We start from the raw sequence: 252322 nt of genomic DNA on the forward strand, positions 1-252322 counted from the left end.
TCAATGGCAGAGTTGAGGAGTTGCAACAGAGACTCTGTCTAAAATACTTACTATCTGAGCCTTTATGGGAAAAGTGTGCCAACTCCTGCTTTATACTCAGTACAGAGAACAATGCCTGGCAGATGATGGATCAGTGTATCACTTAGACGTCAGGCATTTGCCTCAAGAGCTGGACTTTTAAAATCAATTGCTTTCTCCCAGTAATGGGAAAACAAGAGGCATCCAAGGGACTTACAGGCAAAAGGAATTCCTGGCTGCTGAAAAGTCAAGTTTGCCCCAGCTGGTCAGGCGGTGAACCCAGACTGGCATAATCGGAGGGGTGAGGTGAGTGCAGTTGGAGGGGTGAGGTGACAGGATTGTGGAGTCAGATGAGGAGATAATGGTAGATGAAAATGTCGGCACAGGGACGTGGGAGTTTGTTGCTGATGCTGTCCCTCCACAGGTTCTGTGCTCAAGTCATTCAGGTCCCCTCTGCTCCATCCTGGAGACATGTCTCCTTCCTTATATCACAGGAAAGTTTCTTTACAAGGTACGTTGGTCCCTCTGGATTTTTCTCATCAAGGGCTAGTAACTGCTTATGTTATTTTATTTTACCCGTGCCAACAGTTTCTCAGAGATATTATCAATTCCCCCTGCAGACACTCTCATTGCCACCAGGGACATTATAATGGCTGCACTGATGGGAAATGAGATCATGGTGCCCCTAACTTATAACTCAGGGTCAGACGCTTTCTCACACCCACAGGCGGAAACCCTGGCAGTGACAGGCTCACCATCCAGGTATCAGAGGTCTGCTTGGTGAGTATGTTTTTCTTATTTTTTCTTAGAAAATTTCAGAAAAAGTGACTTTCAGTGTTGGAGCTTTATCTTGAAATCCTAAAATGCTTTCTTACTGGAGAAGGAGTGGTGTGCCATATTAAATCTGAGGATTATAGAGAAATCTATGACCCTTGTGAGGGCTCTAATATGTCCTTTGTTTTTACTATTTTAATTGAGTTATCCTCTTTCCCTGCCTTTCTTTTTTGTTCTTGGGCTTCCTGAGACCTCCTGTCCATCCTTTCTCACTATTAGACTTGCCAGAATTTTTCTCCTTTCTCTTCCAACCTTTTAAACTTTTCTTTAAAATTGGAGACCACAGCACCTCCATTGTAGGAATATTATGAGGAATAAATAAAACCATAGACATGTCTAGCTTTGAGAATGGACATGGAAAATCTGGGTTCATTTTTTTCTTGTTTTCTCTGTGGTCAAGATTGGCTTTAGAAAAACATTCCTAAAGAGCTATCCCTTTGTGTGAAGAAAAGGCATAAACCCTATTCCTCTCAGGTTCTTCTTAGACTGCAGGAAAGGGATATAATTGTTGGATATCTATTCTTCACAATTGAACAATTGTATAATTGTTAAAGATGTATTCTTGAATTTATTTCCCAGAACAAATAATAGATATAAAGTCACCTATTGACCACATCATCCGTGCTGAGCCTGAGTTATAAAATAGGCCATGGCATTAAGACAGGAAATCCTGAGTTTGGGGCTCTAATGCAGGATGCAGGATGGTTCCCTCTCACTTGCCCAGGTCTGACTCCACCCTGCCTTCAGTGCTAGAGAGGAAACACACCAGCAAGAAAACGTGCTGTACCAGGGTGCCCAGCAAAGAACCCATTGAATATTGGGTTATTTTTAACACTAGTTGTCAGTACCTGCAGGGACCACATGAGGGTTGTCACCTTGCTTCTCCCCACCTGGCTGAAGCCAGTGGCTAAAGCAGAGAAACCATTACCAAACATAAACACCGGTTTGTTACTCAATATACAGAGGGGCCAATAACTGGAACGTATGGCTTATGGCAAGGAAAGAGGCTTATTATCAAAAGGCAGCCAGACGAGGAGATGGGAGTTAAAACACGGATCCACATCCTTGAAGGAAAAAGAAGGTAGTGGTTTTTATTTGGGGTTTTAGGAGAGTAGGAGAGGGGGAGTATGTGCTGGGGTTTTAGGTAGGGGAAGGGGAGCATGTGACCTTGCTGGTTGGTGCCTTCCCACCAGCCTGCATTTGGCCTTGGAGACTGAACCTCTTTTTTTTTTTTTAATTTTATTTATTTTTCCCCCCCAAGCCCCAGTAGATAGTTGTATGTCATAGCTGCACATCCTTTTAGTTGCTGTATGTGGGACGCAGCCTCAGCGTGGCTGGAGAAGCAGTGCGTCAGTGCGCGCCCGGGATCCGAACCCAGGCCGCCAGCAGTGGAGCTCACGCATCTAACCGCTAAGCCACGGGCCGGCCCTGAACCTCTTTTCTTCTTGACGTCTGGACCTTAACTTCCTGGGCAAAACAGCTCACTCACATACTAAGGAGGGACAGAAAGACCTGGTTAGTTTTAAACAACAGTTGATGATGCTGAATATGCACAGCTGCAGTTAGCAAAGCTTATCTCCAAGTTTTGTCTTCTCTAACCCAGGGAAGATTTAATCTCTTCATTCTTGGTTTCAAAACCCTGAATTCATTACCTTCCTTACCTTGGGCTGCCTTTTCTGTCTCAGTATCTGACTTCCTGCTATTTCCCCTTTAATGACTGACTGACTTCTCCTTTCTTGCTCTTATACATAGCATTCTTTTTTTTTTTGGCTGAGGAATAGTCACCCTGAGCTAACATCTGTTGCCCATCTTCCTATTTTTGCTTGAGGAAGAACCTCCCTGAGCTAACATCTGTTGCCAATCTTCCTCTTTTTGCTTGAGGAAGATTCGTCCTGAGCTAACATCTACATAGCACTCTTTTTTTGACAAAGGAAAACTGGCTCCAGAATATCTGGGTATCTATGTTCTTCTTCCACATTTTTCAGTTCTCATTACCTCACGCCTAATTTTCTCTCTCCACACTATCCTCGTTTCTAACCATTTATGCACATTCACGGTAACACATTGGAATCTGTGGGCTTATTGCAGAATCGGCTTTGATGTTCAGTCTTTGCACTCCTAGAAGGCAGACTGAAGTGGGGGCACCCCTTGACCCACTGGTGCACCCATCTCCCAGCTGCTGTGAGTGTTGGCTGCCAAAGCCTCACACCTGCTCCCCTCTCAGGAGACCTGCCCTTTGATGAAGAGCAACCTCACATACAAGGTTACCTGAATGGCCAGGGTCCGTGATCACTGAAACAGGGTCTGAAAGCACAGCTTGTCATCCCGTGAGGGACTAACTCTGTGCTGCAACGTGTGCTCCGGGCCCCCGCCTGTGGGATCAGACCGAGACCACATCCTTGCTTAGCCTTTAGCCTCTGTCTTACCTGCTTCCCTCACCCCTCTCTCCTGAGAGTTCTCCTTCAATAAAGCACTTTGGCAGCTTCCCCAACTCAGGCTCTGCTCCAGGGAACCCGACCGAAAACACCTGTTAAGGACCCATAGTCCTATTTCACACTGGAGGTGAGGCTCAGCGGGAAAGGCATTAGGCCTCAAATTTGAGCTGCTAAGACCTGATATTCTCGTCATCAAAGACTTCTCTGAGATAGAGTGTGGGTCCCTTCAGCATCCTGTGCTTGGGGCTGGAAACAGGAAGTGGAAGCTTTCCCATATGCCGTTATAGGAAATACATTAATATGATCCCCATTGAAAATAACGCCAGGCTTCCCTGCCTATCTGCCTGCCTTCCTTTTTTTGCCTCTATCTCTCTCTTCCCCTCCCTCTCTCCCTCTCTGCTTCCCTTTCTTCCTTCATTTTTTTTTACCATAACATAGTGAAAATGGACTTACGGTGCTAATCTATGATTCCTTCTCCCTTCAAATACCCCAGCACCTTCCTTAGAAGCACAAAGGGCATATATTATATACACCCAACAGAAAGGTAAGGTGTCCACTGACTTCTGAATGCTGGGGGGAGAAGTTGTACACAAGATGCCATTTAATTCCTCCTTTTCCGAGAAGACTTTGTGCTTAGCTGTAATGTAGGAGTTGAGAGTAGGAGATTTGGGGGCACCATTCAAAGGCTCCTTCATTACTGTGGTGTGATTTTAGGTGACTTACTGAATTTTTCTCATCTGAAAATGGGTGATGATAATAACATCTCTTATTTTTAAAGAGAAGTTAAGTGAAAACATGTGAAGTACTATACTTTGAACAGTGCTTTCCTCCTTTGATATTATCTGACACAAATGAATGAGCCAGTGACACCTCCCCACCCCCTGACTCCCAGAGTTTATGCTTAGCATAAAAAAATCATTTATTTTCCAAACCAAAACCATTTAGAGTGAAAAGAGGCTCTTATGAAACTCCATAGGGCACACTTTTGCCTTTCTCCATTCAAACTTTCTGTCTTGTCTTCCTCAGGGAAAGCACTGGCTCCCAACAGTAACACATTTATTCATTTTCTCAGTGCAGTAAAAAATTTAAAATCATTTCAGAATTGCTTTATCCATACTACCACAGGAAACAAACCTACTAAAAAGAGTTCAGGATTTATTTGCAGTTAGTTTGCAGTTCTCGTCCACCTTCTACCTCACCGAAGACTGAGGGTATGTAGTCAACTATTGTGTTCATGCTTTTCTTTTTGTTCTTTCTTCACTGTGGTTATGGTAGTCAGGGAAATACAATTGGGTTCATTCGTTTCTGTTTTAGTTTTTTTTAATCCCTTCCTGTTCTTGGTGATTTGATTTTTGGAAAATGTAGACTATTAATGTGGTTCAAAAAATCAAAAGTATATAAAATGTGGTTATCAGAGAAGTGTCACTCCCTCTCTTAACCCTGTTAGTCTGTGAACATCTATTTTCCATCCCCAACTGGTAATCTCTCTTGTGGAAAGGTGACAGCAAGCCTCTAACTTGTGTCCTTGTTGAGTGTAAGGAGAGGAGAGGGGAAGGGCTACAAGTTGGAAAGGCCTAGGTTGCACAGAACCCCTATGGATCACTCTATTTGTTGCTGCTTCTCTAGAAAACTCATCTGGCCAGGGACTCCATTTTAAATACTGAAGAAGCGGAACTTGGTGGGGAGACTTTTTCCATAATCTGCCATCCTGGAGTTTGGTGGAGAAAGAGAGAAGGAGTGAGTATCTAGGGAGATTTGGTAATCCTACAGCTGTTTTCATCATTTTCCTAACTCAGCAAGGCTTTTAATCTTCCTGGATAACCCCCTCCAATGTCATGTCACCCGGGATATGGTTATCTACTATGAATATTGGGCTAATAAATATCTTCTAAATACAATATAGGGGAGCAGCAAGTGTAGAATATCAAAGCTCTCTCCCCCAAATTATCCTTTCTTCTGCACCCATCAACAAACATTTCTTAAGCTTGTGCACGTAATATCTTCTTATGATGCTTAAAGCCTATTTATATCTAGAGTAATATTCTATTATCATTATAAAGTTGTTAATTTTTTCCCTTTTGTCTTGACCATATTTACCAATATTAGTGTCATTTATATATCTTTTATATTTTTATCAAGTATAGAGTTACTTTTATTTCATTAATTTATTCTTTTATCTTCAATGCCATCTTCCTTCTACTGTCTTAAGTAAAACTTAGCAGAATGCATAGATTAACTTTAAGATATTCTTTCACAGTTTAAAATTATTCCCTCACATCTATTAAATCAGGCAGGCGCATGAAGTTATTCAGATTCTCTATATTTTATTTTTGTGAACTGAGTACATTTTCAGATAGAAATCTTTTAAGCTCCATCTTATGTCCTTCTATTTCCTAAAGCTTTTTATGCATAAAAAAGAGGCTGTCAATTCAAAATCCTACAGGGTTAAGCCATTAACGTGAATAAATAAAGATGGTTTTATGGAGACTACGGTGAATTAGAGGGTGCCTGCCCAATCAATGGAGATGACATTACCTAGCTCCATCAATCATCTATAATGGGAGAACACTGGCCAGGACCATAGCATTTTATAGTTTTTAAAGAGAAACAAAAACTCCAGATTGTTTAAAAGTTGGCATATAATTTAAAATTTTTAAACTGCCTAGTGAGAAAAGGAGGAGAAATACTGAGGCCACAAACTACCCATTCCCTGCCATTGTGTAGCCTATGTTTAGAAAAATGTCATTCACAAATACACATCCACATACCCTAAATAAAATGCTAGCAAATAATATACAACTTGGAAAAGAACAAGTTTACTCTTTCAAAGTAGTTTGAATCAATATTTATATATCCAATAATATGAAGTAGGATTTTGCAAATAAAAGTGAAATTTATTAATATTGAATTTGCCACACTAAGGAAAATAATATACTATCTCTAGATCCTCTGGCTTTGAATAAAATAAACTTCTTCTGGACATTGACCTTATGGCTTCTGGTGATTTGATAATGGGGATTCTCTTCTTCCAGACTGGAGTTGGGCTGCTAGGGAATTCCTCACTCTTTTATCTCTGTATATGGTGTTCACTAAACACACTCAGAGACCCACAGATCTACTTCTCAACCACTTGGCCGTAGCCAACTTCATAGTCCTTTTCTCTAGGGGAATCCCTCAGACACTGGCTGCTTTTGGTTTGAAATATTCCCTGGGAGAAGTTGAGTGTGAGGTTAGTTATTATCTCCACAGAGTGGCCCGGGAGTTTCTTTCTGTACTACCTGTCTCTTGAGTGGCTTCCAGGCTGTCACAATCAGCCCTAATAATTCCAAGTGGGCAGAATTCAAACTTACAGCTCCTGAGTTTATTCAACCCTCCTGGTCCCTCTGTTGGATTCTTCATCTCCTGATAAATATTGTTGTGCCAATGAAAGTGACTCACCCATGGAATGCTATAAACATTATGGAAAAGAATTCTGGATTGTGTTCTACCAAAGGGTCTGATTCATTTATGTCCTCACTCTATGCGTTCCTGTTTTCCTTCCTTGATATTTTGTGTTTGGGTCTCATGGGTTGGGCCAGTGGCTCCATAGTGCTCTTCCCGCAAAGACGTAAGCAGAGTCCGATACATTCACCACGCCAGCCTCTCTCCCAGAGCCTCCCTGCTTCTGGTGAGCTCCCTTGTGTCCTTTTACTCTCTCTCCTCCATCTTGTCACTTTATATGTCTTGCTTTGTCAACCCAAGCCTGTGACTGGTGAACATCAGTACATTCCCGGCTGCTTGATCTCCAGCTGTCAGCTCGTTGTGCTCATCAGCCGTGATACTCAAATCTTCAGAACCTGCTTTGTCGTTTGTGGTAAAACAAAAATCTCTGAATAGTCCTTTTACAAACAGCTACCATTCATTCAACAGTTTATAAGCACTCAATATTCGACGACTGTGGGTCTAAATCTAGACTCATCTAAAATTTATCCTGTTTTCTTTCCAATGTGAGATTTTAGATTTGTGATTTATTTTTTTTTATTTTTATGTTTTTGAGGAAGATTGGCCCTGAGCTAACATCTGTTGCCAATCTTCCTCCTTTATTCTTTTTTTCTCCCCAAAGCCCCAGTGGACAGTTATATGTCATAGCTGTACATCCTTCTAGTTGCTCCACGTGGGACGCCGCCTCAGCGTGGCTTGATAAGTGGTGCATAGGTCCCTGCCCAGGATCCAAACCGGCAAACCCTGGGCCACCGAAGCAGAGCACGTGAACCTAACTGCTACGCCACCAGGCTGGCCCCTCAGTTTTATGATTTAATTTAATTTTATAAATACATTTGTTATTGTCTCTTTGCATATTGCCTTCCAGTGCAGCAAATACGAGTTTTCCTCCCTGCAGAAACTGCATAACCCAAGGAAAAAGGGCCTACTTATATTGACACTTGGCATTACCATAATGAAATGGCAGGGCCTATATAATAACCCTAGTGGAAGACCCACTGGATACTATTCCTGCCCTACCATGGATGATTTGAATTAGCTTTTTAAGGCCTCATCCTTTAATATGGACCAGCTAAGGACCAGCAGGCCCTTGAAGAAACATTCTACCCTGAAAAAAAGACAAAGACAAACAAAGAGGGGAAAAAAAGTAACATGGAGGAAACAAAGCATATTAAGGGAGCAGAATAAAGTTTTACAATTTGTAAGTAATATTGTTGGTGAGATATGAAACTCTATTGCATAAGACAAGTGTAGGATGCTATTAAAATGAATGATAGAAGACTCAAAAGAGCTTTTGGGAATTAGGAATGACAGAACACATAAAGTATTCATAGAGTTGTTGGAAGATAATACGGGGGAAACTCTAGGAAATTGGAAGAAGGGAAAAGAATATTAGAAACATTAGCAGAACTTTCCTGGAAGTGAATATCTGAATAATAGATGTCCCTAGAGGAAAGAAATATAAACATGGAGAGGAGAATAATATCAAAGAAATTATACAAGATAGTTTGCTAGAGCTGAAATGCATCCATTTACAGACTGAAAGAGCCCATTTGTTTAGCAGGAAATTAATTAAAATAATTTCAGAATATTGGGAAGGAAAAACAGATTCCTAAAGATTCAGAAAGCAAACAACAGGTCATATCCAAAGGGAAAAAAATCAAAGTGGCTTCAGATTTCTAAAGAGCAACATGGAGAACTAGAACGCAATGGAGCGATGCTGCCAAACTTCAGAGATACTGTTTTCCAAACTCAAATTGCATACCTGTCAAACTATCAGTTAGAGATGATGTAGAATGGAAATACTTTCAGAAAGGCAAGGTCTCGAAGTGTTCTCTTTTATTAATGCTTTTTGAGGAATTATTGAAGGCTAAACTCTATAGAGAAAGTAAGTGAAAAAGAGGAAAATGTGGATCTCTGGAAACTGGAGGTTCAACCCACCAGAAATGCTAATGAGATTTCTTCAATGACAGAGAAAGGAAACCTAGGCTGACAGCTGTGCAGCCAGCCTAGACATGACATAGTCAAGTTGGTGGCAGAGGTGGTGAATATGTTCAAAAAGAAACTAAAACTGATAGAATTCCCAATGTGTTCTATTGAGATTTAGGAATGGATAAATTGTTTGTACATGGAGAAACCAAACATATTAAAATATGTTAATTTTAACTTTGGGAAATTAAAATTGTTATGAGAAGAGAAATGTAACATAAAACCTCATATAGCTCAGTAGTTAATAGGCATAATATATAAACACTGATCATTTATTTGACCAAAATATATGTACCTGAGCTAGTGAAGAGGGTTTATTTGATATTCTGTCAAATGTATCTCTAAATGACACAACGGCAAATGTGGTTGAAATATATAAGGTAATGTGAGGAATGTTGAAGATGGGATCCGAGAAGCAGACAGGGCAGATCACGAAGGCGATTATGGGCTATGTAGGCCGTGTTTAAGAGTTTGTCATTTTCATTTGACTCATTCTGTGAAAGTCATTTTCAAATAGCTACTTCATTCTGTTAACTGTTATATAACTGGGCTACAAGTTTCTATTTTGTAATAATAACGTGATCCTCACTTCCTTCAAACTCAATCAGCTTTGATTTCCAATCCCAGATTCCCACTCTTGATCATCTGTTATCTACAGCTCTTTCTGGAAGCAAATGCACAGTTCACATACAGGAACCTGTACCCACTCTACCCATTTAAAGTATAAAAAAATTTGAGAAAATAAACAGAGGCTTACAAAATCTTTGAAAGTACTAGAGGAAAGAGATCTAGACTGAATTTCAGGAATTACTTCAAGTAAAAGATGGCCAAACTGGAGATATTATTTCTGCAGTGGATTTCCATCCAGACAGGAGGATGGGATGTCATGAGGGTACCTCTGGAACTGTCATGTCTAAGACCCAACGTTATAACTAAATCTAGGCATCAGAAAACTTTACCACTGCCGCTTCATTTGACTTTTAACATTTTAATAGCTAGCAATCAGCAATGGAACCTTCTGTAAATAAGATCATTATCCGCACAACCTTGCTTGACAAAGCAATCAGCAGGGAAATGGCATCTGTCTCACTTCTATCGTCCATATATCAGCAAAATTTTAAGAGAACTTAGATTTTATTTACATTCTTTTAAAAAATGTTAAGAGAATTTTAAAAACCTATTTCATTCCCACAACCCTACCAGAAAAGGAACTGGTGAATTTAGACTTTTTAGCACGACAGCTTCTTCATTTCTGAAAGGCACACTAAAAAGAGAGTAGATTGACGCTGAGGGTCAATTTACTGTATCCATCAAAATAAATTAGAAAATATTAGTCTAGGAACCAAAGTATGAACAGTACAAAGTCTGTTAATATAATTCACCATATCAATTCTAAAAGTAAAAATTCAGATATTTATCTTTATAGATTCTTAACATTTGGTAGAATTCAGTGTCTATTTATGGTGAAAAATATTACCGAGTCAGAAATAGGAGAAAATGCCCTTAAGGTGGTGAAGTTTATATACTAAAAATCTCTAGCAAACATGTGCACTGGAGAAATACATATACATTTCATTTAATATCTGGAACAGAGAAAGAATGTCCATCATTAATACTTCTATTTAAAATAGTACTGGGGTCCTATCCAATTATATAAGAAATGAAAGGGAAATGATAAAACTAATATTTTCAGATAATATGATAATTTGTGATGAACATCCAATAAAAGCATCAGATAAATCATTAGAACTAATAGGAGATTTCTGAAGAGCTATGCCTGGGCTTGTACCCATGCCTCCTGTATGCTGTTCATGGTCTGGCCAGCCAGAACTGGAGGTTTGTGAGAAAACATAGAATTCACTATGTGTCAGCCAGTGTACTAACCATGCCACGTGTATTAATTAATGTAATCCTTGTAACAGTATATAGTATACTATTATTTGCCCATATTACAGATATAAAAGCTGAGACATAAGGAGATTAAATGACTTGAATGTGTTAAATGATTATACATGTGGAAGTAGACTTTGGTTGGGAGGACAGTTGGTCTTGGAGTCCAAGGAGATTAAATGACTTGAATGTGTCAAATGATTATACATGTGGAAGTAGACTTTGGTTAGGAGGACAGTTGGTCTTGGAGTCCATGTTCTTAACATTATTGGTGTGACTGGAATTCCACCATCAAATTTTGATCCCATTACACTACCCTAGTCAATGCTTCTATTGCTAGAGTCCAATTAAATCAAGAATATAAATTTAAGTTACATCAAGATTATGCTTTTATGTTCATTTAACACCATCCCAGTCCTCACAAATATTCCATCTCTGAATATGAACATGAGGAACTTAGTTTGATACTGTCCAGATCCCTGAGTAAAACCGCTAGTCAGATCACAGACAGGTTTTTGAAATCTGGGATAGCTACTGCACTATCCTGCTGTGTTTCTCATATTATTGGAGAAAGGGGAAAACCCTTGACTATGGAGGGAGAAATGGCAATAGCCCTATCCCTTGGAGAGTGCGAGGAAATGAGACAGACGTAAGCCATCATGATTAATAGTACATTTGGCTAGAGAGGAAGTGGGCTCATTAAAATGTTATGTGAGAAGGTCTCACTGAATTTGTTAGGTTTGTCATGGCAGGTTAAAAAAATACACTTCTTATAGGCAACCAAAAAATAACCCACTTAATTCCTCTCATTCCTCACTTAATACAAACTCTTTCCCTTTCTGGTACCATCTTCTCTAGTTTTCATCTGTACCTTTTACATTAGTAAGAGAGCAAGATAAAACAAATGGTCCCCCTCAGAGTAAGGGCTGGTACAACAGGAAAACCTGTGTGTGAATCCTAATGTTTATGTAGCAGTTTGTCATTATGTGTTTAAAGGAATCAGGCCACAACCTCATGAGTGAAATCCAAGCATGTTTATTTTGTTACGACTCTTTGTAATTTCTACTTAAGTCATCATTCTTCCATGTAGCTTACATTTATTCCCTTTGAGGGTAAGCTCATCCCCCTCCGCGTTTCATCAGTCACTTTGTTGTCTCTCTGTTTTTGGGGCAGATTTTATGTCCCATCAGCTGATATGAGTTCAAGTTGTATCAGTCCTATCAGTATATTCCTGTCTCTTTGTAGAGGAGGAAGTTTCACATTATGAAATCCCCTCTTCCTTCTGCAAAACCAAGCAATCTGAACTAGTCTGGAGGAGCACAAAATCCTTTAAAAATGTTTGCATCTAAAATTTGATTTTGAAACTTCAAAACAGTTTGAGTTTTGTTTCCTTCTTTCTTCTTTCTTGACTATAGAGTGATAGATGCCTCCTGGCCTAATGTTGGAACTGGGGAAGACCAATGAATAGCAGAAAATGCAGAAGGGAAAACCTACAGTGATTAATTTACCAAAACGTAGCCTAATATACATGGGAGTGATCAATCGTGCTAATGAAGAAAGTGGAGATACCTATGGAAAAGTGTAAAGAGATACAGCAGGAATGTCTTAATTGAGGAGGAAGAGGGAAAAGAGCATTATGAGAGTAGGGGGAATGCTAGGATTATTAAGGATCATGAAATCCAAAAAATAATTTAAGGAAGTAATGAGTCATCAAAAATTTCATAGGTTGCACATAATGGAAGGCAGGATGCAATCCTAAAACACAAAATGACTGACTTCTTTTCCTCTTTGGGTGTGGACTATCAACATACTGATGAAGCAGGCACATTGTATTAATATTATCATCAGTGTGTCTATCATGTACTTTAAGTTTTTTGTCCCAATTCGATTTTTAAAAATATAATTATTGCCATTCAGGCATTTTTTGGATATTTACAAATAATTATCAAGTTGAATCTCTCAATATTTCTTTAGCATTTTTGTTTTTGGTGTTATGCTTAGAAAATCCATGTCTATATCAAGATTTAAATATATATTTACATGACTTTCACTGAGTCATTTAATTATTCCATCCATTCTAAATGTACTTATATGCAAAGAATAAAATTGGTATATAATTATCCTCCCCACATACTGTTAGTCAGTTTACCTAACACTATTTATGGAATAAACTTTCTCCTGCTATATTAAATAATATATTTCCCAGATATAAGTTTTCATTTATATTTGGGTCTTTTACTGAACTATTGATTTTGATCCTTTGATAGATCTATTAAATTAAATTAGATGAGGTGACTCATGGTGGGACACTCAGTAGCTTGACCAATGTGATTAGAGTGTTGGGGACTTGAGCCATTGTTATTGGTTCTACCTACTGACCTCCTCCAGGGAGGGAGGAGGGGTAGAGATTGAATTAAATCACATGATCAATGATTAAAACATCATGCCTGTGTAATGAAACTCCAATAAAAACTCTGGACACCGAAGCTTAGAGGTGCTTCCTGGTTGATGAATACATTGATGTACTGGGAGAGTGTTATGCCCTGACTCCGTGGGGAGAGGGCATGGAAGCTCTTGTTCAGGACTCTTCTGCACCTTGCCCTATGGGTCTCTTCATTTTACTGTTCCCAATTTGTATTCTTTATAATAAAGCTGTGTTCATAAGTATAGTGCTTTCCTAAGTTCTGTGAGTCATTCTAATGACCTATCAAACCTGAGGGGTATCATGAGACCTCCCTAGATTTATAGCTAGTTTATCAGAAGTGCAGGTGACCTGGGGACCCCTGAAACTTGTGGCTGGTGTTTGAAGTGAGGACAGTTTTTTTGGAGACTATGCTCTTAAACCTATGGAGTCTGATGCTAACTCCAGATGGTTAATGTTGGAGTTAAATTGTATTATAGTACACCAGTTGGTGTGGTATCAAAATAAGCAGTTTCATACTTGTCAAATTCCTGAACTTTGAAGATGCATTTAGAGGAACATCAGTGGAAATAGTTGAGTAAGGACCCCTAAGAATACTTTCTTTCGTAAAAGTAATGAGAACACTGGCAAAAATGGACAGAATCAATTTTTTCAGAACTCTAGAAATTAACCAAAGGCTTTTAGCAATCTGGGGAGTATTTATTCAAGAAAAAGAGCAGAACCTTAGTAAGAACAGTGAGTTTTGTGGCATTTTAATTTTCACTATTCTGATCCTCTTCCTCCCAAGCTTCACAGTGGCCTTGAAAACCAATAGCCCACAATCTCATGGTGAAAACCAGTAGCCTGGTAGCGACTGGAGGGGGCACAGTGGGGTTGGATCTCCTTAAAAGCCCATTCCTGGAGAATTGTCATTATTTGAACTGTCTGGTGCTTCCCCGGAAGACCCCACTCATGAGGCTGTCTTTATTTGACCTGACACAGAGCTCACCCAGTGTAAATAGCCTTTTCCTCAGGGATATTTGTTAGAAACAATTGGTGGCAATTGTTTAACATCACATTTCTTGAGGTAGTGTATAACAGTTGGGGCAAACAACACACTAAGCAAAACACTTTAAGTTTTTTTTTTAAGGAAAATCTAGGGAATGCAATATTCATAGGGGGCTTTGAAAACCTCCAACATATTCCTGGAAATCCAGAAGACCACGTGCATGCATAGGGCTGTGTGCAGGCTCAAGAAAGACCTGAGAAAGCCCTAAGTTCTTATCTCTGGCTAGCCTTGAAGCTCTGTGCAAAAGGAAGTGAAGGCTAAAGTGGAATTGAAAACTGCTTGGCTGAGTGTTGAAGGTATGCCCCAACACAGAGCCTATCTTATTTTAAACACAACTCCATAAAGCAACAATTATAAATTCATGGTGATTGGTATAAAATATATAAAGATGTAATTTCTATGACAATAATATCACAAAAGAGAGGAGGAGGGAACAGAGCTATATAGAAGCATAGACTTGTATATAGTACTATTGAAATTAAGTTGGAATCAATCTGAACTAGATTAAGATTTGAATTGCAATCATCAGGGCAATGACTAAGAAAACTCAAAAAGATAACAAAAGAAATAAAAAGAGAATTAAAGTGGTATATTAGAAAATATCTATTTAACACAAAACAAGGCAGTTATGGAGGAATAGTGGAATAAAAAAGACATAGAATATAATAGAAAATAGCAAAGTGGCATATGGAAATCCTACCTTAGTAATTACATTAAATGTAAATGGCTTAAACACCCCTATCTAAAGGCAGAGATTAGAAGAACAGATTGAAAAAACATGATCAAACTGTATGCTGTCTACAAGACACACCTTAAGATTCAAAGACACAAATAAGTTGAAATTAAGAGGATAGAAAAAGATATACCATGGCAACAGTAACCAAAGTAGAGCTGAAGAGGCTATAACTAATGTCAGTCTAATAGTCTAAAACCTGTATAGCTAATATACAGTCTAACAAAATAGACTGTAAGAAAAGTTTTACTGGAGATAAAGAAGGACATATAATAATAATAAAAGGGTCAATACATTAAGAAGATATAATAATTATAAACATACCTACACTTAATAACAGAGCTCTAAAATATATGAAACAAAAACTGACAGAATTGAAGGGAAAAATAGACAGTTCAACAGTAACAGTTGGAAACTTCTGTAATGGATAGAACAACTAGACAAGATTAGCAAGGCAAGAGAAGACTTGAATAACAGTATAAACCAACTAGACCTAACAAACATCTATAGAACACTCCATCCAACAATAGCAGAATACATAGTCATCTCAAGTACACATGGCAAATTCTCACAACTAGACCATATATTAGGCAATAAAATGACATTCGGTAAACTTAAAAGGATTGAAAGTATACAAAGTGTATTCTTTGACTACAATGGAATATAATTCAAAATAAATAACAGAAGGAAATTTGGGAAAGTCACAAATATGTAGAAATTAAACAGTCTTAAATAACCAACAGATCAAAAATAAACTACAAAAGATATTAGAAAAGACTTTGTGGTGAATGAAAACAAAAATACAACATACCAAAACTTATGAGATGCAGCTAAAGCAGTGATTGGGGGAAATTTATAGCTGTAAATGCCTATATTTTAAAAAGTAGAAAGAACTTAAATCAATAACCCAAACTTCCACCTTAAGAAGCTGGAGAGAGAAGACCAAACTGAACCCAAAGCATGAAGGAAGGAAATATTAAAGATTAGAGTGGAAATAAATGAAATAGAGAGTAGGAAAACAATAAATAAAAATCAACAAAACCAAAAGTTGGTTCTTTGGAAGATCAACAAAATTGACAAAGCTTTAGCTAGATTGACCTAGAAAAAAAAAATGAAGACTCAAATTACTAAAATTAGGAATGAAACAGCAGACATTACCAACGACTTTACTGAAATAAAATCACTCATAACAGAATGGACAACTTCCTAGAAAGACACAAACTACTGAAGCTAGAAGAAATAGAAAATATGAATAGATCTATAACAAGTAAATAGATTGAATTACTAATTTAAACACATCCTATAAAGAAAAGTCCAGGACCAGATGGCTGCTTCATTGATGAATTCTACCAAACATTTAAAGCAGAATTAACACCAATCTTTCACAAACTCTTCCAAAAAATAGAAGAGGGGGGCACACTTCCCAAGTTATTCTATGAGGCCAGCATTACCCTGATTACAAAGCCAGACAAAGACATTACAAGAAAACTAAAGTCCAGTATCTCTTATGAATATAGATGCAGATGTTCTCAACAAAATACTAGCAAACTGAATCCAGCAACATTTAAAAGGATTATACACTAAGTGAGATTTATTACAGAAAGGCAAGGGTGATTTAATATAAGAAAATCAATAAAAGTAATATACCACATTAATAAATGAAGGGAAAAAACCACATGATCTCAACTGATGCCGAAAAAGCATTTGACAAAATCCGACATTATTTTATGATAAAAAACATTCAATAAACTAGGAATAGAAGGGAACTTCCTTAACCTGATAAAGGGCAGCCATGAAAAACCCACAGCTAATATACTTAATGGTGAAAGACTGAAAGTTGCCCCCTTGTCAAGAACAAGACAAGGTTGTCCACTCTCACCTCTTCTATTCAATATTGTACTGGAATTCACTAGTTGTGAATTCACTATTTACTATTGTACTAGTTCTAACCAGGGAAGTAGACAATAAAAAGAAATAAAAGGCATCCAAATAGAAAAAGAATTAGACTATTTCTATTTGGGGATGACATAACCTTGTATATAGAAAATTCTAAAGAATCTGACACAAAACTATTAGATCTAATAAACAAATATAGCAATGTGGCAAGATATAAGATCAATAAAAAGCATTAATTAAAGATATTTCATAGTTCACTGAAAATATCAACCCAACAGCACTAAGTACTCCTGTTACTCAGACAGTGGGCTTTAGATATTAGTTTTCACGAAAAGGAACCTTGAAGAAATGTCTGAATCCAGATCTGGGGCAGGTTTATAAAATTACCCTGGAATATCTTGTAAAACCAGAGAGCAAAGGAACTATGTAAAACACGACTTGGTTCATGCCAAGCAAAACTAAACAAAAACTCAGGAATCACCTTAAAGAGACTCTCACTCTAAACGTTGGGCATATTGAGTACTAATAAAGATAATAACTGCAATGGATTAAAACATATCAATTAAATATCTGAGTTTAAAATGATACTAAAGAAATCTAATTCAATGCCATTGAAGGTTGCTGATAAACCAACTCATGTCGATAACTGGCAAATAAAATGAAAGAATCAAGAATTTATTCTGACGTTCCTATATTAACTATACCATTGGCTAACCCAATAGTTGAGAGAATATTTCTCTTTATGGAAATGTTAAAACTAATAAATGTAGGATAAATGAAGGAAATGGAGTATCACCGCTTTTTAACTTCTAATGAATCAATAGATGTAGGAATTGATCAACAACAACAAGGAATTTTACCAAAAGAGAGACAACAGGTCTTTGTGTCTCTCCTGGTGGAAGAACACAACATCATCTAGGAAGTGGTCTTGCCAAAAATATTGAACCTCAATCTTGATAAGGTCTCTACACTCAACTACCAATTTACAGGAAATATAAGAAAACAGAGGAATACATTAAATGACATCGCAGGATGCTATCAGCAGAATCCAGATTGTGAGAAATACTACTAGAAAAAACATGTGTAATTTATTCATCAAATAATTGTTTCGAAATGAAGAAATGGAGGTAGAATCTATATATTCAAGTAGACTTAAGTCTACCAATTACAATGTGTAGACCTTATCTGAATTCTGAGTTAAACAAACTATAAAATATTGACTCTGACATGTCATAAATTTGAAAGCTTGCTAAATTTAATTTTAAAATAATTTCATATGTACAGAAATGTTGCAAGAATAGCACAAAAACCTTTTTCCTGAACAGTTTTAGAGTAAGTTGTCAACATAATGCCCCATCACTCCCAAATAAATTAGTATTTCTTATAAACAAGGACATTTTCTTGCGTATTTATAGTACAACAATCAGAAAATACATATCAGTTCATTACTCCCATCTAATACACAGACCCCATCTGAGTTTCACAAACTATTCCAATAATGTCCTTTATAGCAAAAAGATCCTATCCAGAAGCAAGTGTTGCTTTTAGCTTTCATGTCTCCTCAGCCTTCTTCAATCTGGAAGAATTAGTCTTTCCTTGACTTTCATTTTTGAAGATTTCAGAAGAGATATTTTGTAGAATGTCCTTCCGTTTGAATTTGTCTGATGTTTCTGGATGATAATATTCAGGTTATGCATTTTATTTTTTGGCAGGATACTCTGTTCTTCTCACTGCATCCTATTAGTACACAATGTCAATTTGTCCCATGTGATGTTAATTTGTATCCTCCTTAGTTTGATTAAGGTGGCGCTTGCTAGGTTTCTTCACTTTCCTGTTTTCCTTTGTAATTAATAAGTATTTTGTGGGGATATCATTTGAGACTATGTAAATATCCTACTCCTCTAAACCTACACCCACCATTTTGGTATCAATTGATGATTCTTGCTTAAAACAATTATTACCATAGTGATTGCCAGATTGTGATTTTTTTGAAGTTTTTCATTCTTTCTACATTTATTCATTTGGCATTCTGCTGAAAAGTGTTACCATTTATTCATTTCTATTACCATAGGCTCATGGATTCTTATTTTATTCAATGTACTGTAATCCATTATCATTATTACAAATGGCCCCAGATGTGGTCAGTGAGATCCCCTTCAAGTTGGCTTCTCTTGGAATGTCCCCAGTACTCTTTGAGAACCTCATTATTTACTGACACAAGATGTTCCAGGCTCATCTTGTGCTTCCCATGGTCCAGTCCTGGAAACAGCTATTTCTCTTTTAGCAGAGAATGGTATTGAGAAACTAAGATTTGGGCACCAGTTTTGCTCAATGCTATGAGTGGGGGAAGGGGCACTAGTTCAAGAGGTAAGATATATATGTATATACATATGCACATGTATATATTTATAGGTATATATTTATATACTGGAAACCATGAGTTCATGCCAAAACTCCCATTCCAATACGTTATAGGAATTTCATATTTGTAACTTCCTTTTCTTTCAGTGAGAAACCTGGCTCCCACTGTCTCTAATATGTTTACTTATTTGATGAGTTCCCCTCTAAGTAACTGATCTTTCAACCCATGCCACTGCTACCTCCCATAGAAACACCTGCTTCATCTGCTCAGCCACCAACCTGGGCTGCCTTCCCCCTCCCCTTGCTCAGAAGCTGTCATTACCATGCTTGGGCACTGATCCCATGCTGGGCTGGGTCAACAGCCATATCTCCTTCTGCTCTTTCCTACCAGGTCCACCTAATGGATTTTTGACTGGAAAGAAGAATGGAAGGACTGAATATTTGATATTAAGGATTTGCTCTTAATTATGTATGTTTGAGAAAATAGCAATGAGGTTGTATTTTTTAAAAAGAATCCTTAACTTTAAGAGAAACTGAAATATTTATAAATGAAATGTGATAGATTTGCTTCAAAACAATAAGGGATTGGGAGAAGAGGGTGGGGTAGAGATAAAACCAAATTGCTTATAAATTGGTAATTGTTGATGCTGGTGGTAGGTACATGAGGGTTCACTATATTTTCCATAACAAAATATTTTTTTTGAAAGGCAATAAACAAATTCCCCTCCTAACACATAGTTCTCAAAATTGTTGTGGTTTTCCTTTGTATATTTTTTCCATTTGAAATATAACAATTTATCAAATCTATGGGAAAAATATACTTTGGAGTATTGTTTTGAATTGGAACTAATTTATGTAATTTTGGAAAGAACTGGATGGCTCCAAATTTGAGTGTTTACATACAGGTGCAGGGCAACTCTTTCCATTAATCCAATTCTTTTTTGAAGTTTCTTTTAAAAACAATACATTTTGTTTTTCTTTAGGAATTTTATATTGCAATTGCGATGTAACAAATTAACTCCTTTTTCCCAAATAGGTTGCCGATGGTATCAGAAACTTTCACTTTTGTGATTTAATATCTGGCTGTTGCTGAATTCTTAAGAATTCTAGTTGCTTTTGTTTGGCTATACCTTTTCCTCAAAAAACAAAAATATCGGAGTCATAATAAGTTTGAGTTTATTTATAATTATTTTTTCCTCAATGAAAACACAATTATTGCTTTTATTGTAGCCTTATATACAGGAGCTTATTAAAAATTCAAGCAGACTCAGAGTGACATCAGCAAGATGGCAGAATAGTAAGTCCCAGCCCTTGTTCCCCCACAGAAACATCAATTTAACAATGATATACGAACCGAAATACCTTTAGGAGAATTCTAGAATCCAGTTAAGAAGTTAGAGTACTCCAGGCAACGACAAAGCTGAGAACAGCTGCATTTAAACGTGTAAGAAGAGCAATTTCATATTACCCATGTCAGGCCCTCCCCCAAGATGGCATAGCTCAGTGCCAGGAGAAAATGCCTTGGCTCACAACTTCTCCCTTGAGGGGAAAGAGAAGAGTGAAGCATGCATCCAAAATTCTGGCTTTTTGGAGGACTGCCCAAGGTACTGGTTTCTGTCTCACCTCACTCAGAGTGCTGACAGGACTGGCATAATTTGGATACTGGTGGATCATGAGAACAAAACAGAGCAGGGAGCAATTTGCTGTTGCTGGCAAGGCTCAGTGTAATCAGGAGAAGGCGCACAATTGGAGGCTTCTCCCTTAGGTGGGAGAAGCGTGGAGCATGTGTCCTGTATTCCAGCTCTTCAGAGCGCTGCCTAAGGGACTGGTTTCTGTCTAGCTTCATTTGAAGCACTGACAGAACTAGCATAGATTGAATACCTGGGGGACCCTGAGAACAAAGAAGAGTGGGGGCAGCTTGCTGCAGCCAGTACAGTTTGATTGGGAGAGGAAGCATAACCTCAGGCTTCTCCCTTGGGAGGGAGAGGAGTGGTGCATGCATCTAGCATTCTGGCTTTTCAGAAGGCTGCATGAGGGACTGGGACCTGTCTTGCTTGACTCAGGGCACTGATGGAGAGCTGGCATACTTTGGGTGCCTGGCGGCTGCTGAGAACAAGGGAGAGCAGGGTGGCTTGCTGCTGTAGAAACAGAGAAGTTGTAGTACCACAGATACCAGAGGGAGCAAGAGATTACAAGCTCCTGTAAAAGAAACTGGCAAACTCTTTAATTGAGAATTTGCACACAGAGAAGTCGCACCCCTCCAAAACAATGTTTCAGAGGATCCTAGAATCTCTAGCCAGGCTTATTCATGAGGGTCTTCTTCTCTATGAAACCAGTCCATAAAGACTAGGAGAAGTGGTTGTTTTTTCAAATGCATGGATCTTAACACAAAGTTATGATACACATGAAAAAACAAGCATGGCCCAAACACAGGAACAAAATCTATTTTCCAGAAATCAATTCTAAAGAAATGGAAGTATACGGATTACCTGAAAAATAATTCAAAATAGCCATCATAAAGATGCTCTACAAGTGCAAGAAAATAATGCTTGAACAAAATGATAATATCAACAAAGAGAAAACATTAAAAAGGAACCAAACACAATTTTGGAGCTGAAGAATACAATAACTGAACTGGAAAATTCACTAGAGGGGCTCAACAGGTGACGTGGTCAAACAGAAGAATCAATGAATTCAAAGATAGGTCACTTGAAATTATCCAGTCAGAGAAACAAAAAGAAAATAGAATGAAAAAGAGTGAAGCAAGCCTGAGGGACTTATGGGATACCACAAAATGGACCAATATATGCATTATGGGAGTCCCAGAAAAAGAAAAAAGAAAGAGGCAGAAAGCTTATTTAAAGAAATAATGGCCAAAAACTTCCCCAATCTGCAGAAGGAAATGGACACCAGATTCAAGAAGCTGTATAGACTCCAACTAGGATGAAGTCAAAGAAATCTACACTGAGACACATTATAATCAAGTTGTCAAAAGTCAAAGACAAAGAGAGAATTTTGAAAGCAGCAAGAGAAAAGCAACACACCATGTACAATGGAACCCCCATAAGACTCTCAGCAGCTTTCTCAGTAGATGCCTTGCAGGCTAAAAGGGAGTGGGATGATATGTTCAACATGCTGAAAGAAAAAAATTGCCAATTAAGAATAATATATCTGGCAAAACTATCCTTCAAAAATGAAGGAGAAATAAAGACTTTCGCAGAAAAACTAAAGCTGAGGGGAGTTCATAACCACTAGACCTGCCTTACAAGAAATGCTAACGGGAGTCCTTTAACTTGAAATGAAAAGATGCTAACTAGCAACATGAAAGCATATGAAAGTATAAAGCTCTCTGGTAAAGAAAAATATGTAGACAAATACACAACACCATAATACTATAATGGTGGTACATAAATCATTTTTAATTCTGGTATAGAAGTTAAAGATAGAAATATAAAAAAAAAACTATAACTATTAAATTATGTTAATGGATTCACAATATAAAAAGATAAAATTTGTGACATCAATAACATAAAATGTTGGGGGGAGATGTAAAAGTGTTGAGTATTTGTATGTAATTGAAGTTGTTATTAGCTTAATAGAGATTGTTATAACTATAAGATGTTTAATGTAAGGCCCATAGTAGCCACAAAGAAAATACATATAGAAGATACACAAAAGAAAATCTGAAAGGAATCAAAGCATGTCACTACAAAAAAAAAAAAAAAATCAATGAAACCCAAGACAGCAAGAGAGAAAAAGAGGGATAAAAAAGCCACAAGACAAAGATAAAACAATTAACAAAATGACAAGATTAATTCTTTCCCTATCAATAATTACTTTAGATATAAATGGATTAAACTCGCCAATCAAAAGACATAGATTGGCTGAATGAATTTAAAAAAACAAGATCCAACTATATGTTGTCTATAAGAAATTCACTTTAGATTTAAGTATACACATAGGCTGTAAGTGAAAGTAAGGAAAAAGACATTCCACGCAAACGGTAACCAAAAGAAAGCAGGGGTGCCCATACTTAGATGAAATAGAATTTAAGTAACAAATTCAAGCAGGACATAAAAATATAAAGTGAGAACACCTGAGGGGCCGGCCCCGTGGCTTATCGGTTAAGTGCGCACACTCCGCTACTGGTGGCCTGGGTTTGGATCCCGGGCGCGCACCGACGCACCGCTTCTCTGGCCATGCTGAGGCCACATCCCACATACAGCAACTAGAAGGAAGTGCAGCTAAGACATACAACAATCTACTGGGGCTTTGGGGGAAAAAATAAATAAAATTATTAAAAAAAAAAAGAACACCTGAAAGCCTACTACCTTGTAATAATTATGCTTAGTATTTTATTACATCTTATAACTTATAAACATGTAAATAACAGAGAGGTATGTATGTATTTTACACTTTTAACAGGCACTTTTTTTCATTGTTTACCTATCAGTTTCTCTTATGTTCATACCTTCACAAATTCCCACAGTCCCCTTGTGTAGAACAACGTTACAGATCTGGTGTACATATCCCACATCTTTCTCCATGTTCATACAATCAGATATATACAACACTACACAGTTGCCTTTGATTCCTATATCAAATATTTTAAAAATTTCATCAGAGATGAAATATTTATAACTAATGAGGAATATATAAAAATAACTGTATACAATTGTGTAAATACAATCCAGCTTAAGAAATAGAATACACAAAATGTCTTTGATCCCTTTGCAAACTTATCCCTGCATTTTTCCTCTTCCCTGAAGTTACCACATTCCTGAATTTTATTTACTATATCCTTGGTTTTCATTATGTATCACTTATGCACAAAGTACAATTTATTTTGCCTCTTTTAAAAATTTTATGAATAGAATCATACTGTATGTACATTTCTATGACTCTTTGCTCATCATATTTGTTAGATTCAGTAATTTTCACTCCTGTGTACTATTCCACCATATAAGTACTCCACACCTAATTATCCATCCTACTTTGGATGGGCATGTTTCATTTCCAGATTTGTTACTGCAATGATGTTAATAAAAGCAATACTACTGTGTTTGATGACAGAGACAGTGTTTTTAATGATTTTTAGCTGTGATGAGGCCAATTAGGGTGAAGCAAAAGAGAGACTCTTGGAGGAGAAACAAACTGGAAAAAAAAAAGAAAAAAAACCTTTTTTTTTTTTTTTTAACGAACATTTAGGACTTTCTTATGAAATTGTAATAGAAAAGGAATTTTCTCTTCCTGCCTAATACTGCATCCATTAACTGTTCATCTATTTTTATTACCACTTCAGATCAGGAAAAAAAGTCTGTCATAAATGTCAGAAGAAACTACAAATATTTAGGTTCAAAATTGCCAACTGCAACAGAGAAATTGGGCCCTCCTAGGAAATAGAAGCCTGGTTTTGTCTATTTAGAATATACCAAAATGTAATTATCACTTTTTGAAATAAGAAAAGTAGTTTTCTTTTTTTCATCTTTTAACTTTTTATTATGGAAAATTTCAAACACACACAAAAGTAGAAGAAGAGAGCATAACGAATATTATGTACTCATATACCTTCAGCAATCATTGATTTGTGACAAATATTTTTCATAAACACCCCCACCCACTTCTTCCCATTGCGTTAATTTTAAGCAAATCACAAATAATGTACCATTTCTGTAAGTATCTTAGTATGTTATCTCTAAAGAGATAGACTTTTAAAAGAACATAACCACAAAACCATCATCCTAACTAGAAAAATTAATTATTCTTTCCAATATCTAGTGTTTGAAATTCCACCAATTGTCTATTTTTTTATTGAGGTAACATTGGTTTATAACATTATATAGATTTCAGGTGTACATCATTATAATTCGACTTCTGTATACACCACATTGTGTTCACCAAAAGTCTAGTTTCCATCTGCCACCTTTACCCCTTTCACCCTCCCTCCAACCCTCTTCCCTTCTGGTAACCACCAGTCTGTCCTCTATATCTACGTTTGTTTGTTGTTGTTGTTTTACCTCCACATATGAGTGAAATCATATGGTATTTGTCTTTCTCCCTCTGACTTATTTCACTTAGCATAATACCCTCAAGGTCCATCCATGTTGTCACAAATGGCAAGATTTCATCTTTTTTTATGGCTGAGTAATATTCCATTGTATATATATATATATATATATATACCAAATTTTCTTTATCCATTTATCCATAATTGGGCACTTAGGTTGTTTCCATGTCTTGACTATTGTAAATAATGCTGCAATGAATTTAGGGGTGCATCTATCTTTTCAAATTAGTGTTTTCATCTTCTTTGGATAAATACCCAGAAGTGGAATAGCTGGATTATATAGTAGTTCTATTCTTAATTTTTTGAGAAATCTTCATACCGTTTTCCATAGTGGTTGCACCAATTTACACTCTCACTAGCAGTGTATGAGGGTTCCTTTTTCTCCACATCCTCGCTAACACTTGTTATTTCTTGTCTTTTTAATAATAGCCATTCTGACGGATGTGAGATGATATCTCATTGTGGTTTTGATTTGCATATTCCTAATAATTGGTGATGTTGAATATCTTTTCATGTGCCTGTTGGCTATCTGTATATCTTCTTTGGAAAAATGTCTGTTCTGATCCTCTGCCCATTTTTTAAATCAGGTTGTTTGTTTTTCTTGTTGAGTTGCATGAGTTCTTTATATTTTTCAGATATTTACCCCTTATTGGATGTATGATTTGCAAATATCCTCTCCCCATCGGTAGGTTGTCTTTTCATTTAGTTGATGGTTTCCTTTGGTGTGCAGAAGATTTTTAGTTTCATGTAGTCCCATTTGTTTATTTTTGCTTTTGTTTCTTTTGCCTGAGTAGACACAGTATTGGAAAAGATGTTGCTAAGACTGATGTCAAAGAGAGTACTACCTATGTTTTATTCTAGGAGTTTTATAGTTTCAGGCCTTACATTCAAGTCTTTAATCCATTTTCAGTTAATTTTTGTGCACGGTGTAAGGTAGTGGTTTAGTTTCATTCTTTTGCATGTGGCTGTCCAGTTTTCCCAACACCATTTATTTTTTCACTTTATTTTATTTTTTTGATGAGGAAGATTGGCCCTGAGCTAACATCTGTGCCAATCTTCCTCTATTTTGTATATGGGATGCTGCCACAGTCTGGCTTGATGAGTGGTGCATCAGTCCACACCTGTGTTTTGAACCTGTGAACCCCAGGCCGCCAAAGTGGAGCACGCAAACTTAACCACTATGCCACTGGGCCAGCCCTTTTATTTTTTTTTGGTGAGGAACATTCACCCTGAGCTAACATCATTGCCAATCCTCCTTTTTTTTTTTTTTTTTCCTGCTTGAGGAAGATTAACCCTGAGCTAACATCTGTGCCAATCTTCCTCTATTTTGTATATGGGACACCTCCACAGCATGGCTGATGAGTGGAGTAGGTCCACGCCCAGGATCCAAACCCGTGAATCTGGGCCACCGAAGAGGAGAGCTTGGAGCTTTAACCATTCAGCCACAGGGCTGGCCCCTCAACACCATTTATTGGAGAGACTTTCCTTTCTCCATTGTATGTTTTTGGCTCGTGTGCCAAAATTAGCTGTCCACATATGTGTAGGTTTATTTCTGGGCTCTCAATTCTGTTCCATTGATCTGTGTATCTGTTTTTCTGCCAATACCATGATGTTTTGATTACTATACCTTTGTAGTATACTTTGAAATCAGGGAGTGTGATACCTCCAGCTATGTTGCTTTTTCTCAGGATTGCTTTGTCAAGACAAGTAGTTTTCTAATGTACTAATCATGTAGTCTCAACCAGGTTCCTTGCCTTGCCTGACCTATAAGCTAAGACATCTGATTCCCTAATTCTGGGCTCTGATCTAATCTACCTGCCTCTACAAGTGGGAAGTTATTTCGTTAATCTAGGGCTTTTAAAGTTATCTGGTCAAGTCCCCTCAACATCACAGAAGAGTGGAAGCCTACTTCAACCACTCCATAACTTTGATTTCTTCTTTCTCTTTAAAAGTTATGCTGCTTTGCATTCTTTCCCATAAAACATCTTTGATTCGTTTATAAAACATCTAAATCATTTGGCAGATAAACTGCAAATCTTTCTTGGCATCTTAAATTTGATGCTCCAAGAAGATGTAATAACACTACTCTATTTTATATAAAAGATAATGAAATTGTGGATTATTGTCACTCACTGTCACAACACACAGTCACAATCTCCCAGGCACATATAGTGGTCGGTAGTCAAATAATCAAACTAACACATACCGAGCTAGACAACACTACACTGTTTTTCAAACCCACCTGGACAGTGACCCACTTTCATAATCACCATGGTATGCACATAAAAGAAAAGCCTATCAAAAAAAGTCACAAATATTAAGTCATCTTCAGCTACTGATATTAACAGAAACAGACAATGTCATAGACCTCCTCACGTCTCTGTCCTACAGAGACCTTCGCACAAGTCCCCATGGTCACAATATCCATTCGCGACCACTTATTGTTACTTTCCAACAGCAGCATGCCATCTCTAGCACAAACCCGGTAACACCTAAGGAAACAAAGACCCACACTGGCAGAAACTATCCCATGAATATAAACAACTCCACCCAGGGTCCCAGACACCGAATGGGACCCACAAACTCACCCAGAGCAAGACACACCCATCTGTTCAACTGCCAGACTGCTCCAGTCAGTCTCTCATACCCAGGTAAGCTCGTGGCCCTCCTCAGGGTCATTCTCACGGACTTTACCTGGGATGACCCCTCCCTGAGGCCCAAGTCCCTGGTCACCCTTTATTCCCATCTCCACACACTCTGGACTTCAGAATGCGTTCCTTAGCTTTCGCCGAGAACCTCTGAATTTGCCCTTAACCACGCCAAAGACCACTGAGCCGCGAGGCTCGCCGAAGTCGGGAACTACTCCCCCCAGCAGAAACCAGAGCTCCGAGTGGGCTTCGGCCAAAGCACCTTAGATGGGCAGTGCCGAGTTGCACGCTGGGAGCGGTCTGAAGCGCCAGGTTCCCGGCTTCCGGGGATTTGCCGGCTGTGGACTACATTTCCCAGAAGTCTGCGCGCCCAGATCTTTTCCGGGCGAGGAGAGCTTGCCTGCGAGAGCATTTCGAACCGCCGGGCTCCCAGCCTCCGTGGATTTTCCGGCTCGCATTTCCCATAAGCATCTGGGCCCAAGATCACCTCGATCTCTGGGTCTCTTTCCGGTGTCCTCAAGGCTTTCGGACCCTGCGCGGTGAGTCGGTCGCGTCCGAGTAAGTAGTGAGCGCCGGGTGAGGGTGGGAGGGCTCAGCGGACTTGACCGGAGCCGCATCAGGACGGCGGTGGGGGGTGGGGGGAGTCTGGGGGGCGGACGCGGCGTGTCGTGTCTGGAGCCTCAAGCCTGTGTGCGGGAGCGGTTGAGCAGGGTGGTGTGTGACAGGCGGAGTGACAGGGCTGGGTGTGTCTGCGTGACCGCGTGTGCGATCGGGAAGGGGTGACAGTGATGGGGTGCTGGCCTCGTGGTTTTGCTTGGGCCGTGTGCTCTAGGTCTCTCTAGACTCTCTTAGGGTCCGCCACAGTTAAATGACCACAAGAAAAGAGTCCTCTTCTAAGCCCTAGAGGGGACATTTCAAGCCAGAAGGCAGGCACAGGTCGAGAGTTGCTGTGAGAATTTTACCTCTGGAAGTGTCCTCGTGACAGGCTCCTGGGAAGACGTGATCGGGGGGTCCCAGAGGTGGGATTCCTAGAAGGGGCGCCTCTAACAGCTCCCTGGGGCCAGCTACATGTCTTAGGGCCACTGCAACCAGACCCAAGAATTCCGTCAACTCAGAGATAGAGTCCAACCTCCCTCTTTTTTCTTTTGTTTTTTGCTGAGGGAGGAAGATTGCCTTGAGCTAACATCTGTTGCCAATCTTCCTCTTTTTTCTTTTTTGCTGAGAGAGGAAGATTCGCCCTGAGCTAACATCTGTCGCCAATCTTCCTCTTTTTTTTTTTTTGCTGCAGGAGGAAGATCCGCCCTGAGCTAACATCTGTGCCAGTCTTCCTCTATTTTGTATGTGGGTCACCGCTGTAGCATAGCCGCCAACGAGTGATGTAGGTCTGCGGCGCCAGAGAATTAACCACTAGGCCACAGGGCCGGCCCCCCAACCTCCCTTTTAATTCTATTTGGCTATATGTGGTTGAAGGCAGATGTGCCCTAGAGGGTATTTTGTTTGGTTTTTTTTCTTTTTTAGTTTAGTCTGTGCTGCAAGAAATGCTAGTGTCTCATGGTTCCTTTTTTTCCCCCACTGCTGCCGGGTTCCTGAGAAGGACCCTGAAGAGGAGGAGAGAATTGTCGCATATTTAGAAATCAAGGTTCAAGTGAGTTTGTTTCTTTTTTATTTATAGAGTTACTTTTGTTTTTAGATCATGAGAATATTTGCTTTCCTTGGCCTGAAATGTCTTGACTAGTAGAGTCTCTTCTGGGTCTTCCTTTTCGTGAATAACCCCCTAAGGTGATGCATCACTCTTCCCACTGGCCCCCTAGTGTCCTCAATTACCAGCCATCTGTTCCTATGGCAAAGTGTTCAAATCCTTCAGGGCATTCTCTTTCTAAGTATTCTGGTGGCATAGAAATACCCCTCCTGGAGATGAATGTTAGAGCTTTATTTTAGAGATCACTATTTACGTGGTATTGTGTACAAACTATTTTTTATCTTCTCCTCGGTCGTGATTTTTAAAGCAAGGCAAGGTAGAAGGGGATTATTTCAGTTAATAAATGACAGTGTTGTGAGGCTTTTAGAGGTGGGAATAGGAGTGGGCTTTGAGCATAGGGGTTTGCAGTTTGCAAGAACAAGGGCAGAGACTTCAGATCATCTTTAGGTAGAAATCTGTAACATTGCTAAGCATGAATTGTTTCAGGTCCAACTTCGTGTGGGTTGTGAGAGGCAGCACTCTATTGTGGTTAAGAGTAAGGCTCTGGAGTTAGAGCATCTGGCTTTAAATCCTGGCTCTGCCTGCAACTAGCTGTGTGTGCTTAGACAGATGACTCAGCATCTCTGTGCCACATCTACAAAATTGGGCCAAAATAATACCTGCTTAATGGGGTTGTAATGATGTAAGATGAGATAATATGTGTAAAGCTCCTTAGAACAGTGCCTGCCCCATGATACAGGCTTAGTAAATATTAAGAGATGCTGTTATGTAGTGATTCTGGATCATTCTCCATAAACTTTTTATAGATTGAAATATGAAGATGATTGTGATGAGTGTTTGAAAGTTTAAAAAAGATGCTCAAATGGTCTAGTACAGGAAATCTTAACCTGAGGACTTCTTATTCCGTTTGTGAGCCTCCCGGTGACCACAGACCCCTTGAAATTGAGACGTAATTTTTGTAAATATTTGCAAATTCATTTTTTAGTGGGCAGAATGTCTATAATTTCATGAGATTATCAAGTGTATATGACCCAAAAAAGATCTAGTTCCATTGATCTGGTATAAAGACATAATAGCTGGGAAGGAACCTTAAAATGAGTGTCTAGTTTTATGGAAACAGTTAATTGAATTGCAGTATATCCTATGATGGAATAACATGTGCCTAATAAAAATCATGTTTATAAAGAATCAAAAGAAGGAAAAATGGAAATGATATAATATTAAGCTATAGATGTAGTTATGAACAAAAGTACTCAAGAATATTATGATTTATTATGAATCCTATTCAAAAAGACAAGCTTTTGAAAGACATTTTGCAAAGGTTGTATCCAAAATGTTATTTTAATTGACCATTAAGTGAAGAGAGGGAGAGGTGTGGCCACACTTGTTAAACATTTATTTTGTGCCAAATATTGTTTAGTTTATTTATGCACATATATTTTCTTCTCAGACTTTGAAGGTGACTCACATAATTCGTGTTCCTTCACAGGAGAATCTTGACAGTGAAAGCGTCTTGTATTGATGAGTGACAGCTCCAGCATGTTCGAGAGCTGGTAGGTGTAATTTGTTTCAGACTCACTGATTTTCAGTGTCGGGCGTGGTTGTTCAGTTTTCTTAATGACTGAAATATGCCTTTTCTCTATCACTCCATTTTTTACATTTGGAAGTTTCTTTATATTTTTGATTATGGAATTAATACAAGTTTGTTGCAAAAATTCGGCAATCCAGGAAATGTATAGAGAAGGAAGTGAAAATTACATCCTCTAGAGTTAATCATGCTTAATATTTTGATGTATTTTTATTCAAATTTTTCTTCCTGTGAGCCTACGTGTCTGATTTTATTTCTGCAGAATAAAATCACAGTAATCAGCGATATAATTGAGTTGAAGACTCTTTAGCTCTTAGTTTGAAAAAGAAACCCAACCCAGACATGGATTTTATTTTAATCTTGAATAAGATTAATGTAGAAACAAGAGGGAAGTGCCAGCTTCCTTTCTTATTTGAAAACTATCAAGTATTTTCAATTTTTAGGAATATAGAAATGCCACTTAAAAATTGATTACCAGAGAGGAAGATTGGCACAGATGTGAGCTCAGGGCTGATCTTCCCCAAGCAAAAAAATGAGGAAGATTGGCAACAGATGTTAGCTCAGAGCTAATCTTCTTCACCAAAAAAAAAAAAAAAAAAAAATTGATTACCAGGGCAACAAAGACAGCCTTTCAGAACTAGATGATTTTAAAGGTTCCTTCCACAGAGAATAGCAATAATCTCTAATATAGAGTTGTCTTATGAAAATCTATTTTACAAATAATATTTCCAAGAACAGATGTTAATACCAGAGGGTAGAATAAGAATGTTATAGTTATAAATATTCAAATAAGCCACCAGTTTGCACAGAAGAATAAGATTGAGCCTGTAGTTAATGTTCTCAGCTTGACACCTAATTGGGTTGTGTTTTCTGAGCTGGCTTTATAATGCGGAATCCTGTCTCTGCTGTAGCTTCTGGGAGGAAGGCATATTTCCTCTATATTTTTCTGAGAACCTATTTAGCTCATCTTATTATTTAGGAAGAATAGTGGGCTCAAGGCTGGGCTGTGAAATTTTAGTTAGGATTATAAGAAAGCAGACTGAGAAGCAAAGATTTTATTATGAGAAAAATGGGAAGAGTGGGAGTAACTTTATTATAATGGGATAAGGGACATTAATCTTCATCTTCAATAATAATGGCTGAAACATATATTAAGCAGTTATTATACACCATTCACTATTTTTAAATGGATTTTCTTACTTAATCTTCCATGCAACCAGAACACTGTACTTATCCCTCTTTTATTGATGAGGAAATAGAAGTGTTGAGAAATTGGTAACTAACGAGCTCGGATCTACATCCTGAAAATCTGATACCAGAGCATTACCTTATTAACCTGTCTTAGCTTCAGAAACACTTCTCACATTATGTATCTTTTACAAACCTGCCTCCCTCACTAAGAAATTGGTTATGCGTGCTTTTCTTCATCGATTAATATGGTCCAATATCATCAAAACTAACAAGGGTATCATGAGACGTAATTTATTAAGCCTTTTGCCTACTATTACGTAGTTTCTAATTCTTGATTATCGTAAATGATTTTGGGTTGAATATCCTTGTGTATACATCTTGTGTACTTCTCTAGCTATTTAAGGATACATTTCTATACGTGGAATTTTGGGTAAAAATTTGCCTCAAATATGAGACCCTGAGATAGTAGTGCTTGGGAGGTAATACAATGACTAAAGACATAGTCGTTACCTCTAAGACAAGGAAGACAAAATATACATAGAATAAGTGTAAGGCAGCCAGCAGCAAAGACTAAAAGGCAATTCAGGTGACCTGTCTTAGGAACTCACAGGAAAGTCATCACAGCAATACCGTTGGGTCATGACCAACTTTCTGGAGGCGAATGGAATTGATCCTGTGAGTTTTATACCTTCTAGTTTTTATCCTACTCATGTTAGCTTCAAAGTGAGACTAATGGGATCATGTGATTCAGCAGTTATCTGAAGGGTGTCATGTCTAAAAAGACAGGTTCAGATACAGAATAAACCGCTTTGTGATGATTTCCCCCAACTTAGCATAGTTCCATAGTGTTCCGTTGCGTGGAGGTTCTGAAATGCATTAAGAAGTCAGCTTTTTAGGCTCCTGAGCCTATGAAGGATGCTCTAACTTGGACCATGTGGTCTCTTCTCAGCCCCGAAGGGAATGGGGGGAGGAGGATCTAGTAGGAGCAGGACTGAGTGGTCCAATCTCAGGTCCATATCAGCATCCCCAGAATGGGCAGTACCAGAAACCTTCCTGCTGAAGGACCTTGGGTTTGGGGTGCGAGTTTAGATCCCACAAATGATGTGTGGGATGCGGGGTAGAAGCAGGAGTGGAGGACAGAGAAGCTTATATTAGCTGAAGTCAGGATGGAATCACTTAAGCACACCTGGTCTAAAGCTTGTTTTTTCTTCTCCAGCTCTGGCTTTTCTGGATTCTGTGCTTCACCAATAGAGGAACCCCATGGAGCATTAATTAGCTCTTGCAATTCTAGAACCATGACTGATGTAAGTTGGTATTTCTCTCTTCTTGAAATATTATGATTCTTTAGGTCATATGAATCTTTTCCTTATCCTAAAGCTTTCTGTCTAACAGAACCCCATCCCTGAACCTGCTTCTCAGTTCCTCCTGTTCCAGTGAAGGATGGTGCCGGATAGCCCAGGGTCCTCCCTGTGTGCCTTTGCCAATCAGCGTCATCATATTCACTAAACACATTATTCAACATCTGTGTGCTCAGTCTTCTGTCCAGAACAGTGAAGGAATGGAGTCTTTTGAGGGAAATACTTGAGCTTCTGTCAAAGAATAACTCAAAGAAATATAGTTAACAATGAGCACACTTTTACTTGTGTACAAGGAAAACCAATAATATATTTGATAAATTTCCTCTGTCAAAGGCACAAACAGGATTTACATAAGAGGAGGAAAGAGGAGAGAATGAAAGATTGCAGACATTTTGAAAACAACACTTTTCCTTTTTTAGGCTAAGATGCTAATTGGCAGACAGGTAGGAAGACAGCCAGTCAGGATACTCTGCCCTCAGACAGCTAGGTGGTCACCTGAGAGAGCAGTGTCCATTTGTACATTCTCTGGAAGAGCTTTGGTGTTTCACTGTGACGTGTCCATGGCAGGCTGTCTTGGTTTGTGCCCTTCGTTATCACCTCTGTCTTCATCCGGCCAGGGCTGCTCCAGTTCCCTTCTCAGAATTTCTCATTCCTGTGTCAAGTCTAGGGTGTGATAAGTTAGCGATGAGGGTCTCATTGGACCACACAGGAAAGCTTAGAACTTCTTCACAGACCTGTGTTTTCCAGAGAGATAAGATGGAATTTGGGATTTCTTCGTCTCAGCCTCAGTTTATGTCCTTTGCGAGGCTTTTAAGATTAGAGAAGGGAGTGAGTGGTTCTCTCCGGAGATTCCCTAATCGTCAGTGTCAAAGTCTATTTTGTCATTGACCAGGACATACAGGTCTTGGGTGACATCTGTGTCATGTATCATATCCTATATCCATATCTTCCAACTCGGAAACAAGGCGGGTGTTAAGCAAGGGGTGGTTGATGGTAACAAAGAAGAAGATGATCCAGATTCTTATGTACTAGATGATAATAGATTGTCAGAATTAAGAAAATCTTTAGAAGTTTTGTTCAGCTTACATGTATAAATTATTTAATAGAGTTATTAGTCTCATATATCCATATGAGGAACTGAATTGCAGCTAATAAAAACATTTTGTGTAGTTATCATCATAAGAAACAATGCTTATGATGTAACCTAACAGAATGATATACTTGAGGGTTAACAACAATAATCCGTAATTTAATGGAAATTATTTTTCTCAAAGATTTTATAGTAAATTTGGAAAGAAAAGTTTTCATGTTTTTTTTTTCTTATTCCTCAAAGGGAAACAATGGTGTAGTGGTTTACATTTATAAAGAATTTATGAGGAAGGTTGTATGTATGTACACACACACACACACACACACACACACACACACACACATTCACTCACACTATTTTTATTTAATGGGGGAGAAACTGAGATAATTTTGTATATTACCAGACAGATCTGGATAGCTGAGTTATCTCAGTGTCCAGGAAGGTTTTTCTGCTATAACAGGATTCTTCTAGTACATGTAGACACTCTGCTTTAGTCACATTAATTTCCTTAACATTTCCCTACCCGTATCACAGGCACTACTTGCAGTTTATCCTTCATGACTCTCTTTTTCCCTCTTTGAAATATTGTCTTAATTTCTTTAATTTCACAAGTAATGCGTGGGCTTTTGGTTTTAGGCATTGGTGACTTTCAGCGACGTGGCCATCGACTTCTCGCAGGAGGAGTGGGAGTGCCTGGACCCCGCTCAGAGGGACTTGTATATGGATGTGATGCTGGAGAACTATAGTAACTGGGCCTCACTAGGTAAGGTCTTCTGCCTGAAGTCATGTAGAATCTCCTCTCGGCAACCTCAGCTTTCTCCCCTGGGAATTACAGGGCTATCTTGGAAGAAACCAGGTGGATTTCTTCTCCTTGTTCTCAAAGGAATGTGTTGATATTTGTTGGGTTAGGAATGGGTTCATTAAGCACCCTGATCTTGCCATCCCTCAGTGAACGTCACACCTTCCTCTGGCCCTTCCTGCGCTCGCCTTTCTTTAACGATGGGGAGCTGGATTCGCACTATGGGGCATTTATTTCCTAACCATTGTCAAAGAAACCAGGTTTCATGCTGTGTTTACTGTCAGCATTGTTATAGATGATCTGTGTGTCCTTGCTACTCAAAGTCTGGTTCTTTTTTTTTTTTCCTTTTTTCTTTTATTGAGGTCATAATAGTTTATAACATTGTGCAATTTCAGTTGTACATTATTATTTGTCAGTCAGCATATATATGTGCCCCTTTACCCGTTATGCCCACCCCCAACCCCCTTCCCCTCTGGTAACCACTAATCTGTTCTCTTTGTCCGTGTGTTTGTTTATCTTCCACATATGAGTAAAATCACGCAGTGTTTGTCTGTCTCTGTCTGACTTATTTCACTTAACATAATACCCTCAGAGTCCATCCATGTTGTTGCAAATGGTATGATTTTGTCTTTTTTATGGCTGAGTAGTATTCCATTTTATATATATATATATATATATATATATATATATATATATATATATATATATACACTACATCTTCTTTATCCATTCCTCAGTTGACGGGCACTTGGGTTGCTTCCACATCTTGGCTATTGTGAATAATGCTGCAGTGAACATAGGGGTGCATTAGTCTCTTTGAATTGTTGATTTCAAGTTCTTTGGATAAATACCCGGTAGTGGGATAGCTGGGTCATATGGTATTTCTATTTTTAATTTTTTGAGAAATCTCCATACTGTTTTCCATAGCAGCTGCACCAGTTTGCACTCCCACCAGCAGTGTATGAGGGTTCCCTTCTCTCCACATCCTCTCCAACATTTGTTATTTTTCATCTTGGTATTTATAGCCATTCTAGTGGGTGTAAGGTGATACCTCATTGTAGTTTTTATTTGCATTTCCCTAATGATTAGTAATGTTGAGCATCTTTTCGCATGCCTGTCGGTCATCTGTATATCTTTGGAAAAATATCCGTTCATATCCTCTGCCCATTTTTGAATCGGGTTCTTTGTTTTTTTGTTGTTGAGTTGTGTGTGTTCTCTATGTATTTTGGAGATTAACCGCTTGTCGGAGATATGATGTGCAAATATTTCCTCCCAGTTGGTAGGTTGTCTTTTTGTTTTGTTCCTGGTTTCCTTTGCCTTGCAGAAGCTCTTTAGTCTGATGAAGTCCCATTTGTTTATTTTTTGTTTTGTTTCCCTTGCCCGAGTAGATATGGTATTCAAAAAGATGTTTCTAAGGCCAATGTCAAAGAGTGGACTGCCTATATTTTCTTCAAGGAGTTTTATGGTTTCATATCTTACCTTCAAGTCTTTAATCCATTTTGAGTTAATTTTTGTGTATGGCGAAAGATAAAGTTCTACTTTCATTCTTTTGCATGTGGCTGTCCAGTTTTCCCAACACCATTTATTGAAGAGACTTTCCTTTCTCCATTGTGTGTTCTTGGCTCCTTTGTCAAAGATTAACTGTCTGTAGGTGTGCAGGTTTTATTTCTGGGCTTTCAGTTCTGTTCCATTGATCTGTGTGTCTGTTTTTGTACCAGTACCATGCTGTTTTGATTACTATTGCTTTGTAGTATGTTTTTTTTTTTTTTTTTAGTTTTTTGTTTATTGCAGTAACATTGGTTTATAACATTGTATAAATTTCAGGTGTACATCATTATACTTCTATTTCTGCATAGATTACATCATGTTCACCACCCAAATACTAATTACAACCCATCACCACACACATGTGCCGAATTATCCCTTTCGCCCTCCTACCTCCCCCCTTCCCCTCTGGTAACCACCAATCCAGTCTCTGTCTCTATGTGTTCGTTTATTGTTGTTATTATCTACTACTTAATGAAGGAAATCATACGGTATTTGACCTTCTCCCTCTGACTTATTTCACTTTGCATAATACCCTCAATGTCCATCCATGTTGTCACAAATGGCTGGATTTCATCGTTTCTTATGGCTGAGTAGTATTCCATTGTGTATATATACCACATCTTCTTTATCCATTCATCCCTTGATGGGCACTTAGGTTGCTTCCAAGTCTTGGCTATTGTGAATAACGCTGCAATGAACACAGGGGTGCATGTATCTTTATGCATTGGTGTTTTCAAGTTCTTGGGATAAATATCCAACAGTGGAATAGCTGGATCATATGGTAGTTCTATCCTTGATTTTTTGAGGAATCTCCATACTGTGTTCCATAGTGGCTGCACCAGTTTGCACTCCGACCAGCAGTGTATGAGAGTTCCCTTCTCTCCACATCCTCTCCAACACATGTTGTTTCCTGTCTTGTTAATTATAGCCATTCTGACGGGCGTGAGGTGATATCTCATTGTAGTTTTGATTTGCATTTCCCTGATAGTTAATGATTTTGAACATCTTTTCATGTGTCTGTTGGCCATCTGTATATCTTCTTTGGAGAAGTGTCTGTTCAGGTCTTTTGCCCATTTTTTAATTGGGTTGGTAGTTTTTTTGTTGTTGAGATGCATGAGTTCTTTTTATATTTTGGAGATGAAGCCCTTATCAGATGTATGGTTTGCAAATATCTTCTCCCAATTGTTAGGTTGTCTTTTCGTTTTGTTGATGGTTTCCTTTGCTGTACAGAAGCTTTTTAGTTTGATGTAGTCCCATTTGTTTATTTTTTCTATTGTTTCTCTTGCCCAGTCAGACATGGTGCTTGAAAATATGTTGCTAAGACTGATGTCGAAGAGCATACTGGCTATGTTTTCTTCTAGAAGTTTCATAGTTTCAGGTCTTACATTCAAGTCTTTAATCCATTTGGAGTTAATTTTTGTGTATGGTGTAAGGTAAGGGTCTACTTTCATTTTTTTGCATGTGGCTGTCCAGTTTTCCCAGCACCATTTGTTGAAGAGACTTTCTTTTCTCTATCGTATGTTCTTGGCTCCTTTGTCAAAGATTAGCTGTCCATAGATGTGTGGGTTTATTTCTGGTCTTTCGATTCTATTCCATTGATCTGTGTGTCTGTTTTTGTGGCAGTACCATGCTGTTTTGGTTACTATAGCATTACAGCATATTTTGTAGTATATATTTGAAATCAGGGAGTGTGACACTTCCAGCTTTGTTCTTTTTTCTCAGGATTCCTTTACCTATTTGGGGTCTTTTGTTGTTCCACATAAATTTTAGGATTCTTTGTTCTATTTCTGTGAAAAATGTTGTTGGAACTTTGATAGGGATTGCATTGAATCTATAGATTGCTTTAGGAAGTATGGACATCTTAACTATGTGAATTCTTCCAGTCCAAGAGCATGAAATATCTTTCCATTTCTTTGTGTCTTCTTCAGTTTCTTTCAGCATTGTTTTATAGTTTTCCGTGTACAGCTCTTTCACCTCTTTGGTTAAGTTTATTCCTAGGTATTTTATTCTTTTTGTTGCAATTGTAAATGGGATGGTATTCTTAATTTCTCTTCTGCTACTTTGTTGTTAGTGTATAGAAATGCAACTGATTTTTGTATGTTGATTTTGTATCCTGCAACTTTACCATATTCGTTTATTACTTCTAAAAGTTTTCTGGTGGATTCTTTAGGGTTTTCTATATATAAAATCATGTCATCTGCAAATAGTGAGAGTTTCACTTCTTCCTTTCCAATTTGGATCCCTCTTATTTCTTTCTCTTGCCTGATTGCTCTGGCTAGGACTTCTAGTACTATGTTAAATAGGAGTGGTGAGAGTGGGCATCCTTGTCTGGTTCCTGTTCTTAGAGGGATAGCTTTCAGTTTTTCACCATTGAGGATGATATTAGCTGTGGGTTTCTCATATATGGTCTTTGTTATGTTGAGGTACATTCCTTCTATACCCATTTTATTCAGAGTTTTTACCATAAATGGATGCTGTATCTTGTCAAATGCTTTCTCTGCATCTATTGAGATGATCATGTGATTTTTATTCTTCATTTTATTAATGTGGTGTATCACGTTGATTGATTTGCAAATGTTAAACCACCCCTGCATCCCTGGAATAAATCCCACTCGATCATGGTGTATAATCTTTTTAACATATTGTTGTATGTGATTTGCTAGTATTTTGTTGAGGATTTTTGCATCGATGTTCATCAGTGATATTGGCCTGTAATTTTCTTTTTTTGTGTTGTCCTTGTCTGGTTTTGATATCAGGGTAATGTCAGCTTCATAGAATGAGTTAGGGAGCTTCCCCTCCTCCTCAATTTTTTGGAAGAGTTTGAGAAGGATAGGTATTAAGTCTTCTTTGAATGTTTGGTAGAATTCACCAGGGAAGCCATCTGGTCCTGGACTTTTATTTTTGGGGAGGTTTGTGATTACTGTTTCGATCTCCTTACTGGTGATTGGTCTATTAAAATTCTCTACTTCTTCTTGATCCAACTTGGAAGGTTGTATGATTCTAAGAATTTATCCGTTTCTTCCAGATTGTCGAATTTGTTGGCATATAGCTTTTCATAGTATTCTCTCATAATCTTTTGTATTTCTGAGGTGTCTGTTGTAATTTTTCCTCTTTCATTTCTGATTTTACTTATTTGTGTCTTCTCTCTTTTTTTCTTGGTGAGTCTAGCTAAAGGTTTGTCAATTCTGTTTATCTTTTCAAAGAACCAGCTCTTGGTTTTATTAATTTTTTCTATTGTTTTTTGGTCTCTATTTCATTGATTTCTGCTCTGATTTTTATTATTTCCCTTCTTCTACTGATTTTGGGCTTTGTTTGTTCTTCTTTTTCCAATTCCTTTAGGTGCATTGTTAGATTATTTGAGATTTTTCTTATTTGTTGAGATAGGCCTGTATTGCTATAAACTTCCCTCTTAGAACCGCTTTTGCTGTATCCCATAAATTCTGGCATGTTGTATTTTCATTTTCATTTGTCTCCAGGTATTTTTTGATTTCTTCTTTGATTTCTTCATTGACCCAGTCGTTGTTCAGTAGCATTTTGTTTAATCTCCACGTATTTGTGGCTTTTCTGATTTTCTTCCTATAGTTGATTTCTAGTTTCATACCGTTGTGGTCAGAAAAGATGCTTGGTATTATTTCAATCTTCTTAAATTTATGGAGACTTGTTTTGTGGCCTAATATGTGATCAGTCCTGGAGAATGTTCCATGTGCATTTGAAAAGAACGTGTATTCTTCGGTTTTTGGATGGAATGCTCTGTATGTATCTGCTAGGTCCATCTGTTCTAGTGTCATTTAAGGCCAATGTTTCCTTATTGATCTTCTCTTTGGATGATCTATCCGTTGGTGTAAGTGGAGTGTTAAAGTCCCCTACTATTATTGTGTTACTGTCTATTTCTGTTTTTATGTCTGTTAATAATTGCTTTATATATTTAGGTGCACCTACATTGGGTGCGTAGATATGTACAAGTGTTATATCCTCTTGTTGGATTGTCCCGTTGATCATTAGGTAATGCCCTTCTTTGTCTCTTTTTACAGTTTTTGTTTTAAAGTCTATTTTGTCTGATATGAGTACTGCTACCCCAGCTTTCTTTTCATTGCCATTTGCATGGAGTATCTTTTTCCATCCCTTCACTTTCAGTTTGTGAGTGTCTTTAGGTCTGAAGTGTGTCTCTTGTATGCAGCATATATATGGGTCTTGTTTTTTTATCCAGTCAGCCACCTTATGCCTTTTAATTGGGGCATTTAGTCCATTGACGTTTAAAGTAGCTATTGATAAGTATGTACTTACTGCCATCTTTTAACTTTTTTTCTCAGTGTTTCAGTAGTCCTTCTCTGTTCCTGTCTTCTCCTATACAGAATTGATGGTCTCTTTAGTTTGACCTCTGTCTGAAAGCTCTACTCTTTAACTCCCCTCTTCTCTCCTTTTATGTTTTTGATGTCATATCTAACCTCTTTTTTGTGCATTTGTATCCCTTACCCTCTTATCCTGGAAATAGATAATTTTTCCTATTTGTGTTCTTCTCTTTTCCCCTTAAATCAGTCCCTTTAACATTTCTTGTAGCACTGGTTTCTTGGTGACAAACTCCTTTAATTTTTGCTTGTCTGGGAAATATTTGATCTCTCCTTCCATTTTGAATGATAACCTTGCTGGGTAGAGTATTCTTGGCTGTAAGTTTTTTCCTTTTAGTCCTTTAAGTATATAATGCCACTCTCTTCTAGCGTGTAAGGTTTCTGCTGAGAAGTCAGCTGATAGCCTTATGGGGTTTCCTTTGTATGTAACTTGACTTTCTCTTGTGGCTTTTAGGAATCTCTCTTTATCTTTAATTCTGGACATTTTGATTATGATGTGTCTTGGTGTGGGCCTCTTTGGGTTTATCTTGTTTGGGGCTCTCTGTGTTTCCTGTACCTGGATGTCTGTTTCCTTCCTTAGGTTAGGGAAGTTTTCATCTATTATTTCTTGAAATAGATTCTCTGCCCCTTTGTCTCACTCTTCTCCTTCCAGGACACCTATAACACGGATGTTAGTGCGCTTGATGTTGTCCCAGAGGTCCCTTAGACTGTCCTCACTCTTTTTAATTCTTTTCTCTTTTACCTGTTCAGCTTGGGTAATTTCTTCTAGTCTTTCGTCCAGCTCACAGATCCGTTCTTCTGTATCCTGTACTCTGCTTTTGAGTCCCTCTAGTGAATTTTTCATTTCCATTATTGTATTCTTCATTTCTGATTGGTTCTTTTTTATATCTTCCATTTCTTTGTTGACATTCTCACTGAGTTCATCTATTCTTCTCCCCAGATCAGTGAGCATCCTTAACACTCTTTGTTTGAACTCTCTGTCAGGTAGGTTGCTCATTTCTGTTTCACTTAGTTCCTTTTCTGGGGTTTTGTCCTGTTCCCTTACTTGGAATGTATTCTTTTGCCTCTTCATTTTGCCTCTTTCCCTGTGCTTGTGTCTACGTATTAGGTAGGTCAGCTACGTCTCCTGCTCTTGGATAGGTGACCTTATGTAAGTGATGCCTTAGGAGGCTTCCAGTGTGCTTCCCTCAGTTCTCAATGTTCCAGGGGTGACCCCTATGTGGGCTCGTGTGTCCTTCTGTTGTGGCCTGTTTGCTCTCCCTGTAGGCGCGCGGGGAGGCTGAGTTATGCTCCTGGCCAGCTGTTGTAATGCTCAGCTGCTTGTAGTTGTTGTGGGCCCTTCAGTCTCTTTATCAGGTGTGGGGAGCCCCAGCACAGTTGGCTGCAAGTTCTAATACCACATTTGTGTTGCTGTATTTCTTTTAAGTGAGTAGGCCCCCAGCATGGCACGTTGTTAGGCTCAGGGGCTTATAATTGCTATAAGCCTCCAGCCTTTAGGTCTCTTGTCAGTTCTCTGAGGATTGCAGCTGGGTGCGGCTGGCCTCAGGCATGGGAGCACCCTGTTGTTTCAGGCTTTGGAAGGTGGGGCAAACCCCCTATGTGGGTCTTTGAGAAGCACAAGTCTTCTGCAGCTGACAAGCCCTGCCGCCCACAGGTCCACACATGCAGTCAACACAGTGCTGCCCCATGTGCACGCCCCGACCTCCCGAAGCGGACCCAGTCTCTCCATGGTGGGAGCCCCACACACTCCGCCACCGCCCCACACTCTCCACCTGCTCCTTGTGCACGCCCTGCCCCACTAATGTCGGCTCAGTTGCCATGCTGCAGGGAATCCAGTCACCAATCTATGCAGGCCCACAAGTTGCCTGAGGGCTTGTTGTTGGGTGGGGTCAGTCTCTAGGGTGGGCTGTCTGCCCTGGCTGAGCTGGATTAAATCGGTGCTCTAGCGAGGGGGGCAGACCTGGGCTAGCAGGCCTCAGGGAGAACTCCAATGGCGTCTGTGTCAGCATGCCCACACCAGGCCACAACAATGGCCGCCACCAATGTCCCAGTCCCTGGAGAGGTCTCACCTCTCACCGAGATGCACACAGGGCCTATTAGGTGAGTCTCTTTTCACCAAAGCACTGTGTACCTTTCTTTCTGGTGATTTTAGGTTGCTTTCTGAAATGAGTGAGTTTGCACGTGGGCCCTTTAAGAGCCAGTTTTAATTTCTTTGTGAACCAGCTTTTCTGGGGGTACTCCCCAATGTTTTAGTTGCAGGCAAAGTCAGATATTCTGCCACTCGTCTCGATTGTGCTGGGTCCACAAAATGCCCACAGCGGGGGCGCTCCGCGGCTCAGGGCCCCACGCCTCCAGGGAGGGCTGCGTACCTGTGGGCTGCTCCCAGGCGGCCATGACGTGCTGCGGCCTGTGAAGGCGGCGTTTTTCCTTTCCAGAAGGGAGTTTCTGCCTCTTCTACCTCAGTTAGGATTGTCCCTTGTTGCAGGAGTTCCTCTCATCCAGTTTTCAGTTCTGTCTCAGGGGTAATTTTTCCACGAGTAGTTGTAAATTGGCTGTGTCCCCGGGAGGAGGTGAGTTCGGAGTCTGCCTATGCTGCCATCTTGAGTTCCTCCTGTAGTATGTTTTGAAGTCAGGGATTGTGATGCCTCTAGCTTTGTTCTTTTTTCTCAGGATTGCTTTAGCTATTCAGGGTCTTCGTTGCACCATATGAATGTTAGGATTCTTTGTACTATTTCTGTGAAGAATGTCATTGGGATTCTGATTGGGATCACGTTGAATCTGTAGATTGCTTTAGGTAATGTAGACATTTTATCTATGTTTATTTTTCCAATCCATGTGCATGGGATATCTTTCCATTTCTTTATGTCATCATCGATTTCTTTCACTAATGTCTTATAGTTTTCGTTGTGTAGGTCTTTCCCCTCCTTCGTTAAATTTATTCCTGGATATTTTACTCTTTTTGCTGCGGTTGTAAATGGGATTGTATTTTTGAGTTCTCTTTCTGTTAGTTCATTATTAGTGTACAGAAATGCAACTGATTTTTGTAAGTTGATTTTGTACCTTGCAACTTTGCTGTGGTTGTTGATTATTTCTAATAGTTTTCTGATGGATTCTTTAGGGTTTTCTATATATAGAATCATGTCATCTGCAAACAGTGAGAGTTTCACTTCTTCCTTGACAATTTGGATACCTTTTATTTCCTTTTCTTGCCTAATTGCTCTGGCAAAAACCTCCAGTACTGTGTTGAATAAGAGCGGGGAGAGTGGGCACCCTTGTCTTGTTCGTGTTCTCCTAGGAATGGCTTTCAGTTTTTCCCCATTGAGTATGATGTTAGCTGTTGGTTTGTTATATGGCTTTATTATGTTGAGGTACTTTCACTCTATACCTATTTTATTGAGAGTTTTTTTATCATAAATTGATGTTGGATCTTGTCAAATGCGTTCTCTGCATCTATTGAGATGACCGTGTGGTTCTTGTTGCTCATTTTGTTGATGTGGTGTACCACAGTGATGGATTTGCGGATGTTGAACCACCACTGGGTCCCTGGTATAAGTCCCACGTGATCATGGTGTGTGATCCTTTTAATGAATTGCTGTATTCGGTTTGCCAGTATTTTGTTGAGGATTTTTGCATCTATGTTCATCAGCAATATTGGCCTGTAATTTTCCTTCTTTGTGTTGTCCTTGTCTGGCTTTGGGATCAGGGTGCTGTTGGCCTCATGGAATGAGTTAGGAAGTGCTCTGTCTTCTTTAATTTTTTGGAACAGTTTGAGAAGGATAGGAATTAAATCTTCTTTGAATGTTTGGTAGAATTCTCCTGAGAATCCATCTGGTCCTGGACTTTATAAAATTTATTTATTTATTTATTTTTATTTTTAATTTTCTTGGTGAGGAAGTTTAGCCCTGAGCTAACATCTGTTGCCAATCCTCCTCTTTTTGCTGAGGAAGATTGGCCCTGGCCTAACATCCATACCCTTCTTCCTCTACTTTGTATGTGGGATGCCTGCCACAGCATGGCTTGATAAGTGTTGTGTAGGTCCACGCCCATGATCCAAACCTGCGAACCCTGGGCCGCCGAAGCAGAGCGCGCAAACTTCACCCCTACACCACTGGGCTGGCCCCTGGCCTATTATTTTTTGGGAGGTTTTTGATCACTATTTCAATCTCTTTACTTGTGATTGGTCTATTCAGATTCTCTATTTCTTCTTGATTCAGTTTTGGGTGGTTGTATGAGTCTAAGAATTTATCCATTTCTTCTAGATTGTCCAATTTGTTGGCATATAGTTTTTCATAGTATTCTATTATAATCCTTTTTATTTCTTTGGGATCCGTTGTAATTTCTCCTCTTTCATTTCTAATTTTATTTATTTGAGCCTTCTCTCTTTTTTTCTTAGTGAGTCTGGCTAAGGGTTTGTCAGTTTTGTTTATCTTCTCCAAGAACCAGCTGTTAGTTTCAGTGATCCTTTCTGCTGTTTTTTTGGTTTCTATTTAATTTATTTCTGCTCTAATTTTTATTATTTCCCTCCTTCAGCTGACTTTGGGCTTTGTTTGTTCTTCTTTTTCTAGTTCTGTTAGGTGTAGTTTAAGATTGCTTATTTGAGATTTTTCTTGTTTGTTTCGGTGGGCCTGTATTGCTGTGAATTTCCCTCTTAGGACCACTTTTGCTGCATACCATATAAGTTGGTATGGTGTATGTTCATTTTCATTTGTCTCCAGATATTTTTTGATTTCTCTTTTAATTTCTTCAATGATCCATTGGTTTTTCAGTAGCATGTTGTTTAGAGTCCACATATTGGTGACTTTCGCAGCTTCTTTCTTGTAGTTGATTTCCAGTTTCATAGTGCTGTGATCGGAAAAGATGCTTGATATGATTTTAATCTTTTTAAACTTATTGAGGCCAGGGCCGGCCCCGTGGCTTAGCGGTTAAGTGCGCGCGCTCCGCTGCTGGCGGCCCGGGTTCAGATCCCAGGTGTGCACCGACGCACCGCTCCTCTGGCCATGCCGAGGCCGCGTCCCACATACAGCAACTAGAAGGATGTGCAGCTATGACATACAACTATCTACTGGGGCTTTGGGGGAAAAATAAATAAAAATAAATAAATAAATAAAAAATAAACTTATTGAGGCTTGCCTTGTTTCCCAACATATGGCCTATCTTTGAAAATGTGCCATGTGCATCAAAGTGTGGTTCTTTTGTTTGAGGAATCACAGAAAGGTCAGAGCAGAGTCAGTCAGGGAGGGAGGACCAAGAAGTTAGTGAGGGAGATAGGCAGGCCCAGAGGATAGGCAGTTTTGTTGGTTTCGGGGAGGAATGTGGATTGTTTTCTCAGTGATCAGAAGCCATGTTCGGTTATGTGTGGTTTTTTTTATTGTTAAGTATTACAAATACCTAACATCAGCTTCTTCTAGGGCTTGTTAGAAAGGCAGCATGTTAGGTCCTACTCCAGACCTGCAGAACAGAAGCTGCATTTACACAAGATCCGCAGGTGATTTTTATGCACATTAAAGCAGCACTGTTCTTTGTTATTTTCTGACCCACATGCAGGGAGTAGAGCTGGAAACAGGGTCCTGATATACTCTTGACTTTCAAAAGAGCCTCTCCACTTTGCATAGGGGTGGACTGAGTGAACAGAATTTATTTCATATTAGGTGAATACATTGCTTTACTTACAATAGATTTGAAGTTGAATGTTACAGTCTGTGAACTTTGCATTTTACACTGAGATAAACCCTAAAAATGTCTCATGAAACTTCTTGTTTTCTTCTTAGCAGAATAACAACAGTAATAATAACGTTAATACTTACACTGTGCTTACTAGAAATCAGGCTCTGTTCTAAGCAGTGCAAATACATTAACCTATTCAATCTTCACAACATCCCTGTGAGGTAGGTACCATCTTTTTCTCCTTTTCATAGATGATAATACTGAGGCACATACAGTTTAAGTGACTTCACAAGGTCACACAGCTGGTAGGAGGCAGTGGCAGCAACTGAACCTAAGAAGTCTGGCTCCAGAGTCTGTGTTCTCATCTGCTGTGTTCTATTTGTTCTAAAGAGATGGAGTCTGAATGAGTCTAAAACAAGATCATTTTCCTACTTATGTGATCTCATGTTCTTCATTCCCATCATCTGTCTCTTCTCTGAAGTCTTTGTCAATGTTATTTCTACTGTTATTCTATTGTAAATTTAACCAAATGTTTTGAGCTTATAATTTTTTAAAAAAATGTCTATGCCATCTGGTATTTCTTTCCTTGTAAGCAGACACTCCATTTCTAAGCCAGGTGTGACCACATTATTGGAGCAAAGAGAAGAGCCCTGGATGGTGGTGAGGGGAGGGCCGAGAAGCTGGAACCTAGGAAGGCGAAGGCAGGAGGGAACCATCACAGGTCACAGAGGAGAAGGAGGAACACCCGGGATGGTGTTTGGAAAACTCCCTACAAAGGACCAAGGCCTGTGGAATGAAGGCCCGACAAATAGAGATCTCAGTTTGGGCTCCCAAAGGAACATCATCTTGATCTCATTTCCCACTCTCCTTGTTTTTCTTCTCACATTTCCCTCCCATGTCAGTGAGGAATGTGTTCTTTTTTGTTTCCAGTACAAGCACTTTACTTATACGCTGGATTCATCTGCTTGCCAGCTCTTTTGCATTTGTGTGTGTGAATGAATGTATGCATTCATTCATAAATTCTGCAAATATTTTGAGTGCCTACTCCTAGCCAGGCATTGTACTGGGCACTATTAATACAATCATGAACAAGATTGATAAGTCATCCATTCTTGTGTGGTTTATGTAGTTGGGAGAAACAGAAAATAAATAAGTAAATAGATAATGTCATGTAATTAAACATGTTGTTCAGGAGAGGTAAACAGCATAAGAGATTAGAAAATGATGGGAATTGACAGAGCTAATTCGGATAAGATGGTCAGGGAAAGCTTTCTTGAGTAGAGACATGGAGCCTGGGATAAAGTTATATGAATATCTGGGGGAGGAATATAGCAATCACAGTGAACAGCATATGCAAAGGCCCTGTGGTTGGAAAGGAACCTTATTGGAGGAGCTGCAAGAAGGCCAAGGCAGAGTTAAGGAGTGTGTACTGAGAAATTAGGTCAGGGAGATAGGCAAGGGCCAGGTAATACGCAGTTTTGTGTTGTTGTTTTAGGACTTTGGGTTGTTTAGTCTCTTTCAGTCTGAAACAGTTTGTACGTCTTTCCTTGACTTGCATTCCCTGCTGCTTTTGAAGATTACAGGCCGGTTATTTTGTATAGTGTCCCTCAGTTTGGGTTTGCCTGCTCTTTTCTCATGAGTAGATTTAGATTGTGCATCTTTGGCAGGAATATCACAGAGTTGATGCTGTGTTCTCCTTGCATTCTTCAGGCATTGCAAACGACTTGTTGTGACTGATAATGCTTCCTTCGAACTTTTGATCAGAGTAGTATCTGCCGGCCTCCTCCCTGTCAAATAAATAATTTTTCCTTTAATGGGTATTTCATGAGGAGGAACTTCGAGACTATTGAATATCGTATTCCTCTTCAAACTTGCAATGTATTCATGTATTGGATTTCTAGTCAGTGGATTGTAATCTCTTCTTCCCCTTATTTACCTTGAAGCTCAGAATATTTGAGCGTGCCCCAGATTCGACCAGTGGGGACCCTCTCGTGCTGGCTTCTGCGTCCTTGGGCACATCTCCACCACTCTGAGCACGTCTTCATTTCCTAGCACAGTGGGTTCCAGGTTCACCATATGCTTTGCCTGCTCCAGCTCGTTCAGCCTTTTCTTCCTGCTGCTCTGGTTTCTCTTAGTTGAGAATGGTATTTAGAAACCCAAATCTGGATATAAGTTTGCTCATTTCTGCTGGGAGGTGGCTGCCCCCGGGCGCTCTCAGTGGGCAGAGCTGGGGCACGGACTTCTCTATAGCCATGCATACACATTTACGTCTACCTGTCGAAAACCACGAGTTCACACAGATCTCTCCAATTCCAGCTCAACACCACAGGCTTCATTTCGGCGTGTTCACCTTCCGTATTTCTAACTCCCTGCTCCGACGGTGAAAGACCTGGCTTCCGTTACCCTTAATCTATTTACTTATTTGATCAAACTCTTTCTGTGTAACCAATCTTCTATTACTACCACCACCACCACCACCACCTTGATCCTGTGATTGCCCTTCTCGTCCCACTTGGGCTGTGACAACCCACGCCAGGTCCCATACACACAGACATTTATCCTCACCCTCCCCACATGGGACAGCCCTCTTATACTGACACCCTTCTCACACTGGTTGACCTTCAATACCTTGCTCTGGGCTTCATTTGATTAAATCTTGACCCTTGGGTATGCATTTAAAAAATATTCTGTGGGATGAAATGGGAAGTATTCATTCAGCTCTTCTGCTATGTACCAAAGTACACTTGTTTGTGCAGCTGTTCCAATTATGAGTGAAACTACCTGCTTTTTTCATGGAATACCATTTTTTTTCCTTGAAAGAATGACTGACAGACAAACTATGGTTATCGAGACTTAGGTAGTTGACAAACATTTTCTTGCAAGCAAGCCTGTGACTGCAAGAACAGCTAACGGTATTTGTTGCCAATGATAGAATTCAGACCTTCTTTTTTTTTTTTTGTTTTGTGAGGAGGATCAGCCCTGAGCTAACATCTGTCACCAATCCTCCTCTTTTTTTGCTGAGGAAGACTGGCCCTGGGCTAACATCCGTGCCCATCTTCCTCCACTTTATATGGGACGCCCTCACAGTACGGCTTGACAAGCAGTGCATCGGTGCACACCTGGGATCCGAACCCTGGGCCACTGCAGCGGAGTGCGTGTACTTAACTGCTACACCACTGCACCGGCCCCAGAATTCAGACTTTCAAGTCAGAATTAGAATTGTGTAAAACCTGTATCCACCATTTTGAGCTTCATAGTTTCCCAAGATATAAAATTTTTCTGATGAGATAGGTTGTAATATTAACGTGATCTTTTTGATATTGTGAAATGAAATATGTCAGCATCTCAAAGATCTGCATAACTCAGTGAATCACTATTTTTCAAATGACCAGTGCGTGATGTTACAAAATCATGCATGGATAAAAGATCATGCAAAGTGCAGTGGATTTGAATGTAACATAGTATGAAAAGTTCATGAGTATGGTTGCATATTCCACATTGCTACTAAGCTTTAAGAAACTACCACTTCTCAAGTTTTACTGTCGTATCAAAGAATAATTTGACATGATCACCTGGACAGGCTTATATAACGTTCTGCCATTGTACAATTACATATCTATGGGAGGCTGGATTTCCTTCATATACTTCGACCAAAATAGCATTGCCACAGATTGAATGCAGAAGCAGGTATGAAAATCCAGTTGTCTTCTGTTAAACCCAATATTAAAGAGATTTGCAAACGATTAAAACAATACTTCATTAAATTTTTTGTTTTGGAAAATATAATTACTTTTCATAAAATATGTTTATTATGTTAACATTTAATGATTTATTATTTTTAAATGAATTAATAAATCTTTAAATTTCTCAGTTTTAATTTCTAATATGGTAAATATCAAAAGATATAACCCACATAAACAAAAGCTCCTTTGAGTCCTCGATGATTTCTTTTTAAATCTAAAAAGAATTTAAACCTATATTTATTTATTAACGTGGTTAAGCCTTACACAAAACATTCAACTACCAAATAATTATAATGCAAGCCCTGGGGTGGCACTTCAGTAAAATTGCCATGCAATTCAATTGAATTATTATTATTATTTTTTTGGTGAGGAAGATTGGCCCTGAGCTAAAATCTGTTGCCAATCTTTCTCTTTTTGCTTGAGGAAGATTGGCCCTGAGCTAACATCTGTGCCCATCTTCCTCTGTTTTTTATGTGGGACGCCACCACAGCATGGCTTGATGAGCAGCGTGTAGGTCTGTGCCTGGGATCTGAACCTGCGTACCCTGGGCTGCCAAAGCGGGGCACGCGACCTTAACTACTACGCCACTGGGCCAGCCCCTATTGAACTATTTTTTGATGCTAAGTTGTACAAAACTGCACTCCTTTTAGTTTACGTTTGGCCACCTCAAAGTAGGTGTAGTATTAAGTTGGTCAACTTAAATACTATGGCTTCCTTTTAGATATACACACAGTCTTTACACCCAAATGTTAAATACAAAGCAATAAGACATCATTAAATAAAATAGCAATAGTTACTGCAGTTTAGGGCTGTGACCAATTATCCATAATTAAAATTAGTTCTCACAAACATCCACAGTATCATCTACCATTTTATAGCTCAACCAAAATATATAATCACCAACAGGCAAAAATGCTAAACTTTTTTATTTTGTATTACAGATACACTTATGCATGAGCAAGCAAGGGATTCACCAGTAATTTTTAAGAGTGTAAGGGATACTGAAACCAAAAAGTTTGAGAACTACTAAGGCATCAAATGAATGCTTGGGGGTGTTGGTTGAGGTCTTCCCACTCAGGCCAACTTGGCACTCCAACATACAATCTCTAGAATCTCTGATCGTAGTGAATACCCCAGCCGCCTTGTGGAGAGTTACCCCGTGGCTGCATAACTTAGTATCTGGTTACAGATCCAAGGAGGAATCCCTACAAAGATTATGGGGGCTCCTTTGCATGACTTCTTCCTCTAGTAAACCTTGAACCACAAATTCCAGCCACCTTAGCAGCCCTGAGCTCAGATCCTAATATCCTTTGCCCAGTGAGACTACTGCTCTCTATTTGGACTTCATTTTCCTGTGCCTTGGTTTAGAGGATACAGCCAGTAGAAAGGGTGAATTTTCTGATAGGTTTTTCTGCTGTGAAAGTTTTTCATCCCTGTGTCTAGCGTCCAATTTTATAGTTTTCTGTAGCGAGGCAGTAAGTCTAATACCAGAGTTTTCTTCATGGATAGAGCTAGAAACCACTTACCTTCATTTTGAAGAATAGTTTTTTGCTATATATAGGATTCTAGGTTGAAAGCTTTCTTCCTTCAGCCCTTAAAGATATTCCATTGTCTTGTAGCTTCCATTGTTACTGATCAAAGTCAGCCGTAATTCTTACATTTGCTCCTCTAAATTTGGTATCTCGCCCACCCCCACTACTTTTACTGTTTTCTCTTTATCTTTGGTTTTCAACTGTTTGATTATGATGTTCCCAGTTGTTGCTTTTCTTTGTGTTTATCCTGCTGGCAGAGGGCTGAAAATAGGCTGATGCTGTTCATACATTTTGAGAAAATTTCAACTACCATCTCTTCAAGTATTTCTTTGACTCTGTCCTCTTTCTGGGACTCCATTGCCCGAAGTTAGATTGTTTGATATCGTTGCACAGATCTGACACTGTTTTTTTTCCCCCAGTCTTTTTTCTCTTTGTGCTTTAGTTTGGGCTTTTAGTTATAGAATTTCCATTTGGTTCAATTTTAGAGTTTCCATTTCTCTGCTCAAATTTCCCATCTGGTCACTGTCCATCTTTTCTTCCAGATTTTGTAACATATACTTGTTTAATGACCTTGTCTGCTGATTCTAATATTGGCATCATCTGTTCTCTCTTTTGCTTGTGTTTTTGTTGGGATTATAGGTCACATTTTTCTTGTTCTTCGCCTGTCTCATAATTTTTTATTGTGTAGCAGACATCTTGAATAAATAACAGTAAAGAATGTATACTCCCCCCGCCCCCGAATGTATATGCCCTTCCTCGGTCAGTCATGTAGGGTGAGAGGCTGATAACTTGGATCCCACCAAGCATGGAGCTGAGTTGGACTGGGAGTTAGTTTTCATAAGTTTCAGTTCACTTCTGGTTTCAAGTTAGATTAAAAAATTTTTATTTGCCCTGAATTTCCCACATGACCACTGATGGGCTAAACTCTTTGTATAATGATTTCAGCTGGGTGGAGGTTGCAGTACAGCTTTAACTCGTTCTGTTTCACTTCTTGTTTGAACTCCAGCAGAGCCTTGGAACTTAATAACTGTATTAACTTAATAACTGTAATAACTTGAACTGCGAGATTTTGTCTGCTTTCTAGCCCATCATCAATCTCTCAGAAAAATTCCTGTGAGGGAGAATTATCTAGTGTAATGATTTTGTTTCTGAGTTGGGGGATTTTCTGGATTCCAGTTCATCATGCCAGCCTACACAGTCATTAATTAAAAGTTCAGCTGGAACTACACCTGGGCACAGAAGGGTTTGATTGATGGAAGGGCACATTTTGGTGTAAGGGACTGTCTACATGGTGATGATCTTTGTGGAATCCTCCAGAAAACTGTCAAATCAGAACATTAAGATCACAAGAACTGAAAAATCAAAGCTGAGTTTGTTGTTTGACAGGGGAGAGACTTGATGCTTAGGAGTTCAGTAAGTCTCTTAATCCAAATCACTTATGGGTATTATTTTCAATTGGTCTTTTATTTCTACTATGGAGGGCTTTTTTCTGGTAAAGGAAATAAAGTGTGTGGTTTTCTTGTTTTCTTTCAGATTTGGAGTCAACATACGAGACCAAAAATACATTTCCAGAAAAGGACATTTCTGAAATAAAATTTTCCCAATGGGAGATAAAGGAAAGTAAAACCCTTGGCCTTGAGGCATCCATTTTCAAAAACAATTGGAAGTGCAAAAGCGAATTCGAGGGACTTCAGGGACCCCAGGAGGGATACTTCAGTCAAATGATAATCAGCTATGAAAAAATGCCCACTTACGGAAAAAGTAAATCTCCCACTGCACATCAAAGAATTCATAATCAAGAGAAACTCTATGAATGTAAGGAATGTGGGAAGACCTTTAGTTGGGGCTCAAGTCTTGTTAAACATGAGAGAATCCATACTGGTGAGAAACCCTATGAATGTAAAGAATGTGGGAAGGCCTTTAGCCGTGGCTATCACCTTACTGAACATCAGAAAATTCATATTGGTGTCAAATCTTATAAATGTAAGGAATGTGGGAAGGCCTTTTTTTGGGGCTCAAGCCTTGCTAAACATGAGATAGTTCATACAGGTGAGAAACCTTATGAATGTAAAGAATGTGGGAAGGCCTTCAGCCGTGGCTATCAACTTACTCAGCATCAGAAAATCCATACGGGGAAGAAACCTTATGAATGTAAAGTATGTGGAAAGGCTTTTCGTTGGGGCTATCAACTCACTCGACATCAGATATTTCACACTGGCGAGAAAGCTTTTGAATGTAGAGAATGTGGGAAGAACTTTAATTGTGGCTCAAGTCTTCTTCAGCATGAGAGAATTCATACTGGTGAGAAACCCTACGAATGTAAAGAATGTGGAAAGGCTTTTGGTCGTGGCTATCACCTTACCGAACATCAGAAAATCCATACTGGTGAGAAACCTTTTGAATGTAAGGAATGTGGGAAGGCCTTTACTTGGGGTTCAAGCCTTGTTAAACATGAGAGAGTCCATACTGGTGAGAAATCCCACGAATGTGAAGAATGTGGGAAGGCCTTTGGTAGCGGGTATCAGCTTACTCGACATCAGAGATTTCATACTGGTGAGAAACCCTATGAATGTAAGGAATGTGGGAAGGCCTTTAATTGTGCCTCAAGTCTTGCTAAACATGAAAGAATTCATACTGGTGAGAAACCCTATGGATGTAAAGAATGTGGAAAGGCTTTCATTCGTGGCTATCACCTTACTCAACATCAGAGAATTCATACTGGTGAGAAACCTTTTAAATGTAAGGAATGTGGGAAGGCCTTTAGTTGGAGTTCAAGCCTTGTTAAACATGAGAGAGCCCATACTGTTGAGAAATCCTATGAATGTAAAGAATGTGGGAAGGCCTTTGGTAATGGCTATCAACTTAGTTTTCATCAGATATTTCATACTGGTGGGAACCCTTATCAATGTATGGAATTTGGGAAGACTTTTACTTATGGCTCAAGCCTTGTTCAACATGAAAGAACTCATAGTAATGATATGTCCTACAAATATGAAGAGTGTGGGGAAGCCTTTATATGGACACCTTACTCAAATGAGACAATTGATATGGTGAAACTTTATGATTGAAGAGATGTGAAAGAACATTTTTTTTGTGTGTATGGATAACTTATTCAACACGAGGAGAAACCTTACTCTTAAGAAACCTTATGACTGTAGGGGATATGCAAAAGCCTTACCTGTATATGGACAATTTACTTGTTATCAGAAAAATCATACTAGTGAGAAATATTCTGAACATAAGGAATATGGAAAGGCCTTTAGACTTCTGTACAATCTTATTGAACATCAATTTATACTGATGTGAAGCCGTTTAAATGCAAGGAATGTGTAAAGATCTTGAATTCATGGCACAAAGTCTGATACACACCAGAGAATTGATGCTCATTGGAAACACTTTAAGGAAGGTGGGAAGGACCTAAACTTAATTCAGTTTATGTAAGGAATGTGGGAAGGCTCGAGGATGTGGTAAACATCTTAGAGGACATCAGAGAATTCATCCAAATGAGAAACACTTTGAATTAGAATTGTAGGAAGGCTTTAGACAAGTGCTACTCAAACTATTATCCAGAGACAAGTGCTAGTCCACAAAATTGTTACCTGTCCATCATGAGATAAATGCAGAAAATGAGAGTAAATGTTTGGAAACTTTTATAGTAATTTGATATTGCCATAATTTGATATTGCCATAACATTATCGTTGTATTTTACAAAAGTATCAGTCCATGAATAATAATGGGAAATTAAAAACAAAAAGTTTGTCCTTACTCAGAAATAATTTGAGGGACAACATTCACACCTTCTAAAACATGAGACAAGTCATGATATGATTTAATTAGAATAAGAAATCCCTCACTTGTCACCTCTCTGATTACAATAGCAGAATCTTCATACTATAGGAAGGTTTGGTTACTATGGGAATCACCATTTTCTTATGCCCATAAAAGCACAGAGAATTTATACCAGATATGTTCATTTAGTGAATGTATAGAAGCCTTCCAACACTAGTCAATCTTTGTTAAACTTTAGCAAACTCATCCTAGAGAATAACCCTATTAACGTAACAAATGTAGGAAACCCCTTATCTATGGCACAAACCATACTTTGTCATCACCATTCCACCTCCTTACTACCTATAGGATGTTGGGCAAAATGCTTATCCCCTCTGGGCATCTTGTTTAAAATGCTGGTGATGGTAACGATCTAATAGTGCTCTTGTAGAGACTGAATGGATTTAGTATGGGTCAGATCTTTGGAAGAGTATCTGGTTATGTAGCCTATGAACAATACATAATAGCTATTGTTCTTATCCTCATCATTGGTATTAGTACTGGTGATTCTTAAGAGAGGAATGCCTATTTGGTGTAATGAATTTAGAAAAGCTTCCCATAACTACCCATCCATTTGAATTTCATCCATTTATTTCATTCTGGATAAAATCTAGTATGTAAAGAACTAGAGAGGATTTTTATTCAGAATTTATCCCTTAAGCTGCAGCAAAAATTAACACTGAAAAGACACGTTGTGGATTTAGTAAGTGTTAAAACGTTGGGAATACACCTGTTGAGGAATCAGGGAGCAGTGTGAAGCAATTTGGCTGTAATGAATTCCAACAGACAGGTAGTAATTAAAATTCTCCACTCATTTCAAGATAAATTAGAAATTAAAAAGAGAACAAAAAGAAAACTGTGCATTTGGGAACTCTTTCCCAAAATTCTATTAGGACATTCAGAAAAGTTTAAAGAATAGTATCATGAACATCCATATACTCTATATGGAATCAATAATTCTTAACATTTGGCCATATCTGCTTTCTCTCTGAATACATATGTATGTATGTGTATTTATACTCGTGTACCATTTGACTTATGATGTAGAAATGGTATTTCTTTCCTGAACACATCAGCATGCCTCTTTTAAGAATAAAAACTGTCTTATTCTTAACTCTAACACCATAGTCACATAAGAAAATTAGCAATAATTCTGTAATATTCTTTTATATTCACTTCATATTTCTGAGTGCTCCCAAGAATTTATCGTATTGCTATTTATTTTCTAACCAGCATCTTCTGTATATTCACGAATCGCATTTGGTTGCCATGTCTCTAGATTTTAGTCTTGAACAGACTTTGAAGAGTTTAGGAAAGCTGTTTTATAGAATGCCATACATTTTAGATTTGTTTCTTCCCTCATGGTGAAGTTCAATTTGTGCCTCTATCCTTCATATCTCTCATAAAATCAAGTTAGAGCTAGAGGATTAAACATTTTCAGCCAGAGCACTTCATAGGAGGTGATGTGTACTTCATGTTGCAATACATCAGAAGCACTTAAATATCCATTTTTCCCACTATCACCAATGCTAAGTTTGATCATTTGATTAAGATGGTGACTGCTGTTGCTCTCCATTATAAAGATCCATTATACAACTAATAGGATTGGTGAACCTTGGTCAACTGCTTTTGGAAATATGTCATCATGTGTATAAGTTCTGAATTAAAAGAGAAAGTTGAAACAATTACAGATTCTTCGGAAAGAAAGATAATGAAATGATTGTGTATCAGAACTTGCAGGATGTTCCTGAAGCTCTACTCAGTGGAAACATAATACCCTTCAATCTGTCTTGGAGGAAAGCACAATGCATCTGGCTCAAAAGACTAAAGAGTATTCTAGTGAAGAAAATTGCTCAACTTTGTTTAAATTGGTGTATCTCAAACTTTACCATGGAAATGCTAATTTCCATTACTTAGGGATGTGAAACTGCGTTGGGAGATGCTGCCATCACTAAAAGAAACTCGGAAGTTGGAAATTTCAGTCACCAAGTCTGGCTGTTAGCTATGATGGCATGGCAGTTAGAATCACACTCTCAAAAGGTTGCCTTTTAATGTTTTCTCTTGTTTGTGAGTAAAAATCTTTGTTGTATCTAAGTAGAGGTGGCTCGGGTTTTATCAAATGTCATTTTATCCTCTCTTCCTGCAATTGTATAGTATTTAATTTGTTTCTGTGATAATTTATACTGACAGGTTCTCTGACTTCTTCCCATTCCTGGGTATACCCAGGTTAGTCATTGATATACTTTTTTTTTTTCCTTTGGATGCACTGCTTGATTTCATTTACTGCTTTTTAGAATTTTTACATCTCATGAGTGAGACCATATAATAGTTTTCTTTTTTAATGTATTTCTGTCTGTTTTTGTATTGCAATTACCTGTATTAAAACTGTATGACAGTACTGGCTTGTTTTTTCTTGAATTGGAGAACCTTAATCACTTTTCTGATTCCATCTGTTGGTTTTCTTGTCTTTGAATTTCTACTTGGGACACAACAAATTCACTGAGTGCCCAGCACGGTTTCTTCAAGGAGCCTTCATAGTCACGTAGTACCAGCTGAGATCCATATCAAAGGAGCATTCCAACATAGCCCCTCACTGAAGAGCCTTCGTTATGTATCCTTGGGAATCCTGTATTGGGAAGTCAGAGCTCCGTGTAGGACTGTTCTGATCATACTTGTACATGTCAGAGCGTACATGTACTCTGTATATACTATATATACTTTCTGTATATACTGGAAGTGGAATTTCTTGGGTTTGGGCATGAGTATGCCTGTCTTCAACTTTAGTAGGTTTAATTCTTCTAAATAGATTTCCAAACAGATGTACCAACTGGCACTCCACCAGCAGTGTAAGAGTGTTCTGTTTTCTCCATATCCTTTGCAATACTTGGCATCATCAGTTAAAAATAATTTTTCTTTTTTGCTCCTCTGCTCGGTATATAGTGGTATCTGATTGTGATGACTGTGGTTTCCATTTCCAGTTTTTCTGATTGTTGATTGGCTCTGGATATTCTTGCAATCTCTCTCCGCTCCTCGCTCCTGACATTGGATGCATTAGGTGTGTCTGGTTTCACAAAGCATCTATACAACTTGTAGGACAACATGTGACACCTACGCCACGGCTCTGTGTGTCTGTGTGTGTGTTCATCCCCCACCAGACAGTGAGCTGGTTGATGGCTGTGATGAAATCAGCTTTATCTCTGCCTCTCCAGCTCCCAGTATGAACTGTGACCCTATGACCCTTAGTTGTTTGATACAATTAGGATACAAACTGGCTGAAGCAATGAGAAAGTATATTGTGTCATATAACAGGTGTTCAGAGGGACGGCAGGCTACAGAGATTTTTGATGCATCAGCAAAATGAAATATACACAGAGACAGATTCTTTTCCATTTTTCACTCTGCATTTCCCCGTGTTGGCCGGTACCATGCTAGGTTTCTAGAAGTTATATGTAGACATGACAACACCCAGAGAACAAAATGATCTGAAATATCTCTCTCTTAGGAGCAAGGAAACATTTCCCATTAGCCAACAGTGTACGTCTGCTCTTACATTAATTGCTAAAATGGGTCATGGGTAATTTCTCAAATAATCACTGGTTTTACTTTAAATTAGTCACAGACTTTTGAACATTTTATTTAAATAAGAATTCTAGCAGACTTATAAATGTTATTAACTTTTCATGTATGTAGGAAGAAAGAACCAGAATAAACTAGATCTTTTAACAACAAAAATTTTACAAATAAGTAAAATATAAATGAATATACATTTCATAAAATGATGACAATTTTAATTAAATGTATGTATAATTAAGACCACCAAACATAATTACAGACCATTGAGAGGTTAATGTTTATTTCAAAAAGAGCAAAAATTCTGAAGTATTAAAGTCTATATTATTAGTGAGAACATTTACTAGGAGTTTTTTTATCACTAGGAGTTTTTTATTTGATTCTTTGTAGCTATGGGGATCCAGGGAAATATTATTGGTCTAACCTTGTAAGTATTTTTTCCTCCCAGAGTCAGAGGAGCCTGCTCTTTTAAGGTTAATTACTGGAATCCTTTTAGCCTCAAGACTAAAGAAGGCCAAAATTTACAATGTGGAAATGAAACAAAGGTGTAATTGAGGGACCAGCCTGGTGGCGGCGTAGTGGTTAAGTTCATGCGCTGTTTCTGGTGGCCTGGGGTTTGCAGGTTTGGATCCCAGACACAGACCTACGCACCATTCATCAAGCCACGCTGTGGCAGGCGTCCCACATAAAGCAGAGGAAGATGGGCACGGATGTTAGCCCAGGGCCAATCTTCCTCAGCAAAAAAGAGGAGGATTGGCAACAGGTGTTAGCTCAGGGCTAATCTTCCTCACACACACACAAATTGGAATTGGGGGGAATATATTCACTCAGTTCATTTTCATAGCGCACACACGTAGGACTAAATTCAAAAGAAACAAGTCTTATTCAGTCCCCTTTCCTCAAACTACACAATGATCCTCTTCAGAGACAACTACAGTCTTCAGCCTCTTTTGTATTCTTGGGCAGACATTCTATGTAAAGAGCAGAATATATTGCCTCAGGGGAGACATTTAAGATTTGAAAATATTCCTTTAATGCTTCATAATTTGGTGTCAGCCATATCCCATTATTATGGATTTCACCAATAAAAACTTTGGTTCAATTTACTTTCACTATACCTGAGTGTTTACTATGGAGGAGAGAGTCTGCATCATTCTTGGACACCATTTTTAAATATGATCCATTCTGGACTGGTTGCCCTCTGTGCCCGGGGCACAAGAGATATTGTGGCCTCAACCATCGCCATTACTAGGGATTCTCTTCACTTCTCTCCTACATTGAATTTCCAGTTTTATACTCATTCACCTGATGGAAAGCCTCCAGTTGCTTTCTTCGAAGGGGTGATTGTGAAATAATTTATGTGATTAATTCTGTTTCTGGTGTCCCCTTATTTTTGCCAGCAGGTTCCTGGGCATGTTGTTTTCATGGTGGATGGCAGAAGCACAAAAGGCTGGCCCAAGGGGTCTTTACAGTCTATACACCCATCCTAATTAGTCCACATTCTGTTGATTAGACAAGTCATATGGCCAAGCCCAGCATTAATGGGGCAGGGGTGAGCCATGCCAAGGGCGGCGAGTAAAGGAAGAATTATAGACAAATACTATACGCTACCAGACTTATACCAACATCGCTGGCCATCACTGTGAGTCAACACAACCCATCATGGGGATAACACCAATAGTTAATGATTTCAGTGATAATTTATTGCCATGATGTTAATCAATAAAAATATCAACTTTTCCTATAAACACGTTCATAGTTATATGAATTTATAAATTTACATATATTTCTTATACATTTAACAATAGTGAAAAAGTTCAGCAAATTATTCTATATTAATATAGTTTAAAGTAAGTCTTATATGTGGCAGAATGATTAAAGTCACCATGTAATATGTCTGTTTATGAATAATTATGGATAAAATTAGAAAAAAGGGAGAAAATGTGACAACTCTGTATGTTAAGATGCTTTTCAATATCTAAAGTTAAAGACATCTCTTCTTCATACAATCTTCCTGAAAATGACCCCACTCTGTGAGCACAATTTGAAAAAGAAATAAAAGGTCTGAATAGACAAGTGGGTGTTCTTACTTCTGGGGTTGGCTCACAACAGTGAACTCCATCAAATGACTGTTATCTTGACCACAACGCTGGGCAGGGAGGTGCTCTAGCAAAAGGCTGTGCAGAATCCCGCTGACAGACTTTTAACAGATGCAGGCTATTGGAGGAGGTTGACCTGAGAGCTGGACCTGGGCAATTGGAGGCTCCTATCTCACCAATCCCCACCCCCCTCCTTGGATTGCATGTTCTGCCCACTGTTCCTGGACTAGGAGCTGTTTCAAGGACGCAGCCTTGAGAGAGTAATGTGTTGTTGAGGGCATCTGGACTGGGTACTTGACCAAACCCAGTTAAAGCCTCTATACACACTTTTAAGACTCTGGTGGGCGGTGCAGAGATTTACTCGCTTGCAGCTGCCCAAGACAGGCTTCCTATGTAAGTTCTTTTGCTTATTAAACCTGCCGCCTACCAATCTGTAGTGGTCTGCCTCCTTCTTGGGACTCTTCTTGCTCTCTGCACTGGGGCTGGTTTTGAATTTCACCCAGGAACTCCTGAGGTTGTAAATCAACACCGAGAAGGGAAAGTGCTTGGAGACTGAGAGGAACTGGAAGAGGATCAGAGGTGTGGGAGCATCTCTGCTGGGTGTACATCTCATCTCCTCTTCCGTGGAAGCTTGGTTCTGATTTAAATATCATCTGGCTGTATCCCCTCCCCTAAGAGTTCCCTCAGACACCTTATCTGGGTCATTTAGGGTAGATGGCATAATTGCTAAGCCCCCGCATGTCTGAGATTTCCCTTTGCTCTTCTATTAGTCTGGGTTCCCCAGAGAAACAGAACCAATAGGAGCTATCTATATCTATATCTATGTATAAATGTAAATTTAAATATAGATAATACACACATACACATATAGATATATATATAAGATCTGCAGTTGACGAACTGGAGACCCAGGAGAGCCAATAGTATAGTCCCAGTCCAAGTTTCAAGGCCTGAGAACCAGGAAAGCTGATGTATGTTCCAGTTGGAGTCTGAGTCCAAAGGCAGAAGACTGATGTCCCAGCTTGAAGACAGGCAGAGAGAAAGAATTCTTTCCTGCTCAGCGGTTTTATTCTATTCAGGCTTTCGATGGCTTGGGGGAGGCCCACCCACACTGGGGATGGCAAATCTCCTTTAGTCAGTCCACTGATTCAAATGTTAATCTCATCCAAAACAGCCTTACAGGGGCTGGCCGGGTGGTGTAGTGGTTAAGTTCATGTGCTCTACTTCGGTGGCCTGGGGTTTCAGGTTCAGACCCAGGGTGTGGACCTAACCACCACTCATCAAGCCTAATCTTCCTCACCAAAAAAAAAGAAAAAAAAACCCATCAACACCCTTACAGGCACACCGAGAATTAGTGGTTAACCAAATATCTGGGCACCCAGGGCCCAGTCAAGCTGACACATAAAATTAACCATCACAGCTCTCATACGACAGAGGATCTTGGCTAGAGCAGTAGATACTGTCAGTGTCCCACCCAACGATCATTGCCAGTTCTATTCCAGCGACAACATGCCTCTCCCAAGGAGGGTAACTGAGTAAATTATGATTATGCTTTCATGTGTCAGGCACAGTGCTAAAACACTCACATCATTATCTAATTTAAATCTAGCAACAAAACCCTAGGTGTGTGGTAATAATGTCACCATTATACCAATGAAGAAAAGAAAGTTTATGCAAGTTAAACAACTGGTCCAAGGCCCACCAGCTTCTAAGGGGGATGACGTGGATTTGAACTGAAATGGTTGTGTTTCAGGGCCCTCAGGGCTTACTCACTCTGCATTACACAAATATTAAAGAAGGAATTATTTTCTACTTAAGAGTGAAGAAGCCTGAATTTCAAAAGTTTTATCAACTAGTTAGAATTAGCCAGTGTCTAATATCAAATGTACCTTTAAAAATATTATGTTCAGACATTTATATTTTAGGGCACATCTATAATTTTTACACATTGGAAAGAACTTCCTTTTTTTTTGGTGAGGAAGATTGGCCCTGAGCTAACATCTGTGCCAATCTTCCCCTATATTTTGTATGTGGGTTGCTGTCACAGCATGGTTTTTTGACGAGTGGTGTAGGTCCGCGCCCAAGATCTGAACCCACGAACCCCAGGCTGCCAAAGTGGAGCATGCCGAACTTAACCATATGCCACCGGGCTGGCTCCAAGAGACTTTGCATTTTTGTATGTAATCCGTTTTTTTCTTATTTCTTAAAATCTTTTGAATATCAGTCATTATACTTCTATATGATTATTAATGCCTACCAAGTTTTCCATTTTTTGGAATACAATACTTTATCTGCCTATACATAATTGTTGTTGATTGTTTCCAGACTTTGTTAATATAGATAACCCTATGGAAATGTAGTTTTTTCACGCTAGTTTAACCATTACCATGAGATATATTCCTATAAATGGAGTGCTGGATTAGAGAACATGCTTACTTTAAATAAGGATATAAAGTACCCTCTAGAAAAGTGGTATATGAATTATTTTCCACCAAAATTAATTGGGAATTAATAGTACATCAAAATTATGGTACAATGGTTATTACTTTTATAAAAACTTACCAGTTTTTAGGCCAATATGGCATATTTTATAACATTTCTATTTATTTCTCATAAGCTTACATATGTTTTCATGCACACACTCATTCATTTTTAATTCTTCTTTTATTAAATCTCCACTTCTATCCTTAGCTCATTCTTTTTCACATTGGTGTGTTCATCTATATATTGATATATAAAAACTGTTTATTAATTCTGTCCAATAATATTTTGTTTCTCATATTTGGAACAAAAATTTCCCACTGAATTTGCTTTTAATTTTGCTCAAGGGGGTATTGAAACAGAAGTTTTTCTATTTCCATAGATAAGTTTGTTAATTAGTTACTTTAGGTTTTCTACTGGATATCATGCACCCACATCAAGGATTAAATGGCCTTCATTTATATTCTACAAAGATATTGAGAGTCTGTTTCCTTCTTTACTTTTCTTATTGTGGTAAAATATGTAACATAATGTTTACCATTTTAACAATGTTTAAGTGTATAACTCAGTAGCACTAAGTACAGTCACATTGTTGTGCAACCACTACCACTATTGTCTCCAGAACTTTTTCATTATCCCAAACCGAAACTCTGTGCCCATTAAACAATAACTCCCCATCCCCCAGCCTCTGCTCCCCCCGAGCCCCTGGTAACCACTAGTCCACTTTCCGTCTTTATGAATTTGACAATTCTGTGTACCGCATATAAGTGGAATCATACCATATTTGTCATTTTGTGTCTGGTTTATTTCACTTAGCATAATGTGTTCAAAGCTTCCATCTTATAGCATGTATCAAAAATTTATTCCTTTTTAAAGGGTGAATAATGTTCCACAATATTTATACATTACATTTTGTTTATCCATTTATCTATTGTGGACATTTGGTTTTCTTCCACCTTTGGCTATTGTGATATAATGTTGCTTTAAACATTGGAATACAAATATCTTTTCAAGTCCCTGCTTTCAATTCTTTAGGGCATATACCTAGAAGTGGAATTGTTGGATCACGTGGTAATTTTATGTTTAAATTTTTGAGGAATCATCATATGGTTTTCCACAGCAGCTGTACCATTTTACGTTCCTACCAGCAACGCACAAGTGTTGCAGTTTCTCCACATCCTCACCAATGCTTTTTTTCTTTTTCTTTTTTAGCCATCCTAATGGGTGAGAAGTGGTGTCTGTGGTTTTGTTTGGCATTTCCCTAATGATTAAAGATGTTGATCATCTTTTCATGTGCTTATTGACCATTTGTATATCTCCTTGGGAGAAATGTCTATTCAATTCATTTGTTCATTTTTAAATTAGGTTGTTTTTTGTTGTTGTTGAGTTGTAGGAATTCTTTACATATTTTGGATATTAATCTCGTCAGATAAATAATCTGAAATATTTTCTCCCTGTCTGAGGTCCACCTTTTCACTATGTTTATTGTGACATTCGAAAGGTTTTTAATTTTGATGAAGTCCAATTGATCTATTTTTTCTTTTGTTTCCTGTGCTTTTGGTGTCATATCCAAGGAATCATTGCCAAATCCAATGTCATGAAGCTTTCCCCCATATGTTTTCTTCTAGTTTTATAGTATTAGCTCTTACTTTTAGGTTTTTGATCCATTTTGAGTTAATTTTTGTATATGGTGTGAGGTAAGGGTCTGATTTCATTCTTTTGCACGTGGATATCCAGTTTTCCCAGTTTTCAACCATTTATTGAGGAGACTGTTCTTTCCTCATTGAATGGTTTTGAAACCCTTGTCAAAATCAGTTGACAATAAATGTGCGAGTTTATTTATGGAATCTCAATTCTATTCCATTGATCTGTATGTCTATCCTTATGTCAGTAACAGAGTTTTGGTTACAACAGCTTTGTAGTAAGTTTTGAAATCAAGATGTTAGACTTCTCTAACTTTGTCAATTTTTAAAAATAACCCATGCACACTTCAGCATGTATTCAGTGCATGGCTTTTATAATATACTCAGTATGTTACCATTAGATCAGCATGTTCATCGTGCAATTTTTGTCTGCTTGCACTTTCACTTACTGAGGATGTATTAAAATCTCCCACTACGTGTATGAATTTGTCTAGTTCTCCTTGTAGCTTCTGGCATCACTTTCTTCTTCTCCAGGTCCATTCATTTTGTAACATCTCAGGAGAGCCCAGAATTACTGACTTTTCAGTTTCCTTTTTCAGTTTTGCCCCAATGCAGATTTAATATTCTTAGATAGTCAACTATCTAAGCATTTGATAGAATATCTATCAGCGTTTGAAATAATATTTTTTTCTATTTTATGGAGCATTTCCAGGTATTTTATAGGATTTTTTTGTTATCTAGTCTGCCCCAAATAGAAGTCTCCATATTATTTCATGAAGTCCTGCCAGATTGTTTTTGGTGCTGACCTACTTAAGCCTTCTTTAGTATTATTTCATGGCTCTTAGTCACAATGCATTATGAGCATCTTCTTACTGGTCTACATTTCTAACTCTACAGGCATATCTTTGAAGGCAAATACATTTTAGATTTGTTTCTGGGTCCCCAGTAGAAGAGCTATCTGTAGGACAAAAGAAAGTCCTTGGTCCCAGCATCCTGATGGGAAATAAAATCACAGAGACAAGTGTCAGAGGTCATGATTAGAACTTATGCAAATTAGTAGATGGTAGGATGGTGGAAGAAGGGATTGAAATATTTTTCTGGGCTGAGTGGGAGAAGGGCCAATCACATGTCTACAGGGGGTAATTTGGGTCTGGGAGTTCACAGGAGTCCCTATCCCACGCCTTAGGACAGAAACCTTCATCCTTACAGTGACAAGGACATAAGTCTTGTATCTGGTTCTTTCTGTCAGGAATTCAGCTCAGAATAGGTCAAGGATGGACATCATAGCTTAGATCTCAATCCTCAGACTTGTCCATGGGTCTAGTTTCAATTCTACCTTTTGTAAGAGAAGTTCTAAGCCTCCTCTGCAAACTCTGAATCAGAATATGGCACCTGATAGGCTAGAGTTCTATCTTCGCTCTTGAAAGAACCTAGGGTTCCCAAGGTTGGAGATAGGAGTCCAGACTTAATAAACCCAAGTTTCAGAATGGAATTATTGTAAACTGGTCAGTTAGGAGATACAACATAGGATTGTTCACTCATGGATTGTAGCTCCCCTTTCTCCATTTGCCTCAAATCATTGCTCTATTTCAATTTTCCAAAGACAGACATGGGGGAACAACTCCAATTTTAAGAGCCAAATATAGCAGGGTTTGAAATTCCACTTACTTCTGCTAATACTCACTGCTTCTGTCTCTCAAGCTTAGGAGCATCTTACTAAAGCTCCTATCTTACAATGTTCTATAAATTAACATGGCTGCTCTTCTTCCCCTAGGAATGATCTCAAATAGCATCTCCTAATGCCTTTACCTCCAAAGTTCATGCAATCTTTAAAAATGTCATTTAGCACTTTTCTCAGTCTACCAGACAGGCAGAAAAGCATGTCCTAGAAGGCAAATTAAGTGTCTCCCCCTTGCAGGTACTCTGAATTTTTGATGAGGTGGGGATGAGTACTTACATGGGAACACTCATGGGAAATCTTTGCTCTGCTTTTGATTGACATAAGATTTGTGGGTGTGATGTATATAGAACATATGGCAAACTGGATGAATCATGTTTGTCTGTAAGACAGACAGACCCAGAATGACAGTGATTTAACCAGGAAAATTGTTCTCGGTGACATGAAATTCTGGAGGTGGGCAGTCTAAGCCTGGCATTGTAGCTCTGCTCCAAAGTTCTCTGAATCATCTTATTCAAATTCAGGCAGCAGAATGGATGCATGGAGGAATGAAGAGAGAAAAGGAGATGAACCAGGTGCATTTAAGGAAGGTTCCCCCAAACTGCCACACAATTCCAGTTAATCTTCAACTGGCCATAAGTGAAGATCCCTGGACCAATAAGGTAGAAGAAGACAATTATGATCCTGAGTGGCCCACATAAGCAAATAAGTGATGATTTTTTCTTACTATGGAAGAAAGGGAGATGAATATTGGGGGTAATTAGCAGTCTTGAATTAGGCCCCTAATTCAAATACCAACCATGGAATCAAACTTCTTAGACATCAGTACTGATACAAAATATCTAGTAGGCTGGAATTAAATAATCAAAATGAGAGCTTACAGGAATACTTACAGTGTTTGAGAATCTTTCCGGAATTTTTGGTCTCTCACATCCCATTAGGCATCACATCCTGCTGATTCTACTTAATATATGAAAAACATTTGACCTTTTTCTACCCTCACTGCTGTAGTGAATTTTCCCTATGTCCAATCTAGATTATTGCAATACCTAGTAATACCGGACAGATACCTTGCATTCAGGTTCTTCTGATGCTCCTCTCATTCCCACCCTACATCTAATATATTCTATATGGCCACCAGATTGAACCTCCTAAGACAAAAGGTGAGTGTGACTGAGGAATTAACTTTTTAATTTTGTCTAATTTTAATTAATTTAAATCTAAATGAAAAAAACTGAAGCAGTGTAAAATATTTTCCCATTACTGACAACTTTATTGATTTGGTAGGACTACATTTCACTTTAACCATTGCATTGCATAGTATTACTTTTGTATTATAGTGTACATGTTGTGTGTGTGTTGTGTGTATAGTATTATAAACATATCACTGATCTAGTTGATGTCAAGAAATTGATGTGTTTATTTGCATATTTTCTGAAGATAACGTGAGTTAGTGATATGAAAGAAATAATAATTGTTAATTAAATTTAAATACTACTTTAATTATAATTAAATTATTATTCTAGGTTAAAAAATAAGTATGTACAAATTTTTAAACTTAAAATGATAGTGTATTAATGATGCACAATCAAATAGAGACCAGTTCTATGGCCAGAAGAATAAAAAATAGGAGACTGGAAGTTGTACTGTGAATTTCACGATGAATGTCAACTGCAATTGCTGTGACAGGGCAAAACAAAAAAACTATTTGATAATGTAAAAAAAACTTAAGTTAATAAAGTGGACAATATTGTGAGACATCTTCAGCAAATACATAGTAAATTTAATGAGAAATTTCCTCTTGATAAGCAAAAACGAATAAATGAAAATGGTTGCCTGAAATCAAAATTAAATGTGCAACCAAAAATTCTAAATAATTTAAAAATATAATCTGAGCTTATCATTTTGTCTAGCTATAAAATGGCTTTGAGTCTTGCACAAAAAAGAAATCAAACTTTAAGATGGAGAGATAGAAAGATAAATTATTAGTTTAGTTATGGAAATTTTGTTAGGATAGTATGAGAAAAGACTAAAAATTATATTTTATAAAAAGTGAAACACATCTTCAATTAAGCCACCAAACAAATGCCCACAGAAGATCTTTCTAACAATATCAAAGACCAATTAATTCAAAATTTAAAAAGCTACACATACTCTTCTTTAGGGTTTAGATGAGTTGTGCAATGAGACACTGCCCAATTAATATTCTGGGTACATTTTGTCTCAAAAGACTTAAAAATCAAAAAGAAATGTTGTCAATTTGCAGCCTACAAAACCAGACTCATAGCATAGATATTTTTGAATCTTCTATATATGTCAAAAAAATTTCTGCTAGGTACGAAAAAAATGCTCATTGGTTGAATGGTGGAAGAGTTACAAAGATTTACTGTACACTGAACTCCAGTTCAAGGGTTTCTTTAAAAAAAAACTTGCCGAATATTTCATAATCAAAACCCAAAAAATGACAGTGTGATTTATCTTTTCTCACCAGTAACACACTGCATATGAACAAACAAAATCCAAGGAAAGGAAAAGCTTTTTTTGTGACCTAGCTGAAAGGGTAGGGTCATTTGTTGAAACTGAAACTTTTCATAAGTTAATAATAATTTTACATATTTTTCTAGCACGAATAAATATACAGAATATTTTCACCAGAATCAAAAGCACTGTGAAAATACACTTGCAATGAAGAAACAGGAAGTCTTAGTAAAGAAATAGAAACTATAAAAAAGTACTAAATGAAAATTCTAGAACTGAAAAATGCCATGTCTCAAATTAAACATTAGATAGAAAAGCTTAACAGCAGAATTGAAATGACAGAAAAAAGAATCAGTGAACTTGAAGATAGATGAACAGAAATTATCCAATCTGAAAAACAGAAAAAAGGTTAAAGATAAATAAAAGAGCCACTGACCTGTGGGACAGTATCAGAAGATTTAACATATGAGTACTTGGAATCCCAGAAGGACAAATAAAGGCAGGAAAAAATATCTGAAGATACAATGGCCAAAAATTTCTGAAATTTGGTGAAAGGCACAAGTGTACAGATTTCAGAGGCTCAGAGAACCCTAAATAGGATTAACACAAATAAAACCACACCTAAGCACAGCACACTCAAACATCTGAAAACCAAGGGTAATGAGAAAATCTTGAAAGCACACAGAGAGAAATGACACATCACAGAGGAAAAATAATTCAAGTGAGTTCTTATCATTACCTATGGAGGCCAGAAGTCAGTGATACAATATCCTTTTTCAAAAAACTACAAACCAAAACCCAGAATTCTATGGTGGGAAAAAATACCCTTCAAGAACAAAGGCATTTCAGTAAAAGAAACTATGAAAATTCATCCAGCAGATGTGCACTCCAAGAAATGCTAAACTAAGTTCTTCAAGCTGAAGGAAAAATCATACCAGATGGAAATTCAGATCATTGAGAAGGAATGAAGACCATAGGAGAAGGTAAATATATGGGTAAATATAAAAGATGAGGGTTTTTTTGGTCTTACTTTCTTAAAAATACATAAGACTGTTTAAATTTCCAAGTGGAGTGCCAATGTGACTTTCCATGGATTGCTTATTAATTGCAAAGGAAAAACGTACCAATATAATGGAGAGAGCTGGTGGTGAACACGTGAATCAAGACATCAAACAGTTTCACCTGTATGCCACCTGGTATTTTACCATATTAAATACACAATATTATCTATGAAGTAGTCTTGTCAAAAATGTTTAATCTGAAACCTAATCAAGCCTCTAAACATAACCTCCAGTTCACAATAAATACAAAACAGAGGAACAAATTAAGCCCACTTTGTAAAAAAATAGGACAAATACAGAATGTGCAACATTATATAGGTTCTCTCTCCTGAGTCTTCAAAAAGTCTAAGTCACAAAAAAGGTGGAGGGTAAGTTCTTGACCAAAAGAGACTCAATAAACCACAATCATATAAAATATATGAGCTTAGTTTGGTTTTTGGCTTTTAAAAAACCAGCACTTTTAGAAGACATTCTTTAAACAACTGGAGCAATTTGTAAATGGACTGAATATTGCAGAATGTTACAGGGGTACTGTTAATGTTTTTTAGGTGAACAATAGTTTAGTGATCATGTAGAAGATTATCTTTAATTCTAGGAGTTGTATGTTGATTTTTTAGAGGTGAAGTGATACCTAAACATTCACTCAAAAAGCACAGCAAAAAGATACATGTAATATATATTTAATATGTAATAAGAATGATATATTATATGTGTGCATCTGTATATACACATTTTCATACATACGAGAGATATCAGATATATTGAATCTAGGTGGAGGGCAAACAAACCTTCATTATATCACTGTTGTACCTTTTTCGTAAATTTGAAAACTTTCAAAAACTTGAGGAAAACCGTCTCAGGTCAACATCTGTCTTTTGGCTACCCAACTGTTAATTTCTAATTTCTCTGAATTGTAGGGAATGTGGATTGTATGTTTTCTGTATAATAGAATTTATTATAAGAAAATTTCTTTAAACCACTCTCCAATTTTTCAACAGCTATACTCTCAATACTCAACAAAGGCACAGGGTTTCCTTCCATTAATCTTCACTGGGGATGAGCTTTGAGTGAAAAAGTTTCTTGTTTAATATATTCTATGAGATTTTGTCCAGAATAAATTATCTGAAGTAAAATATGGACAAGTGCTGATAGAAAGATTTTTAAAATATGCTCCTAGAGTCTTCCTTCCTTCCTTAAATTCCACATGAATTTATTCATAGTAACACTAATGATTATCATAAAAAATAACAATATTTAGTAAGCAAATACTGTGTGCCAGATGCCCTTCCAAACGTTTATATTTTATGTTAAATAATTTTATCTTTCCCATAACATCATTAGGTGGTAGAACAGTGATAATGGTAAAGGATGTGCCATGGCTAAAGGCTTGCCAACTCTCATTATATTAAGAGTTTCTCACCACTGTGAAATCTTTGATGTTGAGTAAGTTGATAGCAACGAGTAAAGGCCTTCCCGCACTCCTTACATTTGTGTGGTTTTACACCAGTATGAATTCTCTGATGTTGAGTAAGTCGATCACTACGATTAAAGGCCTTACCACATTCTTTACATTCATAGGGTTTTTCACCGGTATGAATTCTCTTATGTTGAGAAAGACCTGAGATAGAACGAAAGGCCTTCTTACATTCTTTACATATATATGGTTTCAAACCAGTATGAATTGTCTGATGATAAATTAGTTGAGAATTAAGTCTAAAGGTTTTCCCACATTCCTTACATTCATAGGGTTTCTCCCCAGCGTGAATTGACTGATGTGTTTTAAGGTCTCCAACGCGACTGAAGGCTTTCCCACATTGTTTACATTCATATGGTTTCAAATCAGTATGAATTATCTGATGTTGAATAAGGTATGAATGAAGTTTAAAAGTCTTCCCACATTCTTTGCATTCATGTGGCTTCTCACCAGTATGAATTCTCTGGTGTTGCGTAAGTTGAGAGCCTCTACAGAAGGCCTTCCCGCATTCCTTACAATCGTAGAGTTTCTCACTACTATGAATCCTCTTATGTTTAAGAAGGCTTGAGCCCCTACTAAAGGCCTTTCCACAGTCCTTACATTCATGAGGCTTCTCACCCGTATGGCTTCTCTGATGTTCAATAAGTAGATAGCTGCGAACAAAGGCCTTTCCACATTGTTTACATTTATAGGGTTTCTCACCAGAATGAATTTTCTTATGTTGATAAAGACTTGAACGATGACCAAAGGCCTTCCCACATTCCTTACATATATAGGGTTTCACACCATGATGAATTTTCTGATGTAGACACATATGTCGGTACAACCTAAAAGTTTCCCCACATTCTTTACATTCATAGGGTTTCAAACCAATGTGAATTTTCTGATGTTCAGTAAGGTGAGAATGGCGTCTAAAGGCCTTCCCACATTGCTTACATTCATAGGGTTTTACACCTGTATGAATTATCTGATGTTGAATCAGCTGGGAATAAAACCGAAAGGCCTTCTCACATCCATTACATTCATAGGGCTTCAAATCGGTGTGAACTTTTTTATGTCTTATAAAATGCTGAAGAACTATAAACGCCTTTCCACATTCCTTGCATTCATAGGGTCTCACACCACCGTGGTCTCTCAAATGTTCAGTAAGGTGTGAATATTTTCTGAAGCCCTTCCTACATTCCCTACATTCATAGGCTTTCTCTCTAGTGTGAATTCTCTGACGTAGAGGAAGGGATATATGTTTTCTGAATGTCATTGGACTAAAACATCCCACTTTAGGTCCCTGTTGTCTCCCAAATTCAATTCTGCTCTGTGGGTCATTTCTGAAAATAAATCCCAAAAGGTTGAAGGTTTTACTTCTTTTCATTGTCTCTCGATGGCATGAATTTACTTCATAACTGTGTTTTTCTGAAGATAACTTATTGGTTTCAGCTGTGAAGTCAAAGTCTGAAAGAAAATGAGAAAACAAACAAATGCTATTTTCCTGTACTGGGAGTGGGGAGGAGCCTTCTATAGTAAAAATTGAAAAGTATATTCATTAGAAGTAAAATTGAGAAGCATATTCGTTAGAAGTAAAAGGGTCATAAAATTCTGAAATACGGCCATGAAATTTTAAAAAGGCAAGAAGGGCTCAGAAAATTATGAAAGTTCTCATGAGAATGTAAGTTTGTGAGTGGGCAAAGAGAAAAGGTCAGTAGTTCTCATATTTAGCTGTGGATCGGAATTACCAAGGGAGCTTACATATACCACCGTTTAGCTATCTGCTGAGACTGAGTTTATCAGAATCCTTAGGAGTAGCTCCTGGTCATCTACATTTCTAACATTATCTACCAGATGGCTCTCTATGTAATTTTTTCAATGGTTTGTCTTTTTTTGTGTGTGTGAGGAAGACTAGCCCTGAGCTAACGTCTGTTGCCAATCCTCCTCTTTTTGCTGAGGAAGATTGGACCTGAGGTAACATCTGTGCCCATCTTCCTCTACTCTATATGTGGGACGCTGCCACAGCATGGGTTGATAAGTGGTGCATAGGTCCATGCCTGGGATCTGAACCTGCGAACCCTGGGCCACCAAAGCAGAGTGCACAACCTGAAGCACTATGCCACTGGGCCAGCCCTGATGGTTTGTCTTTATCTTAGAATGAAACTCAAACACATAACGATGAATAAAAATGCTCTGTCTTATTTACACAAATTCATTGCAAGCCCTTGACATCTTTGTTCCCTATATCCTACCACACTGCATCTCTTCAGGTTCTAGAACATACCACAACCTTTCCCATCTCCTGGGGCTTCACACAGGTGCTCCACCTTTCAGGAATCCTCTTAGGTGGCTTCTTTAAATTACCACATTCAAGTGTTACAGTTAGGAGTCACTTCCTTAGAAAGGCTACCCCTGCTGACTCTATATAAATAAATATCCTTTATTCTATATTCCAACACCTAAGTTTTTGCCTTCACAATGTTTTCCTCTATTACATATTTATTGTCTCATTTGTTTATTTATTTATTTTCTTAATCTAAAACTCAAGTGTTGATACAAAACTTCTTTCATCTACCACTGAAAAACAAGTCCTTACCACAAGAGAGGTATTAAATAATTAATTGCAGAATAAAATATTGAATTTTAAAAAGTAACTGGGATGAAAATAAAGGTAAATAAGAATGAAAATCAGGGGCCAGCCTGATGGCATAGTGGTTAAGTCTGTGCGCTCCGCTTTGGCAGCCCGGGGTTCGCAGTTCGGATCCTGGGTGCCGACCTATGCACCACTTATCAAGCCATGCTGTGGCAGGCATCCTACATATAAAGTAGAGGAAGATGGGCACAGACGTTGGCCCAGGGCCAATCTTCCTCAGCAAAAAGAGGAGGATTGGCAACAGATGTTAGCTCAGGGCTAATCTTCCTCACCAAAAAAAAAAAAAAAAAAAAAGGATGAAAATCAAGGTCACCAGGGAAGGCAGCCAGGAAAATAACCATTTAGTTTCTGAAAATTATTCAACAGTTATCAACTCTCTCTCCCTGACTCTAATCTCTCACACCTTATTACAGTAAAATATGCTTTCCTCTATCATTTACCTTACTGGTGAGAAAAATGCACAGTCGAACTAGGTCAGTCAAAAATATAAATGGAAAAGCTGACACCTGATCATTCTCCAATTGCCTCTCCTCTTAAAAATATACATGTCTTGGGGCTGGCCCGGTGGCGCAAGCGGTTAAGTGCGTGCGCTCCGCTGCGGCGGCCCGGGGTTCGCTGGTTCGGATCCCGGGCGCGCACCGACGCACTGCTTGGTAAGCCATGCTGTGGTGGCGTCCCATATAAAGTGGAGGAAGATGGGCACCGATGTTAGCCCAGGGCCGTCTTCCTCAGCAAAAAAAAAAAAAAAGAGGAGGATTGGCGGATGTTAGCTCAGGGCTGATCTCCTCACAAAAAAAAAAAAAAAAAAAATATACATGTCTCTACCACTATTGTTCAGCCCTTCCTGTGCATAGCCATGACTGTTTTTCTGCTTTTATCTCAGTCAAGGTAATCAGTGGTGTAAGACCTTCATCAGTAGAGTTTTAATGTTATTCACCCATCCTACAGATGTTCAATCTGTTTCATTTCTCCAATGCCTCTCCCAAATTCTCCCTTCTATTCCTTTATAGCTAAAGCCAATCATTCTTCAATTTCATGGAAATGTATTTCAGGAATGGTATTAGTTAACACTATTTTAAAAAGCTTATGAAGGGCTAAGCAAATAAACTTGGGGATGTTGGGAAAAAAGAGGGTAACTAAATAATATTGGGAAAGAGTCAGGGAAACTGAGTGCCTGGAGACAAGTGGAGAGTGGAGCAGCCTGAAGAAATCTAATAGGAGAAATGGGTCAAGTATGCGTTGGAGACAAGTGGAATTCTTCTACGAATAAAGTATGGTATGTTCAAAAATTTGAAATAATATAAACAATATTCTTTGAACCAAGGATAAATGAGTAACAATATCAAAAAGCCAAAACACTTTCTATTTATAAATGAAAAGCCCTCAATAACTACTCTTAGGTCAATGAGAAAATGCAAACTGAAACCACAGAACTTCTTGAAAACAATGATAATGAGAATACTATACATCAGAATCTATGGCTTTCAACTATAGTGCTGCAAACTCATAGGCTAAAAGGCTTACATCTAACAAAAAATACAAGAATTAAAATGAATGAATTAAGCATTACAATTCAAAATTAGGAAAAAATTAGAAAAATAATGATAAATTACACTGAAGGAAGGCAGAAAGGGACATTAATAAAATAAAAGCAAAATTTAAATAAAAGTGTACAATTAACACATACAAACCACTAGCCTATCTATTCAAGGAAAAAAAGGAGGAAAATCCGAATACAAAACAATAGGGAAATGGTAATCGATAAAGAAATAGAGAATGTTAAAAAATCATACAAGACAACTGTGCAAATAAATTTGAGATGTACGTGATATGATGAATCTTTCTGAAAATATAATTTATCAAAACGACCACAGCTAGATGTACTGACTTGCTTCTAACAAATAGAATATGGAAAGGGAAAAATAATAACTTTACAGTGAAGAAAACTGACAGACACCCCCTTAAACAAGTTTTTAAGGTTAACACCCGAGTGACACATCATGTTGATATCATGTACTCCCAGTATGACATGATGAGAAGGGTACTTCTCTGGTATTCTTCCCCCAAATCCATAATCTCAGTTTAATCCTAAGAAAACATCAAACCAACCCAAATTTGGGGGCACTCTACAAAATACCTGACCAGTACTCTTCAAAAGTATCAAGGTCATGAAAGAGAAGGAAAGACTGGGAAACTGTCACATTTGGAGGAAACTACAGACACAGGATGACTAAAAGTAATGTGGTATCCTGGATTGGATCCTGGAACAGAAAAAAAGACATTCGTGCAAAAATTGGTGAAATCTGAATAAAATATTGAGTTTAGTTAATAGTATTGTAAATATTAATTTGATAGTTTTCATAAATGTGCTATGGTTATGGAAGACATTATCATTACAGGAACGGTATACTGGAACTCTCTGTACCACATTTGTAACTCTTCTGTAAATCTAAAATTATTTCAAAAATAAAAAGTTACACAACAACAAGCAGACTCCAGAAGAGATGGAAAATCAGAACAAACCAATATCCACAATGACATAGAAAAAAAAATTGTATATTTATCCCCACAAAACGCCTATCACCATTAGCCTCCCTATTGGCCAGGTTTCAGTCCCTATAAGCTGTTTCCCACTAACGTGGACTAGGGTGCCTTGGAGAAATAGCTAATTCCCAGTCCAGGGCAAGGAAGATGCAAGGTGAGTCTGGGACCTCTTGTACTAAAGTGCGAAGAAGTTTTCAAAGATGAAGAGAGTGAATCACTTGTGCTTCTGGTCATGTAACATTAAGAGAAATCAGATTTACCCTCCTACCTTAAATAACTGGAAAACAGACAAAATATACGAAACGGCTTTCAGATACCAGACAACAGGTAGTGCAGGACAGTGATCCCCTAAGAGAAGGCAAACAAATGAAGCGAGCCCTACAAGTGCCACAGCTGACTCCCGAAGAAACTTTCTAGAACAAAGCCCAGGGAGGCGGAACTAAAACAGGGCCCAGCTTTACCCCTGAGTTGAAGAGACAGAGTAGATACAGGGAGAGAAGGAAGTACAGAATTTGCAAGGCAGAGTACCAGAAAGGAGTGAGCTGCACAGAGAGAAACCTCTAGGGAACTGTGAGGGGTCCCCTTGACACTGGCTGAGTAAGGATCTCACATGAGTGTGAGGAAACAAATGACGCCAAGGAAAGTACCACCAGATATGAGCAGGCAGAACAAGCCCTGGAAGTCACAACAGGCAGAGGATAGTTCCTGTTTCACCAGCCAGAATGGAAAGACCCCATAACACATGAGGCATTGAATAGAGTTCAGAGAAGGGTAGTGCCTCAGTAGTGGGGCCAAACCAGCACTAGACTAAAAGCTGTTCCGGACACGCCCCACCAGAGCTTAAAGGCAAACTGTGAAAGGATCAACAGGTTCCAAATTACATAACCGAATCCCAGAACCAAGCCCCAAAATATGCAAAAAAGAATATTAAAAATCCAGCATTCCAACACAGTAAACTTCACAATGTCCGGCATCTAGTAAAAATGTCAGACATGAAAAATAGCAGGAAAATATCACCCTGACTAGGAGAAAAATCAAAGGAAAAAAACAGACCAAAGAATGATAACAGAGAATTAGTTGAAAAGAATATTAAAAGAGCTATTATAAATATACTCTGTATTTTCAAGTAGTTATTTTTCTATTCGTCTCTTACTTTTCTGTAGTTTATTCTTTGTTGGACTCAACATAAAAGAGCTTATAGGAAAAATTCTCCCCCAATTTTTGCATGTTCAAACTGCTGCATTTATACTTTAATGACAAACCACCTAGGCCTGAATCTTCCAATCTGTGGAAAGACTCTTGATGACTGATTCAGCTTCTTTAGCGCTTATTGAGACTTTTCACATTTTCTTTTTTTTTTTTCTTGAGTGGAGATTTATGTAGATTAAAACTTTCTAGTAATTTATTTCATTTGATTTTTCAAAGTTTCTGGCATAATGTTTATCAAAATATCATATTTTCAAGGCTTCATGGCTTGTAATGAGGTCCCCTTTTTTCCTCATATAGATGATCTTCTTGATTCATGTTGAGAGAGTTGCACCAATTTTATCAGTTCTTTGTGATAATCAAATTTATGGTTGTGACATGCTCTTTGTATGGTTTTTATTTCATTAATTTCTGTTCTTTATTTTTTTTGGGGAGGAAGACCAGCCCTGAGCTGACATCTGTTACCAATCCTCCTCTTTTTGCTGAGGAAGACTGGCCCTGGGCTAACATCCATGCCCATATTCCTCTACTTTATATGGGACGCCGCCACAGCGTGGCTTAACAAGCGGTGTGTCGGTGCGTGCCTGGGATCTGAACCAGCGAACCCCGGGCCGCCGCAGCGGAGCGCGCGCACTTAACCGCTTGCGCCACCGGGCCGGCCCCTGTTCTTTCTTTTATTATTTCCTTTCTTCTGGTTTCTTTAAGTTCACTGTGCTCTTCTTTTCCTAACTTATCAAATGGATGATTAGCTTGTTAATTTTCAGCATTTCTTCTGGAAACAAAAGATCCACTGGAAGAGGAAGCTTGAAATCAAAACAGATAAGCAGCAAGAGCCGTTAAAGGAGTGGTGAATTGGCTCTGAGGCTCTACTGCTACTTTTCCCCTGGAGAAACTCACTGATTCTGAGCACAGCTAGAGGTAAAGGCACCGTGATAAAAAAGAGGGAGCTTAGTATTACCAAAACTGAAACCCAGATTGTCCTAATTAACCTCTGCCATTCTATCAGACCCACAGGGAAAACGGAGATACCCTCTGGTGGAAGACACCACCATCCGAAACCGCTCCAGTTCTTTTGTACACAATGTCCAGCACACAATCACAACTACTAGTAACTGAAGAGGCATTACCATATGATGAATAACAAGAGAAAAAAAAGAAACAATAGAAGCAGACCCACAGATGACACAAAGAATCAAGGCAGACAAGAATTACAAAATAACTATGATGAAAATGTTTAAGAAAACAGATGAAAAGACAGTAGTGAAAAGAACATAAATAAAAGAATGAAGAACTTCAACAGATAATTGGAAGTTATGAAAGACAATCAAATTGAATTTATAGAACTGAAGAAGACAACATCTGATACGAAAAACCCCTCTTTAGGAGCAGAATCATCACTGCAGAATACAGGATAAGTGAGCTGGCATACAGGTCAACAGAAAATGATAGAGAGAAAAGAAGATAAACACATGATAGAAACGTGAGATATGCTCAAAAGATTCAACATAGCTATAATTGGAGTCTCAGAAGAGAGGAGAGAACAGTCAAGTATTTTCCAAAAACTGAACAAAGACTTTCACTTCTGAGTAGAATCTATCAAATCACTGCAAGCCAACATGCAGTGATTTATAGCACTGCAAGCACATGATTTATAGCACTGCAAGCACATGATTTATAGCACTGCAAGCACATGATTTATAGCACTGCAAGCACATGATTTACAGCACTGCAAGCACATGATTTATAGCACTGCAAGCACATGATTTATAGCACTGCAAGCACATGATTTATAGCACTGCAAGCACATGATTTATAGCACTGCAAGCACATGATTTATAGCACTGCAAGCCAGTGCTATAAATACAAATGATAATACTCAAAAAGGTAATGATCTTGATTCATTCTACCATCATAAAAATTACCAAGTCTCTTTTGTAGTAAAGAGGAAACCAGGACTCTATGTTACCTGTTCTCCATATAGGTGGACCAGCAATTAAAAGGAAATATTTATAGACATTCTGAACATACACATAATATGAAATGTGTTTTCTTTGCCAGTGATTATGCAGAAAAAAGTCCCAGAATTCAAACGTTTAGTCATTTAGAAAAAGGAGCAATTTTTCTGCAGGATGGGGCAGAGGGAGGCAGGAAGGTAATGACGGATAGGGAAGATTCAGGTGCCGAATGGAGGTGCTCATTTCCATCTATCGAAGCTCAAACTAGTCCTTTGAGAATGTGGAGCAGAAATTTAGCTGGTTTCTTGGCCTAGAGCATAAAATATACAGTGGAGAAAGTGGATATTTCAGACTGCAGATTCTACATCATTTCAGGCAGATGTCCTTACCCAGTGAGGCCAAGTTAGTGTAATTCTCAAGCATCACATCTCTGTACAAATCCCTCTGGTCTGAGTTTAGGCAATCCCACTCCTCCTGAGAGAAGTCTATGGCAACATCACTGAATGTCAAGGGCACCTGAAAGGACAAACCCATGTATTATTTGTGAAAATCAAGAAAAAATGTTCAGGATGGAATACTGAATTGCAGTAAAGGGGCAATACACAAAAACAAGTAGGCTGAAGTTACAAGATCATGACATGGTCAGATGAGAATAAATTAACTGTCCCTACACAATCTCGAAGAATCCTGTTGAAGCACACAAAATTTCTTTAAATATATAGAAAAACTTAAATTTCCAAATGTATGAAAATGAATAAAGTAATCAGACTTTCTCAATTAAATGAAAGAGTATATGTAAGCATACTACCTGCTATGTACCTAAATTATGGACTATTAATAAATGTAAGTACTTACATCTTTTTTCTTCAAGGACTATGTAAAAAGAATTGATATTTTCTTCCCCCAAAATGAATTATAAAATCTCTTCCAGCCAAAATGGAATAACAGGGATTGAATTTACCCTCCTGCATGAAATAACTAAAAACCTGGCTAAAACATATGAAATGATGGTTTCAAGACAGAAAACACTCGGCAATGCAAAACTGATTGCTGAGAGACAGTAACCAATGAAGTGAACCCTATGATGGTGCTAGCTTACTGCCAGGAGAGAGTACTACTACGCAACTATTAGAATGACTAAAATTAAAAAGACTGACCATTTTAAGTGTTGGCAAGGATGTGGAAAAAATGGCACTCTGATACACTGCTGGTGGGAAAGTAAAATGGAACAATCACTTTGAAAAATAGGTTACTGGTTTCTTTAAAAGTTAAACATCCATATGATCCAGCCATTCCACTCCTAGAGTTTACCCAAGAGAAATGAAAGCATATGTCCAAGCAAAGATTTGTGCATGAAGGTTCACAGCAGCTTTATTTGTAATAGCCAAAAAGTGGAATGAACCCAAATGTCCATCAACACAGGAATAGATAAACAGATTGTGCTATATCCTGAGAACAGAATACCAGTCAGCAATAAAATAGAATGCCCTACTAATATATACAACAATATGAATGAATCTCAAAATAAATATGCTGAATGAAATAAGACAGACAGAAAAAGAGTACATAATGTATGATTCCATTTATATAGAATTCTAGAAAATGCAAACTAACCTCTAGTGACAGAAAGCAGAACAGCGATTAGCCTGGGCACTGGGGCAGGGTGGGAAGGGTAGGAAGGGGCAATTATAAAGGGGTATGAGAAAAATTTAGAGTGATGGATATGTCCGTTATCTTGACTGTGGTGATGGCTTCACAGGTGGATACATATGTCAAAAGTCATCAAATTCTAGGCTCTAAATATGAGCAGTTTATTGTCAATTATATTTCAATACAGTTGCTTTAAAAAGACAAAATACATACACTTAATTATATGTCAATTATACCTCAAAAAAAGCGGATAAAGTTTCTATCTTAGGAAATAGAGTTTGTATAAAATTAAGTAATTTTATCAAGACACAAGTTTATTATATGTCAGATTATGTCATAAGCATTTCCTTTATTCTGACAAATTAATGTCTTTCTTTAGTCCCTCTTACAGATATCAGATTTAATCTTTCTTAAAGTATTAAGGTATTAATAATAATAATATTAAAATATAAAGTATTGTACTATTATGATATTTAGGTTGGACACAAATCCTAACTTCCTCCCCACAGTTCAATTTCATCTACCAAATGTAGTTCTAGATGACCTTCCTTTCTACAACTCCTTACTGAATTCCTATTCCTGAGTTGAAACACACTAACGTAGGATGATCTAGAACAACACTGATTCACTCAAGACCAGCAATTTCTCTTCCAATACAAAATGGACCTTGGTATCTTATTCATTTCTTGTGATTCCTTAGCCAGATCCATGATCTCTCTTTAGGCATCTCCCATTTCTACCCAAACCTAAAAGCTTTTCAAAGCTGAGATCTCATCTCATACTGAGACTGAGACCACTCATAACCCAATCTCCCTTATCTACCTGAAAAACTGTGGAGAACGTTTTCCCTCCTGTGGTCAAATAGGACTATCATTTCTATATCATGAAACCACGAACCTGATGAGGGAAGCTCAAACGTTGCCTTGAAAGTACTTCACTCTTTCACTGCTCCAACACTGCTCTTGAGAGAAGACTGAATACATGGAAGATGAATGAATTATTTGATGAGTAAGTGAAAATCAGTTTGAAAAAAGGGAGCAAATGAAGAGGACACCACCCTTCTCTGTAAGGGGAGAAACTCTGGAATAGATTCACAGCTTTCCTAGGTAGGTGGTCTGGGGATAATGAATGAAAATATTACATGAACTAAAAATCATAGTATTTTAGGAAGGAGAAAGAGACACCCACTTACCTGGGCCATGGTTTTAGAACTGCCAATCCTCCTCAAGTTTCCTCTACTGGAGAAGCAGAGTTCAGAGAAGCCAGGGCTGGGGGAGGAAAAAGAGGCCTTGAGACACGGTGTATCTCAGAACTCCAAAAATTATTTAAGGTAAGACAGCCTCGGGCCGGCCCCGTGGCTTGGCAGTTAGGTGTGCCGCTCTGAAGCTGGCGGCCCAGGTTCGGATCCCGGGCGTGCACTGACGCACCGCTTCTCCGGCCATTCTGGGGCCGCGTCCCACATACAGCAACTGGAAAGATGTGCAGCTATGACATACAACAATCTACTGGGGCTTTGTGGGGAAAAAATAAATAAATAAAATCTTTAAAAAAAAAAAAAAAGATAGCCTCTCTTTTTCCTTCTGTATTCCTGCTTTCTCCTGTCCCTGCTCACTCCCCGCCCTCCCAAGCACATAAACACCTGTCAGAGGATATGAGAAGAAGTCCAGACAAACCCAAGCCCTTCCCCACATCTAGGGAGACAAGCCACACAAGCGTGGATACAGAGCAGGCACTCTTGCACCAAACCCAGATCCAGACACCCTACTCTGTCCTAGTCCTCATCCTGATCATGCCAATGGTACCCCAGCCTGGGTCTTTAGTCATACTGAGTAGATGCTCCACCATCAAGGCCTACGTTCCACAGTCAAGACCAGGCCACACAACGCAAACCTTCATGGCCTTGGGATGGACCTGGACTCCCCCAGACAAAAGGCAGAAAACAGTAGAGACCAACGTGGAAATCTTTTTACCACCGTAAAACTGCCCGCCCATGTGAAGCCTTTCCCCTGGGCCGGAACTATGACTCCCGAGATCCTCTGGGCTAACCAACCTGGATACCCCGCTAATGGGATCCACTTTGCTTGCTGGCATGAATCACTGTCTGTGCCCTCTGCTCCCAACCCACACAGTACCCACTACGGAGGAGTGATTCATGCTCACTGAAGCCATATAGCAACACACAGACTTTTGCAAACTTCTGTGTGATAGGTGATCTATACACATTGACATTTAATCCTACAATGTACTTACTACCTAAGTTCAACAGATGAGGAAATGGAAGCTCAAAGAATTAAAGACATTTGCCCATATCACAAATAACAAGTAGAAGTGATGTGTTTTAAATCATTTTTCCGTAACTATAAAGCCACCTTTTTTTCCAACTGTAAAACATCACCTACTAAAAGATTGACTAAGGAGATATTTTTAAGCAATAAGATACTATCATTTTACAGGTATTCGATTGTCAGATTTAAAAGGCTGATGATACACTATATATTAGTAAGGTTTTAGGGAAAAGGGCATTCTCAAGGTGTTCCGTAAACTTGTGAAAACCTAGTGCAATCGAGACATGTAAACAGAACTCTGCATAAGAAGAATTTAACCATGAAAGGCCATTTCTGAGACTCCATCCAAAGGAAATAACTAAGTTATTTGCCTGTGTGCCTAGAGATGTATAAAGGAATACGATAATAGACACTAGTTAAAATGAAAAAAAGCTGGAGAAAAATCTAAAGGTACTTAGACGGGTAGTTAATTAATAAACTATAGTGCGTTCATATAATGGAAAATGATGCAGATATTGAAAATTACTGTGCAGAACACTGGTTCTCAACAGGGGGTGATTTTTCTCCCTAGGGAACATTTGGCAATGTCTGGAGACTTATTTGGTTGTCAAAATATGGAAAGGGGTGCTCTAGTGGGTAGAGACCAAGGATGCTGCTAAACATCCTACAATGCACAAGAAAGTCCCCCAAAAGAAAGAGTTATCTAGCCAAAAATATCAACGGTGCTAAGGTTGAGAAACCCTGATGTAGATTTATTAAAGGAAGCTAACATAATCCAAAGTCTCTATAATATATTATCCACAATGCCCCCATATGATAAAAATTATTGAACAGGAAAAAGTTAATGATAATGAAGAAAAAAAACGTCTCAATAGAAACAGACGCAGAGATCATCCAGATAATGGAGCTAGCAGACAAGGACTTGAAAATATTATGATTAACATGCTAAAGAAAGTAAAGGAAAACACGGGCAAAAAGGAATGCACAATGGAGGATATCATTAGAGATTCAGAATCTTAAAAAAAGAATCATGTGAATGTTTTATAATTACAAAAATATAATATCTAAAATTAAGAATTTATTGGATGGATTTAACAACAGAAAACAGTATTGATCAACATAAAGTCAAATTAACAATAATCTTATGCAGAGAGGAAAAAAAAGAAAGGCAAGAACTGAGCTGAACATAAGAGAAATACAGGAAATAGTCCAAATGTGAAATTGAACACCTACAATAAAAGAGAATGGGATAGAAAAATTATTTGAAGAAATAATGGACAAAACATCCTCAATCTCATGAAATACTTTGATACATAAATAAAACAGCTCAGCAAACCTAACCAAGGTAAAATAAAGAAATCCACACCTAGGCACATCACAGCCAAACTGTTGAAAAACACACTTGAAAACATATCTTAAAAGTATCTAGTTAAAAAAAAAGACATCAGTTATAAGAAAACAATAATAAGAAAAATAGTTCATTTTTCAATAGAAACTATAATACCCTGAAGAAGGGAATTATATCTTTAAATGCAGAAAGAAAAAAACTGACAACTCTGAATTTTATACCCAGAGAAAATATCTTTCAGAAATGAAGGTGAAATAGATTTTTTCAAATAAAAGCTGAATTTTTTACCAACAGACCCACAATAAGAGAAATACTAAAGGAAAGCATTCAGACTAAAGGAAAATAATCCCAGATGTGCAAAAAAGCAATGAACAGCTGTAGACACAGTATATATACAATTAATATGGCTAAACAAATAGGCTGTTTAAAGTAACAAAAATAATAATGCTTTCTGGGGCTTGTAATATAGGAAGAAGGAATGACAATAGTAGCAAAAATGGTGGATAAGGTAAATGGAGTCACACTATTGAAATGTTCTTACATTATCTGGGATGTGGCAAAAGCCCTAATTTAAAGGAGACTGTGTTAAATATGCATCTTATAATATCTCAGGTAACTACTAAAATAATTATACAAAGATGTATAACCAAAAAAGCAAGTAAAGGAGATAAAACAGAACAATGAAAAATACCTGATTGATACAAAAGAGAGCAGGAAAGGAGGAATAAAGAATGGATGGGACAAACCGAAAACATTAGCAAGATGACAGACTTAAACCACACTTTATCAAGTAATTGTAGTAAAATGCGAATGGACTAACCACTGCAATTAAAAACTAAGATTGTCAGATCAGATTAAAAGGAAAAACAGGATCAATCACGCTGCTTACAAGAAACATACTTTAAATATAAAGACAGATATGTTAAAAGTAAAAGAGTGGAAAAATATGTTAGACAGTAATTAGAAGAATGCTGCTATAAATATATTAATAACAGATAAAATAGACTTTAATGCAAGAAGTATTATAATAGAGGTGTGTCCTATAATTCAACAAGAATATAACAGTAGTCCTATATTTGTTATGTACCTAATAACATAGCTTCATAATATATAAAGCAAAAGTCAACAGAATTAAAGGATAGACAAATTTATAATTAAAGTTAGAGATTTTAATACCTTCCATTGGTAATTAATAATAGGAAAAGTGAAAAAAATCCACAAAGCCACAGAAGTTTGAATAAAATTACCCAAATTGACCCAATTGAACATTATACTCCCAAACTACAGACACACATTCTTTTCAAATGCTCACAGCATACTTGTCAGAATAATATTCTGGGCCATAAAACAGGTATCTATAAATTTCAAAGGATTAGTATCAAAGAATGTATAGTTTTTTTAAGCCTTAAGAATTAACTCAGAACTCAAAAACAGGCATTTCTCAAACGTTTCCAAATATAAAACGTTCATTCTTAAATAAGTATAGACCAAAGAATAAATCATAATAAAAACTAGAAGATATTTTGAGCTGAATGATAATGAAAGTCTCCAAGCCTGTGAGATGCAGTCAAACCAATGCTTACAAAGACATTTTGGGCTTTAAATGTTTGTTTTATAAAAGTAGAAAGGTTAAACATCAATGATCTACCTTTGGAAGCTAGAAAAGGAAAAGCAAATTAAGCTTACAGCAAGTAGAACATACTAAAAGAAACCAATGACAAAAAAAAAATCCAGACATACAACAGAGAAAAATCAATACAGCCAAAAGCTGTTTCATTAAAGAGATTAATAATATTGAAAAACCTCTGGCTACACTGATCAAGAAAAAACCTGCCAATATCAGGAATATAAAACGAAATATCACTACATATACTACAGACTTTTAACTTGATAACAGAATTTTATGAACAACTTATGACAACAAACTTGAAAATATAGATGAAATTTAAAAACTCCTTGAAAACACAGTTTAACTAAACTGATATAAGAAATGGAAAATCTGAATATTGTTTTATTTGTTAAAGAAGTTAAATCTGTATTAAGGACCTTCCCATAAAATGTCAGGCCCAGAGACTTCAGCAGCAAATTCTCCCAAACATTTAAGGAATTAAAAATACCAATCACACTCAATCTTGTTTTAGAAAATAGAAAAAAATGGACCATGTCATGGCCAGCACAATTGTGATATCAAAACCTGACAAGGACATTACAAGAAAGGAAAATTACAATATATCTCTCTCATGAACACAGGTGCAAGCATATTAAAATATTAGCAAGGAGAAACCAGAATATATATGATCAAGAGATTTATTCTAGAAATGCAAAGGTCATTTAATTTTCAAAAAGCAATCAATGTAATCTTCCAACTTTAAATAATAAAGGAGAAAACCAATCATTTCATTAGATGCAGAAAAACCATCTGATAACATTCACCGTCAGTTCATGATAAAAATTCTCAGCCAACTAGGAAAAGAAGAGACCTTCTTTAATCTGATAAAAGGGATCTACAGAATAAAACTACAACTACCATTTTATGAGAGGTGAAATATGGACCATGGTCCTTCTGAGTTCAGGAAGAAAGCAGGGGTACCCAGTCCTACCACTTCTATTAAACTTTGTACCAGAAGACCTATCCAAGAGCATAAGGGAAAAATATTGAAAAGAAAGGTATGAAGATTGGAAAGAAAGAAGTAAAACCATCTTTGTTTGAGGATAACATCATTTGTACACTGAAAAACATTTTCAATTCTACAAACTATTAAAATTAATAAATGAATTTATTAGCAAAATTGTTGAATAAAAGGTCAATGTATAAAACACAATGGTACTAAAGCAAAGCTATTGAAAAAAGAAATTTTAAAAATCCCAACAGTTTATCAAAAATATAAAACACTTTGGAATAAATCGAACAAAAGATGTGCATGACGTTTAGATTGAAAACAGCAAAACATTAAGGAAAGAAATTAAAGAAGAATTAAATAAATGGAAACATATTTCATGTTCATGAATAGGAAGACTCAATTTTTTTTTTTTTGGTGAGGAAGGTTGGCCCTAAGCTAACCTCTGTGCCCATCTTCCTCTATTTTTGTGTGTGGGTGGCCACCACCACACGGCTTGACTAGTCGTGTAGGTCCACGCCTGGGATCCGAACCTGCAAACCTGGGCCGCTGAAGTGGAGTGTGCAGAACTTAACCACTATGCCACCGGGCCAGCCCCGGGAGACTCAATTTTAAGATTATCAATTCTCTCTAAATTGACCTATTGATTCAACGCATCTCCAACAAAATATCAGCAGGTTTTTTTTTCTGAGAAAATTAACAAACTCATTCTAAAATCATGTGGAAATGTAAAGAACCCAGAATAATCAAGGCAATTTTGAAGAACAAAGTTGTCGAACCTATATTACCAGACATCAAGATATAATATAAAGCTACTCTAATTAAAACAGCAGTACTGGCCCAAAGATTGACAAGTAGATCAATGGAACAGAATAGAGAGTCCAGAAAGAGACCTGTACATATGTAGTCACATGATTTACAATAAAAGCCTGATTGCAACTTGGAGCAGAAAGGATAGACTTTTTGACAAATGGTGCCTAAGCAATTGGGTATCTGTATTGAAAAAATGATTTTGACCCTGATCTCACTACATACACAGATATAAATTCAAGACAGCTCATAGGAATAAATGTGAAAACTAAAACAATAAAGCTTCTGGAAGAAGAAACGGGAAAATATCTTCATGATCTTGGGGTAGGCAAAATTTTCCTTTTAAAAAATTTTTATTTTCACTTATGTTAGTCTTAGAGAAAAGTCACAAGAGTAGTACAGAAAATTCCTGTGTAACCCTCACCCTAATGTTAACATCTTACATAACCATACGACAATTATCAAAACCAGAAAATTAACACTAGTACAATACAATAAATGGCATATCTCATTCAAATATCACCAGTTTTTTCACTAATGTCCTTTTTCTTTTCCAGGATCCTATATATGATCCCACATTGCATTTAGCTGTTATTTCCCCTTAGTTACTTCCAGTCTCTTCAGTCTTTCTTATGGTATTAGTTTTCAATTGCTGCCAAAACAAATTACCACAAATTTAGCTTAAAACAACACACATTTATTATCTCAGTCTATGTGGACCTGGAGTCTGGACACAGTTTAGACGGGTGCTGTTCTCAGGCTGGACTCATAAGCTGCAAACAAGGTCTCAGCTGGGCTGTGTTCTCATTCAAAGGCTCAAGTGGGAAGAATCCATTTCCAAGTTCATTAAGATTGTTGGCAGAATCCATTTCCTTGTGGCCATAAGACTGAGAGCCTCAGATTTTTGTTGGCTGTCAGCTGAAGGATGCCCTCAGGTCCTAGAGGCCACCTGCAGTTTCTTGCAATATGCGCTTCTCCAACACTGTCACTTATTCCATCAAGCCCACAAGGCAGGTCTCTAGCTTCAGTCTGCTGTGCTGGAGTCTTATATGACGTAACATAGTCACAGTAGTGACAGCCCATTACTTTTGCCATATAAGGCTAATCCCAGGAGTGATATTCCCTCACCTTTGCCATTGTCTACTGGTTAGAAGCAATCACAGGCCCTGCCTGCACTCCAGAGGAGGGAATTACACAACGGCATAGACACCAGCAGGCGGGAATCATCGGGCCACCCTAAAGTGTGTCCACCACTCCTATCTTCACGCCCTTTTGACTTTGGAAGATTACTAATCTTTTATTTTGTCAAATGTCCCTCTACCTGGTTTGTCCCATGTTTCACAATTGGAATGAGGTTATGCATTTGCGGCAGGATGGTAGTCCCCCGTTATCTGCAATTTTGCCTTCCACGGTTTCAGTTACCCATGGTCAACCACAGTCTGAAAATACAGTATGAAAAGACACTTTGAGAGAGAGAGAGAGAGACCACATGCACATAACTGTTATTACAGTATATTGTTGCAATGGTTCTATTTTATTATTAGTTATTGTTGTTAATCTCTAACTATGCCTAATTTATAAATTAAACTTTATCATAGGTATGTATATATAGGAAAAAAATAGTATAGATAGGGTTCGGCGCTATCCATGGTTTCAGGCATCCACTGAGGGTCTTGGAAATATACCCCTCATGGATAAGATGGGACTACTGTACCACCATGATGCTGTGTCCTTCTCACTGTATCATACGAAAGGGCTCACGATGTCAGTGTTTTCTTACTGGTGATGTTAACCGTGATCACTTGGTTAAAGTGCTTTCGGCTTGGTTTCTCCACTGTAAGGTTACTTACTACCATTCCCTTTGTAGTCAGCAAGTATCTAGAGTGGTGGGAAACACTTTGACACTATGCAAATCCTTTTTATCCCCCAAATTTCACCCACTAGTGTTAGCATCTATCAGTAGATCTTGTCTGAAACAACTATGACTGTGGTGTTGACCTAATGACCATTTTCTACGTCCTTCTTTCCTTCTACATTTCACAGTTGGAATTCTACCGTAAAGAAGAGTTGTCCCTTCTTCCCCAGGAAGAGATTTTTTAAACAGAACAAAAATGCAATAAGCATAAAAGAAAAATATTGGTAAATGAGCTCCATTAAAATTAAGAACGGGGGGGCCAGACCGGTGGTGCAAGTGGTTAAGTGCATGTGCTCTGCTGCAGCAGCCTCGGGTTCACCGGTTTGGATCCCGGGCGCGCACCAACGCACTGCTTGTTGAGCCATGCTGTGGCGGTGTCCCATATAAAGTAGAGGATCATGGGCACGGATGTTAGCTCAGGGCCAATCGCCCTCAGACAAAAAAAAAAAATTAAGAACACGGGCTGGCCCCGTGGCATAGTGGTTAAATTCACGCGCTCCACTTCGGCAGCCCAGGGTTCGCAGGTTCGGATCCCAGGCGTGGACCTATGCACCCGCTTATCAAGCCATGCTGTGGCAGGCGTCCTACATAGGAAAAAAGTAGAGGAAGATGGGCACGGATCTTAGCCCAGGGCCAAACTTCCTCAGCAAAAAAAAAAAAAAAAAAAAGAGGAGGATTGGCAACAGATGTTAGCTCAGGGCTAATCTTCCTCACCAAAAAAATAAAACAAAATAAAATAAAATTAATAACACTTTTCATTATAAGACATCATTAAGAAAGTAAATAAGGGCCGGCCCTGTGGCTTAGCGGTTAAGTGCGTGCGCTCCGATGCAGGCTGCCCGGGTTCGGATCCCGGGCGCGCACAGACGCACTGCTTCTCCGGCCATGCTGAGGCCGCGTCCCACATACAGTAACTAGAAGAATGTGCAACTATGACATACAACTATCGCCTGGGGCTTTAGGGGAGAAAAAAAAAAATTAAAAAAAATTAAAAATAAAAAAAAAAGAAAAAAAAAAGAAAGTAAATAAGAAGCTACAGGCTAATAGATACTCCCTCTTTCTCTGTTTCTGCCTCTCTCTCCACACACACACACATACGTACGCATACATCTATGTTTATATACACACAGAAAGGACTTGTATTCAAAATATATCTAAAATTCCTAAAATCAATAGGAAAATGACCAAAAAAACACACTGAAAAATGGACAAAAGATTTGAATAGACACTTCGTAAGAGTATATCAAAACGGGCAGTATCATATGAAAAGATACTCACATCATTATCAGGAAAATGCAAATTAAAATCACAATGAGATACCACTCCACCTGCATCAGAATGGCTAAAATTAAAATGATTGGCAATAACAAGTGTCAGCCAGTTTAAGAGGTACTGGACCTTTCATACACTGCAGTAGGAATGATAATTAGGTCAACCACCTCTACCCCTGGGTATATACCCACGAAAAACAAGAACATATGTCCACAAAAAGACTTGTACAAGAACGTTTTAGAAGGTTTATTCGTAACAGTCAAATACTGGAAACAACCCATCATCACGAGAATGAATAAACAAATCGTGGTATGGTCATGCAAGGGAATACACAACAATGGGGAGGGGAAGCTACTGATTCACAAAACAACATGTATGAATCTCAAAAGTACAATTTTGGACAAAAGGTAATAGATACAAGAGTTCCATTTATATGAAGTTCAAGAACAGGCAAATCTCATCTTCAATGAGAGAAGGTGGAATAGCCTTTACTTCTTGTGGGGGCGGGGTGGTTCTAACTGGGACTGGACACAAGCAAATCCTCCAAGGGGGACAGAAACGCTCTATGTCTCGATCTGGGTGGTGTTTCCAAATGTAACAGTTCATTAAGTTATACACACAGCTAAGATATGTGCATTTTATTATATATAATACATATTTCAATGAAAATGATGATACAGACCTTTATTTGATGATAATGGGTAAAAACACTATATTTTTATCCTGTTATGGCAGGTAATATAACATATTTATATTATCACATGCATATATGAATACATGCATGTGAATTAACTGGTGGATAAAAAGATTTGGAGTAAAATGTTTACAGTGATTGCCTCTTCACTTTCGGCTTTTCTGTATTTTCTGAATTACTGCACGAGAATGTATTACTTTTATAATAAAAATTACAATAGAGCTAATCACCCTCTTTGAGATTGGAGGGTGAAATCAAAGGAGATATGAATTTGGTGATATTTAGGGTATGACGGTGAGGCCTTATTTTCTCCAAAGGCTTGAAGTCTTTGAGTGGATTGTCTCAAATTGGAATACATATCAAGGTGCTGAGTCCTGAGCTTTGATACACAATAGTTTCCCTTTACTGGTTTTCCCTGACTCAAAGCCTCTACTACACTCTCCACCCACTAGGCCTGGACTCCTCGTTCCAATTCAGGAACTGCGCCTGGCTTGGAAATAGAAAAACCCGCATATAAAAGAAATGGAACCGAGGCATGCTGTGGCTATCGACAAACTCAGAGTCGTGTGGTTACAGGGCAGAGAGGTCCAGCACAAGAAGGGCAAAGGAAAGCCAGCCGAGGGACCGAGAGCATGATACCGGAAGGAAAACAGAGCAGAACGACCATGGAATCTCAAACAAATCCCTCGTAAATTCAAACACTTCAGCCTCCCTAGAGGTCACACTGAGGGAATAAAAAAGCTCCAGAGATCCTATTTTCAAAATAGGATCATCATTTAAAAATTTGATCATAAAGACTCTGTTCCTATGAGTTTTTAGTATCACATCCCTAAACAAGTTCTTCTGGGGGGGTGCACTCCTGCACCCAGTGGAGGCTGTGGCCACCTTCCCAAATGTCACCACCTCTGAAATTACAAAGACCTAAGTTCCCACGTGGCCCTGAGAAATTGGGACAAGTGAAGTTGATCAAGAAACACAAGTGGGACAGCCTGTAGAAGCAGGTGTGTTCAGCATTCTGCTTCAGCTCTGCAACAGCTGACTGGTTAAACACATAACAGAACATGCACATAATGAAATATTAAGCAGTCATTAAATGCTAAGTTTGAGAAACTGTTAAAGGAATGAAAATATTCAAGATATACTATCAGTAAAAAAATTAGGTTACAAAGACCAAAATCCCAGGTAAAAAGTGGCTAAAGAATTTGAATAGACATTTCTCCAAAGATATACAAATGGCCGATAAGCACAAGGAAAGATGCTCAATATCATAAGCCATCAGGGAAATGCAGATAAAACCACAAGACCCACTTCATACCCACTATGATGGCTATAATAAAAAAGACAGGTAATAACAAGTGTTGGTGAAAATGGGAGAAATTGGAACCCTCACACATGGCTGGTGGGAATGTAAAATGATGCAGACATTTCAGAAAGCAATCTGACTTTCCTCAAAAGAGTTACTGTATGAACCAGCAATTCCACTCCTAAGTATATACCTAAGAGAAATAGAAACATACATCTACACAAAAACTTGTACACAAATGTTCATAGCAACATTATTCATAACAGCTAAAAAAGTAGGGAAAACTCCAATGTCCATCAACCGATGAATGGGTAAATAAAATGTGGTATATCCATACAATGGAATATTATTTGGTAATAAAAAGAAATGAAGTAGTGATATGTGCTACAACATGGATGAATCTTGAAAACACTATGCTAGGTGAAAGAATCCAGTCACAAAAGACCACATATTGTATGATTCCATTCCTACGAAATGTCTAAAAGGAGTGAATTAATAAAGACAGAAAATAGATAAGTGGTTGCCTATGGCTGGGAAGAGTGGGGGAAATGGGGAGTGACTGCTAATTGGTTTAGGGTGTCTTTTTGGGGTGATGAAAATGTTCTAAAGTTGACTGTGGTGATGGTTTAAAAAACCTGTGAATATACTACACATATTAAGTTGTACACTTTAAATGGTTGAATTGTGTGGCATGTGAATTGTATCTCATCAAAGCAGTTAAAAAATTAGGTTACAAATGTACAAAATTATATAAATATAAAATATGATTACCTATATAAAATATACATATTTATCAATATATAGAGAAAAAGTGGCAGATATCAATAAATAGCAAAAAGTATGGAAAAGTATATATCCATATATTAGCATTGCTTATTTATATTATAGTCCTGGTTTTCTTCCTTTTCCTAAAAGTTTATTTCATTAAATTTAAAAAAATGGCCATTAATTTGACACACACATACAGATATGTTTTTTATTTTTTAAAAGAGCAACCATTTCTCCAAATAGGTGGAAAAAAATCCCATCCCCCTTAAATATCCCTGAACCTGAAAACAGAGCCTAGAACACTGGAGAACAAAGGTCCTCAAAATTGTGTCTCTGGGAACTTGCTAGAAATGCAGATTCTCAGCTCCACCCCAGACCTACTGAATCAGAAACTCTCGGAGTGGGCCCAGCAATCTTGTTCGAACAAGCCCTGCAGGTGATTCTGAGGCACCCTACATTTGAGAACAAATGCTGTTCTAAAAACAGTTGCTGTGTTTTATTGTTGTTGTTGTTTTTGGTGAGGAAGATTGTCCCTGAGCCAAGATCTATGCCCATCTTCCTCTATTTTGTATATGGGATGCTGCCACAGCACGGCTTGATGAGCAGTGTGTAGGTCCACGCCTGGATTCCAACTTGCAAACCCTGGGCTGCCGAAGTGGCACATGGGAACTCAACCACTACGCCACGGGGCCCATCCAGTTGCTATGTTTTACTGAAAGGTTTTCCTTCATTCCCATCAGCTCCCAGGGCCTCAACCCACCCTATGATTTGTTTGCCTATAGAAATGTATGTCCATGTAAATTGGAGCCTATGATGTTTTGTATGCATTAATGGTAGTCTCAATGCAGCTTCCTATTATATATTCCTGATGGATGGGTTTACTTTGCTTCTGAACCCGTCCTCCTAGCCACAACATCCTACAAACAGCTGTTGAGACATCTTATCCCATTTAATGTCACTTTGCATTTAACATCACTAGAATAAAAACTCTAAGGCATAAAATCCATTTTCCTTCACAGAGTTCTCAAAATTTGATCATATTCTGGCAGTGCTGCTATAGTCAGAATGAGATCTCTTCCTATAAACTCCCAAGGCAGGTCACCTGAACTTCTCTAGTGGCATTTCACACCTTCTATCGTCCTTATTCCTATTCTGATTTCATTTCCTTACTGGATAACAAGTCATTTGAGGATAGCAATCATATCTTTTTATCATTGTATTCCAATGCATACAAGCATATTGGTATACTGTAAATATCTGGTATTTGACTCAAATTTAAAAACTAGGAATTTAGCCTTAGGGAATGACTATAAAAGGACATAAGAATCTATCCATAATGATGTTCATTATAGAATAATTTAGTTTTTAGTCAAGAATTAGAAATATAGGAGCTAACAGTAGGCAACAGGTTAAATAAATTATGGAGAGAAAGGCTTGAGGACCCTGACAAGGGTGACTCATCTCAATGGCCCTACGATTTACACATGTCACTATTAGGCAGGACATTTCAGCAGAAGGAAAAGAAGGGTCTCATGTCTTTAAAATTAAAGTGTATTTTATGAATAATGAGGAAACACAAACTCACCGGAACTTTAACTTTTAGATGTGTAACAAAAATTCTTTCCTCTCTCAGGATTCTTTTTTTAGAAACAGGCAGCACTGGGAAAAGAGAAGGCAATCATGAGACATCAGGATTTTCTTGGAAAGCACTGTAACTTAACAAAAGGCCCTCCAAGACCACACCCTCTCACCCAGTCCACCACACACAACCAGACCGGAGTAGGAAGAAGACTGGTACACTGTTGACCATTCCCAGTTTGAGAGAGGCCAAGGTCACTGATGTCTAGGGTGGAATCTGTCTCTAATTCACAACAGGTTCCTAGGGTCAGAGTTCTGGAAATGCTGTGGTTATGAAACATGTAGCTGGCCCCTTGGAGCTTCCAAGGGGGACCCTCCTTGGAGGAAACCCCACTCCTTGGACCTCATCAGGTCTTCCCAGAAGCCTGCCCTGAGGCCTCATCCAGCTTCAAAAAAATCTCATTTCAAGATCAAGTCTTGCGTCTTCCCACTGGGATCCTCCCTTCTTCCATTCTCAGGCTCAGAATCTAGCTTCCCTTTCATCTACGGCAAACCCCAAGCGGCTGGGAGGGGACAGGGCGGAGGAAATCAGGGAGTCTAGAGCCACAAGTGCCCGTGACAACCCACGTGGCCACATAAGCCTCGCTCAGCCGTAAACCACAGAGTTAAATAAGCACAATCACCGAGTTAAGTAAACACAGTCAAGATCAGTCACTGACACACAAACGCACAGAGACACGCCTAGACCTAGACCTAGAAACACACACACACACACACACACTATCACTGACACTAACGCACAGACACCTAGACCTAGAAACACACACACACAATATCAGTCACTGACACAAAGACGCACAGAGAGACACCTAGACCTAGAAACACACACACCCCGTCGCTCACAGGCACACAAATCTTCTCCTCTGCTGCTCACGCAGACAGGCCTGAGACTCCGGGCCTGACACGCCCTGTCGGCGCCCGGAGCGTCCTCGCCTGGAGCGCCTGTCACCCTCACCGCAGGGTCGTGACCGGCTGCGGTCGGGGACTGGGGGAGGCTCCGCTGGTTTTTATCTTTGGGCACCACCTACTCACCACGTAGGGACCACAGCTGCTCGAACACCGGAAGAGGACCCAGGGGTCGAGGGTAACGCGAGCCCGAGGGCTTCTGGGAAATGCAGTCCAGCGGCATAGTCACGGCGGAGGGGAGCCCGCGGGTCTGTAGCCTGTGCTCGGAGCGCGCAGGCGCGGGCGTGTGTGGGCCCGCGGCGGTGCGGGAGGTGACCCATGGAGGACGGTGACTTCAGGGCGTCCTGCGTACTGGAGGAGGCGAGTGGACTCTGAGTCCGGGTTGTGGAAGGCGGAGCAGGGGCAGGCGGACTCCAGAGCCTCAAACCTGCGTGCCAGGTTCCTGGGTACGGTCCGCGGTGGTTCCCTGGGTGTGAGCTTTGCGAGGACGGGGACTTGGGTCTTTCGCCCCCAAGGGGGCACAGCGCCTGGAGTAGCGCCAGGAGCACAGCGGGCGTGAGGGATGCTTTTGATTTAAGGAAAGACTGCTTGGGCGTGTGCAGGTGTGTGTGTGTTTTCCTTCTCTGTGACATTGTGGGACCCATTGTATGTCTGTAGCCATGTGTGATGTTGTGTTTCTTTTGTGGTTTGTTGCGGAGTGTGTTCCTTTGGATGTGAAAATGGTTTGTGTTTTAGATTTTGAGATTATATAAAATTTATTAAGCCTTCTCACCCCCCACCCCGAAATTCCTCATGCCCAGTAACATGCCTTTCTCTCCACTAAAACCCGAGTCTGGCTGACTTTTGCCCAAGACGCATCCTAGCAGGGCCTACTCGTCCATTAGGCACGGTAGGCAAAGTGCCTGGGGCCCACAGTACTTATAGGGGCACAAAAAATTCTTTTAAAATCAGAATTAAAAATGAATTTTTAAGTCAAAGAAAATGTTTAAGTCAAGAAAACTTATATTAATTTATTATTATTATACCAATGCAGTCATAAAATATAATTTTTATTTTATTTTTATGAAGAAGGGGCCCACAAAAGTCATAAGGCTGCCCTGAATCTTAGCCAAATCAAATCAGATTTCAATCCATCTTTATTCCTCTCCAAACTCCCCGTTGGGACTTGTGAAAACACCACACTGTCCATTGATCTGTTGTGAAACTGTGTGTAAACTCTGACCTTTCCTCTTGGGAGGCCCTTCGTGGCTCCGGTATGGAGTGGAATATTTCCTTCTCCAGCTCAATGAGCACCTTGAGATTGAAGTTTGAACACGTGTGTTAGGTTCCTAATTAAATTTTCTTTTCCAGACTCTTTGGGATTAGGCATTAAAATGTTTGAGTACTTTGTGACTCTGTGAAATTTTATAAAATGATGCACTTTTTGAGGCTTATGAGATTGTGATTTGAGATATGAGATTGTATGTTTTTATCTGGAAGTGAATATGACTGTTAAAATCTATGTGATGTTTTAAAAGATATGCTTTTCTTATGGGTGCGTTCTGTGGAGATTGTGAATGTGAATCACTGTGTGAACAAGATTGTTGAGTGAGAAACGGCATGACTTTGAGCCAGATATGTGTGATTTTGACTATATGAATATAAAACCCTGTAACATTACGACTGTGTATATTTGTGAGTGACCACAAGCCTTCTTACCCTTCTCAACAAGGAAACAAAGAGAGGAATGTTGCATCTTCTTGGAGCAATAATTTTAAGATTTGGGTAAAAGGCGATTTGCTATTTATGTGGCAAATCATTTGGATATTTTATATTCAATCAGATAGTTCTTTTTTGTAAGGAAAAGAATACAAATCAACATAGCTTTTCAAATAAGAAAGAATTCAGAGTCACATACTCCGTATGTGCTGAAGGAAAAAACTCACCAACCTAGAATCCTATATTCAGTGAAATTATTCTTCAAAAGTGAAGGAGAAATAAAGACTTTCTCAAACAAGCAAAAATTGAGGGAATTTGTTGCCAGTAAACCTGGCTTGCAAGAAATGTTAAAACAAATTATTCATATAGAAGTAAAATGATATAGGTCAGAAACTAAGATCTACATGAAGAAAAGATCACTAAAGAAGGAATAAATGAAGATAAAATTAAATCTTTTGTTTTGCTTCTTATTGATCTAATATATAGCTATTTGTTCAATATAATGATAACAGCAATGTGATAATAGCAGATGAATGAGTGAAATGAATGAAGCGTTGTTATAAGAGACGAAAGAGAGGAATTGGTAATACTCTATTATAAGGTACGTGCACTACTTGCCATTAGATATGATGTTCAGGCTTCCAAACACCAATGTTCAAAACAGCAATATTCGTAATAGCCAAAAAGTAGAGACAACCCAAACATGCAGCAACTGATGTGATATATCCATGCAATAGAATATTATTTGATACTAAAAAAGAAATGAAGTACTGATACATAGTCCAACATGGATGAACCTTCAAAACATTGTGAATAAGCCAGTCACAAAGGATCACATATCGGATGATTCCATTTATATGAAACATCTAGAATATGTAAATCTATAGAGACAGTAAATAGATTAGTGGTTACTTAGGGCTGGGAATGGGTGATTGTGGGGATGGGAAGAGCTAATGAGTTTGAGACTTTAGATTGTGGTGATGGATGCACAGCTCTGTGAATATACTAAAAACTATTGTACATTTTAAATGGGTGAAATGTATGGTATGTTAATAATATTGCAATTAAGCTGTTTTAAAAAAATTTATTAAATAGAAAAAAGAAAATAGAATTGATGAAACCAAAACCTTGTTCTTTGATAAGATCAATAAAGTTGACAAATGTATAATCAGACTGAAAAAGAAAAGAAAGGAGCAGACACAAATTACCAAGACCAAGAATGACAGAGGTTCAATCTGTTCATTACAGATTGAACAGATATTAAAAGAATAATAAGGAAATACTATGTAAAACTTCGTGGTAATATATAATCTGACAACTCAGATAAAATGGGCTCGTTCCTTAAAAGACACAAACCACCAGAGTATTCAAGAAGAAATATATAAATTATGTAGCTGAATATATATTGAAGGAATTGAATTTGTAATTAAAATCCTAACTCTCCTCCACCCCTTGGCCCCCCCCCCCAAAAAAAACCCTCTAGGCCCAAATGACTTCACTATTTGATAAAGGTCATCTACAAAATACATATAACTTACTAATTACAAATACTGATGCTAATACTAATTACTATTATGAATATTTAATGAAATCTATAAAACACTTATAATTTATAAATTAGTTTAGCAAGGCTATATACAAGATAGCAGGTTAATATACAAAATCCAGTTGTATTTTCATTACTGGTAGTACCATTTACAATAGGAACAAATATACAAAATACATAGGAATAAATATAACAAAATATGTGCCAGACCTGTACTCTGAAAAATATTTAAGATCACAGAAAAATTAAAAAAAAAATAAGATCACAGAAAAATTAAAGACAGAAGGAGAAAGATCATTTTCATTCATCAGAAGGCTCTATATTGTTAAGATGCCATTTTCCCCCCAAATTATCTAGTTTTAACACATTCTCTATCAAGCTCTCATAAGGCTTTCAAAGTAGATGTTAATGAGGTGATTCTAAAAATATTTGGAAATGCAAAGGATGTTGATAGCCAAAATAATTTTGAAAAAGAACAAATTTGGTGCATTTACACTACTTTCAAGAATTATTGTAAAGATACATTAAAGACAGTGTGGTATTTGTGTAAAATAGACATAGATCAATGGAACAGACTAGACTCCAATAATTAACCCACTAAAAACATGATCCCTAAATGAAAAACATTGGTAAATTGGACTTCATCAAATTATAAACGTTTGCTCTTCAAAAGAACCTGTTTTTAAAAGATTAAAAGGCAGGCCACTGACTTGTAGTAAACATTAGCAAAACATATGTGATAAAGGTCTTGTAATCAGAATACATAAAGAAGTCTTAAAACTCAATTAAGAGATAAATAACCTAATAAAAATGGAATTATTACTTGAACAGAGAGTTCACCAAAAAGATATGCAAATGGCCAATAGGTACATTAAAAGTTGTTCATTAACCATCAGGGACATCCAAATTAAAACCACAATGAGATAGCCCTACACACCCACCAGAATGGCTAAAATTATAGACTGACAACACCAAATGTTATCTGGAGCACTTATGAATCTCATATTTTTGGTGGAGTGTAAAATGTTACAATCATTTTGGAAAAGGGTCTGGCATATTCTTATAAAACTAACGCTGTTAACACTTACCATGCAAAGGTACCAAGCAATTCAACTCAAATATTTGCTTAAGTGAAAAGTAAATATATATCCCTCCAAAGGCTTGTATGAGATTGCTCATAGCTGCTTTATTTGTAATAGCCCAAACCTGGAAACAGCACAGGTGTCCATCAATAGAAGAATGGATAAACAAAATTGTGGTTTATTCATTCAATGGACTTCTATTCGTCAGTAAAAAGGAATGAACTTAGAATATTTATACAACAACATGGATGAACCTTTATTATATTAGGTGAAAGATACACTGATAAAAAGAGTACATACTCTACAATTCCATTTCTATGAAGTTCTAGAACAGGCAGATATAATCTATGGTGGAAAATAATGAGAACAGTGGTTATTTCTTTTGGAATTGGAGTGGGGATTGATTAGAAGGGCATGAAAGAACTTTCTGGGCTGATAATAATATTCTATATCCTGATAGAGATTTAGTTTATACCAGTGAATGCGTTCATCAAAACTTAGTAAATGTTTACTTTAGATTTGTGTACTTTATTATATGTAAATTCTACCTCAAAAGAAAATTATTATAAGCAAATATTGAATTCTAGTTAATGATATCAATGTGGAAGTATTTAGGGGAAAATTACTATCTGCAATTACTTTGAAATGCTTCAAAAATAAGATATATTGATGGATTGATAGAGAAATGGATACGTGGATAGCTGTGTGAAAAAACTGGTGTAGTAAAATTTTAATGATAGTTTCTAGGCCTCAGGTATATGTGTTCATTATAAAATTCAACTTTTTGCTGTTTGAAAATGTTCATATTGAAATGTAAGAAAAAAATCAAGGATGGAATATCAGGAGGCTAAGGGCAGTCTCCCCACTAAAAAGTCATTATTCCTTGCCCAATTTCCAGACAGACATAAGGCAATTTTCAGACATGGAATCTGGTAAGTGAAGAAGACACCAGTTTCCAAGTGGGGAGAACCCAACAACATTACAACAAATGATGGTATGGGAATGGTAAATATTTCCAAACCCTTCCTCAAAGGGACATATGGGCAATTCCTCTGGTAACTGCATACTGGAGAAAGGAATTATACAACCCTTGGATGCAGGTCTGAGTTGACATTGATCCTCAGAACCCCTCCTATTACTGTGGGGCATATGGAAGCCAGGTAATAGATGGAGTCCTACCTGAAGTCTGGCTTACATTGGGTTTACTGGGTCCACAAAACCACTTGGTAGTCATTTTTCTGGTCCCCAATCTGAAATCAAAATAAAATACTTTGAAGTTGTCTTGAACCCAACGTTGGATATTTGGCTATCATAGTAGGGAAAGCCAAATGGAAACTTCTGAAACTTCTCCCCACCCTAGAAAATATAGTAGATGTAAAACAATATAATTTCCTAGAGGCAAAGACAGAAACTACAGTCACTTTTAAAGAGCTTTAAAAAAGAAAGTAGTGGCTGTTTTCCCCATGTTATCTCCATTTAATTTACCAGCCTGTCCTCTGGAAAAAATAGAACGGGTTTTGAGACGGACAGTAACCTACTCCAAACTCAATCAAGTTGTACCCCCAGATGAATCCACCCTGCCAGATGTGGTATCTTTCTAGAGCTGATTAACATGTTCTCTGGTACATGGAATGCAACCATTGATTTGAAGAAAGTGTACTTTTCCATTCCTATCAGTAAAGAAAGGATCAGAAACAATTCACATGGAATGCACAACAGTATACATTTACAGTTTTGCCACTGCACTGGGTTAATGATCCTGCCTTCAGTCATAATATAGTCTAAACAGATATGAACCATCTTGATATCCTGAAAATCATCACGTTAATCCTCTAAGTGGATGACATCGGCTAATTAGCCCAAAGAAGCAAAATCGTTTGGTCCTTTGGAAGCCTGGGTAAGACTTTTGTGCTCTAAAGGATGGGAGTGATTCATTAGTAAAATATTTAGGGGTCCATTGATAAGGGACCTTCTGATATATTTACAAAATAAAGGACAAATTATTACATATTGCAGCTCTCTCCTTGAAGCAGAAAACACAATGCCTTTCAGGCTTGTGTTCTGGAAGCTGCATTTTCCACACCTAGGAACACTGCTACATCACATATCAGATTAATAAAAAAGGTTGGCAGATTTGAGTGAGGCCCAGAACAGGAAAGGACTCTGCAGCAGTTTTAGAATGTGGTGCAAGCATAACTTCATCTTAGGGCATAAGACCTAGCAGTGGTGAGTAAAGAAGCCACGTGGAGTTTGTGGCAAACCCCGCTGGGAGAATCATAACACAGACCCCAAGGGTTCTGGAGAAGCCATCTGCAGTACAGAATCATATACCTTTTGATAAATAACTCTGGGCATGCTAGTGGAACCTGGTAGAGATGGAGCACCTGACCATGGAACATCAAATGACCACGTGGCTATAGCTGTCCACCGTGAGCTGGGTTTTCTGAGACTCACTAACTCACAGCAACCCATTTCAAGATGGAAGTGGTATATCTGGAATTAAGCATGATCAGGACCAGCACAAAGTTCTTCAAGCTTGCACAAGCAAGCTACGTGAGTATGTAACCCAGACTCCATTTCATCCACGACTGTGGCACCAGCCCCTTTCCCTCAGTTTATGTATGTATATATGGCCTCATGAGGAGTCATTTATGACCAGCTGATAGAGGAAGGAGGAAAAATCCCAAGTTTGATTCATATATGGATCGGTTCAGTATGCAAGCCAGAAATAGATGGCTGGCACACTATAACCCCATTTAGGAGTGGCCTTGAAGGTCAGTGACAAGGGAAAATTCTCCCAGTGGGGTCGGAATTTTATCAGTGTATCTGGTCGTCCACTTTGTGTGAAATGAAAAATGACCCAAAGTTAGAATATATATAGACTCGTGCAAGGGTGCATGGCTTGACAATTGGTAAGATACCTGAAAAGAGCAGATTGGAAGATCAAGGAAAAGGAAGTCTGGGGCAGAAGCATGTGGGGAGACATATGGTAGTAGGCATGAATGTAAAGAACTTTGTGTTTCATGTTAATATCCACCAGAGAGCACCCACTGTGAAAAAGACACTAAACAATTAGGTAGACAAAATGCCTTGGCCAGTTACTATCATCTAGTATTTGTCATCTCTTTCTTAATTGTGGCACAATGGTGGCAGGCTACATATGGGACTAACAACAGTCCACCCCATGCTTCACGAACACCGGCCCCCCCCAAATCTGCTGCTGTCTCCCCATGCAGACTCCTAAGGATGACAGTGAGAGTGAGCTTCGGTAGAAGAGGGAGCATGCACAGAAAGCAGACCAGGGAGAAACCACAAACTTGAGCAGTAGTGCCTCCTTTGGGAAAACAAGAGAAAGGCTATCAGCAGCTGGCCTTGTGTATTACAGGATCAAGAGAAGACATACAAACTTAAGGGTTCTGCTGCAAGAGGGCACAAAAAGCATGGAGCACGTGTATCCATACAAGGTCTGAGAAAGTCTTAGAATTTTCAGCGTGACTAACAGAAGGTATTTCTCCCCCGAAGGTAGTTAGTAAAGATTGGAGGAGGTGACTGCTACTTCAAATGTAAAGACAGGAAGACAAAACTCCAAGACACATGAAAAATCAAGGAAACATGATATCACCAAAGGATCACAATAATTTTCCAGTAACTGAACCCAAAGACATGGAGATCAATGATTTACCCAATAAAGAATTCAAAAGAGCTTTTTAAAGGAAACTCAATGAGCTACAAGAAAACAAAGAAAGACAAATTCAACAAAATCAGGAAAATGGTACATGAACAAAATAAGACATTTAACAAAAAAATCATAAAGAAAATTTGGGGCAGAAAAATTTAATGAATGAAGTGAAAAATTAATAAAAAGCATCAAAAGCAGAATCAACCAAACAGAAGAAAGAACATGTGAATTAGAAGAGGGGAACTTTGAAGTTAACTAATTAGAGGATAACAACAACAACAAAAAAGAATGAAAAAGAGTGAAGAAAGCCTATGGGATCTATGGGACACCATCAAAAGAACCAATGTGAGAATTATTGGAGTTCCAGAAGGAGAAGTGAGGGAGAAATGGGCAGAAATCATTTAAAGAAATAATGGCTAAGAACTTCCCAAACCTGGGGAGTGATTCAGACATCCAAGTTCATGAAACTAACAGGTCACCCCATAATTTCAATCCAAAATGATATTCTCCAAGACCCATGATAATGAAACTGTCAAAAATGAAAGACATTAGGCACATGTGTGTGGTGATGGATTGTAATTAGTATTTGTGTGGTGAACATGAGGTAATTTATGCAGGAATAGAAGTATAATGATGTACACCTGAAATTTTTACAATGTTATAAACCAATGTGACTGCAATAAAATTAAAAATAATAAAATTTTTTTTTCAAAAATCAAAGACAAAGAGAGAATTCTAAAAGCAGCAAGAGAAAAGAAGATTGTAACCTACAAAGGAACCACCATTAAGCTATCAGTGGATTTCTCAGTAGAAACCTTACAAGCCAGGAAAGTGAGATGATGTATTAAAAGATGATATCAGAGAGTCAAAGATGATGTATTCAAAGTACTGAAAGAAAAAAATTGCCAACCAAGAATACTTCAAAGGCAGTGCTATCCTTCAAGAATAAAGGAGAAATAAAGGCTTTCCCTTTAGACAAAGGGAAATAAATAAAGACAAACCAAAGCTGGGGGAATTCATCACCACTAGACCTGCTTTACCAGAAATGCTGAAAGGAGTTCTTCAAGCTGAAATGAAAAAATGCTAATTAGTAACATGATAACATATGAAAATATACAACATACTGGTAAAGATAAATATACAGCCAAATTTAGAATATCCTAATACTATAATATGGTGGTGTATTAACTACTTAACTATAGTGTACAAGTTACAGGATGAGAGTATTAAAAATAACTATAGCTATAATAATTTGTTAATAGATACACAATATAAAAAGAGATAAATTGTGACCAAAGCATAAAAGCCAGGGGAGTTTTTATATGTGATCAAAGTCAAGTTGTTATCAGCATAAAATAGGTTGTTATATCTATAAGACATTTTATGTAAGCCTCATCATAACCACAAGGTGAAAACCTATGGTATATTAACAAGAGATAAGTAGAAGGAACTCAGAGCATACCACTACAATTCACAAAGGATGGCAGCAAGAGAAGAAGAAAGGAACAAGGGAACTGTAAAACAGCCAGAAAACAACTAATAATATGGCATTGCTAAGTCCTTATCTATCAATAATTACTCTAAATGTAAATGGATTGAGTTCTCCAATTAGAAGGCATAGAGTGCTTAGATGGATTAAAAAAGTAAGACCCGAGACAGCCCTGATGGCCTAATGGTTAAAGTTCGGTGCTCTCACCACTTGGGCAGCCCAGCTTCACTTCCCAGTTGCAGAACCACACCACCCGTCTGTCAGTTGCCATGCTGTGGCAGCAGCTCCCATAGAAGAACTAGAAGAACTTACAACTAGGATATACAACCATGCACTGGGGCTTTGGGGAGGAAAAAAAAAAAAAGAGGAAGATTGGCAATAGATATTAGCTCAGGGAGAATCTTACCCTGCCAAAAAAAAAAAAAAATGACCCAACTATATGCTGCCTACAAGAGACTCACTTCAGCTTTAAGCACACACAGAGGCTCAAAGTGAAGGAATGCAAAAAGATATTCCACGCAAGTGGAAACCAAAAGAGAACAGGGGTAGCTATACTTACATCAGACAAAATAGATTTTAAGGCAAAAAATGTTAATAAGAGACAAAGATGGTCATTATATAATGAAAAGCAATTAATTCATCAAGAAGATATAGCAATTGTAAATATATATGCACTCAACATTGGAGCACCTAAATATTTTAAGGAAATACTAACAGATCTGAAGGGAGAAATAGACAACGCTACAATAATAGTTAATATAATAATAGTAAGGGAATTCAGTACCCCACTTTCAACAATGGATAGATCATCCAGACAGAAAATAAACAAGGAAATATTGGAATTGAGCCATACTTTAGACAAAGGGACCTAAGAGACATATACAGAACAACCCATGCAACAGCAGCAGAATACACATTCTTGTCAAGTGGACCCAGAACATCCTCCAGGATACAGCATATGATAGGCCACAAAACAAATTTTAGCAAATTTAAGAAGAGGAAATCATATCAAGTGTCTTTTCCGAACATAATGGTATGAAACTAGCAATCAATAACAAGAGGAAAGCTGGAAAATTTACAAATATGTGGAAATTAAACAAAAACTCCTGAACAACCAATGGGTCGAAGAAATTAAAAAATACCTTAAAACAAAGAGAATGGAAACACAACATACTAAAACCTAGGAGATGCTACAAAAACAGTTCTAAGAAGTTTATAGTGATACATGCCTACATTAAGAAAAAGGAAAGATCTCAAATAAACAACTGAACTTCACACCTCAAGGAACTAGAAAAAGAAGAACAAACTAAGCCTGAAGTTAGCAGAAGGAAGGAAATAACAAAGATCAGAGCAGAAATAAATGAAATAGAGAACAGAAAAGCAATAGAAAAGATCAATGAAACTAAGCGTTTTTTTTGAAAAGATAAACAAAATTGACAAACCTTTAGCTAGCCTAAGAAAAAAAGAGATGACTCAAATAAATAAAATCAGAAATGAAAGAGGAGATGATACAAAGGATATACATAGGTGACTACTATGTATATGTAGACAAAGTGACTACTATGAACAAGTATATGCCAACAAATTGGATAACCAATAAGAAATGAATCATTTCCTAGAAACATACAACCTTCCAAGACTGAATCATGAAGAAATAGAAAATCTGTATAGACCAATAATGAATAAGGAGATTGAAGCAATAATCAAAAACCTCCAAACACAGAAAATCTCAAGACCAGATGGTTTCACTGGTGAAGTCTACCAAACATTTAAAGAATTAACATCAATCCTTTTCAAACTCTTCCAAAAATTGAAGAGAAGAACACTCCCAAACTCATTTTACAAGGCCAGCATTACGTTGATACCAAAGCCAGAGAAGGACACTATAAGAAAAGAAAACTACAGACCAATATCCCTCATGAACGTTGATGCAAATATTCTCAGCAAAATATTAGCAAACTGAGTTCAACAGCATATTAAAAGGATCATACATCATGACCAAGTGGAATTTATCCCTGGGATGCAAGGATCATTCAACATATACAAATCAATAAATGTGATACACCACATTAATAGAATGAAAGATAAAAATCATATGATCATCTCAACAGATGCGGAAGACAAATCCAACATCCTTTCATGATAAAAACTCTCAACAAATCAGGTATAGGAGATACATAATAGAGGCCATATATGACAAACAGCTAACATTATACTCAATGGTGAAAGATTGAAAACTTTTCCTCTAAGATTAAGAAGAAGCCAAAGGTGCCCACTCTCACCACTCATATTCAATATAGTTCTGGAAGTAATAACCAAAGCAATCAGGCAAGAAAAAGAAATAAAAGGCATCCAAGTCAGAGAAGAAGAAGTAAAATTGTCTTTGCTTGCAGGTGATATGATCTTATATATAGAAAATCCTTAAGACTCCACACAAAAACTGTTAGATCTAAGCAATGAATTCAGTAAAGTTGCAGGGTACAAAATCACCATACAGAAATCAATTGTATTTCTATACACTGACAATGAAATATCTGAAAAAGAAATAAATAAAACAATCTCATTCACAATAGCGTAAAAAACAATAAAATATTTAGTAATAATTTAACCAAGGAAGTGAAATATCTGTACACTGAAAACTACAAAACTTTGATGAAAGAAATTGAAGAAGACAGAAACAAAATGTTAAGATATCCTGTGTTCATGGACCAGCAGAATTAATATTGTTAAAATGTCCATACTACCCAATGCCATCTATAAATTCAATGCAATTCCCATCAAAATTTCAATGGCATTTTTCACAGAAATAGAAAAAGAACCCTAAAGTTTATATAGAACCACAAAAGACCCTGAATAGCCAAAGCAATCTTGAGAAAGAAGAGCTGGAGGCATCACACTTCTTGATTTCAGACTATATTACAAAGCTATAGTAATCAAAGCAGTATGGTACTGGCATAAAAACAGACACATAGAAGAATGGAACGGAAAAGAGAGCTCAGAAATAAACCCATGCATATATGGTCAATTAATTTTTGACAAAGATGCCAAGAATATACAATGGAGACAGGATAGTCTCCTCAATAAATGGTGTTGGGAAACCTGGATAACCACATGCAGAAAAATTAAATTGGACCCCTGTCTTACACTACTCACAAAAATTAGCTTGAAATGAATTAAAGACTTAAACATAAGACCTGAATTGGTAAAACTCCTAGTAGAAAACAGGGAAAAAGCTCGTTGACATTAGCGTTGTCAATGATGTTTTGGATATGACACCAAAAGCACAAGCAACAGAAGCAAAAATCAATAAGTAGGACTACACCAAACTAAAAAACTTCTGCACAGCAAAAGAAACATTCAACAAAATGAAAAGGTAACCTACAGAATGGAAGAAAACATTTGCAACACATATATCTGATAAGGGGTTAATATATAAAATATATAAAGAAGTTCATACAAGGCAATAGCAAAAAAAAAAAAAAAAAGATCTGATTAAAAATGAGCAGAGGAATTGTGTAGACATTTTTCCAAAGAAGATGTAGAAATGGCTAACAGATACATGAAAAGATGGTCAACATCACTAATCATCAGGGAAATACAAATCAAAATTGCAGTAAGATGTCACTTTATATCTGTTAGAATGGCTATCATCAAAAAGATGAAAGATAACAAGTAGGTGGGGATGTGGAGAAAAGAGAACCCCTGTATCCTGTTGATAGGAATGTAAATTGGTACAGCTATTATGGAAAACAGCATGGAGTTTCCTCAAAAAGTTAAAAATAGAACTACCATATGATCCAGCAATCCCACTTCTGGGTGTATATCCAAAGGAAATGAAAACAGGATCTCAAAGAGATATCTGCACTCTCATGTTTATTGCAGCATTATTCACAATAGCTAAGATATGGACACAACCTAAGTGTCCATCTATGGATGAATAGATAAAGAAGATGTGGTATATATAAAGAAGGAAATAGATAAAGAAGGAAATCCTGCCATTTGCAACAACATGGTTGGACCCTAAAGGTATTATGCTAAGTGAAATAAGTCAGATAGAGAAAGACCAATACTGTGTGATATCAGTTTTTTTTCATAATTTTATTTATTTATTTATTTATTTATTTATTTATTTATTTATTTATTTTCCCCCCGGAGCCCAAGTAGATAGTTGTATGTCATAGCTGCACATCCTTCTAGTTGCTGTATGTGGGACGCGGCCTCAGCATGGCCGGAGAAGTGGTGCGTCGGTGTGCGCCCGGGATCCGAACCCCGGGCCGCCAGCAGCGGAGCGCATGCACTTAACCGCTAAGCCACGGGGCCGGCCTGTGTGTGATATCATTAATATATGGAGTCTAAAAAAACTGAACTTGTAGAAGCAGAGAGTAGAGTGGTGGTTACTAGGGGTTGTGGGGTGGGGAAAATGGGCGATATGTTGGTCAAAGAGTACAAACTCCCAGTTAGAAGATAAATAAGTTCTTGGCATCTAACGTGCAGCATTGTGATTATAGTTAACAATAATGTATTATATACTTGAAAGTTGTCAAGAGAGTAGATCTTGAATGTTCTCACCACAAAAAAGAAATGGTAATTATGTGACATGACGGAGGTGTTAGCTAATGCTACAGTGGTAATCATTTTGCAATGTATAAGTGTATCAAATCAACACATTGTACACCTTAAACTTATACAGTATTATATGTCAGTCATATCTCAATAAAGCTGGGGGAAAATAGGCTAAAGATTTGAACAAACTCTTAATAATTACATAAATGGCCATTAAGCACATAAAAAGATGATCAACATCTTTTGTCATCAGGAAAATGCAAACTAAAACCGCAAAAGTTACCACTACACACCCACCAGAATGACTAAAATTAAAAAGTGACAGGGGCCGGCCCCGTGGCTTAGCGGTTAAGTGCGCGCGCTCCACTACTGGCGGCCCGGGTTCGGATCCCGGGCACGCACCGACACACTGCTTGTCCGGCCATGCTGAGGCCACGTCCCACATACAGCAACTAGAAGGGTGTGCAGCTATGACGTACAACTATCTACTGGGGCTTTGGGGGGAAAAAAGGAGGAGGATTGGCAATAGATGTTAGCTCAGAGCTGGTCTTCCTCAGCAAAAAGAGGAGGATTAGCACGGATGTTTGCTCAGGGCTGATCTTCCTCATAAAAAAAAAAAAAGAAAGTGACAATACCAAGTGTTGGTGAGGTTGTGGAGCAACTGGAACTCTCATACATTTTGGTAGAAATATAAAATTACAGCCCCTTTGGAAAATAGTTTGGCAATTTCTTACAAAGTTAAACATATGAGAAGAGGGAGGAATTACAAAGGAGTATGAGGAGACTTTTGGGGATACTGGAGATGTTTGACTGTGTTATGGTTTCACAGTTGTATCCATATGTTAAGATTCATCTAATGATATGCTTTATTTTCAGTTTATTGTACATCAACTATGCTTTAATAATGCTATAAAATATAATTATAATATGACCTAGCAGGCACACTCCTAGTTATTTGCCTAGAGAAATGAAAACATATGGACACATAAATCCTTATGTAGGAATGGTCACATCAGCTATATTTGTAATAGCCAAATTTGGAAACATTCCCGATGTTCATCAAGAAATGAATGGATTAACAAATTGTGATATATCCATACAATTGAAAAGTACTCAACAATAAGAAGGAATGATACACACAACGTGAATCAATCTCACAAACATTATGCTGTGTCAAAAAAAGCTGACACATCAGAGTACCTACATATTGTATAATTCCATTTGTATGAAATTCTCACAGGAAAAATTAACCTTTATTGACAGAAAGCAGATTAGTGGTTGGGGCTTGGGGTGGGGCAAAGTGCTACAAAAGGGCTTAAGCGAACTTTTTGGCATGATGGAAGTTTCTATATCTTGAGTGTAGGGGTACTTATACAAGTGTACCCATTTGTCAAACTCACTGAACTTTATACTTAAAATAGACGTGTTTTATTTTATGTAAATTATACTTCAATGAAGTTGGTTTAAAAAATAAAATATTACCAATACCACTACTACTAATAGTCTTAGTGTTAAAGGAATTTGAGTTGGTAATGCTCAATGACATCTTCAGTGCTAATCCTAGGATAAGCAAGGCTATTTTTCATTTTTTTAAATTTTTATTTATTTATTTATTTTTTCCCCCAAAGCCCCAATAGATAGTTGTGTGTCATAGCTGCACATCCTTCCAGTTGCTGTATGTGGGATGTGGCCTCAGCATGGCCGGAGAAGCGGTGCGTCGGTGCGCACCCGGGATCCGAACCCGGGCCACCAGCAGCTGAGCGTGCACACTTAACCGCTAAGCCATGGGGCCGGCCCAGCAAGGCTATTTTTCAAATCAGAATGAAAGGCAATAAAATTTCTCAGCTATCATATAGACTCATTTATAGAAGAAATTTGTATATGGTAGTGGTCCTTAGATTTGCATTCTTTGGGAGAGAGAAACATCCATTGGTCACAAGAAGGCATATGTCTCAGACATGTAAACCTAAGCTGACTGTAGGACTGCTAGGATTATAGCAGAAGTCACTGGCTCTTCAGCTGTTCTAATGCTATAGTGGCATCTGGGGTTTGCTTTGGGGAATGAAGTGTGGGTATTGTTCACTAACCGAGAAATATGTCAGGAAGATCTCTTACCATTGTTATCTTTCTAAATGATGATAATTGAAGATGCTCTACAGAGCTAATTTCATAGACACCTAAATTCAATAGAGATAATACAGGCTTTCAGGAACTGGGGGTGAAAATAATAGACCCAAATGATGTCTTAAAACAGCAAGCACAAAAGGTACAGAAACTCACTATTTTCTTTGTTAAAGCAAGAAGACCTTCAGCGATGGATGAGGTGCCTTCCCATAGATGGATGTTATGTGGATCTCCAAATGTGAGATTCCTTGGACTACAGGGAGTTGTGCAGCTTGAACTCAACTTATTCCATCTGTCACGCTCCCCTTGCATCCCAACGTAGGCATAGCCACTAACTCCCCTAGGTTGGAGGAGTCCAACAGGCCCGTGTCATGGGCATTATTGCTGGTTTTCATTGTATAAGAATCCTGGTTAGGTGGATGGAGACAAAGCAAAATTTAGCGTCTATTCATATCTCTTATTCCTTCTTGCAAAAAATGCAGATTGGAAGGTAAAAACTACTCTCCTTATGTTTCAGTTGGGAGAAGGGTTAGCTGCAATTGACAAAGACTCTCCTAATAGTGGCTTAAATAAAATAGTTCCTTTCTATTTCACATAAAAGAAGCTTAGATGTAGGCAACCCAAGGATGTTGTGGTAATTCCAGGTACCCAGGCTCTTGTGCCATTTATGTAAAAGACTAGCTTTTCAGGGCTTGCCCGGTGGCATAGTGGTTAAGTTCGCATGCTCCGCTTCAGTGCCCTGGGGTTTGTGGGTTCAGATCCCGGGCACGGACGTACACACCACTCATCGAGCCATGCTGTGGTGGTGTCCCATGTATAAAGTGGAGGAGGATTGGCACAGATGTTAGTTCAGGGACAATCTTCCTCAAGCAACAAGAGGAATATTGGCAACAGATGTTAGCTCTGGGCCAATCTTCCTCACCAGGAAAAAAAAAAAAGACTAGCTTTTCTCCATTGCATTTCAGTGTCATCTTTAGTATGAGCTAGGTGAATGAATATGTGTGGATCTGTGGATTCTCTTTTCTATTCCATTAGTATATTGTAATGTGGTCTAATTTATCAGTTGTTTTCTTTTGGTTAGTGGTTTGCATGTCCTGTTCAAGAAATCTTTCCCTATCACCAAATCATCAAGATGTGTCTTCTATTATTTTCTAGGAGATTTGATTTTCTTTTCACATTTAGATTTAAAATCAAGTAGGAATTGATTTTTGTGTGCAATACACCATGAAGTAGGTGTCAATTTTATTTTTTCCATATGAATAGCCAACTAAATCAGCATCTATAAAAAAAGTCCTCCCTCTCCCCACTGCTGTGCATTGTTCCTTTTGTTGGAAATTTGCCAGCAACAGGGAAATTCAAAAAGTCTATTAACAAATTATTAGAATGAATAAGTGATGGAGGGCCAGTACGTTGTTGAAGAGAAGGTATGCGAGTATGCTTTCTTCCTCATTTCTAATCTCAGAGCAAAAGCTTTCAACATTTCACCAATAAGAATGATACTTGTTATGGGTTTTTTTTAGATCAATTCTATTACCATTTTTGAGTTTTTATCATGAATATATGTTGTTTTATGAAAGAAATTTTCTGCATCTCTGTAGATATATTTTGTAACAGAGTGTATTAAATTGATTGCATTCTTGGATTAAACCCAACTTGGTCATAATGTATTATCCTCTTTATATTTTGTTGGATTTGATTTGTTAAAATTTTATTCCAAAATTGTGCATATACATTAATGATGACAAGGGCCTGGCATTTTGTTTTCTCCTACAGTTTTTTTGTTGGATTTTGCTATCGAATTTTTATTAAACTCATCAAATAAACTGGAGAGTGTTTCCTATTTTTCTATTCTCTGATAGATTTGTTAAATATATGCTAGAATTCACTGTGATGGTACCTGGATTTAGAGATTAGTTTTTATGAGGATTTTTATTTACAAATTTGATTTTTAAATAGTTCTAGATCTACTCAGATTTTCTATTTTTTCTTGTGTCAAATTCTCTACAAATTTATCCATTTCACATAAATCTTCAATTTCATTGGCATAAATTTCTGATATATATTTAATGTTTGAAAGATTTGTCGTGATGACCAATTTTTCATCCTTTCATTTGTAATTTGAGAATACACTCTACTTTCTTGGTCAGCCTCAACTGGACGTTAACAATTTTATTGTTTTCTTTTTAAAGAATAACATTTCAACCCTTTATGTTTTTTTCTATTTCATTTATTTGCTGTTTTAAAAATACTTTTCTTTGATTTCATTTCCTGTTCTTTTTCTAACCTCTTAAATTAGATTATTCATTTATGATTTTTAGCCCTTGCAAGTTGGCTTTGGTTGTATCCTACAAGTTTTGGGATATAGCATATTTATTATCACTCAGTTTAAAATATATTTTAGTTTACATTAGGATCTTGTTTTGCTTCATGGATTTTTAAAAGTAAATTCCTTCATAGCTAAACATAATGGGGTTATCTAGTTATCCTTTTATTATTGATTTTGAGCTTAATTGCATTATACCCGGAGACTCCACTGTGAGTTATTTTGGTTCTTTGAAATGTGTTGTTATTGCTTCTTTGGTCCAGGATATGCTCAATTTTTGTGTTTATGCAACACATTCTATGTGTTCTTGAAAAGATTCAACAGTTGCTGGATTCAGCATTCTGTACATGTTTATTAGTTCTGGTTTCTATCAGGTACTTCAAGTCTTCCTAATACTTCCTGATAACTTTTTTGGTCTGCTTTGTTCTGAGGTATGTTAAAATTTCCACTTTGTGTTTATGTATTTTTCTTTTTAATTCTCTGTCTTTGCTTTAAATATTTGAGAATATTTATTAGGCGCATACAAATTAGATTTGTGTTACATCCCTCAAGAAATAAATTTTTGTAAATCATTTTTGCGTCCCTCAACAGCTCAAATATTGCTTTATCTAAAGCCAACTTTTTCCAATATTTCTATTGTTATTCAAAAAGTATAGAAGTAAATTGATGCTTGAGATAATATTATCTTTGTTCATTGAGATTTTTAATTTTCTTCTACCAGATTCCTGAGGGAATTAGCAGCACAGGATCACCATAATTCAATTTCAGGGACAATTTGGAGCTGGACTTTCAGTCCATACTGGAGTGTCTACTTCTCTTTTTAGTCTTATTTTTCAGTTGTAAACCTTTTGATTTGTTTTTGTTTTTCGGGGAAGCGGAATCGGAGATCATTTGATCAAATGGTTATCATTTAAGCCATTGACTTAAAAAAATTGTGGTTATTTCTCTTTGTTTTCCTACACAGAGAGTGTACTTATCCAGGATTTGAGATGGCCTCAATTGGACATGGTTCAAATACTTGTAGCTCCTCCTTTGTAGTCTACTTCTGCTCTTGTTTTTTAAAACATACTTTCATAATAAAATTTGAAAAATATTTAGTTTCTGCCTAGGATAAAAGTAGATAGCACGGCTTTCGTATTTTTCGTTACCTTCATGACTTGAGCCCTCACTTCACTGCCCTTCTCCTTAGTAAATAATCAAGGACTTTTTAGTTCCAACTGCTTTGCCAAATTTTAAGACACCATCACGGATTTCTGATAAGAGCAATAAGTAAGTGATGTGATTCCTTAATTTGAACTCAAAGAAGAAAATTTTTCAAGATACTATACAGGGTGGACCCTATTCCACACTATACTATTTTCTCCAATTCCTTGCCAATGCAAGAAACTAAGGTGAAGGAAAAGCGGAGAATTTGCTGCTTTTGTTTCTTGTCCAGCTCCATGGTTTCATCTGCTTTTCATGGGTTCTTGGTCACAGGTGAATCCAGGCCCATGTAATAAAGAAGGTTTGCTTGGTGCAGCCCGTCTCTTTTATGATCTCTATTTTTAGCTCACACATACCACTCCTTTACAATTATTTTCCCTATTTCCAACTTCTGTCACGTGTAAACGGGAACAATGAGAAAAAGAAAACGCAAGCCGAGTTCTACAAGCACCCGATGGTTTATTTACACTCCGCCTGCTAATTCAAAAGGAGAATTGCAGGCTGGCGGGAGGCTCATCCCTACAGAGGATTCTGGAATGCGTAATCCAGATGCTTCCTGTGATTGGGGCACTTCCACTCCGGGAAAGCGCGAATGCGTTAGTTGCTCCGCCAGAGAAATATGAGAGTATAACCCACGGTTCTGCGTGTTTGGAAGCTCGGCTACCGGAGGGCGAGAAGGCAAACCCCCTCCCCTGGTGGACTCTGGGAAATTCGATTGAGGCCGTCGGTGTGCGGCAGGCACTTCCGCTCTAGGGGGCGGGGCAGCGGCGCCCGTCCCTCTCGGGGATGCTGGGAGATGTAGTCCCGGAGCTCCGCGAAGTCGGAGGCACTTCCGCTGCAGGAGGTTGAGATCGAGGCCTGCGTTTCTCCCCGGGAGGTGAGTGAGTCCCGGGACCCCGCGGCTTCTTGTAACTTCTCTGCACTGGTCGTGGCACCAGCCGGGCCGGCGCTCGGTCACGGGGAAGAAAAGCCGCGGCCAGCGGCAGAGGGCGGGGTCGAGGGGCGGGGGCAGCCGCTTGCCTTCCCCTCGCCGGAGCCTCGGCGTTTGGGGGGGGTTCGCGAGTCCCCGGGTTGGAGGCGGACCGGGATCGGGCAGGGGTGGAGGGTCTCCCGGGTTCTCCGCTGCCCAACCCGCCTCCCCCCCACACCTTCCACGCGCTCTGTCACTTCCTAGCGCTATAGCATTAGGTGAGAACTTAATGCTTCTGTGCCTCAGTTTCCTTTTCTGTAAAAGGGGATATTACGAGTACCTATCTTAAACATTTGTTTGGCAATTAATGGTATAGTACAAGTGAAATGTTTAGGACAGTTCAGGCGTGTGGCAAAGGTGTTAGCTGTTAATATTAATACTATTATAATAATTAGAAAAGTATTCCTTCTCTGGAAGCTCCTCGAAGTGCCACTGGCTCTTCTTTCTGATGCCTGCAGGAAAGGAGGCTGTGCCTGGACTACTTCTGAGCTGTTTTTAAAGAAAGAGTGCATCCTTTGTGGTTTTTCCAGGCCCACAGACAAGATTGTGGTCTCTCTCAGCTTCTTTTCCTTCCCCTGCCCTGACTTCTGAAAGAGGACTGCAGAAAGGAGGGAGTGAGCCCGGGGCTCCTGGCAGCAGAGCCCCACCGCGGCAGGACTTCGCATTCATCTTCCTTTTCTGTTCAGAGGGATAGAAGGTATTTTAGTCATTAGCAAATGTTTCTGCTACAAAGGTGTTCCGTTGTTGTTAAATAAGTGGGAAAATATGTAGAACCTCCACAAGGTATGAGTAATAGTCATAATGGTTAAACATTGAGTGCTAAGTATCATTTTAAGGGCTTTGTACAAATGAACACATTAACCTTCACAAGGCCCCGTGAAGTGAATACTGTTATTGACTCTATTTTTACAGACGAAAACTTGGAAACAGAGAGCGTAATGACTTAGCCTGCCCCACCCTGCTAGTAAGAGCAGTGGGATTTGAGTCTCAGGCTTGTGTTCCTTAGATCTTTGGTCTCACAGTTTAAAATCCTCAAATTGAAATTAGGAAACAAAATAGAAAAAACAGTTATATAAATATTCAGCCGTAGGACACTGGCTGCAGAGGAGTCATTTGGGGTCAAGTTATGGAGGTAGGCTGGAATTTTGTCGTAGAGGATTTTGAAAGCAGTGTTAGTGAGCTTGGACTTCTTTTTAAAATTTTAAAGCATTTTTTTTTAAGTTTATTTCAAACAATACTTATAGTTCATAGTCTGATTATAGAAGAAATGCACACTCATAGAGAATTCAGAAAATGTATAAATATATAAAAGAAAAACATTAAGAATTACCCATAATACTAGGATATAGACAATTATTAACATTTTAATGCATTTCTATTTAGCAGTTGTTAAATTTTTTTATCTATGTTTTATGAAATTGTTATCACACTATTCATAGTTACCCCCTGACTGTTTACTGTGGAAATTTTCAAACACACCCAAAGTATAGGATAATGAACTCCTATGTAACAATCACCCTGCTTCAATCTTTGCTCATCTTGTTGCTTTTTTCTCTCCCCCACACACATTTTTCCCCCTAACTACTTTAAAGCAAGCTCTGATGTTGACTCATTAGGACTTAAAATTCAGTTATCATAAATTGTTTATATATGAAGTACAAGGGAGGGGAGATTGTATTAGTTCACTAGGGCTGTCATAACAAAATACCACAAACTGGGTGACTTAAACAACAGAAATTTATTTTCTCACAGTTCTGGAGCTAGAAGTCCAAGATCAAGGTGTCGGCAGGTTTGGTTTCTTCTGAGGCCTCTCCCTTTGGCTTACCGATGGCTTCCTGACTGTGCTGTCACGTGGTCTTTCCTTTGTGTGTGTGCATGTCCCTCTCTCTGTCCCAATTTCCACTTACCGGGACACCAGTCAGATTGGTTTAGGGTCCACCCTAACAGCCTCATTTTATCTTAATCACCTCTTTAAATGCCCCATCTCCAGATACAATCACATTCTGAGCTATTGAGGGTTAGGACTTCAACATATGAGTTTTGAGGGAGGTCACAATTCAGCGCATAACAGAGATATTAACAGCAACTCGAATGTTTTCACTCTTGGCCACTGGGAGAATGTAACTTACATGAGAAAGTTAGAAAGAGTTGCAGTTAGGGAAGGAGGAGGATGAATTTTCTTTGCTCCTTTGGAGTCATACTTGCCACTGGCATATAACTCTTGGTTTCTTATCTCTCTCCTGTTAGGCTGCAGGGACCTCTGTTTCATGGACCTTGTCATATTCTTAGAGTGCCTGGCATGAGGTTGGCAGAGAGAAGTTATTCAGTGAGTAAGTGTGATTCATGTAGCTGTCCAAAAGGGTGCGACAGCCTGGGATTAGAGAACAAAATAGAAAGACAGTCCGTTTCCATATTCCTTGTCTTTTATCTCACTTTTGGTGGGCTGTAGAATCCACCAACTTTTTCAGAGTATTCAGAAGTTGATGGATCATTATGCCTAATATTGTCATGATCTACAACAAATTTCCTTAGAAACAATTTGATGTTAGTGTTCAATTTTTTGTTTCGTGCGTGGAGATCATAATGGGGATGTGAGAATAGCTAATATTTATTGGGCACCTCTTAAGACTTGAAGAATTTCCAGTGCTTTACGTGTACTAACTCGTGTGTTTTTCATAACAATGCTATTATTCTCATTTTAAAAATGAAGAAACGGGCACAAACAATTGAATAAATGACGTGGTGGCACAGTCAGCAAGGGGCAGAGCCAGGATCAAACCTCAGCAGCTGCGTTTGAGATGTAGCTCTAGCACTCTGACTGGATAACCTTGGGCAAGTTACTTAACTTCTCTGTGCCTCAGTTTTCTTACATATCAAGTAGGGATAATAATATCAGCACCTGCCTTCTAAAGTTTTTGTGAAGATTAAAAGACACATGTAGAGTGCTTGAAACAGTGCCTGGCACATAGTCAATCCTCTGTGTATTACAGACTAGAGTTGTCCTTTGTCTGTTACTGGTGAGTATGCAACATTGACAATGCAGCAAGTTATTGAAAGGACAAAAGGATATTTTAAGGTATTTCCCCCCCGTCTTTTGCTTTTAATACTTCAATTCTATTGTACAGTTGAACAAAAATGAATAGTTTCTTTTTTTTTTTTTTTTGTGAGGAAGATCAGCCCTGAGCTAACATCTATGCTAATCCTCCTCCTTTTGCTGAGGAAGACCGGCTCTGAGCTAACGTCTATTGCCAATCCTCCTCCTTTTTTTTTTCCCCAAAGCCCCAGTAGATAGTTGTATGTCATAGTTGCACATCCTTCTAGGTGCTGTATGTGGGATGCGGCCTCAGCATGGCCGGAGAAGTGGTGCGTCGGTGCGCACCCGGGATCCGAACCCAGGCCGCCAGCAGCGGAGCACGCGCACTTAACCGCTAAGCCACGGGGCCGGCCCTGAATAGTTTCTATAATAACTATTGTTTAAACTTATAGCTAACACTAATTAGCTGTCTTTTGAACCTTGAGAGTCCCTGGGGAATAATTATATGGTCTCTATTGCTTTAAAAAGGTCTAAGTCTGCACTATCCAATATGGTAGCCGTTAGCTACCTGTGACTATTGAGCACTTGAAATGGGGCTAGTGCTAATTGAGATGTGCTGTAAGTGTGAGACACACAATGGATTTCAAGGACTTAGGATGAGAAAAAGAATGTAAAATATCACAATAATTTTTATATAGATTGCAAGTGGAAGTGATAATATTTTGGATATAGTAGGTTAAATAAAATATATTGTTAAAATTAAGCTCACTTGCTTCTTTTTACATTCTTTAATGTGGCTACTAGAAACATATAAATTACACATATATACTTCTGTTGGACAGCGCTGCTCTAAATGGTAGCCTCTCTTTTCACTCTGAGAATTTGCCTCCAGGGGCATTTACAAGTCGTTCTTGGCCTCTTAGACCTCCAACAGCCTCTTAGAGTGGAGAGAAGCAGGGAATTGGTGATCAGAAGGCCTGACTAGCCCTGCCCCTGCCTTCGCAGCTGTCCTTGGGCAGTTCAGTTAACTCCTTGTGAGGCAGGATGGAATAATGCAGTGGTTCTCTAACTTTGGTCACATCAGAATCACCCAGGGAACTTGGTAAAAATATAAAGACCCAGGCCTTTTACTATATCAGTGAGTCTGGGCTTCTGTGTTCTTTATCAGCTCTCTGGGTGATTCTTTTTTTTTTTTTTAATTTTTTGTTTATTGCAGTAACATTGGTTTATAACATTGTATAAATTTCAGGTGTACATCATTATACTTCTATTTCTGCATAGATTACATCATGTTCATCACCCAAATACTAATTACAACCCATCGCCACACACATGTGCCGAATTCTCTGGGTGATTCTGATACTGTTCTGATCACCTCCTGTTCACCCTGTTTGGGAAGGAGGAATCCCTGTCCTAAACAGTATGAGATGGTGGGACACGTGACACCCAAAACCGGACAGATGACATTGACAGCAGTTTCTTAGTCACGTACTCACCGCCTGTGGGAAGAGGACACTGCAGGCCATGTTGGGCCATCCAGGGGCTGCGCTCGGGAATAGAATGAACCAGCAGGGGTTATGGCAGGTGGGCCTTGTGGTGACGAGAGGGTAGAGTGACCCTTGGTTCCCGCATGAGGATGTGACTGGTTTGTGTGGATAATTTTGCAGACTGATGGGGAGGTGGATCCTGTTGAGTTAAGGACCCAGTGGGATGCAGCTGGACCAGCTGATGGGGTGAGTTGTGTTTGGTCTTAATTTATAAAGGTGACTGAGTGACAACATGGAGAGGCTAATGCCATTGAGCAAGAAGATTTTTAATACAGTTCCCCCAGAAATGAGAGGCACAGCATGCCACACAGGGTCACATGAAGCCTGTCACACACATGGGTCTGGAAGCAGAGAGAGAGGAACTGGGACTGTGCCTTTATGACTATAGTGGCAGGAAGTAACTAGTGGAGATGTCTTGTACTGAATACTGAGAACAGGCAGGTCGGAGTCAGTGGTTGGAGGAATTATATTATGACTCTCACGTGCCCTGGAAAGCTAGCTTGCAGGGACGTTATAAATAACTGTGGTCGATAGTTTAGCCCTGTGTTTCAGCAGACGTATGGAGAGGTTAGGAATAGTGTGTCAAATAGCCGATACAGAATCTGAAAACATGGTTAATACATAGGGAACTAGCTCAGTGGGGAGCCCTTCCCTCAGGCTTGAGACTGTATGTGGAGAGAGCGGAGGAACTCATGAACTCATGGCTAGGCCTTTGAGGCCCAGTGAGGCTCAAAGATGTCAGGGCAGCACGTGGAGTTTCAGGCCTTACAGTACAGATGCACACCAGAGTCTGAGAACCACCACGTGTTGGTCGAGGGTGTGGGCCCAGGTGTCAGATTGCCTGGGTTTGTTGCGTAGGGCGATGTCCTGACTGGACAGTGAGATCCTGGCCTGAAATCATGGCAGTGGGAAGGATGTGAAAATGCAGATGTCAGCAACCCACGTCCACAGATGCTGATTTAATTAGTTGTGGATAAGGCTTGAGCATTTTTTTTTTTTAAGTTTCCCTGTGAGTCCAATGTGCTGCCAGAGTTGAGAACCACTGTCCTAGTAGGGAAGGCTCTGGGTGAAAATCTTGACTCTTCTGTTGGCCACTGGTTAATCATGAGCCAAGTTACTTCTCTGTGCCTCAATTTCCTTATCTGTAAAATGGAGATAATCATCGTCTCCGTCTCTAGAGTTGTTAAGAAGATCACGTGAGGTAGTACATGTGAAGCTTTCATTTCTTGGTAGCTAGTAAGTTGGCTGCCATCAGTATCAGCTGCTGTAATTATTGGGCGTGTTGGATGGGTTGAGTTTCCTTGTGAGTAAAATTAGGTGCTGAGAGTTGATCTTGGTGCTCCCTCTGATCCTAACAAACCTTGATTTTAATGCCGTTTGTTAGGTTCAGAGAGAGAGAGAGAGAGAGAAGCTTGCAATTTGTGTTTACTTTCTTTAATTTATTTGCCCTTAGGCAAAGGGCAATCTGTTGGGGTGAGTAGAAAAGTTAGAGGTGTAAACCTCAAGTCCTTAGTCTGTCTGAAAATATCTAGAGGGCTGTTTTTGACGGATGCTACTCAAATTGTGATCCAGAGGCCAACAGCATCAACATCCCCTGGGTATTGTTAGAAATGTGGATTCTTAGTTCCCATCCTTGGTCTTCTGATTTAGAATTTCTGGAGGTGAAACATAGGCACCTGTATCTTTACAGAGTCCCCAGTCAGCTCATGGAATGTTAAAATTTGAGAAGCACTAATAGAGCAGAGTTGTGGCATTTTAACAAAAAATATTTTGTTTCCCTCTGGCTAAATTACACATCCTTCAGATATCAGAGATCTGCGTGGCTCCCTCCCTTGGTTCAGGTCTTGCTCAAATGTAAGAGAAGCCTTCCTTGACAACAACTTAACTCTATAACAGCCCTTCCTCCTATCTCTTCTTATCCCTTTACCCTGCCTTGTTGTTCTTGAAAGCATCTCTCACTGCATTATTGGCTTATTATTTTCCTTGTATCGTAACATCAGCTCCATGAGATCCAGGTCTTTGCCAGCTTTGCTCACTGCTGTCTCTTTCACATTTGGGATCCTTGGCTGGCACAAAGTAGGCTTTCCGTAATTCTATGTTGAATGAATGATTCAGGTAGTGAATAATAAGGCCCTGATCCACGTGATGTATTTGTCAGGTCTTCATTACAGTGGTCATCTGCAGATCTTTGTTGAGTCCCTACCAAGAGCTTGCAGCAGCATACTAGGTATTGGGGATACAGCAGGAAACACATGTGGGACAGATGTGATGAATATAAATAAAGTACCTAGTAGGATGTTAGGGAGGGATGTGTGCTAAAGAGGAAAGAATTAAGCAGGGATGGGGGGTAGGAAGTGTTAGGATGTGATTAGGAGATCAGAGTTCTCTATAGGGTGGCCAGGGAGGAACCGTCTGAGGAGGGGAGATTTGAAGAAAGAAGGGAATGATGCTTGCTGTGGCCCTCCTAACAGTCTCTCTGGCCCCCGTCTCTTCCCCCTGTAATCTCCTCCTGTCTGCTGGGAGAGTAATCTGTTTCCAACACAAAAGGAATCTTCTTACTCTCCCTTCCTCCAGTCCTTCGCTGCTCTCCTGCTGACTTGCAGCTAAAACTGGAACTTTCCACATCATCGTGGTTGAATCCTGCCGTCCTGCCCATCTTTTTCTGCCTCTTGTTGGCCTTCACTTAGGTCAGCACTTGCGCTCTCCTGCAGGTTTTCAGTGATACTGCTTCTCTTTGGCTGATAGAGCTGAGTCACCCTCCAGGGCTCAGATCAAGCCATGCTTATGCAGAACCTGCTTCAACTGAGTGTGGGCCTCAGGGCCCGTACTTTGTGCTTCCAGAGGACCCCGTTCGCTACTCTGCTGCTTAGCAATGTGTAGCATAATTACTGGTTTCCTACTCACTAGGTTAGGTAATTGTATCTCTTTTAGTAAGATTTCCATAAGTGTTCATTGAGTTAATAAACTCATATATTTAATGAAGAATTAATAAATTAGCCTGTCTAGTGCTAATTATGCAGGCAATGAAATAGTTGTCATTCTCAATATTTTGATGGACACATTCTGTGGATTTTGCAACAGGAGCCCCTGTAGGCACAGACTTTGAATAGCAGAAAGCACCTTCCTAAGATGGTATTTTTAAAAATCCAGAGGCTCTTTTCCTTCCAAAGATGACCTTCATTTTGCCTAAGGACAGGAAATATTGTGAAAGACCTAGAGGAAAAACTTGGAAATAAAACCCTTGCTCTCCTCCCAAATGGGGTCAGCCTCAGAATTTTACCACTTAGAGACCTTAGACCAAAGAGGCTTGTTTCTCTATGTGCCTCTGCCTGATGGTGGCTCGTTCATCAGGACACTGACACCGCTGGGAGTCTGCTGAGCAGTTACTGTGTTACAGGCACTGTTTTAGGTGTTTGGGATATAAAGCTGAGTAAGTATTAATCACAAGACCGACTAATTGTAGACTAATTAGACTAATTTACTAATTATCCCGTTCCCCAGAGGTGATGGAAAGCTCTCCCTGCAAAGCACTCTTACTGAGCAGGCGTCGCCAGGGAAATACAGAGTCAGAACAAAGTGATTACAAATTCCAAGGGTATTTCTTCTAAGATTAGGAAGTTTTACAGTGCCCTTTTCCATACCAGGGTTCTTCTATGTGAAGTCAGATGACTAATAATAATTAATTATTAATTAAATAGTAATTAACCGACTAATTGTAATCTCTTAACCTTGGTATTTCACTCTCAGTTTCACCCTCCCCAGAATCAGAATCATACCCTGAGAGCTATAAGGAGGACTTATATTAGGGCCATTGTGTGTGGATGGGTGGGTCCTTCACTGCGCAGGGGCTCTCGGCTGAAGGGGTGAGTGGTATCTGGAATTCAGCCCACTCTCTGCTCACCATGTCACCCTGAGGAAGGGGTTCCTTGACTATTTTCAGGTAAAGAAGGCATATGGGTAACTTGTATTGAATGCTTAAGCTACCAGACACTGTTCCAAATGTTTTAAGTATAGTCACTTAGGCTGACTAACCTTCGAGTGAGGTTTATGAGGTTATTATGATTGTTGTTGTTGTTATTATTATCCCCAATTTATGGATTGGACATTGAGGCACAAAGTACCACCAAGTTGGAGATGCCAGCGTTTAAATACCAGTGGTCTGAGTCCAGAGCCTGCACCCCCACAACTCTGTTCTCTTCTCCCTCAAGCACATCCTTTGGCTTCAGAGTCCTTTCCCTGTTCTATGTCTGTCTTTTATCCCAGCTCTCAAGTTCTCATTTCTCTTTCCGTAAGACCTTAAATTCCCATCTGCTTATTTTTATCTTTAGAAGCAGCAGAGAGACAAGATCTAGAATACTGACTGTGATGTGAGAGCTGCATTCAGGTTCCTGCCTCTGGACCTCACCAAGCCTCAGCCTCCTCATCTGTTAAATGGGAACAACGGTCGTCGTCATCATCATTTATTGAGAACTTCCTAAAATGCCAGGTACTAAGCCAAGGGCATTGCATAAATTAGCCCATTCATTCCCCACAATAATCCTCTAACATTCTGTTTTTCTCTCTTTGTTATAGCTGAGGATGGGCACAGAGGTATAGGAGATTAGACCAGAGTCATACGACTGGTACAACAGTAGTGTCTTCACAGGTACGTGGGAGGTACCTTCATGAAACAATGTGTGCCGAGTGCTTCGCAAGATCCCTAGGATGTACTGTGTTCTTATTTAATGTTAAACATTGCCGTTTTTGTTGTCTTTACCATTAATATGATTACTATAGCTTGCTAATTTGAATGACATATTGATTATCTAACTTGTGGTTAAATAAATCTTGCAGAGTCACAGGTTTTTATTGGTTTTTCTTCATCTCCATGATAGAGTCTTTTTAAAGCCCTACTGTTAGCATAGTAAATTTGGCAAGATCCTATGTCTTTTTAAAAAACAGTTGTCCATGTAGTCAAATTCATAGAGAGAGAAAGAATAGTGGTTACCAGGGCTGAGGGGAAGGGGAATGGAGAGTTAGTATTTAATGGGGACAGAGTTTCAGTTTGGGATGGTGAAAAAGTTCTGGAGAGGGGTAGTGGTGATGGTTGCACAACAATATGAAGGTACTTAATGAACTGTACACCTAAAGATGGTTAAAATGGTAAATTTTATGTTATATATGTTTTACACACACACAAAACCAATCGTCCTTATAATCTTAAATATTATTGCAAAGACATCAAATTAAGTATGACAAACCAAGAGAGAACAACAGATATTTCAGAAGTTAAAGGTGATTTTCATATGACAGAGCAACGATCTCTAAAGGCTCCATTGGTAGAAACCATTTATGAAGACAGGTTTTATATTACTGAATATTACCTGCTTTTCTGCTGCTACCAAGAAGTAAGGTACTTTGTAAGTGTTCTTTGAGCATTCTGCCTACTCATTTAATTCTTACAACAATCCTATGACATGGGCCTTGTTAATCCCTCCATTTTACAGATGAAAGAATTGAGGCATGGAGATACTAATAATTTGTCCAAGATTTCACAGCTAATAAGTAGCAGTGCCATGAACCCAGGCATTTGGCCCCAGAGATTACTCTCTCCACCTGGCTCCTTTATTCTCAATTTCTACCCTCCCTAGAATCAGAATCATACCGAGCACTACATGAACTTGTATTAGGGCCACTGTGTGTGGTTGGGTGGGTCCTTCACTGCGCAGGGGCCCTCTGCTGAGGGGGAAGTGGTATCTGGAACCCAGCCCATGCCGTGCTCACCGGGCCACCCCGAGGAAGGGGCACCGTTGCTATTTCACGTACAGCAGCCATATGGGTTAGCGACATCCTAGGCCAGACTCTGATGGCTTTTTTCTCCTTCCCCTGTTGTGCCTTCCCTAGACTCAGCCCTTTCCCAGAAGGAGGAGGACAGAATGACCAAGTTCAAGGTGAGTTGGGCTTGCCTTTCTGGGTTTTCAATTGTCCTCTTATTTTCGATGATTACACACCTCCTGTTTCTCTTTCTTGGGAAGGATTAAAGAGAACAGTAGGCCTTTGGGAACCTCTTATGATCACGACTTTTTATTTTAGTGTAGTTTACTTTTTGTTATTTTATCACCTTTTATAAGTTCACAAATAAGAGTAGGGTAGGAAAAGTCAATAGCAGTGAAAAAAAATCTCCCACTTTACTACTGTTTTCCTTACAAAACAACTGTTTTCATTTTCCCATGTTCTTGTCCTCTCATGCATTCATAACTGTATATTTGTAATCATTATATAGTTAAAATTCTCAAATTGTGTCTTTTCTAATGAATATTATATACCCTACATTTTTAATGGCAACATGACATTCCCTTGAATTGATGTACACTGTGTGAGTGTGTGTGTGTCTGTGTCTGTGTGTGTCTCATAACTTTTCCCCATTCATGGATATTTAAGTAGTTCAGAATTTTTAGTATTTTAAAGAACATTCTAATAACAGTTTTCATAATATAACTATTTTCCTCAAAAGGGAATTTGGAGGAGTTTGCCATTCTTCTTAATGTTTTAGGAACTCAAAATTGACAAAGTACATTTGCTATGCGGTACCTCGGGTATTTTGTATGTAGAACATTCAGCTATGGCGTGGTGCTCCAGGGTCTAATTGATGCTTCACACAGAGAAAATATTAGATATTTTCACGTAAGAAAGCTAGATTGGGCCAGCCCGGTGGCTTAGCGGTTAAGTGCGCGCATTCCACTACTGGCAGCCCGGGTTTGGATCCCGGGCGCGCACCGACGCACCGCTTGTCCGGCCATGCTGAGGCCGCGTCCCACATACAGCAACTAGAAAGATGTGCAACTATGACATACAACTATCTACTGGGACTTTGGGGAAGAAAAAAAAGGAGGAGGACTGGCAATAGATGTTAGCTCAGAGCCGGTCTTCCTAAGCAAAAAGAGGAGGATTAGCACGGATGTTAGCTCAGGGCTGATCTCCCTCACAAAAAAAAAAAAAAATGAAAGCTAGATTGTTTCTTACCCATATCTGAGTCATGTCATGTGCATGTTTTATTTACTGATTTATATTTGTTATTCATGTGTTAATTTATTTTATTGAAGTAATAATGTACTAATTTAAAAAGTCCAGGAGTACAAGAGGATTTGCCAGATACTTTTCTTTTCTTACTGCATTTAGTCTCAGACCAACCTTGTGAGGCAATACTTGGTCTCATCTGCGTTTTAATTACAAAGAAGCAGGATTGTAGAATTTCAGAAAGCTGATTAGGTTCACATGGGAAACCAAAGATCCAACTCATCCAAAAAACTCCTAGAATTTTTACTTAGATAAAGAGAGCGAGGCAAGGGAACAGAATTCTGTGGTCAGGGACCTAGTCCTTTGTGTGTGGTACCTAGTTGTCCTGGAAGGTAGAAGATACCACAGATAATACTGCCTGTACCTGGTGAGTCTTCAGTGGCCCCTTCTCTGTGATCTCTGTTGCTCATTTAGGGCACCTGGAGGTGCAGGGTTCTGGTGATGAACACAGTCCTCATAATGAAAAGTTAAGACAATACTATGCATTAATGATTCTTAATCATGGGCAATTTTGCCCCCAGGCAACGTCTGGAAACATTTTTGCTGTCACAACTTGAGGGATGCTACTGATAGTGTGTAGAAGCTAGGGTTGCTGCTAAACATCCTACTGTGCACAACAGATAATGATCTGGCCCAAAATATCAGTAGTGCCAAGGATGAGAAACCATGCTGTACACAAAGCTATACAAGGACATTAGCAAAATGTGGATGGAAATATTTATAATATATATGTTAAAAAACCAAAAGCTTAAAATCTCTATAGAAACTTTTACAGTCATAAGATAAAACCCCAATTGGAGTATGAGCAAAGAACATTAACAGAGAAGGTACTGAAGAAAAATTAAAGATGGCCAGTAAATATATGAAAATATGATGAGCTTATTAATTATCAATAATAGAAATAACCAAAATAAGTTGTTTTTTATTGATCAGATTACCTAAGATTGAAAAACTTTGGTTATAGTCAGCGTTGTGTATGGTACAGAGAATCAGGAATGCTGATATTCTCTTGGGGGAGGGATAAACTAGCAAAAAAGTTGAAGAGAAAATCTGCCATTGTACATAATAATTTTGAAGTTGCGTATTCTTTGTCATTGCAGTTTTCACATCTTGGAACTTATAAGAAAATAATTAGACGGGGAGCTAATATCTGTGTAAAAAGTTGTTCTTTTCAGCATTGATTATGAAAAGAAAAAATCTAAAATGTAATATGCGTTATTTGGAATGTTTATATTATAGTAAAATTGACTCTAGTCTCTTGGAATCTGAAGCCACTTCGTACACATCCTTTCCACTTTTCTCAGTGCTACCCTCCTTCCAGTGGACCTTTGTTGCAAGATTGAGGTTACGTGTGTTTGGTGTTGTAGGAGGCAGTGACCTTCAAGGACGTGGCTGTGGTCTTCACTGAGGAGGAGCTGGGACTGCTGGACTCCGCCCAGAGGCAGCTGTACCGAGACGTGATGCTGGAGAACTTCAGGAACCTGCTCTCTGTGGGTGAGGACAGGCGCTCTGTGACTGAACTTCAGCCCCCTGCGGTGTGTGTGTGTCCTTGGACATGTGGGGCTTTGGAGCTCCTGAACTGGTTTCCAGTTTTCTAATTAGCAGGAGACACAGAGGTGGCATTTCTCTAGTCTTTCCCCCACCACCACCTAAACTGTGTGTTTTGTAAATGAACTGTAAATTGACAGCATGACTGCTATACCTTTTTGGCCTTTCTCAAGTTGTTGTCTCCAATAAGTGAGTCAGCACCTACATTTAGGGAATTGTACCAGCATTTTTTAATGAAATAAAATAGGGTAGAAAATACCAGGGCCCTTGCCAATAAATGCACATTGCAGCAAAACTATGGCCTATTGCCAAGAATAGTGTGAGAAATGGTGGAGAGGATGTGATGAAAATAGACATTTTTTTCCTGTAATTTATACTTATGTCTATGTATCCTGGATTTTTGCATAAAGTGTATTTCCTCTGATGGGTCATAATTAACAGTTTGGAAAACACTCATTTTGATGTCCTGAGATGACGCAGAGAACCACAATTGTTAGTAATTTTGCCTCTAATGTATTGATTTTAAATATTTGTCCTTGGCTTTTCCCAGGGCATCAGTCCTTCACACCAGATGTAATACCCCAGTTAGAGAGAGAAGAAAAGCTTTGGATGATAAAGACGGCAAGCCAGAGCTGGAGCTCCCGAGGTGAGAGCCGTGCGCCTCAGTCTGTCCTGCTTCCTGTCACCTCCACAATGATGACTCTGGTCCGAGTCAGTGCCTAATTTGCACAGGCTGCAGGCTTTGTCTCACTCCCCCTCTTCAACTTTGCTCTTTTACAATCAGTTCTCCACTCGAAGTAATTCTTTTGTTTTTGCTGGGAAAGATTTGCCCTGAGCTAACATCTGTTGCCAGTTTTTTTTTTCTCCCCAAAGCCCCAGTACATAGTTGTATATTCTAGTTGTAGGTCCTCTAGTTCTTCTATGTGAGCTGCTGCCACAGCATGGCTACTGACAGACGGGTGGTATGGTTCCACGCCTGGGAACTGAACCCGGGTCGCCGAAGTGGAGTGCACCAAACTTTAACCACCAGGCCATCAGGGCTGGCTCTTGAAGTGATTCTTTTGAATGTTTGTCAGATCTTGTCAGTCCTTTCCTTAAAACCTTTAGTCGCTTCTTATCTGATTCAGAGTAAGTTCCAGGTGGCTCATAATATCCCACTGGCTGCTGCTCCATCTTTCCCCATCCTTCTGTAAACATGACCTTTCATTTTCCTCCATGTCAGTCTATTCCACCCAATTTTGCCTCTTTGCTGTGCCAAGCATGCTCTGCTGGTCACCCTCCCCTGGTTCTTCTTTCTCTCAGGAGTGCTCTTGCGCTCTCTCATCCCCTTGGCCCCTCCCTCACTTCACGCAGGTCTCTTCTCAGATGTAACATCGTAAGAAAGGCCTCCCGTGACCACTCTATCCATAATACCGTATTCTTCCTCCACTCTCTTTCCTTTACCCTGTCTTACTTGGTGTCTAAGCATTGATCACCACTTGCCAGATAAACATATATTTTTGTTTTTGTCACTGTATTCCCGTTGGAATATAATCTCAGGAGAGGAGAAATTCTCTTTATTGCTATATCCTCAGTTTATAGAACAGACTTGGCAGAGGGCAGGCGTGCTATAAACATTTGTTGAATGAATGAATGAGTTAATAATGGTTACTTGGACTTTTTTCCATTAGTCATGGAGATACTTAAAGGGTAGTAATCAAAAATGTGTGATGGAGGCACAGTCTAGAACAGTGTTTTCCCCCCAGTGAGTGTCTAATTTTAATTTATTAGATGCTTGTGGATATATGTAGATATGTGTCCATTAAACCCCATCTAATGAGAGCTTAGCTTTGCACTTGTAACCAAATTGATTATCATTTCCCCCCCGTGGCTTTCCTGCAGGCTTTAGTAGTAAATCATAGTGTCTTGGTAAAGAACTACTTTTTAGAATGAAGATTCTAATAGTCATTTTATACAGAGATACCTTTACTGCTTAAAAGCGCCTGTAATATTTTTCTGTTCCTGTTAATGCTTGTCACAAGCTACTAAATTTATTTCACACTCAATCCCAGTCTTCAGCTTGAAAGACAGTGGTGTGGTCCATATAGGAACATCTATCAGTTGGAGTCTGCTTTCCCAGACAATGTTATTCCTGAGGTTTTAGGTATTGACTCCTACGTGCGAAAGGAAAAATTTTACACACTTAGAAAGGGAGTACAAAAATTACAGAAGCAATCAATCCATAGGCCCTATGGCCACTTTTAGGCCTTTTCCTTTTTTTTTTTTTAAACCTCCCAAGTGATTTGAGCCATGATTTTGTGATCAACGTGATTTTCTCATCAGTAACACCTGCTTAGTTTAGCCCTGTATCTGGTGATGCCTTTCAACTTCCCAGAACAATTGCTATTTCCAGTCCTTTTCCTATTATGGGTAAGTTACTTGAAAAAGCTCTTTTACTTGTGTAACACAGCCCGAACTCTCACAAAGAAGTCAAATTGGGATTCGTGTATCCATTCAGCGTGTATTTGTTGAACACTGACTGTGTTAGGCAGAGTTCTGGGGGTGGTGATAAAGTAGTGAGCAATGTGAAAAACTTGTGGGTATTGCATTCAAGCGAGAGAAGACACAAAACAGATAAAGGACAAATGTAGTATGTCAGATGGTAATATGTGCCGTGTAAAAACAAAGCAGGGGGGCGGCCTGGTGGTGTAGTGGTTAAGTTCATGCGCTCCACTTCAGTGGCCCGGGGTTCGCAAGTTCAGATCCTGAGTGCAGACCTACACACTGCTTATCAAGCCATGCTGTGGCAGGCATCCCACGTATAAAGTAGATGAAGATGGGCATGGATGTTAGCTCAGTGCTAATCTTCCTCACAAACAAAGGGCAAAAAACAACAACAAAAAACAAAGCAGGGTAAGGTGAATGGAGATTGCCAGGGCTGTAGAGTGGATAGGGAGCATTTACTGTTTGAGATTGGGTAGTAAAAGGCCTCACTGATAAGGTGTTATTTGAAGAGAGATGTGAAAAGAAGTCAGTAGCAAGCTCTATGGCTAATTGGTGGAACAGAGTTCCAAGGAGAACATAACTCTTCCTGTCCAGTGTTGACTTGGAGAATCTATACTATACCCTATTTATTTCCTCCTCACAAGTTCTTGCTCTGTTGTATAAGATTAGCTTCTAATTTTTTACTTTTGTTCCCCCTGGAGGTAATGGGTACTTTAATTGCTTTGAGGCTTTAGAGTAGTTTATGTTATTACTGTAAACCTCTTCCCCCAGTTGTCCTCCTGAAGGATATTTTCCAGCAGGACATGAAGGACCACTCTTTGCTCACTACTCTGAACTTTAGGAATTTAGGTGATAAGGTATTTTCTCCCAAACATGTGTCTTTCCAACTAGTTTAATGCCACAAAGGCTCCTAACATTGGAGTAAACTTCCAATGAAATAATTCAAAGCAAAGGTTTTCAACATTGCATGGAGACATCTTTTGATAATCTGTCTGTAAGAGTTTTGCTAGACCTTTTGAGCATTTGGTCAGATGTGCATGCAGTAGGCATAATTATGTAGGAGCTATTTATTAGACACCTGCTGCAGCAAAATAAGACAGGCTTTTAGTAAGGTGCAGCTTTGTCTTTGTAAAGATTCCCTAGGAAGTATTTTTCTTGCTCTGCAGCTACCAGATTTCTAAGTTGCAGCTCACTTATGAAACTTAGTATGATTCTAAGTGAAATGTGTTAATGGATAATAAATGAGAGCCTGGTGGTCTGCTTCTTGGTTTCTGGAGGCATGTAAATCAGAGAACATGCTACATGATGATAAAGAAAAATGGAACCTTCTCCTGGTTAAAAAAAGCCTTAGAGTGTGGGCCTAAGTTTGTAACATTGACATTTCTAAACAAAGCATTCACATGCCACATCTCCAAATTCTCTTATCCTTTTAGGACACAAGAATCTAAATGACCTGGAGATGCTTCATGAAGTTGGAATAAGGTACCTGCCACATGAAGAGCTTTTCCACTCACAAATCTGGCAACAGGTTACAAAGGAGTTAACCAGATGTCAACACTCCATGGTAAATATTCAAGGAACTGGCTCTCATGTGGAAAAACAAGGTGATGCACTCTGTCAATGTGAGAAATTTGGTAAAGGCTTTAATCAGAGTTCACATCTTCAAGTTCACCACAGAGCCCAAACTGGAGAAAAACCCTACAAACGAGAGGAGTGTGGGAAAGATTTCATTCGGGGCTCTCATCTTCAAATTAACCAGAAAGCCCATGCAGGAGAGAAGCCCTATAAATGTGAAAAATGTGAAAACACCTTCCGTCGGTTTTCAAGTCTTCAAGCCCATCAGAGAGTCCACAGTAGAGAGAAAGCAGACAAATATGATACATCATGTAAGGGTTTCAGTCAGAAGTCGTATCTTTGTCATCATCAGAGAGGTCCCACTGGAGAGAATCCACACAAATTTGAGGAGTGTGGGAGGAACGTCGGGAAAAGCTCTCATTGTCAAGCTTCTCTGATAGTCCCAACATTAGAGAAACCCTATAATTGTGAGGAGTGTGGGCTGGGCTTCAGTCAGAGCTCTTATCTTCGAGTCCATCAGAGAATCCACATGAGAAAGAAACCTTATCAATGTGAAGAGTGTGGGAAGGGCTTCAGTTGGCGTTCACGACTTCAGGCTCATCAGCGAATCCACACTGGAGAGAAACCATACAAATGCGATGCATGTGGCAAGGGCTTTAGTTATAGCTCACATCTTAACATTCATTGTAGAATCCACACGGGAGAGAAACCTTATAAATGTGAGGAGTGTGGGAAAGGCTTCAGTGTGGGTTCACACCTTCAAGCCCATCAGATAAGCCACACCGGAGAGAAACCATACAAATGTGAGGAGTGTGGGAAGGGCTTCTGTCGGGCCTCAAATCTTCTGGACCATCAGAGAGGCCATACTGGTGAGAAGCCATATCAATGTGATGCATGTGGGAAGGGCTTCAGTCGTAGCTCAGATTTTAACATTCATTTTCGAGTCCATACTGGAGAGAAACCCTATAAATGTGAGGAGTGTGGGAAGGGCTTCAGTCAGGCATCAAATCTTCTGGCCCATCAAAGAGGCCACACTGGAGAGAAACCATATAAATGCAGTACATGTGGGAAGGGCTTCAGTCGGAGTTCAGATCTTAACGTTCATTGTAGAATCCACACAGGAGAGAAACCCTATAAATGTGAGAAGTGTGGGAAGGCCTTCAGTCAGTTTTCAAGTCTTCAAGTGCATCAAAGGGTCCATACTGGAGAGAAACCATATCAGTGTGCAGAGTGTGGGAAGGGCTTCAGTGTGGGTTCACAACTTCAAGCCCATCAGAGGTGCCATACTGGAGAGAAGCCATACCAATGTGAGGAATGTGGAAAGGGCTTCTGTCGGGCCTCAAATTTTCTGGCTCATCGTGGAGTCCACACGGGAGAGAAACCATACCGATGTGATGTGTGTGGTAAGCGCTTCAGACAAAGATCATACCTTCAAGCCCACCAGAGGGTCCACACTGGAGAGAAACCATATAAATGTGAAGAATGTGGTAAAGTCTTCAGTTGGAGCTCATACCTTCAAGCCCATCAGAGAGTCCACACAGGAGAAAAACCGTACAAATGTGAGGAGTGTGGGAAGGGCTTCAGTTGGAGCTCAAGTCTTATAATTCATCAGAGAGTCCATGTTGATGATGAGGGTGATAAGGACTTTCCCTCATCAGAGAATTCATACAGGAAAGAAACCCTATAAAATTATATGTTTTCATACCTCAATGGGTGCTGAAATAGTCCTGTCATGGAAGACAAAGCATTTATTTCATAAGAGTCAGGCAGAGCTTGACATGTTACAGTGTCTGGGTGACCACACAGCAGAGAAGCCTCGTGAGAATGGGGACATAAGGACCTGATTCAGAACCTTGACATTGAGCAGATATTACACAGAAGAGAGGCTTAGGAAGGATGAGTCTGATCTGGAGCTAACCAACAGTACTAAGATGGAAATGCCAAAATTGAGTCCACTAGCATATACACTCCAAGAGAATAGGGACTTTCTTGACTGTCAAATCTACTCTGCCTTTTCAGTGCCTAACACAGTGTAGGTCTTTAGTGATCGTTAAATGAGTAAAAGGGCCACCAGTCACAGTTGAAATTTTTTTTCAGTTCATTTCTGAAAATTCTACTTAGAAGAGGAATTCAGCAAGCCTTGGAAGACATTTACATTAGACCACTTGGGCTCATTTTCTCAACCATGCAGATCATGTGAACTAGTGATTATAAACTGAAAGTTGTAACCCGTTAGTGATTCCAGAAATAATTCAGCAAGTTGTGAACAGGAGTTTTTTATGCTAACAATTCAGGTATAATTTGCATGCAGTAACATGCATAAATCTCAAGGTTATGGCTTCATGAATTTTGACAATGCGTACACGTGTAATCATCACCAAGATCAATGTATATGATATTTCTATTAAACCAAAATGTTGCCTTGTGCCCGTTTCTGGTCACTCCACCTCTAGTGGCAACAATTACTATGATTTCTATACCATAGATTAGTTAGGTCTCTTGAGCTTCATATGGGTTCAGTATATACTCTTTTGTGACTGGATTCTTTTGATCAAATATATGATCCTTTCAATAGATTCAAAGAAAACATTTAACAAAATTCAACATCCATTCATGATACAAATTCCTCAATGAGAGAAAAGGCATCTATGAAAATCCTACAAGCTAGGCTTTCTTTTTTAAATTATTATTATTAAGGAATAATTTATATACAGTAAAATCTACTCTTTGGTGGATCATTTCGTGTTTTGGCAAGTGCTTACTGTTGTGTTACCACTACCACAATCAAGACATTTAGCAGTTCAGCACCCTTGCCCTGAGATTCCCCTGTACCCTTTTGTAGTCAACCCATGGCACCTCCTCCCCCTGTGTTGGCCGCCACTGACCTGTGTTCTGTCTGTATAGTTTACCTTTTCCAGAATGTCATATAAATGGAATCATATAGTATGTAACCTTTGGAATCCGGTGTCTTTCAGTTAATGCTCCTGAGATTACATCCATCTTGATATATGTATCGGTAGTCGTTCCTTTTATTGCTTTGTGGTGTTCTGTTGTATGGAGGTACCATACTTTATCCATTTATGATTTGAAGGCTATTTGGGTTTCCAGTTTTTAGTGATTATGGAGAAAGAAGCTATGAACATTCACATACAGGTTTGTGAGTCAACGTGAGTTTTCTTTGTCTTAGTAAATATTTAGGAGTGGGGTGTCTGGGTTGTATGGTAAGACTGTTTTTAACTTCATGAAAAACGAAAACTTTTCTAAAATGGATATACCATTTTGCCTTCCCACCATCAATGCATATCAGGGTTTTGTTTTGTTTTTAGTATTTCAATAGGTTTATAGTGATATCTCATTTTGGCTATAATTTACATTTCCATAATGACTATGTTGAGCATCTTTATCTATGAATGTTTGCTAATCACATACCTATTTTCTTGGGTGAACTATTTTCTTGTTCTTGATTTTTTAGAGTTCTTTATATGTTCTGGATACATGTCCTTTGTCAGTCATGTGTTTTGCAAATATTTTATCCCTGTGTGTGGTTTGTGTTTTTTATTCCATTAATATTTTTTACAGATGGAGCTTTTTTGACTTTTGATAAAGTTCAGTTTTTGTCTTGCATGGATTGTGCTTTTGGTTTCAGATAGAAGAACTCTGCCTAACCAAGGTCACAAAGATTTTTCTCCTCTTTTTTAATCTAAAAGTTGTATGGTTTCAGATTTTATATTTAGGTCTATGATCCATTCGAGTTAATCTTTATAAAGTGTGAGGTCAAGGTCCATTTTTTTTTGCATATGAATACCCAATTAACTGTCTTTTCAACATTGAATTGCTGTTGCCCCTTTGTGAAAAATCGTTAGCCGGTACCTGTAGGGGTCTTTTTATGGCCTCTATTTGGTTCCATTGATCTGTGTGTCTGTCATCTTGCTAATATGTAGCTTTATACAACAGGTCTTGAAATCAGATAGTATGAGTCTTCCAACTCCGTTCTTTGTTTTCAAAATTATTTTGGCTATTGTAGTTTGCTTTTCCATAATTTTCAAGTCAACTTTGTGATTTTTAAAAATAAACTCTTGCTGGGAGTTTTGTTGGGATTGCATTGATATATATAGACGAGTTTGGGGGAAAATTGACATCAATATTGACTATTCTCAACCATAGACTACAGTATATCTGCTTATTTAGGACTCCTTTTCTTTCTTTCATCAGTAGTTTGTAGTTTTCAGCATATAGATCTTGCACATATTTTATTAGACTTATACCTAAGTAGTCTGCTTTTTGGTGCTAAATTAATTGGTACTATTTTTCAAATTTCAATTTCCAATTATTCATTGCTAGTATATTCAACATATTGTTTTATGTTGACCTTGTATCCTACAATATTGCCAAACTTGTGTATTAGTTAAAGTATCTGTTCTGTAGATTCCTTGGGATTTTCTGTGTAGACAATCATGTCATCTGGAAAAAGTTGTATTTCTCCCTGCCAATTGATATGCATGTTACGGTGACTCCACTGTGACACAAGGAAGCTGCCCCCAACATTAGGTTTGGATGACAAAACTCATGACAGTAGTCCTTTGGTATGATCAAAGGTGGAAGGGATGACTGTCTAGGAGAAGGTCCAGAACAGAGAGAAAGAATATGTTCCATGTAGAGGGAAAGTCTTGCCTGCACAAAGTTTAAAAGAGGTGGTGGGAGGATGCATGCACCTGTGGGGTGGTGGGTGAACCTCATCAGGATTGTGAAGGAGACGGTAGACATGGGCAGGAGATGAGGCTCGTAGGTTGCTGGCATTAAGTCATGTCCAAGTTTCTTTCCTGTGGTTTTCACAATTCACCCCTGACGTTTGGGCTAGCATGGCAACCTCCCAGGTTTTCCTGTAAATAAACTTGTATTTGAGAGAGACCACATTTGCAAAGTTAACCGAAAATAATTAGGTCAGCAATTATTGTGCTAGCTCCCTGAAAGATAATGTAGGGCCAGATAATGTTAATCTGGAGAAGAAATCAATAGGGGTTCAAGAAATCTCTTGGAATATTTTAGTAATTTAATAAAATCATCAACTATTTGGGTTTGTTGTTTTATCTGTTGAATTGTTCTGGAGACCTTTCCTGTATTAGGGACCTACATGCAGCCAGAGGTTACCTTTAAGCATCCACATTGAGGTGCCAGTAGGTAGTCTAATGCAATATGTTATCAGCTACCATAGCAGCTACAGAGTTTTCTCTTTCATTAAGGGCTTCTAAATCTTGGGCTGTTGGGTACATGTGGTCTGCCAGGAGTTGTGGCATTGTTTGGCTGGCTTCTAAGTGCTAAGTCTGTGCTATAGAACTGAAAAGACTTAGAATTATACCTATTATACCAAAGATTGTGATAAGGCCCAATTCATAGTAAAAGCCTGTGTGTATGTTTTTATGGGAGGGGCATACATCAGTGCATACATGTGGGGGCCATATAGTTTCAATAGTTGTATATAATTATATGAATTGTTGTAGAGGCCTGAAAGGGCATGGGAATTGTGAAGGGAAAGTTAATGAGGAAGAACCTCGTGAGGTTGAGGGAGCGCTGGGGGAAGTAAGGGAGTTGGAGGGTGACCGAAGAGGATGGTGAGCAGTTAATATGGATAGCAAAGACCTCCAAGGGGTATGGGAATTAGTTTGTAAGTGATTACCCAGGCTGGGGTGCTTGGTGGTAGGCCCAGCATTGGTTTATCTTTTGGGTGACATGTTCTGGTACTGTTTTATATAGATATTATCTGGCAGGTTGAGGGAAGTAGGAAGTCGTGTGGTGTTGAGGGAATAGTGGAGAGTGAAGCATGGATTGTTGGACAAGGGGATTGGAGCTGATGTGGTTGTGGGGGTCATAGTGGAGAGCGGTGTGGGAGCAGTTAAAGAGACAGTTATGTCCAGGTCCCAACTGTTAGTAATGGAGGGAAGTGGAGTTTTAGACCTTTTTGCAGGTATAATTTCACCCAGAAGTGAAATTAAGTGGTGGTTAGGGTATAAGTTGGCTAATTTGCAGGGTGTTGGCTTACACCAAAAGGACAACACATGAGGAGGGAATAGAATGGGTTAAGCACAAATCTAAAACTGCTAGGTGTTCCTTGATGCAGTGGAGTAGGTAATAGGCAATGGTAGGTCCCTGTATGCTGTCATTCATGAGGGCTTGGTTAAGTTTAGGTAAGTAAGGGTCTGTTTACATTGTGTAGGAGAGGGGAATATGGAGGTTGCAGAGACTTACATAAGCAGGGAGAATGGGAGCTTCAGTTAAGCAGTCTACAATGTTGGTATGGGCTAGGTTGGGAACAACGTGTAAGCAAGCCTGCATAGATTGAAGCTTGGGAGATAAGACAGAAGGTGAGCGAGAAGAAAAGGCAGTTGGAGAAGTTATAAGGGAAACTGGAGGAAATACAAGTTAAGTGGAAGAGCCAAGTGTTGGGTTTGGAGCAGAGGGGCCGTCAGAATCTTTATATGATGAGTTCTGGCATGAAATTCTGATAGGTCATCTCAGGGTGTCAGGATCAAGGTTGGAACTGTCGGTTGTGCTGAAGTCATCATTTGGGATGCTTTGGTCTTCTGGGCTGAAATCTTTATGTCTGAGCTGATGGTTATCTGCTCTGTCATCTGTGATTGATAGCCTGTGGATGGTACCTGTAAGGACCTTTGTATAGTAGAGGATGGAGATGCCTAATATGAGTCCTGAGTTAACTCCAAGACCTCAAGGCAAAGTTCTACATTTGAGAATTGTTTCAAGAGTGACTGAAGACCAGTAGATGCTCTAGGGCACAATTGGCTCTATATTGGGTGGCCACATATGCGTGATATGTCAGATGTAAGTAGCCTTAAGAGCATTGCCCATGCAGGTCCACATTTTGTCTTCTATCCTTTTTGTCTCCACTTGTTATTGAGTAAATTCTTATGGGAAAGCTGTGAAGTGATTGAATGCCCCAAACAAATAGAGATGACAGAGGAGTTTGACGTTGAGGAGGAGTGAGTTTAGGTGAAAGGAAGCCCAAGTAGTTTGGCATTGAGTTGGAGTGGTAGAATCCCAGACACAGATCATGAGCCAAAGATATGGTCAGGGCAAATAGAGCCATAATGCGCCACAGTTACATGTTTATGCCTCTGATGTATAGGCCTCAGCATGCAGGGGCTGCCTGTTTATTATGATGAGAATCATGGGCATTGTCATCCAGGTCATGCAGTGGCTCCCCCATTAAGTATCGCCATAATAGGCGGAAGCCAGAGCTGGTATCCTATTTGAGGATGTTGGTGCTGGAAACTGATTTAAGATCTTCCCTTGTTGGAAGATCTACACAATTATAGGTACAGGGTGAAGTACCAAGACTAATGTTTCCTGCAAAGAGGGGCTTCCCTTTAGCCAACCTTTAAAACTATCCTCCTGGGGAACAAGTAGTTTTGACAGAGAGCTTTCTTGTAGCATGTAGAATAGCCTGTTCAAGGGTCATGGGCCTTCAATTCTCAGTGGATCTCATTTTATAATCTGCCCTAGAACTGGTTACCAGTCCAGCATACATTGTGCCAGAATTAAAAAGAAATAGGAGAATGTGGAAGTGTCATTAAGTGGGAAAGAGTTCTATCTGGGTATTGAAGAGAGACTAGAAAGAGGAGGGTTTGGGTCCTCTAATTGCATTTTGACAGAGCATCTTAGGACCTAAAGGTTGAAAGTTCAGGGTAACTAAGGCAGTGGGCAAAAGAGCAAGACATTTGGGAAACCATTATCCATTTTGTAATTTTAATAGGTTGTCCTTCAGTAGGCTATTATTTCTCTATTTGTAGATAAGAGGACAAATGAAAGTTCCAAATGATGCCTTGTTGTAAAGTCTGTGCCTGAACTGAATGAGCACTAAGGTGTGTTTCCTGATCAGAGTCAGTGATATCTGGGGTCCCAAAGGAAACTAACCAAGTTTTGATGAGGCCTATAATGGTGATGTCGGCAGTGGCACACCCGGAAGGATAAGCCAAGAGGAGACAAGTATAAATATCAGTCATTATGAGGGCAAAATGATTTGTGTCAGCACACGGGCACAATGGCCCAATAAAATCAAGTTGACAGAGAAGGGTCATTTATCTCTTGGTGTAGACCTTCATTGGCCATGACCCCAGTATTCACATTGAGAGGGTAGGGTTTGGGTTAGGGCCAGTGGCATGATATAGATTTTGGCCCAAAGTATAGAAACCTGGGGTCCATGATGAGGGTAATACTAGAGTTTATTTGAGAAACAGGAACAAAGTGCACTCTGTTAAATGCAAAGGCGTTTAATAGAACCTCATCCATGGTCTTGGTAGGAGCCAAGATGGGAGAATTTAATTGTAATACATGAGGTTTGAGAGGCAATATATTCCCAATGTGGAAGGCCCCGTGGGGGATGAGCCTAAATGTGAAATCTGTTTTGAGTCCATCAACTGGACCAAACAGCCTAGGAGTCTGTAAAAATATGAAAAATTGACATAATTTTATTGAGAGTGTCCTCCAGTGCCAAAGTGACTAGTCAGCTTTGTGAGTTGGGCCAAGCCTTGGGTCCATCCTTTATCAGGGATGTCCCAGCCATGGGATGGAATAGGGTAGCTCTCTGTTGGGTTCCATCATGAATGATGTGGTGTTTCTGTCTGTGAGATAAATGGACTCCCTTCCTACTGGACTCAGTTTATCACAAGGGGCCCCACAAATGGCCAGTGGGTTGGGAGGGGTGATTTCTCCTGGATCCATGGACTTAGGCAAAGGACAGAGGGCAAGAGAAGCCACATTTGCCTGTAGTTTGGATATGCCTGAGGGCTCAATTCAAACTGTGTCTGTTGGTACCATTTCTATTTAATAAGGAGGCTTCAGTGGCTGATCGACACTTGTAGGCTGTTACTTCTACGACCCTAGAACTTCTAGGCAGTTGCTCTTGAAGGGGCATGGACTCAGGGCCTGTGATGGTTTCTTTCTAAAGTAGAGCCCAGTCAGCCACTAGGAGTTGTCTTTTAAGAGGAGTATAACTCTCAGCTGCTGAGGGGAGTTGTTTGTATCAGAAACACAAACAGAGTTGTTGGCTATCCTGTCTGGTCTCGAGACTCCAAGAGGCATAAGACTTATTTGCTAGGACTTCCGCCATAAAGGAGTCCCCAGAGGGATTAGTGGTATCACTTATTGGATGTTTTTTTTGGGTGGGCCTATTGTTGGGTTGGCCCCTATTCAAATTGAAATGGTTTTTTAGTGACTTTTATAAATAGGTTTTTTAAAAAAACTATTGTAAAGGGAGAATTGTTGCAGCCAAAAGCCAAATAGGACAAGTAGATATTGGGCTTGTTTGAGAGAGGTGAGAGCAAAGAGAGCCAATATTTACTGCTTGACTGGATCTGGCATAGACCCGCTTTCCCTGGGCCAAATTATGCCCCCAAATTTGACAGATGTGATAAAACCTTGGATCCTTTGAGTGATGATGGCGCAGCCTTGATCGAAGTCTAGTAAACATTTCAAATGCCTTGTGCAATGACTTCGTGCATTTCCTCCTTTAGTACAGTATGATCCATGTAATGCCATAGCTGGGTGCTTGGGACCAGTGCAAACCCTTGAAAGTCCTGTCTGCGTAAATCTTGAACAATGGTGAGCTGCTGAGACAGCCCATAGGTAAATGAGTGAATGTAGACTGGGATCCTTCAAAGGTAAATACAAATTGTGGCTGTGATACTGGAGAAATGGGGACAGAATAAAACATATTGGCTAGATCAATAACTGTGAAGTAAATTCAATAATATTTGGTGTAGGGGCCTTAATTGGAGGTAGCACTATGTTGAGATGGTGGAGTCTGCCTAAAGTGCCATTATTTTTATTAGGCTTAAGGATGGGCCAAATAGTGCTGTTGAAGGGAGAAATGATGGGAATGAGGAGCCACCAATCATTAAAAATGGATCTTAATTCCTTCAGATTTTCTTTAATGGGACATTGTGGAGTGTTTACAGGTTTATTAGGGAGTGGCAGATTCCCTGAGGTCCATTTAGTATGGCCAATGATAAGGGCATTGGATTTGAACTTCTTTTTTTTTTTACTCCCAACACCTCTGACACCAAATGTGTGGGGTTTTTTTTGTGTGTGTGAGGAAGATCAGCCCTGAGCTAACATCCGTGCTAATCCTCCTCTTTTTGCCGAGGAAGACTGGCTCTGAGCTAACATCTATTGCCCATCCTCCTCGTTTTTTTTTTTCCCCCAAAGCCCCAGTAGATAGTTGTATGTCATAGTTGCACATCCTTCTAGTTGCTGTATGTGGGACGCGGCCTCAGCATGGCCGGAGAAGTGGTGCATCGGTGCACACCCGGGATCCGAACCCGGGCCGCCAGTAGCGGAGCGCACACTTAACCGCTAAGCCACAGGGCCGGCCCTGTGTGGGGTTTTTCCTCACCGCTTTCTCCATCTCTCTGACATCACCTGGATATCCAATGATTCAATTCAGTTCTGACACTACGCAGAGTTAGCATCAAACCCCGCAAGTTAAGAGCTCAGTCCCACAAGACTGCCCCCCCTTCAGACTCCAATCACAAGTCCTATGTCTCTGGTACTTCTGGTAGACCAGCTACAAATTGGGGGTTCCCATGATCCCCTCCTTGAGTTTGCTAATTTGCTAGAACAACTCACAGAATGCAGGAAGACAGTTTACTTAATATTACAGGATATTATAGAGGATACAACTCAGGAACAGCCAAATCGAAGAGATGCATAAAGTAAGGTATGGGTGGAGAGCTCAGAGCTTCCATGCCCTCTCCAGGCATGTCCCCTTCCCAGCACTTAGATGTGTTCACCAACTAGGAAGCTCTCCAAACCCTGTCATTTAGGGGTTTTATGAAAGTTTCATTATGTAGGCATGATTGATTAAATCATTGGCCATTAGTGATTGAACTCAACCCTCTAATCATGGCTTGGTCATTCTGGTGCTATCTAGGGGCCCATCAAGAATTACCTCATTAGAACAAAAAAGTCTCATATCACTCAGAAAATTCCAAAGGATTTAGGAGTTCTGTGCCAGGAACTCCAGATGAAGAACAAATACACATTTCTTATTATATCACAATATCACAGGGCTTAAACTAATGTAAATGTCCATTAGTTAGAGCATCTAACCTAAGATGGAGTTGGGCAATTTCACTGGGGCCACGGCAAGTTTATTAGTGCCTATTATAAGAGATAGATATTTGAATTCCATGGACTTGGTGTACAGTGACATTCCTAATAGTGAAGCTTGTCCCTTTTTAAACTTTGAAAGAGTCATGAGACACCAGTGTGACCTGGTATCCCATATCAATAAAATACTCAATAAAATTGAGAATTTTATGGGGACCAAAATACCACCAATGAAGTATATCAGTATTTCCGGGAGGTGATCAGAGCACCGAGGACTGCTAGGTCCGTAACAGGGGCTAGAAGCAAGGGATTACCATTGATGGAGGTTGGTAAAGGGGTTTGTTATAGGGTTCAGCAAGGCTGTGGAACGAGGGCCTTGGGTAGATCAATGGGTGGCATGGCAGCTGGGGGGAGCTATAGGAATGTCAGGATGATGTTAGGACTGGGTAGCAATTGAATGGCCTATCAGGAGTGAGGCTTGCATCTTTGAGATGGACTTTTCTGTAGTTCAAATGATTGAGGAGTCTAAATCTGTGAATCTCCAGTACCAAAAAAGCAAAACAAAAAACTTTTGCATGGGATCTTGATGGGGGAACATTGTTTTGTGGACCCTGTTTTTACTTTTGTAACCACCACAATAATTTTAAGTTTTCTTTGGGTCGATCTGGGATTGAATTTGGTACACAGTGGCATCCAAGACAGTTTCATTGTTGCTATTAGTTCTAACTGATTAAGGGCCTCCCTAGTGGTGGCCTGGCGTATTAATGACAGTAATGAGGCTTGATAATTGGGAGGGGCTCCTCATATATTCCCTTATCCTTCTAACGTCAGTGGTGGCTGTAGCAACGTTCTTTCTTTCATTCCTGATATCAGTGATTTTTGTGTTGCTTCTCTCTCTCTCTTTTTTTTTTTTTTGTGAGGAAGATCAGCCCTGAGCTAACATCCATGCCAATCCTCTTTTTGCTGAGGAAGACCGGCCCTGAGCTAACATCTATTGCCAATCCTCCTCCTTTTCCCCCCTTTTTCTCCCCAAAGCCCCAGTAGATAGTTGTATATCATAGTTGCATATCCTAGTTGCTGTATGTGGAATGCCACCTCAGCATGGCCAGAGAAGCAGTGTGTTGGTGTGCCCCCGGGATCTGAACCCGGGCCGCCAGTAGCAGAGCACGCCCACTTAACCGCGAAGCCAGGGGGCTGGCCGTGCTTCTCTCTTGTTTTAATTGGTTATTGTCGCTTGACGTTTACCAATTTATTGATCTTGTCAAAGAACTAGCTCTTGGTTTGATTGATTTTCTCTACACTTCGGTTTTTAATTTTTTTATTTTTATGTGTATTACATTCTTCTGCTTGCCTTTTGTTTACTTTGCTCTTCTACTTTCTTAAGGTTGAAACTTAGATCATTGATTTGAGACCTTTTCTAATTTAATCATTTAATTGTATTTATTTCTCTCTAAGTACTGCTTTAGCTGTATGACACAAATCTTATGTTGTGCTTTCATTTCCACTCAATTCAAAGTATTTTCTAATTTTCTTTGGGACTTCCACTTTGACCCATGGATTATTTAGGATTGAGTTTTAAAATTACCATATATTTGGGGATTACCTAGATATCTGTTTCTGATTTCTATTTTAATTTCAGAGCACATATTTTGTATGGTTCAGTTCTTTTCAATTTGTTAAGGTTTGTCTTATGGCCCAGAAATATGGTCTCTCTTGGTAAATATTCCATGTGCACTTGAAAAGAATGTGTATTCTGCTGTCATTGGGTAGAGTAGTCTATAAATGTCAGATCAATTAGGTCAACTTTATTGATAATGTTGTTCAGGTCTTCTATAGCCTTACTAATTTTCAGTCTACTTGTTCTAGCAATTGCTGAGAGAGGAGTGTTTAAGTTACCAGATGTAATTGTGGATTTGTCTATTTCTTTTTTCAAGTCTTTCAGTTTTTCCTTTGAGTACTTTGGAGATCTGCTGCTAAATCTATAAATATTTAAGATTATTAACAGTCTTGATGAAATGACTTCTTTATTTTTATCATTATATAACGTTCCTGATAATATTCCTTGTTTTGAAATCTGTATTGTCTGATACTGATATTAATATTTATCTAGTCATTTCTACTTCATTATGATTAGTGTTTGCATGGCATATCATTTTCTTTCTTTTTGAATTTTAACTTATCTTGATCTTAATATTTAAAGTGATTTCTTGTGGACAACTTACAGTTGGAATTTTTTTCCCATCCACTCTAAATATGAATCTTTTTTGGTGTATTTAACCTTTTACATTTAATGTAATTATTGATGTGGTTAAATTTAGTTCTTCATTTTATTATTTTGTTTTCTGTTTATCTCATCTATTTTTTTATCTCCTCTAATCTGTCTTCCCTTCCTGTTTTCTTTAAAAAAATTTTTTAAAGTGTTTTAATTTTCCTTGAGAAAATGATTTTGAATGACTTTTAAAAGTTTATTACTTTATTATTTTGTATTTATATACATTGCTAATTTTTATATGTAATTTCATACATTCCAATTTATATATACATAAATTACATTAAAGTCACTCAGCAAATACAATGATAAAGTTCAATGTTACTACTTAAAAACTATTTTAATTATTATCAGAACATGTAACTTGAGATCTACCCTCTTAAAAATTTAAGTGTACAATACATTGTTTACATAGGTACAATGTTGTACAGCAGATCTCTAGAACTTATCCTCTTGCTCAACTGAAACTTTATGCCTGTAGATTAGTAACTTCCCATTTTCCCCTCTCCCAGCCCCTAGCAACCACCATTCTACTATATTTCTATGAATTTGACTACTTTAGACACCTTACGTAAGTGGACTCATATAGCATTTGCTTCTTGTGACTGGCTTATTTCACTTAGCATAATGTCCTCAAGGCTCATTCATGTTGTAGCATGTGACAGGATTTCCTTCTTTTTTTAAGACTGAATAATATTCCATTGTATGTATATGCCACATTCTGTTTATCCATTGACCTCTAAATAGACATTTGGGTTCCTTCCACCTCTTAGCTACTGAAAGTAGTGCTGCTATGAACATGAGTATGCAAATATCTCCTCGAGACCCTACTTTCAATTCTTTTGGATATATACCCAGAAGTGGGATTGCTATGATCATATGGTAGTTCTAGTTTTAATTTTTTGAGGAGTCTCCATACTATTTTCTGTATTTGCTGCACTATTTTGCATTCCCACCAACAGTGTGCAAAGGTTTTATGATGTCACGGTACATTCCTTCTATACCTAGTTTGTTGTGCGTTTTCATCATAAAAGGATGTTGGATTTTGTCAAGTGCTTTGTCTACATCTATTAAGATGATCCTATGATTTTTATCCTTCATTGTGTTAATGTGGTGTGTCACATTTATTGATTTTTGTATATTGAACCATTTGCATCCCAGGGACAAATTCCACTTGAGCATGGTATATGATCCTTTTAATGTGCTGTTGAATTTGGTTTGCTAGAATTTTGTTGATGATTCTTGCATCTATATTCATCAGAGATATTAGCCTATATTTGTCTTGTAGTCTCCCTATCTGGCTTTGATATAAGGATAATGCTGGCTTTGTAAAATGAATTTAGAAATGTTCTCAATATTCTCTCCTATTCAGTTTTTTTGAAGAGTTTGAGAAGGGTTGGTGTGAATTCAAATGTTTGGTAGAATTCATCAGTAAAGAAAGTCATCTGGTCATGGGCTTTTCGTTGTTGGAACATTTTTGATTACTGATTCAATTTCCTTACTTGATATTGATCAGTTTAGATTTTCTATTTCTTCATGATTCAGTCATTGTATGTTGTGTATTTCTAGGAATTGATCCATTTGTTCTAGGTTATCCAAATTTTTGGTATATAATTGTTCATAGTAGACTCTTATGATCCTTTGTATTTCTGTAGCATCAGTTGTAATGTCTCCTCTTTCATTTCTTATTTTGAATCTTTTTCTTTTTTTAGTCTAGCTAAAGTTTTGTCAGTTTTGTTTATATCTTCAAAAACAAAACAAAACAAAAACAAAAACCAGCTCTTAGTTTTGTTGATCTTTTCTGTTGGTTTTCTGAGTCTCTATTGCATTTATCTCTTCTCTGATCTTTGTTATTTCCTTCCTTCTGCTAATTTGGACTTAATTTGTTCTTCTTTTACTTATTCCTTCAGGGGTAAACTTAGGTTATTTATTTGAGATCTTTCTTTTTTCTCAATGGAGGCATTTATCCCTATAAACATCCCTCATAGAACTGCTTTTGCTGCACTTCATAATTTTGGTATGTTGTGTTTCCATTTTCATTTGTCTCAAGTTGTTTTTTGATTTCCCTTTTGTTTTCTTCTTTGACCCATTGGTTGTTCAGGAGTGTTGTTAAATTTCCACACATTTATGAATTTTCCAGTTTTCATCTTGTTATTGATTTTTAGTTTCATACCATTGTGGTCAGAAAAATACTTGATGTGATTTCAATCATCTTAAAAATTTTTAGAGTTGTTTTTTGATGTAGAATATGATCTATCCTGGAGAACGTTCCATGTGTGCTTGAGAAGAATGTGTATTCTTCTGTTGGTTGGAATGTTCTGTATGTGTCTGTTAGGTACATTTGGTCTAAAGTGTAGTTCAAGTTCGATGATCTATCCATTGTTGAAAGTGAGGTATTGAAGTCCCCTATTAATATTACATTGCTCTCTGTTTCTGTCTTCAGATCTGTTAATATATGCTTAATATGTTTAGGTGCTTCAATGTTGGGTGCATATATCTTTACAATTCTCATATCCTCTTGATGAATTGACTCCTTTGTTACTATATAATGACGTTTTCTGTCTCAAATTACATTTTTTAAGGTAAAGTCTGTTTTGTCTGATATAAGCGTATCTGCCCCTCTTCTCTTTTTGTCTCTGTTTGCATGGATTATTTTTTCCATCTCTTCATTTTCAGCCTATGTGGGTCCTTAAAGCTGAAGTGAGTCTCTTGTAGGAGACATATAATTGGTCCTCTTTTTTATCCATTCCGCCACACTGTGTGTTTTGGTTGGAGAATTCAATCCATTTACATTTAAAGTAATATTGATAGATAAGGACTTACTAATGCCATCTTCTTAATTATTTTCTGGCTGTTTTATAGTTCCTTTGTTCTTCTTCTCTTGCTGTCTACCTTTGTGCTTTGATGGTTTTACATGGTGGTATGCTTTGATTCCATTCTCTTTATTTTTTGTATATCTACTGTAGTTTTTTTCTTTGTGGTTACCATAAGGCTTACATAAAACATCTTATAGTTATAACCATTATAACTTTGTTCACATGTAAAACTCTACCTTTTAAATCTCATTTATATTTAATGTTTTTGATTTCACAATTTACATCTTTTTATATTGTGTATCCATTATTGTACCTATAGTTATTTATTTATTTATTTTTATTATTTTTATTTATTTATTTATTTATTTATTTATTTATTTATTTATTTATTTATTTATTTATTTATTTTTGTGAGGAAGATCAGCCCTGAGCTAACATCCATGCTAATCCTCCTCTTTTTTTTTTGCTGAGGAAGACCGGCTCTGAGCTAACATCTATTGCCAATCCTCCTCCTTTTTTTTTTTTTTTTTCCCCCAAAGCCCCACTAGATAGTTGTATGTCATAGTTGCACATCCTTCTAGTTGCTGTATGTGGGATGCGGCCTCAGCATGGCCAGACAAGTGGTGCGTCAGTGCGCGCCCGGGATCCGAACCCGGGCCACCAGCAGCGGAGCGCGCGCACTTAACCGCTAAGCCATGGCGCTGGCCCTGCTATAGTTATTTTTCATACTTTTGTCTTTTAACCTTAATACTAGAGTTAAGTGATTGATACACCACCATTACAGTATTAGAATATTCTGAACTTGACTGTGTAGTTACCTTTCTTTACCAGTGAGTTTTGTACTTCCATGTTTTCATTTTACTAATTAGCATCTTTTCATTTCAGCTTGAAGAACTCCCTTTAGCATTTTTTGTAAGGCAGGTTCCATGATGATGAACTCCCTCAGCTTTAGTTTGTCTTGGAAAGTTTTTATCTCCCTTCATTTCTGAATGAAGGGGACTTCATTCAGGTTAAGAATTCTTGGTTGGCAGTTTTTTTTTTTTCTATCAGCATTTGAATATATCATCCCACTGTCTCCTGGCTTGCAAGATTTCTGCTGAGAAATCTGCTGATGGTCTTATGGGGGTTCCCTTTTGTATGATGAGTTTCTTTTCCCTTGCTGCTTTCAGAATTCTTAGTCTTTGATTTTTTGCAGATTTGTTATGATGTGTGTTGATGAAGTCCTCTTTGGACTGAAAATGTTGCAACATCTATGAGCTTTATATACCTGGGTGTGCATAGCTATCCCCAGATTTGGGAATTTTTCAGCCATTATTTTTTTAAATTAAGATTTCCTCTCCTGGGCTGGCCCCATGGCTTAGCAGTTAAGTGCACGCACTCCGATGCTGGCAGCCAGGGTTCGGATCCCAAGGACACACCAACGCACTGCTTCTCTGGCCATGCTGAGGCCACGTCCCACATACGGCAACTAGAAGGATGTGCAACTATGACATACAACTATCTACTGGGGCTTTGGGGGAAAAATAAATTAAAAAAAAAAAAAAAAAGATTTCCTCTCCTTTCTCTTTCTCTTATCCTCCTGGGAGTCCCATAATGTGTATATTGTTTCCTAGATTGTGTCCCATAATACACATAGACTTTCTTTGCGCTTTTTCATTCTTTTTTTTCCTCTGAATAATTTCTAAACACCTATCTTTGTGTTAACAGATTCTTTATTCTCCTTGATCAAGTCTGCTGTTCATGATCTCTATTGCATGTTGCATTTCATTCATTGTATTTTTCAGTTCCAGAATTTCAGTTTGTTTCTTTTTTATAATTTCTATCTCTTTGTTGAACTTCTTGTTTTGTCCATGTATTCTTTTTCTGATTTTGTTGGGTTGTCTATCAGTGTTCTCCTGTAGCTTGCTGAACTTCCTCAAACCAACTATTTTGAATTCTTTGTCAGACAATTCTTAGATCTCCATTTCTTTGAGGTTGGTTACTGGAAAATTATGTGTTCGTACAGTGGTGTCATGTTTCCTTGATTTTTCCTGTTCCTTGAAGTCTTGCATTGCTGTCTTCACATCTGAAGGAGTCACCTACTCCAGTATTTATGGACAGTCTTTGGGAGAGAAATACCTTTTCTAGTCAGCTGGCTGAGGGATTCTGAGGCTTTCTCAAAACTTTTCTATGGGTGCAACCACTCCACACTTTTTGTTCCCTTTAGGGGGAATTTATAAATTTTATGCCTTTTCTCAATCTTGCAAAGCCAAGCTTGGTGCTGAGAGCCTCCTTTTTATTTTCCCTAGGGTGTTGCCCTGAAATGCTCATGTTTGTGTGCCTTCTCCCAATCCTGAAAATTCAGACGGCTTTCTACGCATGCTTGCTAGCTGTCTGCAAAGGCTCACACTCACCATCTGCTCGGGCAGGCACAGGGAGCCAGGCATGCAGTGGCAGGATGAGGAGCGTGGAGCGTTGGGAGTGCCCATGGGCCAATTGGTGAGTCTGCAGGAGAGGCCTCGCCGGCAGCTCATGGGCAGGCTTCCAATTGAGTTTGTGAAGCAGTTAGAATCTACGTCACTTTGATGAGTTCTGAGTCCTGGTTGCTATGGTCCCAGCCTCTCCCAACTCCTCAGCCATGAAGATCACCTCAATATTCTGGGTAGAGCAGGAAAGAAGTGGGCCTCTTGAGCATCTCACACAGCTAAGGAATCAGAGCGCTCACTCACATGGTCTCACTTTCCCCCATGGGAGAAATCTCAGGCCAATGAGATCTCTCTTGGCAGTGAGCCCTGCTGCCTTGGGGGAGGGGTGACACAGGTAAAGTGAAACTGTTTTTACCCTCTTCAATGTGTCTATTCTCAGATTTGTTGCTCCAGCAGTGTGCTGGCACTTCTCCATTGGAATCCTGAACTCCTACAAATGTACTGTCATCCCTGAGTGATTGTCAAAATTAATGTACTGTGATGAGATTGCAGTAGAAAACTCCTATTCCACAATCTTGCTGATGTCAGTCTTCTAGAAAAAACTACAATAAATCTCTTAGTATATATCTCTTACCGATTCTGTTTCTATGCTTGAATCCTAACTGATATGGATTTTGGCACCAAGAGTGTTTCTACAGGAGCAGAATCTTTTAAGTGTAGACTCCTGAGCCAGAATTCCTTATGCAAATCCTAGATCTTACTAGCCAAACAATCCTATGTAAGCTTTACTTTTCTATGCTTTAGTTTAGTTTATTTATCAATTGCAGATATGGATAGAATTTACCTAAGATTTTCCCAGGGTTAAATAAATTATAAGTACTTAAAACAATGTTGTACATAGAAAGTGCTTTTTAGTGATAGAATTTTTTTGATCAATATTGGTTTATTTCTTAACCTTTTTTTAAAAATTAGCCTCCTTAAAGAGCCTTCTAAACTTTTTAAAATCTAATATCCTACACTGTGAAATTTTAATATCATAGATAAACTGTATATCTGTTTATGTGTTGTATGTATATCTAATTGCTTTCTGCACAAAAAGTAGAATTTTTGTTCATTCTACAACATACATGCCCTCCCTGGGGGGTGATATCACTCTCATTGAGAATGCTTCCTATAAACCAGGGTTTCCCTATTTTGGCACTATTGGTATTTGGGTCCAGATAATTCAACCACAGTTGAGAACCTCTAATTATTAGCCTGTTATTATTTCCTCATGCTTCTCAAAAGGAGACTAACAGAGTTAACAGCTCATCAACTTGTTTGCACAATCTATTATCAAATGGACCAAACCAGATCATCAGTAGCAGAGCAATATTATAGAGCAGCGAACTCTAGTTTCTCAGCATTCTTGTGTATAAACAGATAGACATGTATTATTTCAGTTTATCACTTTCCACATCCATCAAGATGTGACAAAAAAGTAAATAAAGCCAATGAACACCATTTGAAAACATATTTTAAATCATTAGAATTAATCTATTAAATGTTAAATTACTGAACGAGTTTCATCCACAAATTTACTTGGACAATTTACAAAGACCTTACAAGTAATCTTTCATCCCAAGAATTATACTGGACTCTCTATAGAAAAAGCATGAAAATGAGTCATAGACTAACACATTTTAACATTTCTGTGTAAGATCTCTTGTAATTTGTTTGCAAAAATATTTATTAGATATTAATATTGTTAATGAATATCTTATCTAGTAATTATTTGTCAAGCATTGGGCTGTGTGTCTAACATACAGTTAATCTTCATTCCTCTAATGTAACACTATTTTTACCCCTACTTTCATGTTTAAAAATGGAGGCTTCAAGAGCTTAAGTGAGTCACCTGGGGTCAGAAACCTATAAATGGCAAAGCTGGATTTGTATGCAGGTGTGCCCAAATGACTTCAGTTATGCAAGATCCACCACCAGGATGCTCTGCCTCCAGACATCTGCAGGGATTAAGATGCCCTCAGTACCTTTCTCTGATCATCCCTTTCATAGGGTTCTGACTATTAGAGCCATATTAATGTCTCACGTGCTAAGAAAACAAGAAGAAAAAACTCTAAAACAAACAAATGAACTAAACTATATTTCAATAAATAATATAATCACACTCAAGAGGAGGGAACAAATTTGAGAACATCAAAATAAATAATGTTTATAATGTAATATGAAGAAAGATTTTAAGGAAGGAAGGATGGAAGAAAGACAACAAGAAAGAAAAAAGTATCAATTCTTACTTATAGTAGAATTCTAACTCATAAATGTAGAAGGAATGATGGAATTAGAAATCAACATCTGGCAATCATCATGGTAATAACTAGTCCAAGTGAGGATCATCAAGGAATGCTAAATACATTAGGTGCAAGTTTGAGGAGGAACAGAATATTACATAGTCCAAAATATCTCTCTACAAATTACTAATTACAAAGGTAAGTACAGTAAGTTTACAGTGGAGAAATTTGATGATCATCACATTAGCTAAGAGATCAAAGTTAACACTATAAGCAATAGAACAATCAATATTTCAGGCCTCCAGATATGATTACTGAGAAGGACACAATGTTACTTCTGTATTATTCTTGCCAAAAATATACAACTTGAATGTAATAAGGAAATGTCAGATAAACTCAAATTGAGAGACAGCCTTCTGCTTTCCAAATATCCAATTACAGACAGCACAATCAACCAAAAGTCCCAGCTGCTTTGCTCTAAAACCACATTGTTCAGAGGCCAATCTTCCATTGGATGCTCCCAACTAATGCAATAGGGAACCTCAGCAGGTCCATTTCTGGAGACCAGAATTCCTCTTTACAATGATTTTTTCTCCAAGAACCTTGTGATGGCCTTGGTGAACATTTCATAGTTTAAAAAGCTAAATGGTCATTCCACCAAATCTTTCTTCCCGTTCTCTGTTAGTCTGGGGCACATTTGCATCATGGTCAGATGGTTCTTCTAGCCTCCCCTGACTCCCTGCCTTTCTCTTAATAATATTCTTGTTCATTAAATTCTTAGTGTCTTAGGGTCCATTTCTTGAAGGACCAGGACAAATTCAGCACCCTAGAAGTATCCTTGATGCCTCATTCTAATCACAATAGTAAAAACTATGGCAGTCACTAACTTGTAACATGATAGATTCGCTGAGCCTGTTTTTGTATTTTACAGAAAGGGAATCATACAATATCTACTATTTTGTGTCAGACTACATTTCCTCAACATTATGTTTATGCAATTCAGTCATATTGTTGGGACTAAATGAATTTTATTCACTTTCATTGGTGAATATTTTTAGGTGAATATTTTTACAACGTGTAAATTTACCATAATCCATTCTAATACAGATGATCCAGGTTTTGGCTCTTAAAAGTAGTGCTGGTATGAGCACACTGGAAAACGTCTTTGGCTGAATGTATGTATGGGTTGCACCAAAGGGCTATGGGGCATGAATAGCTTTAGTTTCAGTAGATACTTCCAAAAAAACGTTCCAAAATGGTTGTGCCATTTTACAGTACCAGGAACAATATGAAAGTGTTGGCATTTTGCCAAGTTTTTTTCTGTCTTTTAATTTTAGCTTTTGTGGTCAGAGTGTAGTGATACCTCATACTAATTTAATTTGCATTTTCATTACATCTAATGGTGTTTAGTAACTTTACATGATTCTTGATTGTATGATATCCTACCAAACCACTGGTACCACTATGTCAAAAGTAGAGGTTAATACCTTCTTCGCACATCATTGCCTCTCCAAAACCATTCTACCTCGCCCATTCTTCTCCCAGCTTTACTTCTCCCGCAGTCAGCTTATACTAAACATTACCCACCTTCTTTCAGCTCCCTACTGCCCCTAAATTGAATATTTCCCAGTTCCTTCCTTTAACTTTTTATCTCGTGGCTCACTGTTTACTCTTCCAACAGTACTGTACACAGCAGACTTTTAGACTTCAGGTAGTCTGTGTCTATCGAAAATTTTCCGCTCACAGATTCAGGAGAGGGTAACACTAGCACTCCGCGGAGGTATCCATATTGTCGCCATGAAGTCAACAACGTGAACTTTGTTCCCACGGGCATCGTGGGAACTGTAGTCCAACATCTCCAAAGAGTCTCGAGCACTTCCGCCTGAGGTGCCTGAGAATGCGGACGGCGCTCTCCTCTGGCTTTCTGGGAACTGTAGTCCACAGGCCCCGGAGAGATTTGGACACTTCCGCACAGGGAGCTGAGGCAGGGGAATTCTGGGAAATGTATTCCCAGAGTAGCCTGGGGTTTCACGGACTTCCGCTCTCGGTGGCCTGGTTGCCGCCGTCTTTCCCCTCGCTGCGGTGAGTAGGGTCCCCGCTTCGCTATCTTTCCGAACTTTCCCGGGTCCTGGTGGACCCGGCCATCAATGTAGGGGACAGAAGCTGCGTCTGAGAGCGGTGGTTTGAGAGCGGGCCCGGCGGGCGGCGTTCCCCTCGGCGGAGCCTCTCGGCGTTTGGGGCGGTCGGGTCGTGCATCGCCTGGTTGGAGTCTCCCGCGCTCTCCGCCTCTCCAAGCTGCGCGCCTTCTAGCCATTCTGCAGTTTCTCGCAGTAGAACGCTGCACGAGCTAACTAAATTTCTCTGTCTCCGATGTTTTTCAGTAAAATTGGGATGGCATCACTCTTTTCCTATACAGTGTGTTGAGAATTAAATGAGATAGTGAAAATAAAAGTCTCGAGACAGTTCCTGCCACGTGGTGAATGGTGGCTTCCTGTTATTAGTGCTGTTTAGTTTTGAGAAGTACTCAGTTCCCTGAAAATCGTGAATCCGAGTGGCGTAAGCGCTCCAGCTGCGGCGCACCGGCACTGCTCGTTGGTCTCTGCAGGCTTCCTCCCAAACCATTTCTGGCTGGAAAGGAGGGGGGTGGGGGAGGGCAGAATATCTCGGATTTCTCAGCTACAGAGATGTTAAAAAGAAGACAACAGGCTCAAAATGGAGGCACTTCTAAGCCCCAGGTCACCAAAGTGAGGTTTAACGTAATGACAGTTTCGGCTCTTCCAGTCAATCAGGAATGGTGTGAACAGCTCTAGTTAGGTCATCTGCTTGATAAGACCCCTGCCATCCGCTAAAGGAAAATGGCTTTGTAGTAACCAAGCTGCTTTTTTGCCTAGTATAACTTCCTTGTTCCTGCTTTCTTTTGCCTATAAAAATATTTAATTTTGTACAGCTCCTTGGAGCTCCTTTCTATCTGCTAGATTGGCTGCTGCCCGATTCATGAGTTGTTGAATAAAACCAATGAGAATCTTTAAAATTTACTCAGTTGAATTTTGTTTTTTAAACAGAGGCATAATTTGGTATTTCAGAGCCTCCTTTCTTTCCTTGGCCTTTATTTCTCAAAAAGAACTGCGTTTCTTGTTGCATCGTTGTGACCGACTGGTTATGCCTGAAATCGGTTGATATTCTCGAAATTATCTAAGATGAGTTGAAAACACCAATGCCTAGCTGGTGCCAGCTATTAGCTGTCCTTGCCATTTTTTTTCTTCACACTTTTACCTATATCTATCTTTTTTCCCCCAAAGAATCTGAATTGTGATGGAGACATGGCGTCTCTTTGCCCCTAAATATTTGTGTGTATTTTCTAAGCACAAGGACATTCTTTTCCGTGATCACAGTATCATGATCAAAACGTGAAAATTAATTATATTGTTAATATAATGTTACCTAATCCACAGCCGTTATTTAAATTTGTTTTTCATTTAAAATTCTTATAACTGTTTTCCCCCCCAGTTAAGGCCAATTTTATGGATTGCCCTTTGCTGTCATGTTTCTCCTTTAATCCATAGTGTCGTCTTTTTTTTTTTTTTTTTGTGAGGAAGATCAGCCCTGAGCTAACACCCATGCTAATCCTCGTCTTTTTGCTGAGGAAGACTGGCTCTGAGCTAACATCCATTGCCAATCCTCCTCCTTTTTCTCCCCAAAGCCCGAGTAGATAGTTGTATGTCATAGTTGCACATCCTTCTAGTTGCTGTATGTGGGACACAGCCTCAGCATGGCCGGAGAAGCGGTGCGTCAGTGCGCGCCCGGGATCCGAACCCCGGGCCGCCAGTAGTGGAGTGCACGCACTTAACCTCTAACCCACGGGCTGGCCCATATTGTCGTCTTTAATCTGGAATGATTCTTCATCTTTCATCATTTTCTTTATTCATGATGTTTTTGAAGAGTGTAGGCAAGTTACTTTGGAGACAGTTCATCATTTGAAGTTTACCTGATACATTTCACAATTTGATTCAGATTATGCATTGTTGGCAGGGATTCCACAGAAGTGGTGACTTGTCCTTTTCAGTTGACATAACAGGAGCCAAAGGATGTTTTTTGGATTTGGTGATCTCAGCTTTGTTCACTTGGCAAGGGAGATGTCTCTTCCATTTCTCTACTGAAGTTACTAGTTTTCTTTTTGTAATTAAAGTTTCCTACGGGCAGACATAATTATTTGTGGGCTTTCTACTATAAAGATGAGTTTCCCTTTTTCTCGCACTTATTTATTCATTCAGTCAAATATAAATGCTATATCCATATGGACTCAGAATCCAGTCTTGTTAATTTAAATGAGGTATGCTTATCAAATGATTCTTAAAAACAACTTAATTGACGTATTTTGTAGATCAGAATTTCCTCTTTGCTTTTGCACCGTGAAGTGATTTTCGTAACATTACTGAGTGGTGCAACTATCACCTTAATTCAGTTTTAGAACATTTTCATCCCTATAAAAGACCCCTTATTCCCATTTATAGTTAATCCCTGTTCTCTTCCCAACTCAGGTAACCACTATCTTACTTTCTCTCTCTGTATTGTGAACCTTTTATTTAAGTGAGATCATACAATATGTGGTCTTTTTTGACTGACTTCTTTTACTTAATATTTTGAAGGTTCATTTGTGTTGTAGTATGTATCATAATTCATTCCTTTTTATTGCTCGTTAATGTTTCATTGTGGCCATACCACACTTTCTCTAGCCCTTCACCCACAGGTGGACATTTTAGTTGTTTCCAGTTTGAGGTTCTTATGAATAACTGTTTTATAAACACTTAGGTGCAAGATTTTGTGTGGAGATATATTTTCAGTTCTCTTGGATAGATGCCTAGGAGTAGAATTCCTTGGTTGGTTGGTAGCTTTAGGTTTAACTTTTTGAGAAACTGCCAAAACTGTTTTCCAAAATTTTTTTTCCAGAATCTTGTGTTTCTTAATAAACACCAGAAACCAATGTTTTGTTTTTTTTTTTTTAAAAAGTTGTCTACAACAATTTAAAAATTACTGCTAAGGTAACACATTATCAGGGAAGACAGTGAGGCAGAGTTAACAGATTTCTCAGAGGTTATGAGTGACTTTCACACGACAGAACAATCACATCAGAAGTCCACGTATCGTATAATGTCTTTCGGTAGAAATCACATTTAGAAGAGCAGTTTCATGTTACAACGTGTCATCTTTGTGACTACAGCTTAACAAACCCTGAGAAGTGTGCAAAGTGCTCTCCAGCTCTCAACAGTTCCAAGAGTTAGGAGTATTATTCTCCCAGTTGCACAGATGGCATTGAGGACAAGAGATGCTGTTAATTTGCCCAAGATGAGACAGCTCGTGAGAAGCCAAGCTAGGATTTGAACCCAGATAGCGTTGTCCCAGAGATGCCTCTTGCTTGGTACATTATATTGTCTCACTTTCCGTCATATCCGAATCGCCGCCTTGAGAGCCATGAGGCTCTGTGTGTGTGTGCGGGAATAGAGTACCCGTGCCATGATCTGCTCTTCAAGCTGTGTAGAGCAGCAGCCACCCCAAGGAAGGGGCTCCTTGGCTAATTCACACTAAGCGTTCATGTAGGTGAGCAGCATCCCCGGTCACCCTCTCATGTCCTTTTTCTGCCTTTCCAGACACTACCAGGCATAGTTCTGCCCTACCAAGACTCTCCGTATCTCAGGACTCTGTACATCTGCAGGAGTAGGAAGAAAAAATGACCACATTCAAGGTGCATACGGCTTGCCTTTCTTGCTGATAAAATCCATCTCGCTACTCAGAGTACCATGTGTGGTTTTTTTTTTTGTTGGAATGGCTTGAGAAGACCAGGCATTTAAAGACCTGTTTACTTTGTATTTGTTTTTAGCGTTTATTTTGTCGTTATTCATTTTATTTCAAAAATAAGTGTGGACAGGTTAATAGGAATGACCAGTTCTCCCACTTGATTACTTCACTGCTGATGCATTAATTATTTTTATTTTCTCATACTCTTTTCCTCCTGTGCATTTATAGCTTTATTAATAATCATAATATACATGTAATATTAAATTATGCTTTTTCATTTAATATTACGTAACATTCGTTGTTTATGGTTATATTATATTCCTATTAAATTGACACGCTTTTTTATTTTTAACTACTTACCACTCACAGACATTAAGGTCGTTTAGGAGTTTTATTGTTTTAATTGACAATGCAGTGACAGTTTTCCTACCTGCAACAAAAAATCAGTTCTCCAAATAATCTGCCTATTTTTTGTCCTCGATGTACTAGGAGCTCAATATTGAAAAAGTGCATTTGATAAGTGCCACATTGGAGTTTTATAGATAGAATATTTAAATACAGCACAACTCAGTCGACTCTTAACTGCTGGTTTACACAAGTATTGTTGGAGAATTTCACACAGGAGGAGCTAGATTCTGTTTTTCCTGTGTCTGAGTCATACCCTGCATGTCTTTTACTTACTGACCTACTTTTATTCCTTTGTGTATTAATTAGGTTTTTTCTAAGTACCGTGTAACTTTAGGTTTGTGTGTGTATTTTCATAGAAGACTTTATTTTTTAGGGCAGTTTTGTGTTCACAGTAAAATCCAGCAGCAGGAACAGAGTTCCTATATCTTCTGCCCCAACACATACATAGTCTCCCGCATTATCAACATTCCCCACCAGAGTGGTACATTTGTTACAGTCGATGAGTCTATATTGACACATTATCACCCCGAGTTCACAGTTTACATTAGGGTTCACTCTTGGTGTTGTACGTTCTATGGGTTTGGACAAATGTATGATGACGTGTCCGCACCATTATAGCATCACATACACAGTACTTTCACTGCTCAGAAATCCTCTGTGCGCCACGTATTTATCCCTCCCTTCCCCAACTCCCGGCAACTACTGATCTTTTTACAGTCTCCGTAGTTTTACCTTTTCCTGAATGTCACATAATTGGAATCGTACCGTATGTAGCCTTTCAGACTGGCTTCTTTTGTTTAGTAATATGCATTTAAGGTACCTCCATCTCCTTTCATGGCTTGATAGCTCATTTCTTTTCAGCACTAAATTATGCTCTGATCTGGGTGGACAACAGTTTATCCATTCACCGCCTGAAGGACACCTTGGTTGCTTCCATTTATGAACTAAGGTCTAACGTTAGTTTAAAACGTCCAGTCTTGCTGGATTTGCCGGGCACTTAGTTCTGTCTGTGCATTTACTCCTTAGAGCTGCTAGATAAGGAGGTTCTTGATTTCATATTCCATTTAAATATGTAAAATAGAAGAAACCTGCTCAGGTTCACACAGTAAACCAAGCAAGGGTCTGGAGTGTTAGCCATTCTGTTTGAGTGAAAGTGACAAAGAAGATAGCATCTGCTCAGCGCTGTCGCTCTCCCAGTGGAGGCTGCTTGTAAGATCGAGGTTACATGTGTTTGGTGTTGTAGGAGGTGGTGGCGTTCAGGGATGTGGCTGTGGTCTTCACGGAGGAGGAGCTGGGGCTGCTGGACGCTGCCCAGAGGGAGCTGTACCGAGATGTGATGCTGGAGAACTTCAGGAACCTGCTCTCTGTGGGTGAGGACATGAGCCCTCTCTAACTGAATGTCAGCCCCCAGGAGTGGCTTTGTATCTTGGAGTTTTCAAGGCTTTGGGGCCCTTGAAATGGTTCCCTTAGTTTGGGGATCTGACTTCTGTAATATACGTGGGACACAGGGAGGGAATTATTTTGGTTTTTATCAACAGGAAAGTTTGTGTTTTGTTGAAGAACTGTAAATGGACAGTATACTCCTATACCTTATCCATTTTTATCCCAATCATGAGTTGTAAAACCAATTTATGGAGACTTACTATCAATATTTAATGAAATAAATTGGATAACATCAGTCCTTCTCACACTCTTCCAAAAAATTGAGGAGAAAGTACTGCCTAACTCATTTTACATATATGTATGGGTCTTGACGAATGATATTTCTTCAAATGGGTCATGAAAAAAAGTGTTTGAAAAATGCTGCATCTGATACTTGAAGAGTATGCAGTGGGAACCTAATATTCCAGTAAGTTTTACCTAGAATGTGTTGGTTTTAAGTATGTGACTCTGAATGATCGTGGGGCATCAACCATTCACACAAGACATGTTCCACTTTGTAAGGGAAGAAAAGTTTTGGGTGATGAAGATAGCACCCCAAAGAAAAGAGAGTTCAGGTAAGAGCAAGCAGCTCTGAGTCCTGGAGGCTGCTCTCACACCTGGGCTACTTCTCTCTGTGCTTATTTCCATCACTTTGTTCTAAATTGCCAAACGTCTTTCCTGGATTGTTGTGACCACCTCCTTACTGGTTGACCTGCTTCCGCTCTTCCCATCCTACATCTGTTCTCCGCATGGCAGCCAAAGTCATCCTGAGGAAAAGTGAGTCAGATTGCACTCCTCTGTTCAAAATCCCTCATGGCTTCTTTTTTTCTTAAAACCACTTAAAGTGGCTCTTGGAGTCCCCCACTCCCTCTCTGAATACATCTCCTATCCTCTCCCTGTTGCTCCATTTTTCCACCCACCTTGTCCCCCCTGCTGTTCCTCATTCCTGCCAAGGATACTGTATATTGCCTCTTGCTGCCGTGACAAATTACTATAAACGTAGCAGATTAAACAACAAAATTTTCTTATATTTTAGTTCTTTAGGTGTGAAGTTGGGCATATCTCACTGGGCTAAAATCAAGGTGTCTCTAGGACTGTGTTCTTTCTGAATGCTCTAGGGGAGAATCCTTTTCCTTTGGTTGTCAGTATCTAGGGCCTGCCCATTTCCTTGGCTCTTATTCCCCTTCTTCCGTCTTCAAAGCCAGCGATGTTGCACTCTCTGACCGTTCTTCCGTCCTCTGCTGCTCTTCTGCCTCTGTCTTCCACTTTTCAGGACCCTTCTGATTACATTTGTCCCTCTTGGATAATACAGGATGATCTTCCTATTTTTATGATCAGCTGATTAGCAACCTTAATCGCATCTGCAACCCAATTCCTCTTTGCTGTGTAATGTAATATGTTCGTAGGTTCTGGGGATTGGACGTGGACCTCTTTCAGGAACCATTATTAAGTCTACTATAGAAGCTTCTCTCTCAGAGTCCTTTACTTCTTCTCTCTGCGTGGAATACCCTTTCACTTAAAATCCTGCTGGCCCTTTCCTTCTTCATTCATTCTCTGCTCAGTTTTAATATGACACAGGCCTTCTGATCACCCTATTTAAAATATTATCTGTCACTTCTCTCTCCCCAGTAAAATATAATCTGCAGGAGGAGAATTTTAATTGGTTTGTTTATTGCTGTATCCTTAGTGCCTACAATAGTTCTGGGACATGGCAGATATCTATAAATATTTATTGAGTTAATGGATAGGCACACCTTATTGTCTTTCCTGCTGATGTGATGCTTTGATAGTTTGTATCCTGTTTATTTTTCTACATGTTTATTACAAGCTTCTAAATTTATTTCACAGCTCACTAAAGGTCTGTAGTTTTCAATTTGAAAAACTGATGTGAAAAACCAGTTTATCTATATCCAAAATTTTTCCACAGTTTTCAAAGAGAAATTTTTCAAAGAGATAGTCCAAAATCCTCGTAAGAAACCAGTCCATAGGCCTCAAAGCTTCTTTTTACCCCGGGTCACTCCATGACTCATGGAGACAGCTAGAAAGTGATACATAAACTAGAGTGAATTAAAGATATTACAGAACATTTTTTGTCTTTGAATGGCTGCCTATCCAATTTCTACTTACTCAGATGCTCTTAGTGTGATTGTGTGTGTGTATGCACACTTGACCCGTATCCCAGGGAAACTTCTAAGCATTGTGATTGTGACCACACCGAGGAACGTACCTTCTCTGTGGCTTTCCTGGAGCCTTCCATAGGGGGCATCTTCATTTCTGGGGAGAAATATTTTTTTAAAAAAATTATTTTATTGAGGTCATATTGGCTTGTAAATTTCGGATGTACATTATTATATTTCAGTTTCTGTATAGACTGCATCGTGTTCACCAGTAATAGTCTAGGTTTAATCCGTCACCATACATATATGCCCCTTAGCCCTTTCACCCTCTCCCCACCTCCTTCCCCTCTGGTAACCACTAAGCTGTTCTCCTTATCTACATGCTTGTTCATTTATCTTTCACATATGAGTGAAATCATACAGTATTTGTCTTTCTCCGTCTGACTTATTTTGCTTAGCATAATACCCTCAAGGTCCATCCGTGTTGTTGCAAACGGCACGATTTTGTCTTTTTTTTTGTGGCAGAGTAGTATTCTGTTGTGTGTATATATACCACATCTTTATCCATTCATCCATTGATGGGCGCTTGGCTTGCTTCTGTGTCTTGGCTATTGTGAATAATGCTGCAGTGAACATAGGGGTGCGTAAATCTTTTTGAATTATTGATTTCATGTTTTTTGGATAAATACCCATTAGAACAGCTGGATCATATGGTATTTCTAAAGAAATTCTTTTTTTTAATAAGGATTCTGATGTCTACTCCTAGACAACTCCCCCACAAATGGGAAAAAAATCTCTATTTCCTGAGCTCTCAGACAATCAGTTTGCAAGTTCCCTTTCCTTTTGCAGCCCATTTGCTTCTTACAAAGTCTACATCCACATCATTGTTGGCAAGTTTACCCTTCATATGCTAGAAGGGGAAGAATGAGGATGAAAGTAACACCAGTCACACAGCTGAGTGTTGTCTGTTCGTAATCATTTTTTATCAAAAACGGTGTATATTTCTACACCTTTATTTTCTACAGATTTGACCATTAAACAGATGCTAAAGAATAATGATTTCACATAATTTCCCTTTATTTTTATAGAGATTTATTGTTTCATTTTCAATTGGTGAACATTATAACCTGGAAAGTATCAGGAAACTCCTCACTCAAGATTGTCACATCCTCAGAGAGACTTCACTCTCCTCCCAGAAAAAAACTATTTTAAAGTGACAATTTATTGAATATAACCATAAACTACAGTACCTACCAAGAGGTGCACACTCACCTAGTAGTATTTCTTCAGGGTTCCAGCCTTGGAACTTATTCTTTCATTTGAACAATTTATTTAATTAAGGACTTGGTAAGTTCCTGAACCAAGTTTTCAAACATTTTAGAGCACAAGCCATACTAAGAAATGCATCTTTCAGTGTAATCAAAAAATATTTCACGTGTGTTTAGATTTATAAATGTATGACTTTGCAGGACAGTTCATGCAATGACCCCATTCCTGCCAGTGATGATGCTCTGCGAGTTTCTATCTAGACTCTTTGGCAAATGCTCATTGTATGATTTTAAATTTATTTTATAGCTAACTAAAAGGCTGTAGTTTTCAATCTGAAAAACTGATGTGAAAGCCTAATTTATCTCTATCCAAAGGTTTTCCACACTCTATTTTAAAAGAGACAGTCCAGAAGCCTTAGAAGAAACCGTTACATAGGCCCTATTACGTTCTTTTCACCCCTAGTGATTCTTGCCACCTTTAATTTTCTCATCAGGAGCATCACCCTTTGTGTACTCCTGTGGGGTACAGACTTTCAGCTTCACAGCAAAATTGCAGTTTCCTGTCCCTTTTCTATTTCAGATATCTTCTAAGTTACTGTGTGTATGAACATAGAAAAATAAGATGAACTACACGTATGGTGTAGAATTTGCAGGAATATTTTGAGTATATAGATATAAATAATTCTGGGTGCTTGATATATAAGATTACAAAGAGTTTAGCCAACTACAAGGTTTAGAGGGACAGTTTACACAGACCTTCCACACTTAACACCAACTGCAAGTTTAGGGGGTTCCCAAAACTACCTTCAGATTGAGTAGTTCTCTGAAGGACTGATAGAACTCATTGAATGCTGTTATACTCATGGTTAGTGTTTATTACGGAGAAGGATACACCTTACAATCAAACAAGAGAAAAAGCACATGAGAGGGGGTCTAGGGAAGAACCAGACACAGAACTTTCATTGTCCTCTCTCCGTGGAGTGAAGGACATGTTCCTCTGTTACTTTCCAACGTGAAGATGTAAAATTGTACACAAGGTATTACCAATCAGGGAAGCTCACCTGAGCCTCAGTGTCCAGAGTAATTATTGGAGCTCCATCCCATGGCCACTGCAGCTTGAGTAGTTTCATATGGTTATTCTCAGTCTCATGGTCCACACCACTGGGTAACTGAAAACCCCGCTCAGAATCATATTCTTGGTCATTCTTGTGTGGTTGGCCTCATCTCTAAATCATATTGTTATCCCATATCCAATGTGACCCAGGACCCTCAGGCCCTCTGTTCAGACATGACATTCCACAGGCTTAGAGCTTCTCTCTCAGATGTCAAGAGCAAAGTCCAGACCCCTTGTTTGGTAAGATTAAATCCTTTACTACCTAAGGATATGTAACATAAACCCAAATATATGAAGTATTAATTGTGTTATTGCTTTTTCTTAAAGTTTGTGTTGATTCATACTTCATTGTGTATATAATTTATTTGCTGCATAATTTATTATCCAGGAGTTGACCCTGATTATAAAATTCAGTAGAAATAGCAACAGATTAACATTAGGTATTGTATTATCATTTTTGTTAGTAAGTCTTTGATTTCTAACTTGTACCTCATGTGTGAGACTTGGTGTGGTTCTCAATTGGTTTCATTGATGCTTAGTGGATAGGAGCCTACTGGACTACCTCTTGGTTTCCACAGGCACATAAACCAGAGACCATGATACACCTAAAGGACATAGTGAATATTCCCTGGATTCATTGAAGTCTCATGTTCTTTTCTAACTGAAATCTTGAAGACACTGAACAAACCCTTTACTTGTCCATATCTCTACATTCTCTGTCCTAATAGGAGGTAAGATCAGACATGAGATGGAGGCTGTTCCAGAAGCGGAACCACATGAAGAACTTTCCTGCTGGAACATTGGGCAACAAATTGCAAGTGACTTAACCAGGTCTCAAGACTCCATGATAAAGAGTTCTCAATTCTACAAACAAGGAGATTCACCTGGCCAGATTGGAGCTGCGCTATCTCTAATTCACACAGACCAGAAACCTTACCAGGGAAATGAGTGTAAAAAATTCTTCAATGATTTCTCCAATTTTGATCTTCATAAACAGTTAAACTCAGGAGAGAAGTCTCATACATGTCATGAGTGTGGAAAAAGCTTCTTTTATAACTCAGCACTTCATATTCATCAGAGAGTTCACATGGGAGAAAAACGCCATAAGTGTGGTGAGTGTGGTAAAGAATTCAGTCAGAGCTCACGTCTGCAAATTCATCAGAAAGTCCACACTGTAGAGAAACCATTCAAATGTGAGCAGTGTGGGAAAGGCTTCAGTCGTAGACCAACACTTACTGTTCATTGCAAGTTACACTTGGGAGAGAAACCTTATAAGTGTGAGGAATGTGGGAGGGCCTTCATTCACGCTTACCATCTTCAGGACCATCAGAGAGTCCACACTGGGGAAAAACCATTCAAATGCGATATATGTGGCAAGAACTTTCGTCGTAGATCAGCACTTAATAGTCATTGTGTGGTCCACACGGGAGAAAAACCGTACAAATGTGGGGAGTGTGGGAAGTGTTTCACTTGGAGCTCAGGTCTTCATATTCATAAGAAGGTCCACATGGGACAGAAACTGTACAGATGTGAGGAGTGTGGAAAGAGCTTCTTTTCTAGGGCAAATCTTTATTGCCATCAGAGGGTCCACACAGAAGAGAAACCCTATAATTGTAAGGAATGTGGGAAGAGCTTCAGATGGGCCTCACATCTTTTGACACATGAGCGAGTCCACAGTGGAGAAAAGCCATTCAAATGTGAAGAGTGTGGGAAGAGATTTGGTCAGAGAGCACACCTGCAAGCTCATCAAAAAGTCCACACGGGAGAAAAACCATACAGATGTGAGGAGTGTGGGATGGGCTACAAGACGAGCTTGGATCTTGACATACACCAGAGTGTCCACACAGGAGAGAAACCCTATATGTGTAGGGAGTGTGGTAAGCACCTCAGTAAGGCCTCAAATCTTAAACTTCATCAGCGAGTCCACACTGGAGAGAAGCCATACAAGTGTGATGTGTGTGGTAAGGTCTTCAGTCAGTGTGCACATCTACAGTCTCATCAGAGAGTTCACACAGGAGAGAAACCTTACAAATGTGGGATGTGTGGTAAGAGCTTCAGTTCAAGTTCCTATCTTAAAATTCATCACAGAATCCATGTTCGTGATCAATTTCATCCAGCCTCACAGGGGGGGAAACATTTGTTTCATTAAAGGGAGTGTTTCACCTATAGCTCAGCATATCCCAGTGATCCCAAGACTACACAAGTGGTGCAGTAAGGGCTTCAGTCAGAACCTTGGTAATTATAGTTATCACTCAAGAGGCCTTAGAAATAATAATTTGTTCAGGCACTTATAAAACTCTAATGATGGGTGTTAAAACTGATGTCCACTAGAGTGTAAGCTCCTGGAGGGCAGGGAGTTTGTTTGCTGCTGAATCTACACAATGTTGCTCTCGGTACTTGTTTGTTAAATGAATCAAAGGGAGAAAATGTACCATATTTAACAGTTGTATCTGGAAGAAGAAACCTGCAAAAAATAAGCTTAATTCAGAGAAATAAATATGAGTTGAAATGCAGAACTATGTTCTACAGCATTATTTTGGCATATCCTATTGCAGTTGGCTCCTGGCCTACCCTCAGCCCCTGTTCTGAGGTTGGGTTCTTATTATTTGGGTCTCTGTCTAGGTTCCGTTGGTGTATACAGTATAAATTCAACTCTATTTTGTGATTTTTCTCACGGTACAGACTGAAACAATTTTAACTTTGCCAGTAACCAGCTACTGCACATATCACAATTGAAATTTTTCAACAATGTTAAGGCAGAAGTTCAAAGTAGCACACTGCAAGTATCAGGTTTAGTTACCAGTGACAAAAATTTTCTTAGTTAATCTTGAATTCATCATTGATTTTTGAATTTCTGTATTTCCATGTAGGCTTTGATATGACTACCTTGTGATTGTTGTAGCCCTTCTTTTATCAGACTTCCCTGGTAGAGGCTCTGCCAAATTCAAAGGACATTTAGTTTGTCAACTTCCTATATTCTTCCCTCATCCCCGTGAAATAAATAACAGGAATACTTGTTGGGATTTGGTAATTTCATCAAATGTATTCATTACTGGTGCAGGAATGACATTTACATGCCTTTCTTTCTTGGTAAGAACACATCTTTTGAAAAGCAGTATATAGGGGCTGGCCATGTGGCGTAGTGGTTAAGTGCGTGTGCTCTGCTGCTGGTGGCCCGGGGTTCGGATCCCGGGCGCACACCGATGCACTGCTTGTCAGGCCATGCTGTGGCAGCGTCCCATATAAAGTGGAGAAAGATGGGCACAGATGTTAGCCCAGGGCCAAGCTTCCTCAACAGAAAAAGGGGAGGATTGACATGGATGTTAGCTCAGGGCTGATCTTCCTCACAAAAAATAAATAAATAAACTAATTCAGGAAGAGAAGAACATTAAAAAAAAAAAAAAAGAAAAGCAGAATGTGTAAGGTGCAAGTCTTTGATCTGTAAATCCTAGTATAGGAACTTAGGTTTATGAGATTCAAACAAAAGGTGAATACCATATCAATAATGCCACGTAATTTTTAAAATATAAATAAGTGTTCATCAATAGGAATTTGTTTAAATTTTATATATTCTCATGATAATATGGAGCCATTAAAGTGATGGCAAGGACATTTAATAACGGAAGAACATAATATGGACTTCGTGAAGTCAGACTGTGGCCCTCATAGTGTAATCAAATTCATAAATCTCTGTGTATGTGGTGTGTGTACATATACATACTATAATGTGGAAGGAGTTACTCTTATTAATGATCATCTTTGGCAAGGAGTGTTTTCCATTATGTAATTCCATTAATTACGTGTGTTCATTTCTCAGTGAGCATCAGTTTGATCAAACTGGTAAATTATATACAATAGAATTTGAGCAGTTAATTAATATTAATCCTTTACAGTTATGGACTCCTAATAAGATTGTGCTACATTATCTTATGGCATATAAGATCAAAATTAAGGAATAGGACTGAATATTCAAAAACAAATTCTCTGTTGTTTGAATACACAGATAAATTAATGAGTGTGATCAACTGTCTTTGCAGTTAATGCGTGTGACGCATCATTAGCCATAAGCCAAGGAGCAGGCAAATACTGGAGATAGAAATAAAGTGGGTATACATAGTTGTGGAGGTTAAGAAAAAGATTCGTTGAAGAAAAGATGTGCATGGGCAGGGAACATAGCATGATAGTGGAGCCTCTAAGGAGAAAGCAGCTTTGGATGCCATCCCATGCTTCTTGGACACGTGATATTTTAAGTGTATTGGGTTAAAGGACTTTACTTAGCAAAGTATATCAAATAGATTCATTTTCATAATTAGTTTTCTGATTCACGGGATACCGGGTACTTAACTAAGACCCATGCTGTCTATTTGCATAGTGGTTTAGAGGTCCCTAAGACCATCTTTAGGTTCTGTGATTTGGAGGACTCAGAATGTAGTTGGATTGAGGACTGTATTATGGTGAAAGGATACAAAGCAAGATCAGTGAAGGGAAAACCAGGCATGAGCTTCCAAGAATCCTCTCCCCATGGTATTACATAGGACCCATTTAACTCCATAAGCATTGAATGGTGACCACACATGTGAAATGTCTACGATAGAACCTCATTAGAGACCAGTACCTGAGGTTCTTATTGGAGGGTGGTCACATAGGTACCATCTTCTTAGTGCGTAACAAAATTCCGGTCTTCAATAGGGAAGAGGAGGTGTTCAGAATACATCACATTGTACAGTTTAGGCACAGTGAATGGCTCTTAGCAGTTATGGAATGGTGGAAACTCCCCAAATTCATGTTGCTTGACACCAGCCAAAGTCCAGCTTTGCAAGCAGGCCTTTCTAAGTATCTCAGTCTCAGGACTGCTATATTACCTTTTCTGTATACATAGGATCAGAAATCTAGGACTTGTAGTTGTTTTTTTTTTTTCTTTTAAACTTACCAAATACTGGGTTAAGTCATCTCCAAGGTAATTGTTTGTACCAAATCTCAGCAGATTAAACCGAAAGTACTTGTCTCCTAAAACTGGAAAGACCACAGGTAGGGCTTACACCTAACCTGCACGGTATGGGTCCTCAAGGTGGTCCCAAGATAGTGGTAACACCTGGGATTAGCTGGTTTCTGTTGTTCACATTTATGTCTCCCGAAGTGCTTGAGGCCTAGACTCCCAACCACCCTCGATATTGAATCCCTAGCTCTGTATCTAGTTCCCCAAGCCTTTGTGGGGCCTTTCAGTTTCAGCTCCCACTTGGCACCATGGACTTCACTTCCTTTTCTTTTGTGGACCCCGGGGATTTCCCTATCTTAATTTTGAACTTGGCTACGTTTCGTGGGGATTGTTACAGATCATTGTCTTCTCTCTATTTGAAAAAGAAGAGAGGCTCCCCAAGTTATTAAAGTAAGTCTAACCACATTGATAGGATATCCATTTAAAGATTTGAGTCCAACACCACAATTTCTCTTGTTTGACACAAAAAATGTGACTGATTCTAAAGTAATCAGTCTCAGAACCTCTGTCTTACTCATTTAGAACTTTGATGTTTTGTTACATAGGCCATGTGTTAATACAAGTATTTAATTCTTGAGAGGTTTTTTTTTTTAATTTTCGAAATATAAGTACTTTGATACATTCTTTTACTTATAAGAATAATGCCTGGACATTGAAAACACACATTAGAACAGGAAAGTCCAAAGGAGAAAGTGGAAGGTAGTAGGACCTCACCACTGTTAATATTTTGGTGAGCATGCTTTAGTATATCTCTGCATTGTGTAGAATTTTGCAAAACTGGGAACACAATGCATACTATTTTCTAACTGGGGTGTTTGGCTCATTGAAACAATTATTGAATGTCATTTCAATAAATTGACAAACAACCTCATTTCTAATGCCTGCACAGTATTCTGTTGTACTGAGTATCATTTCCTTAACCAGTTTCCTCCTGATGGAGATCTGTGTCACAGTCAATTTTATGTGGCAAACTTACCTAGACTACCATCACCAGTTATTCAGTCATACACAAACCTAAGTGTTGTGAAGGTATTTTGTAGATGTGATTCAAGTCCATAATCAGTTGACTTTGTGTAAGAGTATTATCCTAGATAATCTGGGTTGGCCTGATTCAATCAGTCGATAGTCCTTAAAAGCAGAGCCAAAGCTTCCTTGAAAGAAAACATCATTCCACCTGTTGGTAGCATCTTCAGTTCATGGCTGAGAGGTCCATTTTGGACTTCCTGATGACTTGCCCTAGGATTTTGACTTGCCAAGCCAGCCCCACAATCAAGAAATCTCTTGTATTATATCCTAATGATTCTGTTTCTTTGGTTGAACTCTTTTTGTGTGTGTGTGTGTGTGAGGAGGATCAGCCCTGAGCTAACATCCATGCCAATCCTCCTCTTTTTGCTGAGGAAGACTGGCCCTGAGCTAACATCTATTGCCAATCCTCCTCCCCGCCCCCGCCTTTTCTCCCCAAAGCCCCAGTAGATAGTTGTATGTCATTGTTGCACATCCCTCTAGTTGCTGTATGTGGGACACGGCCTCAGCATGGCCAGACAAGCGGTGCGTTGGTGGGCGCCCGGGATCCGAACCGGGCTGCCGCAGCGGAGTGTGTGCACTTAACCACTAAGCCACGGGGCCGGCCCTGTGGTTGCACTCTTAATGAAGAAGATTTTTGTTCTGAGAGTAGTTCTAGAGGAACAAAATGTTAAGGATGTGTTTTCTGAATTGATTCTGTGTTTTCTGGAATTGGTTCTCTAATCTTACTAGATTTAAAGTCACTCTGGGCTGGCCCCGTGGTGTAGCGGTTAAGGGCGCGCTCTCTGCTGCTGGCGGCCGGGGTTTGGATCCTGGGTGCACACTGACGCACCACTTGTCAGGCCGTGCTCTGGTGGCATCCCACAAAAAGTGGAGGAAGATGGGCACAAATGTTAGCTCAGTGCCAGTTTTCCTCAGCAAAATGAGAAGGATTTGCGTGGACGTTAGCTCAGGGCTGATCTTCCTCACAAAAGAAAAATAAATAAATAATAAATAAATAAAAATAAAAAACATTAAAAAAAAAAAAAGGGCCGGCCTGGTGGCGTAACGGTTAAGTGTGTGCATTCTGCTGTGGCAGCCTGGGGTTCGGATCCCAGGCGCGGACATATGCACCACTTGTCAAGCCATGCTGTGGCGGCATCTCATATAAAGTGGAGGAAGGTGGGCACAGATGTTAGCCCAGGCCCAGTCTTCCTCAGCAAAAGAAGGAGAAATGGCAGATGTTAGCTCAGGGCTAATCTTCCTCACACACACACAAATATATATAAAGTCACTAATGACTCTGCTTCCCATGGAACATAGGGCATTGATAGTGAATGGTGTGATGTGGCAAAAATATACAAAATATCACATTTGATGCTCCTAATGAAATAACTCTTGAAGGGAAGGTTCTGGGTTACCAGGAATTGTTACCTTAGAACATATTGGTCAAACCAAGGCATGTGATGGGATTTGCTGGTTGCTCCTGACTGTGCTGGAGAAAATGGGAAAGAAAAAAATGAGCTCATGGCCTCAAATTCCAGCTCAAGCATAACGACGTGAAAGCTTCAGGTCATTATGCATTGGCTTTTTGACCTTTTCTTGTTGATCTTAGTGTCCCTAGTAAAGAAGTAGATGGGAAGTCTACTCAATTGTTATTTGATCTATGTGGGCGGCAGAGTTCTAGGTCAAGTGAACAGAAGTCTAACCTGAATCACCAAAACAGAGAGTCACAGCTCCAAATCAATTCCAAGATGTGGCCAGTTGATAAACCCAAAATCCTTTGGATAAAGGGGAGGCCAAGTCCTCTTGAGGATGGAACCTTCTGTACTGCAAAAATGTGGGCTGTTACTCTTTTTCGCAGTGTTTCCTGAAGGGAGCTAGGGCTGTGCACTGGGGTGACTCTGCACCAAGAGGGGAAATAATCAGACTTGTTTGCAGTGGCTGGATCCTTGGTCTCAACTGGCACATTGATGATATTGTGCTGATTAGACCTGGTGAGCAGGAGGTGGGAACTACTTTAGATGTATTGGTAAGACCCTTGCATGTCAGAGGGTGGGAATAAATCCCAGAAATATTGTGACCTTACACCTCAGTAAACTTTCCAGGCATTCAGTGATGTGGGCATGTTGAGATATCCCTTTTAGGTGAAGGACGTGTTACATCTGGCCCTCCTCACAAAAATGAGTCACAATGCCTAGAGGGACTGCTTGGATTTTGGAGATAATGTGTTCATCATTGAGGTGCGCTACTGTCTTTTATGAGTGACCTGAAAACTTTTTGACAGGCCCAGAGCAAGAGAAGTCTCTGCAATAGGTCCTGGCTGCCGTGAAAGCTGCTCTGCCACTTGGGCCCTATGATCCGGCAGATTCAAAAGGGCTTGCAATGTCAGTGGCAGCTGGAGATGGCATTTGGAGCCTCTGGCTGGCCCTGATAGGTGAATCAAAGCACAGAACCTTAGGATTTTGGAGCAAAGCCTTGCCTGCCATCCTCTGCAGATACTACCAACCTTTTGAGAAACAGCTTTTGGGTTTGCTGGTGGACTTAGTAGAGACAGAGCACTTCACCAAGGATCATCAAATTATGGCGTGACCTGAGCTTCCCGTCATGAACTGGGTATTGTCAGCCCTTCCCTATCTTTAAGTTGAGTGTGCACATCAACCTTCCATTTGGATGTAGTGTATATGAGATTGGGTTTGAACAGGCTCTGATGTTGCAGGTACGTGGCCCAAATGCCCATGACCCCTACTCCTGCTACATTACCTTCGCTCTCCTAGTCTGCACCTGTGGTTCGTGGAGAGTTCCCTACACCTGTTGACTGAGGAAGGGAAAACTCGGTTCTGGTTTACAGATGGTTCCACACGATGTGCGGATAGCACCTGAAAGTGGACAGCTGCAGCACTGCAGCCTGTTTCTAGACATCCCTGAAGAACATTAATGAAGGCAAATCCTTTATTTGGGCAGAGAGTCTAGCAGAGCACCTCCTGTTTCATTTTGTCTTGATGAGGAAATGGCCAGAGGTTAGTCCATATTGTTTCATTGGCTGTGGATAATGGTTTGGCTGGATGATCAGGACTTAGAACACAGTTGGAAGATTGGTTACAATTTCCCAGTCAGGTGATGTCTGGGGAAGGCCTGGGGATAGACCTCTCTGAATGGACAAAGACTGTGAAGACATTTGTATTCCTTGTGAATTCTCCCCAAAGAGTGACATAAGCAGAGAAGGATTTTAATATTGAAATGGATAGGATGACCCTTTTTGTGAATACTAGTCAACTGTCTCCCCTGCCAGTCATATCATTTCCCAATGGGCTTGTGGAAAGGGGCCATGGTGGCAGAAATGGAGGTTATGCCTGGGCTCATCAACATGGACTTCCACTCGTCAAGGATGACCTGCCTATAGGTACCACTGAGTGCCCTATGTGGCACCATTCCCTGGGATGGTCATCCAGCTATCTGGTGGCGGGTTGTTTATATTGGATTGCTTCCAGTATGGAAGGTGTGTTGCTTATCCCTACTGGAATAGACACTTATTTTGGATATGGATTTGCCTTCTCTGCATGCAATGCTTCTGCTAAAACTACCAACCATAGACTGACAGAATGCCTCTTCCACCATCATGTTAATTCACCATGACCAAAGAAATCACTTCACTGTAAATGAAGTTCCACAGAGGGCCCATGCTCATGGAATCCACTGGCCTGTCCACTTTCCTCATCATCCTGAAGCAGTTGCCTTGATGGTTTGAAATGCCATTTGAAGCCTGAGTTATAGTGCCATAACTTGTGGAGCTGGACAGTCCTCCCAGATGCTGTATATGCTCTAAATAAGTGCCCAGTATATGATGCTGTCTCACCCATAGCTAGGATACACAGGTCGAGGAATCAAGGGGCAGAAATGGGAGTGGCTCCACTCATTATTACTCCTAGTGATCTTTTAGCAAAATTTTTGCGTTTTGTCTACAGGACCTTAGGCTCTGTTGGTGTGGAGGTATTAGTTCCAAAGGGAAGAATGCTTCCATAAGGAGTTAAAACAATGTTTCCATTGGATTGGACATTGAGAGTATCACCAACCACTGTGGGATCCTTATGCCTTTGAAACAACAGGCAAAGAAGGGGTTTAGCCTTTGAAACAACAGGCAAAGAAGGGGTTTACTGTACTGACTGTGGTGGTTAATCTTAATCAAGGGAAAACTAGGTTGCCTCTATACAATGGAGGTAAGGAAGAATATGTCTAGATTAAGAAATCCTGTAGGATATCACTTACAACTACCATGCCTTGTGGGAAAAATGGAAAAGTATAACAACCCAATACAGGCAGGTCAGCTAATGTCCCAGACCCTTCAAGAATGAAGGTTTGAGTCATTCACAGGCAAAGAATCACAAACAGCTGAGGTGCTTGATGAGCACAAAGGGAATGTGGAATGAGTAGTGGAAGAACTGTTATAAATACCAGTTAGGACAATGTGACCAGATGTAGATATGAGGACTGTACAATTATGAGTGTTCCTTAATTTTGTATGAATATGTTTGTATATACATTACTCAAGTATTTGTTTTCTTCTCTCTCTTTTATCATCTAACATAAGACGTAATAATATTAGTTAACATTATATCACATTGTCTTGACATGAGTACAGCCATGTTTGGCCATTCCATTGACCTACAGCCACCAGCACACAAAGAAATATAAAGCTGCTTTCTGTGTGGTGGGAACTGGCCTTTTTCCCGGGAACTGGCCTTTTTCCCACGGAGATAGTTGCAATTTGTAATATTCCAAGGTTCTTTGGGTGTCGTAGCTTGGGGCAGACTGGCCATCTGTGCTGGGCTGGGGCGATAGCCAGGAGGCTCAGTGCACGTATGCCACTGATAACCATTGTGTATGGGAACACTGAATGCTTGCTCTGTAAACTCTGTAACTGTTTACTCTGGAAACTACTGATGCTATATAAACTGCTGGAAACTGAGACCTGGTGAGAGTCCCACCTGTGGAGGGGACGCCTTGCCTAGGACCTCTGATGATCAGATTCCCGCCCAGCCGTGTCAATTGAAGGGACTCTCCTGGGCAGTGGGCCGTGGATGTTGTGAGTAACCGATCTGATGTGTTTTCTTTTCGGTCAACCTGGTGTTTCTCTTTCTGGTTGATTTGTGTCATTTCCCTTCAGTCGATTTGGTGTTTCCCTTTCCGATTGATCTAAGGTTTTTCCTTCTTATTATATGACCTATTTGAATCTGCTGCTATCTCAGTCAATCTGGTGTTTCCCTTTCCGATCGAGCTGGTGTTTTTCCCTCTTATTATTATTTGACCTATTCGGATCTGTTTGCGGACTATCGCTTTTACTTTCCTCTATATAATAAAATATACCTTGAGTCCATTTGTTTGGAGTGGGAAGTTTCTTTTACGTCTCTGATGAATCCCCTAAACCACTCAAAACACACAGTATTTAAGATACTGGATAGCAAAGGGGAAGAGTGACCATCACCCAGAACTTCGCATCTGCTGGAAAAAGATCTAGTGTGTTTTGGGTGTATGCAGGATACTTGTATCATGGTAGATTGAAGCAAAGCTTTGTTATTGTATCTATTTGGAGATTAGATATGGTTTAAGGAGATGTATATAGGTGCCAATTTGACAGAATGGACTATGGTGATCAGCATCATGTGTCAACTTGGCTAGACCACAGTACCTAGTAATTCAACCAAACACTAAAGTATTTTGTAGATGTGACTAAAGTCCACAAACGGTTGACTTTGAGTAACAGAGATTATAATAGGTAATCTGGGTGGGCCTGACTCAATCAGTTGAAGGGACTATTTGCAGTCCCTTGAGATTCTGTATAAATTTTAGGATGGGTTTTTCTATTTCTGCAAAATACATCATTGGAATTTTGATAGGGATTGTATTGAATCTGTAGATCACTTTGGGTAGTAGTGACATTTTAACAATATTAAATCTTCCAATCCATGAACATGGGTTATGTTTCCATTTACAGTCATGTGTCAATAAACGATGGGGATACAGTCTGAGAAATATGTCATTAGGCAATTTCATCATTGTGCAAACATCATAGAGCGTACTTACACAAACCTAGATGGTATAGCCTACTACACACCTAGGCTATATGGTACTAATCTTATAGGACTACTGTAGTATGTGCAGTCCATTGTTGACTGAAATGCTGTTATGCAGCACATGACTGTATTTATGTGTTCTTTAATTTCTTTCAGCAATATTTTCTAGATTTCATTGAACAAGTTCTCATTTCCTTGGTTAAGTTTATTCCTAAGTATTTTATTCCCTTTGATGCTATTGCAAATGGAATTGCTTTTATAATTTCCTTTTCAGTTTGTTCATTGTTTGTGTATAGGAATACAATTGATTTTTTGTGTTGACTTTGTATCCTGCTATTTTGCTGAATTCATGTATTCTAATAGTTTTTTAATGGAATCTTTAGCGTTTTCTATATATGCAATCATATCATCTGCAAACAGAGATAATTTTACTTCTTCCTTTCCAATATGGATGCCTTTTATTTCTCTTTCTTGCTTAATTGTTATGGCTAGAACTTTCAGTACTATGTTGAATAGAAGTGATAAAAGTAGACATCCTTGTTCCTGATCTTGGAGGAAAAACCTTCAGTCTTTCACCACTGAGTGTGATGTTTGCTGTGAGTTTTTCATATGTGGCTTCTATTATTTTGAAGTAGTTTCCTCCTATTCCTAGTTTGTTGAGTGTTTTTATCTCATTTATCAAAATGAGATTTTGTCAAATGCTTTTTCTGCAGCAATTGAGATGATCATGTGTTTTTTTCCTTCATTCTGTTGATGTGGCATATTACATCAATCTATAGTCACATGTTGAACCATCCTTGCATTCCAGGAATAAATTTAACTTTGTCATAGTGTATAATCCTTTTAATATGCTGCTGAATTTGGTTTGCTAGTATTTTGTTGAGTATTTTTGCATCATTGTTCATAAGGAATATTGGTCTATCATTTTCTTTTCTTGTAGTGTCTTTGTCAAAGCTTTGTCTAGCTTTGTAGTGTCTTTGTCTAGCATCAGGTTAATGCTCGCCTCATAGAATAAGTTAGAAAGTGTTCCTTTCTCTTCAATTTCTTGACAAAGTTTGAGGAGGATTGGTATTAGTTTTTCTTAAAATGTTTGGTAGAATTCACCAGTGAATTTTCTTTTGTTTTGTTGGGAGGTCTTTTCTTTGTTGGGATATTTTTGATTACTGATTCAATTTCCTTCTAGTTATGGTTCTGTTCAGATTTTCTATTTCTCTGTGATTTAGGCTTGGTAGGTTTTGTGTTTTAAGAATTTTTCCATTTCATCTAGTATATCCAACTTGTTGGAGCACAATTATTTATAGTATCCTCTTATAATCCTTTTTATTTCTGTAGAATCAGTAGTAGTGTCTCCACTTTAATTTCTGATTTTAGTAATTTAAGTCTTCTCTTTTAGTAATTTTAGTAATTTGAGTCTCTTTTTTTCTTAGTCAATCTAGCTAAAGGTTTGTCAATTTTGTTGGTCTTTTTGAAGAACTAGCTTTTGGTTTCATTGATTTTCTGTATTGTTTTCTATTCTCTATTTTGTTTATCATTGCTCTAATCTTTATCAATTCCTTCCTTCTGCTAGCTTTGGATTTAGTTTGTTCTTCTATTTCTAGTCCCTGAAGTTGTAAAGTTAGGTTGTTGATTTGAGATCTTTCTTGTTTTTTTTTTTAATGTAAGTATTTATAGCTATAAATTTCCCCATTAGCACCACTTTTGCTGTATCCCATAAGTTTTGGTACGTTGTGTTTTCTTTTTCATTTATCTCTAAGTATTTTTTAATTTCCCTTGTGATTTGTTCTTTGATCCATTGGTTGTTTGAAAGTGTGTTGTTTAATTTTCACAATTTTGTGAATTTTCCAGTTTTCCTTTTATTATTGTTTTCTAACTTCATCTCATTGTGGTCAGAGAAGGTACTTTGTATGATATCTGTCTTTTTAAATCTATTGAGAATTAACTTGTGGCCTAACATACAGTCTGTCTTGAAAAATGTCCCATGTGCACTTGAGAAGAATGTGTATTTTGTTGTTGTTTGGTACAGTGTTCTCTGTCTGTTAGATCTACTTGGTTTATTGTGTTTAAGTCTGCTACTGCCTTACTTGTCTTCTGTCTAGTTATTCTGCCCATTATTGTGAATAGGGTATTGAAGTCTCCAAATATTATTGTAGAATTGTCTATTTCTGCCTTCAATTCTATCAGTTTTTGCTTCATATATTTAGATGGTCTGTCATTAGGTGCATGAATGTTTATAATTGTTATATATTCTTGCTGTATTGAAGCTTTTGTTAGTATATACTGTCCTTTTTTGTCTCTTATAAGCTTTTTTGATTTAAATTCTATTTTTTCTGATGTTAGTATAGCTACCCGTACTCTCCTTTGATTACTATTTACATGAATATCCTTTCCCATCCTTTTACTTGTTTATGTCTTTGGATCTCAAGTGAGTCTCTTGTAGATAGCATATAGTTAGCTCATATGTTTTTATCCATTCTGCCAATATTTGTCTTTTGATTGGAGAGTTTGATCCATTTATGTTTAAAGTAATTACTGATAGGGAGGGATATACTTCTGTCATTCTGGTATTTGTTTTCTTCTACATGCTTTATAGCTTTTTTGTCCCTCATATCCTGCATTATTGTCTTCTTTTGTGTTTAGTTTTCTTTTTTTTAGTGAAATATTTAAATTCCTTTCTCATTTCCTTTTGTGTATATGCTATAGCTATTTTCTTTGTGGTTACCATGGGGATTACATTTAACATCCTAAAGTTATGACAATATAATTTCAATTTATACCAGCTCAACTTCAATAACATACAAAAACTCTGCTTCTTTACAGCTCTGTCCCCAATCATTTTGGTTGTTAATGTCACAAAATTACATCTTTATACATTGTAAGCCCCCAAACATAAACTAATAATTCTTTTAAATGCATCAGTCTCTTAAATTATGTAGAAAACAAGATTTGGAGTTATAAGCCAAAGTTAAAGTAATAATAGCTTTTACACTAATAATAATTTTTTTTCTTTAAATGTATTAGTCTCTTAAATCATGTAGAAAACAAAAAGTGCAGTTACAAATCATTGTTACAACAATACTAGCCTTTCTAATTGCCTATGTATTTACCTTTATTGAGATATTATTTCTCCAAACACCTTCACTTCAAGTTACTGTCTAGTGTCCTTTCATTTCACTCTGCAGGACTCTGCTTGAGCATTTCTTGCAAGGCTGGTCTAATGGTCATGAACTCCCTCAGCTTTTGTTTATCTGGGAATGTCTTAATTTCTCCTTCACTTTTGAAGGAAGTTTTGCCAGATATAGGATACTTTTCTGACTTTTTTTCTTTTAGCACTTTGAATATACCAGCCCACTGTCTTCTGGCCTCCAACATTTATGATGAGAAATCTGCTGTTGATCTTATTGAGAATTCCTTGTATGTGATGATTCTGTCCTTGCTACCTGTTTAGGTTTCCTATGGCTGCTGTAAATATTTACCATAAAATGGTGGCTTAAAACAACAAAAACTTAGTCTCTCACAGTTCTGGAGGCCAGAAGTCTGAAATCAATGTCAACAGGGCTGTGCTTCCTCCAGAGGGTCTAGGGAAAAGCCTTTACTTGCCTCTTCCAACTTCTGATGGTTACCTGGCATCCACTGGTGTTCCTTGGCTTGTGGCCACATTACTCCTATCTCTGCCTCTGTCTTCAGATCACTTTCTCCTCCGTCTGCATCTATCTTCTGTGTGTCTCTTACACAAACAAGTATCCTTGGATTTAGGGTCCAGTTGAATAATCCAGGCTGGTGTCATTTCAATTTCCTCAACTTGATTATATCTGCAAAGACTTTTTTTCCAAATAAGGTCACAGTCACAGTTTCCAGGGAGTAGAACATGGACATCTCTTTTGGGGGGCCACTATGCAACCCATTACAGTCTGCCTCTGGTCCCTCAAAATTCATACCCATCCCACATGCAAAATACATCCACTTTATCTCAAATTCCCCCAAAGACTAAGCCAATTACAGCATCAACTCACAGTCCAAAATCTCGTCTAAATATATGTCACTTTGGCTTCACATATTTTGAAGCTCTGTTATTTGGTGCGTACATGTTTTTCATTATGATGTGTTTTTGGTGAGTTACACTTTTGTCATTATGAAATGTCTCTCTTAAGTTCTGTTAATACTCTTTGTCTTTAAATCCGCTTTTTTTCATATTAATATGGCCACTTTAGCCTTCATTTTCTAAAGTTTGCATGGTATATATTTTTTCATTCACTTACTTTCAATGTACTCATGTGATTATTTTTAAATTTCATCTTTTTTTCACAGCCTGTTCTTGGGTCTTAGTTTTATAAATTTATTCTGACAAGCTGTGTCTTTCATTGGAGCTAACATGGGAATCTCATCCTGTATAATATCCTTCTCTCAAGGGTACATGATCCTCCAGTTTCTGTCTGGTTTTGGTCTCTTTTCACATGTGTTTTCACACATGTTACTGTTTTATTTTGCCTAGAGTTTAAAACTATTTTACACATGACAGTTGATCTAATAGGAGATGCTTTCCCATTACTTGAAGGAGAACATGTATAATTTTTTTATTCAGCTTTATTTTGGCTCAGATTTCCACTTCTCTCTCCTTTCCACGTTATGTTAATGAATTAGTTATATACTTCATGCTTTTCTCAAATCGTAGGTATACTTCTTCAGAAACACACACATACATATACACACAGGCACACATACATACATACATATGCAAAGCTATGTTTTTAAATTTTTGTTTGTAAAATGTGATTGTATTTTAATTTTCACAGATGACTTTGTGTTTGTGTTTATAACTCTACTTCATTCCTTTTATGTCTTTATATCATTCAGTCATACCCACTTGCTAGGCAATACCTTTGTTTCCTTTTTTTTCCTATTACATACACCACTGGAAAAAAAAGTCTTTGTAAATATGTCATATATATATATCATATGACATATATGATATATATATATCAGTGACTTTACATCTTTGGAATAAATTTCCAGTTAATTCTCAGTTTCAAAGAGAAGAGCCACAAGTACTGAAGTCTTTGAAGTTTTCAAATCTGAATCTCTCTCTGATCAATCTCTCTGAATCAAATCTGAATCTCTCTCTCAGTGATGGCTATAGCTTGAAATTCATCTGCAAGTGGATTTGGGGGAGAATCCCCATATATGTTATAAAATATATTAATGTTCAGTAATAGCTCAATTCTTCCCATTCAAAAGAGTTCCCAACTCAAGGCCATCATCAACTCTGGACAGCAACCTTAGAGATGTGATGTACTTTCAACTGGATTAAAGTCATCAAGTTCATTGAGGAGTCCCTGCTAGTGGTAAATCTTATACAAGTAATGAGTATGTTTAGAGTCTTGTTCAGAATTCAGAATCTTCATTTTAACTAGAGAAACAATACAGGAGAGAGGCTCTATATAATTATGTGCTTTAAGTACTCCAGCCTGTAGTATATTCATCTTTATACCAATACAATTGTAAAATATAAATTATTAATTTTTTATGAATGAAGAGGTCCATGAAGACAAAAGTGTTGAGGACTACAAGAGGCAAAATACAGCCCCATTATTACCTCAATGATGTTGAGAAGATCCCTATGGAATGGAAAAACTATTGGAAACATTTACTCAGTTCACCAAAAATTACGTTAAATTGTACTCAGCTAAAGAATCCTGTAAGTGTAGCTTTAACAAAATTAATTCAAGGACACAAACATTACTTCAATATAGGAAACTACACAATATTACAATCACAGTGACAGAAATTTGGGTATAAGACTTAACTGCAATCAGTTCAAAATTTTTATTTGTCAAAAAGACTATCCTATCTCACTTGAATTGCTTCTGCATCTTTTTAAAAATCAGTTGGCCATACTTGTGAGGGGTAATACAAGTTATCTCAGTTATCTATCCTGTATTTTGATCTATGTATCTATCCCTCAGACAATATGCTACAATCTTGCTTACTGTAGATATATAATAACTTTTGAAATTGACAGGCTGATTCTTCCCATTTGATTCTTCTTTTTCAAAATTGTTTTAACTACTTTAGTTCCTTTGTTCTTACATACGAATTTTAGAACAATCTTATATCTACAAAAAAATCTTGCTGGGATTTTGATGGTAATTATATTAAACTTGCAGATCAATTTGGGAAGAATTGACATCTTTACTATGCTGAGTCATGCAATCCATGAACATAGAATCTCTCTCCGTTTATTTAAATTTTCTTTGATTTCTTTCATCAGCATGTGGTAGTTTTCAGCTTACAAGTCCTATACATGTTTTCTTAGAATTACACCTAGGTAATTCATTTATTTTTGTTTCCATGTGTTCATTGCTAGTACATAGAAATGCAATTGATTTGTTATTTTAAATTTTTTTCCGGCTTTATTGAGATATAATTGACACACAACATTGTGTAAGTTTAAGGTGTCCAACATGATGATTTGATACTCATATATATTGTGATATGATTACCACAATAAGGTTAGTTAACACCTTATTTATTATATAATTATATTATATATTATATAATTAACTATATAAGGTTATATATCACCTCATATAATTACCTTTGTGTGTGTGTGGTGAGAACATTTAAGATCTACTCTCTTAACTTTCAAGTATATAACAGTCACTGTGCTGTACATCTATGCTATACCCAGAACTTATTCATCTTATAAGTGGAAGTTTGTACCCTTTGACCAAGATCTTCCTATTTCCCCCACCCTCCAGCCCACGGCAACTAACATTCTACTCTTCTTTCTATGAGCTGTTTTTTTTTTTTTAGATTCCACATATAAGTGATATCTTACAGTATTTTTCTTTTTATATCTGACTTATTTTACTTAGCATAATGCCCTCAAGGTCCATTCATGTTGTCACAAATGGTAGGATTTCCTTATTTCTTTAGGGCTGAATAATATTCTACTGTATGTATATACTACATTCTCTTTATCCATCATCCATAGATGGACGGACACTTAGTTTGTTTCCATGCCTTGGCTATTGTAAATAATGCTGCAATCAACATGGGAGTGCAGATATTTCCTCAAAATAGTGATTTCATTTCCTTCAGATATATACTCAGAAGTGGAATTGCTGAATCATGTAGTAGTTGTATTTTTAATTTTTTTTCACTTATTTTATTGAGATCATAATGGTGTATAACATTGTGTAATTTCGGGTGTACATTATTATTTATATTTTCAATTTTTGGAGGAGAGTTTATACACTTTTCCATAGTGGCTGAACCAATTTACATTCCCACAAACATTGCACAAGGGTTCCCTTTTCCCCACATCCTAGCTACCACTTAGCTCTTGTCTTTTTGATCATAGCCATTCTAACAGGAGTGAGGTGACATCTCATTGTGGTTTTGATTGCATTTCCCTGCTGATTAGTGATGTTGAGCATCTTTTCATGTACCTATTGAGCATTTGTATGTCTTTTTTGGAAAAATGTCTATTCAGGTCCTCTGCCCATTTTTCAATCAGATTGTTTTTTTTGCTATTGAGTTGCATTTCCCAGCATGCATTGTAGTGCCTTGTTTCCCTTGTGCTGAAGTGCAGTGTTTAGTGTTCATAGTGCTACAAAATCCGAGAGGCCCATGCACCCCAGTGGTGATTTCCAGTTCCCCAAACTCCAATCAGCCTGTGTAGGGGTTGTGGACGCTGCAGTTCCATCAGGCTAGCAGGCTCCAAAGATCCCAAAGGCAATGCCTGGGCCACAGCTTCCAAGGCCTGCTGCTGCATAGGGCCTCATTCAAATTTTGGCCCTGCAGGTCACCTTGACTAAGGGGGCCAACAGAACACCCAGGTGGGGTATATACTGTCTCCAGTACCCCAAGAGACCTGTTAGCTGTTGGGTCTTATTTTTATTAGTGGGTGCTGCTAGGGCCAACAATTTTTATGTGACTGTATCTGGGATACTTCTTTGGCTCCTGTCCAAGTGGCCGCTAGGAACTGTACCCGCTGTGCTGGGCCTTGGACTTTATTGGGTTTATAGCCAGCTGGCACTAGTCATTTTGTCAGTGGCTAAGCACAGGACCATTTCCACATGCTTTTCAGTTGACCCCACCATCAGGATGTCATTGATGTAATGGATGACCAGAATTTCTTTGAGGACTTGGGATGGTTGAAGGTCAAGGCCCACCCACTGGTGGCATGTTGCAGGGAAATTGAGGTATCCCTGTGAAAGCACAGTAGAAGTATACTGCAGGCCATTCCACATGAATGCAAATTGGTTTTGAGCCTCATCCTACAAGAGGATTGAGAAAAAGGCATTAGTCAAGTCAATAACAGCATACGACTCTCAAGTATGGGTTGCCGCTGTCTCAGCGATGATGATGATGAGGTGGAACCTCATCCTTCAGCCTGCAGTAGTCTGTCAGTCTCCATGCCCTAGAGTCATTTTCGACTGGCCAAACCAGGCTGTTCAATTGTGACAAAGTGGTGTGAAGCACTCGGGCTTGCACTAAGTCCTGAATTAACAAAGCATGTCTTTTTTTCCCACCTGGTATGCTGCACTGCTTTTGTCGAAAAACCCATTGGGGCTTGGGTAACTTAGGTGGCAGGCAGGGGTCACATTTCCACAGTTATGGCTCAAATTCTTTGCTTTGAGGGGGCATACCCCCTCAGGGGGCAGTGATGTTCTGTGCCACAAGCAGCCAAAATGTCAATGCCCATAGCACTCAGCTATGGGAACCATGGTGACCAGCACCTGAAATGTCCCAAATAACCCCACCCACAAGCACATCAGGCACATAAGCCACCCAGGCAGATAAGCACCATGAGTCGCTATGTTCACCCCAAGACCCCCAATATCATCAGTTTAACTTTTAGCCCTACTGGGGTCTGAAAAAACTGTCATGTGGGCCCTAGTATCTAAGAACCCCAGAAAAGTCTGAATTCCCCTTTTGTCCTCCTTTACCTTGACAGGAGAATAGGGCCACTGGTCTCCAGTGGGGACATGGAGACCTTGGCCCCATCCCTAACTGTGCCATTTGGCCAGAGACATTTGGATCTGCAGTGTGCCCTTATCAAACAGACACACCATCCAGGTAGCATGGGGTCTTCCAGGCTTCTGTCCATGTCTGTACTTCAACTTTTTAATTTCCCCTCAGTGAAGACCTCACGTCAGCAGTTTTGTTTTCGGCAATGCCGTCAGTTGTTTGGCACTGTGTGAAAATGGGTCCTACGTGAGGCTGCCAAGCAACTTGGACTGGGCGGAGCTTTCTGCACAGGCCCTTCTACTTCCCCCAGACATTGCGACCCCTGGAACACCATGGGAGTTGGCGAATGGCATGGGAGAGCGAGCGTGGCCAAAAGCCTGGGTATAGTTTCCCTGCTCTTCTTAGGACCCACCTCTCATACTTCTGCCCTCACCCATTGCACCAACTCATCCCTGTTAACAGGCTGATTATCTGCATCCCATTTGTCCCCATGTGGCCAGAGGATAGCCAGCACCTCAGTCAGCTTCTCACTCCCTGGGGAGCTGGCACCACTCGGGGGCAATGGAGCTGACATGGATATGTGTGACTGCAAGGAAGGTGGGAAAATGAGCATTTAGCTTTTCTATTCTCTGTAGTGGAGGTAAGTAAGAAAGGAGGGATTTGTGGTTGGGAGTTGGTTCACTGGCCAACAGTGTGTCCCAGAAGAACATAAGACGATGTTCATTGCAGCTTCATATACAATAGTAAACCTACTACTCATCAGGCGATGTGCCATAAAGCTTATTTAATTCATGCAGAACACACCAGTGGTTGGAAAAGCTCAGTTTATTGTTTGTTGCAGTGAGAGAGTACACCCACCCTGGGGAACCATGAGGTGTCACAAGGGTAAGAGGGTATCACAAAGAATCTATCATAGGATTTGGGCTTTGTTGGCTGGTTTGGGGGAGGGCCTAATGAAGCAGAATTTACTCTAGATTGGATGCTGTCAGAAAGCAGGAGCAATTCTAAGGTTGAGTATCTCAATAAATTTTATCTTTTGGGAGGGAAGACTAGAACAAGGATAAACTCTTAAGTGGTAAAGAAGTAGCAGGCAGTCATTTAGCCAAGAGGATGATGTTGAGCATTGTGTGGGTGGCACAGTGACCTTGTGGTTTTTATCTGTGTCTAAACAAGATTATGAAAGGCTTTGTTTTGTCTCACTTTACCATGGTCTCAGAGAAACATCATTTGAGGATAGTGTTCTGTGATTCGTTTATGTTCCAAAGAACATGCCCTAGCTGTGAGTGCCATGCCAGCTCCCAGAGGTCAGGGGCTGCTTTGTTTCTAGTTCTCAGTCCATTCAAGGCAACATTATACGGCCATCATTTGGAAAGAGATTTTCAGTGATTGATATTAGAAAATGTCTAGCTTAGAGTTTAGAAAAATCGATACAGAACATGAGCTTTCATTTTAAAAAAACAAATATGTATGTTGATAAGTATATGTAGGTTTATGGGGAGAGAAAAATCTGGTTGTCGTCAGGGGAAGGATTCTAGGTGCATTTTTTCCTTCTAATTTTGCTTTATACTATTTTTAATTACTTTACAGTAACATGATATAAAATTGCTAACTATAATAAAGATATTTTAACCAGAAAATATAAAAGAAAAAACTAATAATAACACGTGCTCCCTCACCTACAGAATCCTCCTCAGCGCTCTGGCATTAAATCAGAGGCTCTGGGAGTCAGAATGACTCCAATGCCAAGCTCTTCAGCCATTATGCTTGCTTTGAGATAGTGGAAAATTTCTTAACTTCTCTGAAATTTGGTGTTTTCATCTCCAAAGGAGGGATAATAATAACTTCAATGAAAAGTTGAAATGAAGGAAGAGCGCTTTTCCTTGAGGACAAGCTTCCAGTTTGTCCCTCTTAAATTGTTTTTGCTGTCAAACCAGTGGGACCACCGGGTCCAGAGTAGGGGCTGGTATCTTCTTCGCTCCTCATCGCCCCTCCCAAATCATTCTACCCCGTCCATTCTTTAAACTCTCAGTTTTAGCCTCATATCGTCAGATTATACTAAGCATTATCCTCCTTTCAATCATCTAGTGTCCCCTAAGCAGTCATCCCCCGTTAATTTTTTGAAGGTTGTGTCTCCTCCCTCGTTCCAAGAATACTCCTGTCATAATTGAAGGCAGATTGCCCTAAGGCAATCGTGTCTATGGAATCTTTCCTGGAGGACTCAGGGAAAGGTAACGCAGACTCCCAATCTACGAATCCACATCACTACCCAGGAAGTCGGGACCGTGGAATTCTTTCCGCTCTGGCATTTTGGGTAGTGTAGTCAAGAAGCTTCCTGTAGCCGCAACACTTCTTCCTGGAAGGTGAGCGCACGGACGTGTTTTCCTTTGGCATTCTGGGAAGCGTAGTCCAGACACTCTGTAGTCGCGTGCACTTCCGCTCAGGAAGGCGGGTCTGGTGAATTCTGGGAAGTGTAGTCCAAAAGCTCCGTGGACTGGCAGGCGCTTCCGTGCCCGGAGTGTGAGGTCGCCGCTGTTTTTTCCGTGGAGTAGTGCCCCTTGTCCGCGTCTCGCGGGCTCTTCCGAACTTCTGGGATTTATGCTTGGGACGCGCAACGACCTGGCGATCGACTTAGGGGAAAAGAATGCTTGGCGGAGACCGCAGGTGTGGAGGGGCGCGGGCGGCGGGGTGCGTTCCCGCGGTGGATCCTCTGCGTTTGTGGCGGTTCTCGTGTGCCCGGGCGGGGACGGGCTCGGGTCGTGTGTCGCCTAGTTTGAGGGTGTCCGGGGCTCCCAGCTCGCCCAGTCCGCACCCCAACCTTCCACGCGCGTTTCTGTTTCCTCGCGTTGGGGAGTCAGTCTCTCTGTGCCTCTCGTTGCTCTTTAAAGTAAGGATGTTAGGTCCTTCCTAATAGAATTGCTTTGGGAATTGAAAGAGGTGGTACAAATATAAATCCTAATACAGTTCTTGGCACATAGTGAATGGTGATCTCGCTTTGTTAGTATTAATTTCCCGAGGGGCGGTCGGGTCCCCGGGTTAGGGACAGAGATCCAGCTGCAGTGGCCCTTGCTTTTCTCTCTGATCCCTGCGGGACGCTGGGTAATCCCGGACCCCTTCTGACCTCTCATTTCGGAAGGTGAGCTTGCACGGAGGGAGGGGGGGGGCTTTAACTTTTATCGAGGACGGTGACACAATCCTGGCATTTCATAGCATTCTTTCTTTCCCCAGCCTGACTTCTCCAAGAGGACTGAACGGAGGCAGAGGGAGTGACTCCTGGGCTGCTGACAGCAAAGCTCCACGTGAGTGGCACTCGGCATTTGGAGAACGTGTAGGATGAGAAATCCGGCATGGTATTGATAATAATTAGTCCTTAACTGCTGACTTCAATGGTGAGGGCTTTATACCGATAAGTACATTATGCCACATTGTGGCTCTGTGAAGAGGTATTGGTGGGTTTTTTTTCCCCTATGAATTGAGATTGAGACCCAGGGAGTGTAAGTTATTTGCCCAATGTCGCCCACCTAGTGGGAGGCTGAGCTGGGGTGGGAATGTAGGCAGTCTGAGTTCAGAGCTCGAGTTCATAATCTCTTGGATATATTCTCCTTAAGCCATAGGAACTGCCTGGAATCAGGCGGGTAGTTAGGGCTTGATTGTGGGGGACCTTACAAGGCTTGTGGTCTTGGATTTTTCTATGAGTTTTTTTAAAACATTGTCAACTATTTTGTTTTACTTATTACAAGTAATGTTTCTTATTATTATAGAACCGTGTCATTGTGGAGCATTCAGAAATTACAGAAATGTGAGAGAAATTTTGTTTCAAATTTTACCCATTAATCCAGAATGTAAAGACAGCAACTGTTAAGCTTCTAATGCATTTCTGTTTAGTGGTCATTTGTGTATATTTGTACATTTGTTTATAAACATTTTACAAAATTTCTATCATACTTTTCTTAATGTTTTTCCCCTGATGTGTTTTAACTATGGAAATTTCCAAACACTGCCAAGAAAGAATAAACTAATGAACTTCCGTATAATTTTGTGATCATCCTTATTATTCTCATTATTGTTGTTATTCCTATGACTGTTACCTGATTTTTAAAATTTTTTTATTTTTATATAATTTTAAACCTAAAGAAAAGTCGCAAAAATAGTATAAGGAATTCTCATATACTCTTTACACACATTCACCAGTGGTTTACATTTTGCCTGTCTGCTTTGTGGCTCCATCAGCCAAATAACACCAGGAATATACTGTATTTAATGACAGCTTGTTTTAGCTTTCTATAGGAAGGAAGCCCACATACCATGGGTAATAAGGAGGTGTCTTGGTAAGAGGGATTTAGGAGAGGCTGATTATGGGATTTTAGCATCGCATACTTGGTAATATTAGACATTGAACTAGATAATAATGTTATGTATTAGATATTAGATATCTATCAAGTTATTACTAATAGTAATTAATAGTGTTACCTATTAAATAATGCTAGATACCACACTAGGTAACATACTGCTATATAATCCACAGTCCTGTATTTATTTTCGTCTCTTTTTCATTTGAAGTCCTTATAATTGGTTTCCCCCCAGTTCAAAGTCCAATTTTATGCATTGCCTTAAGTTGTATATTTGTTTATAACCATTTATGAAATTTTTGTCATACTTGTCGTAATGTTCTTCTTTAATGCAGAATGATTCCACAGCTTTTGTCTTTTTTGTTCTTGATGTTTTTGAAAAGTATAGAGGCAAGTTATTTTGGAAAAAGTCCTTCCTTTGGGGTTTATCTGATATACGCCATGTTTAGGTTCAGTATGCATTGTTGGCAGGGATTCTACAGAAGTGGGGAGGTGTCCTTGTCACTGCGACATAACAGGAGCCAAAGGATGTTAGTTTGTCCCTATATTGGTGAACTCAACTTCGTTCACTAGGCTAAGGTGATGTCTGTCAGATTTCTCCATTGTAAAGTTACAATTTTTTTGAAATTAATAAAGTTTTTAATGGGGAGATAGATTCATTAGTGGGCATTCTACTGTAAAGACAAGCTTCCCCATTTCTCCCCTTATTTATTCATTCATTCCTTCAAATATAAATATTATATTGGAATGGACTCAGAATCCATAAATTAGTTTTGCTAATTTAAATGACACAGATTAACAAACATTTATTTTTATTGTCTTGAGGTATATTGTACATATCATAGAATTCACCCATCTCAGGTGTGCACATCAATGATTTTTAGTAACTTTGCTGAGTGGTGCAACCATCACCATAATTCAGTTGAGAACATTTTCATTTTCCCGGTTGGATTCCTGATGCCCATTTACACTTAACCCCATTCTCTCCCAGATACCCAAGCAACCACTAACCTACTTTCTTTCTCCATAGATATGCCTATTCTGGACATTTCATATAAATGGAATCATATGACATGTAGTCTTTTGTGACTGGCTTCTTTTTACTTTACACGATGTTTACAAGGTTCATCCATGTTGTAGCATAATCAGTACTTCATTCCTTCTAATTGGTGAATAATATTCCTTTGTATGGATATGGCACAATTTGTCTATTCATTCACACATAGGTTGATATTTTGTTTGTTTCCAGTTTTAGCTTATTGTGAATAATGCTACTATGAACATTCGTGTGGTCATTCACAACAAGCATCCATGTAGGTGAGCAGCATCCAAGGCCACCCATTCATGTCTTTTTTCTGCCTTCCTAGGTGCTCTGCCAGGCACAGCTCTGCCTTCCTGGGATCTGTGTACCTCAGTACTCTGCACATCCCCCGAAGCAGGAGGAAAAATGATCACGTTCAAAGTGAGTAGGGCTTGCTTTTCTCGCTTTGAAAATTCCACCTCATTACTCAGATTGTCACACGTTTTTCTTGGGACAACTCAAGCAGAACAACAGGCATTTGAGGACCTGTCTTGTCCCTTTTGAGTTTACTTTGCATTTGATTTTAGTTTTTGTTTTATGGAGTAGAGAAATTACTAGAAACGAACAGTTCTCCTACCTTAATACTTCCCTGCTGACAAATTAGCTGCTTTTATTTTCTCATACTCTTTTCCTCGTGTGTGTCATAGCTGTATTTGTATTCATGACATACATCTAATTTTAACTTGTGACTTTTTTCCTTTAATGTCATATATATGAACAAATGAACAAATGTTCATTTGTTATGGTTATGTCACATTCCCGTTGAATTGATCTACCTTTTTCCTTTTAACTACTTCCCACTCATAGACATTTAGATGGTTTAGGAATTTTAATGTTTTAAGCTACACTACAGTGACAGCTTTCCTGCATAAAACCTTTTCTCCCAAAATTGATTCTGAAAACAGTCTGCCAGTTTTTTTTTCCCTCAATGTGCTATCAGCTCAGTATTGAAAGAGAACATTTGATATGTGTCAAGTTAGCTGTTCACTAGGTGGAAAATCTGAATACAGGCACAGTGCAGCAGGCTCTCACTGCTGCTTCACGCAAATATTGTTGGAGGTTTTCACACAGGAAGAGCTAGATTCTGTCTTTCTCCTCAAAAATTGGGAAGAAAATCTGCCATTATATAATCATGAATTTAAACTTGTTTTTTTTTTTTGCTGAGGAATATTTGCCCTGAGCTAAGATCTGTTGCCAGTCTTCCTCTTTTTTTTTTTTGTATGTGAGCCACTGCCACAGCATGGCCACCAACAGACAAGTGGTATAGGTCCCCACCTGAGAACCGAACCCGGGCTGCTGAAGTGGAGCGTGCTGAACTTAACCACTAGGCCACTGGGGCTGGCCCTAAATCTGCTTATTTTTGACATTTTAATTTTCATTTACGATTATTTTTAAATAATCAGAAGAGAAATAAGATCTGCCTAAAGAATCATGGCTTGTGTGTATTTTATTTATTGGTCGTCTTTTTTGTTCTTTTCTGTATTAACTAATTTGACCAAAGTAATAGGTCACCTTAGTTTAAAATGTCCAGTGATAGTAGAAGATTTGCCGATAACTTGCACTTTGTTGCCACGTTTACCCCTCAGAGCAGCTGAGTGAGGCGATTTTGGTCTCGTCTTCCTCTTAAACACATGAAATATGGGAAACCTGTTCAGGTTCACACAAGAACCAAGGGTCAGGACTGTTGGGCATTCTGCTCGAGTGAGAGAGAAAGAGGAGAAACAGGACAGAAAGAGTTCGTTTTGGGACCTGTGCCCTGTAGGTGGGTGTCTGGGGAGCCCTTTTGCGTGATGATTTCCACAGGTGGGCTGCTCCTCCCCGACCCCCTCCTTGGGGTGCATCTCTTCCCTTCCTGTCACGGTGCTTCCTCAGGTGCACCGAGATGCTCAGCGCTCCAGTCACAACAAGACAAGCCGGTAGCATAGTCGCATAAAATCTTTCAATTTCTCCTTGGCGAAAGACACCTTACACGGTATTACCAGAAAGAATAACAAGCTGGGGCAAAAATATTTATCATACAGATGCCCCCAAAAAAGACAGAATCCGTAATAGGAGTCTTATGCATAGGTTAAAGAAAAAAATCCAACGGAATATGAATAACATGAACAGGCATGTTCAAAAGGAGAAACATAGATGGTTAATAAATATCTGAAAAGGTAATTGTATTAATTTATAATCAAATACATGGGAATACTAAAATGAATTTTTCTTCCAAATCAGAGTACCAAAACCACAGGAAAATTTCTTAACTTCTCCTGGCCATTGTATGGAGAATCAGCGTATTTGTCTTCTCTTGAAAGATTGGGGAAGTGGGAAAAAATCTGCCATTATATGATCATAATTTTAAACCTGCTTATTTTTGACATTTTAATTTTAATTTGCAGTTATTTTTAAATAATCAGGGAAATAAGATCTACATAAAATGATGTTCTTTGCAGGGTGGATTATAATGAGAAAAATATGTAAAATTAAATGTTCTTTATTTAGAACAGATAAATATAGATCATCAGTTCCCTGGAATAATACGCAGCCACGAAATGAGATGAAATAGCTAATGTTAATGTGAAGAAATAATAATAGCACATGTTTATTAGGCACTTATTCTGTGCCACACCCTGTTCCAAATGCTATAGATATTCTCTTATTTAATCCTTGAAAGAACTCTGTCATGTAAGGACCGTTACACAGAAGAAACTCAGGCACGCAGGCAAACTTGTCCGAGGTCAAATGGCTAAAAAGGGAAAGACCCTCGGGAACTGCACTGAGCCGTGCTGGCTCCAGAGCATGACGTCGAATGCCGCAATTAAGAGATGTGGTGTGTGCCTGGAGGTTACACAGGACAAACGGCATAGCTGTCCCACCCAGGTTACCGAAAGCTTGTTAGTTTGGAGGACATTAAAGAACAGTGCTGGCATCCAGGGTTCGTGTGTGTGAGAGGAAGAAGGCGGGTGCTATCAGATATGTTTGGACTAAATTGCTAAATGCTTCTGGGGGCGATAGGCAATATTCACCGAAAAGTATACCGCGTGTAGCCCAGGATGCATATTTAAAGTTCTTGGGGGTTACTTGTAAGTAGACTCAATGAGGGCGCAAAAGAAACATACAAGGACAGTTGTCATTGTCATACTTTTGGTGGCTGAGGAAAATCGGTGTGTGGCTTTGACAGGATAGAAGGAGAAGGCTGAGAAGTCTACAAATTGACTTAAGTCCCTCAAAATCTGGAACCACTTCCCACCCATCCTCTCCACCCTCTCTGTGCTGTCCCTTTTCAAGTGGCCATTGGTTGTAAGATTGAGATTGCATGTGTTTGGTGTTGTAGGAGGCGGTGGCGTTCAGGGATGTGGCTGTGGTCTTCACGGAGGAGGAGCTGGGGCTGCTGGACGCTGCCCAGAGGGAGCTGTACCGAGACGTGATGCTGGAGAACTTCAGGAACCTGCTCTCTGTGGGTGAGGACATGAGCCCTCTCTAACCGAATATCGGCTCCCTGGATTGGCTCTGTGTCCTCAGGTGTTCAAGGCTGTGAGGATCTTGAAATGGTCGCCTGCATTTGTGGACCTGACTATTGTACCAGCAATTTTCTTTTTTTTTTTTTAAAGATTTATTTATTTATTTTCCCCCCAAAGCCCCAGTAGATAGTTGTATGTCATAGTTGCACAGCCTTCTAGTTGCCGTATGTGGGATGCGGCCTCAGCGTGGCCGGAGAAGCAGTGCACCGGTGTGCGCCCGGGATCCGAACCCGGGCCGCCAGCATCAGAGAGCACGCTCTTAACCGCTAAGCCACAGGGCCGGCCCCCAGCAATTTTCAATGAAACAAAATAAGGTAGAAAATACTAGTTTGTTAGGAAGAACGGAACACACGGCAGCAAAAACTCTGGCTGTTTGCGTGAGTGATGTAAGAACCAGTGGGAGGAGATTTAATGAAAATAGACATTGATTAGAAATAGGTTTTTCTCCTATATATTTATGCATGTGTTTCTGGGTCTTGAAGTATTGGTCTTTCTTCAAGTAGATCATGTTTTTAAAAATATTTGGAAAACACTGCTTTTGATTAATTGATCAGTGAGCAGGAGGAATCCAAATTTCTAGTAAGTTGTACTGTTAGTGTGTTTATTTTAAATATATGATTTCTCATGTGCACAGGGTATCACCCCTCCAAACATATCTATTCCACCACCTCCATACTGGTCCCCCTGCTCCCCCACTTCTCCTCCTATAGTCTGCTCTCCACGTGGCAGCCAAAGTGATCCTTAGGAAATAGAAGTCAGATTTCTGTTCCTCTGCTCAAAACCCTTTATGGCTTCTTATTTTTCTTAAAACCTGTTCAGGTGGTTCCTGGAGTCCTCTGTGGTCTGCTCTGCATCCTCACAGCCTTTCTGAATACGTCTCCCGTCCTCCCTCTCGCTCTGTCTCTTCCTCCTGCATTGTCCTCCCTGCACTTTCTCACACCTGCCAGGGATGCCATATTGCCTGTTGCTGCCGTAACAAATCACTACAGACCTCATGGCTTAAACCAACACACATCGATTACCTCACAGTGCTGTAGGTCGGAAGTGTGCCGTGGTTCTGACTGGGCTAAAATCAAGGTGTCGACACAGTTGCATCTCTTTTTGGGGGCTCTAGGGGAGAATCTGTGTCCTTGCCTTTTCAGCTTCTGGAGGTGACCCGAATTTCGTAGCTTGTGGCCCCCCCTCCTCCGTCTTCACAGCCAGCAACATCACTTCTGTCTGCCCATTCCATAGTCACGTTTCCCTCTTCTGCTCTTCTTCTGCCCCCCTCTTCCTCTTTGAAGTACTGTTTTGATTGCACTGAGCCCACTGGATAATAGAGGATAGTGTTCCTTTTTAAGATCAGCTGATTAGCAGCCTTAATTCCTTCTGCAACCTTAATACCCCTTTGCCGTGTAACCTAGCATATTCTAGGCTCCACAATTAGAATAATTGGGGACAATTATTCTGCCTACTACAGATACTTTTGCCTCAGAGTCCGTCCTTACTCTCTCCACCAGATACACTTTTTCACCTAAAATCCTTCTGTTCCCTCCCTACTTCATTCAGGTCTCTGCTCAATTTTAATTTCCCAAGAAAGGCCTCCTCTGACCACCCTCTGTAAAATCCCGTCCTCTCTTTACTCTCCTCATTCTGCCTCTTATTGTGTCTCATATATTTTTGTTTACTGGCTTATCGCCTCTTTCTCTGCACTGGAGTGGGATCCCAGGGGTGAGGAATCTATCTGTCTCTTGTTTACTGCTCCATCCTGAGTGCCTAGAAGAGTCTGCTCTGTGGAGGTGTCTGTAAATATTTGTTGACTTAGTGATTGTGTTAATGGATGGGAGACCTCAGTGTCTCCATGGGTCATGGGGATACCTACAGGTCATGTACAAACCAGAATGAATGAAGGATGTTGCAGAACATTTTTTGTCTACTGATGAATGCCTATCCAATTACTTCCCATTTTAATTACTTTCTTAGGTGCCGTCGGCATGAATTTGTGTGTGCGCGCGCGCACTTGACCTATATCCCAGGGAAACTTGTAAGCATTGTGGTTGTGACCACACTGAGGAACATGTTTCCCCTGTGGCTCTCCTGGAGACATCCATAGGGGGCATATTCATTTCTGGGAAGAATACTTTTGCAATGAGGATTCTGATATCTAATTCTCAGATAGCTCCTCCACACAAGGGAAGGAGCTCTATTTCCTACAGTGTCAGACAGTAGCCAGGTTTCAAGCTGCCTTTCCCTTGAAGATTTGCCATCTGCAGCCCATTCACCTCTTTCAAAGGGCCTATCCGTGTCAGTGCCCCCAGTTTTCCCCTTCTCTGTCCTTGAGGGGGAAGATTTAAGATGAAAATGACATGAGACACACACCTGAAGGTTGCCTGTATCTCTAGTTCAAAAATCTGTTGTGCTTTTGTTTTCTACAAATTTAGCAATTCAGCAAATGTTAAAGAATAGAGATTTCATATAATTTCCCCGTGATTTCTATAAAGATTTGGTGTTTTTTCAACTAGTGAACATTGTAACCTGGAAAGAATCAGGAAACTTCCCACTTAAAATCGTCACATCCTCAGAGAGACCTCCTGTCCCCCTCACACAACTATTTTTAAGGGTTGGTTTGTAAATATAACCATAAACTACATTACCTACCAAGAAGTACATACCTAGCAATATTTTTTAAAGCTTCTACTCTTGGAATGTATCTTTTCCTTTGAACGATTTGTTTCATTAAGGACTGGGTAATTTCTAGAACCAACATTTTCAAGTTTTTTTGCGCATGAGCTATAGTAAGAAACGCGTCTTTCGTTGTAACCAGAACAAACATGTTGCGTGTTGTAGATTCATATATGTGACTTTTGTAGGCATTTCATGTAGTGACCCTTTCCTGTTGATGACAAGGCTCTGATAGTTTCTGTCCTGGTTCTTCTGAATGCTTATTACAAGCATTTCAATTTATTTCACAGCTCACTAGAGGGCTGCAGTTTTCAATTTGAAAAACTGTCACGATAGGCTACTTTATCTCCATCCAAAGTTTTTCCACACTCTGTTTTCAAAGAGACAGTCCAGAAGCTCTGGAAGGAACCGGTGATATGCCCTCTTGCTTTCTTTTCACTCCAAGGGATTAGTGCCACCTTTGATTTTCTCATTAACATCGTGCTGCGTGTACTCCTGTCTCTGGTTCAGCTTTTCAGCTTCCCAGCAAAACTGCAATTTTCTGTCCCTTTCCTGTTTCAAGTAACTGACTCAGAAAAGATGTTTTCCTCCTAGGACTTGGCTTGAACTCTCACCAAAAAGGTCAAACTGGGATTCATTTATTCAACGTGCGTGTATGGGTACTCACCATGCCCCAGGTACGGTTCTGAACAGGGTTGTAAACTAGGAAAGTATAAAATGTGTTCAACGAACAAGGTGTAAAACACTTCCCTCTTTGATGCTGTGTTGTGGTGGGAAAGACATACATTAAACAACAAATGACTTAGTGTGTCATGTGGGAAAAACCTAAGAACCTAAGTAACAAGTGAGGAAGTTGCCAGAGGCCAATTGAGTGGAGACAAGGTTTATTATATTGGGTGGTGAAGAGGCCTCGCTGGTGGGCTGCCGCTGAGCAGAAACCTGAAAGACGTGAGGAGCCATCCACATGTCTGTCTGGGAAGAGTTCCAGAAGCACCTAAATCCCGTCATAGGCTTGGCTTTTAGAGTTTACACCGTGACCTCGTCTTTTCCTTCTCCCAGGCTCTGTCTCCATTGTAAAAGATTAGCCTCCACTTTTTTTTTTTCCCTAGAGATCTGAATGACTGTCAGCTTTTAGAACAATGTATGTTGTCTTTTCAACTTTATTTCCCTTTTGTCCTCAAGAAGGAAACTTGCCAGTAGGAGCTGAAGTTCCACTCTGTGCTTTACGCTGTGTTTTAGTCAGCATTTGATTAGAGATTCACTCCCAAACCTGCAAATCATTCCAGCCATCCTAGTCACCTTGACGTTGAAGTAACTTTCCAGTAAAATGACTCCAGGCAGAGTTGTGTAGAGGCTCTGTATCATGTGTCAAAGGAGGATCCATGTGTCATGGATCAAAGGAAGAGGCAGCTTTTAATTGACCATTCCTACAGAGAGGAGAGTGAGTTTCTCCTTTGTAAAAATTTCTTCAGAAGTGCTTTGTTCTTTTAAAAAAAGACTTTTTTTTATAGAGTTAATTTTTCTAGAGTAGTTTTAGATTCACAGCAAAAATTGAGAAGGTACAGATGTATCTCATAAACCCTCTAGCCCCACACACCCACAGCCTCCCACTATATTAATATCCCCCGCCAGAGTGGTATAATTTGATTCAACTGATGAACCTACATTGACACATCGTTATCATCGAGAGTCTATAAGTTACATTCAGGTTCACTCTGGGTGTTGTACGTTCTATGGGTTTGAACAAATGTATGATGACACATATCCACCATTACAGCATCGTACAGAGTATTTTCGCTGCCCTAAAACTCTGCTGTACTCCGCCTGTTTATTCCTCCTTCTTCCCTAACCCCTGGCAACCACTCATCTTTTTACCATCTCCATAGCTTTACCTTTTCCAAAATGTTGTATAGTTGGGATCATACAGTATGTAGCCTTTTTAGATTGGCTTCTTTCACTTAGCAATATGCATTTACATTTCCTCCATGTCTTTTCATGGCTCGATAGCTCATTTCTTTTTAGCGCTGAGTAATATTCCATTGTGTGGATAGACACAGTTTATTTATCTATTCACCTACTGAAGGATATCTTGGTTGGTTCCACGTTTGGGCAATTATGACTAAAGCTGCTATAAACATCCATGCACAGGTTTTTGTGTGAACATAAGTTTTCAACTCATTTGAGTCAATTCCAAGGAGTGCAGTTGATGGATCACGTGGTAAGAGGATGTTGAGTTTAGTAAGAAACCACCAAACTGTCTTGCAAAACGGCTGTGTCATTTTGGATTCCTAGCAGCAGTGAATGCAAGTTCCTGTTGCTCTGCATCCTCACCAGCATTTAGTGTTCTCAGTGTTCTGGATTTTGGCCGTTCTAATAGATGTGTAGTGGTGTCTCATTGTTTTAATTTGTGTTTCTCTGATGACATATGATGTGGAGCATCTTTTCATATGCTTGTTTGCGGTCTGTATGTCTTCTTTGGTGAGGTGTCTGTTAAGGTCTTTGGCCTATTTTTTAATTGGGTTATTTGTTTTCTTGTTTAGTTTTTTTTTTTTTTTTTTAGGGTTCGGTCAGTTTTGTTTTTTTTTTTACTGACTTTTGTTTTCTGAAGAAGATTGGCCCTGAGCTAACATCTGTTGCCAATCTTCTTCCTTTTTTCCTTCTTTTCCCCAAAGCTCCAGTAGATAGTTGTATGTCATCGTTGTACATCCTTCTAGTTGCTCTGTGTCGGACACCGCCTCAGCATGGCTTGACAAGCAGTGCGTAGGTCTGCGCCCAGGATCCGTACTGGCGAGCCCCAGGCCGCCGATGCAGAGTGCGTGAACTTAACCGCTATGCCACTGGGCTGGCCCCTCTTGTTGAGTTTTAAGAGAAGTACTTTTTAATTTGAAAACCTTATTGAAAAAGTAATCTCTAAATGTTTAGATATCTTTGTATAAATATAGGAACTTTACAATACCCCTAAGGGTAAATCTTTTAGAAAACCCATTTCTAAATATAAATTATATTAGAAAGGGTCAAAAGTTTGTAATAGTTGCCAACTCATTTAATGTCTATCAATACAGAAAAATAAGATTAGGTGTACATATTGTGCAGAATTTCTGTTGTGCGGGAACACTTTGAATATATAAATATAAATATTTCAAGGTATTTGATATTAGGATATCTAACATGAACCCAAAGTAAAAAATATTGATTATGTTATTGCTTTTCCTTCAAGTTATGATTGATTTATATTTTATTATCTACATAATGTTTGTATCTGCATAATTTATTAACAACATAGTTTACTCTCCAAGATTCTAGACTGATTTTGAAATTTAATAGAAATGGCCTTAAATTGACAGTTTGTATCATATTGTCAATTTTTAAAATTAAGTCTTTGACTTCTAACCTGTACCTCAGATAGGAACTTGGTAGACTAATGGGTCTCATGCTTAGTGGATAGGAGCCAAGTGGACCACCTCTTCATTTCCATGGGCGTGCAAACCAGAGACCATGATACCCAGTGGAAAAGACAAACTGGATTCATTTAGGTCTCGTGCTCACTCCTAAATGGGAAATCTTGAAAACACTGAGCAAAGCCTTCAGTCGTCAACATCTCTAAATTTTCTGTCCTTACAGGAGGCAAGATCCAAAGTGAGATGGAGACTGTCTCAGAAGCAGAACCACATGAAGAGCTTTCCTGCTGGCAGATTGGGCAACAAATTGCAAGTGACTTAACCAGCTGTCAAGACTCCACGATAAAGAGTTTTCAGTTCCTCAAACAAGATGATTCACCCAGCCAGGTTGGGGCAGGGTTATCTATAACTCACACAGGCCAGAAACCTTACCAGTGTAATGAATGTAAAAAAGCCTTCAGTGATGTCTCCAACTTTGATCTTCATCAACAAATACACTCAGGAGAGAAGTCTCATACATGTAGTGAGTGTGGAAAAAGCTTCTGTTATAGCTCAGCACTTCGTATTCATCAGAGAGTACACTCGGGAGAGAAACGCTATAAGTGTGATGAGTGTGGTAAAGAATTCAGTCAGAGCTCACGTCTGCAAACTCATCAGAAAGTCCACACCGTAGAGAAACCATTCAGGTGTGAGCAGTGTGGGAAAGGCTTCAGTCGTAGATCAACACTTACTGTTCATTGCAAATTACACTCGGGAGAGAAACCTTACAATTGTGATGAATGTGGGAGGGCCTTCATTCACGCTTCGCATCTTCAGGAACATCAGAGAATCCACACTGGGGAGAAACCATTCAAATGTGATATATGTGGTAAGAACTTCCGTCGTAGATCAGCACTTAATAGTCATTGCATGGTCCACACGGGAGAGAAACCATACAAATGTGAAGACTGTGGGAAGTGCTTTACTTGTAGCTCAAATCTTCATATCCATCAGAGGGTCCACACAGGAGAAAAACCTTATAAATGTGAGGAATGTGGTAAGTGCTTTATTCAGCCTTCACAGTTTCAGGCCCATCGGAGAATCCACACTGGAGAGAAACCATATGTATGTAAAGTGTGTGGTAAGGGCTTCATTTACAGTTCAAGTTTTCAAGCCCATCAGGGAGTCCACACAGGAGAGAAACCATACAAATGTGATGAGTGTGGGAAGAGCTTCAGGATGAAAATCCATTATCAAGTTCATCTGGTGGTCCACACAGGAGAGAAACCCTATAAATGTGAGATATGTGGGAAGGGCTTCCGTCAGAGTTCATATCTTAAAATCCATCTGAAGGCCCACAGTGTAGAGAAACCTTATAAATGTGAGGAGTGTGGGCAGGGTTTCAATCAGAGTTTGCGACTTCAGATTCACCAGCTGATCCATACCGGAGAGAAACCATACAAGTGTGAAGAGTGTGGGAAGGGATTCAGTCGTAGAGCAGATCTTAAAATCCATTGTAGAATCCACACAGGAGAGAAGCCATATAATTGTGAGGAGTGTGGGAAAGTATTCAGTCAGGCCTCACATCTTCTGACCCATCAGAGAGTCCACAGTGGAGAGAAACCATTCAAGTGTGAAGAGTGTGGCAAGAGCTTCAGTCGGAGTTCACACCTTCAAGCCCATCAAAAAGTCCACACTGGAGAAAAGCCATACAGATGTGAGGAGTGTGGGAAGGGCTTCAAGTGGAGCTTGAATCTTGACATGCATCAGAGGGTCCACACAGGTGAGAAGCCATATGTGTGTGGAGAGTGTGGTAAGCACTTCAGTCAGGCCTCAAGCCTTCAGCTTCATCAGAGTGTCCACACTGGAGAGAAACCGTACAAATGTGAGGTGTGTGGGAAAGTCTTTAGTCGGTCTTCACAACTTCAGTATCATAGGCGAGTTCACACAGGGGAGAAACCTTACAAGTGTGAGATGTGTGGTAAGAGCTTCAGTTGGAGATCAAATCTTGTAAGTCATCACAAAATTCACGTTGGGGGTACATTTTATGAAACTGATGAGAGAGGTAAGAACATTAAAGAATTGTCAGAGGAAAGAAGTTCTACAAAATGACGTTTTTTTAAAAAGTCATGTGCAACTCGAATTCTTATAATCATGAAATCTCATAGGAGAGAAAATATTTGTTCCAGTTTAGTTGGTGTTTAAGCAATAAATGAACATATCTCAGTTTTCACCAGACCACACAGCAGAGAATCCTTGTAAGTGGTGCAGTTAAAGCTTCATTCAGAACTTTGACATTTGTCAGATGTCACTTAGGAGATGGTACTTAGAAAGGAAAAGAGTTTGTTCTGGGCTTTAACAAGTGTCTAGTGATGGGTGTGCCAGAATTGATGTCTACTAGAGTGTAAGCTCCATGAGGGCAGGGACTTTGCTGCTAAATCTACGTAACCTTAACTGACTAGCACTTGTTGGTGTGCTCCACACTTGTTTGTTAAATAAACCAAAAGGAGATGTACAAGTATAGGTGAATTATGTGCAGAGAAGGAAACTTGCAAAATAAAACTGATTCAGGGAAATGAACATCTGTTGAAATGCAGAAAACCAGTCAATATTACGATCTGCAATATTAATATGGTATCACCCTATTTTAGTTGGCTCCTGTCCTCCCCACAGTCTCTGTTCTCAAGTTGGGTTCTCATTATTTGGAGCCTTGCCTAGTTTTCCAAGGATTGTGTACAGTATAAATTTTACTATCTTGTGATTTTTCTGAAAATACAGACGGAAAAAATTTTTATTAACTTTACAACAGGTTACTTACTACATATTACACAATCGATTTTTTCTATCAATGTTAAGGCAGGGTTTACTGTAACCCTTTGAAAGTGTCACAAGTAGTTACCAATGCCAAAAATTTTCTTAGTGGACCTTGAATTTATTATTGATTTCTAATTCTCTGCATTTCTATCCTGACTTTGAAATGTTTGCCTTATAATTACTTTAGCATTTCTTTTATCAAAACTTCTCAGGTAGGGGCTATGCTGTATTCTTCTCCCACACCACCCATGAAACGAATACTCAAAAAACTTGTGGGAATTTGATAATTTTGTGAAATGTATTATTGAGGCAAGACTGACATTTATATGCTTTTCCCTATTGGTAGCAGTAAAGGATGATTTTGGGAAAGGAGTATATATCATTATATAGATTGTACATCTCTTTGATCTGGAAATCGTATAATTGGAAGTTATGATTATGAGATTAAAATACCAAAGAGATGAGCACCACATCGATGTGGTCACTGAATTTTGTAAAGTGGACATAAGTGTACGTCTGTGGGAATTTGAGTTTTGATATATTCCTATATTAACCTAAAGCCATTAAAATTATGGCAGATATCTGTGATGGCAGGAGAAGTACATAATATGGGCTTTGAGAGATCATAGATAGTAGCCTTCATAGCGTAATCAAACATAAATGTTTGTAAGCCTATGTGTACGTGCATAAGATGACATGTAAAGGAAGACTCTTCCATAGTGGTTTTCCTTGGCAAGGAGCATTTCATGGTATTTTTTCATTTTATAATTTCATAAGTTATGTTTTAGTTTTTCATTGGACATTGAATATTACTAAAGCAGTAAGTAATTACAGTAGAATTTGAAAAAGTACCAAATAATTATCCCTTGTAATTAAGACCTCATAATATGAATGTTCTGTATTGTCACGTGGCACACAAGATCAAAATGAAGGAATGGACTCTGGAAGCCAATTTGAAAAATGAAAAATTCCCTGGTCGTTTTGCATACACAGATAAGTTGATGAGTTTCAGCAATTGTATCTTCATAATTTACGCATGCTGTGCTTTAAGTATAAATCCACAACAGAGAGAGGCAAATCCTGGAGCTAGAAACAAAATGGGTATACATACATTGTGGAGGTATTAAAAAAAAAAGATTTCCCATTGAAAAGATGTGCGTGAGGACAGAACAGCATAATAGTGGACCCTCTGGATGTGGAACCAGTAGGATAAAGGAGCAGGTTTAGATGCCATTCCATATCAGACATGATGGTGATATTTTCAGTGTAGTTGGTTAAAGGACTTTACACAGCGTGTGATATCTAATTGGGGAGACAGGTTTCCACAATTGATTTTCTGGGCCATACTCTCACAGGATGCTAAGTACTTATTAAGGTCCATGCCGTCTCAATTTGTGTGGTGTATTGGTCCTTAAAACTACCTCCACGTTCTGTCATTTGCTTGGAGTAGTCACAAGACACTAGTCATATGACTATGACTTGTTACAGTGAAGAGATATGAAGTAAAATGAGCAAAGAGAAAATGGACCTAGGATGAGGTTTGGAGGAGATCAGATGTAAGCTTCCAAGATTCTTCTCCCTATGGAATCACACAATGTACTAAATTTGCACTCAACTGTGATAACACACCCGTAATGTCTCCCAGAGAGGCCCATTACAGCCTCAGTGCCCTCAGTTTTTTTTGGAGGCTCCTCAGCGTAGGTACTCTGCCTAGCAGGTACCAAAATTAGAGACTCTCAGAAAGAAAATAGGTATTCAGCATAAACCACATTGTACAAACAGCTTAGGCACTGTGAGCTCCTCTGATCAGGGAATGGTGGGAATCCTTCTGCAATCCAAGTACCCAGACACTGGTCAGGAGCCAGCCTCCCAAGCAGGCCTTTCTAAGGATGGCAGTCTCGGGTCTGTGTGAAACTCTTCTACACTTGACATCAGAAATCCAGTGCCTTTATTTTTGTTTTGTTTCATTTCGTTTCTTTTTATTTTGCTGTCACAAGATACCATAATAGGTCCTCTTTCCTCAAGGCAAGGTAGTTTGTAACAGAAAACTCAGTAGATGAAACCTAAATGATTCCTTGTCCTCACAACTGATAAGACTGCAGGTGTAGGGCCCAGCCCCGTGGTGTAGTCGTTAAGTTCACATGCTTTGACTCAGTGGTCCAGGGTTCGCTAGTTTGGATCTCGGGAGCGGACTTAACGCATCACTCATCAAGCCATGCTGTGGCAGCATTCCATATATAAAATAGAGGAAGATTGGCACAGATGTTAGCTCAGGGTCAATCTTCCTCACCAAAAAACCCCCCGAAAAACTGTAGGTGTGGCTTACATCTACCTGCCTAGGGGACCCGAGCTCCACATTGGTCTCAAGAGAGCCATAGCACATGTAAGCTATGTGATTTTTGTTTGTTTGCTGTTCTTTGTTCACAATCAAGAGAAAGGAGCTGTCTCGTTTGTAGTGTTGTATAGTTTATGTCCCAAAGTGCAGGGGCCTCTAACCTTAACTCTCCTCCATACTCAAGATTAGTTCCCTAGCCTTGTGTCTAGTTTCCCCAGCCTTTGTGGGGCTATTCAGTTTCAGCTCACACTTTTCACCATGAACTTGACTCCCCTGTTTAGTCTGGCCTCTGGGGATTTCCCTATTTTAGCCCTAAGCTCGACTAAGGTGATGGTTAATTTTATGTGTCAACTTGAGTTGGCCAAGGGGAGCCCAGATGAAACATTATTTCTAGGTGTGTCTGTGAGGGTGTTTCCAGATGAGGTTAACATTTGAATCAGTGAACTCAGTAAAGTATTTGCCTTCCCTAATGTGGGTGGGTATCATCCAGCCCATTGAGGACCTGAATAGAACAAAAGGAGGAAGGAGGAATTTGCCCCTTTTCCTGCCTGCCTGCTTCAGTAGGGGCATCTCATCTTCTCTGGCCCTTAGACTGGAATTTAAACCATCAGCTCCCCTGGTTTTTACTTGGGGCTTGGTCTGAGTTACACCACCAGCTTTCCTGGGTCTCCAGTTTGTAGAGAGTAGATTATGGGAATTCTCAGCCTCCATAATGGCATGAACCAGTTTCTCATTTTGTGTATGTGTGTGTGTATTCTACTGATTTTGTTTCTCAGGAGAACCTTGACTAATACAACTACATTTTAACACTTATAGGGGGATTATCACGTATTATCATTTCTCTGTTGGAAAAGATTCACAATGTTGTGCAGTAATCACCACTATTTAACCCTAGAACTCTTTCATCTGCTCAAAAAGAATCCCCCTACGCATTAGCAGTCACTCCATATTCCCAACTCCACACTCCCACCCCCAGCCCCTGGAAACCACTAATCTACTTTCTGTCTCTATGGATTTGCCTATTCTGCACATTTCATATAAATGGAATCATAACACACATAATCTCTTGTGTCTGGCTTCTTTCACTTGACGTAATGTCTTCAGGGTTCATCTGTGTTGTAGCATGAATCAGTACTTCATTCCTTCATATTGCTGAAAAATATGGCATTGTATGGATATACCACATTTTGTTTATCCATGCATCAGTTGATGGACATTGGGTTATTTCCACTTTTGACTATTGTGAGAAATGCTGCTATGAATTCTTTTGTACAGGTTTTTTGTGTGGACGTAGGTTTTCAGTTCTCTTGGGAATATTCTTAGCAGTGTAATTGCTGTGACATACGCCCAGTCTTTTTGGAGTGCAGTTTTGGTCATGTCAGTCTCTATGAGATGTTCATGCCCTGATGTTAGCAGTCTCCATCCTAGGAATGGAAACACTAAGACTTGGGCTCAATAACAAATGAACAAAGAGGGTCACTGCAGTGCACTTTGCAAGATGATGGGGGGAGATTGGCAGTGGGAGGAGAAGAGAGGAGTACTACTCTTAGGTCCAGGCAAGTGGGGCCTCTGCGCTGGGCCCTCTGCCTCAAGGGCCCCCACAATGTAGTTTCTTCCTCAAAGTTTTTGAAATCCCCCTCCGGTGCCTGTGACTGGTTGCAATCAGCAGTGCTGCCCAGGTGTGTGCCCCACCCATGCGTGCCTGGACCATGTGTGCCCCATTCCTGTTTCTCTATCTAGGGTTGTCTTTGACCTCTACCCAATGTGTTTGGTTGACCAAATGCCCCAAGAAACTCAAGGATGATGCCGGGTGATTTTCCCAAGGCCCTGTGGCCAGCACTAGCTCCAAGAGGGAAGCCTCTTGAGCAGATGTCTGAACAGATATCTCCTGATGGTGGGACAATATTTCTTTTGCAGGATCATGTTACTTTGGGCTGCCAGAATGGTGCTGACTCATTTATGGTGAGTAATTTACACTCACATAAGACACAAGATAAAGACTCAATTCACCGTACCTCCTTTGGGCCCGTGAATTTCGTAATACAATTTTTTGTGTGTGTGTGTGAGGAAGATCAGCCCTGAGCTAACATCCATGCCAATCCTCCTCTTTTTGCTGAGGAAGAGCGTCTCTGAGCTAACATCTATTGCCAATCCTCCTTTTTTTTCCCCAAAGCCCCAGTAGATAGTTGTATGTCATAGTTGCACACCCTTGTAGTTGCTGTATGTGGGACGCCACCTCAGCATGGCTGGAGAAGTGGTGTGTCGGTGCGTGCCTGGGATCCAAACCCAGGCCGCCAGTAGCGGAGCGCGCACACTTAACCGCTAAGCCAAGGGGCCGGCCCCTGTAATACAGTTTTAAATGAAAGTGTTTTTATTAACATTTCTGCATTGTAGGTTTGTAATGTGTAGCATCTTGAGCCTTCATCTTTTCTGTTGTAATTTGATTCAAAATATGTTTTAAATATTAATACTGTTAACAACCATTTTATCAAGTAATAATTATGTATGAGGCATTGGGCTGTGTGTTTAATATACAATTAATCTCCATCCCTCAAGTCATACTACTGTTCTCCCTTTCTCCCTATTTTGATATTTTTAAATGAAGGCTTCAAGAGATTAAGTAGGTTGCCTGAGGTCAGAAAGCTACTCAATGGCAGAGCTTGACTTAACCTCAGGTGGGCCCAACTGACTTCAGAGCCTGTGAGATCCATCACCAGGCTGCACCATCTCCTCCATCTGCAGGGATTAAAATAGCACCAAATATATTTCCCTGATCATGACTTTATATGGTTCTGACTTTCAGAATCATGTTAATGTTTCATGTACTTAACAAAGGAATAAATTAAAAAACACAAGAAAAAACTTGAAAACAGAAATAAACCAAATGTATTTCAAATGAATAGCATAATTACACTGAAAACAGGGGAACAAAAAGAAGTACTTAACAAACTCTGGATCATGGCATTTGGACTATATGTTTTCAGGTCAAAGACAAGAGGAACTCTAAATAAATATGAACTAATAGTGAGTAGATTTCCATTTTCCCAGAGGTATAAGTTAGAAATTCTGAATCTACTTTCTTTGTATTCTCAAATTGAGCAAATAAGTAAATTTATCATTGCCAGACAATAGTTACCAATATGTAAATGAGGAAGGAGTGAATAAACCCTGTGGAAGTGGATTTGAATTGGAGGTGTCCCTATAAACCCATGGTTTTTCCTTCTTTATTTTATTTTTAAACCAGCGAATAGCATGAATGTAGTCCCCCAATACCACAAATTATGCAGTCAAGTTTCTCACATTTGCAGAAATCACAGGGGTCAGCATATCAGGAGGGCAATAGATGAGACCCGCCCTGGGAGAACCACTCTCATTATCATGGTATCGGCCCTAACTCTTGGATTTAAAAAACATAGATAGGTAGGTACTTACAGAAGTAGATATAGAAGTGTCTGGACACACATGCACACAGATGCACACACATATGTGGTTATATAAGCATGTATATCCACATGTTTGTTTCCTAGCTCTGGCCTCTTAATGGGCCTAGAACCAATGACCCCCAGTAGCAGTAAGCACAGCTAGCACGCAGATCTTGATTTATAAATACCACTCTACAATCAAAGTTATCATGGCTGCTTAAAGAACTGACTGATTTCAGAGCTGGGGCAGGGCAAGTACCAAATGATCCTGGAAAAAGTTTGCTGTGCCAGAAAGTAAGGAAGAGTCGTGGGACGTGTAAAAATATCCAGCTTGAAGAGACTTGCACTGGGCAAATCTGAGCAATTTGACAATAAAAATAAATAATTATCATAATATAAGATGAATGAAAAAGAAAAGAGAAAGGGAGGGAGGGAGGGAAGGAGAGAAGGCAGGAGGGAAGGAGGGAGGGAGGACTCTCCCTTCTAGTAGAATGCCAAGCCATAAATGTAGGAGGAATGATGTAATTTTAATATCACCATTTACAACCAGCCTGGTAATAATTGATTCTGGCAAGAATAATCAATGAATTATAAAACTATTGGTTGAAAGTTAGTGAGGAACAGGATGGATGCTACATAGGCCAAAATGTCTCTTCACTAAGTATTATTCATTACAAAAGGAAATGTAGTAGGTATATCATGGAGAAATCTGGTGAACACTACTTTAACCAAGAGGTTCACATTATCAATAATAGAACAGACCAACATTTTGGGCCTACTCATATGATGTACTGAGAAGGACACAATGTCGCTTCAGTATTATTACTGCCAAAAATACACAACCAAATGTAATCATGAGGAAACATCAGATAAACCCAAACTGAGAGACAGTTTGCTGCTTCGCAATTATCTGACTGCAGGGAGCATAATTGACTGAAGGCCCCAGCTGCTGTGCTCTACAATCCACCACTGTGTTTGCATGGAGGCCAGTCTTCCCACGATTGCTCCTAGTCAACACAACAGGGATGCTAAGGCAGGCCTATTCTTGGAGGCCAGGACTCCTCTGTCCAATGACTTTTTTCAAGGACTCCCTGACAGCCCTGAAGAACTTTACTTAGAAGAAGCCTAGGGTGATTCACCAAATCTTTCTTCCAAATCACCTTCACTCAGAGTCAGACTTGCACCGTGACCTGATGGTTCTGCCAGCCCCCCAGAGCTCCCTGCCATTTTCTCTCACAGATATTTCCCCTAATAAAATATTTGTTCGTTAAAGTCTTTCTTAGCATCTTGGCATCCAATTCTTGGAGGACCAGACAAACCCAACGCCCTAGAAACACCCCTCTTGGCTCATCCTGGTAACCTTTCTTTCCCTACGGTAGCCACTTATAATGGCATAGATTCATTTAGTCTATTTTGTACTTTATGTAAATGGAGTCACACAATATGTACTATTTTGTGTCTGGCTTTATTCACTCAACATTATGTCCATGACATTCATCCATGTTGTTGGGAGTGGATCACTTTGATTCACTTCCATTGGTAGATATTGTTGCAGTGTGTAAACATACATAATCTATTTATTCATTCTATTGTTGATGAGTATTGGGTAATTTTCAATTGTTGGCTATCACAATTAGCCAAGATTAGAACTTGGTAAGAACAACCAACAATTAGTTCATTGTTCACAATGAACAATCTTAAACATTAATGTATGTATGATACATTCATTTGAGGAATATTTGTATGGGTGGAACCAAAGAGTTATAGAGTATACGTTCAACTTTAGTAGATACTTCTGAACAGCATTCCAAAGTGGTTATACCAATTTATACTCCCACTGGTGATATACAAGTGTTGGCATCTTTACCAACATTTGTTTTTTCGGTCTTTTAAATTTTAGCCTTTCTGATCGGAATGTACTGGTGTCTCATAACAATCTAATTTGAATTTCCTTTATGACTAATGGAGTTTAGTACCTTTTCATGATTATTGGCTACTTTGACATCCCCTTTTCTGAATTGTTTACTTAAGTCTTTTGTCCATGTTTGTGTTGGGGTGCCTGTCTTTTTTTTTTAATTGATTTGAAGACATATTTTGCATGAGTCTTTTGTTCCATACATATTTTAAAAATCTCTCTCACTTTTTGCCATTTCATTCTATTAGTGGTGTGTTTTAACAGTGTTTATTAACTTTCAAATAGTCAAATTTTTTCAATTTTTTCTCTCACAGTTTGTATTTTTTTGGTCGTGTTTAAGAAATTCTTCCTACTTCAAGGTAAAAAACCTGTTCTCTTATGTTTCTTTCCTAAAGCATCATTGTTTCAAATTTAAGTCTACAGTCCTTCTGGAATTTGTATTTTTGTATCTTATGAGATAGCAATCAATATTTTTTCCCATATGGTTATCCAACTGACCAAGAAACATATATTAACAGGACCTCTTTACCCTCTTTGCTGCAGTGTTTTCTTTTTACACATCAAGTTATAATGTCTGTTTCAATATGGATTTTGATGTGTATTGTGTTCACTTGTCTATCCTTGAGCAAACACCAATTATCTTGTATTGTAGATTTACAATAAGATTTAATATCTACTAATGTAAGTCTTCCTTTTCATTGTTCTTTCAGATTATCCCAACTCTTCCCAGCTCTTTGCTTTTCCACATAATATTTATAAGTGTCTCATCAATTTCTGGGAAAAAATTGCTGATATATTTATTGGGGTTGGATTGATACTATAGATCATTTGGGGGAGTACTGACATCTTTATAATATTGAACCTTCAAGCCATAAATATCACTATTTATTTTTAAGAATTTCTCTAGGAGAAAAATAAAAGTGGATCTCCATGTAATAAGATGTACATAAGTAGACTCCAAAATATTTAAAGGACCTACATATGAATGACAAGTCTAGAAAGTTAGTTTTTTAAAAGTATAAATATATATTTTTGCATTAGGAGTTTCAAAAGCACAGAAATTAAGAAAAAATTTAGTAGTTTTATTATCTTATAATTAAAGATTTCTATTCAATGAAGGACACAATAGACAAAATTTAAAAACGTGCCCAATTCGGAGAAGGTCAAATACCGTATGATTTCCTTCATTAAGTAGTAGATAATAACAACAATAAACAAACACATAGGGACAGAGAGTGGATTGGTGGTTACCAGAGGGGAAGGGAGGAGGGAGGAGGGTGAAAGGGATAATTCGGCACATGTGTGTGGTGATGGGTTGTAATTAGTATTTTGGTGGTGAACATGATGTAGTCCATGCAGAAATAGAAGTACAATGATGTACACCTGAAATTTTTACAATGTTATAAACCAATGTTACTGCAATAAACAAAAAATTAAAAAAAAAACACAAAAATGTAATGCACAAAGTACATTAGTTAGAATGTGTTCAGCTGAAAGTGATAGAGAACATCATAGTGGCCGTAAATTATGACATTTGTTATTTTTGTTACAAGAATTTCAGAAATAGACAAATGCAAAGGTTTTTTTTTCTATCAACCTTTTGATAATAAAGACTCAGGCTCTGTATAACTTTTGCTTCAATATGCTTAGTGTGTGGGATTTTATTTTTACAAGTGTCTGCCACTGCACAGCATCCACAGGGGAAAGAAAGAGGAAGAGTCAGCTATAGCATCCTATTAGATGCAGGTTTTATTTAGTGCAAGAAAGAGACTATACAATCAGATTGTCATTGATTTATGTCCATGGCTTGTAACCCACAAGTGAGGTGGAGAACACTCTGGCAAAAATTAGCTTAGATCTGTCACAATTCGCTTAGGTCACTCAAAATTGGGGTTCTAATAGCTAGGTATAATGGAGGAAGTGTACTGAGTAAGCAGTTACTGTATGTTATGCGAAGTATAGTTTTAATTTTGGCTAAAAATGTGTTTGAGAAATGCAAAAGAAAATGAATAAATATAGCGCTATTAAATTTCCCAAATAGAAAAAAAAAAAAAAGTGCCCAATTTGGAAAGGATATTTGTAATTTCTAAAATGGACAAGGTATTAATAATCAGAATATGTAATGCAAATGAGGAAGAAAAAGATATCCACAATAGAAAATGGGGCAAAGGGTATAAGTAGACATATACAGATGAGGCTACTGAGCATTTGAAAAAATTATCAAACTTATTAGAAATCAGAGAAATTCAGTTAAAACAAGATATTACTATGTATTTAATGCACTAAGAAAACTTAGGGTAATGAGTCAGCTGTTGTTAATGTGGACTGGTATCGCCATTCTGGAGATCAATCTGGCTAATATTAATTTTTTTTTTTTTTCGAGGAGGACTAGCCCTGAGCTAACATCCGATGCCAATCCTCCCCTTTTTTCTTGAGGAAGATCGGCCCTGGGCTAACATCCGTGCCCATCCTCCTCTACTTTATATGGGACGCCGCCACAGCATGGCTTAGCAAGCGGTGCGTTGGTGCGCCCCTGGGATCCGAACCTGCGAACCCCAGGCCGCCACAGTGGAGCGCGTGCAGTTAACTGCTGTGCCACCGGGCCGGCCCCTAATATTATTAAATTTAAGTATTCACATATGCTATGAAATAATTTCACTCTTGGGTATGTATTCCAAAGAAATTCTCACAGAGGTCTATAAGAGGATAAGTATGAAGATGTTCATTTCATTGCTGTTGGCAATGGGAATGGGAAGAGTAAATAGGTAAAATGCTGTGGGTGCAGAAAATGGAGTCCTATGAAATAAATTAGATGGATGGATAAATCTTAAAAACATACTCCTGAATGGAGAAAATAAACATCAGAATGAATTTTATGACACAATATCATTTATATAAATTAAAAATATATGTACACAAATTGCACACATTTTGCACAAGAACACATCCAAAAAGAAATACATCAAACCAATTAGAATGATTGCTTATGGGGTAGAGAAGGGAGTGGAGGGTGCCATGGGGAAAATAAGGTGAAAAAATAAAATATTAAATTATGTTGTCATATTTTATCATACCATATACAAGATTTCAACTTGTAGTGGGAAGAAATTCTGTGTCTGCTCTGTGTGTCATGTTGAATTAAGCCAGGCGTAGTTCTTGGAGGATGATTTCCCAAAATAATTTGAAACATAAAAATATTAAAAAGTCACCAAAATCCTGTAATTATTGTTCCATTGACTTATAGTTTTCAGTGTTGCAGGAGCAATCAGCCAAATCTAAACTATGGCAAGTGCCGGGAAAATAATATGATTTTCCGTTAATTCAATCACATGCCAAAATAAAGGAAGAGCACACTGTTGTAGAACTAACAACATTTAATAGTGATAACCAATAAATCAGATGTTTAGATCTTTTTTTTGTATCTGAAGTAAAAAAAAAATTAGTCTAAATAGACATCTTTAAGACAATTGAGAAATTTTTATCAGGGCTTGGGTATAAATTATTAAACAAATATTTTTACTTTTCTTAAGATTGATAATTGCATGGTATATTTAGGCCTTAAAAATGTTATCAGTAGGACATAGATGCTAATGTATTTACATGTGAAAGTATGTATCTGGAATTTGCTTTAACATATTCAAGGTAAAAATAAAAATTGAGAATGTGTTACAGGAAATAAGTGCAGGAGGAATAAAAAATAAATAGAAGGTATATAAATTGGAAAGGAAGACATAAAATTGTCACTATTTACAATTAACATGATTAAGTGTATAGAAAAATCTAAATGAACATGGAGATAACATTTGAAATTGATAGGTGAGTTTGGCAAGTTTGCTGGATACAAGGTCCGGTACAATTTCATTAGGAGTGGTTAAAATCAGCATTCTCTTCTCATTCCCAATATAAAAAGTGGAATTTCCATCATTTCTTCAACTATTAAGTTTATTATAGTTTTGTTCGTTTTTTTCTAGAAATAGATCAATTTCATTTAAATTTACAAATATATTTTTATAAAGTTGTTCACAATAGCCTCATAATATTTAGTGATGTTCTTTTTTTATTTCTGGCCTTGATAATTTTCATATCTGTCTTTTTTCTTGCTCCTTCTTAGCAGACTTTTTATCAATTTTATTGTTTTATCCGTATGGTGATCTTTTGGCCTCTCATGTGTGTGGGGAGGAGGGATCCACTTTATTTTGTTTTGTATTTCATTACTCTCCTCTTATTTTCTTCCATCTGTTTTCTTTGGTTTTGTTATTTGTTTAACCTCCTGAGATTGATGTTTTTTGCATAGATTTTTTAGCTTCCCTTCTATTTTAATATATGCATTTAAGGCTCAACGTTTCCCTCCAGGTATGTGTTAAAACCTCCAGTCCCAATTATGAGTTGTCAACTTAAAAAGCAAATTCACCTGTTTTTTTACCCTCAAAATGAGTTTATTCAGGAACAGCCTGAAAAATTGCAATTGGGGATGTGTGTGCTACCGCTAAGCATAGGAAAATCTGGAGAACAAAAGAGGGGAGCTTGCTTTTATAGAGCAAAGGGGGAGTAGTGAGGGGCTGTTCTAAAAGAAAGTCTATTGGAGGAAAGTATCAGTTCACAGCAGCACCAGCTTCTTATTGGCTGGCAACGGCTTCTCATTGGCTGGGCTGTTGCCAGGTGGGGAGAGAAATCTTCCTTCAGTAGTGAAATAGTTGTACTTCCTGTTGGAGATGCAAGGGTAAGCTTCTTCCTGTTTGGAGTAATTGATGATGTATGATAGGGTGTGAGAGCTCACCCTACAGGCCTTCCTGATTCCAGTTTAGTAGAGGTTTCTCATATCTCACAGGGTTTGAATCTTTCTCTTTCTAGTTCTGTCAATTTTTCTTTATAATAACTGAAATTATTAGTTTCTGTTAACTTGAAACTTGTATCATTATGAAGTGTCCCTTCCTATGTCAAGTAATGCTTTCTTTCCCTTAAAGTTTTCTTGGTCAAATATTAATATCACCAATTTTATAATTATAGGAATAATTTGAGGCCTAGGATGATGATATTTTTCTCTGGAAAGAATTTTCATTTGCTTCGGCAAGGGCCAGATGATGGTAACAAAATACATCCACCTGTATGCAATTTCAGGGATTGGGTGATTGGACATTTGGCTTCAGTCCCTGCCAAAGAATGCCCAGTTCGCTTTTGCTCTTACTCTTTTCGTGAAGCTCTTTGGGGTTTAACAGAAAGCCTCTGTGGTAGACCAAGGATTTATGTCGCTTAGCCCCTCCGACATGTCTAAAGTGCTACCCAGCTTCTTAGCCTTTCAATGAACAGAATCTATACTCTTCTAAGGCCCACATACTAGGGTGGCAAGACGTGTGCCCGAGACCTTCTGAGGGATTCAAGGATTGAAAACCAGGAGCTCAAAGTCGTTGGGCACTTCCGCACACTGGGCGCGGCTTTCGGTTTTCCGCTCGGACTTTCGGGGAAGTGTAGTCCAGGAGGGCGGTACCATCGCCATTTTCCCCCGCTAGCATTCTGGGACATGTAGTCCAGACCTCCACGTAGTCTCCCATACTGCAGGTACCGTAAGGCCGAGCTGTAAACGTTTTTCCCCGCGGAATTCTGGGCAGTGTAGGTCTAAGAGCTCCGTGTAGTCACAGGCACTACAATACAAGGAGCTATGGTACCATACACTACCATACAAGGCGGTGCTGAGGAATTCTGGGAAATGTAGTCCAGGAGCCCCGCGTAGTCGCAGGCACTTCCGCCGCGGGAGGCCGACGTAACAGCCATCTTTTCCCTGATGATGGTGATTCAGGTCACCTATTCACTACCCTTTCAGATTTCCTGGAAGCGCGCCCGAGGCCAACAGCTACTGGCTTTCCATTTGGGGAGAAAGAGGAGGAGCGGCTAAAAGCGGAGGTTTGAGGATTGAGGGTCGAGGGTGGCGATTTGTGTTCTCCTGGGCGGGGCTTCCTTGCGTTTGGGACGTCCCGGGCATGGGGCGGGCTCGGGTGGTGCTTTGGTGGATTTGAGGGTCTCCGGGACTGTCTGCACCCCTAACCCGGCCCCCCTACCCACGAGCTAGCCCTACCGCTTCATGCGGTGTCACACTGGGTGAATCACTTAACGCCTCTGTGCTCTCGTTTGCTCTTCTCTAAAAGGGAAATAAAAGCAGTAGTTTCCTGATGCAATGTTTTGAGAGAAAACGACATGGTGCAAGTACACGATTTAAAACTGCTTGGCGCGCGGATTGTTGCTATTAATACTACTCTGATTCCCCAGGAGCGCCCATTTCGCAGTGAGATTCTGTGAGCCCAGGAAGCTGAATTGTCTTTGACTCTCTACTTTTTTGGAAGGAGAGGGTTGCTTCTAGCTGGAGCCGGGAGATGTGATTTATCGGGGCTGGAAACACAATCCTGTTTATTTCACAGCCTCCTTTACTTCCGCAGCCCCGACTCCACAGCAAGCACGGTACGGAGGAGGAGGCAGCAGAGCCGCACGTGAGTAGGACTTGGCATTCTTCTACAAGGTAGTCACATAGATTGGAGATGTGTAGGACAGGTACTCGGGCGTGGCTAAGGATTATAACTAAGCCGTAGTTGCTAAGTTCCATTCTAAAAGCCTTATGCAAATGAGCACGTTTCCGTCACACCGTGGCTCTGTGACGTGGTGCTGCTCATTTCCCTGCTTTAAAGGTGAAGAACTGAGACGCGGGGAACATAACCTGTTTGCCCATGGCCACCCAGCTAGTAGGAGGCAGTGCTGGGGTTGGAACCTATGCAGCCTGAGGTTCATTAATCTTTTTGGCATGTTCTCCTTGAGCAGAGGGAACTGGCTAGAATCATATCGTGAAAGGAGGTTGGGACTTGATTGTGGGAACCTTGAGGGCAAGGTTTAGGCTATTCTGTTAGTTTTTAACATAGTTTTCTCAACTGTTTCATTTATTTTATTTCAAATAATATTTATGTTATAGAAGTAACACAATCATGGAGAGTTCAGAAAATACAGAAATATATAAAGAAAAAAAAATTTTTTGTGTGTGTGTGTGAGGAAGATCAGCCCTGAGCTAACATCCATGCTAATCCTCCTCTTTTTGCTGAGGAAGTCCAGCCCTGAGCTATCATCTATTGCCAATCCTCCTCCTTTTTTTTTCCCCCTAAAGCCCCAGTAGATAGTTGTATGTCATAGTTGCACATCCTTCTAGTTGCTGTATGTGGGACGCGGCCTCAGCATGGCCAGAGAAGCGGTGGGTCGGTGCTCGCCCGGGATCCGAACCCCAGGCCGCCAGTAGCAGAGTGCATGCACTTAACCGCTAAGCCACAGGGCTGGCCCTATAAAGAAAAATTTAAGTCACCCACAACCTTAGGATGTAAAGATAACCACTGTTAACATTCTAGTGCCTTTTTGTCTGGTGACTCCTTGTGTATATTTCTGTTGAGGCTGCTTCCTTTGGGACGCTGGTGCACTGCAGTGCTTCTCAAATGGTGGTCCACAAAGCAGTGGCAGTGGCGTCAGTTGGGTAGTCCTGTTGTAGAATTTCTGCAGGTGGGACCCAGGAATCTGCATTCCAGCAAGATCCAAAGGTGATTCCTGTGCACAGGAAAATTCGAGATGCTCAGGAAAGGTTTTTGTCTGGAAACTGAGGCCTAGAAAATTGACCCTGCCCGCTGTCACAGATGAAACTAAGCTGGATACGCCAGAGCCCTACTCAGTCCAGTGATTTTTTTCCTTCACTAATTATTGTCAACTGACAGGTCTCCTTGCGAAATCCTGACATGAGCAGAAAGCAAGTATAGAGTCAAAATGGAGGGAATTAGAAGTCGTGAAGATATATTTCTCCCTGGCTTTGGGGAGTGGATTCATTACCATCCTGTGTACTAGAGGACTTCTGCCTGAAGTGGGAAGATTGACTAGTAGTTACTGTTAGTTAATATTACAGATTTTTGCCATGGTTGTCATCAGAAATACTGTTATTACTGTGACTATTTCCTATTTTCTTTAACTTTTTAGTTTTATAGAATTTCATACTTATAAGAAAGTTGCAGATATAGTATAAGGAATTCTCATATATTCTTTACCTGGATTCATCAGTTCTTTATGTTTTGCCTGTTTGCTTTGTTGATGACCATCAGCCAGGTGTGACCAGGAACATACCTGTAATCAAGGAGTTCAGTTTGTTTCAGCTTGCCGCAGCAGGCAAGCCCACACACCATGGGGAATCATGGGGTGCTTTGGTACGAGGCAGTTAAGAGGGGCTGTTTCTAGGGTTTTGACTTATGTTAGCTGAATTGGGGCGAGTTTTAGGCAGTGAGGGTTGGTTCCATATTGGACGCTGTCAAGAAGCATTAGCAATTTGATGGCTGAACATTGTAAGAATTTTTATCTAGTAGATGGGAGAACTAAAATGTGACTGGAATTGTCACTTAACAAGGCACTCATGTAGGCTGGGAGGAGCGGTTTCTTGGCTATTTTTGTCATTGTAGAATGTCTCTGTGTGACAGACTGTCTTGTTCACTGTGATCACTGGGTGGCATTCTTGATTTGTTGAAAACACCAAGTTCTAGCTGTTGCAGCTATTAGCTGTCAGCGCTATTTTTTTTTCTTTCACAGCTTTATCATATGTATATATATAAAATTTTTTTTTTTGCTGAACCATTTGAGAGCAGCCTACAGACAGTGATCAAAATGAAATTAATTACGTTGATACATCGATTTCCCTGCAGGTTACTATTTTTCCTTTTGCAGTTAATACTTTGAGATTATGTGCTTATCTTACTCCTCACCAAACTTTCATTAATTTTTAGCATCCATCTATGATTTTCTATTTTTCATTTTATATTTATTAGTTTGCATTCTTCTGTATGGTTAGCTTTGTCCTCTCACCCATTTATTTTTATGTATTCCTTTATTTATAACAATATATTTATAACTGAGAGTCCCATCTTTTTGATTTAGGTATGGACTGTCAAGCTGTTATTTGTTGTTGCAGAATTGTGGCTTTTACTGGTTTTCTTTACCTCCGTGATACTCATCAAAAGGGCACTTTCTGCTTTAAAAGAAACTTCACACATTTTTATACCTTTTATAGAAAGTTGTTCGTTGTCAGTTTAAATATTGTTGAGGTAACAGATTATTAGCGAAACAACCAGAGATTTCTCAGAAGTTATAAGAGACTGTCACATGACAGAGTAACAACCTGTGAACTCTACGTGTTTTGCAATATTCTGTTGGTAGAAGTCACGTTTATAAGGATAACTTCAAGCTATAGGATATCATCTGCTTTACTGCGGTTGCAAAGAAATGAGAAACGCTGACAGTGTTCTAAGAGCTTTCTACCTTACAACAGTCCCGTGAGGTTGATACCGATACTGTCCCCTCACTTGCAGATGACAGGATTGAGGTAAAGAGATGTTAATAATTTGCCCAAGATGACACTGCAGGTGAATAGCCTAGCCAGGATTTCAGCCCATGCCTACTGACTCCAGAGCCTGCTCTTACTTACATTTTCTCAACTTACTCCAGACCCAGGATAAGAATTACTATTGTGCGAGCTGCAGGCACACTGGTGATGGGGCCGCTGTGCGTGGTCCAGGAGGTTGTTCCCAGAACTGCTGACGGGTGAGGGAGGGTATCTGGTGTCCTTGCCAAGCTCTGCTCATCAAGCCACATGCGACTGCAGCCACCCTGAGGAGCGGGCACCTTTGCTCGTTCACAACGAGCAGCCACGTGGGTTAGCGACATACTTGACTAGTTTCCATTGACTTCTTTCTCCTTTCCCAATCTGTCTTCCTAGGGCTCTGTGTTTCCCCAGAAGGAAAAAGAAAATGAACACGTTCAAGGTGAGTAGGGGTTGCCTTTCTTGCTGTTAAAAAACGCCATTTTATTTTTTTTTCTGGGTTTTTCTTTTTTTTTATCGTGAAATTTTTGTTGTACATTATTTTTTATCAGTCACCATATAAGTGCATCCCTCCACCCCTTGTGCCCACCTCCCCACCCCCCGGCCCCTGGTAACCACCAGACAGTTCTATCTGTCCGTGTGTTGGTTTATCTTCCACATATGAGTGAAAGCATGCAGTGTTTGTCTTTCTCTTTCTGGCTTATTTCACTTAACATAATACCCTCCAGGTCCATCCATGTTGTTGCAAATGGGAGGATTTTGTCTTTTTTATGGCTGAGTAGTATTCCATGGTATATATATACCACATCTTCTTTATCCAGTCATCAGTCGAGGGGCACTTGGGTTGTTTCCATGTCTTGAAAAAATGCCATTTTAGTACTCAGAGATGAGACACAAGTTTTTCTCTTTCGGGGAGAGTTAAGGCATTTGAGGATCTGTTGAGGGTGGCAGGTGCTTTTTTTAAAATCCCTTTTAAGTTTAATTGGTTTTGGTTTTAGTTTTTGTTTTATTTCATCATTTTTTATTTCACAAATAAAAGTAGAAAAATTAATAGAAATAAAAAGCATCTCTCACTTTATTACTTCCCTGCTTACAAATTAGCTGCTTTTATATTTCTGTAGTCTCTCCATCATTGTATTCATAGCTATGTATTTGTATTCATAACATAGATATTTAAATTGTTTTTCACATTTAATACTATATAATATTCACTTGTAATTGCTAATCATGTTCCCATCAAATTTATGTACCTCTTTGTAAAACTATTCTCTATTCATATTCATAGACATTTAGTTAAGGATTTTTACTGTTTTAGGAACACTCTAGAGACAGTTCTCCTGATTTGACCTTTTTCTCAAAAAATCAATCCTGAAAAATATTGCCTTTTTTTTGTCCATAACATACTAGGTATCCATAATTGAAAAGGTATGTTTTATATGTGGTACTTGGGATGTCTTTGGTAGAACATTCAAACATGACATAGCACATCAGGACAAAACTGCTGCTTCACACAGAAAAAATATTGTTAGAAGTTTTCTCACTACAAGAGCTAGAGTCTCTCTTCCCTGTGACTGACTCATACCCTGTGTGTATTTTGTTTACTGGATTTTTTCTTCATGTATTTTTATTTATTTATTTTTTTGTATGTGAGGAAGATTGGCCCTGAGCTAACGTCTGTTGCCAATCTTCGTCTTTTTGCTGATTAAGACTGGCCCTGGGCTAACATTTGTACCAATCTTCCTCTATTTTGTATGTGGGTCGCCACCACAGCATGGCTTGACAAATGGTGTGTGGGTCCGTGCCTGGGATCTGAACCCTCGAACCCCGGGCCACCGGAGTGGAATGCGAGAACTTAACCACTACGCCACTGAGCCAGCCCCCTTCGTGTTTTTTTTTTTTAAATCAGAGTATACATGACCTTTGTTTAAAAAAACCTAGTAGTACTAAATGACTTGTCATGGCATTTACTCCTCAGGGCAATTGTGTGAGGAGGTACTTGGTTTCATCTTCATTTTAAATATAAAGAAAAAGGATTATGATAAATGAGGAACCTGCTCAAGTTCACACAGAAAACCAAGGATCTGGAGTCAGAGTATTGTATTCAAGTGAAAGACAGAGACAGGAGCAAAGAGAATGTTTCATTCAGAGACCTGACGTGCCCTCTTGGTTTATTTCCACGTATAATGCTACTCCTCATCTGGTTCCCACCTCATTGGGGAGGCAGGTGCTATTAAACACTGCTGGGACTGAATGGGGTAAATGTTCCTGGGGCAATTGGCAATATTAATTAAAAAGTAGAACCTTTTTCCTTCAGGATGCAGCAGTTCGAATTCTAGGAGTTCACTTATGACAGTGCTCCCTGGGAGCACCAGCTTAATATACGAAGCTTGCTTTTCCATAGCAACACTTTTGGTGGCTGAGGACAATCAGTGTGTGGCATTGGCAGGATGGAAAAAGGGCTGGGAAGTCTACAAATTGCTCAGGAGCCAGAGCAGCCTCCCAGTCATCCTCCCCACCTTCTTGGTGCTACCCCTCTTCTAGTGGATGCTGAGTGTAAGATTGAGGTTGTGTGTGTTTGTTGTAGGAGGCAGTGACCTTCAAGGACGTGGCTGTGGCCTTCACAGAGGAGGAGCTGGGACTGCTGGACTCCACCCAGAGGCAGCTGTACCAAGATGTGATGCTGGAGAACTTCAGGAACCTGCTGTCAGTGGGTGAGGACAGCTTCCCTTGGGAATGTCTTTGTGACTTCAGGGTTTAAGGCTTTGGGGCTGTTGAAATGTTCCCTAAGTTTGGGGACCAGACTTTCCCAATTCCTTTGGGATACAAGAGAATGTTTCTGGTCTTTCTAAACAGGATGTTTAGGTCTTTTTCATACTGCCCGTATGACAGTATGCTGTTATACCTTGTCTGTTCTTTTTAGGATTTCACTCTTGTACCATTAGTGAATTATAAAATCAATTTATTGAGTCCTGTGAGCAATTTTTAGTGAAATAAAATAGGGTAGAAAATATCAGAGCTTCTTAGGAAGAATAGAACACATTGCAGCAATAACTCTGGCCGATTGCGTGAGTGGTGTGAGAGCCAATGGGAGCAGATTTAATGAAGATAGACATTGGTTAGAAATAGGCCATTCAACCTTTGTTTTAGTAATACATATTTCTATGTATGTGTCTGGGTCATGAAATAAATGCTATTTCTTCAGTGGACCATGATTAAAAAAAGGTTTAAAAACACTGCTTTCAATATTCTGAATATGCAGTTGGAATTCAGATTTCCAATAAATTTTAGCTCTAGTGTGTTCATTTTAACTTGTGACTTTATCTGTTCTCAGGACATCAACCCTTCAAACGAGATATATCGCATATAGAAAGAGAAGCAAGGCTTTGGATGATGAAGACAGCAACCCAGATAGAGAGAAATTTAGGTAAGAACTGAGCAGTTGTGAGTTCTCGTAGTTAACTGTCCCTCTGTTTTGCTACTCACCACCCTTATGCTGTCACCTGGTCCAAATTGCCAAATCTCTCTCCTGGATTGTTGCAACAGTCTTTGTACTGTACGGTCTTTGTACTGGTTCCCACCCTTCTCCTCCTATGGTCTGTTCTTAAGTGGCAGCCGGAGTGACTGTTTGTAACTTGAAGTCAGATTATGTTAGTCCTCTGTTCAAAACTCTCGTATAGCTTATTTCACTTAGAATAAAAACCACATAAAGTGGCTTCCAGAGTCTTCTGTGGTCTGCTCTTTATCTCCTGCTGCCTCTGAATACATCTCCTGTCCTCTCTCTTGCTCCATCTTTTCCACCTACGTCGTCCTCCCTGCTGTTTCTCAGATCTGCCAAGGATGCTTCTGCCTCAGAGCCCTGAGAGTTTCTTCCCTCTGCCTGGAATGCTCTCTCATCCATAACCCTTCAGGCCCCCTCTTTGCTTCTTTCAGGTCGTTCAGTTTAACATAATGAGACCTGTCTCCTCTGATCACCCTGTTGAGAATACAGTTGTCTCTTTACTCTCTGTGCCCTGCCTTATTTTGTATCAAGCATTGATTATCACCTCACGTATGTTTTTGTTCACCTGTTTATCACCTCTCCTCAGTGGAGTGTAATCTCCAGGAGTGGAGGGATTTTGAGTTAATGGATAGAGAAATCTGCCTTCCACACAAATAGCTAATAGGTGGTGAATAAATCCAAGTGAATAAGGGATATTGCAAAATATTTTTATCTTCAAATGAATTCCTAACCTAATTCTAATTTCTCAGGTGCCCATGATGTGTGTGTGTGTCTGCATGTGTGTTTGCCTTTCTGTACGAGTTGACCCTCATCAACTCGTACAGAAACCTGTACAGAACCTGTAGCATTGCAAACCAAATTGAATAACATGCTTTTCTGTGACTTTCCTTGAGCCATTAGTAGCAGAGCATATTCATTTGAGGAGGAAATATTTTTTGAAGGAAGATTCTTATGTCCACTTCTTAGGCAGCTCACTGATATAAGGAAACAAATTCTATTTCCTTACCCCTTACATCAGGGAAGAAAAAGTCTCAGAAAATAGCCAGCTTGTGAGTTAGCCTTTCCCATAAAAGATTTGCCCAGCTATGTCCCCTTTGCTTCTTTTTTTTTTGAATTTTATTTATTTATTTTTCCCCCCAAAGCCCCAGTAGATAGTTGTATGTCATAGCTGCACGTCCTTCTAGTTGCTGTATGTGGGACACAGCCTCAGCATGGCTGGAGAAGCGGTGCGTCGGTGCGCGCCTGGGATCCGAACCCGGGCCGCCAGCAGCAGAGCGCGCGCACTTAACCGCTAAGCCACGGGGCCGGCCCCCCCTTTGCTTCTTCCAAAGGCCACATCCTTAAGAAAAATGGATCTTGCATCATTACTCTATAGATATGTTGTTTGTAGATTTGTATGTATGACTTCAGAACACATTTCACGTCATGACACCTTTGGTGCTTGTAATGATTCTCTGATAGTTTCTAGTCCATTTCTTATAAATATCTGCCACAAGCTGTGGAATTTATTTCTTAGCTCACTAATAAGCTGCATTCTTCACTTTGGAAATCATTCTTGTTAAAGGCCAATGTTTCTATATCCAAAAATTTTCCATACTGTTTTCAAAGAAGTAGCATTCTTCCCTAGCCTCTGAAGCTACTTGGGGAAAGAAAAATATTGGAAAGACAGTACAGAACCTTTAGAAGGGTCCAGAGCATAGATCTTTATGCCTTTTTTCACTCCAATTGATTCTTAACACCTTAGATTTTGTCCTCAGCATTAACCCCCTTGGTGTACTGCTGCCTCTGGTGCAGCCTTTCAACTTCTCAGCAAACTGTACTTTCCAGTCCTTTTCCTATTTCAGATACCTTACTTGTAAAAGCTCTTTTGCTTCTCTGACTTGGATCAAACTTAAACTGGGATTTAGGGTTATAGAGAATCCCAGAAATGAAACTGGGATTCATCTCTGCATGCGTTTCTTGAGCACCTACTAACTGCCAGGCATTGTTAAAGCTGTGAGCACTACAAAATACTTGTCCTTATTGCTACTGTATTGTAGTGGGAAAGACGTAGTTTCTGAATAATGATTGAAATAGTGTGTCAGATGGCAGTAATTTAGTTTTAAATAGGTTTCATTAATGCTAAGTGGTTGGGAGTTTAATAGACCACCTCTTGGTTTCTGTAAGTATATAAACCAGAGAACTTCATATGTTGTGAAAAAGGTAGGCTGAACCATCCTGAGATTTCTTAAACTCTCATACTGTGACCCAAGTGTGAAATCTTGAATCTTTGAACAAGCTTTCACTTGTCCACATCTCTGAATTCTCTGTCCTTATAGGGGAGAACAATCAAAATGAGTTGAGGACTGTTCAAGACAGAGGATCACATGAAGAGCTTTCCTGCTGTCAAATTTGGCAACAAATTATAAATGACTTAACTCGATGTCAAGACTTGATGATAAGTAGTTCTAAGTTCCACAAACAGGGTGAGTCCCCCTGCAGGGTTGGGGCAGGACTATCTATTCAAATTTCTGACGATAAGGACTGTGTACTAAATCATAAAGTGGATGGTCCCAGTGGTACTGGAAATCCAGAGTTTCCAATGTGGAAGAAAACTTTTACTGAGTCACAGAATTATCAGAATAGATATCAGCAAATTTCCATGAAAAATAAACTCTGTCAGTCTAAACAGGATGTTATCACCATCAGTTGGATTTCACGTCACCTCGATCATCATGGAGTACACAAAAGTGAAAAATCTTATAGCCACAAGGATTTTGGAAAAGACAGCATGAAGAGTTCAACATTGGCTCAAAATAGTATGATTCACACAGGACAAAATCCTTACCAGTGTAATGAATGTAAAAAAACCTTCAGTGATCTCTCCACTTTTGACCTTCACCAGCAATTACACTCAAAAGAAAAGTCTCATACATGTAGTGAGTGTGGAAAAGGCTTCCGTTATAGCTCAGTTCTTCATATTCATCAGAGAGTTCACATGGGAGAGAAACACTATAAGTGTGATGAGTGTGGTAAGGAATTCAATGAGAGCTCACATCTGCAAACTCATCAGAAAGTCCACACTGTAGCGAAACCTTTCAAATGTGAGCAATGTGGGAAAGGCTTCAGTCGTAGATCAGCACTAACTGTTCATTGCAAAGTCCACACGGGAGAGAAACCTTATAATTGTGAGGAGTGTGGGAGGGCCTTCAGTCAGGCCTCTCATCTTCAGGACCATCAGCGAGTCCACACTGGAGAGAAACCATTCAAATGTGATGCATGTGGTAAGAGCTTCAGTCGGAATTCACACCTTCAGTCCCATCAGAGAGTCCATACAGGAGAGAAACCGTACAAATGTGAGGAGTGTGGGAAGGGCTTTATTTGTAGCTCAAATCTACACATTCATCAGAGGGTCCACACAGGAGAAAAACCCTACAAGTGTGAGGAATGTGGTAAAGGCTTTAGTCGGCCTTCAAGTCTTCAGGCCCATCAGGGAGTCCACACTGGAGAGAAATCATACGTATGTAATGTGTGTGCTAAAGGCTTTACTCTGAGTTCAAATCTGCAAGCACATCAGCGAGTCCACACAGGAGAGAAACCATACAAATGTGATGAGTGTGGGAAGAGCTTCAGGAGGAACTCGCATTATCAAGTTCATCTGGTGGTCCACACAGGAGAGAAACCCTATAAATGTGAGGTATGTGGGAAGGGCTTTAGTCAGAGTTCATATCTTCAAATCCATCAAAAGGCCCACAGTGTAGAGAAACCTTATAAATGTGAGGAGTGTGGGCAGGGTTTCAATCAGAGTTCACGACTTCAGATTCACCAGCTTATCCATACTGGAGAGAAACCATACAAGTGTGAAGAGTGTGGGAAGGGATTCAGTCGTAGAGCAGATCTTAAAATCCATTGTAGAATCCACACAGGAGAGAAGCCGTATAATTGTGAGGAGTGTGGGAAAGTATTCAGGCAGGCCTCAAATCTTCTGGCCCATCAGCGAGTCCACAGTGGAGAAAAACCATTCAAATGTGAAGAATGTGGGAAGAGCTTTGGTCGGAGTTCACACCTTCAAGCCCATCAAAAAGTCCACACTGGAGAAAAGCCATACAAATGTGAGGAGTGTGGGAAGGGCTTCAAGTGGAGCTTGAATCTTGACATGCATCAGAGAGTCCACACAGGTGAGAAGCCATATAAGTGTGGGGAGTGCGGTAAGCACTTCAGTCAGGCCTCAAGCCTTCAACTTCATCAGAGTGTCCACACTGGAGAGAAACCATACAAATGTGAGGTGTGTGGGAAAGTCTTCAGTCGGTCTTCACAGCTACAGTCTCATCAGAGAGTTCACACGGGAGAGAAACCTTACAAGTGTGAAATATGTGGTAAGAGCTTCAGTTGGAGATCAAATCTTACAATTCATCACAGAATCCATGCTGGTGAGAAATCCTATAAAAGTGATAGGGGTGGTAAGAACATCAGAGGCTCCACACAGGAAAGAAGTTCTATAAAATGATTTTTTAAAAAACGTGTGTCACGTGAATTCTTCCAATCATCGTGTTCAAAAGAAAAAATAATTTTTGTCATTAAAGTCATTGTTTCAGCCATAGCTCAACATACCCCAGTAGTCAGGAGGCCACTCAGCTGAAAACTCTTGTAAGTGGTGCAGTAAGGGCTTCAGGTTGAACTTTGACCTTTATTAAGTATTACTCAGGGGAGAGGTCTTAGAAAATGAGTTTTATCAGGCCTTGTGCAGAAGTATGATGGGTGTGCCAAAATTAATACCTGTTAGAATGTAATCTCCATGATTGCAGAGACTTTTGTTCTGAATCTGCATAGTCTTAACATTGCCAAGTACTTGATAGGTGCTCAAATATTTGTTAAATTAATAAATGGGAAAAATGTATATTTGAAAATTGTGTTGAGATCACCTCCACAATTTCATAAAAATTTGTATTCAGAGCAGATAACCTAAATGTGGCCTTAATAAAATTAATTCAGGGAGACAAAGAGTTGAAATGTCAGAAAACCAGTCAGTACTGCCATCTGTCATCTGTCTTAATTTGGCATTGCTCTGTTGTGATTAGCTCTTGGTCTCCCGTCAGCTTCTCATCAAGTTAAGTCTTACCATCTTGGACTTTGTCTAGTATTCTATTGATTTTATGCAGTATAAACTCAATTGTCTTTTGTGACAGTATAGACTGAAAAATGGATTGTTAATCTTGCAATAATAAGACTTTTTTTTTAAGAATGTCAAGGCAGGGGTTTAAGTATCAGAAAGAGTTACTAATGACCAACATTTCTTAGTAAATGTTGACTTGATCATTGGTTTCTTATTCTCCACATTTCCATCCGGCTTTGATGTGATTATCTTCGAAGGGTTTTAGCATTATTTTAATCAAAACTTCTTAGGTGGAGAGGCTTTGTCAAGTAGATGACTTTTGGCACGTTCTCTACCCCATTACTCCTTCTTCTCCCCAGCCTGAGAAAGAAGGGAAAAAATTATTTGTTGGAATTTGATAATTTCATCAAATACGTTGATGATTGGGGCATGACTGACTTTCACGCTTTTTCCTACCAGTGGATTGAAAAATTGCTTTTCAAAGAGAAGTTGGTCAGTATATGTCAAAATATAGGTTGTGAATCCCTTTGATCTGAAAGTCATAGAATAGGAACTTATGATTAGGAGATTCAAATAGAAAAGCTGAGTAGCATATAATGATGTTACTAAAATTTGGAAAGTGGCAATAAATATTCATCAATACGAATTGAAGTACGTTTTGATATGCAACAAGAGATCCATTAAAATGATGGTTAAGACTTAATGGCATAAGAAGGTAACAGTTTGATGTAGTTCAGGAACATCACATATCTTAAACTTGTGTGTGTCTATGAGTGTGTTAAAAATGCATCCGATCATGTGTGAAGGGATATTCTGTTCACCTGTAAATAAACAGTGTCAAGAAAGATTTTCAGGGATTTTTCCACATTTAACTTCCATATTTTTAATTTTGTATTGGCCATTAATTTTACAGTAAAATACTGTTATGGTGACATAGGTAGTAAAACTGTAAAATATAATTTGAAAAATTACTAAGAACATACTAATCCCTTATAGTAAGTAATCCTATCCTGTGGCATATTAGGCCAAAATTAAGGAATAGAACTCTGGAAATGAATTTTAAAAAGAAAAACGTTGCATGGTTCAAAGATTCAGATACGTTAGTGAGTGTAACTATATATTTGTAATTAATGCATTTGAAGTTTAGGCATAAATCCATGCGACCTAGAAGATTCTAGTGTAACATCAACAGTAGAAATTTATACATCCTAGTTCTTGCCAGACACCCCTACAGGATGAATGGATAGTCCAGAGTACTGGCTTGTCCTTTCAAGTGTTTGGTCTGATTGGGGAAGTAGCTGGGTCTTCCGGGCACTATGGCACAGACACCCTTGAGCTGTGGGAAAAAAGAATGATGAAAAAATTGTTTACAAAGGAATAGTGAATGGGCAAATCCTGATGACAGAGTGGAAATACGTTAGTTTTGGAGGTAAAATTTAACAAAGATTCCCTAAGGAAAAGATGTGCATGGGGGCGGAACTGAGCATGATGGGAACAAGCTGTTGAGGAGGTTTGAATACTGTTTCCTACCTAGTCATTTTGCTGTTGTTAAATGCTTTTTTGGTGAAAAGGCTTTACTCAGCAAAGGGTGTAAATAATATGAGAGGCAGGTTTCCAAAATTGATTTCTTAGACCATGCCTTCACATGCATGTAAAGTCCATGCTACTTCAAATTATGTTAGATAGAAATCCTGTACCTGCCATGTTTTGTTTTTAGTGGATATCAGGATGACCCACCAACTCTTAAGGTAATTTGTAATTTAGTGGGTTAAGTCAAGGAATGGCAAACTACCTCCTGTGGGCCAAATCTGGCCCACTGCCTTTAAAGCTTTATTGGAACATAGCAATGCCCGTTCATTTATGTATCATCTATGGCTGCTTTCTCATAGCAATGACAGAATTTAGTAGTTGTGACAAACACTATGGCCCACAAAGCCATATCCGTGTATCTAGTTCTGTTGGTCTCTGTAGGCCACTCACTTTCTTTTCTTTTCTTTTTTAAAGATTTTATTTATTTTTTTCCCCTTAAAGCCCCAGTAGGTAGTTGTATGTCACAGCTGCACATCCTTCTAGTTGCTGTATGTGGGACGCGGCCTCAGCATGGCCGGAGAAGCAGTGCGTCGGTGCGCGCCCGGGATCCGAACCCGGGCCGCCAGCAGCGGAGCGCATGCACTTAACCGCTAAGCCACGGGGCCGGCCCTGTAGGCCACTCACTTTCAACTCCCACTTGACACCATAGAGTCAAACTGTTTTTGGCTTCTAGGGGATTTTCCTTTCTTAGTTTTAAGCTTGGCTACATATTAACACTTTGGGAGACTTGTTATATATAATCAGCATTTCTTTGATTTTTTTAAAGAAAGGGGACCCAAGGTCAAATTCAGTCAATGGCTGAATGACAACACATTGATTCACAACCTTGTAGCTTCTCTTATGTCATAGGATATCAATGGGAAGGAAGAGAATCCTGAAAAATTGTGGGAATATATGGGCAGATCCCAACAAAGCTGAGGCCTTTGATCTCTAAATTTAGCTGAGCCTCCCTTGCCATGAGGAGGCCCTTCTCTCCTCTCTGAGTTAATCTCCCCTCCCCTGAAGAACCTGTAATGATCTCCCCTGAGATAGTTTCCTTGCAGGGGACTGTATATCCTCAAGACTTGCCTCCACCACCTCTCATTTTTCTAGACCTATTAATCAGACTCAAGCCCTCACAGGCCAGGGAAGAGAGGTGGAGGGGGGAGCCATCAGATATAAAGTATAACCATGAGGAGATACCTGCCAAGATAAGGATTTATATCATAGAAACTTGAGAAGTATATATGGTTGTGGATCATATGGGTATTGAATCAGGTGGAAGTAATGTAATATTGGATTAGGCTGGATTTGTTGATAAGGGTGTATTAGCTTGAGCACCTGGGAATGCCTTCAACAGCTTGCTTAGTCAAATGATTGAAACCTGGACCCAAAGTTACCTTATGCTAAAATCAAAATGCCAGAACTTTCCAAGTATGTTGTAGAACAGAGTTTCTCAACCTTGGCACAATTGACATTTTGGACTTGATAGTTCTTTGTTCTTGGAGGCTGTCCTGTGCATTGTAGGATGTTTAGCAGCCTCTCTGGCCTCTACCCACTAGATGCCAGTAGCACATCCTCTTCCCACCTAGTTGTAACAATCAAAAATGTCTCAAAGGGGCCAGCCCGGTAGCGTAGCGATTAAGTTCACATGTTCTGCTTTGGCAGCCTGGGATTCGCTGGTTCGGATCCTGGGCGTGGACCTACTCACCATGCATCAAGCCATGCTGAGGCAGCGTCCCATATAGAAGAGCTACAATTCTACAACTATGATATGCAACTATGTACTGGGGCTTTGGGGAGAGAAAAAAAAAAAGCAAGATCGGCAACAGATGTTAGCACAAGGCCAATCTTTCTGAAAAAAAAAAAAAAAAGTCTCAAGGCACTGCCAAATGTCCCTCCAGGGTGGGGGGGGGGTGCAGAATTGTCCTCAACTGAGAACCACTGCTGTAGAAGAAGGTATACAAAGACAGACATGCCAGACTGCTGGACTGGATTTATCATGTAAGACCCGCTCTCCCAACCCATGTGCCCTGGGAGGGTTTAGAGGACACTCCCTTTTCCAAAGATTTAAGAAATTTGTTGATGAGGGGAGCATTGGCAATCTTGGAGAGCTCTGTAGTGACTCTTCTCTGCAGGTCAGGAATGAGAGAGGAATTATGGCATCAAAATTCAGGATGATGGGATCCTGGGGCGTCAGGTCAAGTGGAGGCACTTCATTGGCAGAGATAAAGTGAGTATATTTGTCATAATGAGCAGCAAAGCCAAAGGGATCATCAGAATGGTTTGATATACAGAGATTTTTGCATTTGCTCATTGATTATGGTGAAACAGATGGGAAGCCTGCTAATATCCTACTTGATTTGAATAGGTGGAAAAGTTTTAGTTCCGGTGAACATAAGTCTGACTTGAATCAACATGAGAGTTATGGCCCCTCAGCCAGTTCCATAACATGAGTCAGTTCCCATTTCCAGAGCATCTTTGAATTAAGGGCAGGCAGATTTCCCTTGACAAAGGACCCTGATATACTGCCAAAACTGTATACCATATATCAACCTAGACTTCCTCAAAGTGACTTCCAGCCGTATTTTATGGAGGTTGTTCACTAGGTAAGTGGAAACAACCAGAATATGGAGGGGTTACTAGCCACTAGAGCTGACATTAACTCCTGGAACCCTAGGTGGTCCACCAGTTAGTAGAGGGGGTTATAAAGGACAGATAATTAATGGATGTTTTTTCTGAGGTCCATATATAGTGTTCTGAATGGATCCCTGAACCCATCCTATGGTTATTTCCCAGGTTCCAGAATGCAGAGTTGCAATAGAAATACTCAACAACTGGCAGAATCCTCACATTGGTTCCCTGGCCCATGGAACAAGGGCTATTTTTATAAGGAAGGACAAGTAAACATTATAACTGCCTAGTATGTACTGAAATAGAAAACCAAAAGTAATATCATACTCCTGGAGTGATTGCAAAGATTAGTGCCACCAGCAGTATCTTGAAAGTTGCAGGGATCATATCTCCATTCAGTTCACTCATTTGACATGTGCAGAAGACAGGTGAATCTTGGAGAATGACATGGGATTATTGTAAACTTAATTAGGAGTTGACACCAGTTGCAGCTCCAGAAGTGGTTTTATTGCTGGAGCAAATCAACACATCTGGCACCTGATATGCAGCCATTGAGCTGACATGTACTTTTTTCTCCTATACCTGTTAGTAAATATCCTCCCAAGAAGTTTAATTTTATCTGGCAGGGCCATCAATACACTTTTATGGCCCCAACTCAGGGGTACATCAACCGTCCAATCTTCTTTCACAGTTTAGTCCAGGGATCGACAAACTATGCTCCATGGTCAAATCTGGGTGCTGCTTGTTTTTATAAATAAAATTTTATTGAAACATGACCATGACCACTCCTTACATATTGTTATCAGGTGCTTTCATGCCAACATGGCAGAGCTGAGCAGTTGTGACAGAGATCGTGTGGTCTGCAAAGCCTAAAATGCTTACTGTCTGGCTCTTGAAAGAAGTAATTCTACGATCCTGACACATATGTGATGATGTATGAAGAGTCTATGACAGATAGGGATGCTGCATGGAGATCACAACAGATATTTAGGGTTTTGGAGCAAAGTTATACGCTTCTCTGCAAATGGCATTACTCCTTCTGAGAAAGCAGCTTCTGGCTTAATGGGTCCCTAATTAAAATCAAATACTTGGCCATGAGCCAGAAAGTTACCATGCAATGAAGTCATAAATTTGGGCATCCCAGCAATGCTTCGTCATCAAGTGGAAGTGATGCCTATGAGACTGGGCTCGAACAGAAGTCACAAGTAAGTTGCATGAGCAAGCGGCTCGGATTCTCATAGCTCCAATTCTTGCTCCAATGACTCTGGTCTCTCACCCGATGCCTGTTGTCTCATGAAGAGTTCTCTGTGAGCCATTGAAGGAGGAAGAAAAATTTGGTACTATTCTGCGAAGGGGACTACCCAGACCCCTGCTGGGAATTTGATTACACAAGACCACGTCCATCCTGGAAAGAACTGCACTTTGTTTTCACTAGAAAAAAACTAGTTTTTCTAGTTTGGAATTGGCTTTCCTGCTTCAATGCTTCTGCAAAAAGCACCATCTGTGGATCTTACAGAATGCTTTCTTCTCTGTCATCACATTCATCCATCCTTGCTTGTGACCAAGGAAGTCATTTTACAAAAATGAATTGTGGCAATTGGGCTCATGTTCGCAGAATTCACTGATCATATAACATGTTCCTAGTTGACAGTTCCACTTAAGCAGCTGATGTACCTGGATTCTCAGAATTCCCACAAGCTCTGATTTCTCCTCCCACATTTGTGTAAGGTCTAATTCCTATTTAAAATTCCCTTATCTCTAAAATCGTTGTGACACAGCTTTCCTAATTGAACTCTGACTGATACTGAACCCTATAGTGTAAGTGCCTGACATTAAGCTTTTCATTGCCGAGGCAGCATTTAAAAAGTTGTCCATTTTGAATAAACGTATTGCCAGCTATGTGACACAGCTCTTAGCAAAACAACCAGGTAAGGAGCTAGGCCACCTACACCCATGAAGTTCCCCTTTCAGAAACCCTGGGCGACCCAGATAACTCCCCACTTACATGACCCTGCTTCCACTCTCCTGCATCCTCATTTTCACTCTTATGCTTCAAATTAGCCAATAATGAGTGAACCCGCATGAAACCCCAGACACCCCAACCTTGGACCTCAATTAAGGCAGAGCCCCAGGTCCTCTCTCACCATCTCTCTCTCTCTCTCTCTACTTTGACCCCACTGTGTGACTCTCGGGCATGCCATGTACCCTCCAGGACTTGTAAGTAATAAATCTTGTTTCTCAAAGTTCCCTGATGGTATTTGGCTGAAGTGTGTCCTGTGATCATAATAAGAGCTGCAAGGGCTGGCCCAGCCACAACATTGGCCCCAGGGCGGGAAATGTCTGTGGAGCTCTATACGAGTAATACGGAGCCCAGGCGAGTGCCTCAAGCATTCGTAGCCGAGAGCATTACCATCAGTAGGCTGGGACAGACAGAGCAAACCCTTCCTGCTCCTTTTCAGCCCGCTACCTCTCTCTCTCAAATGCACTTTCCTAACTTCTATCATCGTTGATTACTTTTCCTTTTGTTTATCTTTATATAAATAGAATCATATTGTATATATTCTTTTGTGTCTCACTTGTTTTGCTCAGCATCGTGTTTGTGAGAATCAACCATATTGCTGTTTTAAGCAAATTATTCTGTTACAGTAGAGCAGAGTTAGACAAGATACATCCTATGGGCCAAATCTTGTATATGTATTGGGGTGTGTGTGTTTGTGTCTATTTTTCTGCTTGCTAGAAGTGGAATTCCTGTGTCATGGAGGATGCATATATTTAACTTTAGCAGATACTGCCAAACATTTTCCAAAGTGATTGTACCAGTTTACACTCTCACAAGCAAAATGATAGAGTTGCAGTTGCTCCATATCCTTGTCAACATTTGGTATTGTCAGATTTTTAAAAATTTTTAATTAAAATATTTTTTAAAAATTGGTACTCTGGTCTGTGGGTAGTGGTGTCTCATTGAGTTTTATGCTATTACTCTGATGACTAATGAAGTTGAGCAAATTGAGGACATTTTCAAAACTTATTGTACGTTTGTATATCCTTTATACAGTGCTTGTTCAAGTGATTTGTGGATTTTTCTATTGGGTTTCCAGTCTTATTCTTGGATTTACAAGATTCCTTTATGTTCCGCTTACGAGTCTTTCAACAGATGTGTGTATTGCAATTATTTTCTCAATTCTGTGGCTTGCGTTTTCACTTTCCTTATGGTGACTTTTGATGAACAACTATCCTTAATTTTAAGTTTTTCAATCTTTTTATTTAGTTGTGATTTTTAGAAATTTTTGCCTGTCGCAAAGTCTTGAAGATATTTTAGTAGCTCTTGTTAAATCTTTTACTCTTAAGATCCACATTCCATCTCATATTGCTATTTGTATATGGGATGAAGTAATGGCCAAGATTAATTCTTTGCCCACGCGAATACACAAAGGACCTAGCCCCATTTGTTGAAAAGACTGTCCTTTCCCCATTGTACTTAAGTGTCATCTTTGTCATATATCAAGTGACTAGATATGTGTGAATCTGTTTCTGAACTTTCTATTTTCTTCCCTTAGTCTATTCATATATCCTTGCGTATATATACCACACTGTTTTGTTACTGTAAATTCATAAAAAGTCTTGATATCTTGTAGTATAAATCCACCTTTTTTTATTTTCTTTTAGATGGTCTTGGTTATTCTTGACTGTTACTTTCCCTTATAAATTTTAGAATCAGCTTGTCAGTTTCCACCAAAAGAAAACCTACTGGGATTTTTACTGATATCTTTATAATATCGGGTTTTCCAATATATGAATAGCACTAGATATTTTTCAGTTTTTCATTGAAGTATAAATACATGCAGAAAAATGCACATGTCATATGTGTAGTTCTTGGTTAATTTTCAACACACTCAAAATACCAGCATGTAGATAAAGAAATGGAACAAAACCCACACCTGTGACAGCCATGAGAATGCACTTCGCAAGTATCCTAATATAAGGGACTGAAGGCCCCCAGTTGCTGTGTTTTAAGGCCATTGCTGTGTTTGCACTGAGGCCAAACGTCCCAAGGGCCGCTCCCAGTCAGTGACTGAGTGCAGCAAGGATTCTAATGTAGGCCCATTCCTGGGATACGTGAGACTCCTCTGTCAAGCAGGGAAAATTGTCTCTAGGACTCTGCAATGACTGTGCCTAACTTTCCTAAGACTACACAGGAGTCTAGAATCATCCACCCAATCTTCCTTCCCTTGTCCTTTACTCAATGTTAGACTTACACCATGGTCTGACAGTTCTTCCAGACTCTCCTGCTCCCCTCCCGTTTTCTCTCACCATCATTTCCCCTAATAAAATTCCTGCATTTTTAACTCCGCCTTTGCATCTGCTTCTCAGAGGGCCTGCACTGCCACATCGCCCTAGAAGCTTCCCTCATGCCTCATTCAAATCACTATCCTTCCCCAAAGGTGGCCACCATTTTGCCTTATAATAGCATAGATTTGTTTTGCTGTTTTTATACATTATATAAATAGAAGCATAAAATATGTGCAGTTTTGTGTTGGCTTCATTTGCTCAACATTATTATGTCCATGACATTCATCTATACTGTTGGGAGTAAATGTAATTGGGTCACTCTCATTGCTGTGTATTATTTTAATGTATAAATATACCATGATTTATTTATCCATTTGATTGTGAGTGGGTATTGTGCAGTGCCCTGTCCTTGGCTATTAAAAGGAGTGCTGCTAGAACATAAAAAGGACATATATTTTGCTGAATATATGGATCTATTTCTTTTGGGAATATGTCTAAGTGTGGACCCAAGGGCTTATAGGGTAATTTTAGTAGTTACTTTAGTAGTAGTACTAAAACTACTCAGCTTTAGTAGACACTGCAAAAACTTATTCCAAAGTGGTTGTATTAGACTACCCTCCTATCTGTAGGACGCAAGTATTTGCATCTTTGTCAATCATTCTTTTTCTTTTTTTTTTTTTGCTGAGGAAGATTTGCCCTGAGCTAACATCCGTTGCCAATCTTCCTCTAATTTGTACATGGCTTAGCTGCCACAGCCTGGATGACTAGTGGTATAGTTCTGTGCCTGGGATCCCAACCCATGAACCCCGGCCACTGAAGTGGAGCACGCTGAACTTAACCATTACACCACGGGGCCAGCCCCTTGTTCATTCTTTTTAATTTTGGCCTTTCTGGTTGGAATGTAGTGGAATTTCAAAATAGTTTAACTCGCATTTCTTTAATGACTAATGAAATTGAGTGCCTTTTCATATGATTATTGAGTATTTTGATATCCTCTTTTCTGAACTGTCCAATACTTTTTACATTTTTATATTTGTTTGACTGACTTTTTCTTATTGATTTAAGGATTTGTGTATTCTTTATGTGTTCTGTATATGAGTCTTTTGTCAGATATATGATTTACAATTTCTCCCAATTTGGGGATTACCTTTTCACTCTCTTAATGGGGCCTTGGTGAAGGGAAGGTCTTAATTTTAAAGTAGTCCAATTTATCTAATTTTTTTTAGCAATGGATGCTTTTTTGGTCTTAAGAATTATTATTTTTTTACTCTAAGGCAACAAGCATGTTATATTATGTTTTATTCCTAAAAGCTTCATTGTTTTACTTTTCAAAATTAGATCTGCAGTCCTTCTGAAAATTACATTTGTGGATTCTGTCAAGTAGAGGTAAATATATATTTTTTCCCACATGGATGTGCAATTAATGGAGAAGCATATATATATATTTTTTTTGTGAGGAAGATCAGCCCTGAGCTAACATCTGCCAATCCTCCCATTTTTGCTGAGGAAGACCGACCCTGGGCTAACATCTGTGCCCATCTTCCTCTACTTTATATGGGACGCTGCCACAGCATGGCATGACAAGCGGTGCATCGGTGCGCGCCTGGGATCCGAACTGGCGAACCCCGGGCCGCCACAGTGGAGCGCATGCACCTAACAACTTGCGCCACTGGGCCAGCCCCATGAGAAACATATATTAAAAAGAGCTCTCTCTTCCTCTACTGCAGTGTCTCCTTTTTACAAATCAAATGACAGTGTCTGCTTTGATCTGAACTGTATTCTTTTCCCTTATTTATCTGTCTCTCTTTAAGCAAACACCACACTGTCTTAGATATTGTAGCTTTGTTAATATGGTTTAATATCTGATAAAGTAAGTCCTCTATTTTGTTATTCTTTCACATTATCTTGATTATTCTTAGCTCTTTGCTTCTCCACTTTTTTTTTTTTTTTTTTTGGTGAGGAAGATTGACCCTGAACTAACATCTGTGCCAATCTTCCTCTATTTTATATGCAGGACGCTGCCACAGCATGGCCTGATGAGTGGTGTGTAGGTCCATGCCTGGGATCTGAACCCATGAATCCCTGGCCGCTGAAGCAGAGTGCATGAATTTAGCCACTATGTCACTGGGCCAGGCCGTCCACAAAATTTTTATAACCATTGCATCAATTTCCAGAAAACAAGCTAGAATTTTTACTGGACTTGCATTGAAATTGTAGATCACTACAGTAGTTGACATAAAATACTGAATTTTCTAACCATGAATACCACTATTTATTTTAGGTATTTCTTTTGTATATGAAGAAAAATAAAATGGATCCCTACCTAAGAACATGTACATAGGTAGACTCCAAAAGAATTCAAGGGCCTAAATATGAAAGATAAATTAGAAAGTTAATTTTTAAAATGCAAGAGAATATGCTTGAAACTTAGGAGTTTCAAAAGCACAGAAATTAAGGCAAATTTTTATTAAATCAATTTCCTCATAATTAACGATGTTTATTCAATATAGAACACAATAAATGAATTTTAAAATCCAGTTCAGGTGCCAAGACAATTCAATGGGAAAAGAACAGTCTCTTCAACAAATGATACTGAGACAACTGGATATGCACATGCGAAAGATGAGGTTGACCCCCCTTACCTCACACAGTATACAAAAATTAACTCAAAATGGATCAAAGACCTCAATATACGAGCTAAAGTTTATAAAACTCTTAGATGAGAGCATAGGCATAAATCTTCATGACCTTGGATTAAGCAATGGTTTCTTAGATATGACTTCATAAACACAAAGAACAACAAGAAAAAATAAATATATTGGACTTCATCAAAATTAGAAACTTTTGTGTATCAAAGGACACCATCAGGAAAGTGAAAAGACATCCATAGAATGGGAGAATATATTCAAAAAGCCTATATCTGATAAGGGACTTGTAACTAAAATATATAAACAACTTTTAGAATTCAGTAATAAAAAGAAAAAAGCCTCAATTAAACAATGGGCCAAAATGGACATTCTCCAAAGAAGATATACCAATGGCCAATAAGCACATGAAAATATGGTTAACATTATTAGTCGTTAGGAAAATGCAAATCAAAACCATAATGAGCTACCACTTCACATCCACCAGATTGGCTATAATCAAAAAACCAGATAATAAAAGGATTGGGAGTGGAGAAACCAGAACCCTCATACACTGTGGTTGGGAATGTACAATGGTGCAAAGGCTTTGGAAAATATTCTGGCAGTTTCTCAAAAGGTTAAACTAGCTATTCTTCATAAATATGAATATATGAATATGCTGTGAACCAATAAATGCACTCCTAGATATGCATCCTAAATAAATTCTCATACATTTGTATAAGATTATGGAGATGAATAGAGATGTTCCTTGCATTGTTATTGCCAATGGAAAACTGTGTATCTTTCATGGAAACGTAGACAGATAAGATGTTGGGGGTACACAATGAGTTATATAAAATAGATTAGATGTATGCTAAAAACAAGGATGAATCTTAAAAACATACTGCTGAATGAGGAAAGTAAAAAACAATTAGTTTTATAATACCATACTACTTATACAAATTAAAAATATGTGCACACAGGCGCGGCCCCATGGCATGGACGTTAAATCCAGCGCGCTCCACTCCAGCAGCCCGTGTTCGTGGGTTCAGATCCCAGGTGCGGACTTACACCATGCATCAGCCATGCTGTGGTGGCGACCCACATACAAAATTGAGGAAGGTTGGCACAGATGTTAGCTCAGGGATTATCTTCCTCAAGCCAAAAAAGAGGAAGATTGGCAACAGTTGTTAGCTCAGGATGAATCTTCCTCACCAACAAATAAACAAACCTTGCACACAAACCACACCACCCATATTTTGCACAAGAACACACACAAAGAGAAATTTGTTGTTGCTAGTGCCATGGAGTTGATTTTGACTCCTAGTGACCCTGTGTACAGCAGAGCAAAACACTGCTGGATCTTTTTTGTACCACCCTGTGCTGTATCAGACAGTGCTCCACTGCTATTCATAAGGTTTTCATGGCCAATTTTTTTGGAAGTGGGTGGCCAGGTCCTTCTTCCTAGTCTATCTTAGTCTGGAAGCTCCGCTGAAACCTGTCCACCATGAGTGACCCTGCTGGTATTTGAAATAATGATGGCGTAGCTTTCAGCATCACGGTAACATGCAGCCACCACAATATGACAACCAACAGACAGGTGGTGTGGTTCCCTGACCATGAAATCAACCAGAGCTGTGGTACTCTCAAATTTTAAACACTAGACCATCAGGGCTGGCTACAAAGAGAAACACATCAAACCAAATAATATCCTATGGGGTAGAGAAATGAATGAGAAAGTTCCATGGGGAAAAGAAAGGAATAAATATAAAATTATTTTATCATATTTTATCACATTTTATTCAGGATTTCAATTTGATTGTACTGAAAAGAAGTTCTGTGATTTGCTTTGAAATATTCCAGCAAAAAAATTTTTTTTAAATGTGAATGGGCTAAAAGTAACAAGAGATCTTTGTCAATGCACAAAAGAAAGAAAAATTAAGAGGTATAAGGATTGAAAAAGAAGAAACAAAGCTGTAATTATTTACCAATGACACGATTACATATTTAGGAAATCTAAAACAATTTACAGATAAGTTATTGGAATTGACAAATAAGCTTGACCAATTTGCTGGATACAAGATCCAGTACAATTTGATGAGAAGTGGTGATATTCAGCATTCTCTTCCGATTCCCATTCTCAGAGGTAAAAGTTTCAACATTTTATCACGAAGAATTACGTGCAATTGTTGTGTAAGTTCATTTTAGCTTTAAGTGGGATTTTTCTAGAAACTTATAACCATTTCATATATAGTTTCAAATTTATCATTATAACATTCCTCATAGTGTCCTTTTAATATCTTTAGTGACGTTCTCTTTTTTATTTCTGAAACTAGTAATATGTTATTTCTGTCTTTTTTTCTTGGTCACTCTTACTGGACTTTGTCAATTTTATTGATTTATTCATAGAATGGTCTTCTGGCCCTTTTAAAAAACCCACTCTATTTTGTTTTTCTATTTCGTGAATCTCTTATCTTCATTTCCTTTCATCTACTTACTGTAGTTTTTATTTGTTTATTAATTCCTGAGATGGATAGTTTCATTTTCATTTTCAGCTTCTCTTCTGTTTTAGTATATGCTTTTAAGACTCTATATTTCTTCCTAAGTATGTATTAAAACTTCCCATTCTGATTGTGCATTTGTTTTTATCCTTGTGATTCTGTCAGTTTTGCTTCTTGAAATCTGCTTTATATTACTCAAAGCTGTTATTCTTAACAACTTGAAACTTACTATGAAGTGTTTCTTTGCATACCTCATAATGCTTTTTTCTTCAAGGACTACTTTGTCCAACATTAATATATTTTTGACTTATACAGATAATTTGAAGCCGAGAATGATGCTCTCTTTCTCTGGAAAGGATTTTCATTTGTTTCTGCTCCAATTTCAGGGACTGAGGTGATTTAGAATTTGGCTTCAGTCCCTACCCAAGACATCCACTTCCCTTTTATTCTTACTCCTGTAGGGCAGCTCTTTGGGGTTTTACCACGCGCTCCTCTCCTCCCTACCCCGACCTCCTCCAGAGGCCTTTGAATGTGGCTAACATGCTGCTCGGTTTTCAATAACAGAATCGGTAGGAGCCACCCAGAAAGACACTAGCAGCCTAGAATCACACAACTTCGCCTATTGTCGCTCTGCCATTCTAGGAATTAATAGCCACAAGCTCAGAGTCTTCGGAAATATTTCCGCTTCAGGGGGCGGGGCTGTGGCCATCTTTTCTGTGGGGCATTCTGGGAAATGTAGTCTGGGGTCTGAGTTGCTCGGCGCACTTCCGCTTCTGGACGGCAGGGCTGGGGGATTCTGGGAAGTGGTCCGGGGGCTCCCCCTCGTCCACGGAGGCGTTTTCGCTATAGGCCGGGAAGGTTGCTGTTCACCTTCCCCTCAAGGAGGTGTCTTCGATCCCCGGGGTTCCTCCAAGCCTGGGACTGCCCAGGTCTGGGCGGGGAGCCAGCGGGGCCCCGGGCCTCATCCTCGGGGAGAGTAAGAGAAGCGCGGCCAGCTGCGGGGTTGGGAGACGTTTGTGTTCCCTCCACTAAGTCTTGGGTTTGGAGCGGTTCTTCCTTCCCCGGGTTGGCGTGTCGCCTGGTTTGAGGGTCTCCCGGCGCTCCCCCACCTACCAGCCAGCACTGCCACTTCCTAGAAGTATAACATAATGCGAATTACTTAATCTCTCTTGGCCTCATTAGCCTCATCTCCAAAGTAGTGTCATTGGTAGTAGTCCCTTATCATTTTATTCGCATTAATTCGTTAAACGACCGCAACAGCCTTATGAGGCAGGTGCCGCTGTTAGCCTTCATTTTTAACATATAAGGAAACAGAAGTAGTGTCAGGGAAATAAAACATCCCAACACAGGAAGTCCTCTACAAAATATACAAAAGAAAGCTGTCTTATGACTCAGTAAGCATATCCAGAGTATCGAATTGTAGGTAATTTGCGGGAAGAGATTACAAAGATAGAAATTTCACCCTGTTTATACAGTCAAGCAGCTACAAACTTCTTATACCATTCTATTTTTAACCACTAGGTACATACATTCTCAAGATTAATGCTGTCTTGTCTTCCTATAAGAGGACTTGACTGCACCATTTGCTGCAAATCTTTTGATAAATTCACATCGTAAATTCGTTAAGTCTTAGTTAATTGACTTGATCCGAAGGAATAATAAAATTTATCTTAGCTCCCCTGCTAGTAGACTACAGCTCAGAGGAAGGCGTCTTGGTTGAACTCCCACAGGGATAGGGAGACTGGATTGTTATTTTCTCAGATGTTCACATTCAGAAAGGATAAACTCCAGATCTTTGAAAAACACTTCTGGGTTGTAAACTTGGTAAGAGGCTTACTTAGTCTCTGACAAGATTGACTTGCACATCAAAATGTTAGAGGAAGGAACCAAAAGCACTGGGTTTCTTAATGGAAATACTCTAAGAAAAAAGATAGGGTAAACAGAGCCTTTGGACAAGGAAAATTCTTTTTTTTTTTTCTTTCATTTACTCTTGGTATGTTTATGTTGTTTGCCCAAGTCTTAGAGCTAGTAAGAGGCAGAACTTCCATTTGAACCCAAGGAATTGGAGCCTCAAGTCCATTTTTAACCTCTATTATTAAAAAACAAAATCATAGGAAATAGTCTGGTATATGGTTTGAAGAACTCTTTTTCTATTGGGTTTGGAAGGTGGTTTGGGGTTTTATAGTTTACATTCTCGTTATAAAAGGAATGCATGCCCAATTATCGAGAGATTAGGAAATACAGAAATATAAAAAGAATCAAAATTACTCACAATCTCAGGATTTAGAGATAACCACTGTTAACATTTTTAATGCATTTATGCCTTGGTGCAGTAGTATACATGGTATTCCTTCCTTAAATGTTTTGTGTGTGTGTGTGTGTGTGAGGAAGATCAGCCCTGAGCTAACATCTGATGCCAATCCTCCACTTTTTGCTGACGAAGATTGACCCTGGGCTAACATCTGTGCCCATCTTCCTCTGCTTTATGTGGGACACCTACCACAGCATGGCTTGACAAGTAGTGCATCGGTGCGCACCCGGGATCCGAACCCGCAAACCCTTGGGCCGCCGCAGCGGAGCGCGTGCAGTTCACCGCTAAGCCACTGGGCCGGCCCAGGAGCTGCAATATTTTAAACGAAAACCAAATCCCAGTCATGGAGTCAGTAGAATTTAAAATCCAGTGACATAAATTGATTATATATGGAGAGCAAAGGAAAGCAAATGTGGACATTTTAGGATTTTCATTTCTGGCAACTAGGAGGATGGTAATTACGTAAGAAAGATAAGGGACATAGAAACATTGAGATTTGGAGATGAATAAGCATGAATTTGATTTCTTTATTTGGGGCTTGACTTGGCACCGTCTTCCACATCCTGCTTTCTGTTGTGTTTCTCCCTTAGGCTGCATGCTACTTTGTTTCAGGGAGCATGTCCCATTCTTTATGTGTGCCTAGCACCCAGCGCAAGGCAGCACTGGAAAAGACAAGTTCTCCAGTGTTTGTGGCCAGTGTAGCTGCCCAACATCCTGAAAGGGGCCTGCAGCTCAGTTAGATTGCATCTCGAAGTTCTGAAATGGATTTAGGAAACAATAAAAGGGAATTATATAGACTTTAGTGATCTGTGATCTCACTTTCAGTGGCACGCAGAATCTACCAGTTTTTTCACAACATTCAAAAATTGATGTAGAATTATTGGTTATATTTTAATGATCGAAAGCAAACATTTAGAAACCAACCATCCCTAATTTATGTGTCCTGTGTTTATTACCTGAGGATAATATTTGCTAACTTTTTGTACGGCGGTGATGAGTCAGCCAGAGTTTCCAGTGCTTTTGTTTATTCATTAGTTCCTCATACCAACCCTACTGTTATCTCCATTTTACAAATGAAGAAAAAAGGGACAGAGTTCACAAAATAAGTGGCAAAATAGTTCTTTAACCTTGGCAGCCTGATTCCAAGTCTGTAATCTGGGTTATTACACACTGCTTTTATTAGTCTATGAGACGAAAACCCACAAGAAGTCTTACTGGAGCAGGGAATATTTAAGCTCCGGATGAAGACTGTGACCTAAAAGTGAACAGAGCAGCAGGATATGGCAGAAGGACAGCAGATACATAGAAGCTTTTTGTAGGAGGACAAGTGATTCACTATGGCTGGACGTGTAGAGTGGAAAGTGGGTTTGAAGAGGGAAACAGCATATGGAAGACTCCTGTTTGTGTGACTTGATAAAGCATCTGGACCTTCTCTTGAGGACACTGGATAGACAGGCAGGTGAAATAATTAAATTTCATGTTAGGATATATCTTTCTGGTGTCAGGAAGGAAAAAAAAAGTTGATTGAAGTTAAATATTCTGTTCATGTTGATTATACAAGATGTGGCTAATGTAGTGGTTAGCACTCAGGCTCTGCCTGTCAAACGCCAAATTTTGAAACCTCGCTTGTAGCACTTACTAATTTAGTAACATGGGCAAATTACTTAACCTCTCTCTGCCTCTGGCTCCTGAACTGTAAAATAGAGGAAATAATAGTATTTACCTTAAAAAGTTTGAAGATGAAGTGAGAGTCCCAGAGTCTGGAATAGTCCCTGGCACACACTGTGGAAATAAACAGAATAAACTTTAACTAAATTGGAGTCGGGAAGGCCTGTAGGGGGGAGCTCTTGCCCTATCACGCATGGTCCATTACACCAAACAGGAAGAGACCTACCCTTACATCTCCAACAGGAAGTAAAACTACTTTACTGCTGAAGGAAGATTTCTCTCCCCACCCAGTAACAGCCCAGCCAATGAAAAACACCACAGCTCAGCTAATGAGACACCTGTTGCTGCCCTGAACTGCTACTTTCCCCCAATAGGCTTTCATTTAGAACAGCCCCTCACTACTCCCCCCTTTCTTTCTATAAAAGCAGCTCCCCTTCTTTGTTTGCTGGATTTGTCTATGGTTTGCTGTAGCACGTATGCCTTGAAATGGAATTCTTTGGGCTACTGCCCAATAAGCTCACTTTGAGGGTAAAAATAACCAGTGAATTTGCTTTTTAAGTTGACTGCTCCATAAGAGATAGCTGTGTATAGCAGAAGAAGGAATATATGTTCAGTAAATGAGAAATGCAGACATATATTGTAGTGGTTACATGGGTATTTTTACGTATTCCTCTCTTCTCCCCACCCTCATTTCTTTCAAACATCAATTCTATCCTAGATTTGAGCAAATAATAATAGTCTTTATAGTGACCATTGCATAAACATCTAATTAACAATAATGTATACATCTTTCAAATTCAGAAACTCTCAGAGGAATGATTACAATGGCCCCAATTGCTCTGAGAAGTTGATCACACAAGCTTCTATGCTGAAGCTTGTCTTTTTGCTCTCAGTATGTCTAGTTGTCCTCAGCAGCCAAGTTCTGAATTATTTGTGCTATTAACAAAAGTGGAAATCTACAATATATTCTGCCTCCACTGTATTTTTTTTTTGGTCTTTCATTTTTTTTATATCTAAAAAGTGTCTAAAACAGCAAAATAAAGGCCATCATTTTTTTCCCTTTTTTTTCTGGTAGTTGTAG

General features: G+C 39.1%; 4 protein-coding genes across 13 annotated transcripts; 3 read left to right on the forward strand and 1 right to left on the reverse strand.

Moving 5' to 3' along the window:
• Window positions 1-2721: 2721 nt before the first annotated feature.
• On the forward strand, window positions 2722-58606 carry ZNF283 (zinc finger protein 283). 5 transcript variants are annotated; one of them, XM_058529506.1, is made up of 6 exons: window positions 2722-2741; window positions 29113-29466; window positions 31010-31073; window positions 33516-33603; window positions 35384-35510; window positions 53913-58606. In XM_058529506.1, exons 3-6 carry the CDS (start codon window positions 31042-31044, stop codon window positions 55445-55447), a joined length of 1782 nt encoding a protein of 593 aa, XP_058385489.1. In that variant the 5' UTR covers window positions 2722-2741; window positions 29113-29466; window positions 31010-31041; the 3' UTR covers window positions 55448-58606. The 5 variants fall into 5 exon arrangements, with proteins under 5 accessions (XP_058385489.1, XP_058385487.1, XP_058385490.1 ...); XM_058529504.1 differs by lacking the exon at window positions 2722-2741 and adding an exon at window positions 28217-28360 and having other exon boundaries at window positions 29110-29466; XM_058529507.1 differs by lacking the exon at window positions 2722-2741 and adding an exon at window positions 28217-28360 and having other exon boundaries at window positions 29340-29466.
• Window positions 58607-70843: 12237 nt separating this feature from the next.
• On the reverse strand, window positions 70844-98309 carry ZNF404 (zinc finger protein 404). 3 transcript variants are annotated; one of them, XM_058529509.1, is made up of 5 exons: window positions 98177-98309; window positions 97281-97354; window positions 83875-83950; window positions 81422-81548; window positions 70844-74141 (listed from the first exon to the last, which is right to left on the reverse strand). In XM_058529509.1, the coding sequence occupies exons 3-5, from the start codon at window positions 83881-83883 to the stop codon at window positions 72619-72621; spliced, it is 1659 nt and encodes a 552-aa protein (XP_058385492.1). In that variant the 5' UTR covers window positions 83884-83950; window positions 97281-97354; window positions 98177-98309; the 3' UTR covers window positions 70844-72618. The 3 variants fall into 3 exon arrangements, 1 of the variants encoding a protein (XP_058385492.1); XR_009216708.1 differs by lacking the exon at window positions 70844-74141 and adding an exon at window positions 83580-83655 and having other exon boundaries at window positions 81428-81548; XR_009216707.1 differs by lacking the exons at window positions 70844-74141; window positions 81422-81548; window positions 83875-83950 and adding an exon at window positions 89166-91182.
• Window positions 98310-118780: 20471 nt separating this feature from the next.
• Window positions 118781-172559, forward strand: LOC131397584 (zinc finger protein 45-like). Its single transcript, XM_058530696.1, has 13 exons — window positions 118781-118823; window positions 119375-119613; window positions 121164-121246; window positions 123618-123683; window positions 127826-127983; window positions 128070-128142; window positions 129381-129427; window positions 131921-132047; window positions 132652-132747; window positions 136019-137844; window positions 162773-162796; window positions 164501-164627; window positions 169907-172559. The coding sequence occupies exons 7-13, from the start codon at window positions 129413-129415 to the stop codon at window positions 171325-171327; spliced, it is 3636 nt and encodes a 1211-aa protein (XP_058386679.1). The 5' UTR covers window positions 118781-118823; window positions 119375-119613; window positions 121164-121246; window positions 123618-123683; window positions 127826-127983; window positions 128070-128142; window positions 129381-129412; the 3' UTR covers window positions 171328-172559.
• On the forward strand, window positions 164587-235566 carry LOC131396961 (zinc finger protein 234). Of its 4 annotated transcripts, XM_058529501.1 has the most exons (7): window positions 192699-192881; window positions 193446-193516; window positions 195934-196028; window positions 198967-199093; window positions 205436-207184; window positions 226721-226725; window positions 231329-235566. In XM_058529501.1, the coding sequence occupies exons 1-7, from the start codon at window positions 192862-192864 to the stop codon at window positions 233036-233038; spliced, it is 3777 nt and encodes a 1258-aa protein (XP_058385484.1). In that variant the 5' UTR covers window positions 192699-192861; the 3' UTR covers window positions 233039-235566. The 4 variants fall into 4 exon arrangements, with proteins under 4 accessions (XP_058385483.1, XP_058385484.1, XP_058385481.1 ...); XM_058529497.1 differs by lacking the exons at window positions 192699-192881; window positions 193446-193516; window positions 195934-196028; ... (1 more) ...; window positions 205436-207184; window positions 226721-226725 and adding exons at window positions 221433-221575; window positions 222106-222156; window positions 225450-225495; window positions 227638-227764; window positions 228385-228477 and having other exon boundaries at window positions 230871-235566; XM_058529500.1 differs by lacking the exons at window positions 192699-192881; window positions 226721-226725; window positions 231329-235566 and adding an exon at window positions 164587-164627 and having other exon boundaries at window positions 205436-208963.
• The last annotated feature ends 16756 nt before the right edge of the window (window positions 235567-252322 follow it).

This window comes from Diceros bicornis, chromosome 34 (genome assembly GCF_020826845.1).
Source record: "Diceros bicornis minor isolate mBicDic1 chromosome 34, mDicBic1.mat.cur, whole genome shotgun sequence".
In the NCBI taxonomy this organism is placed as follows: domain Eukaryota; kingdom Metazoa; phylum Chordata; class Mammalia; order Perissodactyla; family Rhinocerotidae; genus Diceros; species Diceros bicornis.

Excerpts from the sequence above, each read along its gene's own strand:
- ZNF283 (XM_058529506.1), top strand. The coding sequence starts at position 31,042 with ATGAGTGACAGCTCCAGCATGTTCGAGAGCTG. Across the intron at positions 31,074-33,515 it reads TCCAGCATGTTCGAGAGCTG|CTCTGGCTTTTCTGGATTCT; the intron begins GTAGGTGTAATT and ends TTTCTTCTCCAG. Across the intron at positions 33,604-35,383 it reads ATTCTAGAACCATGACTGAT|GCATTGGTGACTTTCAGCGA; the intron begins GTAAGTTGGTAT and ends TTTTGGTTTTAG.
- ZNF404 (XM_058529509.1), bottom strand. Across the intron at positions 74,142-81,421 it reads CACTAACTTGGCCTCACTGG|ACTTTGACTTCACAGCTGAA; the intron begins GTAAGGACATCT and ends ATTTTCTTTCAG.
- LOC131397584 (XM_058530696.1), top strand. Across the intron at positions 132,748-136,018 it reads CCAGAGCTGGAGCTCCCGAG|GACACAAGAATCTAAATGAC; the intron begins GTGAGAGCCGTG and ends TTATCCTTTTAG. Across the intron at positions 162,797-164,500 it reads AAAAAATGACCACATTCAAG|GAGGTGGTGGCGTTCAGGGA; the intron begins GTGCATACGGCT and ends TTGGTGTTGTAG.
- LOC131396961 (XM_058529501.1), top strand. The coding sequence starts at position 192,862 with ATGCTTGGCGGAGACCGCAG. Across the intron at positions 192,882-193,445 it reads ATGCTTGGCGGAGACCGCAG|CCTGACTTCTCCAAGAGGAC; the intron begins GTGTGGAGGGGC and ends TTCTTTCCCCAG. Across the intron at positions 199,094-205,435 it reads CAGGAACCTGCTCTCTGTGG|GAGGCAAGATCCAAAGTGAG; the intron begins GTGAGGACATGA and ends CTGTCCTTACAG.